Genomic DNA, 240,110 nt, shown 5'->3' with positions numbered 1-240,110 from the left:
TAGGCCACATGAAGTAGCGAGGTGGTAGATCCTACCTGCTGAGAGGGAGGAGTTACTGCAAGCACAGTGACCGGGGGCAGAGGGGACTGCCCAAATGAGATGCGGGTCCGCCGGTAGGGGCACAGTACCGCTGAAAATACACACAGGGGATTAATCCATGAAGGCAAACCCTGTGGAGCACCTTTTCCAGTACAGAGTAATTAGTACCCTTAGTGGGTCTGGTCGGCAGTTCCTCCACTGAATTCGCGGACCAGAGGGCTAGGGAGGAAAGACATCCAGGGAGCGCAGGTTTAGTGGACTCTCCTGGGAAAAACAGCTCATGTGATCGCCTCAGTGAAGGGGAAGGGTGCTAGCGCAAGTGGTACACCCGGACAGTCGTCCTGTGATACTGAGTTCTACATGCTTGGCATGACACCAGTTGGCCACGTTTGGCAGGTGCAGGCACAGGCACACCGCAACCGCTTTGTCCACTTGGGGAACCTCCGTGTACCCGTGGACCACCCCACCGTCGAGGGTAATGAGAACGGACAAGCGAGGAGGTCGGTTTCGGACAGTAAAAGGTGCCCTCCAAGACTTCGTCAGCTCGTCTGGGAAGAAGGGAACCAAGGCGGGGCATGGCTGTGAGCGGCACTCCGACCCGAGGAACCAGTCGTCTAACCGCTAGGGCTGAGGGGGGGACAGCCCAACGCTCTCGGCGGCCCGGGCAAGCATGCCGGACATCTCCGCGTCGGTCTCAGAGTGGGCAAGCTGACCCGAAGTTGGCAGCCCAGACGAGTCCTCAGCGTCAGACGCCGCGATGCTCTCCGATGTAGCGCCGATGTTCTCCTCCAGCTCAGGGGGTCTGAAGGAGACATCGAACTGGCCGTGGGGCGAGCTGGTCTCACATCGAGCACGGACGGAAGCAAACAAGCGTGCAGGGGAGCGGGTGGTCCACGGGGATTTACCTGGCGAAACCGCACCTGCCGTACTCCCCAAATCGCCTCCATCGCCGGCCGAGTCAGCCTCAATCCCGTGGGAAGAAGGCGCGCTGCGGGGGGGCATTCCCTTTAAGGAAGGAAAGCTGCAACCGCAACGTTGCCATGGTCACACTCTCGCAATGAGAACACGAACCATTCATAAACGCTGCCTCAGTGTGAATGCAGCCCATACACGTGAGGCAGCATATATGACCGCCAGAAGCGGACAGATATCTACCTCATCCAGGAACTACACAAAGGCGAAAAGGCATCTTGAAAAAGGCGCGTCTTTAAAAAGACATTCAACGCCAATGTGTAAACTATTTTAGAGAAAATATACTCTTTTAGGAAACGCTGTCGAAGTGCCCAGGGGCGTGGACTGCACTGGCGTTTAGAGAAGGGAGAAAGCCACTGGTAATGCACTGTAGGATCCAACAGCAGTGCTCTTAGAGGTGAGTGGAACAGTAGTGAGTGTCTCAGCTCGCTGATCACACAACTGCTTGGCTCCGAAGAAAGAATCTAACTGAACAGAGGCACATCCCGCCTTTTATACCTGTATGGCCGGGGGCAGGACATGCAAATTCTGTTCGGCAATTTGTAACTGCACTCAAAAAAATATTTTTGCCTATTTTTAAGATTTATCCATTTCAATTGAATAACAAATTTACATCTAATTTAATTGAATAGTCTTGAAGAAAATGTCATTAATAAAACTTGCATTTTGTAAGATTTATAAATTTTATTTAGTTATCCTTGAGGAATTCTTGAGTTTTATTTAGGCAATTCAATTAGTTGGAAATTTTTTATTCAATTGAAATGGATAAATCTTGAAAATAGGCTAAAATATTTTTTTGAGTTTGGCCTTTTTCATATTCAGAGGTATCCGAGGAGGGATACCTCTACATACCACAGAAGGGGAATGTAGTATAACATTTTCTTAATCAGAAACTCTAGCAACAAGCCGGGCTTAAACTGGGCACAAGGGAGGGGCAACACAGCCTAAATAGTGTTTTTTGCAGCCTTACTGAGATGAACATACAAAACACACAGACAGCAATTATAAAGCCAAGCTATTATAAAACCATTACTAGACCATCTCTAATCACTGTCACTTTGATTTGCCTCAAAAGTACTGGAACATTACTAACCCAATGAAGAAACATAAAATGTAGATTTTCAGAATTAAAGGGATAGTTCACCCAAAAAATGAACATTCTTTCATAATTTACTCACCCTCATGCCATCCCAGATGTGTATCAACAAAAACAAGGATTTTTAGAAGATTAGCTCAGCTTTGTAGGTCCATATGTAAGTGAATGGTGACCAGAATGCCAAAAGCTACAAAAAATAAAGTCAATAAAAAGATAAAGATAATCCACATGACTCCAGTGGTTTAATAAATGTCTTCTAAAGTGATTCAGTTGGTTTTGGGTGAAATATAAAATATAACTTTACATCTTGTCATTGCAGTCTCTAGGCATGTGATTTCATGATTTCAAGCTCGATTACTATTAATAGTGCTTGATGCATGTGCAGAGCACTCATGATCGCCAGGGAGACTCCTGTAAAGATGTACAGTGAAAGTTATATTTTGGTATGGTCTCAACAAAACTAAATGGATCGCTGTGTTGAATGCACTATGCACTATGGTTGAGCATGTGAGTGCTCTGATATCTTCTCAACAGTGAAATTGATTCCATTACTGTAAAATCATTCTCTGGAATGACAAATATTTCTGCTCTTACATATCTGGTGAGGTTTTGCAAATATGGTTTCAGAATTAGGCAATTTGTCTTTGTTTGATTTATCATTTGGAAAAAACACATGGTGAACAGGTGAACCTTTATTGCCCATTTATATTAACCGATTACTAAATGAAATGCAAAGAAAACAATGAAGAATTTTTGTATTTTTTAAAGCATTTTTTCTTAAAGGCTGATTGATTGAAAACATAGATGTGTCTAAAACAGGATTGGCAATGAAGCAAAGGAATATGAATTTCAGCTGTTTAAATTCAGCAGCAATTATTTAAATGAAATAAAAGGGGGTGTGGCAAAACCTGTGTGGTTTAACATTGTTATTTCACTCCAAAAACAAAAAGCAAAAACATTTAATCTATGAACACACACAATGATTAAACTATTGCACTGTCTCCGTTTGTACTTTATAAAAATACTAGACCATAGTGTACACCTAATCAGACCCATCCAAATTGTAATTGCAACATTTATAACCTCAGTGAGACAGTCACTCTTTCCAAAGATGCACATTTTAATTTTGATTTCTCTCAGTTATTCCACACAGTTCCCCCACCATTTACCACATGTTGGGAAAGACGAGAAATGAAAGTTGAAAATAGGCCCTGATGCAAATTTGTTGAGGTTTGAATTGTTTAGTAAACAACTAAACTGTAGCCAGGCAGACAATTTCCCTCTGCTTGAAGCCAAAAAGGAGAACGTGTACAGCTTGACTGAATTCACTATTAGTGGAATGACTGAGAAAGAACTAAAGAATGCCTCCCACTTCATCATTCAAAGAAACCTACTCACAAAAAAACAACAACAACAAAAAAAAAACAACTGTGAGGTCGAGGACATAATTTAGTGGGCACAATTTCCTAAATTAAGTGCCCAACTTGCCAGGGAAATGCACTCCTTGAATACATACATTCAAACATGCAATTTAACCAAGCACCGTATCTCTGTCTCCTATAATCTTGTGACCTATCTTTTACAACACTGTAGCTCTGACAAGCTATGAATCCTGAGTCACTGGCAGCTGCCACTGAATGGAGCTCCCACTCAGAGCATTTTCTGAAAATCAGCTCATTAATAATTAATTACAGGTCTAAATCAAATCATCACATAATAGACAGTCCAGCATTCTCCATTTAGTTGCATTTGGATCACTAATGAAAACATCTGCCATATAGCCATATGTTAAACATTAATTGGATTACAGACAGACACTGGGTAATTGATAAGGTTAGTCAGCACTTTTTAACTGTGATAACGGTGTGCTCTAGTCTAAATTCTGAGGATGACTGAGCATTTCACTTTTGTAAATTTCAAGTGAACTGTTCTGCTGCTACATTGCATTTTCTCTGCCTACCGGGATGAATAAAAATATTTGCAAACACAGAAAAATCATATATGATATAGGTTGACATTGGTAGTCTCAATTATTTAAAACAATGCTACAGTAAATACTTGGCAGTTTTAAATTAAGGTTCCGGATTCAATCAATTTAAGCTCAATCAACAGCATTTATGGCATAATGTTGATTACCACAAAAAAAAAAAACATTTAAACTCGTCCTTAGTTTATAAAAAAAAAAAAGCAGCTACAGTAAAGGACCTGCAATGGAAGTGAATAGATATTATGCTGCCTTCTTGTCCCATCTATATTATCGTAAATATGTGTTTCCCACTCAGAAGTTGCACATGAATGACCAATGAAGTTGTAATTATGACTGGGAAACTCTGAGAATTTGAATACCCGACTTTCTGAGATGGGAGGAGTCCTAAACATTCAACATGACGGAGGAGAGTAGTTTCTGTAGGCTACGACGGAAGGGAAAAAAAAACTGGAAAAAAAAGATTTTGGGGCACATTTTTTTTATCACTAAACTACTGTCATAAAAAGTTATAGTTTTGTATATACATAACTCCTGAATAAAAATTAAAATGTGTTTGGACTGATGAGTGCAAATGCAGGTGATAAGCATAAGCGGTTTCATTAAGCGAGTCATTGAGTCGTTCATTCAAACGATTCGTTCAAACGGCCGATTCATCAAGAATGAGACAGATGTTTGTGAATGGGTCATTGAATCTTTGACTCAACCGATTCGTTCACAACACTGAATCATTCAAAACACGATTGAGTATTGCTGTGAGATGTGCTATGCTAAATAAATAACAATACATTGTTGTAACAGTAATGTCTCCAAGGTTTGTTTTTCACTGTAAAAATGTCATGATTTGGCTTTTTTTTTTGTCAAAAGCGACAAATCCAGCGACTTTTACTGGTGTTTTTGGAGACTTTTGTGGTGTTTGGAGACTTGAAAGCACGAATCACTCTGCAGTTAGGCCTACTGTGCGCAACGAACAGCGGGTGCTGCCATGAGCCCCTCTCCCGTCCAAAAGCACTCACAGGCGGTCAGTCTCTCAGTAGCCTCGCGCAGCAGTCAGAGCAGAGAGGAGACACACACACCCCTCCGCGTCCAGGCTGCAAATGAATCGCGCATGCGCATGGCCGCCGCCGTTCCCACCCTGGCTTACAGAGCGGGGTATAAATATAAATGTTCACTCACTCTCACACAAAAATAAATCACTGCATTTAAATTGACTCACGACATAGCTTTCCATTCACTCTAGTCTAGCCATTTTCAATGTCCTTGATATTTTTATCCGTGAAAATGGTTTGGCTTGGGACCGATGCGTTGGCCTATGCATGGATGGTGTGCAGGAAATGACGGGGCGTGGGCGTGAGCGTGGCCTAGCTGCTCTCGTTCAGCAAGTAGCTCCACTTGTGAAATGGACACATTGCATGGTCCATCGCGAAGCACTAGCTGCTAAAAAAATGCCGGTTCTCTTTGACTCCGTGCTGAACCAATCCGTGAAAATAATAAATCTCATCAAATCACAGCCGCTAAACTCTCGCTTGTTTGGGGTCCTCTGCCAGGAGATGGGTCAGGGCACGAACAGCTGCTTCTGCACACTGAAGTTCGCTAGCTCTCCAGGGGGTGGGTGTTACAGCGGTTGTATGAGCTGCGAGAGGAGGTGAAGTGGTTGTTGACAGAAATCAAATCAGATCTGGCGAAGCATCTGGATGACACTATGTGGCTTGCATCTCTGTCCTAATTGGTCGATATATTTGACCGCTTGAATGGCCTCAACCTGTCTTTGCAAGGCCGCGAAACTCATATTTTGCTCCTTGCAGACAAAGTGCACGCCTTCGCACAAAAACTAGACCTCTGGCATGGCCGCATCAATCGAGGGAACTGCGACATGTTCCCCAGCCTTGCAGACTTTATCACTGATGCAAGCACGTCACACGATTTATCCTCCCTATTTCAATCAGCGTCTGAGCACCTGTCAAGGCAAGGCAAGGCAAGGCAAGGCAAGTTTATTTATATAGCACATTTCATACACAATGGTAATTCAAAGTGCTTTACATAGAAGAGATTAAAATAAGAATAAAAAAATAAGAATAATTGAAACAGTTTAGAATAAAATAAAATAAAATACAGTACAAACAGTCGGACACACAGTGGCACAGTGCTCATTCAGTAAATGCACAGCTAAACAGATGTGTTTTGAGTCTGGATTTGAATGTGACTACTGTAGGAGCACATCTGATCTCTTCTGGAAGCTGGTTCCAGCTGCGGCTGGCATAAAAGCTAAAAGCAGACTCTCCTTGCTTAGAGTGAACCCTTGGTATTTCTAGCTGATGTGATCCTAATGATCTGAGTGATCTGATGGGTTTATATCCAGTGAGCATATCTGCAATATATTGAAGTCCTAGCCCATTGAGTGATTTATATACCAGTAATAATACTTTAAAATCAATCCTAAATGTAACTGGGAGCCAGTGTAAAGACCTGAGGACTGGTGTGATATGTTCATATTTTCTGGTTCTGCTCAGAATCCTGGCAGCAGCGTTCTGTATGAGCTGCAACTGTCTTATGGTCTTTTTGGGAAGGCCAGTGAGGAGTCCATTACAATAATCCACCCTGCTGGTGATGAAAGCATGCACAAGTTTCTCTAGGTCTTGGCTGGAAACAAAGCATCTAATTCTTGCAATATTTTTCAGATGATAGTATGCTGATTTAGTTATTGCTTTGACATGACTACTGAAACTAAGGTCTGACTGTAGAGACACACCAAGATTCCTGACTTGATTTTTAGTTGTTTGACCCCTAGCGTCAAGATATGCATTCACCTTGAGAACGTCATCTTTGTTTCCAAACACAATGACTTCAGTTTTGTCTTTGTTTAACTGAAGAAAGTTTTGGCACATCCAACTGTTAACTTCATCAATGCACTGGCACAGGGAGTCAATGGGGCTGTAATCGTTAGGTGATAGGGCTAAGTAGATCTGTGTGTCGTTTGCATAGCTGTGGTAAGCAATTTGGTTCTTTCTCATTATTTGGCTCATTGGGAGCATATACAGGTTGAACAGGAGTGGCGCAAGAATTGAGCCTTGAGGGACTCCGCATGTCATGGACGTCCACTCAGACTTATGGTCTCCTATACTCACATAATAACCTCTCCCTTCTAAGTATGACCTGAACCATTTTAGGACCATCCCAGAAAGCCCCACCCAGTTTTCCAGCCTGTCAAGAAGTATGTTGTGATCAACAGTGTCGAATGCAGCACTGAGGTCGAGTAGTACCAGTACTGATAATTTGCTTGTATCAGTATTTAAGCGAATATCGCTTATTATCTTTATGAGCCTGTCTCTGTGCTGTGATGCGATCGGAAACCAGATTGAAAATTGTCAAAGTATCCATTTGAGTTCAAGAATTTGTTCAGCTGATTGAAGACAACTTTTTCAATGATCTTGCCTATGAAAGGAAGATTTGAGATCGGTCTATAGTTGCTTAATATGGTCTTATCCAGATTGCTCTTTTTCAAGAGGGGCTTGACAACTGCAGTTTTCAGGGAGTTTGGAAAACTCCCAGAGAGAAGTGAAGAGTTTATCACTTCTAGGAGATCTGCTTCTAAACAGTTGAACACACTTTTGAAAAAAGATGTGGGAAGTGCATCAAGGGCGCAGGTTGATGTTTTAAGGTGCTGTACGGTTTCTTCCAAAATTTTGCCATCAATTTCTTTGAAATCAGACATAGTAACTACTTTCTCAGCAATGAGAAAACAATTTGCAACGTACTTTAAAGAGGATTATCGCTCTTTTGCGGGGGTTCGAGATCCGTTTGTGTGCACAGCAAACGAGCTATCAATTGATATGCAGGAACAGCTTATTGAGCTGAAGAGTGACAGTAGACTGAAGGAACTCTTTAGTTCCTGCCCTCTTTCGTCATTCTGGGCAGCATTGATGCAGGAATACCCTGAACTCTGTGACATCGCCTTGAAGATTCTCCTTCCTTTCGCGTCGACATATTTGTGTGAGGCAGGATTCTCAAAAATGACAGCACTCAAAACGAAATACCGCAATCGTGCACAAATCGAGGATGATTTGAGGCTATGTTTATCAAACATTGAGCCAAGAATTGAGGATCTTTGCAAGGCAAAGCAGGCTCAGGTCTCACATTAACATCACCTACCAGCAAGCTTCTGTAAAAAATGCAGATGATGCCTACTATTAGGCCTAGTAATAATAACAATAATAAAGCATAAATTAATATCAGAGGTCTGGTGCCAATTCCCAATTATAGCAATAGCCTAGTAATGATAATAGGCCTACTGATGATGATGATAATAATAATAATAATAACAACAATAAAGCATGTAACCTCATATAATTAAATAGCAATAGCCTAGTGTGGCAGGGCGGAGGACGGGGCCGGGTCGTGATCCTACACACCCGGTCCCGTATTAGGCTAATTATGCCTCCGTGAGGTTTAAAGGTCGACTGCAGAGGGCTGTGCGGGAGAGAGAGATCGTTAGCGGACATGTCCGTCATGTGTGTTTGTGTTGTCTTTTAAGTTTTCCATTAAACTATGATTTATATCGTCAAGCCGGTTCTCGCCTCCTCCTTTCCCATCCTTTAACTGTTTTACACCTAGTAATGATGATAGGCCTACTACTACTCATAATAATAATAATAATGCCTGCAAGCTCACATTAGAAGTCTGGTGCTACTGCCAATTATAATAATAATAATAATAATAATAACAACAATAAAGCATGGGGCGGGGCGGGGGGCACTGGGGCCCCAACTGCAATGAACCAGCTTTGGAGGTGGCCAGCTTGCAAAAGGTTGAGAACCCCTGCTGTAGAGAATGTCAGGTTTTGTTCATTTTTGAAATACAACTAATTGTTAGTGTTTGCTGTTTTGGGCAAATTCATTTATGTATATCAGCAACCATTTTATGCATGCAGTACATGTTTACACTGGTATTTGACCAAAAATCTATTATAATCAGCAAGCTTACTGATTGATATGTAATGATGTCAAAATAAAAGTTCCTCAAGAAAAATGTATGAATGAACCTGCCCTCGTCCATGTTTCCTTTTCTTTCTGACAACAAACATGTGAACACGATATACTCATAATTACCACTTCAGAAGTGCGAAGTAGGATAATTCCGATAGCACATGAAGGCAGCATTAGTCACGGTAGTGCCATCTTTAATTTTTGATGGAAATTACAACTTTTAATGGAAATTACAATGAGGCTGTGAGGGTTAGACTTACATCTCTTCAATGCCACGCACAGCATAAAGCTGTAAAAAGCTCCAAGATCACATCTGATTTTCCACAACTAAGTTTTTTGTCTACTGAATGTTCTTGAAAAGATGATTTTTTTATTTTTTGTCCACGGAATGATCCAAAAACACATTAAACTGCAGTTCAACTCACTTAAGAGACCGTACGTCTATCCCTCACAGCCTTGTTTTCATTCCTGTCAAAAATCAAAGAATGCGCTGCTGTGAATAAGGTCTCTGGGGCCAGTCCATAAAAGCTAAAATACACACCGTTTAAAAGTAAAGCAACAGGATGTAAACAGAATCAGTGTTGGGTTAGTTACTTAAAAATAGTAATCCAATACAAATGACTAATTATTTATCTAAAATTGTAATCAAATTACTTTATTAATTACTTCATTGAAAAAGTAATCACATAAAAAATTACTTTTAAGTCACTGTCTAAAACACTTTTTTGCTCAAAAATTTCAAAATAATGTCCATATTTCTTTCTTCTTCATTGTTACACACGTCACAACACATCACATTCCTCCTTCACACTGTCTCGTTACGGGGCCATAATTAATGTATTCTACACAAATAATATATTAGACACAACCATAACCCTTTAATGTACTTAAATTTAAAATGTAATGCATTACAATACTTTTTGACTTAAAAGTAATTAGATTACATTAACTAATTACTTTGTAATTGGATTACACCCAACACTGAACATAAAACAAGTTAACATGATTTTACTGCTTATTAACCTTATTTGTGTAAAGTTATTTCCAATACCAGGACTACAGGGTTTCGTTGTCCTGGGAATTAATTTGTAATATTGGCCATATCTTTACAGAGATGAAATTAGAAAGCGATTTTATCAGACTAATACCATGTTAACGTATTAAGTTTACATCTTGTGGCAACACTTTTGAAACTGTGTATTTGTAGTGTTTGTGGACTGGCTCCATTGACTTACATTGTAATTACATTATGGTAACCACAAATTATTATTATTTTTTTAAATAAACAAAGGATGAGATTAAATTATTTTTTGTGGTAATCACCATTGTGCAGCAAAAGCCATTAATTGAACTTCATTTTATTGAACATGAGACATTCCTTTAATACAAAGAAACATCCACTTAAAACTGTTACATTACAGGTTGTTGATGTAGTGGTTCTTTTCAAAGTTTCACTATATCACTTCACTTAAAATTGATTTATAATAAATCATTTCATATCTCACACACGATGAAATCATGTAGTAGTTTTATGAGAAAGTCTTATGAGTAGTACTATTCATAAAAGCAAAATAATGACTAATAAAACAAAAACTAATATACAAAAATTATAAATAAATAAAATAAAATGGAAAAATAAAGTTTATTTCTTTAGAGAACAAAACATCAATGCTCTGTCAAAATACTGGTGGGCTGCTTGTTTTCCCCTCAAGCAAAGAGGAATTCCCTACAGCACATAAATCTACAATTCGACAATATGCTTGTCTGTGTTGCAGCCTCAGGGTGTTGAAGACAGTGTTACAGTGTGGTAAAACCTGATTAACATGTGTTAAAGATGACAGTGAGGGTTTTGTTGTTCTTTGAGAAAGCTGCTCCTTGCCTTTGTCTATTTTGATCATTGATCTAACAGAGCAGACTTGTTTTGATAAGACTCAGAGTGAACATCAGTCTTGGATGATAAGATACCCAACCCCATCTTATTGCCAACAGAATAGCCAATCAGGTCGCACCAATCTCAGTCACCATGGCTTTTGGTTGGCTGCTGATGACATCATTACTACAAAAAGTAAGACACATCACATATTAATGAGAGAGATTGCAGTCCAATAAGCCAATGAATCTGTTTAAAGGCAGCCCTCGACAACATGCCTTGAAGTCTGACTCTTTTTTTTTTTTCTTTCTCTCATTCTTAAGGCTACACAGACAACTCACTCACAGACATGCGACAAATGTATGTATGCATGCATGTATGTATGTGCTTACATAAAACTTACACTTGCATAGATGAAGCCTGCATGAGCTTGTATTGTACCAGACATCATATTCTAGAATTAACGTTTTGATCAGACATTATATAGGACTGAACAGATCAGACTACACATCTGATGATGCCATACATTGAAGAGCTTAACATTCTTAGAAAAATGTATTAAATGGTTTATGATCAGCTAGCATCATCAAAATAGCAGTAGGAGGATTGGTGCCCCCACACAGAGCCATGGCTTGTACTGATGTCAAATAGTAAATGCATGCTCAATATGACTTGTGAGATAAACAAAGGCAGGAAGATCATGGCTGGCACTGCTTACTGATAAATGTAATGAAACATCAGTGGACACAGTCTGATAGTGAGAGGATATTACAAGGCAGTAAGGTCAAGTAGAGAGGAAGAGAGACCGAAAAAAGATCTTTGTGGTGTGAAGCATGAGGGTCTATATGTCTGAGACAGCTATCTGTCCCTGTCAGCTTTACATACCTTTCATTATTGCTTGCAGAGAAAGCCTATCCCCTGACATGGATATGGCAAAAGTGAAAACAATGGGGCATATATCCATAGTTTAGGACACACACACACAAATAAACCTTTTAAAACAGATGTTTTGGTTACACCAGCAGGTAGGTGCAATTTGAAATTCAGACTAAACTTCTATAGTACATGGACCTCATCGCTCTGATATCAGTGCACAGTGCACATGGCAAGCCTGCTGGTCTCTCACTACCATCTATTGGTAACTCATGAGATTTGATGAGGTCGAGGAACACACCTAATAGATGCCAATGTTCATGGTCTAAACTTGAATGTATCAATGTAATTGTAGCATTTTAATAATTTGTTCAATTCCATTTGGTAACGCTAGTTGAAGTAGCACACTTCAGCTTTGATAATTATAATGTCAATATTTTTTACTTTTGAAAGTTCATACATTTAAAATGAAGATAATCAGTCATAACTCTTTTAAAACTGACACATAGGCCTAGTGCTATTTGGAAGCGAGCCTAATGCAGCTTACCTTTGCATGTAACTGTAATTTCAAAGTTTAATTCCCTTTTCCCCCATATGCTTTAATTTTTTTTCCCATCCCCATACAAATACAGTAAGTTGACTGTTTTAAAGAGTGTTACTCTCTAATTGTTATGAATCCTTTTCACACATCTGTGGTAAAAAACCCAGAATTAAACAATAGCAGGGTAAACTTCTATATATGTGGGAGACCAAAGCAAATACACTGTCTGACCAAAATACAGTCGCAATTTGGATTTAAATAACCAAATTCTTAAGAGCCTATGATTGGATCGCTATTGCAGTGATTAATATGTTTCAGCTGGAAACAATTCTTTTAACCCTAACTGATGCATTGTGTAGCTTCTCATTCCTTAATCAACCATGTCATTAGACGTATCTCGTAGTCGTGGAAAATATGCTAGCCTACTGTATTTCAGAAAGGGCAAATAATTGACCTGCATCAAGCAAAGAAAATATTTTAGGAGATTACTGAAATCACTGGAATTGGGTTAAGAACTGTCCAACTCCTTATTAAAACCTGGAAGGACAGTGGTGAACCATTAGCTTTGCAGAAGAAATGTGATCGTAGGCCTACTTCTTTTTTTATATATATATATATATCCTAGATATAATTTTTTTTTAACTAAAATGCTTGGTCACATCGTAAAAAGTCGACAGTACTCACTGCTATGTTTAACAGTGAAAGTAAGAGCATTTCCACACACATACAATGTGAAGAGTATTTACTAGATTGGGAATAAACAGCTGTGTGGCCACAATGGACTGTGGAGCAATGGAAAAAAGGTCATGTGGGCACGTAAGGGTACAGCACATGAAGCGATGCACTCATCATGTATAGTGCCCACTGTACAAGCCTCTGGAGGCAGTGTTATGATCTAGGGTTGCTTCAGTTAGTCAGGTCTAGGTTCAGCAACATTACGCAGCAATAAAATGAAGTCAGCTGACTACCTGAATGACCACGTTATCCCAACAATGGATTTTATTTTTTTCATCTAGGACGACAATGCCAAGATTCATCAGACTCATAATGTGAAAGGAGGGAGCATGATTTTGCATAAGGTTGTTGAAACAAAGCCACGATGAATGTGCGCTGTAAAGCTAAAGGCGGTCCAACAAAATATTAGGAGAATGCAATTTTCTTTTTGTCCAGACATATTTTTTGTATGATTTTTGCTTACCTAATTACTCCAACTGCAAAATAAAAGCACCCCTATTACATTTCAATGTCTACACTTTAAAACATAATGCTCCAAATAATGAATAGCTTTGAGTAGGGAAAAATGTAATCATACAAATGAATTCAAATAAATTAACCTTGAGGTGTTTTTACAACTTTTTTTTTTGTTGAGTTCATGAAACGTACACCTTTTAAGTAACCTGAATTGTTTAATTGTTTTGAGTTTAATAAACTTTTGAGTTGTAAAAAAAAATTACAGGATCTAACTGGGCAGGCGATTTTTATTTCCCAGCATGCCTTGCGTGGCATTCATCTCGGAGAGTAAATGTTCAAATTAAGTGTTATGTAATGTTTCTTTGTGCAAGATGAATGTAAATGGGGAGACTTGTTAGTGTTTAATGTTTTGTTGAGTTACTTGAGTTTCTATTATGTCAAAGTTTTGGGGGGTTAACACTACGGTGAATGGTGGAGCTTAAGCTTGGGTTGAGGACAGATACAGTTTCACATTGCTGTACAGTTAAATTACTTGTTGAGCAATTGCTATGATAAACATATTGTAATGTTTCCAATTCTCATGCATCCCTCTACTTTACGTACTTAAATTGAGCTTACATGGAAATTTTAAGTTCTCAATGTAATGTTAAGTGCCATTAAAATGTATGAATTAGTTTACTCAATATTTCATGTTAAGAGCAATTACCGTGCATGTGTAATACAAAATCTAAATCTGACAGTTCTATTAACTTAAACTTGGGAGTGTTGGATTACGGCAGTCAGAAGAAAGATGAAAAATTTACTGTCAATCCTTCAGCAGCTGTATTAGAAACCCCAACACAGCTGTAGTAACTCGTTTATATTAGGGGTAATAAAATACAACCCGGTTGCTGGTGGGAACAATTAGTTATAAATTTACACTAAATAATGTAAAAATTGGAAATATTAAAATGTTTGCTAGATTTACATAGCTAATAAGGCAGAAAGGCATAACTCTTAATTTTCTGTGAAAAGGGTCTATTGGTATAAATAGTCAATCCATAAGCAGAGACAACACAGAGAGCTTTCTCTGGGACATAACTGAATTCTTCTGATTTGGTCATACAACCAACAAATTCTGAAAATAATGAGGCAACTCAAAGTTCTGAACTGATCAACTCAACAGCTCAGGATAGTGCATTACACAGAGCTGAAGAAGGCATGCAGTGAAAATGCAGAACAGCACTGTTTAAAAAATAAAAAAAAAACTAATTCCTGGCATTTTCAAGCTTTTAAATACCATAAAATATACACTAATAATTAGGTACAAAACATTTATCTGAAATAGAAATGCAGTCAGTAGATTAGAATCTATAGCCAAACTCAATTGCATTATGCAAAAATGTTAATTACTTCTCAAATTTCATTTATCAAACATAAAATGTCCTAAGTATATGTTCCAATCAATAGCCCACACACACAAAATAAATTTAGAGAGAAATATACATATCAGAGGAAGGTTAAGTACTGCGAGGCAACTCATTTATAAATGATCGTACTTTGGCACAAGGAAACTATTCAAAGATGTCAACAAAGATCATTCAAAAATATTCTGAGAAAGCAATTCATGCTTATAAGACTATGTCCAGAAGAGATGGGTGAGAAATACTGGAAGTACCATTTTCTGCTGTTGAAGCAACAGATCTCCTAGAGGCCAAATAGCTTTAGTTCAGTTCAATATACAACACTTCAGCCGGTTCTCTTTCCCTTCTCTACAAGCTTGTTTTTGCATTACAATGTTGGGATGATAATGACATCATTGAACAAGTCATCTTAGCCTGTTTCTCTTGACCACAATTGTTCCAGCCACAATGTCATAAACAGTCCTATTGTGCTGAAAGAAAAGAAGTGTGATGAATGCCGGAAAGAAGAAAGCGATAGAGAAGTTCTTGTTTAAAGCTCTCACCGTTGACCTGCAAGAAAGGGAATGATCATCATTTATTTTAGTATTGTCTACAAAACCATGAAACAAGAAGTATTAAAGCATTTCATAACAAATGTATTGAAAATCTATTTTAAAAGGCATCACTAACGCAGAAAGGGTGACATTAGTCGCTGGTACCACAAGGACTCGGTTGGGTTGCACAAGGACAGAGCTGTCACATGTGACAACTCGTAAGCCAACAAGGAACTTCCCTGGTGTTGCCCCACCGGCTCCCCAAATACATATGATCTGTTAAAAACAAATTGTGATACAGGTCCGATCATAACTGAGCTTCAGAATTTCAGCAGATGAGTTAATATGTGTGTTTGAACTAACCTCATATAAACAAACTAATATCCTGTACACTAGAGCCACAAGCATCATCTTCTGTAATTCCTCCATGGATGTGTCTTCATCTATCTCCTCTACAATGAAATGCATGGCAAACTTTGAAATGTCCCTAAAAGGCATTTAAATAGACAAGGGGTCAAATTCTATCAGCTCATGATTTATTTTATTTATTAATATGTTACATGTTTGGAAATATAAACAATAAAATCCCAAACTTACTTAATTCCACTCAAGTGGACAATACTGAGGATAATTGTTGCTTTAATGAAGAAAAGAATAAAAAAATCCACCATTTCTGCCAAGAACCGTTGCAGAGGAGAGGGGATGGCATATTCCCGACCTAGAGAAAATACAATGTAGACATGAATTGCTTTCCCAAAGTATCAACAAAATGCATAATATGAGTAAAACTAAATAATAATAAGCATGTTGTTTAAGCTACATAATTTGCATACAATAAAAACAGTAATGCAACACTACAGACAAGCTAAACAATCTTAAAAAGGTACACTCAGTAATTTGTTGTTTAGAGTATGCCATGTTGGTCAATATGACTTCTTGAAATATAGGGGTCTGGATGCAGCATCAACAGTTTTCAGTGACTTATGCCATCGCAGAAATTAAACAAAATAAAAATAAAACTGCTTTTGTTAAGCTACTGATTTGGCTGGAGTCTTCATCTCATGTGAGTGATCATGATTTTATACATGTTTCAAAATTACTATTCATTGCTTGAGGAGTAAAAATAATTTACTCCCCCTCATGCCATCCCAGAAGAGTATGACTTGCTTTCTTCTGCAAAACACAAACAATGATTTTTAGAAGAATATTTCTGCTCTGTAAGTCAGTGCAGGAAAAGTGGCCAGAACTTTGAAGGTTTAAAAAGCACACAAAGGCAGCATAAATATAATCCATTTGACACAAGTGATTAAATCCATATCTTCAGAAGCAATATGATTGATGTGGGTGAGAAACAGATCAATAATTAAGTCCTCTTTAACTATAAATCTTCACTTTCACTTTTACTTTTACATTTTTTTTTTGTTTAAGGCAATTTGCATTTTTCGTGCATATTGCCACCTACTGGGCAGGGTGGAGAATAAAGAAGCACTTAAAATATTGATCATCATCAATGTTTCTCACCCACAGCTATCATATTGCTTCAGAAGACATGGATTTAATCACTTGTGTCATATGGATTACATTTATGCTGACTTTATGTGCTTTTTGAACCTTCAGATTTCTGGTAACCATTTACTTGCATTGTATATTCTTCTAAAAAAATGGGTTTGTGTTCAGCAGAAGAAAGTCATATGAGATGGCATGAGGGGGAGTAAATGATTAAAGGATTTTAATTTTTTGATGAACTATCCCTTCAAGTTTGAAAAAGGTTGTTCAAGCAGTAAATGTACAACTGTCAGTCTCACAACCAGGTAACAATCGATATAATATTGTTGCTGGCAGACTTAACTACAAAGAAAGGTTAGATATTAATACCTGGCTGTTGTGCATTCCCATTACGTTGTTGCTGTTGTTGTGGCAGCTGCGCAGGTGCTGTGGCTGGAGCTCGAGAACTGTTTGCGTCCCCAGCTTGACCCGCTGCGTTACTTGCAGCGGCAGAAAAGGATGGTACAGGAAAGGCAAACGGATTGCTAAACCAATTGCGAGGGTCTCCATTAGACATATCTGTACCCCATGTCGTCGCTCGAGGCGTTTCATTTGCTCCTTGTGTTGGGAAACATGGTGGGAAGGTAAACGCAGACATGGCTATCCAGCTCTGCCAGTTCATATAACTGTAGTAGTACTGCCACATCCACTCCTGTAATTTTTCGCAGTACTCCGTGGTAGTAACAGCGGTGGATGTATCTTGCTTGCCCTGAGAACAGGGCTTGTGATTCTGTGTTTTCATGTTTTCGCCGTTTTCAGTCCTACTGTCCTTTGCCAGCGATTTTTCCTTCTCACAAGCGTTATCGTCTAACTCCGCCATGACACTTCAGTGTTGTTGTGACGAAGTTGGCAATGGCTGTGTCTCGTTTTGAAGGATGCGTCCTTCGGAGGTCGCATATGTCGGCCGCATACGTCATCGATGCTGTCTCGTTTCATTTTTATTTTCTTTATGGGAATGCAAAAAAGGTTAACAATTGTATAAATGTAAGTGCATATACACAAAATTAATTGAAAATAATAAAAATAAAAAAAATGAGAAAAAGGAAGACAAAAAACGAGACAGCCTCGATGACGTACGCGGCCGACAAATGCGAGCTCCGGAGGACGCATCCTTTCAAACGAGACACAGCCAATGATTTCATCAACTTCCGGCAATATTTTGTAATGCATAATAAAAGCAAAAGTTGGGAGCACAATATGCAAAATCACATTGCGTAATTTAATTCTTCTTATCTGGTCTGAAATGTCAGCGATGAGACAGGACATGTAGTACCAAATTTAAGAGTGGGTGTCATAAACTTTGAATTTGCTGGAAAGTAATTGGCTTGTTCACACTGATGAAAGTTGTAAAATTAATATCAGTTGTTGGTAACTATTTGCATTTTTTTTTCTTCTTCCCTTTTCTCCCCAATTTGTAATGTCCAGTTCCCAAAGTGCTCTAAGTCCTCGTTGTGGCATAGTAACACCTCAATCCGGGTGGCAGAGGACGAATCTCAGTTCCCTACACGTCTGAGTGCATCAATCCGTGCATTTTATCACGTGGCTTGTTGAGCGTGTTACCACAGAGATGTAGCGCGTGTGGAGGCTCACGCTATTCTCCACAGCATCCACGCACATCTCACCACGTGCCCCACAGGGAGCGAGAACCACACATTATAAAGACTACAAGGAGGTTACCCCATGTGACTCTACCCTCCCTAGCAACTAGCCAATTTGGTTGCTTAGGAGACCAGGCTGGAGTCACTCAGCACACCCTGGATTCAAACTCATGACTCCAGGTGTGGTAGTCATTTTCTTTGCTCACTGAGTTACCCATGACCCCCACTATTTGCACTTCATTAAGAAAAATCAATTAATTTATAAATTAATTAACCTTTATTCATATATAAACAGACCTGAGTTCAGGGAAGGTCCAATGAGCAATTTTATTACTCTGCTTATCACAAACATGAAATTGTGTTTAAAGCAAATTAATATACTGTAAGATGCATGCATGTTTTGCATGTTCAAAATGATAGCCAATGCATGACAGTAGATACTCTTTAATAAATGTAGCTTAAAAATGTCAGTGTTATGACTGAATTTATAAAAGTTTAAGACAACATATTACGATCAAGATGGAGTCATGTTTACAAAAAAAGTAGAAAAAGGCATCTGATAACCATATCTCAAGCCATGTAGGCCTAAGTGAGAGTGATGTTTGAATCATTAAGTGCCCTCTTTAAATTCATAAACCACATCAATGACAAAGTCTAATTAGTTGAAGTAACATTAAGAAAATTGTGATAATATCAAGGTACAAGTTCAGAGCAGCAAAGATGTATTCTTCTGGGCTGATGCTGTATTTGTGTTTTCCACCCAGTATGAGCTGCGTGTCGAACACCAGGTACTAGAGAATGGAAGAGAGACAGTTGGTCAATGAAAACACAGATGACATAATGATGCCACTAACTTGTGATGCCTATTTTAGGTCCTCTTAGAAAATAATTTGTGGTTTCGGCAAAGCTTCACAGGACAAAGCATGACTAAGCAAGTAATGGTTAAGAAGCGCACTTACCATAGAGAAGACCAATGTTCCCAGCGATGCATAAACAATGTACACATACTTTGGAACATAAAAATGAACATGAATGAATATAAACAAGAGACCAATTTTGATAAATAGAGGAAATATGAGTTGGCAAAATGATTTACCTGTGATCTCAAAATTGCACAAAGCAACCCAAAAGAAAACAGTGTCCAGCATATTCCCCATATACACCCAGAAGCAGGTGTGAAGTCCCACTAAAACATGCAAAGACATATGTGTGTACTTGGAACCCAGCAAATTATTTAAAAAAAAAAAAACACTAAAAAAACAATCACATTTTGCAGACAGCAGTTCTGATCATTAATATATAAGGTCAGGTGTTGCTGATGTACACAGATGTACTTACTTTAGACTGCAATGAAAACAAACTCATCGCAAGGGAAACCAAAGCAGTTGCACCCACTGCCCACAGGACTGCCTCTGCTGAATAGTACCTGGATAGCAATGACAGTTCTTTTTTTACACTTTTACATTAGCAAAACTCTAATGCTTGCTGTAGTGAATAAAGTTGTAAAGGAAGTGCATTCAATTTATTTGTTGGAATTATGCTTTTCACTCACACTGTTATAGATCCAAGGAGAACTCCCTCTGCAATTGTCTATGTTGGAAATGAGCAGTTAGCAATTACAAAATTGTCACAACGGCTCACTGCATTTGAATACTACAGTGGCTCTCTACTTCACTTACAAACAGCAATAGGAAGATGAAGTTCAAGGGAACCTTCCGTCGGATGTCACCACAACAGGAGAGCACAAGGATTAGAGCCAGCGTAACACCCCTTGTGAATTTTAAGCAAACACAAAAAGATCATGAGGCTTTGTTTAACATTATGTATGGAATCTGTTGGACACAGACTACTCTCAACATATGCTGATAATAAGGACACACAAAAGAGAAGGATATTTGAATGCTCACATCATAGAGTAGGTAAACCAGTATGTGTCTATTACCCAGTTCCTAAGTGTCTCCCTATAAAAAAGACAGAAATGTCAATAATGGTAGTAAGAATTGTTTACTTATTTAAAATAGACATGTTGGGGGACATACAAATTTGTTTTTAGTCATAAATAAGAGGTACTAAAGGCAATGAAGTTGACGTAACACTTTAGTACACTATTATCTGTCTTTTTTTTTTTTAGAAATGTAGTAGGTGTGGTAAGATAAATAACAGTCTACTCACCAATACAGAAAAGTACAGATGATTCCAACTGTTATTAAGAGTTGAACCATAAGTGTCAAGTACACTTTTCTTATGAAACCTGAAAAAAGCACATTCACATTTTTATCACTGACCAGTCTATTCAGTCAAATACATTTGTATAGTAATATGCTATTTAATGTACATAATATTGCCCATTATTAACTGTGATTAATGGTGAAAATAACTGATAGCTATTTAACACGTTTGTGAAACACTTATTTTTATAGGCTGATGTAGTAGTAATTGAAACCATCACAATTAAAATTGACATATTTTCTACATGTACTATTCCATGCAAAAATGACAGATACAAGCAGCTTATTCACAAACAGTTCTAGTAATTTTACAGCTTTTCAGTTATTGCCTTGCTTATATATATATATATATATATATATATATATATATATATATATATATATATATATATATATATATATATATATATATATATATATATATATTACATAAACTAGCCTACACAAAATTACATGACTAGAGCACAGGTTTGAAATAAACACATTTTAACACAAATATTCTTCTATAATGTGATGATATTACCAAGTGATTGAGGTCAAATTTAAAAGTGCACAACTGACCTCGTCTTATTGCTGCATCTGAAAAGCAGTTGTCATTCTCAAAGCCCAGGGTGTACTCTGGGGGAGCACCTTCAGGAATCCCCATATTGACACGATCATCAACGCAAATGACTGCCTCCCCAACTTTTCCTTGCATTTCATTAGGATGTTGCGGAGGGTAATAGGGGTTATATGGAGGGGGAGACTGCTCATTGCTCATTTTGTCTCTTTTAACAAAGTATAATATGACAATATTACTTCAGAAGTGATTAAGATCTAAACACAGTTTGTGAATTTAGAAGATTGAGAGTATAAACCTCTGATTTTATAATCACTGATCTCATGAGAGACGTAACACACCGACAAATGCTATTGACAGTGTTTTTATTCTTGAGTGGTAATGCCATATAGGCCTAATCAGGATCTAAAATTAATTTAGGATGTAAAATTCTCTTTATGTTTTCACTTAACAAATAAGACATAATGATATCTTTCAATTGTATTCATATTCGAACAGCCACTTACCTTTTAGTCTGGCACCAGTTTGCTTCCTATTATGATTTGTGCAGGGCAAAGTCCTCTCTAAATCTGTTTGTATCCAGGGAGACAGGACTTTGCCTAGCCCACCAAGTCAATATTCATTAATAAAGGCCAAGTTTACCTGTGTGTGTTTTTTCCCACAATGAATGAAAATTGTTTCACTTTTAAATAACCCACACCCTAACACTAATTAACAATAACATTATGTGCATAATCTTATAATTAATGTTATAAATACTACATGTCTTGTCTCATCTCTGACATTTCAGACCGGGTATGAAGAATTAAATCTGATCTGATCTGGTAATCAGAAGGATGCTGGTTCAAGCCCCACAGCCACCACCATTGTGTCCTTGAGCAAGGCACTTAACTCCAGGTTGCTCCAGGGGGATTGTCCCTGTAATAAGGGCGCTGTAAGTCGCTTTGGATAAGCGTCTGCCAAATGCATAAATATGTAATATAATTAGTATATTGATTTTGTCATGATAAGTGTTACTGACTACAATCATCTTAAAAGTTAACACAAAAAATGTATGCATTTTTATTACAGGGTTCAGTGGGGCTAAAGGCACATTTATTTTCTCCCAAAACACTAAATAGTGACAAAAACTACCACAGCACTTTGCTTAACACCTGTTTGTCACTATACAGTGCAAAATATGTCTGATCCTTGAGGTCAACACATGCAATGTCTAAAGACTGATTTTGATGTCGTTTGATGTAATATTTAATCATTTTAAAAATCTTGCATACAAGGAATGAAAACTGAAACTTAAATGTTTTAGCAGAATGTAACCGAAAACTGGAACAAAGTCATTTTCAATTGTTCTGGAGTAAAAACTTTATTTTTAAATGCTGAAAACCGGTAATAACCAGGCCATTTTGTTCTGATAATTTTTTCATGAAACTTATGGCCAAAGGGTTTATCATAGTACATTTTTGGAACACACCACTTCATGTTACCCGAAAAATTTAACATTTGCTTTGAACCTGAAGGAAACTGTTGCATTACACTTTGCTCGTTGTGTATGTCGTATTCTGTGAATGAAGACCTTTTTCACAACTATGTTTAATTACTACATATACATGCATGGCTTATCCAGATACAAGGAAAAGTTTTCTCAGTTGTTTCGAAGTCTTCACTGAATTATTGTTACATTTGATGCATTAATACAGATTTGATGCTACCGGGTTTTGACTCAGAAGCAAATCTTTAATTAAAAATGTACATAACTCTTTATTAACTGTATCCTTGTTATGATTTCTATTGTGATAAATTGCAAATTTTTTGTTTATATTGAAGCAAGTTGCTTATTTTGAACTTGTTTTTCCAGACCAGATTGCTTATTTCTCTTGTGAGATCTGACAATGCTGCAATTAGTATTTCACCCACCCCTTAGTGCAGAGTACTGTCATTCTAAACCACTGTGGAACATTTGAACTTTTGCTCAGAACAAACCGAAATGAAAAGCATTTCATTTTTAGTCCCTGTTTGCAAATTTATGAGGCTAATGAGAATCCCTGAAATTATCACATTTATTTTGAGCCAAAAATGATGGTATTTGGGGTAAAAAGCCCCCCTGTTGCAGGGGATAAAGGCCCCCATTTAATACATTATTTTACTTAAATGGGGGGAATAGATTTGTTATGAAAAATGTTCAAAGTATGCTCACGTTGACTGATCCAATCACTGTGGAGATTAGTTTGTTTATAGAATACTTGAGATGTTATGAAATGCCAAATGTAATTGAAATTAACTGAAAATAGCTAACAATTTTCTGAAGTAGTTATTTTGAATAAGCATGATCTTCATTTGTTATTCAAAAAAGCATCTTGCTGTCTAAAACGTATTTGCCTAAGTTGACAAAGTTTGCCCTATAACTATTGTCCCAAAAGTAACATTATATAACATTAAACCCACTGGGCATGTGGGGTAAAAAAATTAAATAAAATAATATTTTTATCAAAACAACCTTCCATTATTATTTATTTTCAAACAAATTATGTTCCTTCATTAATTACTAAAAATACTTTTATTTGTATCCATCCTGATACCCTATGTGACCAGAAAAATGCAAATTATCCTTAAGGTGTGCCTTTAGCCCCTTTGTACCCTACAAGCAGACAACCATGTGTGGTGTCAATAATACACAAATGATGTTATTAGTATACAAACAAGTCATTAATTAATCATGAATTAATGATCCATGCACAAAACAAAAGCATCATACAAAACTATGATGTGACATAAATTTCGACAAATGCCATATTAGAGCGTCCTCCATGACAAATCTGACTAATTTTAACCTGCTGACAGTTTGTCATTCTTTTGGCAGGAAGGACCAAACAACAACAATAACAACAACAACAAAAATAATCGTTATCAAATTAAACATACAAATAATATCCTGTAGATGGCGTTAAATACACAGAGAAAAAACAAATGTGCATGTGTGCAACCATAGTACTGAATAAAACTTGTGCAGAAAAGTTCAAATGAACGACTAAAAACAAAGATCAAATTAATGGTCATTAATCATTTATTAGCTGCTTATTTGTATGTAAATATTTCCAACCACTGGCGCATCGCTGATACATGAATTATTCATGAGATTCTGCAGCAGTAGTCATCAGAGCCCAGTGCTGCATGCGCAGGTCTCAAAAGGGCAATCACTCATCTGACAAGAAATAATAGAAAATTGTGACAAGAAACAGTAACTATTACTCTTGTTTTGTTTTAGCACTTGACTTGTATCCCTATAGCTAACTGTCACATATCATGTTTGGTAAGAAAACGTCTACTAGGTTCTTAAAAATGTCAATAACCAAGTCATGTTTTTGCACGAGTTTCTACCCCTTTCTACTTACAGTTGGCACTTACACTTACGAGTTAGCCTGATTGTTTTCAAGCACAACCACAGTAAGGCTACAGGCAAAGGTGGGAGGGGGTGAATATGAAAGGGAGGGAGAGAGATGGGGACAGTGGCGATGATGGGAGGGGAGAAAGAGAGAAGAGAAAACGAGAGATCCGTTCAGCCGTTGGTTTACTACACAGAGTGCTTAATATTAAATGACCTCTGATCCAAACTAACGCAGGGGATGTCAAAACAACAGTGGTTTAATCGTCTCAAAAAAGCAAGCACGGGGGTGAAGTGAACTACTGCTCTTGCACTCGAAGCCATAGCTTGCCGTTGGCACTTATTTCAACTTTTTACATTTAGGATTTCAATTGTGAAGTCAGGATGGAACGGCGTCTTGTATCGTATGCAAATACGTCTGCTGACGTAGTAGATCATGTGGGTTTTGGCGTAGATCCCCCAGTGATCGCCAATTTTTTGCGGCTGTTGTCTATAGGATTCGGTTAGAATCTGCACTCGTGGAAAAGTACGCGATTTTGGAGTCTTGCTGTCAATAACCTCGCATCTCAGGCTTTTCCGTTGGTGGTAGGCAGGTAAGAATGGCTGAATTTAAAATGTTCTCGATTAGCAAACAAACCTCAAAGTTACAGACGCGTTTGAATACACACAAACACATGCTATAAACTGCTTCGAAGGTGAATATTTTCCCCCCTAGCTGTACCACCGAACTTTGTTTGTCCAAGCCATATTGTAGAAAGTGAGCACCTGAATATCCGCAATGACCTGACCCGATAACCATAGTTTTAAGTTTCCACTGCTGTGATTTATTTTGTCTCGCGGAAAGTTTCATAGAATCGTTAAAGTTAAGGGGTATTGGCGCGAGAACATGTCTACTTCTGATGTCGAAATAACCAGCAAAATATGGCTACCAATGTCGACATGGCGTTACGTCGGTGCAAGTGATTTTTTTTTATTGGACTCTGTTTTGTTTCATTTAAACCATATGTTCTAGTGTACGCATCGTTTGTTATTGTAATTCCAACTTGGAAAGATTAATTCATGTACTCGTATGAAGTGAGCATGGTACGCATCTACTTTGATTTCGGTTTGGTGTCGTATGATGTAGGCAGTGGTGACGCCTTCCACGAGCTTACTGCATGGCACACGCATCAACCGCCAGCCACATTGCAGCACGGTGGTCACATCTGTGATAGTTTCTAAAATTGTCGCATCCGCGCTATTAAAACTGATAGCATGCTTTTAGGACTAGACACCATATCGTGGAGTAGGACAAATGCATTTCTGTAAGTCATACGATGTATCGATTACAGTTGTTAAAATTCTTAATATAATATGCGGTTGTAATATCGTGAACCAACATCTCAATAAAACCTGGCGGACCGTTAATTTTCTTAAGACACCTCAGGTGTGTCAAACTAACAGTGCACTGTTCATATGTGTGTCAGTGTCTAGTCTGCTTTTTAAGGACATGTTCCAGGTTCAATACAAGTTAGTCTCAAGTGGCAACATTTGTGGCACAAAAAACAATTTCGACTCCTCCCTCAAAAATCGCGGTAACCGTAATGGACTTGCAATGGAAGTGAATGGGGCCTGTCCATGAACATTAAAATACACGTTGTTTCAAAAGCATAGCCACAAGATGTTAAACTCTGTGTTAACATGATTTAGTGTGATAAAATCAGGGGTTTACTGGTGTTACACCCTTTGCCAGATTATAGGGTTTAATAGGTTACGCTGTCGCCATGCCAACAAAATCGTAATATTGGATATGACTTTACACAAATGAGGTTAGTAAGTGTTTTTGTAATAATGTTAAAACGTACAATGTTTATATCTTGTGGCTATACTAAACGGTGTGTATTTTACTGTTTATGGACTGGCCCCATTTACTTCCATTGTAAGTGCATTACTGTAATCGACATGTTTGATTCTTTTTTTTTTTTTTAAACAAAGGACAAGTCTATTATTTTTGTGGTTATCAAAAATATGTCACAAATGCTGTTGATTGATTTTAACATGTATTAAACTCTGAACATTCCTTGAGGATGTAAATCTCCAACACCAAATGCTGTCACTTATGTGTAATAGTAGGCTATTCGTGGAGGCACGATTTTCATAACATCAGATATCCTAGGATTTTTATGTGACCAACATTGCTTTCCTTTTTTTCCCCAGGTAGTCAGATGTTATTGGCAAATCAGTTTCAGAATATTTCCCCAATGAGCATTGATGGGAAGGTTTTCTTGAGTTTGAATAAAGTTGACTACAAGTGTCAAGGGCATCTCTGTTTTAAGATAATGCTGCAATTTAAACGGGCCTCTTAAAACATCATGAGATTAAACTATATGATATTTTGCATTCTATAAAGGGATAGTTCACCCAAAAATGAAAGTTCTGTTATCATTTACTCGCCCTCGTATTGTTAAAAACCCATATGATGTTATTGCCTCCGTGGAATGTGAAAGTAGATGCTAAGTATTATCTTCGTCTCAGTCACCATTCACTTTCATTGCATTTTATTTCCATGAACGAAGTTAATGGTGACTGGGGCTGTAATTCTGTGTAACATCTCAAGAAAGTCGTACAGTTTGGAACAACATTAGGGTGAGTAAATGATGACAGAATTGTCATTTTTGAGTGAACTATCCCTTTAAATGGTTATTTTTAGCTAATTATGTTTCTACCTCCTTAGAATCTAATATTATTTAAAGTAAGATACAGTTATTTGGGTTCTTACCCACATCATATCATGTGCACACAATTAGGGCTGAACAATTAATAAAAAAAATAATTGTCACAATTACAGTCACAATTATATAATTGTGAAACGTGTCAATTACAGCATTCCATGTATGTGTACTCCCATTGTGGCAAAATGTTATAGTTGCAACATATTTTTGAGGCCATTGTGTACATGAATGCAGAGGCAAATCTGACTCATTTAAATTAGTCGAAAGCATATCAGTAATGCTCGCTATCTAAATTACACCTTTTTTCAAATTATACAATTTATTCAAAATGTGAGTGACACTTTTTGTTTTACATGCAATTCAAATATTAAAGCAATTCAGGAACATAGTTCTCAAGTTGTTTTAATGCTTCGCCTGCATAAAGAATATGGCATGCAACTGCCCCACACAAAATATTTTCATGTAAATTCTGTTGATTGAAATTAATAATTGCAATTATAATGTCAAAGGAAATAATCAGAAATTATGATAATGTTTATTTGTTAGATTATAGCATACGGCCAAAATTTTTAGATACAGTTACTGTGAAGTTTATTCTAGATTCATGCCATTGTTAAACAATTAAAAATTCTTGCTAAACCTGGCAAAAATGTACTTGGAAACCTGTAGCGTGCGCCTTTGAATTGTTGTTCATAGTAGAAAAACTTGCATTACAAAGGTTTATTCATAGATTCACGACTAGGGTAACTGTTACGAAGTAATGAGACAAATTAAAAGACTTAAAAAGCAAGACCTCATCTCGGTTTGACTAGCTTTGGCACAAAATGTGTTTTATGCCAGGTGACTGGCTGGATTCAAAATGGCTGCCTGCGTTCATGGAGCTGACGTCTTTGAGGAGGTGGTTGCTGCTGCCTCGGCCTCGTAGCTCATGCTGTCGGTGACTAAGCCGACAGTTGCTGAAGTCACAGCCGTGGGCTGGCTCCCATGCAGGCTTTCTCTGTCAGTGGTGGTCATGACTCTACTGAAAGCAGAGCCTCTTTGTGATGGAATCTGGCCTCACACTGGAGCCTGGGTATTTATTAGTCATCACTACAAAAGCTATTATTTTCTTTGTGTTCATGTCCTGGAAGAGGGAGTCAGAACTGATGTGTGCTACAACTCAGTTTCCGTTCAAGGTGGTATATTTTACTAGCCACTTTGTTTTCTAACTAGACAGTTGCATAGAGTGCAATAAGTCATGGTGCATAACTATGCAGGATCGTATTTATATCATACATCGTATGATCATACTCGTAAATGATCGTAATATATCTTGGGGCATGATAGTCTTGGCTGAGTTTCTGAATAAGTTTTAGAGGCAGTGAAAGCAGCTGGGATCTTGCATAGATGTGTCGCAGCATTGTAGATTTGTATCAAATAAATTGTTACCTGATTTCCTCTGACTTAAACCACCTTAAAGAAATCCAGAAAAGAAAACAATCTATTTGAGAGGTTGTTTTCTTCGAGTAGGAATGCATCCAACTTTTTGCAGGCAGTCTCTGTTTAGCAGTCTCTCTGTTGCCAATATTCTGCCCTACTTTTGCAGCCTTGACCCAGCTTTTTGGAGGTGTAAGAGACTGCATTATCGTGCAGGCCATAATATTGAGATGCATAATAAATCATAACAAAGGGTGAAGAAGTTTGGATTGTGAAAGTTTATATGCATGCTGAGGAATTATTGAATTCAAGCAGCCCATACTTCGTTTTGAAGACTAGATTCTCAGTTCTCAAGAAGAGGTCAGCTTCACTGTGTTCGGTGAAGTGTTAGTTTGTCTCTTTGAATTTACCAAAAATGGCCACGCACAGAACTTTTTGTCTTTCATGGATGCAATGATTGTGCTGTGATGTGATGTGATGAACAGCTTCTGAAACTTTTTAGCCCACCAGCCATGGTGGCTGATAGATAAAAAAAAAAAAAACATTTCTTACTGTCCAATTTAAATGATAAATTTTAAATAATTTTTATTGCATTTAACAAGTGCATTTTACAGACACGAGAGACAAATAGACATTTAAAAGTGAACTGCTTTTTTAAATAACTGTATTATTTATAAAATATTGAATTGCCAGGTAGTCCATTTAGAATTATTTTTCAGATTATTGACTAAATTTGTACTTTAAGCTACATGTTGTCATATAAACGACAAGGAACTCTCACGAGTCTCATGACACTTCAGTTGCTTCATAATACAGTAGCAGTTCTTGATTCACTTGGAGTGAGACAATTAATTCAGCTCCAACTGATTCATAAGTATTTTTGACACACTAAAAAGAGCCTGCACATAGAGTCATTTGTTTGGGAATCGGACAACATCAGCAGCACTGTAATTGTTGGTTCACTAAAATGTACTAGCACAAGAGTCATTTGGCTGGGAATTGGTCTACACTGGTAGTGCTATATGTCTCACACTGTAGATACAGAAGCAGTGAGTGTTGCTGCGGCGCTCTATAGTAGTACAGGAAACACTGAGTATTTTAGTCCGATTTTTGTCTGCATCACCAGAAAAATGCACTTTCAAGAACAGTTAATGAAACTGAACTTCATGAAAATAATTTGGTTTCTGTATTATAATTAAATCATTACAAGAGAATTTGTATGTGTGGCCGTGGGTTAGTTGCTAAGCACTTCAAAATCAACTAGAGTTTCTACAAAGAGCCCTCTAGTTCAATTCATTACCACCTACTGTATACTCCCCAAAGAGAGACCTTTGAAGTATTATACACAAACATTGGCATATTCTAAAATCAGATCCAGTTATAGCAAAACTTTCGAGGTCTCTCCGACTATGGCATTTCGTAGAGGAAAAAAAATTTATAATACTCTTGTCAGCCCCCCCACCATATGCATAAACATATTTTTAAAAATATGTTTATGCTCAAATTTCGCTTAGAGTGAGTGATGCACCTCTGTATGGCATTTTAATTTTTGGTTGCACTGGTTCAATTGGTTGAGTACCTTTTTTTTTTAAAACTATGGTCGTGGGTTATTAAAACGTACTTGCACATCCACTAGAAATCCAAGGTCTTCCCTCCATTTGAATGGCATGAATGCTCCTGAACCGTGCCTTCATCTTGCTTCTAGATTTACTGCTAACTGTCTCATAGATGAGCAGTGGGGTTAGCTAATAAGAGCCTTTCGATATAAACACCTGCAACCTTACTGACTGGAGTACGGATGCACCTATACCTCTTTTTCTCTTCCGATATCGAAAATCTCAAGCCGATACCAGTCTTGTTTTTTGCATAATCAGTTTAGAATATCTTTACATTATTGTGTGGAACTAATTGGGATACTCTTTAATATGTAAAGAGAAACAAACCTCTAACTAAACATTATTTCAATATAAATGTATAGCTTATTAACTTTATTATTAACTAGTATACTGGATAATGTAGCAGCAAAATTAACAGTAATTCCAGTCTTCAAGTCTTTAGTAGAAAAGAAACCAGTGTTTTATTTATTATTATTATAATTATTATTTTTTTTTTTCAAAATCTTTCAACTTGCATCTGGACTTCAGATCTCTTTTGTTTAATTTAGTTGTAAGACATCAGCTCACTTTTCATTCACACAGTTATTTTTGGAACCCATTTGACTTAAATATTGTTATAAACTGTAAACAAATACTAATGATGACAATAATAATAATAAAGTGTTATTATTAATATTATTATTATTATTATTATTGACTTTTATTTGTCATTTTAAATACAACAGTAATATATATTTAAATCATGCACTTTTTAAACCCTCACGCTTTTATTTTGACATTCTGAACTCTCCAGGAAGTTGTGTATGTGTTTGTTTGTAGCTAGTTCACAGTAGTTTAATTTGCTTCTTATTCAAATTCTGGTAAAATGCACCTCCAGTGCCCTTCTAAATGCATATTATAAGTGAACTGAACTATTGAGCATCAACATCTGAGATGCTGTTCTTGAGTAGCGCTCAAATATTGCGCACCGCTGTGAAGGCTAAAAATAGCCGTGTGTGTGTGTCTAAACAGAGCAGCACCATTCACTAATGCGCTGGCACTGCGCATACTGTAAATTTACTTATTAAACACAGCCTTTTGTGATTCACAGAGCTATCGTACGTCTTCGATTGGCTTTAAATAAAATGCATAGTCATATGAACTACTTTAATGGTGTTTTTATGATTCTTTTGTCAGTTTTGGAGCTTGACGGTAATGAACATGACTAACACACCGTATCGGATTTGGATTGGGCTCGTCGGACTGATGCTCGATCCGTCTAAAATCTTCAGTATCGGAGCCGATACCGATCCAGGTATTGGATCGGTGCATGTCTAAAGAGCCCCGTTGAGGACAAAACTGGAACATGTTCCATTGTTTTGCAAGCTGTCACAAACTGATAGAAAGGAAAAAGCACTCTGGTGGATAACACTGCAAAATTCAACAACCAAAAAGAAAATGTGGGTGTTAATTTCGGACACTGGTGTTAAATTTTAGTGTTTGGCTGCCGTGAGCCCACGGATGTGTTGCAAGAGATCTGAAGAATATTAGCTGCTCTTTGAAGGGGATTTGTTTTGACACAAGCAGGTGTGAGAGAAATGCGTTATACCATAATCATTTCGATCGGGTGCCTACAAAGAGGCAAATTATGTCATCACAAGTGGTTCATTTCTGCGATTTGGTACAATTGTGTTCATATCATACCTCTTCAAGCTGACTCGGGTGTGGTTACCATGTGCGCACCCAAGTTCGGAAAACAGTGTTCACATCATCCAAACAAACCAAACTTTGGTGTCATTCCAACCAAGGTGCACACCAAAAGTGCTAGTGTGAAAGCTCCCTTAAAATACATACAAACTGTATATTTTTGGAAAAGCCAAACTGGTTTAGCAGAAAGTAAAATATGAATAATTTTGTTGTTGCTCCATTAGGGACATGACATTTAGGCCTAAAGATGTCGAGTTGATCAGTCTTATCAGGCCATTGACCTGTAACGCAGAGTATGGGTCAGTTTGTTGCTGGCTTGTAAGGAGTTTCTCTCTCTGAACCTTTAAAAAAGAAAATAAGTGTCTTAAGTGTTGTCAACATTCTTTGTTATGAGGAATAGGAGTCAGTCTGCACTTAGTTTTGAGAGGAAGTTTAATTTTTTTTTGTTTTTTAAACTGGTGCCTCTGACCCTCATTAGAAATTATTTAAAGGCATTTAGATGAATTTCCTAGATTGTAACAATCCAACTGTACTTGTTTTCTTAGGTGAAGCAACAAGAGAACATTGACTGAGAATAAGGGTGGCAGAGGAGGAAAACTGGCCACACAGGACCTGGCCATCACCACAAACATTATTCTTAAGAGGAAGAAGACCATCTCTGACAGGTGGGCCTCGGATTTAGCCTCAAAAGATTTGTGAGAACAGTATAGTGGTATGAAACCCAAACTGAGCATAAGTGAGTTAAGATATGGTGTTTGTGCAACAGAGCCAAGCCAGCATTCTCAACAGGGTTCCCACAGTCATGGAAAATCAGTAAATATCAGGGAATTAAAAAATATGGATTTCCTTTTTCACGGCCTGATAAGTGATGGAAATAAATTAGCATAAATCTAAAGGGTCCAGTAATCTAAACAAGTGGAACAATCATGGAAACGTCATGAATATATCATGGAAATTAATTGATCAAGGTGTGGGAACCTTAGTCCTAGTTCCTGTGGGAACTATGCTTCTAGTGCCTTTAACTTGTGAACCTGGATCTCTAATAATTCTGTCAAATCTTAAATCATTTAATGTAATGAATTAACAGAATTGTTAATTCTGTAGTTCAGACTTTGTGGTGGAGTAATTGCCAGGGATGTGCTTGCACCTATGAAAAGAAAGAAAAAAATATTATCCAAGACAGTCCATTTTGATACAACATTATTAAATAAAAACTCTTCCATGCCTGGGATGAGTTTTAATTGACCCATTCCTTGTCTTTTTCAGACAGCTCACTTACTTATGTTGGTAGTTATTATGTAGTTGTATCTCAGTTTTCTTTTTATAATACAATTTTTAAAGCACTTGTCTAAAGGCCAGATAAAAAATATAGCCTACAGAGGACTTGTATGTAAGTAAATACAGAAAGAATATTGTTTTGGTTGAGCTCACAAATGAGCTCACATCAGTCATCATTGCATGACAAGATTTATTTTATTCAGCATATTGGAAAACATTAGGTCAAATGTGAAAGGTATTAAAAAAAAGAATAATAATAATTTAACATCATTGTTCTGCCTCCCAGGTTTCTTATCCCTAAAATGGTTGTTTTATTGTTGGTGTAGAGTCATGTGCTTTAGATCTTCGTGAGATCTGTATGATTCAGCCCACTTGTGTGCTGTGAAACAAACTCACAGGTGGATGACAGCAGTGATTACTGTCCAGTGGTATGAATCTCATTTCCATTGAACAAAGCTGTTCTTGAGCATGCTAGAGGCTGATTTTAGAAAATTGTCTAAAAAGTAAGATTTACTATTTTGTGTTTTAAAATTTGTATGCAGTATAACAGACAATGGGTGGACATTTAGGAAAAAGATTGTTGATATTAATGTCTTTGTCTGTAGTTAGTGTTACATAAATCATGTTATCAAGTTATCAGATTAACAGTGGCTCTATGGAATTAAAAAAAATGGCCTTTGTTCAATGATAACATTTGCAAGTGAATGTAGTGAAGAGATGAAATCATGTAAATGAACTGGTGTTATCGTCCATTTCATCCAAGGCTCATGGACCCGTTTACACCTGGTATTATGATGCGTCTTGGGTGATCCGATCACATGTAGTCAGGTGAGACAGATCACCGTTTACACCTGGTCACTTAAATGTGTCTCCTGTGACAACTTGCATTCCTGTGACAAAGAAAGCACAAAAAAGGTGTGCTGTTTCTCCCAGAAAGAAATTTAATTTAAGCACAATTTGCAACATGTCAAGCAGAATTATCTGATATTATAGTGGATTACCTGTATTAAAGGTGGTTCAGGTGTTTGTGCTTGTCATCTGTGTTGATATCAGACACGCAAAAGAAGCACTTGTGATTGTGTATGATAGAGGTCGAACGATATATCGGTTTTGCCTATAACATATTTCTGGAACTATAGTTTATTGGCAAAAATCCACACTGATTCCTTTTGCGTCTGGTGCTGAAGTGGCTGGGATGGGTCTGTTGTCATTATACAGTATGACAGGTGCCTTGTGGTGTTTATGACACGTAAGACTACGCTGCATGGAGCCAAACACTTCAGATGCTGATTTAAAACATCAACAACGAAAAGGTATTTGTACAGTACATGTTGTCATATCATTATAAAGTAATTCATTTGTTGACTAGATGCTGCACTAGAAGAGAACAGCGGTATGTTTGCCGACAAGGCTGAGAGGATGCTAACATTAAAGCTAACCTCAAGCTGTTAGAACAATGTGACAAAAATGCACGTAAGTCATACCCAAATGTTTAAATGTCACTGTGGCAGAGTGGAGGGTGGGGCCAGTGTGTGATTCCACACCTGTCCGCTAATAAGGCTGATTAAGCCAGAGAGGGATAAAGGCGACTGGAGACAGCAGTGTGAGGGAGAGAGTTACGGGCAGCTGCCCGACGTGTGTGTGTGTGTGTGTGTGTGTTGTTTATTATTAAACTATTATTTATATTGTTAAGCCAGTTCTCACTGCCTCCTTTCCATTTAATTGTGTTACAGTCACGATTGTTACATCTATTAGTACAACAATCTAGTCTATTACATGCATTAGTTTATATCCAGCTGGTCACATTTATGCATTCGTTAGCCAGCTAAGTTGCATATTTAAAGCTAGTGATGTGAGAAAGCAAATTAATATCTTCATATAGCCGAGAGAAACGTATAAACAAATCAGAAATGCATCTGATTTCAATGACATTTTTTTTTATCCTCACTGTAATACGATGACTTCAGATCGATCACATTCTTGTGCTAAAAAGGCTAGTCACAGCCCAACAAATACAGTTTAACTGAAAGCAGGTGTCTCAACATGCATTTTATCAGTATTGTTTTACGAGTTCTTTTTAATTAGACACATCGTCTAAAAAACCGCGCTCCTCCATGAGACACTGAATAAACAAAAACACAGGGAAACAAAGACATTCATCTAGCACGCGTTTACATAGAAAAACGAATGTGTGGTTGCAAAAGCGTTCAGTGTGAACAGCCCCTTACAGTAGGTGGAGGTCTATGGCCATTGTGTCTTGAGTTGTTCAAATGCTTTGTCAGGAAAGATGTTCAACTTGGAAATACAGTATGTCACGAGATCCTCGCGTTCAGTTCCAGTCTGTTGTGTTCTGTCTGTTTGAACAGCACCTGGCCTGGGCTCATAGTTTGAGCCGCTTTACCACTAAGTTCAACTGAATACCACTGCTGTCTGTGAATATTGCTACTCTACATACAACTGTACTGAATAAAAGACGATGTGGTATTTCGCTGTTATTATGAAGCTTGAGTCTGGAGTAGTAAGAATCAGTGCAAGTGTAACACCATGTGAACTGTCTATTGAAGCGTTTTCCCTCCTCATTTTACTTTTGATTTAACATTTGAGAATATGGACTGACAAAAATGTTTTATTTATTTTATGCACATTCTTTGTGAAAGTGAAATGTTACTTTTTTTGTCTTTTTGCTTTTTGTGGACCAAGGAAACAATGCCAATTTAAAAATCAGCTGACTTTAAAATGTTTATATTAGTCAATATATTAATATTTATTTCATTTAATAAAGTACAATACATTTTCATGGTTCAGTCAGTACTGTTTATTTTTGTAATAAAGTTCAGCACTATTTTACTTTGCGTGTTATTTTTTTCATTCTGTATCGTAAAATCCACTATCTGTCGACCTCTAGTGTATGTATCCGCTTTATACAAATTTCCGATCGTACGGTTATTTCCCTTTTAAAGCTATTGTAACCAGCAAAGTTTAAACTTTTGTTTTAGTGCAGCAGTTGATTGACAGATGAGGGGTGGTGCTTTGCTGCTGGGACTAGTGTTGTCACGGTACCAAAATTTCAGTAGTCGGAACCAATACATTGAAATTTCACGGTACTCTATACCATTTTTGGTACCAAAGCAAAAACAGGTTACTAAACAGCAGTTTTACTTAACAAAGTTAACAAAACATTAGCAGCAGAACTAAGAACAGAAATATGCCATTGAGCAACACTTTAATTTAAATATATTATTTTTAAATTATAACAAAACTGTACAATTTATGCTTAAAGTATTTTTGAACACTTATTTAAGATTTGTTTCAACTTTTGCAACTTTTACTTTAAGTTTTTACCAAGTACTAAAAAAATAAACAATAAACAAGCATACAATAGAATGAATAAAAAAACAATTTCCAAACTAATGCGCAAAGTGCTCTCACATTAATAAAGCTGCATATTGCCAATTTTCTTCACGATAAGAAATGCACAGTGACAAATATTATGATTAAATAAGTTCTAATATAGCTGCATTAAGTGTGCACGCTCGAGGGATGAGCGTCCTCGAGGCAGAGTCTCTCTCTCAGCCGGGTGCAGTTTCAAACTCTCCCCCTTAGATCGGGACATTCACGCAACCCAGTTTCTGAGTTTGAACTTTAATAAAGCTATAACACATTAAATATAACTGCATTTGTAACGCCGCGATGTTTCCTTTAAAGAGCTCCGGCTCCGCTTATTCCACAACGAGACTGCTTCTGAATTTTTATTTTTTATTTTTTTTATATATAATTCCCTAATACTTTGGGATCTGCATAAAATGAAGCTGTGAAAGTTTAGAGTGCATCTGGACTGTGATCTGTGTAATTCTTCCTCTCCTCCGTCAGGCGTGAACTGCAGTGCTGCTCTCGCGCGTCATCATTACAGTTTAATATGATTTCATTTTACGTTAAATGAGATGAAATGACTATTCGACAATTAAAATTTTTCTCGGCATTTTTTTTATTTCCGATGTTGTCGATAATGTCGACTAAACGTTTCAGCCCTAATGCAAATGATAATATGCTTTTAAACTAACCTGCTTTGGTTGCTTGAATTAATCCGGGTGTCTGTCTTTCAGGTGCTTTATTAAGTTTGATGTGTTTCCTCCTTTCGTCTGAATTTTGTGAAAGCACCATTTACAAATAGGTTTTTGATGATCTATGATGTTTCCCTTTTCATCAGCCTCAAATACAAAGAATTTCCAAACCTGGCTTTTTCCACTTTTCTTTTCGACAAGATTCAGTTGAGACTCTGCAGCAGCTTTGCTTGTCGCCATCTTTTGCTTGTTGTGAGCGTTCAAAAGTTCCCGACTCTGCATGGGTACCGGGTAGACTCTGGTACCTTCAGAAATTCTGGTATCGTAAACATTTTTTTGTTTCAGTACCGACTTCGTACCGGTATTTTTGACAACACTAGCTGGGTCGGCAGAATGGATTAGCATTTACACCTCAAATGCAATCTGGTCACATGCATTTTTGACCACAATAGGATGTGGTTTTTGGGATACGATCACAAAACGTTTATACCCTGTTTAAACCTGAATTTAGGGCTGACCACATGTGATCTGATCACCCGAAATGCATCTTAATACCGGGTGGAAACAGGGAAATAGAAACGGTGCTCAATGATAACCCTGATCTCTTGATCTTCAGTGTGATTCCATGGGTATTCCATAACTCTCTGGGAAAGCAGCCATAGAAGTTTGCGGCTAGCAGCAGGGATTTGGTTTCTTTCAAAACACTGTACGTGACCCTTACAGATGGCTTTAGCAGGTGCATCATGTTCTCTGTCTCTGGTTACTCGGTTAAAAGTTGTTACTTAGCATGGTTTTCCCTGCGTTAGAGTAGCTAGATTGTTTCCATGCAGATGCAAATAAAGATTCAAACTCATGTGAGTATAATCAATGCACCTGCTCTTACTGACTCGTGAAAAATATATCTGCATGAACCAATATACAGCAGAAAGCCGAAATAATTAATTGGAAGAATTAAGATTTGCATTCATCTCTCGATTTGGGTTTCACCCCGAAAGAATGGGCTTGGCCAAAAATAGGAATGCGGAACGTTCCTCATCTGGATCTCTGTGGAGAAAATCCCTCCCACCTGCTGCTAGGCTGTTTCTATGGCAACACATGAGTCCAGATTTTTGGAGGCCTGTCCCTGGGTACCCCATATCACTGAAAGCCTGGACACCTACCCAAAGGACTAGTTTGGTCTCTTGCTGTAAAACTACTTCATTGTCACATACACACAGATTTGGCCTCATTTAGACTTAAACTTTTTCTCTGTGAATCTAACTACAGCAGTCAGTTTTAGATTGTTGCTATGACCTTCTGTGATCCAAAATCCAGTGCCATACTATTTGAATAATATACTAATGAGTATCCGTTATCCTTACTGCTATGGATCACTTTATACTCTTACTCAAAAGTAACCACATTATGAAAGTCTTTTAAATTGGTTATAATTATTTCAGGGCAACAGATGTCTGTACCCAAACACTCAACACTTTTTTCTGCATTGTGATAAAAATGGCACTCAGTGTAGATCCAGTGCAGTGCTGCAGGCTTCTACGGCCCTCTTTGATGAGATGTAAATTAATTCTGCCTCGATCCGAACACCACCCCCCGTGCTGCACAGTATTAACAGAGCACTGTATCCGCCCATTCACAGCAGTTCCGCAGCAACATCCTTTCCTGGAAAAATGTGTGTCAATTCATGCACTAGCAGATGGGTGTACTGATATTTGTTTTGCTCCTGCCTAAGGCTGTCAAATTAAAATATGATCTGCATTCCCACCACTGGGTCAATAGCCCTGCAGTTTTGCCCTAAAATCCACCCGTAATATGATTTGTTAACGTCACACACCCTGCCCATTTCACAAGCAAGAGGGAAACAAAAGCTGAGATATCAGATTCTAGAGACTAGCTATCCCTCAAAACGAACACTGATTTGTAATGTGTCTGCAATTTCTTTAAACATTTTTACGAACCTGTACCGTTGTACGCTGGAGTCACAACATGTTGAGTTGAGTATGACAGTATACTTAATAATTTCTTTGTTTGGGAAATGCCACGTCGATCTGACATCCACATTACCAAATAATCAGAAGAGCCCTGATTTTGTGTTCTGACCAGTACTGAATATTCTCCGTTGATCTGTTGAGGTAAGCTGGTAGCTAGATTTGAAAAATTGTGGAATGAGTATCTTGGTGCTTAAACCTCTGGCCTGACGCTGCAAAACACCGTCTTTCCCTGTTGGCCTTCTTTGGACCAAGGGTAACCGTGGGAATGCAACCTGCCCTGCTCTTTAAGTTGACGGCCCCCAGAGGTGATCTTTGGCGTTCTATCTACATAAGCATTAGGTATGTACATAAAACTGTATTTAATAAAAAAACACTGTGGTACCGCCGGTATTATGGAGGTTTACTCCATGGTAGTACTATGGCACAGGTATAGGCAACTGTACAACAGTAATTTAACATAGAACCGTCTATTGAAGCCATTATTTTCTCGTTTTACTTTTTTACTTAACATTTAAGAAATAGTACTGGCTAAATCTTTAGACTATCGTTTTATGCACATAAGGGAACAGCTAGATGTTCTTTACAATAAACAATCATTACATTCGCCACAACACGTGCTGATAGGTTTATAGGTTTAGATTTGTTGCCCCCTCTTGTTGATGTAGGATACAACATCAATTTAAAAATTGGATGTCCTTTTAAATAATTATGTTATTTGAAATTCAAATATAACCTGAATATAATTAGAATTTTGGAAGTATTTAAGTGAAAAATTCGAATTTAGATTCTTAGCCCTGTTGACAGCCTTACTCCTGTCTCAGCATCACCTTTTACCATACATGTTTTTTCACATGCTTGTAGAACTGACACTGGCACATTGCAACAGTCATTTGGCCTTGTGTATTTACAGAAACTGGTTTATTCTGAATATATCTGATATTGGAATAGGGTTTTGTTTTTTCTTGTATTGATGTGACTGTATTGTCTTTGCAGTCTTGTCCCTTCTTGAAAACTTTAAGGTAAAAAAAAGTGTGGGCAAGTGTTTATTTATATTTGTTTTTGTTGGTTTTGTAATTTTCCTTATACGCTGTATTAGCATCAAGTACTATGGTACTTCAGTCTTCAGTTCAGGTGGGTTCAGTCTCTCTTTACTTATGTCAATAAAAGCTATTGAGACATAGGCCATGTATTGTTCTTTTTGAATGGTTTTAGATTCAATGATTGTGTTCACAACTTGGGTCTTATGTTTTCTCATTCTTTAATTTTCTCACCCATTTCCTTGGAAAGCACTCAAGTTTGAGAGTGTGCATGTGTGTGCATTTATTTTCTATTTCTCTTATTTTCTATTTAGCTTATTTTTCATGAGGTAATGAATGCACTGGCAATTGAGTGGTATCTTGATGAATCATGATGATTCAACAATCTTTATTCCAGTATAGTTGCCAACCCTTTTTTATTTCTACTTGTATAGAAGAAACATTTTAACTTGAAGGTAAAGTATGTAGGCCTTAAAATAATCTTTACTATCTCAGCTATCTAATATGCAGAAATAACTAAAAGTAGCCTAATCCTTTAGTAGGTTATTTCACAGAAAATTGTTTACAATGGCACTACTAAAACCTTCTATTGTTTGAGGATCTTTACTAGCCACAGCAATATTTAATCAAATAGTTTGGAGTGGGGCTAACTGTTTGGCTAACCAATGGCAGAGGGGTAGTGTTCTAGAAACCTTTTGGAACCTTTTTTGGACACAATTACATTGTTTGCTGTGTTTTTTTTTTCTTTCTTTTTTATACTTTTTCTCCCCAATTTGGAATACCTAATTCCCAATGCGCTGTAAGTCCTCATGGCGGCAGAGGACGAATCTCAGTTCCCTCCGGATCTGAAACAGTCAACCCACGCATTTTATCATGTGGCTTGTTGTGCGCGTTACCGCGGAGACATAGCATGTGTGGAGGCTTCATGCCATCCACCGCGGCATCTACACACAACTCACCATGCGCCCCACCGAGAACGAACCACATTATAGCGACCACGAGGAGGTTACCCCATGTGACTCTACCCTCCCTAGCAACCGAGCCAATTTGGTTGCTTAGGAGACCTGAATAGAGTCACTCAGCACGCCCTGGATTCAAACTTGCAAGCTCCAGGGGTGGTAGTCTGTGTCTTTACTCGCTGAGTACCCAGGTCCCACTGTATGTGTGTGTTTATAGGTCACCATTGCAAAGAAAACAGTGAAGAGCAATAAAATGTTTAATACAAACCAGTTGATTCATTGTTGTTTGGTTGCTTTTAAAATGCTTATTAATTGAGTACAATCAATTATGAATCACTCAATTCTCCACAACTTTTGTTTGTTCTTTTTTTTCCATTAGCACAGTTTTCTTAAAAGAAAAAAGAATGCCCAGTGCTGCATTAGACTGGTGCTCTCACAGTGAGTTCAGGCTGTGATATGAGATGTTTAGGGTCGCATCCATATTTAATCAGTCTCCAATGTACGGAGATCTGCTGATGGCACCACAGCCTTTAAGTCTAATGCTAGATTGGTTGTGTTTGGACTAGCACAGGTTGTTTCTGCCCCTCCCATCCAGGCAGTCCACCATATTGCTGATGCCTCTAATTAAAGCATGTAAAATGTATTTTAATACACAGCACATGGGCATCTAAATGGTTTCATGCATTAGACATAAATATAGTCCTGTAAGTATAGTCCTTGCTGTGTTTTTTTACTTTTACTCAAGCTGTGTTTTGCCTGAAGTTGCCCCAAAATTAATACAACTCAGTCATTGTGAAACTTTTTCACCATCAGGCCAAACGGTTCTTGTTGTGCAACTGTGCCGTTCTTTACTGATCTGGGAATATTTACGTAGTTCGGATTAGAATGGACTGACTCAGCAAGTGACTGATCAAGAGTCACCTGGTCAGTGAAGCCGCTCCACCAGAAGGTTCTCTGTCCTGAGTATGGTTGGCTAACTGTGTTGAGAATGCCGGACCAGGAACCAAACCATGCTTGAGGAAATGCAATTACTCACCCTGCTCGGAACTCTGAGCCCGATGGTGGAAAAGCGCTTCTAGAGGCACAAACTGCCTCTACTGTTTAGCTTTCTGTTATATTACTTTAATAATTCTAATGCATGGGTATCTAGCTTTATGTCAGTCACACTTTTTTTGTATCTTTTCTCTTTAGAGTAGACTGTGTGGTCTGGGATGAAGTCTCATGAAGTCTTCAATAGGAGCTGACATTAAGAGTCAGCGGAATCATCTTTTACTGATCCTCCACCAGACCAAGACCTGCCGATTGCCCATCATCAGATTCCCCCCGCATTGCACCATCTTACTCCCTGACCATGGCTAGTCGGAGAAAGTCAACAACACCCTGCATGATCCGACCAGATGAAATGGTAGCAACAGATGATGAAGATGAAATGGATTCCTGTGTAGACAGTACAGAGGAGAATGGATCCTCACATGTTTCATCTAATGAGGACTGGACAGACAGAAATAGTTATGTGAACTCAATGCACAAGGCAGCAGAGGAGGAGAAACCAGAGTTAAAAACTCAACCTCAGAGGAAAATCCAGGGAGGCTATGAGTGCAAATACTGTCCTTTTTCTACACAAAACCTCAACAAATTCAAAGAGCATGTTGATTCCAACCACCCAAATGTTATACTCAACCCACTATACTTGTGTGCGGTTTGCAATTTCAACACAAAAAAGTTTGATTCTTTGACAGAACACAATGAGAAATGTCATCCTGGGGAAAGCAACTTCAAGTTTAAGAGGATCAAACTCAACAGTCAGACCATTCTAGAACAGACAATCGAAGGTTCTAACTGCGCAGTCATCTATGATGCAGCCAGCCCTCAGTCACGAGACTTCACTGCTTTTCCTCTGAGCAAATCCTTGACAGTTAAGATGGGTAAGCCAAAAGCAGACAGTATATCAGACAGTATATGGTTTCCAGGAGATAGTAAGTTGGATAAACTCACTCCAGAGCTATCTAAAAAGAAAATTACTGCAGTGAATGTGAATGGGACTGTGATAATCCCAGATGCAACTCTTAAAGATGGCCTTTCTCATATAATGCCCTCCCTGCAACGCCCACCTAACTATAATTTGGTTCCAAAAATTGCCGTCCCCTTGAACACTTCAAAATACAACCCCTCACTGGATGGCAACCTGACCCTCATCACTTCCTTTAACAAGTTTCCCTATCCTACTCAAGCAGAGCTTTCTTGGCTCACTGCAGCCTCTAAACACCCAGAAGAACAAATTAAAGTGTGGTTCACTACCCAAAGGCTAAAACAAGGTATTAGCTGGTCTCCAGAAGAGGTTGAGGAAGCACGAAAGAAAATGTTCAACGGAACAATTCAGCCTGATCAAAAAACTTTCACTGTTTTACCTGCTCAGTTAACACAGTCCACTAAAGCTTCACAGTCCCTAATCCAGACCATCCCTTGCCATGTCCTTGGACAATCCAGCCTAGTGTTGACACCAGTTGCCAATGGCTCCTCTGTAACTAGTGCTCCTCTCACACTAACAGTTGCAAATCAAATAGCACAGGGTGTCAAGAGGCCCCACACAGCACCACTGGCTGCTGCTGAGGTAAAGAGGCCTTCAATAATCCAGTCCATTCAGAGTACTCCCAAGTCTGTCTCTCCAACACAAAGTCTTTCTTCAGATTGTGAAAAAACGTCTGATCAGATCAGAGAACTGACTGCCAGCTATGCTCGATGCCAGTTTCCTGATGATGAAGAAGTGTATCGTCTCATCGAGATGACTGGGCTCTCTTGGGGAGAGATCAAAAAATGGTTCAGTGATCAACGCCATGGTAACCTGAAGGCAGTGCAACAAATTCAAATAGACCTCTCTACGAAGGACAGCCAACCTTATAAACCTGTTGCCACCCAGTTTCCACTTCTTGAGAGAGTAAAAGGTAAATCCACTGAGCAAATGAAAAAGTTAGAGGAAAGTTTCCAAAGGACTTGCTTTCCAACCCTGGCTGAGATAGAGCACCTTGTGGCTGAAACCAGGCTTGCCAAAAATGAAATAGACTGCTGGTTTACAGAGCGTCGTGCACTACGAGACAACTTGGAACAAGCCTTGCTCAACTCGATGGGATCAAAACGACTGGAGCATCATCTACAAATTGGGGCACTGAATGGAGACCATGAGCAGGACAGTCAAGCCAGGGACTCTCCTCTTCCCATTCTCACGTCCTCCATGTGTCCAGAGGACATTGACAGCAAGTCTCTTGGCCTTCTTAAGGACATGTTTGCAAAAACTCAGTGGCCCGCACCAGAGGAGTACAACCAACTAGAAATCCAAACAGGGATTGTTCGTACAGAAATTGTTCGCTGGTTTAAGGACAACAGGTCTGCTCTGAAGAATGGAACCTTAGATTGGCTGGAGCAATTTCAGAATCTTAGCAACAAAAGACAGAATGGGCAGAACAACTCCTTGATTGGAGAGCACGCACAATGTGTTATGCAGAGGCACTTTAATGAGGCAATGGTGCAAAAAGGGGAAGGTTTTGAGAAGCTGGCAGAACAGTCAAAACTAACCAACCAGGACATAGTTGAATGGTTCACCAGTAAACTGGTGCCTGACATCAGCAAGAGCAAGGACCAACATGGACAGACAAGTGTAGACGGCAAGAGGTGGATATCCTTGGCAGCTGACGGAAAAAACTATGATGCACAGAAAGTGTCACTAGACCTTGAAGTGCTGTCAGCAGAGCACAGAGTGACAGGATGAACTGGGTAAGGTATTTTTCTGATTTATTACTTGAACGTAAACTAGCTGGTTGATATTGTAAATGGGGAAGGAGTGAGATTGGCTTTCCTGAAGTAATTGTTGCCTTGTGATAATGTAGCAGCTGTGGCTCTTAAGACACCCAGGATGTCACTAGTCTGTAATTTAGCATTTACAAAAACAACTTGGCAGTGAGAGAGCAGGCAGACCCCACATTTTGTGTGTGTTGGGAGGGGGTCAGTGTGTCAGTTTTAGCATAATGTATGGTGAGTCAAACGGCATTTTTTATGCTTATTCTGTTGCAGAGGAAATCAGGCTGATATGAATGAACTAGATAGGCCTGATGATTAAGGAATATCATCGTGTATGGAACCAATAATCTCATATCTGGACTCCGACGTTATCAGAGATATGGACTTGGAGAGTCTGAATCACTGTCCGGAGAGTGACCATGCAGTGCCAAAGTTTGACTGCTATGTTATTATTGTTTGTTTTTTAAAAGGGCCCTTGTAAATATTTTTTTCTGTACGTAACAGATTTGTAAAAACAATTTTGAAGATAAGACTTTTACATTTGAGTCCCAAGACATTTCCCTTAAACCTTATAATGGAATGTTAAATAATTTTTGTGAGAGGACACAAAACCAAGCCACCTGCTAGTGAAGCTGGCATAGTTGAATCCAAGAGAACATATTGTGGTCCATGATAGACACATACAAGTGGTGCTTTTACAAAAACCATATCATTCCCAAAAACTAGGTGATATTATGAACTTTTCTTTTCAACATAAACACATTGCCTGCAATCTCATACTGTACCTATTGCCGTGAAGGCAGAGCCACATGGTGGACATAATCAAGACAATACAGTGATGCACAGCATGTTTATTTGTACTTGTAGACACATTTTTGGCAATATTATGGTAACTGCAAAATCATGTTGGCTTCTCCAGGTATCCAAGGCATAGTTTCCCCATTTCCATTACTCTGCTGTGAACTGCTTTCGGCTCACTTCAGCTTATTTTTATTCTTGCAGCTGTTTTAGTGTCATTTTCAGACATGCATCACGAATCCTGCTTGCTCTTTATAAGAACCAGTCTGCTGTAATTCAATAAAACACAACTGATTGAAATGTTATTTTGAGCCCCACTGTTTACAAAAAACAGCAACATTGCCATTGTAAACAGAGCATGTTCTCTTAAGGAGCTCCATAAAGAGATACAACTAAATTTAGGGTACTGCAAGATTAAATGCGCCTGTATCCTGTACGTGTGTGTCCCTCAAGACACTGTAATCAATAAACTTTCAGAATTAGCAAGCAAAATTGCTCTTTACAACTATCAGTAGCATTGGTAATTGCTGTTAGTAATTGTAACTCAAAACATCAATAAAGAACTAGAAATAAAAACAGACCATTTAGTAAAGTTTTGTGATTTTGGAACATAGTAATTTGAAAAGGAGTTTGGCAAGATGAAGAAAACTTTGATGCAACTGTATACAATATCTTATAGCATGTGCACGTTATCTGTATTGTAATACATTTTCTATAAGCACTTTTATCACAATGTTCAGGGACATATGTGCCATATAACCTATAGCTACAACTACCAGTGTACAAACAAGCTAATGTTAATTAACTTTGATTGCAGAAAAAAATCCAGATTTTGTGTGCATGTGAGATTTTATATACAGTATATATCACAAGGTAATTGTTAACTTAAGTTTAATCAATAATGTGTGAATAGTGCATGGCAGTTTTTTCTGTAATTAAATGGATTGATACCCTTTACACAAGGCTTGTATCTAAACACATGTATAAAACAAACAGATTGAAATTTGCACAGCACTTTCATCTGCAAGTTCTAATTGGTAATTTACAAATTTTAACAAAGTTTACAACAAACTGAACCTAATGCATTTTAGAATCAAATGAGTTGATTTATAAAAACTCGTAATCAATATTTTAGACACATGACCTTTCTGAAACAGATAAGCTAATAAACATTCTACACTGGATAGTCCATGGAGAAATTAAACATCTAAGCTTTTGACTGAGCAAATAATATGTAGCCTGCATACACTGAATGTTGTCATATTCTGGGAAGTCCCCTGAATTTCTTACCATTAATCTATGCTACAGCAGGCATTTTAACAGAGCCTTTCAAGAAGTACACACTGTGAAACTCCGATTTAAAATGAAAAAAAGTAATGCTAGGACAGACCTTGGTCACATTTCTCTTTTCATTGTGGGTCTGAAGAAAAGCAACAAAGAAATTAACCCCAAAACATATCAAATCCATTTTCTGCAGCATTGATGTTAGAAGTGTCAGTATGTATCCATGGGTGCATTTGGGAAAGGCTTCAGTCGTCCCCAAGGCGAAAGCCTTCACCCCAGTTATGGCGTCCACGAGCACCTCCTGCCTGCTCCTGGGGCATAGGTCTCCTGCTTGGAGGAACTCCAAATCCAGATACCCCACCACGTCGACTAGGGAACATCTGGTACCTAATGGAGGAATGATATGAAAATAAAGCATATACACAGTCTAGACCACAAGAAAGATATCTAAATGGCACAGCCTTCTAACACATTTATGTTTTGAAGGATTTAAATACTTTTATAGTTGAGGAGCAGCATGGTTTGGGCATTTTTTTTTAATTTAAATTCCATAAAATATATTTGCTTTAAAAATACCTGTCCCAAAATGAATAAACCAAACACTTCATAAACATCAGCATTGGTCAACTGAAAAAAGGAAGCCGAGGCCAGACTATAAACTCACAGGAACTGTGGGGTGGAGAGGAAGGACCTGCCACCCAGGTCCATGGGGTATTTGAACATCAGAAAGTAGTAAAGGTGGCCAACTAAGTTCCCAATCAGCTCATTGACAACACTGGAAAAATAAAAAGGAATAAAAATGGTTATTGTTTCACAAATTGCTAAATAAATGTGATGATGACTCATTGTTATGCAACATCTACATATGAAATCTGACATTGACATTTGATTGAAACTGTTTGGAAGTGAAAACATTTTCTTACGAGCCACCGATGATATAATTGAATCCCAGAATGACCCAAGGGAGATAACACGCCTATGAAAAACGTACAGGTTTCAGTATGGAGAATTAAAAACACATGTCTCACTATATCATGTAAAAATATGATACATTAATAAAATGCATTGAGTACCTTGAATCTGGTGCCAAACCAGAAAGATACAATCGTTTCTCGATTTAGCTGAGCCCAGACGTACAGAACAGACATGATCAAAGGGATCATCAGCAGCTGCGAAATACAAACAAGTCATTACAGACAAACAAATGAATAATAAATTAAAAATAATAATATACCAGAATTTTGTTCATACAACAAACACAAAGGTCACGTAGTACCAGCCTGAAACAACTAATAGCCTAAATAAAAGGCTTAATTAACTCAACGTCTCATAAATCATAAAAGGTTGTCTTTCAATGAAGTATAAGGTTTCAGACAATGCAAGAGTGATAGAAAAAGTGCTGCAGGGAGAAAATTTTTCAATCTCTTCACTCAACCACTTTAGAATTTAGAGAGACATCCTCTTGTAAATTTTACAAATTCACATAAAAATCTTTAAAAATTATTAGATATCACTGATTCAAAGTTGCACATAATGGTTTGCTACTGAGGCAATTTAACGTTTTAAATATGATGCTGTGGAAACCGGGGGCAATTGTAAAAACATTTTCTTTTACATTTTCCTTCATAATTTGCAGATGACAAAATATACATGTCTTCTTTTGCTATAAGAAACAAACATATCTACACTAACCATATATACTCACCAAGAACTCCTACACCTCCATATTCATGCGATTATCTAATCAGCCAATCATGTGGTAGCAGTGCAATTCATAAATCATGCAAATTCAGGTCAGGTGCTTAAGTTAATTTTCACATCAACCATCAGAATGTGATTCACAGAACAGTGATTTTGACTATGGCATGATAGTTGGTGACAGAAAGGCTGGTTTGAGTATTTCTGTAACTGCTGATCTCCTGTGATTTTCATGCACAACAGTCTCTAGTGTCACAGTCCAGAATGGTGCCAAAAACAAAAAACATCCAGTGAGTGGCCGTTCTGTGAATGGAAATGCCTTGTTGATGAGAGAGGTCAACAAAGAATGACCGGACTGGTTCGAACTGACAGAAAAGCTATGGTAACTCAGAGAACTACGGAGAATATAATCTCAGTATGCACAACATGTCAAACCTTGAGGCGGATGTGCTACAACAGCAGAAGACCATGTTTATTATGACCATAGTGTTCTTAATAAAGTGCTCAGTGAGTGTATTATTGTTTGTGTGTTTATTTGTAACACCATGCCACCTTCTATGGCTATTTTCATGACATATAACACTGAGTTTGATACACGAGTGTTATAATTGCCTCTGTTACATAAGTAAATGGGGGCAATTCCAACACTCAAAACAATTAGATTTGTTATACGAGTTCACCTTTGGATAAAGGAAAGAAAAATAAAAACTAACCTGCATATCCATCATTAAGCCTGTTATCTGAATTATAGATGTCAATGAGGATACACATATAGTCACTGCAAGAAAGGTTTGAGCCAAAGGGAAATAAACATGACTAAAAGAAAAGCTCAGCTTTTTATTAGGGCTGTCGATTTAACGCGTTAATTCAGTGCAATTAATTTGATTAAAAAAATAACGCGTTAAAAAAATGTATGCAATTAATCGCAATGCCCCCGTATAAGGAAGATTCCTGAGAAATGCAAGCTTGTAGTATCATCTGTTTACTCAAGAGGGCAGTTTATACAGTGAGGAAAAAAAAATCTACAGCAGCAACAAAACAGACATGCGTTACGTTCTTACGTTCAAAACACTTGATGGAGCGCAAATCCGAACTAAGGGATCTCAAGATGTGTTCTAAGTATTAAACTATATTTAACTTGATACAGTTACCTAAAAGTTTTATGTTTATTACGCAACACACCCGAAACACTACACAAGCATGTCTGACACAGATGGACAGGTCCTTAAACAAGCCCTCATAATAAATCTCCAACTGATTGACAAATTCACTTGTGAAATGGATTGCTGTGAACTGTATGCCAATGATTGACTTATGATCAATAATATGGTGGTATTCTAAAGCCACTTTTTGTATTGTCTTAGCAATGATTAACTCTTCTGCTACAAGAATGCAATGCATTTTAATTATCAGAATATTTTTTATTACATATATATATATATACACTTTTTAAATATTTAAAAAGATATCTATGTATAATTATTTCATCATTATATATTGAATTATTGTTATATGAGAGGCTTTCTCAGAAAATATATGTATATGTGATTAGCGGTTTTCGCGATTAATTGAGACACCATGTAATTCCATTAAAAAAATGTAATCGATTGACAGCCCTACTTTTTTAATTATAGTAATATATGTTATGGCAGAAAGGATACAACAATGCAAATCCAGTTGAACAGAAGCATGAAAATATAGTCTGCTGGTCTTCCATCAAAGGCTCCTATGAAAGGGGCAATAGATGATAATTAGCATGTGATGATGTTTCTTAACAGCTGAGAACTTTTAATAGGTTTGTAATACAAACAACTGAGTAAATTTCACAGAGCTAAAATGAGTCTGAATGTTCTTTTCAATTTGAGGAACAGACTACAAGATATCAGCATATTTGTGCAGAGTGGGAACCAGATGTGAGACGTGTCAGATGTTATCCTTAATAAAGAAATTAAAATATTGAAGGCTACAAAAGATTTGGTATGTGACCAACCTGTTTCAAGCCTAGAGGAGTACTGGTAGAGGAAATACAAATTAACCAGGTAAAGAAAACCTGTCCCTGGGCCAACTGGGAAATACAACGTTGAAGATATCGGTCTCCATATCTGTAAAGAGAGAATAGAAAAATTATCAGTGACTTAATGCAGGGCACAGTTGTAGATCCTGATAAACAAGTGATTTCAGATCTGGGCTAGTGAGATACAATAGCAGAGAGTGTATCAGAACAGTTTTTGATGATCTTGTTTAAAACTAGCCAAGCACACACAACACAAAATGAAGTGGAGCAATAGAGAACCAAAAGGACCTTTTCACATTTCCGGAACGTGGAAGTAAACCATGATAGGGTAAACGTGTATAGTGGTGAATAGGAGACCACAGCAAATACTATTTTTGCATTTCCATTTGCTCCAATAGCAATTGCATTACCACGACTTCACAAAAAAAGACCCCACATAATGTTTTGGCTTTGCTATAGGCTCTGGTTTGAATTTCATTAAAACCGACTGATCTCAGTTAAGGAGATTCTAGGCGTCCATTAAAGGGTTAAACTTTCGATGCACCGAGTCATGTGACAAAATAATATGCCACTGAACTCAGCTGAGTTTGTCTTTGGGAGAAACAGCAACATAACATCTGGTAAGAAACCTTGTTAATTTTTACATTAAAACCTGTTTGAGCCAAAAGAGTAGTCTCTAGTTTAATCCATTTTATAAATGGTTACTAGATTCAAATCAAAAAGGTGAATGGCAAATTCACACAGCAGTCATGCTCATGTCTCAGGAGGATATAAAAATTAGGGCGGGCAAACTTGTCAATTTTTGCGCTTAATAGTTGACCATTTAACACGTTAAAAAAATTAACGCAATTCATTTAGTATCCTTGTTTCCCCACTTCCTGAAACTTCACGTTTTTTCCCAACTTCCAGTGGTTGATCCTGGCATAAATACAATGGAGACTTCACCCGTAAGCGGTGATCCAGGTGTGGGAGGGATACTCCTGTATCTCTTTGCATAGCCTGAAAACACTCACTGTCATCTGAACCAGTCAAAAGCGAAACCGAGCATGTGTGCGATAGAGACTGAATGGCAGCCAGAGCAAATAACTTGTTTTGATATTTTAAAATTCAGCATCCAATTTGTTGTGCCTCTGTATGTATAGTGTCTAATAATGCATTGGCAATGTACACTTAAGTTTATCTTGCCAATAAAGCTTCATATGAATTTAATCTGCCCATTTGATCCTTAAAAAACTTCCATGGCAGAAGATTTTTCCCAACTTTTAGTAACAGCATATCCACTGATTATATGTCAAGTATACATATACTTGTATCAAAGATTTATACCTTTATAAATGGTCTAGTAATTTTAACAGATTACATAAATTTACATATTTAAATAATGAAAGTAAATAACAAATTTCTTGCAAGTTCTTTGAGGCGAAGACTAAAGTAAATATATTCATGATTACATTTTTAATGTTGGTTTTAAATGTACACCAAGATTAATCGTGATTAATCACAGAAAACTGTGCGATTAATTACATTTTTAATCAATCCTGAACCCTAATAAAATTAGAATGAAAGATGTATCACGGCAGTCAGAAGAGAGAAAGATTTCAAATTTAATGCCACTCACTCAGCAGCTGTATATGAAACCCCACCAATCTCATGGTATTATAACAAAATGTTAATAATGTTATAAGTGTTACAAATAGTTTTACGTTGCTAAATCATCATCTATGAAGACAGTCCATAGACACTGACACCATCACTGCCTAAAAAAAAAAAAGATTTTCAAAGATGACACCGTGCTTGCACTGCAGATTTGATTCCCCTCACATCCTCGAGTGACCAACATTATTTAAAGTGCTTGAGCAAGACTGCTGCGATAAAGCAGCATTAGCCCAGACATCACACTCAGAGGAACAGACACTCATCTGATCTGTCATCCACATTTGTTGGGTAAAAACTGGGTCAGTAAACAACAAACACACCCCCGCGCAAATTTTACACTCTCTCTAGTGTTTAATTTGTTCTCAACATGCACATGCACACCTTCTGCCTCTCTATAGTCTGCTAGTGTGTTTCCGCCTCCTTGTCCTCCACCCTTTCTCTCTTCCCTCTGGCACACACAGAAACTCTAAGCTAGTAGGGTTTTTGGTCTGGGGGAACTGAATCCGCTGAGCAGTAATGCTTTGATGTTGGCGTCTGAACAGACTCTGCGGTATCCAGCCAGTCCAGAGGCCCCTTCGCGCACTGCAGCATGAATGAAGCCAGCTCACTTGTGTGGAGAGGTGACCTCTGTGGACTGCAGCACAGAGAAAAGTGGGTTAAAAACCACAGCAGGATTGGTATGCCGGTGAGAGACTGGGGGAGAGGCTTGGTTTATTTGGCCACTTCTCAACGGCTAAATGGTTTCTTCACAAGACAAATGTGCCGTGGTCCAAGTGCTAGTTCGCTGTGACAAAACACTTTGTTTTTCACTGGCATTAACTTTATCTGTATGAAGCAAAATGTACTCTCTTTGAGTGGACGATATTGCACATGTAGTTTATCTGCACTATCCAGTGTGTGGAGCAATGTTTTTTTTCACACTCAATAGCTGTAGTTATTGTTTATTGACTGTATCTACATCATAAACCTGTGCTAACAGTATAGAGGTCATGAGATCTGAGGGCTATGTTGTTACTAGTGTGCCAGCCGACTGCAGTAGAGAGACAGGTTTCCAGAGTCTGCCCATTATAAATAATAGACTAGTAATTACAATTAGATGTGTCCGCCACACAGTGTGTGAATAAAAATCACAGAAGCACCACATTAAAAGGAGCTGAACTTTGAAAGACAAATCACAACTATAATTGCACCTGCAAAGGTTAGTCAAATTAGGTTGATTATTAGCAGTGTGTGCCAGGTAGAAGACCATCAAGCAACAGACTTCCAAAGAAGTCAAATGCTCAGTGCAAGGAGTGATTGCTTAAATAATGTGTCGTGGGGAACAGATTAAACAAACAAAATGATGCCAAACATAAACAGCCAAGAAATGCAAACTTTCATACATAGGGATGGAAACATCACATGCTAAATGGCACAACAGTTAAAGGGAGAGTTCACCCAAAAATGAAAATTCTCATCATTTACTCACCCTCATGCATCACAGATGTTTATGAATTTCTTTCTTCTGCTGAACATAAATTAGATTTTAAGACTATTTCAACTCTATCAGTCCACATAACTATACATATTTTGCTATAAACTTTCAAAACGTGAAAGTGAAAGTGGAGATTTATAGTACAAATGGACTTTAATATTTATCTGTTTTTCACCCACACTTATCATATCGCTTCTAAAGATATGGAGTCTTATTGATTACATTTATGCTGCCTTTATTTGGTTTTTGGAGCTTCAAAGTTCTGGCCACCATTCACTTGCACTGAATGGACCTAATGAGCTTTGTTTCTGTTTGTCAGCAGAAGAAATAAATTCATGCACATTTGGAATGGCATGAGGATGAGTAAATAATGATTTTTTTTTTTTTTGAGTAAACGATCCCTTTAAGTCTCAAAAAATACTATAGTGTGTGATGTAAATTTCCAGCCCCTTTTGTATTGAAGATAACTTTTAGGGGGCTTTTCTTCTTCAGGAATTGTGTATCATCACACTACAAACCGGGTTAGGGTCCTTTTTAAAAAAAGGACTAACACTGTTTTGAAGGAAATTATTCCATATAAGGTCTTAGACATTAAAATATCCAGTATATATCTGTATGTTTACCATGCAATTAGCCACCTGTGGATATATATAATCTGGTTATAGATTATATTATGGTTCGGTAAAGATCGTGATGAAAATAACAGAGTAGCCTTTACGGTTTTGAAATTATTCATCACGTCTTTTGCACTTTGTAGCCCACAAACAAGTAGCTTTGCGCCACCTGGTGGAAATAGCTGAAACAGGAAACAGTAAAAAAAAAAAAAAAAAAAAACATTTATGCAGACAAATTTAATAAAGGACTATATTTAATAAGCTATTTTGACAAAACATTCAAATGCTTCTCATTTTGTTTAGGCAAAATACCAAAATTATGCACCAGAAACGCAGAACTCTTCAATTTTTTTTTTAAATAGAATACGATTTATATTTCGCAAAACTCAAACATTTTCTAATTAGGTATGGGAAACGACGTTTAAATAAATGCCATCACCGTTACAAGCAGTGCTTGTTGAACGAAATATGTATTTTGAGGAAGGCCCTCTGTACCGGAAGTAACCTCAGCAGCGTGCTCAACTGTCATTGGTTGAACGCAGACTAGGGTGGGACGCGTTCACGATTATGTTTTTCGTGGGTGTGCAATTTTTGATTAAACGGTAGCGGGTGGTTTCTCTAGCAATACTATGATATTTCTAAAGCATAATAGCCTTAGTAGCGAGTTGCGTAAATGTGTAAGATGTATTTAGGTACAACTTAGGATATTGTTAATTCAAATGTAACCGATATGATACGGCATTGCCCCTGTTTCCTATTCAAGCATCCTGTATAACCATCACATATTACATGAACCATTCGTTTCTACATGTCTAACGTTCTACTCCCCAATATATATATGTAACCGGTGCCTCGCGACACCAGTTATGAACGCGACACACTTGTCTGCGTTGTGGAGACAGACACGGGACAACAGGCGGCGGTTTCACTGTGTTTACTGATACACAAAACATACAAGAGCAGCGTCTCAGTAAATCGCCCTTATATTGCTCTCTTCAGTGCATTAACAATGCCAAGAGGAAGAAAATAGAGAAAACATACCTCTTCAGTGCATTAACAATGCCAAGAGGAAAAAAATAGAGAAAACATACCTGATACACAAAACATACAAGAGCAGCGTCTGAGTAAATTGTGTAGGCTCATGATGACATCACAGCAATTAAAGGGGAAAAACGCTAATTCTTTAGGCAAGTATACCAGATATATATGAAAATAAACATTTTGTGTGAATTATAATAAATAATACATATTTTTTAACAGTACACTTTCTGTCCCTGTTATATAATATATATATATATATATATATATATATATATATATATATATATATATTATTCATTATTATTAGTATTACAATAACACATCCACATAATTCGGGGAAATACCATTAGTGGTATGAATGTTGTGGTTAATATCGCAGCCAGGCAGTCGACTTTAACATATAAAGAGATCACCCACGTCATAAATATCATACAGTTTACTACACCACAGCTCTTCTGAACGCAGCCCATGTGTCGCATCTGAGTCACGTTACTCCACTATGAGGCCTACAAGGCCTTAGTCATCGCTGCTGTTTAATAAAGCCCCCACATGTTTCAAATTGCACTAAAACGTACCTGGAATTTATGAAAGAATGCCTCCGGCCATAAAACAAGATACATAGGACTGATCAATCCAAGCTTTCCTATTAACGGCACAGCAATGGAGCCAGCAAACCAGTAACGAGTGACGAAAGGGATGTTTTTAAACCAGTCCCCGATATCTGACATCTTGCCATATGATTTAAGACCTTGGAGATTCTCTGTTTGTTCTCCGCCGATGCGGGTTTGGAAAAGAGAGAGTGCAACAAACGAATCTGTGATCACAACGCAGAAATGCTGTTTCAGTCCTCTTCTATTTTGGTTTGGTTACTATGCTGCCTGATGTACGTAATACTTCCCCGTTCAGTTTACATGACGTGGCTGCGTACAGGCGCGTCCTGGTTGCGAGTTTCCGTTAAATTTGACTGTCAAATTAACAGTCATGCAAAGAAATATGGGGGATATTTGTCAAATATAAATTATTATTTATTTTCTAGTTGTATATAGATCAATATTTAAACATTATATTTACATCTACAAAACAGTGTGTAGAGTGCTGTTTTTAATACTACTTTCTGAACGCCTTAAATATCTTTTATTTTGATGTGCCATCCAAACTGTTTCGAAACCGGAAACGTCCATTCTGTGGCGCCTTTTTTGGCGAGTGCAAGGTGTGGTATAATCTGTTGAATTATATTTCTAAATATATAACAATTGTTAAGCAATGTATATGTTATGTTAATAGCACATTTGTTATATTATCTAATAAATAAACCGCTTTTAAACGAATTAAAGTGAACATGTATTATAAAAGTGTTTGTTGGACTTTTCGAGCAGTAATATAACTTCCAGGAGATGTCTCTAAGTTCAGTGCAGTCCACCTTGTCCACTTTGAAGTCATGCCAAACAGATGTTGGAGGGTGTATGGACATGGTTTCAGACGTTGCGCTGGGAATAGTGGAAGCACAAGGTACCACATCTACAGATGTTGTGTCTATGTTTGTTTAGGCCTCGATATGCCCCACTAAGCATATCCATGGTTTAAATAAATAAAATATATACCTAAAAGTTTGACCAGACTTAAAAAACCCTAATGAAATCAAAAAGTTGTATGGCTTTTATGTGGCTTTTCCCCCCATGTCAGTTATCTTTGAGACCTTCTGCATGCTAGTCTTTTTGAAAAAAAAGCAGATTTTTAGCAGATGTATGTATACAATTGAGAGTTTTTCTCTTCAGGGGAAACGGACCAAAATATTGGAGACTCGTTTTGTACTCTTGGGTGTGTCATGATAGAATTTTGTCAAATAAAATGCTGTTTAGAATGAGAATGTTCATCCCACTTACTGCCTACTTCTGACTAGCAATAGCAAGTAGCAAATTATGGTTCAAGTCTGTGACGTAGTAATGTCTATTGGCTATTCAATATGTCCTATCCAAACTTCCAGTGTAATATGATATATGTAAACACTAAAATCGTTTGTCATGCGATTTCATGAGGTCTAAATTTAAAGGAATATTCTGGGTTCAATACAAATTAAGCTCAATCGACAGCAGTTGTGGCATAATGTTGATTACCACACAAATTATTTCCACTCGTTCCTTGTTTTCTTTCAAAAAAGCAAAAATGGAGGTCACAGCAAGGCACTTACAATGGAAGTGAATGGGGCCAAACTTTAAACCACAGGTTTTCAACTTTTTTTTTTGATGAATGGGACATTCTTCAAATTCTACTTAATTCCCTTACCGGTTAGCCTTTCTGTAACCTCTATTTTTTTGCTTCTTTTTTTTTTAAATAAAAGGCGAGTTGAAAATAATTTTTGTGGTAATCAACATTTTGCCACAAATGCTGTTGATTGAGCTTAACTTGTATTGAACCTGGAAAAGAGGCATAGCAATCATTATAACTTAAGTTTATTTCTTTAGGTAAAATATACAAGATACATAGAATCATAAATCCTAGCTGTCCTATTAAAGAAGTCTTTATATGATATAAATGAAATGTTAATTACTCTCAAATATCTATATATTTGAGAGTATTCCGTTTGCTTTAATTTCAGGTACAGCTGACTGTCCGGCTCTGAATAAACTGGAGGAAATGATGCTGGAGTGTTCCAGACTGGACATAGAAATCAATTGTTTTGTGGAGTCTGTTGATGAGATGACTGCTCAGGTTTCTTTTACTGACTCATGCGGTTGCTTAATTTTGACAGTTAGTCTTTGCCATGTCACCCACTGACTGACCCTGTATAACTTTTTTGTGTTTTTTTCTCTTTTGATATGTAGGTCCGTCATGAACCTCCTGATGCCATGGTTAAACTGAAAGACTCTGTAAGGAATCGTTACAATGAGCTGATGGCTGGAGTTTCAGATGTTGACCTGCAAAGGCACAGTAAGGTGGTGGCCTTCAAAGACAGTGTCAGTAAATTTTACAATCAAGGTGGGACACATGCATTCTTTCTTAGTTTTTCTTTTTTCTCAATAGGATTCAGAATGTAAATGTGTCATGACTTGAAATGTGAATGACATGCATTTCCTAAATACCAATGGTAATATCATTCCTGTGTTCATATTTCTGAACAGCTAGTCAGACACCAACTGAAAATGCAGAGGATCTAGATGAGGACATTGCTGTAACACAGAGCCAGACAAATTTTATCTGCCCTCTCACCCAGGTGAACATCAGCATCACTTCACATGTTTGAACCCATCCATAAACACCATAGACCTTGAGTTAATTTGCTTCACATTTGTAAGGGTGTGTGAAAGTATAAAGACAGGCAAGGAGGTGGCGGGAACAGGCTGAACAGTAAACTTTAATGGTAAACTTAAAACCTACATAAACACATGCAGTGAAGCCACGTGCATCTCTCTCTCTCTCTAGCTCTCCTGCTGAACTCCATCATGCCATGCCCTCCTTCTTGTCATGGGTGTTTTATAATGGATCAACAGCTGATTAAGATGTAGGTATGTTAAATGACTAAAACCTTTAATATCCCTTTATTGACAGGTTGAGATGGTCAATCCAGTGCGAAACAAGAAATGCCAGCATTACTATGACCAAGAAGCTGTACTTGAAATGATACAGAGAAGGCACAGAAATAAGAAGAAATTTCGGTATGTTGACACTGCTCAGTTCTGTCTTTTTATTGTCATATACTAGAAAGATAATTTATTTCCCTATCATGCTACCAGAAAATACCAACAGATGTATTAGTTCACTCTTCTGCTTTAGTACTGCATACACTTATGCTTCTATAAAGTTAATTTGAAAATCATAGCCTTAGGTAAAGCACTCTTAAATTGCAGGGATTTGAAGTCTGTAAAGGAACATGTACATTATACTCCACCACCTCTCACTGAAACAGTTTAAAAATATTTTACCTGAAAGCATGTCTTAAAATAAATATGATTTAATAAAATAATTTACTATCTACCTCATACAGCCATCCCTATTATCTTAAAACACGGTGCTATTATGCTGCCTTATTAAACTGCCCATGTATCCACTGTATTACAGTACATGTTAAAAGGCAGTGAAATATACTGTGTAATATAATGTGTAACTGTTACCAATCATCTTTGTCATTCCACACAGCTGTCCAAAGGTTGGCTGTGGAAACACAGATGTTCAGCAGTCCGATCTGGAGTTAGATTTGGTTATGAGGAGAATGATTCAGAACCAAAAGAGACAGAGCGGAAAATCCTAAATTTGACTAAATCAGTCTTGAAGACTAGTTGTTCTAATTTAAAATGTGAAAATATTTAAGGAAATGTTAAATCTGAAAGATTTTTGTTATGCAAATAAAATATAATTACATTGTAAGTTGGTTCAGTGTGTTTAATACAATAAAAAGGTAGTATGCTTGTCAATGTGAATTTTTTAAATAAATATTTGTACCTCTCTAAATATGTTAATTGTCAACCCTCGACTGTGTATTTATCTTGCATTTCTTTCCTTTGTCTTCCTCTTAGTATTAGTTCACTTTAGAGTAAAACATTGTTTTTATCTCTGGCAACAATAGTGATAACAAAAACCTTGTAATATAAAAGGCAAACCTGATCTTTTTCTAAACTCAATTTAAAATCAAACGTTTATTCAACATCCACTGTAAAATAATCCATTATAATCAGGCCAAAAATCAGTTTTTTTAGTACCTCACCGTGTCACTAAGATATGAAATCAGGACATGTACAACTCCTCTAGGCAATAAAGCTAGCTTCAAATGTACAGGTTTATTACAGTATCTGTACCAATCGTTTGCCCCAAAACCCCTCATGTACAACAAATTAAAATCATACAATGTTTGGAAATTCTTCCACATGAAAAAAATTCAGTGACATTTGACTATGTTGAGACACATAAAAAAAAAAAAAGACAGTCTTGATTGATTCGTCCAGTCATTGTGAAACCAGCATCCAAATTTTTCCCTAAGACCATAGACAAATAAATGTACAAAGACCTCTTTATCAAAACTCTCAGACGGTTCTGCGTGAATAGTTAAAATGAGACAAAGGGGACACCTCCACTTAACTGACTGCTTAAACCCAGAGCTTCCATGCATTTGATTTTCATATTTTTTTTTTTACATCAATAGCATTTTGTGCGGTGCATTTTTGAAGGTTAAATTGTCAGATTTGTATGATAAACATCTAGTAAAAAATATTAACAATAATTCTGCCCCAACACATTTATATAGATGGAAACGAGTTTCACATACATCAAACTGGCAAAAGCAAAATACTGAACGAGTGTTTCACCTGTTCTTAGATATACATCCTCTGTAAATTGTATCAGAGGAGGAAAAAAAAAGCCATATTGGCTTTATTTGACAACTGTATTTGAATGCAACATATGCACTTTCACATGACGTGCATTTAAAAACAAACCTTATCTGTCCATTTAGTTATCTGGCTGATCTGTTTGGTAGCCAGATAACTATGAACATTTAGACTGATGGGAGCTTTTTTTGGACTTTGCTTGTGCGGTCCTGAATGCTCTTTGTCCTGGTCCATCCTAGTGAAGGTTAACTGCAGTTATATTGGGAGTCCATTTCAGTGTTGGTCCATGTCCCCATGTCTCTGCACCAGTCCAAGCGTGGTGGAGGGTTGTATCTGTTGGGATTCTTCATCGCCGCCTCGGATGCGCTACCCGATAGTGACACCAAAGCCACACTGAAACTTGTTCTTGCGGTGGTTAAGGAAGGCACCAATAGCTAATGATAGAGGAAGGGGTAGCAGCTTCTTTTCCAGCGTTGCTCCCACCACCCAGTTGCTATCTAAAGAACCTGATGAAAAGGATTAGCAAGTTGAGCAGTGCTGGAACAATGATTATGCAAGTATATCACTAATGCTGCCGTGTTAAATGCTAACAGTCCAATGAAAGCCTTCAAAATGGAAGAATACCTTTAAACAGTAAGTTTGCTTTGGGTAGATCCAACTGATAACCAAACAACACACTTGTGTCCTGCATCCGTGTGCTGGCCTCAAACTCGACTCCAACTTGCAGCTGAAGGAGACATTCAGATTCAGAAGAGTTTGTTCAAAAGACAATAGGGTCTTGTCTAAGCGAGTTTCTGTCAATATTATTGTATTAATCATTCCACAACCAAAGCATTGTATAATGTTTTAAGGTCTGATAATTATTAAAGTACCTGGTCATTGGCTTTGTGGTAGTAAGACGCATGTGCACCAGCTCCTCCAACAGTTAATGTTGCAACATAATTATTACCTGAAGTTCAAAAGGTAGCAAATCAATACACCAGATGTTATCGAAGGATGATTCTCGCCACAGACTTTGAATAACACATGCTAAAAATGTGTGATACAACAGTATGGTCTGTAAATACTCACCTGTGTATCTGCCCACTAATGATGTGACTGTGCCCTCCTCTCCTGGTCTCTTGTGATAGACCAGCTCACCTCCCAATACCAAAGCAGTAGACAAGGACTGGAGGAAGTGTGCCACAAGGATGCCTAAGAGAAAACATGATTATGGTCACAAAATCTCATGCCAATTAGGAATTAATAATAATAAATTACACCATAAAAGCAACTGAAATTTAAGAATAAATTACAGAATTTTCATACAAGTTAAAAAGAACATCTTCCTTTTCAAACACTTTTCAAATAGTAACTGGAAGTTGCATTACCAGATCCAACAAGAACATCTGGGTTGCCAACAGTAACAGCAGCAGTAAAGCCTTCTCCTCGGTACTCTGCATCGCACTGCCAGTTAACAAACTTCTGTTGCTGCGTCTATAACATTAAGTCAAATATTTCAAAAAAAGAAAGAAAAAGGATGCTTGGCCTGGGCAGCTCAGCGAGTATTGCCGCTGACTACCACACCTGGAGTGGTTCGAATCCAGGGTGTGCTGAGAGACTCCAGCCAGGTCTCCCAAGCAAACAAATTGGCCCAGTTGCTAGGGAGGGTAGAGTCACATGGGGTAACCTCCTCGTGGTCATGATTAGGGGTTCTCGCTTTCAATGGGCCAAGTGGAAAGTTGGGCGTGGATTGCGGAGAGTAGCATGAGCCTCCACATGCTGGGAGTCTCCGCGGTGTCATGCACAACGAGCCACGTGATGGGATGTGCGGATTAACTGGCTCAGAAGCGGAGGCAACTGAGACTTGTCCTCCGCCACTCGGATTGAGGGGGAGTAACTGCGCCACCGCGAGAACCTACTAAGTAGTGGGAATTGGGCATTCCGAATTGGGGAGAAAGTGGATAAAAAATAAAAAGTATGCAATAGTGTATCATTTATACAATATGTGGGGTGTCCTATTTTTTGGACTTGAATTTGAATAAAAGGAATGAAGTTTATATTGCTCAGAAGGCATACATTTCTTTCACCAAATTTCTAGAATAATTTCAGTCAAACCGATTCATCCTACATCTTAACCAAGCAGTTGATTTAAGATTATTGTACATTAGGTCCACCGTATACCACAATGAACATGCTGCCATGTGTATGATCTAATTATTGCTAATTTTCATATTTTTCTATTCCCTTGCATTTTTTTTTATAAAATCAGTGAAGCTGACTGGTACATACCTGCATGGCCACTTTAGAGCGTACACGGTTGGTAAGCTGATGGATGATCTGTGCATTGAGACTGCCTGTATTGTCCATGTCACCAACCATGACTGGAAAAGACTGATGGAGAGACAAAAAACAAGGACAGGCTTTAAATATCTCATTAGCTTTGAAATTAGCACTTTTCACAAGCAATACAGAAACATACAGTTTGGTGACCGTTTTTAGCTTAGCAACCTTTTACTTCTGAAGCAATATTGGTATAGGAAATTGACAAACCAAAATATGAATTGAAATTAAGCAGGGATGTGCTACAGTGGTTGACTAATCGTCCAATGACTGTCAATAAGTAGGGTCGACTACTCGCATTAATGTTTTTATTAGTGGTTTTTTATAATGGGAGACGCAATTCTCAAATGAATTGAGACAACTTCTGGAATGTTTTTGTGTTACGAAAGCTCGCTGTGCTTAAAAGTGGATAACTGTCAGCACAGCAAAACCATCAGCAATAACTTTCGTCTCTTTAATGCTTTAAGTTTAGTCCATTTATGAAATGCTGCTGTTAAAGCCATCAAAGCACTGCATCAACAACTCAATACAAGACGATGACTGTTGGATGTTAAATCTTCTGTAATGTTCCCATATTATTGAGGTGCTTTGGAGAGATTAAAGTCTTTTGTTGATTTCGTCTGAAAACGCTTAAATAAATAGTTGCAGCAAAAAAGGTTTAAACTGCTTGAGGTTGCTAACTAGATGTGTACAGGCAGTATTAACATACAGTTCTGTGCTTTTGAATGCGCATCAAGACTCCCAAGCTCTCAGTTTACATTGAACACGTCACTCTGCATTCAGGATGTGCATTAGCGGTTTTGTGCCGTTCTTTATTGAAGCCTTTCTTATTCTCTTTGATAGTTTTGTGCAATATAATGTTATAAATATTTAGACCATTTATTTGTTGAATATCCTTTAGTTAGCATGTAAAACTGCTGTGCTTAGCATCCATAGATTCCTCTGAAACACTGATTGGGGTCATGTGAACATAACGGAGCTAATTATACATTATTATCCATAACACAGACAAGTAATTATGAAAATTGGTAGTTTTGCACATCCCTAAAAGTAAGTTAGCCGGCCAGTTAATAAGTGATCTAAAGTGGGCCTTACCTCTGCAGGACCTGTTTGCTTGCTGCCCACATATGTGGTTCCAAATCTGTAACCAGAGTCTCCCAGGGTGCTTAGAGTAATTGTGTGACAAACCTAAGGAAACAAATGAAGAGATCACATAATTGTGTCCTTTTATCTTTAAATGGTCTGCACTTATATAGCGCCTTTTTAAGCCTTAACGGTATTCAAAGCGCTTTACACTGTGACGCATTCACCCATTCACACACACACATTCATACACCAATGGCAGCAGAGCTGCTATGTAAGGTGCTAGCCTGCCATTGGGAGCAACTTGGGGTTCAGAGTCGTGTGGGCCGGGATTCTAACCACCAACCCTGCGATTAGTGGCCGACCCGCTCCACCAACTGAGCCACAGCCGCCCCAAAGATTACACAAAAAAGTTGAAAGCTTCTATTTCATGAAGTATTAAAGTATGCGCTTTCAAATGGCTTTTAATTGAGGTAGAAATAAGGCACTTTTCCACCATCAGGCCAAACGGTTCTTGTTGTAGAATTGTGTTGCAGAACTTGTTCCACTATGGTGCTGCAAACACAGGATTAGAATGGACTGAGCAAATGACCAATAGTGAGCTGCCATGTCACTATAGACATTCTATATAGGACAGAAAACTGTGCTGAGAATTCTGGGCAAGGAACTATTTGTAATCGTATTGTACCAAACCGTGTTCAAGTAGAAATGCAACTGAATACATTAATAACCGTGTTCAGAACCGTTGGGCCTGACGGTGGAACAGCGGCTATTAATGCTAGACTAACCTGAAAGTGATTACTCAAGCCCTTGTTGACAACCAAACGTACACCCTCCATTTGTATAGGGAAGACCTCTGAAAAGCAAATGAAAAGACCTTTGCAGCCTTTGACCACAATATAGATATTGGCACACTAGACAAATATACACAAGAATGTCTGAAAAATCACCTTTTCGAAAAATTCATCTTACACTAACCTTTGCATTTGCGATGACACTCCTCAAATGTGCCAGGGTTAGGGAGAGAAGCCTCTGTTTCTGCCCCAGACTGTCCCTGTGTGACTGAGGAGGGTGGGACTGGAGACACTGGGGGCATGGTGAAACCTGGAGGTACCGTCACTAGACCTGCCCCCCCTGGGGCACTGCCACCCCCTGAGGCTGGTGGTGGGTTTGGGGAGCTGGCAGCCAACACACTGCCCATGCTGAAGGAAAAAACAACAGTACAATAAAAGAAAAAGAAAAAATAAATACAAATAAAAAGTATTATTTCTGTAAAAGGGCCAGAAAATTGGCAGGGCAAGAAACAATCTGTACTACTGTTCCAGCAGGGGAAAAAAAAAAAAACCTTATTGTTGAGCCCTGCAAACTACATATAAAATAGTATAAAAGCACTTACATTAATTCTTCTGTTAAAACTCTGTATTATTTGAGCTGTACAGTTGTTTAAATTGTTGTTTTTACAGTCATTTTAGAGTTTTGGTGTTTAGAGTGTTACGCTGTCATGTCAACAAAGTTGTCAAATTTTATGCATCCTTACACCTAAAAGGTTAGTAAGTGATGTTATCACACTAAAATCACGTTAACACGCATATTGTTTATGTCTTGTGGCTATACTTTTTAAACGGTGAGTATTTTAACCTTTACAGATTGGCAACATTCACTTCCATTGCAAGTGCCTCACTGTAAACCTGATTTTTGCTTTTTATAAATAAAAGGAGGGACAAGTCAAAATTAATATGTAATCAATATTATACCACAAATGCTGTTGATTGAGCTGAACTTGTATTGACCCTGGAATATTACTTAATTATTGTGAGTAGAAGTACCAGATCCAATATTTATTTAAGGCAAAAGGTCACGTTTCTACGGATGAATACTTAAAGTAAAAGATAAACTCCGCAACTTTCAATCTTCACACAGGCATGTGTAAAGGTTCAAAAAAGAAGAATCGGGTTCCCTGGCTTTAAAACCAATCCTGGCGAAATCAAATCAACTGCAAAAAATTAAAACAAGATTGCAGCATGAAAGAAGATGCCACACTGCCATTATGGTCGCGCTGTCACCAAAAATAACCAGGCGAGTAAACACTATATCGCTTTGCACTTGAAGTGAAACACAAAATTACTGCTTCCAACAGCCTGCCACCTGACAAAACAGATAAACCCCGTTGTCGAGCCAGGATCAAACAGCTGACTCTATACTAATCAAAAACAGCACTGTCTGTTCATAGCAACAACTATAGTAGGTACACTAAAGAGGGTAGTTCACTAGCATGTGGAGCTTCATTCATGCCTCACTAGCGAAGTAGCCTGGTAAGCTAAGGTTGATGCTAGCTAAATAGCTAATATGATGGTGACTGTGCCATGAGAGAGGTGCGAAAAAGAAGCTATATTCCATACTGGCCTGACAACAATATCTATCAATATATGCCGCAGTACTTTATAGAAATTGTACAAAATACAATTCATGTAACTATTTTCAGTCCTCGTGTTATACTCACGTTCAGCAAAGCAGTCCCGTTAACGGCTGAGAGGTACCGGTAAGATGCAAGGGACAATCTACATAACTGACGTATCGGCCCGCCCATTCTGGCTATATTAATACAGGATTGGATCAAACCAACCACAACGGTGTGATGATTGGCTACTGAGGATGGCGTCCTTTTGAGGTCACCGGTGCAGGAAATTGAAGGGTCCATGACGTAGGCTTCCTCACTCTTGAAGTTACGCTTCAAGGGTGGAACTCGAAATTCATGCATGAGGTTTTAAAACGAAAGCGTTCTTTGAACAAATAACAAATGTATTAATATGTGTAAAATTTCTAAATAAGGTCATGTTAATTTAGTTAAAATCATTGGTAATTTAACAATTACAAATAAATACATTTTTATTATGGTTTATACAATTTTATTTACTTAAAATAGACACAGTAGGTTATTATAAAAAATATATATATATTTTTTATAAATGTAATCTATATTCCACATCATAGATATCACCTATTCAGATCATAAGAATCTGACAGGAAATTAATCCAAGATCTGGATTTGTAATAAAAAGCTAAAAATCTCAGGATTTGATCCTGAGATTCTTCAAAATGGCCTAAACAGAAAATGTATGAAATTTTATCAATATATTTATTTTTTGTTCAAGTCTGTCTAGTCTGAGAGTTCATTTTGGTCCAAGTGTCCATACTTCGAACCTTGTGGCAAGTAGGCTGGTTTTAGAGGCTTGGGGCACTTTTTGGCTCGCCAGTCACATCTCCAAATTTTAACATTAAACATAAATCTTTTTATTCAAGAATATTTGTTTCTTCTATTATTAATTGCCGCCATAAAAACAGATTTCTGTCTGACTGAAACGGCTTAAAGTTTGACCTTGATCTTTCTAGTTTCTCCTGCCAAAAGTACCAGAGCCAAAACCATTGTTCAAGCTCAATGTTGCACTGATTTTTAGCTTTGTATTTGCACAAACAGCACTTTCAGGCCAAAGAGCAAAATTTTATTTTCATCAGACCCCAAAATTTTCTTCCCATGGCTCCAGGCATGACCTAACATCGACCTCTCTTAGAAGTGGCTTTCTTTCAGAGATTGAGGTCTTGAAAGTTACAACACTGCTGGCAATTTGTTAACTTCTCTCAAAATTGCCCTTCTTGTCCAGTTTCTCAATCTGGCAGCACAATCTTAGTTGTACTGTGTGGGCTGTATCTTTTTTCCAATTTGCTTCGTAACATATGTTTTTATTCATCTTAAAAGTTTTGGCCAACTCTTTATAGTCTTCTGTGCAATAAAGTAACCGAAAAAGCTGTATTTCTTTTTTTTTTTTTTTTCATTTTAAGTGATCTTTCTAATAACCAAGTATTCTAAGTTGCTAATGGGTGAATACTTGTGCAGAAAATTTATTTATTTTTTACAACTCAAATAATAAAAATCCTTTATTAAATATGCTTTAATACAGTTTAAGTCAGATGTTTACATACACCTTAGCCAAATACATTTAAACTCAGTTTTTCACAATTCCTGACATTTAATCATTTAAATTTATGCATTTGGCAGACGCTTTTATCCACAGCGACAGTGCACTTATTACAGGGACAATCCCACCAGAGCAACCTAGAGTTAAGTGCCTTGCTCAAGGACACGGTGGTGGTGGCTGTGGGGATCGAACCAGCAACCTTCTCCTTAACAGTTTAGCCCACTACGCCACCACCACTCCAATCATAGTAAACATTCCCTGTCTTAGCTCAGTTAGGATCACTATATTTAAAGAATGTGAAATGTCAGAGAAATAATTGGAGTATTATTTATTTCAGCTTTTATTTCTTTCATCACATTCCCAGTGGGTCAGTTTACATCCACTTTGTTAGGATTTGGTAGCATTGCCTTTAAATTGTTTAACTTGGGTCAAACGTTTTGGGTATTCTTCCACAAGATTCTCACAATATGTTGTTGGAATTTTGGCCCATTCCTCCAGACAGAAATGTGTCAGGTTTGTGGGCCTCCTTGCTCATACATGTTTTACGTTTGCACTTTTCACACCAAACTACATTCATCTCTAGGAGACAATGTGTCTCCTTCCTGAATGGTATAATGACTGCATGGTCCCATGGTGTTTATTCTTGCATACTATTGTTTGTAGAGATGAACATGGTACCTTCAAGTGTTTGGAAATTGCTCTCAAGGATGAACCAGACTTCTGAATATCCACAATTCTTTTCTGTGGTCTTGGCTGATTTATTTTGATGTCAAGTAAAGAGAAGCTGAGTTTGAAGGTAGGCCTTAAAATACATCAAACAAACACACCTCTAATTGACTCCAATTAGTCTATCAGAAGCTAACTGGCTTATTGCCTAAAGGCTTGACATCATTCTGGATTTTTCCAAGCTGCTTAAAAGGCACAATTAACTTGTATGTAAACTTCAGATCCAGACAATTTAAAGTGAAACAATCTGTCTGTAACAATTTTTGGAAAAATTACTCAGGTCATGCATGTAGATGTCCTAAACAACTTGCCAAAATAGTTTGCTAATATGAAATCTGTGGAGTGGTTATAAAATTTGTTTTAAATTACTTCAAAGTGTATTTAAACTTCTGACTTCAACTGTACGACTTTGCAGGTCCATAAATGTATAACTCCAATCATTTATGTAAGACATCAGAGATTCAAGCAAAGTATGGTATTTGATGACCTACACCACTAATATACAGTACATTAACATGCCTATTTATTCTGAACCAATTCCGATTAGTTCACTGGAGTGGCAATTAGAGTTGCCTTAAACACTGATATATTAAAAACAAAAACACAATTGGAGAATATGCTGGACTTTATTTTGTTTAAAAGAGAAAAAAAAAAAATGGTTGAGATAGGCTGGCATCAACATTGAGGAAAAACTTTGCCATTGTCCCATTAATCCTCACAGTAAAACTTACAGCTTCTAATTATTACAACACATGGCAAAGAGCACAACTCAACATACAACAGGGGACAGAAGTTTACATTTTGATAGCTACCAACTTGATTACAGCTGCAAATTCATCAAGATATGCCCAAAGACATTACTCTCTCTTTCTGCACATTAGACAAATGCCAGAACGCGTGCACAGCCATGTTTCAGGTTTTAAATATATTCCTGACCACGCATTCAGTTTCGCAAACAATTTAAAAGTGTCCCCAGCTTAAATTTATTTTCCAAAATCCAGGCAGAACTACAGAAGTTTTGCCTCACTTAAACTCCTGGGCTGGGGCAATTATATTGCTTAACCCAGCCAATGCTGAGGAAGGCAACATTCACCAACTGGTGAACAAATAGAGAACAAATTATTTATGAGTTTGAAGTATAAAGAGAAATCTAAATCTTGCAGGTTCCTTTGACAATCCTGACCAAGCTTTTTTTTTTTTGCAGCAACAACATGGAACATTCCCATCTTATCAGAGGAAGTAATAGATTAAGGCACTTAGAAAAACCCATAAATTGACAGCCAAAAGTGAGTGTGATGCACTGCAGAACAACTTAAGGATTTGACATTTGGGTGACAAGAGTTTTTAAAAGAGATTACAATATGGTGAGAGACATGTCAAAAGGTACCGTATGAAAACAGGCAAACTCTAAATGTCCATGTACAGGAGAGCAAAGCACCAACCTTCACCCTTTCTCAAGATGATACATAAAACAAGGGCATTAACAACAAACAGAAGATAATTATGAATTTGTCATACCTCCTAGCTGGTTAACTGCAAAGACCACATTAGGTGATGGATAGACTGCAGTAAAGTACTCAACCTTACGGGGCTGCAGTTCAAGTACTCAACCTTACGGGGCTGCAGTTCAAGTACTCAACCTTACGGGGCTGCAGTTCAAGTACTCAACCTTACGGGGCTGCAGTTCAAGTACTCAACCTTACGGGGCTGCAGTTCAAGTACTCAACCTTACGGGGCTGCAGTTCAAGTACTCAACCTTACGGGGCTGCAGTTCAAGTACTCAACCTTACGGGGCTGCAGTTCAAGTACTCAACCTTACGGGGCTGCAGTTCAAGTACTCAACCTTACGGGGCTGCAGTTAAAGTACTCAACCTTACGGGGCTGCAGTTAAAGTACTCAACCTTACGGGGCTGCAGTTAAAGTACTCAACCTTACGGGGCTTCCTCTCCTGTTCTACTTCTGTTGGTTGCATCTTGCTTAAATTAAGGGGGGGGGGGCAATTGAACAACAGTTACGTCCAATGAATGGTCTTGGTGCCAAGTCCAAATACCAGTGGCTTATTGTGCTCCAAACCGAAAAGTGTAAGCTGCCTGGGATGACCGCTGCATATTTATACAGAACAAACCTACTTTATACTGGCTTCTTAACTTGTGGCAGCTGATCACATTTTTACCATGACTGTTCAGGAAGCATTTGGTTAGAAAATAAAAAAATAAAACAAAAAGTCATCTTTGCATCTGTTGTTAGTAGAAAATGTGCAGAATGCCAGGCATCAGTCCATTTATTCTCCTGAAACAATGTAGAATTTAATTGTACAAGTTAAATAATGATTCAGATCTGGATTTTTAATTAAAAGCAGTCAATCACTTTAATGGTCATTCAGAATTTGGCCTTCTTACCAGTTAGGGTTAATTAAGCTCTGCTGCTTTGTTTGCAGCCTCTTCCTCATCAGGGTTCAGGGAGTGAAACTCTGCCACATACAGGCTCTTGTCAATGCTGCTGGGTATGGGCTTGATGTCAGTCAACAGCTGGTCCTCAATGCCCTTTAGGTTGAAACGATCTTCTGAAGTGATCAGGTTAATAGCCAGACCCAGGTGACCATACCTGCCTGAGTACGGAGAGAGAATTCACCAAGACAACCAAGAATTATAAAAACATGACTTTCTAAATAATATCTGAACAATGAAAGTGGGAACCCTACTACAATAATTAGTCAAATCCAGAGGATCCAATGCTGTTGATAATCACCTGATCTGCCAATGCGGTGCAAGTATGTTTCTGCATTTTTGGGGAAGTCAAAGTTTATGACCACATTGACAGCCTGGATGTCAATTCCTCTTGTAAAAAGATCTATGAGAGGGAAGATCACACCAAAGAGATTTCAGAAGCAATTTGGAAAATCCTTTGTAAACAGAGTGCTACAGAGAAGCCATCCATACCTGTGCAGACCAGGTTCCTACACAGTCCGTTTCTGAAGTCATGGAACACACGATTTCTATATTCCTGTAATATTGGAGGTAAATATAATAACTGAGTATTACACCTACACAAACTGACATAGATACAAAGCATCTTTCCCATTGACAAAAAAAAAAAAAAAAAAAAATGGATAAATGCAATCAATAAATCAGACTGAAGCTGACCTGCATCATCTTGGCATGGATGTAAAAGCAGGAATAACCAAGTTGAGTGATCTTTTTGGCAAGTAGTTCCACCCTTTGGGTGGAGTTACAGAAGATGATTGACTGGTTGATTTGGAGCTAGAAAAGAGAATAAATATGTATTTATTTGATATCTACAGTAAATGTTTTTGCTCTTTGAGGTGGGACAAAATGTAAATAAAGTTTGACAAAGAGAAAACTACTCAATTGAAGCATGCCAAAGCAGCTTTGGAACACAACACATGGAAAATCTGCAGAATATCCACAACATTTGGGGCAGATCTGGTGTGGAGGGAAGGGTTTCTTACTCTAGAGAAGAGTGTGTTGAGACAGTGCACTTTCTGTCTTTCTGTCACATAGGCATAGTACTGAGTGATGCCTTTCAGTGTCAGCTCATCCATTAGATTGATTTCATATGGCTTCTGAAGGTGTTTGCTCTACAAAAGGAAATAAATAAGTAGTTAAATAAGTACTTTGCAAAAGCTGTCATATATGACTGGATATAGAGAGAATATCCTGAATGGTGTATTTGGATCCACAACATTCTAACCCCCCCCCCCCCAAATAAAACCCTACTATACTAATATATTTTTCTTAGTATTTCTTTCTCTCCACTTCCTCCCTTCTAAATTTCTTGCCCTGTGCTCTTAACCGTACACAAACATTTAGTCTAATAGAAAACAAATCTTTGATATTTTATTTCCTTACCATGAACTTCTGCACACTGATGGGGAAAGTAGCAGAATAGAGAAGTATTTGACGCTTTTTGGGCAGGAAGCTGATGATGTCCTCAATGATCACCACAAAGTCTTGAGAAAGCAATTTATCAGCCTGTGGAGAAGCAGTCAAAGGCCATGAACAGCCATCAGGTGTGTATTCAATTAGAGAGAACGCTTAGTTGGAAATCAGCTCACTTTTACACTTAATTTCTCTCACCTCATCCATGACAATCATCTGAGCTTTGTCAACTTTGGCCAACCCTTTCTTCATCAAGTCCAGGATCCTGCCTGGGGTAGCTATTATAACATGTACTGGAGGAAATAAAACACAGAGAATACAAAATGTTAACAGACGGACTACATTCTTTTCCAAGTTGACTGACAGATTTAAATTCTTAAACATCAAACTGCCATGATGACTGGCTTGCACTGTAAGTTACATATTGGAACCAGGGTTTCCGTTGTCCGGTAATTACCGGACATTGGCCGGTAAAAAAATTAAATGTCCGACAAAATTAAATCTCTCCGGTCAAATTGTCCGATTAAAATTGCCTAATAATCCCGTCCCCCTAACACAATCTGAATTTGAGAATAAGCCTAAAATACACCGATCTCTTGCTATGTTATAAAGGAACAGGCTCTATCGTTTGAAAGTCATGAAACAATATCGCATGCTGCATTTCAAATAAAGCGCACGCCTAAAACGGCTGCAATATAGACCTAAACAACGAACGATTGAGTGAGACGTTTCAAATATGGCCAGGCCCAGGCAGACTAGCTTTAAAAGCTTTTTTCAGAGGCCAGACGATGGTGAATCAGGAACATCTCATTATAGATAGATCAGTGCTTCTAATCCGCGCATTCGTGCAGTTTTTTCTCTATCATCAAAACTGAATAGCCTATGTTCATCAGTGCATGGTTACAGTCTATATCAAGCAGGGACACGTTTGTGTGCATTTTATTTTGTGATTTCACCGGAATTAATAGAGTCTCCGCAACGGCGATAGATTGAAACGCGCGTCCTAGTGAAGATTGCGCAACTCGCGCAGCGCGTCGTCCATGCAACTGATAGCAGCGGACACGAGCGCTCAGCTTGATTTCAAAAACAACAGATTTTAGCGCTAGATCTCTTATTTAATAACGGACTAAATGAATGATCTGCTAGTTAACTGGAGATGTTTTATTTATTTGTATTAGGTACATCCGTGCCTCAATGTTTCAAAAAGTGAATGTGTGTGAAACCACAGCAAAAAACAATTGGCGTTGATTGACGCCAATCGGACGTTCATGTTTTTTTTTTCGTCTATTTGAAAGTTAAGCTAATAATAATAATAATAATATGTTGCATTCTATACGGCCTGATTATGTCATTTTTTAAGTTACATAGACTGCCTCCAGTTTTCCTCAACTTGACTAATTAAGAGGCGATATATTTGACCGGCATATCATCAAAATGTCCGTAAAACGAAACCTCTGCCGGTCACTTTGACCGGCACCATTTTTTTCTAGCGGAAACTCTGATTGGAACCTTTATAAGGAATTGCAGAAGATTATGAGACTCCTTTATATGCAATAGCATGGCTCTTTGATGGAAACCGAGACAATAGCTCTTAAAATAGGTTGCCAGCATAGGCAGATTCTGTAGACTACCTTGAAAGAACCGGAACAAGGAAGCACAAAGACTGTGTTACAGCAAGTATGCAACTAAAACCTACCACAATTACCAAGTTACATATTGCAAGGTCAAATTGTCAACTATGTACTTATGCAATTCAAAGATCAATCCTATTATATCAATGAATCATGGTTTTTTTTTTTTTGAGGTTATCAACAGCATGCAACATATGCTCTCTATAGAGCTCAAGCTGCAGTAAATAGTAATTCCTTTCCATTAATATTCCTTAACACCTAATTTGGTCAAATTTAAATCCCCTACATTTGATCTGATGTAGGGGATGAAAAATGAATCCCAAAACATTACATTAATTATTCATTAAGAGCCAAGTTAAAAATGCATCAGCTTAAACCCTCATGCTCAAAACACTACAAGCCTGGAAAATCCACTTACCAGTCTCATCAAGACGCATGATGTCATCCCTCAGGTTGGTGCCACCTGTTGTAGCCATAATTTTGACGCCACCAAGGTGCTTGCTCATGTTGATACTTATCTGGCTCACTTGCAAAGCTAACTCACGAGTTGGCACCACCACCATGGCTAAAGAAAGTGTGGTAGTAGTATGAATTTGAGTAAACTTGCTATTAGCAAAACTTAACTAGGGATGTCCAGATACAGGTATCGGGTCCAATACAGTGCTCATGTACTGGCAATCGCAAAAATGCTCCAATACCAAAAACCGATACAATCTGACGTACAAATGTCTTTACATAAACAGAGCATAAAATAAAATCACATCATGCCCTAGTGAGATTAACAGCAAAAGCTGCGATCAGCGTTTTAAATGTGAGTGCATGTGAATGTGTGGAGTCGGTGTTGTGCAGACATAAAAACACAAAGTACTCATACCTTCAAGAGATCCTAGACTCATACATGGAAAACACTATGAGCAACACATGCTCTATTTGTAGCAGATGACAGTAGGCAGAGAGCTAATTCACATTTTAGCATGAGTCATATACAGACTACATATTTAAATAGTATAATTTTTTGGTATAATAATCACTTTGAGTCACATAGCGACTGGCTTTCCGGATCGGGAAGCTGCCTTTATTACGTCGGATCTCCTTAGTCAAAACACCACAAACACTTAAAAAAAAAAGAAGCAATTTATACACTTGCTATTTTGGTGATCAAATTTAAGTAAATTGCCAAGGAGTTAAGGAAAAATAAATAAATAAAAATGGTATCGGACTGTATCGGCGAGAACTAAAAAAAAAAAAAACTGGATCAGGCCATCCCTAATTAAAACAAAAGCTTTTAAGTAAGCAAGTTTTTTGTTATTTGTGATCAAAACCTTGAATGTGGTCCTTCTTCAGATCAATCCTCTCCAAGAGGGGGATGAGGTAGGCTCCGCTTTTACCTGTACCATTTTTGGCTCGGGCAAGTATGTCCCTTCCTGACAAGGCAATGGGAATACTCTCCTCCTATGGAAGAAAAAAAAAAAAAAAAGGACAGATACAAAATCTCAGACTCGATGCAAAATCAACGAATAAATATAAACTCACAACAACTAACAGGATCATTTAGGAACAAAAGTGAAAATGTGTGCACAAGCTAGTCTACCTGGATAGGGGAAGGCTTCTCCCAGCCCATCTCAAAAATACCCATTAGCAGTTCTCGCTTAAGGCAGTAATCTTCAAATTCATTCCCCTTGGTCGCAGTCACATCCTGTCAGGAAAAGGTTGCATAGGATTTTTTGTCAAAAGGTGTGCAAAAACTGCTAAGAAGACCAACAAACTTAAAAAATTTTTATATATATATATAAAAAAACCTTACTGTGGTTTTCACTCTTGTGTCTTTCGGTGGAAGCTGCAGGCACTTCTTCCAATCGTCACCAAACCTAGAAACGAATGCCCATGAACTTAGACTTTATACAAAATTATTAACCTCATAAGTGATCGATATAAAGGATAATTTGACAAAAGAGACCAGAACCCTTCAAACTCATTCTCACATCTTGATCTTAAGCTTACCTGATACCACCACTGCTTTGGGGTATACTGCTTCCTTTGTGGGGCACAATAGATGCTTTTCCTGATTGTGTTGAGGAAGTAAGTAACCCTGACTGGAGGGTCATTGGCTTGGACTGTCCATTCTGTTTGCTCAGTGACATGACTGAAGCAGGGATCTCTGTTCTTGCTGTAGCCATTGTAAAATATTTTCCTCAACAGTGTCAATCAAAAGAAACTTTTCTGCTACTTTTAGCTATTTGTTAACTGGTTTACTCTTTCGCTTAAAGCACGTTTTTGTAAACAGTTTTGGTTTCTGGTACGAACAGACCTCTTGAAAAGAAGAGTGTCTGGCGTAAAACAATTCTGTTATATAATAAGAAAGCTCTCCCAAAATAGGAGAAATATATATTTATATAAATAAATATTTCAAAAGCCTAGAGCCAATGTACAAAATAATTAGCAAACAGGTACTTACAAATTCAAGCCTTGCACAACGATTTTAAAATGCAAGTGATCAAAAATGTATTAATGCTGTTCAAAAAAAAAAAAAAAATCACTTTTGCGCTATCCCTGAAAATGTTCAAAGTATTCACGTCACTTCTTGTTGTAAGAAAACCTTTTGTTATTAGTCGTTTTATCTTTCCTTTCCCCCTACAAATGTTCAATTGAAGAAATCCTTTATTACCCTCAATATTTCTTTTGGTTTCCAAAAATGGCAAAGTCTTTACATTCAAAAGGTTCAGGGCTAAAATCCTGCTATTCTCTTCAGAATGGGGAATTTCCAAAAACTTTGCTCAATGTTACTTTCTCCTATTTAACCAGCTGAAAGGTCAGCACTGATGGATTTCAGCTTGAAAGTCAATGCAGGATTATTTGTCCAAGATTATGTTAACAGCCCAAATATTGTTCCACTCTTGGCTTCACGATGTCTGTCGTTTTTCCTCACTTTACTGTGAAAATTCCTGAACACTTCCGTCGAGGAAATCCTGGACTCTGGAAGTATCACCTGCCAACATGAAAGTAAAAAAATGCATGTCTCACCATCAACAAATTACTTTTCGATTAGGACAGCCTACATCGAATTTCGATTAAATAAATACATGTTAAGACATCTGTTCAAATCAGGACGTAAAATAACAAAAAGATATTAAAGACTCATTATTCATTACGACATACTGTAAAAGTACAATACTTAGACAACAACACTTTACCTCCAGTATTTAGATTAGCTAACAATAAACCCACGTTCAGCTAACAGTAACTCTCTTAAATTTGTTAAATTGCTGGAAAAAAAAATTGCTGAAATAATCCGGATTAATATAATATATTATCTCTATTCAAATCCGATTAAGGAACAGTTTGTTTTCGCACGGAGCCTTTGATGCCCTTCACTAATTCGCTAATAGTTTAAGCAATAAGATCTGAAGCTAAAAGTGTGTGCGTGCTTTTACAGTTGCTCGCGGAACTAAATGAGTGCGCAGGCTAGCATCACAAAGGTGGTTTATCGACAAAGTTTTCATCTTTCAATTTCACCACAGTAGTACATGTATGTAGATCCCAATTTAAAATTAGCTAAAAATATTACAGCAGACTGTTCAGAGGACTGTGTAAACTTTGTTTCATGAGACTTGAAAGATCGGTGAATTATATTTAACACGTACTTAAACATCATGCGAACTCAACCTGCCATCGGCTACATTGTTGAGATAGGTTAGCATAGCTACACGCTAATAAGAGAGCAAGAGCACCACAGCTGCGCGGTTTTGAAAAGATAACTCTTCCAATTCAACTCTGTTCGTTTCCGAGCACGTTACCTTCTAATTATGAAGGATTTGAATCTTCGTGAATTTGACAAACTCGACTCTTCGAGCGTTTCTTGAGAAATTCTTTGTTGCTGTAGCTTTTGTCTCTTCCGTCTAGATATTTAACATGGCCGTGCGCTGAATCAATCTAGGAGGATGTAAACGCATGAATCTAAACAAACCAATCATATTTCAGAGTTTGAATTTGGAGGGCGGTGCCAACATCAAACCCGCCCCCATGCTTCCATATATGGTACACATCCTACTTTTACACATGAAACAAGTTTATGTATAAAATATATGTACGTTTATATAGTACACGTCCTACTTTTAAACATGAAACACGTTTATGTATAAAAATATGGGAATACGTAGGTTTATATGGTACACATCCTACATTTAGACATGAAACACACGTTTCTTTATAAAAAAATATGTACGTTTAATTAAAAGGAAATTAGGATATTATATACTGTTGCATTTATATTCACACATTAATATAGAAACTCAACATTTATACATTCTTTTATAAAACTATGTCAACTATGAGCAACAACATCACCATCAAGTACCATTTTGGTCATTCACATTAAAGCCTCAGTAGGTATAGTTTTAACCACTTAAATGTAAATTTCTTTCTTTCTAACTGTGTGTGCTAATTAATATACCATATTTTGTCACAGAACTTAATTACATAGGGCTTCCATCACTCAAAGGTGCTCAAATGTGTCCACTAAAATAAAAGTGGCAGTGACATATTCAAATATTATTAACAATCATATAAAAAAAACAGAAGTGTCAAAACCATGTAAAAAGTTTTTTTTTTTTTTTTGATGGACAATGTCACAGCAGTGTTAATTTATTCTTATTATTTATAATTTTTGCAGATAAGAATATTCTGTGGACTGGCGACCTGTCCAGGGTGTCCCCCGCCTTTCGCCCAATGTTAGCTGGGATAGGCTCCAGCCCCCCGCGACCCTGTACACAGGATAAGCGGTTGACGATGGATGGATGGATGGAAGAATATTCTGAATAATGTCTATAGCATTGCACTTTATGTATATTGGCTATGATGTGCCAATAACACACATTTGAGGACATCAATGTTTGAAATGCAGTGTGCTTGTCAAATTGAAATCAATTCAAGATCAAACAGATTACAATCACTTCCCAAACCAAAATAGTAATTAATATTATTATATGAAAAATGTTATAGCCCTTTGTAATTCAATTACATAGCAAATACACTTGGTATTACACAAATCCTTAAACAATTATGTCACCAATTTAACAAAACTTCAAAATTAACATAGATTTAAAAAATGCATAGATACACATAAATGCTATAAATCTGTCAATATGTTGTCCAGCCACATACAACACCGCTTAAGTTGGCCATGTCACAGCTGCTTACACACCTGGCCATAATCAACTTACTCCTCTATCTTCACTGTTTACACTCATAGTAGACATGTCTGATTGGTCACTGCTGCGACTGGATGGCCTTGATTGGTTTACCGTACCCTGTGAGGGAGAGCCATATATGTGCGGAACAGGGATCCCAGGGAAGAAGATGATCTGTGCATCGGAGTAATAGGGAGGTCTTTGAATACCAGGGCCATAGTAAACATGAGAACCTGGGAATAGCATCCTTCTCTGGATGTGAGAGGCAGAAGGCTTAATATGGTCATAAGCAGATGGTGGAAGATAGGGCAAAGTATGGAGTGTCATTCCGTAGCTTGCCCTATTGTCAGCAGTAATATTATGGCATGTCCTTGTAAGTATTTTTTCGCTGCTGCTCATCTGTGATTGGCTTTCTGAAATACTCTCTGCTGAATGAATTTGGGGCGAGTGTGAAACAGGAGTCACAGGAGAAAGCGAAGAGCTGTGCTGAAGAGTAGGTGTTACCCGTGGAGATTGATTTGAGCTACCAGGGGACAGTGATTCTAAACAGAAATGGAAATTGGGAAAATAAATCTGTGTAGTTCAAAATGAGGGATCAGTATTTTTGGTCAGTTTTTGGACTTGTAGCATTACAATAAATTATAAATGGCCACAAAATTTATATTTACTCACTGAGCACTTTATTAGGAACCCCTGTACACCTACATATTCATGCGATTATCCAATCAGCCAATTGTGTGGCAGCAGTGCATAAAAGCATGCAGATACGGGTCAGGAGCTTCAGTTAATGTCTACATCAGCCATCACAATGGGACTCAAAATGTGACTTAAACCATGTTATGATTGTTGGTGCCAGACAGGCTGGTTTGAGTATTCCTGTAACTGCTGTTCTCCTGGGATTTTCCCGCACAACAGTCTCTAGAATTTACACAGAAATGTGCGAAAAACAAAAGACATCCAGTGAGCAGCAGTTCTGCAGATGGAAATGCCTTGTTGATGAGAGAGGTCAACGGAGAATGACCAGACTGGTTCGAGAAGACAGAAAGGCTATGTAACTCAAATAACCACTCTGTACAATTGTAATGAGCAGAATATCATCTCAGATTGCACAGCATGTAGAACCTTGAGGCGGATGGGCTACAACAGCAGAAGAACACGTCAGGCACTTTATTATGACCATAGTGTTCCTAATAAAGTACTCAGTGAGTTTACGTGGACTAAAACCCACAGAACTCCAATTCTTTAATGGGATCTTTTAAAAAATTCACTCATTTTGTTTCAGAGAGCAATATATTGTGTTTTTGTGACTCTTACCATTACTGTTAGGCAGTGTTTTCACAGCGTAGCTGTGGGTGCCCTTCCCACGCAGCACATCAGACACCTTGAGATATAACCACACAATCACTTGTTAGGAGTTACAAAAGTTTTGGCAATAAATTCGACTGGTAATTAATATGCATTTTTAATCTGCAATAAAACTGAACAAATAATTTTGGGAATCACCACTTGTTGTCGCCACTATAGTATTTGCATTCTATTGACATTCTATTGACTCTATTGACCAATAAAATTACAATATTCTGATGTCTGTTTCATTTTACATCAGGAAAAAATGCTGATAAATGGAATAAAACACTTTACAGTGTAAATAAAGATCAAATATATCACCAAAACTCAACCTTCATTATTTTTCCTCACCTTTTTGTTTTTTGCCACCATGATGGCGGTGTCATTATGGTTGTTTTTTACACTACTATCAGCTCCATTCTTCAGCAGGATCCTGACAATCTCTATCTGACCCCTGCCACAGGCACTGTGCAAGGCTGTATTCCCACTGTAAGACTGTGCATTTACATCACATCCACTCTGACCAAGCACACACAGAGAGAGAGAGAGAGAGAGAGAGAGAGAGAGAGAGAGAGACTGTGAACATTATGAATAAATGCCTCTGATTCACTCACAGACAAATCGAAGGTTTTACATTGTGCAACAGCAGATGACTTCTTTGGGGTCAGGGTGGGGTTCGTGATGGGGAGGGGGAGGGGTAATAGTGGGGGTTAAATGTTAAATGTCAATTCAGTGTATATATGTTGTGTTTTTTCTTTCTTATATGTCTATGAATCAATAAAAAATGTCAACTGAAAAAAAAAAGAGGCAGGCGTATTCAGCCCATAGTCAAAATCGAAAGGAACAGATTGTGACAAAAGTGGTGATCAAGAACATGATGACTTTAACTGAAAACTTGCTCTGAAGATCAGCTGATTCATAAGCTGTGAAGTATGAGGGAAAAACGCAACAGAAAATAAATGCACACACACACACACACCTCGATCAGTAAGTTGACCATGTCATTAGAGTTGTTTTCTACAGCATGTATCAGTGGACTGCGGCCACTCTTGTTATCCTGTGGTAAAACAGGAAAAGAGACACAAAAACCTTAGAGATCACAACACAAGCGTGCACAGATAAAAGGGTAGGGCAAAAGAAGATAAATGCATGGGGGAAATATGAAGTCACATCTGACAACAGAACAGGAAGGTTGACAATGATGGGTGACAATTTCACTGACCCCAGCGTTGATCTCAGCTCCACTGTCCAATACGATTTTGGCCAACATTTTATCTCCATTCTGCACAGCCAGGTGGAGGGGAGTCAGACCTTAATAATTAGATAAAATACTTCAGACTGTAGATTGAATGAACCACTACAGCAAGCTTAGACAAGTTGCACTGAGTGAACACACACACACACAAAAAACTCTTAATACACCACCCTCTGTGTTTCTATGGACTTTTTGAATAGTGAATTTAAGAGAAGAGTTTCTCTTTTGATACGGAACATGAATCCATTTCCATTTCACAGCCATGAATGAAGTATATACCATTCACATTGCATGGACTGATTGGTACTATGTTGATCTTAAACAGGGAATTGTATCCACAATAAATCTGACACATTACTTGACTTTTTATCAATAAGAAAAACTAAACTAAAACTAAGAAATTACAAAACTAAAATGTCCTGCTCTTCTGGAGGTTGCATACTTAAAAGGGTCATGTCATATATTGATTTTATTATTAATTTTCCCCCCTGAGGCTCCTATAATACTCCTCTGTTAACACAGCCTGATCTCATTATTATACATAGCTATTCATACAAAACGTACAATGTGGACGTATTGACAGCATCAATTATGTATTTACAGCTTTAGAAATGTAAAATATTTATAAATCCACTTACAAAATAAGTAAATACAGAAGCACTATCGTTTTGGAATATGTGGAGCTGGATCTGCCGCTCCGCTGAAGCAAAACTTGTGCATCGTGCGTCTTTAAAGGAAACACCCCGATGTTACATCTTAAATGCAGTTATATTTTTTGCATTATAGTGGTTATTTACATAATCTGCTTACATATTATTTGAACTTTAATAAACTGGCATTTCTCTGTGTGGTCAGCGCCTCTTCTGTGAGTTCTAAGGGGGAGAGATTGAAACTGCACCCAGCTGATGCACACTTTGTTGTGGGGACGCTCATCCCTTGAGCGCACACGCTTAGTGCAGCTAGATTATAACGTGATGGCTTGCGACTTATTGCATCATAGTATATGTCACTGTGCATTTATTATCATGAAGAAAATTGGCAATCCGCAGCTCTATCAATAAGAGAGTTTGTAGTATTCACTCCATTAAACACTACAACAATATACGTTTTTGATTTGTTTTGGCACATTTTCCAATATAAATATCTAAAACTCCTTTAAAACAACATACATTTTCTTTAGCAGCTATACTGCAGAAGCAAATATTGTTATCTGAGAATGTTGAATATAATATTTAAAAATACAAATATTTTTAAATATCTAAAAAGCCTTTAAAAAAAAGATGCATTCACCTGAGAAGCAGCATATAAGATATTTAGACTTGCTTTAAGAGAATAGATCTTGAATATAAGTATATTTTGTCTTTTCTGCACTTGCAGAAGTATAACCAAGTGAAAAAATACACTTATATACAAAATAAACTTACTGTATAGTTAAGATACATTCTCTTAAAGCAAGTCTAAATATCTTAAATGATGCTTCTCGAGTAAATTTATCTTGTTAAGATATGTGCAAATTTTTACACACTTTTGAATGGAAAACAAGACAAAAACACTTGATAACAATAGTTTTTTTTGCAGTGAATTTCTTTACTGAATTTTTTTTCCCTTTAATTCAGTAAATGTCATTTAGAAGTATTTTTAAAAGAAGATTTTTCTTCCTCTTTATTGATAGTAAGCACGTTTAATACAAACTTTTAAGTCAGGCACAAGATGAATAATCGGTTAAGAGCTAATGATTAATCATTGAAATAGTCGCAGAATAGTCTAATAATTGTTCTAATAATCGTTAGATTAATCGATTATCAAAGCCCTAATCAGGAAAAAGCAGCAGAAGAAAACAAACTGTATATGCAGCTTAAATTAAAAAAAAAAATTCCAGAACTAAACCCCATTGAAAACCTCTGGAATGTTATCAAGAGAAAGATGGATGGTCACAAGCCATCAAACAAAGCCTAGCAGCTTGAATTTTTGCAACAGGAGTGGCATAAAGTTACCCAACAGCAGCGTGAAAGACTGGTAGAGAGAGTATGCCAAGATGCATGAAATCTGTGATTGAAAATCAGGGTTTTCCCACAAAATAATGAGTTCTGGACTCTTCCTAAGTTAAAACATTAGTATTGTGTTGTTTAAAAATGAATATGAACTTGTTTTCTTTGTATTATTCGAGGTCTGAAAACACTGCATCTTTTTTGTTATTTTGACCAGTTGTCATTTTCTGCAAATAAATGCTCTAAATGACAATAAATTATTTTTGGAATAAGGGAGGAATGTTTTCAGTACTTTATAGAATAAAACAAAAATGTAAATTTTACTCAAACACATACCTATCCAGTTTATCCAGAGAAACTGATAATTTTACAGCAGTCTCTTAATTATTTCCAGAGCTGTATATATATATATATATATATATATATATATATATATATATATATATATATATATATATATATATATATATATATGAATGACATTGTCTTGTGTAACAGAAATACAGAACAGGTTAACTGAGTACTGTACTGTTACAAGACGCTCTTTTGTTCAAATGTCAGATTACACATATAAAGCTAGATGGCGATCCTTGACCCCTTCCGGTTCAGCGAATACGTTCCCAAAAATAATCATACATTCATGCAGGAACATTATAGCTACCATTATCAGACTATATTTGGCTTGCTGCCCCCCAGTGGAACATCTCCAAAAATGTCATTTGTAATTTCCGATATGGTAATTTCCCTCATTTCATGGTTGCAACTCATCATGACTGATGGTGGTGTGCACAGACATACTGTATAATTGCATGGAAAATACATTTCTATTGTAATATATTTTGTTCTTACTGTGGTACCAAACAGGGCCATATGCTAAACCAGCACTAACCTTCATAATTCCTGACCTCCAGGTGGGGTGAGGGGTTGTGGGAGTAGTGTCTGAGGATTACAGAGAGGCAGTCGGCCTCTCCGTACTCACAGCACAGGTGCAATGCTGTCTGCCCATTACGGTCGAGAGCTCCAGGATCAGCTCCTGCATCCAAAAGTGCTTCCACCAGACCAGGCTGATGGGTGATTACAGCCAAGTGCAATGATGTCTGATGAGAGAGAGAGGAGGTGGGGGGCAGAAAGAGACTTTACAATAGAGTTATGGTTCATCTATTTTTAAACCACACAATCACAACTCCCACACCAATGCATAACAGTATTTACGCAGTTTATCACAAAAAAAATCTACTAATCAAAAATCAAGGTTTGATAAGACGTACAAGTTTATTTAAGCTAGTAGTTTAAGTCATATCCTTGTGTGGATTCCTGTAACAATACCTGCTAACATGGAACTTGACTAACATGTTAAAGGTCAGTTCCACAGATTTACTGATAATGAGATAAAACTGGGCTGACGCACATTTGTAAACATTACAAGGGCAACAAATACATACACAGCAAACTGATTTAAAAGTGTGATTAGTGACAAACATTTTCAACAGTTTCACATATTCATCATACACTCACATAAACATACCACATAATCGAAAATACAAGTCATGTAAAAAAAAATTACAAAACATTGTATGTTGAACACAATTACACAATAATAACAATAATAATAATAATATAAAAATACAGCATAAACAAAATGCAATTGCCAAAATAAAAATGAAAGAGAAGCCTCTTTGAAAGAGTTTAAAAATAACAACATGCTGGACTAGTTCTTCCAAGGAAATGTACCACTCATGTGAAAGAAAACAGAATTAAAGTGCTTAATTTGATATCTGTAAAAAGTTTCAAAAATCAACCAAAATCTAATCCTTGAATGTACATTTATAATAAAGTTAAAGTTGCATTAGCTGATATTCCAACTTAGTACTATACAGAAAATGAATACAATGAGTCATGGCAAATAATTGAATGTGTGTATGTTCTGTTGCCAGAGAGGAAGACTGAAAGACAGAGAGAGGTTTGTGGTTTTTAATAATACCCACTAAAGATTAGCATCAGTTAAATACTGGTAGTATAGTGTGGGCAGGGATATGGAGGAGAGTTGGGGGTTTGGCACTGGATGGAGGATATTCCAGTGAGGCACAGAGGAGAAAAAAGTTCAGAGGGACTGAAGCAACAGAAATTCCTCTGGTGTCACAATGCCCGTGGCCCTCCCTTCCTGTGAAAATAGCGCTCCTATTTCCCTGAATCCTGTCTGACTCACTGAACAGCACACCCTCACTCACCCACCCTATGCTAGAAGACATGTTACTACACACATAACATCTTATGGGTATTTATTTGTGCTCACATTAAACATATAGCTCTAAATCTAAACAGTGAGGAACAGTGGTGAAAAAAATAAATTATAATCTTATTTAGGCAAGCCCTCCATGCTGAAAAAAAAAAGAAACATTGAAACCAGCCTAATTTGGTTTGCAGGTCTTAGCTAGTCTTCTATCTGGTCTCTCAGCCTGGCCTGCTAAAGCCCCTGCAAAATCAGGAAGCAGTTAAAACCAGAAAACTATTTCAGGCTGGAATAAGATTGTTTTTTTTTTCAGCAGGGTTTAAACAGGAAAATGCACATGAGATGAAATTAAGAATTTCAAAGGATTATGATTTGAGTGGATTTGAAAATTCCATTAAACCTGAAATAATTTACCATTAAACAACCATAAAACTTTAAAGAGAAACTATGAGTTCTTGGAAAAGCACGAGGAGAGTAAATGAGGGAGATGAAAGGGATAGGAGCCGGAAATAATCAAGCGGAGGGGAGAGAGGAGTGATGAAGGGAAGAAATGGATCAGAGAGGGAAAATCCCTTTCCTCTCCCCTGCAGTGTGTCCTCACATGTACTTTTTCCCTGTGATAAACACAGGGAAAAAGTATAAAAAAGAAAGCAATGTTGTCTGAATAAGGAAAGAGACTGTGGGGAAGACTCATGACACAGATGCATGAGCCAAGAACACAGTCTAGTGAACTGAAACTAAGTCCTGAATGATTTAGCACTAATGATAGAGCTGCAACAAAAGTAATAAAAACAAGAAAAGATAGGACAAACAAACAGTGCATTAAACAGTGCTTAATGCATGCATTATGTGCATGCAAGTTATTATGCAATGTATACATATATGCCATGTCAAATATCATTAGCATTGGTAACACTTTACGATGTTTCTATTTGTTAATAGTTGTTGATGCATTAGTTATGAGCTAACAATTAACAGAAATCGGGTCTGATGTTAATTTACAATTATAGTATTGTCCTAGCTCATGTTAGTTCATAACACATTAGTTAACATTCAGTTAACCTTTAATGTCAAAAATGTGTTAGTATATGTTCAAATGAACATTTACCAAGATTAATAAATGCTCAATGATTAATAAAAAAAGTTTTGTTAATTTTTCCAGGTTGTAAATTTTTACCAGCATTTAAATGACTGATATTATTTAAATGAATGTCAATAGTAGAGTTAAGCTCATTATTGTGTTACTGTGAAGATTTCTTTTAGTCTCTAAATTGTAGTACAAATGCAGGCACATTTTTTTCTTATTCAGGATAAAAGAGATACATACGTATGTTACAACAGTGCAGGAGAAAGAGAGAGAGAGAGAGAGAGAGAGAGAGAGAGAGAGAGAGAGAGAGAGAGAGAGAGAGCGAGAGAACAAAAGGGAAAGTCCCTTTTAATACCCTGTAAACCTCAATGCAAGGTATGTTGAGAAACAAGCCAGAGTGTGAGGGGGGTCATGTGACTTCTCGGAACGAGGAAACTTAAGTTCATACACATGCAACTATAACTGTTTGCACACACATTCATACTAGTATAAAACATACAACTTCTGTAAATTGAATTCATCTGCAGGTCATGCAAACAGAAAATCAGTTGCGGCCTTGCTTGATCGATTAAACACACGCATCACCTATCATAAACCCACAGGTGCCCAACACACACACACACACACACACACACACACCTCATCTGCATATCAAATGTCAATGCCAGTGCTGGTCATGACAGATATGTGGGAGGAAAATATGTTTTATAAAAGCAGAGAGTGGAACTGCAGAAATTGTAATACAAGTCATTCTGGCACTAGTGATACTGACAGCAACGTAGGAATAATATTAGCAGTAGTAACACACTCTTCAGTACATTGCCAATCAGCTGAGAATCTACCTGCCCTTATAATATTTACTTTTTAAGCATCATTCACTTTGTTGTGCTCACTTATTTGAAGATTTGTGTTGAATTACATTGAAACTCGAACAAATGCTGCAAATTGAAAGTTCTTCAAAAACCTATCTATCCAAGCTTCAAAGCAATGCTAATATGCAGTTCACAATTCTGTGGAAATGACAATTGAAGACAAGATATAACACAAAAATTAACCTCAACAATCTGACAGAAAAAAAATTCAGCCCGCAGCTAAGACATTTACGCAGCTTCTGGTAACTGCCTGGTGCCTGTGAATGTACGTTTTCATGTAAGTGTCAGTGTGAAAGAGTGTGTCTGCACGTCAAGTGAAACCTAAACATGAATTTGAGGTGATTGTTGAGGTTTAGCTAGACATGCAATGGTGGTAATTGATAATGTTGAGAATGCTGGAAGTATGGGTTAATACAACCAGAAGGGGACAAGAACAGGATATGAAAGCCTGGGAACAGTCTGACAGTTCTGGCACTCACAGTGCACACTGACACATGGGAGGACAGAGGACAGAGGTTGCGTGTGTTGTGGCGGCCATGTGGTAAGTTCAAGTGGGCAAGCCTGCAGCTTTTAAAGGTGCTCAGGACACTATAAGCAGTGAAGTGCACCTTCTATGAGAACAACACTGTCCAAGGTGTAAGTGTCCTCTTTTGCTTGTGGCCTGAGTCTTTAGGAATCATGTGACACTTAAAAGGGATAGTTCACCCATAAATGAAAATTCCCTCATCATTTACTTACCCTCATGCCATCCTAGATGTGTATGACTTTCTTTCTTCTACAGAACACAAGTATAATACAAGTGAATGGTAAATTTTAGCTCCAAAAAACAAATTAAGGCTGCATAAATGTAACCCATATGACTGTGGTTCAATCCATGTTTTCTGAAGCAATCCAATTGATTTTGGGTGAGAACAAACCAAAATGTAACTCCTTTCCATTGCAGTCTCTAGGCACAATCATGATTTCCAGATCAATTACACTTCCTACTGCTTGATGCGAGTGGTGGTGGTGTAGTGGACTAAAGCACATAACTGTTAATCAGAAGGTCGCTGGTTCGATCCCCACAGCCACCACCATTGTGTCCTTGAGCAAGGCACTTAACTCCAGGTTGCTCCAGGGGGATTGTCCCTGTAATATGTGCACTATAAGTCACTTTGTATAAAAGCGTCTGCCAAATGCATAAATGTTAATGTAAAATGATGCATCCACAGAGTGCTAGATGGTGGTAGGAAGTGTAAAGACAGCTGATATCAAGATTTAGAGGTGAAAAAGTTGTTATATTTTGGTCTGTCCTTACCCCAAACCGATTGGATTACTTCAAAAGACATGGATTAAACCACTGGAGTCTTATGGATTACCTTTATGTGTTTTTTGGAGTTTCAAAAAAATTTATTTTCAAAATCAACAGAGCTGAAATATTCTTCTAAAACTCTCCCTTTGTGTTCTGTAGAAGAAAGTCATACACATCTACCATTATGGCGTGAGGGTGAGTAAATGATGAGAGCATTATAAATTTGGGGTGACCTATTACTTTAAGTGTCACATTTCTGGAAATTACAATTGCCCATATAGGGACAAGTACTCAGGTTTAAAGGGATTGTTCACCCAAAAAAATTAAATTCATTCTTCATTTAATTACCCTCATGTTGCTTAAAACCTGTATGACTTTCTTCAGTGGGACACAAAAGGAGATCTTAGACAGTATGTTAGGCTCAGTCACCATTCACTTTCATAGCTTCATTATTTCATACAATGAAAGTGAATGGTGACAAGGCTGTCAATTTGCCTAACATCTAATTTTTTCTCCCATGGAAGAAAGAAAGTCATAAGGGGTTTAGACCAATACAAGAGTGAGTAAATTATGACAGTATTTCATTTTTGGGCAGGGCGGTAGCAAGAAATTCAGGGCCCCCTGACTCTATTTTGCTCTGGCCCCTTACCTTTTAAAAAATACAGTTCAGAATTTGCCTGCTTCTTTGAGTGTGTGCTTGTTTTCACCTTACCTGTCTTAGGTTATTGAAAATGTCTAGGTCTTTGTGGGCCCGCCGATATATTTCAATAAGCCAGGCGACCAGTGCACCATTCTCCTTAACCACAGCGATGTGAAGAGGCCTGCAAATACACGCACACAGACAAAGATACATTAAAAAAAATAATTCACCTAAACATAGAATTACTGCAAAACAACATGCACACTCCTGTTAACCAATAATCAAATGATTTGTACAAACAGATAAATCCTTCAGGGAGCAACAGTCAGAACATGTTAGCCTCTGTCACCAGTCACTTTCAATCTGCCTTATTTTGTGTTCCACAGAATCCACAGAATTCAGAAAGTCACACAGTGTTTCGAACAACATGAGGGTGAGTAAACTCAACTGTAGCACTCTGGATTCTGGATATTTTTTCAGTACACATAAATCCACCTATATTACTTTAGTACACCAGTTCATTAACTAGTAACATTAAAATTCACAGTGATGCATTTCTTTTACGGACATCAAGGAGGAAGGGAAGCTTTGACCAAATAAATATAGTTTCATTGAATACAGAGTTGGTAAACACTCTTTGTTCCTTTTTAAAATGGCTTGCACAAAGTCCCAGGAGTTTAAAAATGTCACTGGTTGACCCCTATGTGACTACAGGTTTGTGAAACAATTATGTGTATGACTCACCTTGTACAAATTGGCTGTAAAAGCAACCACTAAGCAAAGCCGGTGAGTACAGGGAAATGCTTATCTCCCTATCTTTTCACAGAAAACCACAGTGTGAGGTGAGAGTGTTGAAGCTAATGTTTGGGAACAGGAAGAAAACAGTGTGCGAGAGAGAGAAAGAGAGAGAGGGACTCTTCATGAAATTTTTTAAGTGATGTTTTTTTTTTTTATACATCTGCTTCCAGTAACAGCTACTTTGGTTTGAAGTCACTTCCTGCCTTTAGGGACAATGGCACCATTCTTTCTGTTTTGAATACTAATTATCATTATATTTACTGTCGCATTAGGGGCTTTCTGTGCTTTTCAGACACTTCTACCAGAACTTCCCATGAAACCTTGAGAAAATTCTACAAAGAAACAAGCACTGGCTTGAAACACACTCACAATACCGTATGTTCACCAAAAAGAGGGCCATAGCCTTACTAGGCCCATACAAATTGTCCAACAGGCTCTGTTTCCATAAATAACGTGTTCAATATGTGCAAAAGGCAGACTCATTCACATCCATGAAAAACTGACTTTGGACCATAGAAGTAATGTTGTAAAGCATTTGTAAGCATGCAGAAGTCATCAAAATAAAAGATAATCGAGTTTATTAACATAGTTAAACACTACGACATTAAAAATAGACAGAACCAGCAATCTTAAAGGAACATTCTGGGTTCAATACAAGTTAAGCTCAATCGACAGCATTTTTGGCATAATATTGATTATCACAAAAACTTTTGGCTTGTCCCTAATTAAAAAAAAGCCTATCATTTTGAAATAATGAGCATTTTAATGTTTACAGTTTGGCCCCATTCACTTCCATTGTAAGTGCCTCACTGGAACCCATATTTTTGCTTTTTTAACAGAAAAGGAGGGGCAAGTCAATATAGATTTTTATGGTAATCAATATTATGCCACAAATGCTGTCAACTTAGCTTAACTTGTTTTGAAACTGGAATATTACTTTAAGGGTAAGGCCAAAATTGTTCTCCTGAATGAACTAAAGCGCACTAGGTGAATGTAGGCTGCATTTATACTATGCACAGCGTTGTTTTAAAATGTGTTTGTTGTGGGGCCTGGGCAGCTCAGCGATTATTGAGCTGACTACCACCCCTGGAGTCACAAGTTCGAATCCAGGGTGTGCTGAGTGACTCCAACCAGGTCTCCTAAGCAACCAAATTGGCCCGGTTGCTAGGGAGGGTAGAGTCAAATGGGCTACCCTCCTGATGGTCGCTATAATGTGTGTTTCTCACTCTCGGTGGGACGCGTGGTGAGATGTGTGTGGGTGCCGCAGAGAATAGTGTGGGCCTCCTCCTGTAACGCGCATCAAGCCACGAGATAAGATGCACGGATTGACGTCTCAGATGCAGAGGCAACTGAGATTGAGTCACCATGCCACCATGAGCACTTGGAGCACATTGGGAATTCCAAATTGGAGAGAAAAGGGGAGAAAAAAAAATGTGTTTGTTAAGGGTGATGTCATCGAAGGTTGTAAACCTACCAGTAGGTACGCTGTCTCTGTTATTACCTTGTTTTGCAATAGCCTTGAAGAAATGGTTATCCAAAGTTATACATTTTTGATGTTTAGAGCTGGCATGTGTGTGTGACAGGGCGGAGGGTGGGGTCGGGTCATGATTTTACACACCCGGTCCCTTATCAGGCTAATTAAGCCTCATAGAGGGATAAAGGCCGACTGCGGATGGTGGTGCGGGAGAGAGAGAGATTGTTTACGGGCAACTGACCGTCATGTGTCTATTGTTTAAGTTTTTCATAAAAAAAATATTTATATTGTCAAGCCGGTTCTCGCCTCCTCCTTTCCCTTATATCCCTTTACAGTGCGATTGTAATTAAGGAATGTAATATCGAAACCACACCCATGATTAGTTTAAAAAAAATCATGAACAGTCTTCAACTAGCCAAGTTCTCCTAGGTCAAGAATTTTAGGGATGTGTGAAAACAGGAGAAATATAACCAAGCAAACACCTTAGCAGAACAAATAAGCCAGTGCATTTTTTCATAATTTTTAACCAAACGAAAAGAAGCTTGTTAGCCTGTAAGTCAAAAATGTGCCTTTAGGGTAGCTATTAATGCAGACATCAATGTTGAATGTTCATATCTTGTATTATGACTTACAATACATTTTGAAAATGTGGTAAAAATGTAAATATTCCCTGATGGGAAGTCACAGGGAAAAGTCCTGTAACATCTGGAAAAATGAGGGAGGGATAGAGAATTAAAGGACAGGGAAGAACAGTGGCCCTCATTGTTTATACATTCATTGAGTCATTGCAGGGTGCAAAAAAACTATTTTGCACACAGACAGTTTGGTGCTGATTCATATTCGTCTGATAAAGTGGTCAATCCTGTCCTACAGTGTGCTGTTGCGATTGCTTCATGTGGGTTATTCCTTTTTAGCAATGTATTGGGAAGGCCAAAAATCATATGACACATACAGTATATAAGTATAATTTACTTGACACTTATAATTTGAATAATTACTTAAAATAAGGATAGTGACAAAAGCGACAATCTTCCTTTTTTGGCCATCATGCTTGTAGGTGGTTTCTACAACACTGAAATCAAGTCTTTGACAAGCTAAAGGTAACCTAACAACCCAATATTTATTTTAAGCACCTGAATTGTTAAACTTGGGCTTTTTTTTCCATTAAAAAAAATATTTTATTTTAAGATTCTCTGTACGTCTGTCGACGGTTTGGGCATGCAATACGTCAGTCTGTCATTTGCCTTCCTGAAATATGACTTTCTGTTTAGTTTCGACCTGCCTGAAGAAAATGAACTGCCAAGTCACAGTTTCTCTGTTCCTTGATTTTGAGTAAGAAAAGCAGAAGAGATCATTAGTATTTTAATTCTGTTTTATTTGCCACCTTTCCTGTAAGTGAGTTCAATGACTGTGTACTCCAGGAAATCTTGTACTTTTTCTGTACTGTAGTCATGACCATGGGTTCACTCATTCTGACAAGATCCTTTGTTGAAGGAGACTTTATCAAGTTTGAGGGTTGTATGTTTACACAAGGCAAGTGTGACTGTATCACTGTGCACATCGAAGGCATTTGGACATTCCTGTCACTTTATAATCTAACTGTGTGGACAGGTATTGAATTTAAAACTATTTGCATCTAACTAAATGTAGAGCTACACAAAATGGTCAAGTCTTTCACATCTGAGTCTCTGCCCATGCAGTCGTGGTACATTTGCAATATAGCACACAGCAAAGAAAACAACTGATTTGCCTAAAAAGGTCTGCAGCTTAAAGAGGTCTTTTGAGTATATCTCAACACTTTGTGGCTGACAAGCAAAGCCAGCATTTATACTTTGTGACCCATTAAATACAATCAAAACTCACTTTTCCTTATCACTTCTCATGTGCATTTCTTAATAATAATCTTTGGCTTTGCTGTCACTTACAGTATACTGCAGGTTAGAATACAGTCTTTCTCTCTCACTCTCTCTCTTTCTTTTCGACAGATGAAACTCTCTAAGTTCCTGGAAGTGACTGAGAGTTTGTTAGACCGCAGCCCCAGATAAGGCTGGGGCTGAGACTGACGTAGAAACGTGTACATCTTTAGAATGAGATGAAGGGCTTTTGGCAGGGCAGTGGCGCATGTGTGGCATCCTGTACAGCCCAGAAATACAAACCCCTAACATCCCTTGCGGCACAGACCTGCTGCTACTGCAGCAAACAAACTCAGAGATACATTAAATAAAAACAACTCCAGCTGAAATGGTTACAGTAATTGCAGAGGCTGAATCCCTGTAACCAAGGTGAGAGTGAAGGTATCTGTGTTTTGAGAGCTATAGACAGCCTTCACATTACACATACCAGTAAACATGGCACCAGTGTACAAATAATGTGTCTATGTACATCTTGCACAAGCTCAGCATACAACATGGGAAAACAAGCTAATGTTGTTTGCATCTTCCAAAATTATTTTGTCTATGTCTGTTTTTATATAAAAGCATAAATGACCTGTATTACTTCATTGTGATACTTCATAGAAGTATTCACACTTTAAAAGAGGAGTAAAATGGGTACAATTTGATGAGGGTAGAAATGGCACAGGAATATAGGCACATAAGCAACAGAGAATAAGCGGTAAAGGAGGACGTGAGGAGCGGATGTTTGGGTTTTTGAGCCCATTCATTTTAAGCACACATAAAGCAGTGAAGAAAGATGAAAGGGAGTGTGAGAGAGAGAAAGACACCTGAGAAAACCACAGTAACACAACAGACTCACACTAACACCAGGCTTTCCCGAAAGTGAGGGTCTGTGAAGCGCTGAGAAAAACAAGGTGAGAGCACGAGACGCCCATTGACGTACGAGCCAGGAGAGAGTACAGAGAAGGGGGGAGACTGTGTCTCTGTGTGCTTGTAGGTTATGTTTATATGTGTGTTGTTTGTGTGAATGCAGTTGAGAGTTATCGAAAAGTATGATTGACAGATATACAATACATGAAAAAAGTAGACAGAAGCTAGGAAATAGGGATGTACAAGAAAAATTAGAACTTGGCTACAATGAATCAGTTCAGGGAAACTTGGATAAAAAGTGTCACCAATTACAAAGCCAACAAACTATCAAGTAATTAAAAATGTCATAAGTATGTGGGTGATGCTATGCCTAGTCACTGACGTGCGGTCTGGGTAGGCAAACTAGGCACTGCCTATCCTGCCAAAATTCAAAAATAAAATGTTTATTAAATAATAAACTTGTATTTGTATTTTTACTTTTTATTCTTGTGATTTTTATATATGCAATATGTGTGTTATTCCAATTGTTTAGACGTTATGATGACAAATGTAGCAGTTACGCATAATCAACTAAAAACATATGGTAGAATAAGCAGTGCTTTTACGGTCCATTCATTGCAGACGACACGAGGAAAACCCATGTTGCGCATGCGCGCCGATCCTGTATTCTTTAACATGTACGGCAAAAAGCACAAATCTGCTGTGCCTTTTGACGTAAATATGTTATGCCCGTAATCATCTCCGTTACGTATCAGACATGGACCAATTAAAATCGAGATATTCCTGGACATTTGCGTAGCTAACGTCATTACACCACAGCTAGCGTACATGCCTAATCCTCGCCAAATTCAAAATCAAAATGACAGCACTGGCCGTAATCACGGAATTATGAAATTTTTCCAAGCTCGATTTTAATTCCAAATAGGAGTTAATTGCAAGAGGGAGGACTACGCCAGCCTTAGATGGACTAGTACAGCAAAAGGGTCCAATAAGTATCCGATCATTTCAAACTGATTTGTATGTAAGAAAAGATTGGCTATGTGGCTGTGCTAACAATCAGCGGCTGTACTGCTATCCCTGCCTGCTTTTTTCAACCAGTCAGACTGTTTGGACTTCAGCGGGATATTGTGATTTGAACAACCTGCCCGCAGCTTTAACCAAGCATGAAAAGTCGTCAGCTCACATCCAGTGTCAAATTACACTGAAAACCTTTGGAAAATCTCGGATCGACCTTGCACTTGACGAGCAAAGGAAGCTGTATATAACCTACCACAATGAAAAGGTAAAGGATTGTTGTATTGTATCTTCTGTTATAAAGATGAAGATTGCAACTTATGTTCTGTTATATGTTCTGTGTTTTGACTACTGAATTTTGTATAATAATATCTAATGAAGATATATTAACAAAATCGTATATATTATATATAAAACATATATAAAATACACATTTCTTGATATGCCGCGCTTGTGCGTAACGTTCACTGTTATTACGTATTATTAGCTTAAACAATAAATCAGGTAATCTGGCTTTCATAACTCAGTGCCTAGCCTCTTTAAGACATCACCGCACGTCACTGTGCCTAGTAGGATATGTAAAATAACTTACTAGTTAGTAAATATATCCAATGAACTTTCAGTGATCCACAAAAACTGAAGCTGGCTCATTTGCTGACTAAACTTGGATATTAACAGCAGGTGTCATTTTTGGAAATGTTTTGCTCATATGAGAAGTGATATTTTCATACTGAGTGAAAGGTTTAGGTATTACAGTAATATAGTTCATGTGTTTGTGCTATGCCTGAGGAAGCAAGCATGTGTTCATTGACCAGACATCCTCATCGAGGAATCCCAAAGAAACAGTGGCGTATGAAAGAGTACAAAGCAGTTTCTCTCACTTAGGCCTACTTTTACCCAAAATACATTCTCTCTCGCTCTCTCTCTCTCTCTCTCTCTCTCTCTCTCTCTCTCTCTCTCTCTCTCTCTCTCTCACACACACACACTCTCACAATCTTATAAAGAACAGCAGAGCATGCTGAATCTCTGTCTTTCCTTCATTCACACAATTGTGGCCAACTGTGTTGCTAAGAACAAGTGTAAATCATCAGACAAGACTATCTTAGTGATTAGAACGTGAAATGGCAGAGAGGAATATACTGGATAATGTGGGTAAAAACGATACCCAGCTAACATCTTAACATGTTTCAACCAGGACCATAGTAAACACGAGGCGTATCTACATATTTTTAAGCACACTGGGACTATGGCATGAGAAAATATTTAGATTTAATTTGTCAAACATGATTTCGCAAGTAATAAGTATGTTAGTTCATTCTTTTTTTCCAGGTGACTAATCAAGACTCACTCAGCGTCCAAAACCACGTACTGTCACTGTATGTACTGTATTTGATAAAGGACACGCTTCTTTGCTGGTAAAACAGTACGTTCTGTAGGTATGCATGCAAGTATACTAAATTCTTCATCTAGGGACGTAGGGATAGACCCGTGACCCAAATATATGACTGTGATGAAGAGAAGGGCGTGGAATCAGGTGATCAGTGGGAGAGCGAGATAAAGGGGAGCCGGATGCGCCAGTTCGAGGGAGAGAGAGAGACACACGTGGCCATGCTGTGTGTGTCTGTGTTTGTTTGTTTTATGTTGAGTTTCACATTAAACTTCATGTTTACTGTTCAGCTGGTTCCCATCTCATCCTTGCTCGTCCTTGAACTGTTACAATGACGTAAGAACTACAACTGCAAAAATAATCCGCTTAGGTTTTTTTAAACAAACACCATTTAAGCACAATGAACACCTTTATTGGTATATATACAGTATATAGCACTTTAAGTTGAAAATAGCCACCCCACTCGCAGTTCAATGCTGTTCATTTAAATCCAGAGTTTTGAACGTGATGTCTCCTCAGATCCTGAGGGATTATGAGATCGTTAAGTGTCCAGTCAATCCGCACTTCAAAATGCCACCAGAAATAGTAGGTCATTTGGGTATTTTTTTATTACTACTTCATGAATCCTGAGGATTTGGACACACCACACCATTGGAATACTATTTTTGGCATATTATATAGTAGGGAATTATGGATATTCGGACGCAACATCAGTGTGCAACATCTAGGACAATCTGGAATTTACTAAATGGTCTTTATTTGTTAAATATCATATGAGAAATGATAGCCCTATGACATGTTTAGAAAACATGTTGTTTCACCATAATCAATTCTTGAACTACAACGTGCCATAAAATTACTTTAAGACTTCCAAAAACATTACATGACTCACGTGTCACCATCTTCATCTTGACGTGTTGCCACAGCGATATCTGCCAGCAGCCAATCTGTACTCTCTGGTGGAACAGGAGGAGGCGAGAGATTGGGAATTGGCATGAGAATGGATTTTCGTGGACTGGTGTACTGTTGAGGCCACTGGAAATATTGATAGCCTATGACTTCAGAGGAAAAATAAAAATTAGCCTTCACAAACCAAAATGCCATAAGTCTACAGCCAATATATTAGCCTCAGTCATCACCATTTACTTTCATTGTATGTAAAAAAGATGCAATGAAAGTGAATGGTTACTGAGGCTAACATTCTGCTAAATATCTGATTTTATATTCCATTGAAGAAAGTCATATGGGTTTGGAACAACATGAGGGTGGGTAAATGATGACAGACTTTTTCCTTTAACTGAAAATATGAACCTGATTTAAAAATGTTCTTCTGACGTAGGCGGCTGTATGCACAAACAACAAGAGGTGGATTGCGCTCAAATTAAAATATCTAAATGGGATTTTGAAAGAATATACTTTGGCACTCTTTACTATCTGCATAGAAATCTTGCATGGCTTCTACAGGATGTCATACTAACAGAAAGGATAAATCTAAAAAGATATAGACTTAGTTCAATATGTTGCTGATATGCTAGTATATTATGCCAGTTGCAGTGTATACTGTTGGCACAAATAAACCTCAGTTCAGTATAACTGCCATATTATTATTATTATTGGTAGTAGTATTACTACCAAGAAAGCAGTGACAGTCTACCTTAAAAGAGGAAAGTATGAATGGCAATTGAAATGTCATACATTGTAGCTCTATTTCATAAACTAAATGAAAGGACCGATGTATTATTGAGGAAAGAGATAAACAATGCCATGTAACGTGGCAGTTTTCAACAGAATTATGGACATTATTATTCAGAAGTACACATCACTAATACGTTTTGTATACGCTGCTAAATCAAACATCCTGCTGATTAGCTCAATGGTTTCACAATGACTGTGGTTCCCTGGCTGGACTGACCATGACTGCGCAATAACAGACGCTATCCACGCGCGCGGACACATTCTTCAAAATGACATGCAGTTTGAGAATACCAATTATAAAAGCAAATTGCTCAATGGCCAAAGAGGTCACAAAACACACTGTAAAAAGTGGTAACCTACAATTGTTACCTTAAGGAGCTATTTCTATACAATCCTCCGGTTGATTCAGTCATGTTAAATATTTGTTGTTTTACTTGAATTAAACCAGTTCATTTGAGATGTTACCTACCATATGAAGCACATTTTTTCCCCCGTGTAGGTCGATTTACTGGATTTAGCTAAATACATTTCGCTCTTAAAACATACTGTGAAGGATAACTGAAAAACATAACTTACAATATGGTGTTAATGGTGGGGCGAACTGGGAGTTATTCAAGCTTTGACTGTCACGAGCTTCGTTCAATATATTTGCATCTGTGTCTAAATCTCCCGCCTCATAGTTCTTCATCACTTTCGGACTCGGGCTACGTCTTTCTTCTTTGAGTATGTTTTGCTGTTCTACATTAACATTTCTTGGACCAGTGTGCTCATGGTCAAGAGGGAAAGGACGTTTCCTTATCGGAAGCTTAGAAAACGAGAAATCTGTCCATTTCCTTCCAGTGTCCGTCAGATTGTTGGACTTCACGTTAGGAGAGGTAGGTCGTGTTTGTATGGGATCCTCAAGCATCCTGTTTCCACTGACATTCCCATCGCCTTTTTTAGTCGATAGCGAAATTGAAGGTCCACAACTGTCCCGTGGTTCAGGAGGCGAACGTCCTTGTCCATTGCTGTGGCCTGATACCACCTGTCGTGGTGTGGTATGTCTACAATGACCTTGGTCGCCCGTCGCCCCCTGTGCGCAGCTCCAACGCTCTCTTGTTTTGTTGGTAAGGTCCAGCGGCACAGGCGAAACAGTGTGATTACTGCCGCTCATGGTCATGATCCTCAGGTGTATAGGTCCTATTTCAGACGAATCCTTTTCACAACATTGTGTCAGTTTGATACATCTAAAAACACTCCTCTGGTTCCCAATTTGATAATCATCTCATGTCGCCTGCATGAAACAATATCAATACTTACACTCTGTTCAGGATGATTTAGCAAAGCTAACTGAAGAATTTAGGATCATTGTCTTCAGGCTGATATTTGTCTCATGAAGAATAGTTCATGCACAAAGCCCATTATAAAATACTGTAAGTAAGTTCTACAATTACAAAAAGCTAAACAAAACGTGTGAGCGAATGCTCAAGCATTACGCGTGCAGTTAATGTCGTTCTAATTATGATAATAACACGAATAGTAAAATTGTAGGGCAATGACAATATGTCATGTGCAAGATTCCTGAGTACGCATTCTTCCAAGACAATAAAGGACTATGCTGCTTGCTGTCTCTATATCAATCTGAACTAGTCACCCTCTCTCATTCACTCAAATTAGGAAGTAGGGTGAGGGATTTCCTCTTTGTAGCTACCTCCCATTTGCTAAACGATAAAATAGCATTGCTGACGGTTTATTTACTTGTGTGATAGGGCTACTTTCGTTTAAACGTTATCCAATTTTTCTTTTTGGCACTTATTTGTACTTTAGGGGGGTGTCACTTAGCCTATATCTGTGTTGTAAGATAAATGGTTTCGTTGGCTGTTGGACTGGAATATGGAATCGCCGAATAATTGGGGTTGTTTGGTTTCGGTTTTGCTGTTCGAGAAGGTCTTTTGCGCATTTTTACGTCTGGACAATAAACTCATCTTTCAACGCACTGTTTACCTCCATCTCGACTGAATGTGTCGGGCGGTTACGCGAATGTTGAATAACCCTGTCCTTGTGGCAGTTCTCTAATCTCTTTCTCTGTCTTTTAATTTATTCATTTTGTTCACACTAGTGCCTGGTAGGAAGCGGGCTGGATCTCCGGCGGGGATCTCCCTTCGCATGTCGGGAAACCTGTCAGGCTTAACTTCCTGTCTTCCTGTATTTGACCAAATTGACAGAGGGTCAGCGGATTATCAGCGACTAATGGAACTGAAAAGAGAGCGGTCATGAGTAGTTGCAGTGTGTGGCATATGTTAGATTTATGAGTCATACCAATGACAACAACAAATGATTGACTATCACATGCGATCTCAGCAACTTTTCTGGAAAGCACCTCTAAATCTAGTTTGATCTGATCCCTTAAATTTGATATCTGCAGCTATTATCTAGACTCAAGATGGGCATCGGCACTCTGATCCAGCACTGTAAAAAGTGGCAATTTGCAATTGTTTTTTTAAGGACCATTCTACTTAATTTTTTTTTAAGTTTTTTTTTTTGGTGTGACCTAATGTAATCAGTTTGATTCAGTAATGTTTACAAATATTTCTGACTTGTATCAAACTTGTTGAAGCACATTAAGAACATTTTTATGTTACAATTTTGTAAGTATATGAAAACTCTTTCTTATTGACGCGCACGTTCAAGAAACCTTGCAGAAAAAAAGCCAGTGTTGTGACATTTTGTTAGATAATATTAATAGATAATACCCCACCCATGCACCCCATGAGTCTTAGTTCCTTCTCACACCAGGGGCCTGAGTTACCTGGGCCAGTTTGGGACTTTCCTTCATCTTTTAGATGTATGGGTGTGTGGAACAGCGAATGGAAAAAAAAAAAATAGTGTTTAAAGTCCCTAAAACACCCTGTAGATGGTACGTCTGCACTTGTCGGTTGGCCACAGCCTATATTATTTCCCATGGGTCAATTGAAGATTTACTAGAAGAACTGCAAATTATCTGTTTAATATGAGCCCAATCAGACAATTTAATATCAGGGTTTCTGCTGTATATTCACAATACAATGACACTATCATAGATGATAAAACAAACAAAAAAAATTTTTTTTGACATTATGGCATACAAAGTGTTGTAGTGACCTCTATATAACTTTAGGGTTAAAGCGATATCACCAAAAATAAAAATTCTCTCATCATTTACTCACCCTCATGCTATCCCAGATGTGTATGACTTTCATTTCTTCTGTAGAACACAAACTAATCTAGATTTTCACAAGCCCTCCTATGCGTGTTCAAGAGAGGACAAGTTCTTCTTCTGTTTTTGGTGATAAGCATTCTTAGAGCATATCTCCACCAACTGGGAATGGAGGAGAAAGAAAAAAGGGATGGATAAAGTAAAGAATAAATAAACCATATTTGCACAACAGCCAGTGTAGGTGGTGATATGCATGAAGAATGCAAACATCTCCTGAACACGCATAGGAGGGATGGTGAAAGTGTAGATGTATTCTTTTTATTTTCTCCCCAATTTGGAATTCCAAATTTCCAATGCACTCACGGTCAAAGTCATCATGGTGGTGCAGTGACGCTATTGTGGCGGATGACGAATCTCCACGTCTGAGACTGTCAATCCGCACATTTTATCAAGTGGCTTGTTGAGCACGTTACCGCGTTTCTCTGTGGCATCCACGCACAACACACTATGCGCCCCACTGAGAGCGAGAACAACATTAAAGCCACCACGAGGAGGTAATCCCATGTGACTCTACCCTCCCAAGCAACCGGGCCAATTGGTTGCTCAGGAGACCTGGCTTTAGTCACTCAGCACACCCTGGATAAAGTGTAGATTTATAGTAAAAAGTGCTTAAATATTGATCTGTTTCTCACCCACACTTATCATATCACTTTAGAAGATATAGATTTACCCACTGGAGTTTTATGCTGCCTTTATATACTTTTTGGAGCTTCAAAGTTCTGGTCACTGTTCACTTACATTGTGATGATCAACAGAGCTGAGATATTTTTCTTGGATTGAGAGTTGCCTTCTTGTGTGTAAATTCGTCTATCCACCTTCTATAGCCGCTTGTCCTAGTCCAGGGTGTTTCCCTGCCTTTGGCCTGAGACAGCTGGGACAGGCTCCAGCACTACCTCTGACTCTATAGCCAAGTTGTGGGTAGTGTTGGAGCATATTCCAACTGTCTCGGGCTAAAGGCAGGGAAACACCCTGGACAGGTGGCCAGTTCATCAGAGGGCTAACACATACAGACATTCACATTCACACTCTCACCTATGGGCAATTTAGAGTCTCCAATTCACTTAACCTGCATGTTTTCTGGATTGCTGGTGAGCCAGGACTTGAACTGGGGACCTTCTTGCTGTGAGGTAACAGTGCTACCCACTTTACTTACACCTGTGTGTAAGTAAAGTAAATTAAAAAAAATCCCTGTTCAAGTTCAAGTTTATTTACACTTAAAAACAACAAAAGTTGTAACCAAAGTGCTGTACAATTTTTTACAAACATTAATAACAGAATTAAATAGAACTTCTAAAATGTTAAAAAGAGCAAACTAATAAAACATTGTAAAACCTACAAATAAAACTCTTATAATTCTCAAACAACATTATAGGCTAAAGAGAAAAAATGTGTCTTCAATCTAGATTTAAATATTGGCAATGAGGAAGAAGACCTAACAACAAATGGGAGTGCATTCCACAACCTGGGGCCGCAACTACAAATGCCGATCGCCTTTGGTTTTCAAACGGGAACGAGGAACAGAGAGGAGTAACTGATTTGATGATTGAAGACACCTAGGTGCAAAATGTAGTTGAAGTAAATCAGCAATGTACTCAGGGGCTAGACCATGCAAGGCCTTATAAACATACAGCAGAACCTTGAATTTAACTCTGTAGCTAACTGGAAGCCAATGTAGGGAAGCAAGAACAGGGGCAATATGCTCTCTTTTATTGGTACCCGTTAGAAGCCTAGCTGCTGCATTTTAGACTACTTGCAGACGTGAAAAAGAAGATTGAGACAGACCCACATATAAGGTGTTGCAGTAATCCAGCTGGGATGTAATAAGAGCATGAATCACAATTTCCAAGTCCTTCTGTGAAAGAAACTGTTTTTAAGTTTTTAATTGTTTTAAAAACTTCTTAGAAGGACAACTAAAAAAGTGTATTCAAAAGGGCACAAAGTTTATAAACGTGTTCAAGAAAGTCCCAACTTCAATGAATAAATATACAAAGCTGTTCTGAATGCTAAAAATATTGCTCTCCCAATACTCACATTGGTGTCAGTTTCTTATTTCTGCCAAACTTTCTGTATTTTTGCTTTGCTCACATTTATTTATTTTTTGTCAATTGTCTTTGATTTGATTTTACTTTTTTGTCCCATCACTGGAAATTCTTTCCAACCAAAACCTTTGTCAATGTGTGTAAAGCTGTCAATGCAATTTACAAGACAAATGTTTTGTCCCTTCCATAGAAGATTCAGCTGTTTAATTCAAAAACAGCCCAACTTTGCAGACTTAGTTACTGAAATCAAAATATAGTTTGCCACTGCCACTGGTCATTTGTTAAATTTTGTGGAGTAATACATATGAAGAAATTATGACATGAACTCAAATGGCAACACTTTAAGGAAAATAATAAAAATGCTCTCGGGTAAAACGTTATATGGATTTGGGCCCTTATCAAATTCACCACTTAAATTAATTTATGCAACTGTATGTTGTACAATTTTAACCTTACAATTTATGATTAAACAAATGTTCTTTCTATAAGGAGAGATGGGCATGTAAATAGAGATTGAGGAATGGCAAAAAAGAGACCCAGACTGAGATCCTCTTGCACAAGTTTCAAAAGCAGCTTTTATAGTTTAGGGCTGAGCGCCCTCTGCAGATGATGACACCTTTGGACTGTTCAATCTAAATGACGCCTGTGTACGGTCCGTAGTAGACTGATTTATATGCACCTGTGAACTTTAAAGTATTGCACCTGATCTTTGACAGGATAAAGAGGATTGTGGCATGCCAATCAGATACATATGACAGATAATATTTAGATTTAGCAACTTCGGAGCAATGATTCTTGAATCTAGTTTATTTAGAACTCAGGAAACATTCGCCATACAAGCAAATAAAACATCGTAATAATGGGTAACTCACTGACAGCATTCGTCATAAAAATATAAATAAATTAATAAATTAGAAAACAGGGCTAAAGGGGATTCAATATTTCAATTGGGCATTATTAGTGAAACATATGCTATTTCAATGTTGTCCGGACCAAAGAGGCAAGTTTATGAAATAAGTTTGCGTTAATCACGAACGTCGGTAGTCTGACAGCGGTCTGATATCGGGATTCGGGACTGATATCGGAGTCCCTTGCTTGGTTGTTTTGTTTTAATCTGTCTGAATGAGTTTAGTCTTTAAATTGGTGTCATGGTTATGTTTCGATTGTTGTGTTATTTATGTTTCATGGTTGTGTTTTATCTTGAATTAATTTTTATTCTATTAGCATTGATTAGGCCTATAATTGGAATGCATTGGAATACACATTTATTAAGACAAATTCTAGTAGATTTAAAATCAACTCATCAACAAGAATAATTCTCAATATGGTAAAACTAATCTGATGTATCCTAAAATTATAAGGCCACCTCTACAACAGTAACAGCACAGAAAATCTTGCTCACTCTCTTTTTAAAATCTTTTGTTACGTAGTCAGGAAGTTGTTCACTCATGGTCTGTCCAATACCCCAGAATTCAAACAGCGTCCCAACTGCACACAACCCGTGGTGCAAGGCTCTGCACAAACAAACCTGTTTGTCTGCCTGTTAGCTACCCGGAAACTAATCAGAGAACGAGAGAGGGAGAAAGAGAGGTGAATACCTACAGCTGAGTTCCTGTCCTAAACCAACGTAGTGTGCGTGTCCCTTCAAAATTTAGGACACAGACTTTCCTTACTGATACAATCAGACAGACTGAGAGAAGCCACATGGATGGGAGAGATAATGACTGAGGAAGAGCACTAAATGTCAAGAATGTAAGAATGGGTGGAGTGACGGGAGACTGGTAGTACAGAGATCAGATCTTATGTATTTCAAGTGTTTTCAAACGTTCTGTGTCATGTTTCTTTTTTTTTTTTACTTTCTTTTTTTTTCTTCTTCCTTTCATAATTTTAATGGAGAATTGTCAACAGATTTTTCATGACTAGAACTTTGGGCTTTTTTTTCTGTTGAGCAATAACAAGTTTAAGTACACCTGCAACCAACCCAGGTAATTGTTTTGTAAGGTGTTGTTGTTCCTTTGCTGCTTGGATAAGTGTGTTTTTCTTAAAGACATGTTTAATGTGGGGTCTTATCCTCCTTACATCATCATCAGCGATAACAGGACAAAGAGTTACTGGGGAAGTGGTTCTAGATAAATCACGCTTTCTAAAAATAGACCTCTTTTCTCAGAATAATGAGGACACAAAGTAACAAATAACCACTCGTTATTGTATTTGACTGTTTGATAGCCTTTGAGGCTTTCATGTTTTCATGCCATCTCTGATTACAACTAGGTGACCCGGTGATCATCATCATTGTGCACATACATACAAGAGGACATCTTCATCACCCACACTTCTTTAACTGTGAGAAGGACGTGAGTTATATCAACAAAATCTTAGATGACTATTGATTCTGACCTTTAAGACTATCACTCCACATGTTTATTGGGTGCTTGAGGCCAGTATATGCACTTACTAAGCGTTTCTATTTGAGCATCTATAATGGCAACGGCTAGAAGTTTGGAGATCAGTTCTCATTCTGTGTCCCAGTCCCCCACCAGCACTGACCGTAAACTTGTGGATAAAGTACTTAAGAGACTGGACAAACTGCATAAACTGTGCACTGACCCAAGGCTGGGTCTAAAAAATAGCCCACCATACCTTCCTGAGCTATTGTCAGAGACTGCAATTCACCTAACAGAAGTATGGGCACCCTACAGGGGAACCATGATGGCTGTGCCACGAGGGGACGAGGGAGAGTATCTTAGGGTCCATATCCGACATTTGCTAGACAAGACAGACAGAGCTACTCATCTATTCAAGGAGGGCAAGGAGAAGATGTTTGAAGAAACTTCAAGCTTCAGGTAAGATGAACCCATAGATTTGGATGGTCAGTTTAAATCTGGTAAAAGTTGTGTACAGTATATTGTTCTTATTTAGTGGATTCCACATTTAATTAGAGGCTCACATTAAATTAAAATAGGGTTAGGTACAGATGTTTATAATAAAATAATAACAAACACTAATACCTGTTACAATGTGCAATAACTATATGCAAATCAGACAATCCAAAGCGTTGTCTCTTAGTGTGAAGTTACGTCTGCAGAACTGTCGCTCACTGGATGTTTTTTGTTTTTGGCACATTTCTGAGTAAACTCTTCAGACTGTTGTTTGTGAAAATTCCAGGAGATCAGGAGTTATAGAAATGCTCAAACCAGCACGTATGGCACCAACAATCATGCCACGTTCGAAATAACTGAGATCATAATTGTATGTGCTGCACTGCTGCTGCAGGGCTGATTAGTTAATCGCATGAATATGCAGATGTACAGCTGTTCTTAATAAAGTGCTCAGTGAGTGTAGATCCTACTACAGTATGGGTGTTGTAAAAGTCTATTCTCATGTTAAACAGACTATGAGGCTGAGCTGCAAACAAAAATGTATTACAATTCATTTAGATTAATCAGGATTTTAAATTCAGTCATAAATTAAAATTACTATGCAAAATATCGTATGTCCACCAAATGTACCCATAAACAGAAACAGTTTTACGTAGGATGAAAGGTTGCTCCGTCAAGTTAATACAAACAACCTGACAGCAAACAAAGTGGCTTATTTTACATCTTAAGGAACCAAAAGATAGAAGTTGCTATTTAGTCCTCGTTGTGAGGCTTGACCAAGTTCCCTGGTCTGCTGTGACTACTAATGACCAGTGTGTGTATACTGTGCCATTATCATGGAAATGGGGGAAACGACCTCCAGTGGAAGCCAGCAGCTTAATTTTTATGTTTCCAGCATAGTAGTGGGCACAAAAAGTAGTTATTTTCAGTTCTTGTTTACACGATTTAACTTTAATATTTTGTTGTTGTTGTTTATTCATGCTTGAGAAAGAGGGAGAGAGAGTGATATCAAGTAAAATTCCTGAGACATTGAGAATTTTCAGTAAGCTATTCATTGATATTTGAGTAACAGCAAGTAAATTAATTAAATAATATGAATTCTTGTTGACAGGGCATCAGTGGGAGTCCTGGCTAACTTTGTGCCCAAGGTGAAATATAACACAACCAAAGAAGAAACACTTTTAAAACAACTACTTAACATTTACTCATCCTCATGACTTTTTTCTTCTGCAGAACACAAACAAATATTTTTAGAAGAAAATCAAACTCAGTTCTGTAGGGCCATACAATGCAAGTGAATGGTGATCAAAAATTTGAAGCTCCAAAAAGCACATACAGGCAGCATAAAAGTAATCCAGAATACTACATTGTTTTAATCCATGTCTTCTGAAGTGATCCACTTTTTCACAATAAAGCTTGACATCAGCAGTATCCTTGGTGATCATGAATTCAAGCTTGATTACACATCCAAGTGACATCTAGCCCTCTGTGCATGCGTCAAGCACTAGGAAGTGTAACTGAGCTTGAAATAATGATCGTGTATAAAGACTGCAATGGCAAGATGTACAGTGAAAAGGGAGTAAAATTTTGGTCCGTTCTCACCCAAAATCAATTAGATTGATTCAAAAACATTAAAAGATAAAACATTAAATATACTACAAATCAAGTGGGGAGCAATTGTTCTGTTGTGAAGAGACATATTGCCTCCAATTTTTGAGCCAAGTGGATTTTGAATGCAACTTCCAAAAAAATATTATTTGTATCTTTGATCATGAAGTTGCACGATTATATTCGAAGTTGCAACATTGTATGTTAAAAAAGTGTTGGTCTGAAATGTTATGGCAGAAATCACCCATTCACATGTCTAAATTTGACAGTCTAAACAAATCGCACCTTTTATAGGTCATTGGTTTATTAAAAATATATGTGTGTATTAGGTTGGGACACCACTCGACTAAGTATTATACATTTGGGAAGACCTACTAAGCAGCAATATGACTGCATTCATACTTTAAATACACACAGATCATTTCTTCTGATTTGTGACTGTAAGGCAGAGATGAAACCATATCAACATAGTTAGTGGACAGGACAGTGTACATGTGTGGTGGAACATTTATGAATGCAAGTAAAGGAAACGTTAGGCCTCAGAAGCAGTGTGCTTTCTGCTAAAAGCACAGATAAAAGGTAGAAAACAAAAGGAGGGGTTTGTGGCTTTGACACTAGTGGCCTTCATAGAGAAAGAGAGAGAGAGAAAGATAGAAAAGTAGATGAAAAGTGATTGTCAGTGTGGAAAAATTTGATTGCAAACATGCCACATGGTTGGTCAGTTTAGCACTCAGAGAAACAACACGTCTCAACACACTAACTCACAATACCCACAATCTAACAGAACAGGCACTTGTTAGTGTGAATTATGAGAAGGTTAATGGTTTTTAATTTTGTCCAAACTGTTTGAATCACAAAGCTGAAGCAGTGCATGTCTTCAAATATCACTTACTGCAGCATTCTGGCCAAACTGATACTCTGAAACATTGCATCTACTTTTTAGAGTTTGAACCGCTGTTTTTGCACTTCTATTCAGGAGTTGTATGTTTTGTTGTACATTTATTGAAACAGAGTGGCCCCAAAAATTATGTGGACACTTTAAAATGTCTGAATTTCATTGCATAGATAACACAATAACAAAACAAGTGGCATCTGCAAACAAATGATGCTATACTTTTTCTAATAAATATTTTCTTAGTTTTGTCATTTACATTTAACCAACTGGGTTTAGGGTCATTCTAGTGTATGCATTAATTTCACACAAGTGCCTTAGCAGAGTATCACACTATCTAACATGCTTCACTAACGTCTGACATCCATAAAGTTTTCAATAAGTTTTTGCCTTAATTTCAAACAATGTGTTTGTTTGTGTTTTTATCTTCTAATTTGAGACCTAACTAACTTTTTGTGAAATCTTTTGCTTAAAAGGTGTGCTTGTGCTAATTGGTTTTATATTTTATTATATGACGCAAAGACATTCATGCATTTTGTCACTATATACATAGAATTATTTCCTCTGCATTTGGAAGAGCATCTCTGTTTTAATGTGATTTGTTGGCACAAAGACAATAATAGATGAGACGTGCTGATCTGTGCCATGTTGTAGAGGATGCTGATTTTACTATGGCAACTTGGTCAATTACTAATGGAAAATTCTTTCAACCCAGCTGCAAAGACTCAAAGTGCATCAAAGTGCAACTTCCTGTTTCTAGTATTTCGATAGTATTGTGCATTGTGTGTATGCTAAGCTCTTGTTTCTTCATGCATGTATGTTTGTGCATGTAAGAATATGTTGTGTATGCCCACACATCTATAAAAAATGATGTACTATATGCGCAAATATGCACAGATTGGCAAATAAGCACCACAGTACTCCTGTGCACTTAGTACAGTTGCCCACTTTACATCCACACAGAAATGCAGACAATAGCTGTTCAATATTTGTGCTCATGATACCTTTTCGTTCATATTTACATCTCACCTTTTAGTTTGCTCTCTCTTTCAGGAGAAATCTTACAAAGCTGTCACTTCTGTTCAGCCACATGTTATATGAGCTGCAAACTATGTTTCCTGGGGGACGTTTTCAGGGTGATACCTATATGGTTACAAAGACAGAGGCTAAAGAGTTCTGGAGGACATCCTTTCAACACAAGTATGAGAAAAATATATAAATATTTATTTTTTACTCAATGCATATTGATGTATTAAACCTCTCTCTCTCTCTCTCTCTCTCTCTCTCTCTCTCTCTCTCTCTCTCTCTCTCTCTCTCTCTCTCTCTCTCTCGCTCTCTCTCAGGTGTATAGTGCAGTGGAAAATTTTTAAACAGCAGTTGAGGAGGGTTCATTACTTTGAAGAGGGAATGGAGGCTATGGCTTTGAAGTCCACAATTGATCTCACTTGTAACGATCACATATCCATCTTTGAGTTTGATATTTTCACCAGGCTTTTTCAGGTATCCATAGCTTAAAGGATAATAGCTGTGATATATCTACACGTATATACAATACGCTTTGGTTGCTCACATGAGAAATGCTAGTTTTGAGTTTGCAACTTTGTTTGTTTGTCATGTAGTTTAAAAAATAACAAAACTTAATTCTCCTCCTTTAAGCCCTGGTCAACTTTGTTACGGAATTGGAATCAACTAGCAGTAACTCACCCTGGATACATGGCATTTCTCACCTACGACCAGGTGAGGGTCCGACTGGAGCACTACATACATCGGCCTGGCAGGTAAGACACCCAGCAGAGGATAGTCGAGGTCACAGTGAGATGTGGGATCTGCTAAAATAAATAATTATTGAAAGTCCAGAGATTGGACTTAGATTGGGCAATCTATAAATTAATTCAGGTATGGGGTTGGGTTCATGGAATTTTACAATTAGTATACATCAACTATACAAAATTATTTTTAGTAAGCTCATGATTTAATTGGTTCTCTGTGTATCCACAGCTACATTTTCCGTCTCAGTTGCACACAAATGGGTCAGTGGGCAATTGGTCATGTGACCAATGATGGCAGCATTGTGCAAACCATTCCCCAGAATAGACCTCTCTACCAAGCACTCATTCAAGGTTTTAGGGAGGGCTGGTGAGTTCACAACTTCATATTGTCAACGAGCAGTAAAAAAAGTGGCCCCAAAAGGTGTATTAAGGCTCCTCTTAAAAATGCATGCATGCCTTTGCTTCATATAATAAAACATCAAACCAAGTGGCATGTTAAACAGCAATAAATCAAGCAATACATTTCACAAAAGATGATTATAGGTTTAATTTATTTTAAATGATGAAACACTATATGTACTGTTCAAAATGAAGGCAAAAAATATTTGGACACTTTCTTGTTGTCAAATGTTAGTGGAACATGTCCATATTCAATATGATGAGCTACACCTGTGGTTTCTCTGATACAACCTCTGTTACCTTGATCAACTTAAGTAATTTCTTAACTTCGAATAACCTTGAGGTCTGTTAACTAAATGTCATAACAAAAAATTCTAAGTCTAAGAAAAATGAAGTTACACTCGCTGAGCACTTTATTAGGAACACCTGTACGCCTTCTATAGCTCAGATCTTGCTAAAAAACATCCTGGTTACTATCATAACCTCCGTTCCCTGATGGAGGGAACGAGACATTGTGTCGGTCTTTGATAAAAAAAAGGCCAATGGGAATTGGCGAGTGGTATTTGCATACCACTCCCCCAAACATACAGGTACAAATAAGCTGGCGTGTGAACCGCTCATTCAGGTTTTGTGTTGAGGAGCCGAGAGAAGGTCCAGGCCATTTCAGCAGGTAGTCCAACATTGTGGCAGGAGGGACACAACATCTCGTTCCCTCCATCAGGGAACAGAGGTTACGAAAGTAACCAGGACGTTCCCTATCTGTCACTCACTCGACGTTATGTCGATGTTGTGACATTAGGGGTCCCTAAACGAAACGCCACAACTAGCTGAACTGTGTTTCATAAACTGACGCTGCGAGATGGGCAGATTACTGTGTGCCTCGTAGCCAGCGCACCAGGCCAATCCCGGGGGTATTTTGAGTGGAAATACGTCACATGGTCTTGCTGAGCCTTGTCGGAAGTATGTAATGTGGAGAAGTCCCATGGGAGGTCCTTCCCAATGGGGGGAGGAGTTTCTACAAACATGGTGGCTGGGGAAGATGCCCAAGGAAGATGCAGTTTACCAACAGGGAAATTATTTAGGGAAGATATACATTGCATGGGGTCACCTATGGGGAACCAACACATGAGGACCACCTACCACAGTACAGGGCTTAGTTAGCACATGTAATGAGATGGCAGCAAGTTTCTCCACAAACTCGTCTGCCACAGGGCTAGGAGGAAGTCATCCAGGGAACAAATTTTGTGAACACTACTGGGAGTCAACAGCACACGTCTTCAGCTCAGGGGAGGTGAAAGGTGTTATGCGCAAGCAATACACCCAGCCAAATGTTCCGGACTTACCTGTTCGTTTCTGCCAAGACACGGGACAAAATCGGCTCAACCTGGAGATTGTAGAACCTCGCAAAAGTGTTGGGTGTTACCCAGCCTGCTGCTCTGCAAATGTCTGTTAGAGAGGCGCCATTGGTCAAGGCACAGGAGACCGCCACACTCCTGGTAGGATGGGCTCATAGCCCCGTGGGAGGCGGCACGTGCCGGGCATGATATGCCATCGCTATGGCGTCAAATGCCCAGTGGATGATCCTCTGCTTGGAGACAGCGCTTCCTTTCTGCTGTCCACCAAAGCAGACAAAGAGCTTTGGAGACTCTAAAGATCTGCAAGCGATCCAAATAGATGCGTAAAACGCACATCAGACACAGCGATGTCAAGGCTGGGTCTGCCTCCTCCTAGGGCAGATCTTGCAAGTTCACCACCTGATCCCTAAATGGGGTTGTGGGAACCTTGGGCACATAGCCCTGTTGGGGTCTCAAAATCACGCGAGAGTTGCCCGGACCGAACTCCAGGCACATTTTGCTGACAGAGAACGCTTGCAGGTCACCTACCCTCTTGATGGAAGTGAGCGCATTCAGGAGGGCAGTCTTTAAAGAGAGTGCCTTAAGCTCAGCTGACTCCAAAGGCTCAATGGGTGCTCCCCGTAGACCTTGAAGGAATACCTAGAGGTCCCATGAGGGAACGAGGTGCGATTTGGAGGGATTCAACCTCCTGGCCCCTCTCAGGAACCTGATGATCAGGTCGTGCTTCCCTAAGGACTTACCTTCCACTGTGCCATGGTGTGCTGCTATAGTGGCTACATACACCTTCAAGGTGGAGGGGGAAAGCCACCCCTCCAACCTCTCCTGCAGGAAGGAAAGCACCGGTCCGACTGAGCATATCTGGTGGTCTTCGCGTCGGGAAAAACACCACCAGTGAACAGACGCCACTTCAAGGCATACAGGTACCTCGTAGAGGGAACCCTAGCCTGAGAGATCGTGTCTACCACGGTGGGTGGTAGGTCACTTAGGTCTTCCGTGTCCCATCCAGGGGCCAGACATGGAGGTTCCAGAGGTCTGGTCACGGGTGCCAAATGGTGCCCCGTCGTGAGGAGTGTGAGTTCCAAAACCAAGTCTGGCTGGGCCAGTAGGGTGCTACTAGTAGGACCTGCTCTTCGTCCTCCCTGACCTAGGCTCACTGTGGGAAAGCATATTTGCATAGTCCAGGGGGCCAGCTGTGTGCCAGCGCGTCTATACTGTGAGGTGCCTTGGTCAGGGCGTACCAAAGCTGGCAGTGGGAGGAATCTGGGGAAGCCTACCTGTGCCTGCCTGAATCAACTCCAAATCAGCTGGATCACCTGAGGGTGGAGTCTCCACTTTCCCCTGCAGGTAACATGTCGTGGCAGCGTGTCCGCTGCAGTGTTGAGGTCGACCACGATGTGAGTGTCTCGCTGCGACTTAATGTGCTGGTGAATCCAGAGGAGGAGACGGTGGGCGAGTTGTGACATACAATGGGAGCATAAACTGCCTTGACAGTTGATGTATGCCACCATTGCTGTAGCCAGGAGCCTCTGAAACCATTTCAGTGGAACCGCTGTTTTCTGCCTGAACGGCTTCAAACAGGCAAGCACCGACTGTGCATGCACATTCGTGAGGTGCGCCGTCATCGAAACTGAGTACCACCATGAACCAATCTTGATGTCAGCACCCAGACATGAAAGACAGCGATCGTGGCCATCAGAAGGCAAGCGATAACGACCGCAACCAGGAATAATACACAAACGGAAAGGCATCTTTAAAAAGACATTTCCGTGTGTGCCGCTCTTTTAGAATATACTCTTTTAAATACTCTTTTAGAATATACTCTTTTAGGGTTCTGCCGAAGCACCCAGGGGCGATCTCTACAGTGCACCAGTGCAGAGAGGGGAGAAGCCGCTGAAATGTGCCGTCAGATCCAGCAAAGGTGAATGGAAGCCATGGGAAATTCAGCACAGTGAACATCGACCGCTCGGCTCCGAAGAGAAAATCTGAATGAGCGGTTTGCACGCCAGCTCCTTTATGCCCATATGTTCGGGGGAGTGGCATGCACATACCACTCGCCAACTATGTTGATTTAATGTGTTAATTCTGTGCGATTAATTGTGTTAAAAATAACATGTTAAAAAAATTTACGCAATTAATCACAATGCCCCCGGATTGTAATAGGAAGATTCCTAAGAAATGCAAGCTTGTAGTACCACCTGTTTAGGAATCTTATGCCAGTCATTGGCATACAGTTCACAGCAATCCATTTTGCAATTGAATTTGTCAATCAGTTCGAGATTCATTATGAGGGCTTGTTTAAGGACTCGTCAATTTCAACAAGCGTCAGACATGCTTGTGTAGCGTCGCGGGTGCGTTGCGTCATAAACATAAACTTTTTAGGTCACTGTGTCAAGTTACATATAGTTTAATACTTAGAACACATCTTGAGATCCCTTAGTTCGAATTTGCGCTCCATCAAATGTTTTGAACGCAAGAACATAACGAATGTCTGTTTTGTGCTGTGTGGTTGTTTTCTTCACTGTATTGCCACACAGCTGAAATTTCAATTACTGCCCTCTAGAGTAAACAGGTGGTACTACAAGCTTGCATTTCTTAGGAATCTTCCTATTACAATCTGGGGGCATTGTGATTAATTGCGTACAAATTTTTTAACGTGTTATTTTTAACACAATTAATCGCACAGAATTAACACATTAAATCGACAGCCCTAACACTGATTAATACAGAAGAAGCATCTGCACTTGTCATGCATGTGCTATTATTTTGTTTGTGCCTGTTATAATGAATAGCGATTCGATTCTGGATCCCCTTGTTTTTAAAGTGAAAAGTTTTCCACTACTATACCAACAAGTAATATTTAATATACAATGGATTTATCGACTGCACAAAATTTTCCTGGGACCAACAAGTGTTGGAAAACAGCTATGTAAATTCTAATTTGTAATACTTATATTTAAAGCTATTTGTATCCTGATGGGCGTGAAGTTAACCCTGACCTCACCAGCCTGTGCCGTCCAGCTCACAAGGGTCGAGTCAAAGTTACAGAGGTAACGAACGATTCATAATCACCAACAAGAACATCTAACATTCCTAAATGTGTAGGCCTACTAATGTCTGGATTACATTTAAATTTTTTGTGTGACACTTGGACTTTTTTTATGTTTCTCTCTTCAGGAGCAGTATGAGATGTATTGTGAGATTGGCAGCACGTTTCAGCTATGCAAAATTTGCACAGAACGAGACAAAGACACTCGCATTCAGCCGTGTGGACATCTGCTGTGTCAGCCCTGCCTGACTGGCTGGCAGGTATATTGTTATTCTTACTGTGCTCAAAACATTGAATCTATCTCACATTCATATTCACACAAACAATCAACTGTGGTGAGGTTACACCCAAAAACTGACATTCAAATAAGCTGTGCTTCATTACATGTACAGATTATGTTTCTTGTTCTTAAAAATATATAATCATAATAAACATGATATATTTGAAACTTATAATCATTTGAATTATTTCCTATTTGAAAATAATCATTTGGAAATACTAAAATATTAAAATATTTAAATATCCTAACCCCATTCATTCAGACTGCAGTGACACAGTGTTGTGTGAAATGTAGTGTTTGCCACATCGCAATGCAAAATGACCTAACATTTTGTCTGAGGCTTCCTGGCTGTGTTTGATCAAGCTTGGTTTGTGTGTGACTGATTTTCCACTTCTCTCAAATTCAGTCACACTTGATTGCATACTGAGATAACATTTACCTTTGAGAATGAGAGGACATGATGCATTTCTGCAACTCTAATGTAAATTTAGAGCAATTTTGTTTTATAAAGCAACTTGTGGGGGGTGGGGGGGCTGTGTATCGCAGCGAGTATTGACACTAACTACCACCCCTGGAGTCGCAAGTTAAAATTTCTTGTAGTATGAGGTGTGGTGTAAGCATGCCCTCTTAAGGTGGAAATTAAGAACTAGAGTCAGTAGTTTTTAGCCCTAATAGCCCTGTGCATTAGATATTGCAATTATGTGAATTTATATGTGTGACACACCTACTCTGATACCCAGCAGTCAGATGGACACACATGCCCCTACTGCCGGTGTGACATAAGAGGCACCGAGCCCATCCTCATTGAGCCATATCAGCCAGTGAGGAGGGCAAGCCAGAGGGAGGAAGAGGAAGAAGACGAAGAGGAGGATCATGAGGATGTGGAGCTGCTGATGAAACAACTGGCTTGTATGAAAAAGGTTAGAGTGTTTTAGCCTTTTTAGCCATCTCAGTCCATAAGTATTTTTCCTATTATTTTTTTTCCATAGGTTTTTATAAAATACTTCATTAAAGATTTCTAAGCCATGAACCAAGCCAACCAGCTAGTACAAGGTGAATCAATGTGAATCACCAAGGGGAATCACAACATTACAAACCTTGAATTTGAAGCAAAAAAGTATTTGAAAATCAGACAAAATGTCAAAGGCACAAGACTGTGTTCTATCTATCTTTCACAAATAATTTTTCGTGAATGACGTTATTGAATATATAAATAATATATAGGAATATTGATTTTATTTTGTTGAGAAACAATATATTTTAAGTTTACAACACAATAATCCGATATGTAGTTTGAAGATGTGTAAGGAGACGATTGCATCATTCAAAGTGCATCATGGGAGTGGGCAGTCGCTGCTGGACTTGTTTGGTGCACTTTGTTGACTGTGGTTCTCTGATTGGTGGATCTGTCTCTGCTGGACCAAGGGTAATGTAGTTATTCACTAGGAATTAGGATAGTAAACACGATTTTTAAACAATGAAGTTGAAATAACACTGACTGATAGCTTCAACGGAAGCATATACCATCCATATACCATCAATGAACAGCCTCGGAGCTCAAGGAGCTTAAAAGGTTTATAAGTTATCATTGAAAATAAATTTGTCTATAAAGGAAAGAATGGGAACCAGCTCAATACAGTGGCCTTAAAATATATTTGGAGACTTAAGCCACACTTATGGTAAAAAATAATAATTTAATTGCATAGATAACAACATATCAAACCAATTGGCATCTAAAGTGCAAAAAAAAAATAAATAAAAGATGTTTAGTATATGAAGTACAGTAAGTATGCTTTATATGCATGAAGCCAGTTTCCTTATAGTTCACATGTGTCCTAGCAGAGTATCCACAGGTTTATTCACAACGGGCCTACACATCCTTTATTATTAGCAGTGCATATTCTAATATTTGTAAGGAATACAAATCCCTCACAACACAGTTTTCATTTGTGCCGTATTAAATATGGTGTCTACCCTGACTAAGGTCTATAGTGCTTTGTTAATCACACTTTCACCACACTCTCTCTTTCCGTCACTATTACAGATATCACAGGAGGAGTACCAAGTTCCCAGATCCAGCCTTTCACCTCCTCCCCCTCCTCCAAAACACAGTGCGCTCTCACCCTGTCCCTCTCCCAGAAGGCACTCCAAATCATCTAGCTCAGGCACACAGGCCATGGCTCAGTCTATTTTGGTGGGTCTTTCTGTTTGTCTATTTTTCTAGGCTATATATTTTTAACTATATTGTGATTGTGGTTGATAACCTAATTATGAAATGATTTCACTTTGAAATTAATAAAAGGGGACATGACATGCCTTTTTTTTTAAATTATTTTACAGTAATATGTTCCTTGAGGCTCAATTATAATATTAGTAAAGTTTTTTACACACACATTTTTTGAATAATATTTGTAAAACATGACCAATTCCCACCCTCATTCTGACCCTCTGTCAGAAACGCTCAGCTTTGGTGCTGCTTCTCTTTTAAGAACTGACAGTAAATGTTTTGATTGGCTCTTTTCTCTTGACTGACATGCTCTCTACTTGCCATCTCACTGCTCACCGCTACTAGGCGTGCTACGGAAGTGATAAGGTAAAGTAGGTGTTGATGTGTTATTTCAGTTTAGCTTGATGCAGGTGGTCAGATGCAAATGTCTACCACAGTGTGACATCACAATGTGGTGGAAGTAGAGAATGAATCATTTTGACAGCTTGGTTATATAGTACAATGACCTCTTATATGTCAAAAGATCAAGGAAAGATGTCTTCCTCATGTCATGACCCCTTTAAACGTTTAAAACATATGAAATTATTTTCACATTCCACTTTGGTATGTGCATGGTCCTCAGTGGTTGATTGCTAAATTGAAATACACTCCGATTATCAAAACAATTTGTTGATATTTCCATAGCATTCTTCTTTGCTTTGTCCAACTGTATTCAGAATAGGTCATTTTGTTCTCTCCCTAGAAAGCCACACCAAGTTCCTGGCCAGAAAACCTACTAAGTCAAACTAAAGCCTCCTCAGATAGGTATTATATGATCTGACTATGAATTACTGTATTTCACAAATATAGAGTGGCAAGACTCAGTTCCCATTTATATTAAATAAAAGGCCAAAGCTATTTGCTCTAAGCGATAGATGCTATTTGCACTAAGTGTAAATAGCATTAAAAAGCATCTTCTTTTCACTGAGTGCAAATGGTGTTAGATGCTATTTGCACTAGTTAAATACTATCATACAGTATAGGGGCAGTGTATATTGTGTTTATTTAGAGTCCCACAGACACCCTACACCAACCCCTTCCCCTAAACCTAATCCTAACCTTCCTATACAAAACTTAACCATGGTTTTACTACAGTAACCACAGTATCACCATGGTATTTTGTAGTAATTTCATAGTAAAACACCAAATTAAAAATCTTTACTATATTCACTCCATATTATGTAGTAACATCATGGTTAATTGATTTAAAACTTTGTTAAAAAAGCATGGCCTCTACAATATTACATGATTAATTTTACCCACAAAATATTACAGGAAATATTACAGTTTTTTCTCAATTGCTTTGGCTCATTTTTTGAAACAGTCTTAACATTCTCTAAACTGTAAGTGCAATAACTGTTTTATTGGATATCACAACTCTATTGCATGTCTGCAAAATGTAGAAACTCACCCATCTGAGTTTGATCTGAAAGGTCAATACTGTACAATACTGTAGTACACAGAAAAAGGAAATGCACATTTGTATGTATACAGTAAATTTATTTTTCTATTACATTACATTTGCATGTCCATTTTTACACATTTTTTACATGTAATGTCATATATAGTGAACAGAAAATTGCCACAAAACGAAAAAAAAATGAAATAAAAAACAAAACGGCAACAATGAAATAACCTGCGATATTTCTGTAAAAATAATAAATTGTACCTCCTCACAGTGCGTAACACTACAAGTTTCCATCTTCTTGGTGGACATCCTGTCGCTCTTGTTGGTCTGGCCAGAGATTTAGCTGACATCACGAACATTCCATGCTATAGATATTTATGGAATATACATGTTTGTCTGACAGATTTTGATAATTGAATGGATCATTTTGCATGTGATCACATGATGAAAGAATGTTTAGAAGTTGTGAAGAGTATGACAATTTCACTGAGAATCAGTTTTGATCAGCAAGCCATGTGCATTTAGTTATTTTGCTTTTGCACACGTGCCAAAATATATGCAATTTGCTTGAATGAGTACGAAATTAAAATCTGCTGTGAACAAGAAACTAATTGTTCAGGGATTTTAATTTATTGTTTTGAAAACATTATTCTCATTCGAGAATTGAGCCAAACTGAAATTGAGAAAACTGTAAGTGTGGAGACAGGAAACGGGATGGGAAAAAGTGGGACAAAGGGGGGAATCGAACATGGGACATCCGTTTGATAAACTCATCTACACCATCTTCATTTTTATTTCTGTTTCTCCACCAGACTATTGTAGTGAAAATAGCCCCACTCTGTGGCAGGAGCTATTCACGCTTAGTGCATATTGTCACACTGTAAATGTAAATAAAATGCTGTACAATGTTCACAAGTATGCAAATACAAATTGCTTACAAGTGCCTTTTGTGTAATTCCTTTTCTGCCCCATTTCAACCTTCTGACACAAGTGAGGAACTGACCGAACCCATCCATCCCTCCACTTCCCTGGCTGGCAGAAACAGTGAGTTTCATATCTAACCTTCTCATCCTCAACCAGGGATTGATACCACATATATTTATTATGACTGTAATATTTTAATTACATTACCTGGATCAATTTCCATTTGTTAGCCTGAGAAAAGTAACACATTCTCTTGAACACCAAGGACCTTTAGTTGTTTTTGTTCTTGTAAACTGATATCAAGTGTCAGTTAATAGAATAGAATCATCTGAGTAAAAGCCAATTCTGATGAAGCATAATTGCCATCTCTCTAAGGTGGGGTGCCCTGGGAAGTGCCTTCAGTTTCTGTAAAACAGAGGCGGAGAGAGAAAAGAAGGGAGAAGAAAGAAGAAGAAGAGGGTGACAGTAAGGTGGTGGATTCAGCACTTCTCTCAGGAAGACAATGTCATGGGGAGACAGAAAGAAACACTTCATCCTGACAAGAGAAATTTCACCTCAGACTTCAGACTAAGAGTGTGTATATATTGGCAAGACAAAAAATTGTTATATCAACATGTCCGGACAATCAAACTTATTAAAATTACTCATTAATCACAATATTCTGCACAAACATGTAAATATGATTGTTATCAAAGTTCAACTAACCCATGCATCAACAAAGCAGAAAACATCTTTTAAATTTAAATTTGTCATTTTAACACATTTGAAGTTCTACCTCATGCAACTAAATGTAAAAGCACTGTCTTTTGAAGGACTTCACCTGAATACACTTTTGTCAAGACAAAGGATTTTTTTCTTTTATACCTTTGAAGATGGACAAACAGACAAACAGGCAGACAGACAGACAGACAGATAGACATTAGTGCTTAACAAATGTAACAACTTACTATTTCATATAGTGTGACTAAGCCAATGATCTCTGAGGTGTCAGTGATTGTTAGATAAAAAAAAGAAAATCATAAATATCTCTGTGATGATAACCAAATCTATGGAATCACTTACATGACCACTAACCCATCACCAAATAAAGAAAGGGGATTTTTTTAAATGATTGAGAGGATGGTCTTGGCTTGTAAATTACTACAGATTAAGACTCCGCTTTTCTTAAAGGAGTAAAATAATATCCAATATGTTGCCAATATCAAACTGACTTTCAATAACATCAGTGTTTGGTTTGTTTCTTGATGCAGTCCTGCCAAGTAAATAACTTCTTTGGCATCTTGCAACATTTCAACCATTCCTTTATTTAGGAGATAATTCATTGCTCCAAGAGCAAGTCCCCCAGCTCCGCACATTCCCAAAATAGGAATTGTACTGAGCACATACTCAATCTTCATTACTGTTCCAGCCTTAGATGAGTTGAAAAACTTGATAACAACATCTGCATTGATTCCATAGGCAAAAAGGGATCTTCTGCCTGATTTTAGCTTATCTAATGGCTTGTACACTCTTTCTCTCTGCTAAACTTTGTATGGACTTATCATCGAGGCCAGAGTTCTTGTAAATTCGATTGAAGAAGCTCATCACTATGCCAACGTCACACCCAAAGCCATAGCCAGGTATCGGAGCCATTGCAAGAGCACCAGATCCCATGGCTGTTAGCCAGACCATTTTCTTAAAGTATTTCTTTTTCTTCTGGAGCACTTGCATTGAACAAACTGGCAGTGACTGACCAAGAGGAAATCTCATGTGAGAGGGTTGGTCTTCTTCCAGGACTTTCAATAATGTGTGAAAGTCATATTTGTCTAAGTCAAATGAAGAAGCAGAAAAACCTTTGGGTTTACAAGATTCTTCAGATTTTCCATACAGTCTGCTCTTATTTTGTTAAGAACACGATGTTCTGTGAAACCCCTTTTCTTCATCTGGCTATGGATATCGTTGTCAACTTTTGAGCAAACAAAGTAAGAAGACTTCTTGCTCTTCTTTATCATTGTGGCAAATCAGAATGAAGAAATCGAACATGTCAAATCTTACATCTTTCAGGTACTTCTTCACCTTGAACTTTGGGGTCCCAATGCCTGGCAGATACCAGATCTTCTTCATATTAGGCATTTCTGGATGTGGAAACATAGTTTGCTCCATGGTGACTTTCCCACTCCTGACATCCCTGTTAATGCCACATTGAGTAAGACATTTTACAAATTGCCCATCTGTTCATTAATCTTCACTGTAGTTTCTGGAGATGAAACTTCATAGGTTTTTATAAGATCCACAATATCTGGGTCCATGTAAGTATGCTCCTTTTGAATCTAGGGATGTTTCATAATAAGCCAGAACCATGGCCTCAGATCTTGAGGTGCTAATCCTCATCCCAGCCGCTTCACACTCAACTGGCGATCAATCCAGTGAGAGCTGAAGGTTACAGGCCGATGATGACATGAAGACCACATCATCTGCAAAAAGCAGCGATGAGATCCCCAGCCCACTGAAACGAACAGCACCCCTTCCCCAACTCGACTACACCTCGATATCCTTTCCATGAATATCACAAACAAGATTGGTGACAAAGCGCAGCCCTGGCGGAGACCAACCCCCACATGGAATGAACTCGACTTTGTTCCGAAGACCCGGACCCAGCTCTCGCTTTGGACGTTCAGGGATTGGATCGCCCTAAGAAGGGGACCCACCCCATACTCCCGCAGCACCTCCCACAGTATTACAGGACCCGGTCATATGTCTTCTATAGATCCACAAAACGCATGTAGACCAGATGGGCATACTCCCATGCCCCCTCAAATTTGGTTTTCCAGAAGCACTTTGATGCAGACCGAAAGTCCTTCTCCATGGCTTCTCTGAACTTTTCCCACACCCACTGCTTTGCCTCCGTCACGGCAGAGGCCACAGCCCTTCGGGCCTGTCAGTACCTTGCAACTGCCTCAGAAGACCTCCAGGACATCATATCCCGGAAGACCTCTTTCTTCTGTCGGACGGCTTTCCAGACCACCAGGTTCCACCACAGTGTTCAAGGGTTACCGCACCTTGAGGCCACAGCTCTCCACCGCGGCTTCGGCAATGGAAGCTTTGAGCATTGCCCACTCCAGTTCAATGTCCCAACCTCCGCAGGGATGCCTGAAAGCTCTGCTGGAGGTGTGAGTTGAAGATCTCGCAGACAGGGGCCTCCTCCAAAAGTTCCCAGTTCATCCCGCACTACTCGCTTGGGCTTCCCAGGTCTATCCAGTGTCTTTCCCCACCCCCTGACCCAACTAACCACCAGATGGTGATCGGTTGACAGCTCCGCCCCTCTCTTCACCCGAGTGTCCAAAACATATGGCCTCAGATCCGAGGACACGATTACAAAATCGATCATCGACCTTCGGCCTAGGGTGCTCTGGTACCACGTACACTTATGAGCATCCTTATGTTCGAACATGGTGTTTGTTATAGATAATCCATGAATAGCACAGAAGTCTAACAACAAAGATCCAATCGGGTTCAGATTGGAGAGGCCGTTCTTCCCAATCACACCTCTCCAGGTGTCTCTGTCATTTCCCGCGTGCATGTTGAAGTCACCCAGCATCACTATGGAGTCCCCTACTGCAGCCCTATTCAGGACTCCAAGAAGGCTGAATACTCTGAACTGCTGATCGGTGAATATGCACAGACAATAGTCAATTAGCAAATACTTGTGCAGAATGGGAACTGTTTCTTCTTAAACTCATCTTAACATTCATAAATGCTGAAAAACACAAGCTGACAAGCGCTTGTTCCGTCACAAGACTCGTTCAAACAAGAGGGATCAGTGCCTTATAGAGGAAATGATAGAAAATCAGACAGCTTCTGATGTGTAGGGCATATTCTGATGTGTACGTCGTATGCCCTCCTATCTGTTTTAGGATTTTCGTATACTCACATGAAATAACTGATGACACATGTGGCCACCAGAAAAACAAGCTTTTGATGCGGACTTTTTTAATCTAATAATGGGATGCCGCAGCACCGTTGAGTGAATTGTGTTTTTTTTTAAATGTAAAATAATGTACATACAGAGATTCTCTCTAAACGTGCTCGGAGATGCAGTGACTGGGGAGCACTGGCAAGACAGACAGTCAGACTGAGCTGATCCATCAGAACGATCATTTCAGACGCGACTGTATATTTTGCTAACCAATCATATTTTCCGTTTCAGTAAGGGGCGGGACATTTCCAGCATCTGACACACAAGCATCCCTGGAGAACCTATCATTTGCACTGCATATTTATTTCCCTGCTAAACGTAAATATATGTATATAGCCTACATTTAAATGTAACTTATGCAATTCAACTTTTTGAAAATACTGGATGCTATTGGACCCCTGATAGTTTTTTATCCGATCCCTAATTTCTACTTCCTTATTCCTTTTTTTTTTTTTGCACGTGCATATTTTAAACTATAGATACTTTTATTTCTAATGGGTTATTGGATGTACTTTCATAACTTTGGAAAAAAGTTCTAAGTGACTTTCCAAATCCATATTTCTATATATATTCTAAATATATCTAAGTGCTAATATAATTTCTTCACCATCCGTCTAGCTGGTAAATAACATAATAATAGTGTAAATATCTTACCAACTCAGAGGGAACACAGTACTTCAATTACAATGGTTTATTTAATAATTAAAGGTGCAGTATGTAACAATTTTCATGTAATATTCATGTTTTCTTTTCTTTTTTACCAATTTGTGAACAGCTTGTAACGCAACTTAAATAATGAGCCCTTCTCGGACTTCCTCGGTTGCCTATTAAAGCCTGTAGACTGATTTTCATGCGAAGGGAGCGGGTCGGATTAACCAGTAAAATCCAAAGGATTTGATATTTTTGCGTGCTCCTGAGAGCCTTCTACTGAATCGCATCTGGCTAAGTGGAAACATGATCATGGTCAAGTGAAAACTAGAGTGAACATCGGCAGGGCATTTGATTCTTGTAGGGACCTTCAATTGGACAGGTAAGCTTACATAACTGCAAACAAAAACAGTAAAACAATCATAACTGTGTAATTTGAATTATTCCTACTCATTTGTCAGCATGATACCGGTGAATCACGTTCAGTCTCTTTGTACATTACATCATTGTTTTGGCCAATGCTTGCTCATGTCCCTGTGGAGTGTGTGTGCACGAGCAACAGGTAGCTGACTGCAGTTCACTTAACAGCCACAGGTGTCATTAATAACAAGGGCTTCTGAATCTTACATACTGCACTTTTAAGGATAGTCCCTCATCTTGAATATAAAGGAGGACGTCTAAGGTGTGGCCATGTGTAAAAGAAATACTGAAGAGGATATACTTGACACCTCAAAAACAATCTAAATAATAGAAGGTATCGTGTGATATCAATGTTGATTACAGTATGTGGCATTTAAGTAACATTTGAGGTTTCAGTTAATTATTTAGTATTTATTACATAAACCATTAATTAAACCAGTTATTAGATAATCTAATTAAAGGAAAGGCATGCCAATATTTAGCCTACAGTATGGATTAGGCTACTGTATGCTTCTCTAGCAACAAATCATTTTAATATTTTGGAAGGAGGAAATAAGTCACGTAAATAACAAACATTCTGGAAAAATACATCTCCAAGTTACTGAACTAATAATTCCTCTTTTTAGGAAACGTTGTGGGAAAATGCATGGGTGCTATATGCAATAATATATGTCTATAAAAAAATAGTAGTTAATCAAAACATTTAGTTGTTAAACGTCTATAAATCTAGGTAGGCCTATGATTATCTAACTGCCTTCATGACGTCAAATTCCCTCCTCCCCTTTCGTTTCTGTGATCTGAATTCTCAGTCTGTTCTTGAAAACTTTGCGTAAAGTGACATCTATAGGTTGACAAATTTATAAAAGCAAATTGTCAATAAATGTGAGGGATATTTCAGAGTTTGTTTTTTGTTAAGTTTTACACCCCTCGCGAAGGCTACTTTCGCTTTCACTTAAATTACTTTGAGATCTGGCAGAAAAGGCAGCCCAATGGACAGGTATGTGGACTGTTTTGTAATAACATTACTTGACAAATCCATTCGAAATTACTGCCGAAAACCTCAAATTAGAAGTTAGAATGTGAATCGTTATCTAAACGTCAATGTTGTTGTGATTAAAACCGGATATTGACTGAATTTCCTGGTGTGGTAGACAATTCTCATAGACTCGAAAACACGTCATATCAAAAAACGCATTTCTTTATTTAATGTTATTGTTTCTACTTTGTAGGTGGGTGGATTAGGGTAATTAGGGACACTTTTTGCCATTCTGATTTGTGTACCATATTTCCATATACAACCAAAACAATAGGCTATATCAACACCTTGTATCATTATGTAATCCCCAAGACGTTCCCTTATTAAATCAGAAGTCAATGTCCAGATGTTGTACTCAAAGGGGAAATGGCACATATATTAGTGTTTTTAGGCCAAATCGTTTAAGAATTTGTGGATTTTTTAATCTGGTAAAGCTCGCTCTGAATTCTGGGACGCCATTGTAATCTGTAATAGTCTATTTAGAATTTAGGAATCGATTTATATATGGATAAGAGTTTTTTTTTTTTTTCTATGCACGGAATTAAAAAAAATGTGCCATGTTATATTTGATGTCTGTGTGATTAAAGCTATTACTTTGATTTAGCTATCTATAGCTAAACCGTAAACTAGCTAACTAGCAAATCATGACAAGGTTTTGAATCCTGATAAAACAACCGGTCCAAATTCAGAATTGTTTAGTTGAAGTACATAAGCTTAAAGGGATAGTTTACCAAAAATTTAAATTCAGTCATTGTTTACTCACCCCTGTGCTGTTATAAGCCAAATTACTTTTTCTCATCAAAAAGGCAGAAATTGTGAAAAATTAATTGTGCTCAGTGATATCTTTTAATGGCTATTCATGGCGAAAGCCTCTTCAAGCTTCAAAAGGACACAAAAGTCTAAATCAGAAGTCGAATAAATTATTGTTTGCGTATATACAATTGTAAGGTGTGTAAGTATGTGAAATATTTTGTAATATTGTGGTTCAGTAGGCTAATTCTGTGGCACATATTGCCAAATGTAAGCTAACAGAACAAGAAATGTACAATACAATCTATAGATGTGGTAATATTCTATTATGTGTAACATATGATCTCGAATTAATTAAATGTCTTTTATACAAAGTTATATTGACAAAAAGGATTTTGTAGAATTTTTAGTCAGACAGTGAATATTGTACTCATTAAAATTTCTGTGAGCCAATCGAATCGCTAGGAATTGCAATGACGTCAGATGCGGACCCATTTCCACAGGCGGACTCATTTGATAACAACAAATCAGTATGTGCTGCGTATGAAACTGGGCACTGTCACAGTACTGTATTTGATGAAGGACACTCTTATCTGTTGGCAAATCAGTATGTTCTTTTAGGTATGCATGTGAGTAGTATCAATAGAATTCGGAAATACTTCATCAGGGGACGTTGACCCAAATATTTGACGTAAGAACAACAACCGCGAAAACTATCTGTTTTGTTTTTGTTAAACAAGCTCCATTCAAGCACAAGGAACAGTTATTTTGATACATATAGCACTTACCGTTGAGAAGAGGTGCCCGCCTCATGATTCACTGCTGTTCCTTTAAATCCAGTGATTTTTACGTGATGTCGTCTCAACTCCTGAGGGATTATGGGATCATTAAGTGTCCAATCGATTCACACTTAAAAATCTGGAAATAGTAGGTCATCTGGGTGTTTATTGATTACAGCTTCATGAATGCTGTGGATTCGGACATACTACTCCATTGGCATGCTGTTTTTGGCATGCTATATAGAAGAGAAGTATGTATATTCGGATGCAGCGCGGTTCACAACATCGAACTTAATCGAACTTTATTTCCAGGTTGATGACGCAAGATGCACATCTGAAGTAAATGTACTGGCTACGCAGCACGTCGAACTGTCTGACTCAGAAGGAACCGAATTAGACAGTCCCACTGATTGTCGACATATGCAGAGGATTACCGAGTACTTGCTATTAGGGCTGAAACAATTAGTCATTGTGAATAAAGCAGAGCCGGATCTGGCATTATATCTTTAATGCATCCTTTATCAAAGTTCAAATAATAAGGAAATTGGTCATAAACAAACTCCGAAAATGGCATTTCTCTGTGCGGTCAGCACCGCTTCTATGAGCCGCTTGAAGGGGGAGAGATTGATACTGAACCCGGTTGATGCACACTCTTACGTGGTGAGCGTTTGCTGCAGCAAGATTATAACGTGATGCTTGCAATGTATTGAATCATAATATACCTTATGTGTCATGTGTGAATCTTATTGTGAAGAAAATCGGTGATACGCAGCTCTATTAAGAAGAGAGAGTTTGTTCTTGTGAGTTAAAGATGGATCGAAGTAAATGTATAGGTGAGAGAGTGTAGTCTTAGCACTTTATACTACGGCTGAAACAATTAGTCGACGTTATCGATAACGTCGACAATAAAAACATTGTCGACAAAAATTGTCATTGTCGAATACTTGTTTGATCTCATTTAAGGTAACATGAGATTACATTAAACTGTAATGATGACTCGTGAGAGCAGCACTGCAGCTCGCGCCTGACTGAGGAGAGGAAGAGTCACACAGATCGCAGTCCAAATGCACTCTAAACCTTCCAAACAGCTTCATCTTATGTAGATCGCAAAGTACAAGGGAATTATACAAAAATAACAAATAAGTAAATACAGAAGCACTCTCATTGTGGAATAAGCGGAGCCGGAGCTCTTTAAAGGAAACACCCCGGTGTTACATCTTTAATGCAGATATATATTTAATGCGTTATAGCTTTATTCAAGTTCAAATAATATGGAAACAGGTCATGTAATTAACTACAAACTCCTAAACTGGCATTTCTCTGTGCGGTCAGCACCTCTTCTATGAGTTGCCCGAATATCCCGATCTAAGGGGGAGAGATTGAAACTGCACCCTTCTGATGTGCACTCTGTTGCGGCGACTCTCATCCCTCGAGCGCACACACTTAATGCAGCTAGATTATAAATGATAAATTATGACTTATTGAATCATAATATATGTCACTGTGCATTTCTTATCATTAAAAAAATTGCCAATATGTAGCTTTTTTAAATAATAGTGAGTTTATTTTTTGTGGGTTAAAGATGGATTGAAGTGAACAGAAAGGTGAGAGGGTAGTCTTCGGACCCATTATACACTGCAACAAAATACATTTATGATTTGTTTTGGCTTGTTTTTCAATACAAATATCTAAAACTAATTTAAAACAATGTACATTTACTACACTGATAAAAATTGTTATCTGAGAATGTTGAATATAATATTAAAAATACAAATATTTTAAAATATCTAAAAATCCTTTTAAAAAGATGTATTCACCTGAGAAGCGGCATATAAGATATTTAGACTTGTTTTAGAGAATAGATCTTGTATGTGTTTTATGTATACGAGTATATTTTTTCTTTACTGCACTTGCAGATGTATGAATAAGTGAAAAAATACACATATATACAAAATACACTTTTATTCACGATACATTCTTCGAAAGCAAGTCTAAATATATTATATTTTTAATGGATGATTTTGTGCTATTTAATGCAACCTTTTAAGTCGAGGTACAAGCTGAATAGTCGGCTAAGAGCTAATGATTCGTTGCAATAATCAACAGAATAGTCTAATAATCATTGTAATAATGGTTAGATTAGTCGATTGTCAAAATAATCATTAGTTGCAGCCCTACTTGCTACGTGTTGAGATGTTAAAGGTGCTATGCGTGGTTTTAGCCATTCTAACTTCCACGAGATTGAGGTGTTGATTTCGCTACACCCCCTCTTACTAAAACACTGCACCGATACTGTTGAAACTGACACAAAGCATGTTCCCGTGGCTGTTTGTTTCTGTGTTATTTTATAATTATTTACAAATATTTGCAAATGAAGGTCTTGAGACTTAAGTAGGCATTTTACTCCATTATGTTACAATTACAAATTATTAATAACATATTAGTTTTCTAGTTGTATTTGAATTTTTTAATAAGACTTAATGAATTGTGTAGCTAGGCTAACTGTTATGGACATTTTCAAGAAAATGAATTTCGTTAAAGGAATATTCTTGGTTCAATGCAAGTTACGCTCAATCAAAAGCATTAATTAATTAATTAATCTTGAATCGTTCCTCCTTTTCTTAAAAAAAAAGCAAAAATCGAGGTTCCAGTGAGGCAGTAACAATGGAAGTGAATATCTACAGCAGCAAGAAAACATTACTCGGCACATTATTTTAATTCTATCTTTATTGCTATTTGTTACCATTTTATTATTATTATTTGTCTTGTCATTATCTGTTTTGTGTATTAATGCTTTGGCAATATTTTATGTAAACACAATCATGCCAATAAAGTACTTTTAAATTGAAAATTGAATAGGGGACAATTTGTTTAATGTTAAAATTAGGGCTGTCGATTTAACGCGTTAATTCAGTGCGATTAATTTGATAAAAAAATAACGCGTTAAAAAAATTTACACAATTAATCGCAATGCCCCCGTATAAGGAAGATTCCTGAGAAATGCAAGCTTGTAGTACCACCTGTTTACTCCAGAGGGCAGTAGGTGAAACTTCAGCTGTATGGGCAACATGCAGTTTATACAGTGAGGAAAAAAAATCTACAGCAGCAAGAACACAAACTTGCGTCACGTTCTTGCATTCAAAACACTTGATGGCGTGCAAATCCGAACTAAGGGATCTCAAGATGTGTTCTAAGTATTAAACTATATTTAACTTGATACAGTGACCTAAAATGTTATGTTTATAACGCAACGCACCAGAGACGCTACACAAGCATGTCTGACACAGATGGACAGGTCCTTAAACAAGCCCTCATAATAAATCTCCAACTGGTTGACAAATTGACTTGTGTCAATTGCTGTGAACTGTATGCCAATGATTGTCTTATGTTCAATAATATGGTATTAATCAATACATTGTATTCTAAATCCACTTTTGTATTGTCTTATCAATGATGAACTCTTCTGCTACAAGAATTTTATTATTTATGAATAAATTATATAGAAATAATTTATGAAATAATTATACATAGTTATCTTTAAATATATATATATATATATATATATATATATATATATATATATATATATATATATATTATATATATATATCTTATATTTAAAGATAACTATGTATAATTATTTCATAAATTATTTTTATATGAGGGTCTTTCTCAGAAAATATTTGTATATGCGATTAAATGCAATTAATAGACAGCCATAGTTAAAATACTAACTTTTTCAAAAGTATAACCATAAGACATAAAGGATATGTGCGTAAACATGATTTTAGTGTGATAAAAATCGCTTTCAAAACTTTCCTGTGTAAAGTTGTAGCCAATTTTACAGCTTCATTACCATGATGATGTAATGTCAACAAACCCTAAAATAACTGTAAAAATTATAATTTAAACAACTCAAATAATATAAGCTTCACATTTCTGTGTTTAAACCCTCCAAAAATTGACCATGTTCACTGTCCCCATTCACTTCCATTGTAAGGGCCTCATTGAAACCCAGATTTTGGCTTTTTTTTAAAGGAGGAACGAGTCAAAACCTATTTTTGTAGTAATCAACATTATTCTACAAATGCTGTCAATTTAACTTAACTTGATTTGAACCCGCAACAACTTTAACTAAATGCAGATGACTAGTAGCCTGACACAGAGTTCAAAATGAACAAGTTCGACTCATACAGGCAGGCGGCTCTTAATAGTTTTAAGACCGGTTATTGAACCAAAGAACCCATTCAAGATGAAAGAATCAAACCTACAGGCAGATTCGATAGCCAGCGCTTCGGTCGTGTCTGACTCAGAAAGAACCGAAAGAGCCGGTCCCACGAACGTTTGAAGTTTGCAAAAGATTACCGACTCACAAGGAGTCTGATGAGTGAGCTGCTGATCCTATTAGCATGCATACTGAGGACTGGGGCGAACTGTACGTTTCTTTAATGACAAACAAATCTTACAGGAAATATTCTTATTACTAGTTTTATTAAATAATATTTAAATTGAAGCATGCAAAAACTTTTCAGTCGAGAGATGTAAATGAATTGCACTACTGTTTATTGTGCTTGCAGATTATATTTTAAAGCTGAATCATGGTTTCTAGTGAGTTGATTAAGACTAGTATATTCTATTTATATACTTTAGACATGTAGTACATATTTAAGTTTGTGCATTATTGTCAGAATTGGGTGCTTTATGTGCAAAACTTTAATGTAGGAAACTTATCCAAGATATAGTCATTATTTGTCAGACATATTCGACATGCAGGATCACAGAATGAAACACTGATGACAATAAAAGTTATTATTATAATAACTTAATTGAATAAAAGGTAATAATCAGCAATATGCATTCACATATGGCTTTAAATGGTTGAGTGTGAAAACCATGACTCGGGATGTTAGAATTACATGCTAGATAACCGCGGAAACCGCTGAATTTTTTTCACCGTTTCATGGAAACAATCTATCCAAAAGAACCGGTTCGTGGAAATGGATCGGACTTCCCATCTCTAATGCTGTGTCTGAATATCCATTCTTCTCTACTATATAGTATGCCAATGGAGTAATATTTCCAGAAACACAGTATTCATGAAGCAGTAAGCAAGAAATGTCCAGATGACCTTCTATTTCTGGCAAGATTTTGAAGTGCCGATCGACTGGACACATAACGATCCCATAATCGCGACCGTTGGCGGTCAGATGTGGGCGTGTCCAGCGACGCGACAAAGTTGAGACAAGTTTAACTTTATTCAAATGAAGAGCGACTTACGGGAGCGACAGCCAATACGAGAGAAGACGGTAGAGCTCACGTGATCCTTCTCTCTCTCTGAGCTCCTGCAGTAATGGAAAGATCAGGGGACCCACCCTCTGCAACAGCTCATCAAACTGGGTCCTGTCAAGCCTGAAGTACTGCTGGATCCGGACTTCATCCAGCCGCAGCTCCTGCACCAGCCGGTGGTACTCACCGTGCTGACTCCGAGATTGAATGGTTTTGTGCTTAAATGGTGCTTGTTTAACAAAACCAGAACAGATGGTTTTCGCTGTTGTTGTTCTTTCATCATATATTCGGGTCACGAGACAATGCCCAGGTCCCCACAAGATGTCCGAAATCTATACATACTACTCGCATGCAAACCTAAAAAAAGTACTATTTTGCAGGCCTTCATCAAATGCAGTACATACTGTAACAGTACACAGTTTCGGACGCAGCGTAAGCTTTAGAGCTTCTTGCACAAGAGCAGTACATGCAGCCCCCGCTCACGAGACGGGCCGTTCACACAACACAACACAGCTGCACACAAACGAGAGATCAGAACTTACAAAAAATGTCTGATGGTTTTTAGGTCGAAGAATGGAGGCAGTTCCATGCCCAGACTTATTTATTTTAACCAGAGTACTCAGAAATCAAACAGACATAGAAGAGCCTAAAGGCAGCCACAGTCACACCATGTCCTAACCAGATGCCAAAGACAAGTGTAAATGTATCTTTTCAGTGTTTCCTATGTTAATCAGTTTTTGTCCTAAGCAGCCACGACGAGCGATGGAACATTCTGTCAATTGTTTGGTTTCCATTCGCAGAATTGCCCCGTGCAGCTCTGCCTGCTATGAACATGTTCATGAAGTTTTAGAAATTCGGATCTCTGGTTTGTGTGCAGATGTGTGGTGTTTTCTGTTGTTAATATTAGTTCTGGTCAGTTTGAAGCTAAACAAAGCAGTTTCTCGCTTGAATAGTCCATCTTGCTAGCAAGTGAACTATTGCTCTCATGTGCAGACTCATGAATGTGTACAGGAGATCAACGGTCGGTCAAGAGTTTTTTACTAAATAAAACATTCGATTTCTCAATTATTTTGTTCCTCACCAAACCTTATCATATGCCTTCAGAACAATTATAGTTTTGTGTCATTTTGAAGTTTGAAGATGTGTCACCATAAACTGCCATTGTATGATATCACTGAGCACAATTTTCCTTTTTGTTAATAAAAAGAAAGAAAGACATATGGGGTTATAACAACACAGGGGTGAGTAAACAATGAATTAATTGGGTGAACTATCCCTTTAAGAGGCCGTTCAGACCAAATGCAATCTTGCGTTAATTTTTTTTTTAAACAAAGCAATGAATATAACAGAACGCAGGTGTCTCGAGATGCGTTTTTAAAAGTTGAAGTTTTTAACTTGACTCTGCGTCTAAAAAAATTTTGCGCTCAGCACGTTTACACAGAAACAAAATTAAAAACTGCACAGATGTCATGGACCTAAAAACGCATTCTGTCTGAACGGCCCTTTGTTCATCTGTTCATCCAAGCTCTCCAAATGTGGAAATGAGATATTTTCAAATGTATGAGATATATTTTTAAAATATTAACATGCAGAATATAATGTTTTCTTTAGACTGTATATGCCAGAAAAAATTCAAGAAGACCATGTCAACAAAATCAAGGATTTGTTTGCATCTAAAAGCCCTGAAGAAATTCCCCATCAGCTTACGACTCTTTTGGAGGTGTTTGGCCATTTTAAAATAGATATTGCTGTGACTGGAGAGTCTGGTGCAGGAAAGTCTACCCTTATCAATGCATTCCTAGGACTGTGTCCTGATGATGCAGGGGCAGCTCCAACAGGAGTTGTAGAAACCACAATGCAAGCAACTATGTATCAGCATCCAAATCAACCACAGGTCAGGCTGTGGGATCTTCCAGGGATGGGCACCCCTACCTTTGCATCCAAGAATTATGTAAAGACAATGAACTTTGACACATATGACATGTTTATGGTTGTGATGTCAGAGAGAGTCAGAGAAAACAACATGCTTTTGATTGATGAAATTCTACGACAAAAGAAGCCATTTTATTTTATCAGAACAAAAATTGACAATGATATGCGCTCCCAGAAAAAGAAAGCGCACTTCTCTGAAATAAGTGCATTGAATCATATAAGACAAGACTGTGAGAAATATCTGAAGGAAAAGCACTTGGACACCCATGTGTTCTTAGTTTCAGCCCTTGACACAACAAATTATGAGATGCAGAAGCTCATATACACTCTTAAGAACGAGGTTCCTCAACTCAGGGTAGAGGTATTTTCAAGTCTTCTGGACAAGTTGTTGCATGGAAGTTGGCTGACAGCAAGGTAAATATGTAACTAATTGCATGTTCAAAACAGCACTTTAACTTGGAAATAGTATTTGTCTGGAAGAGACTCATTTAATTATGGGTAATTTCTTTTTTGTATTAGGCATGTTACGCATCACATCCAACAGACTGGAAAAATGCAAACTCATGACATCACGACGTTACAAAATATGCATAAATGCAAAGGCTTTGGAGCTGTGCAAGTCAAAGTTATATTAGAGGCTCTGAATCACTTTCAGCTCGATGTTGCAGTTTTGGGAGAGACAGGGTCTGGAGTATCCACTTTGATAAATGCCTTAAATGGGCTACAAAATGAGGCATGTGGTGCAGCAGCAACATCCTTCAGCAACCCAACAATGAGTCTTGGATACCCAGATGTCCGGTTCTGGGACATATCAGGCATAGAGGCAGTGATGGATTACTCAATGTATGAAATGAAACAAGTTTTTGATAATAACGACTTCCACATCATCATTGTATCAGACTGGCAAAATGCACGGCATATAAAACTAGCCAAAGCTGTGAATGAATTAAGGAAGCATTTCCTCTTGGTCCAGACAAAAGTAGACCATCAGCTAGAGGCTCAAAAAGATTTGTGCTGTGCCGAGACTGAGATGCTTGATGGACTACGGGCACAATATACCCAAGAGCTTCAGATGGTAAACCTGGATGAACAGCAAATTTTTCTCATTAACAGCCTTGACAGAAGTAGATTTGACTTTGTTGGTTTGGAGAGTGCACTGTCCAGTGACCTCAACATTATCAGGACAAGTGCCTTTGCATACTATATTGCAAAAATAGTCAGGGACAAACAATAACATGTCAGATATGATGCACTGATGAAAGATTTTCAAATGATTATTTTTCTATTGCACATACCATCAGACATTTCAAATAGTTTTACTTACAACTATTTTTGTTTAAAGCTGCTGTTTAAAACTGGTGTGAAATAAAGTGTGAAAAAATATGGGTATCAGCAAATAATCTGTAATTGTGCAATATCTCTGTGTACTGTGTATTGGATATCTTATAACTGTGTAGAATGCAAATCTGTCTATGAGCCACGATTAACAAACTGCACTCAGAACTCTTGGTGATGAATAAAATAGCAGTTCATGTAATACAAACGTGGACAAATGCTTTAGAATATTTAAGTATAAAGTGAGGTTAATGGTATGTGGTTGGTGTGTGGTTTGATTTCTGGCCTCTGTCCTTCAAATCCTCCCCTCAAGATTGCAAGACTAGTGGAGTGGTGGTGGCGTAGTGGCTAATGACTGTATTGTCCCTGTAATAATTGCACTGTAAGTCGCTTTGGATAAAAGTGTCTGCCAAATGCATAAATGTAAATGTGCTTTGTCATAGCTAAACATTGACATAGTTTCTCTACAATTAAGCCATCAAAATGTAAAAACCAAACATACTGTAGATATGGGTAGATGACTGTATTTATGACAGAGACTATGTTTGTCAAAACCTGTTTTGTGCACTAATTAGCTAAATTATCTCTGTGAGTCATATGGTTTTCAAGTATAGTTATATTGCACTGTTGTGAGTTGTTAACATTACACATTACTATGTAAAGTAGGACATTCTATTATGAGTCCACGCATATTATATTGTTAGCATCACTGTATACTAGTGCTGGGCAAATAAAGATATATATTGTGGTGACGATAATCCACATGCTTGTGTAAATATCCACGTGCGAAGCATGTGCATAACTATCAGTGGGCAGGGCTTCACGTAAGACTGAGAACTGAATAAACATGGACATGGTTTGTCCTGCAATGAAAATGTGACAAATTCTATGGCATTCATATTGCATTAAGCTCTTCATAAGCGCTAAGTATGCTTCTCATCTTCTCACATGCATCTGAGTTTTAATCTTTGGAGCGCGCAAGTGCACACGAGTTCAGCAGGCTTCCTGATATCTGATCTCCAGAGAGAGCGCAAAGCAGGATTGCGCTACTCAATCTGGTTTCTCTCGATATCGCAGCGCAGACCACACACTTACGTGACCCATTTGAATCAATGAGTTTTGTTTTTACCTTAAAGTGCCTACCTGAATTCTGAAGGGGGTTTATACTACACATAATCACTCTTACTAAAATTCTGCTCAACACTGTTTGAAATTATGGGAAAACAAAACATGTAAAAAATTTTGCCTTTCAAACAAGTCTTTTTTTTTTCTCTATAAAGATTACTTAAATGATGAAGAGCCTAATAAAATATTGGTTGATTATTTTTTTTAAAACTTGTATTGTGTATTATTTTCTTGTTGCATTGCTTTGAGATGTGCGGACCATTTACCAAATCAAAATAATTGCAAAACAAAAAAAAAAATAACGTTAAGTTGAAGTTCTACATTTCTGGTTTAAACATACAGGGTTTTGATTACTGTCACAGGAGGTCCAAAATGGTCTCTAATAAGTACATAAAACATTTGCCTTACTCCAGATTTTCAATGAAACAGCAAAATGTCTAAAATAATTAAATGTTAATAATAATAATAATAATAATGAATTTGTAATATTCATACAGCAGGTAAGACATGTTGTTTTGTTTGTTTAATTAAATGTTGGTCAGGGGCTGTATGAGTGTTACACTTTAACATAGTATTTAGACAAAAAACATTTAGATTAAAAAAAATCAGGCAGTATGTGCTGTTTTTGGGTTATGCACTATCACATGGAAACATGTTGTCATGGGTAACAGCACACAAATAAATACTTTGACAACATACCAAGTGTCCGTTATAAGAATTGGGCTATATTACTGTGACACCTCAATATCTTAGACACACCTTACATTTCAATCAGTTGCTTCATACATTATACAGTAAATGTGATCATAAAACTGACAAAATGTCAGCTCATGAACAAAAGGTTTGGGCTTTCAAGTCTGTATGATTCATTTTGAGTCACTCCTGTGCTTAATCTTGACTGTTGCTTTTGGTAAAACAAAGCAGGGATGTGCTTTTTATTTTTGTTTTTAAAATGTAATATTTCTTTCTAACAAAGGTTTCTCATGCTCACACCCATGTTTACCAAGTCACCAAGTTTAATATAATTAACCATATTATAAAACAAAAACATTTAAATACATTTATATCATAAATTAAAATGCATTTGTTAATACATAGAAAGAATATACAGTAGTATCCTGTCCCTTAGCCTGCAGTCATTGTATTTATTTTAAAACAACTTAAACATTCGGTGATATTATTACTCCAAGGATTGTACAATAAAATAATCAGACAGAAAATACAAACTACCACTAAGGCTAATTATCCAGAGGACAGTAAAGTTGTCATATTACCAAGTCTCTTGTTTTTAATATTCTATATATTATTTATTCAATTTAATTTACCATGCACTATACAGATATATAAAGAACACTACTGGACATTATTTAATATAGCTTTCTCTTTCCAACCATTTTTCTTCATTAAGTAGATTTGTTGTCTCACCAATGCAAATTCCTCATATGTGCAAATATATGCCATATAAACTCAGACAATAAACTCAGTTTTGATGAGCTAATTCTTGGTTTTGGTAATCATCTCTTTGCTGTACCAACTTGCTTTTATTAATCCAAACCTGCCACATGGAGAACTTCTTTCATATCATCTATCATTTCATTTAGACCTCCGCTTAAAGCTTTGTATGCACTTGTGAAGCCAACTGCAGCACCATGAAGCCCTTCCACAAGACGTTTACTGTCAAGCAGCTCATCTAAGCTTTTTAATGGTTTTGCTTTAGATGTACAAGATGGAACACTCAGTTTGCTTGCAACAGCTAACGCAAAAGGAGACTTTATCGCTGATTTCAGCTGTGAGACAGGCTTGTTTACTCTCTCTGACAGTTTGATGAGTGAATTCTCACTCAATCCCAAAGTGTAATGGCAGCTTATAAGGAAGGCCACCAGTACTGCCTTGTCAATAGCCACTGACACAAAAGGGACTGGGATATAGGTAGCAACACCTGAGGCCAATGCTGCAAGCCAAATAAACTTCTCCATAGACTCCTTTTTCTTCTCTAGCATGGCCAGAGAGCACACAGGCAAAGACTGAACCAGAGCAAATCTCTTATGCTCTGAAAGGTCTAACTCTAAGGTATCTACCAGGTTTTGGAAGTCATACATTCCCAAGTCATAAGAGGATATCAGAAACACCTTGGGATTTCCAACGTCCTTCAAGTTTCTCTGGCAGTCCTCTCTAATTGCGCAAAGCACCTGCTGCTCATTGAAATTTCTGTTCTTTGCTGATGAGTGAATGTCATTATCAATCTTGGTCCGAACAAAATAAAAATGCTTCTGCTTTTTTTTTATCTCTTTGGCCAGAAGAACATCATTTTCCTTGAAACGCACTGATGAAATTATAATAAATAAATCGTAAGTCTCAAATTTGACATCTTTGAGGTATTTGTTTGCATTGAGATTTGGCATACCGATCCCTGGCAGGTCCCATAGTCTCACATTTGACTTTGTGGGATGGGTGTACATGGTAACCGCCATTGTTGTTTCAGTTATTCCAGTTGGTGCAGATTTTTCATCATCATCATTCAGACCTCGAAAAGCATTAACAAAGGCAGACTTTCCTGCTCCTGTTTCCCCAGTAACCGCAATATTTACGGTCACATTGTCAAGAGTTTCAAGTTGTTCTTTAGCCTTTGCAACAGCTTCAATTGGGTCAAGTTCTCCCAGTCTCTGCAAAGCTCCAGAGAAATCCATCTCAGCAAAAGAATCTTCTGTCATTATGCCTGATTAAATTTTTCACTGCAAAAGACATATATAAAACCTTTGAGAAGGTATAAATCATCACACTCCTTAAGTAAAAGGATCAAGTACAGTTCATGATGACTTCTTTAATTGGTCTTGAATTTTAGTTAGGTGTGTTCAGGAAAAATCTTGGAAGTATAGTTGTATAATATAGTATATACAAATATTTATCACAAAAAGCAACAAAAATATAAAACAACATTTTTTATTTTAAAAGGCATCTGACATTATGGTTATTTGCAATAGTTAACATTATTATGTGAGATTGAGATAAAATTCTGGATTTCTTAATAATGAAAATGAATACAAATGCTAGAATCAAAACAACAAAATAAAACATTTTAAGTCATCAAATGTGTTTGTATACAGTCAGATACTTAACATGACATAACTCCAATGTACACAATCTAAAAAAGCTAGGAGTTACTGAACATTGGGTCCAGTCAAGCTTCTTTCCTGATTTCTCAAGCAGTAGTGTTGTCACGATACTAGAATTTCTAACTTCGATACGATACCTTGAAAAATATCGATATTCGATACCATTTTCGATACCACAGAGAAAAAAACTGCCACAATATTAAGAGGGTAGAACTGTCTAGAACATGACAATGAGGTATATTTTACATGAACAAAATGTCCTGAGGTATTGCACTTGTTCAAAAGCCCTCTCAGATTGCCATACATTCAAAAACCAATAAAGTGCAAGTAAATAAAAAGTGCAATCTTTTGTATTTCCAAGTCAAATCAAATCCAATCTCAATGTCAACAAAAGGGGGTTGGGGCTGACTAGCTTTCATAAGGTCTCTTGCTCTCTCCTCTCTGCCGTGCACGCGCTATGTATGTTGTGTGCGCGCTATCTATGTTATGCGTGCAGTATGTTCTGTCTCGCATGTGCGCTATAGATTCCGGGAGATTTTAACTAAATTGCGGGCATCAGCGAGAAGCTATCAATATGCGGGAGACTCCCGGAACTTCCGGGACACTTCGGATGTCTGGCTTCATATCAAAAATATTTCCAGATAGCACTCCTGCTGTGTTCTTTATCAAACAAAACTGGTCGCGGGGGCGCCGCATGCACTCGCCATCTTTACATTCACTTCACTTTTGTTATTTAACCAGAGCGAATGAGAGGAGTGCGAGTGTGTGTGGTGTTTGTCAACGCGCCTTTGGAGAGAAGTGAAAGTGACAGCTCGGCTAGTATCGATACTTAGGGAAATTAGTATTGGTACCGTTCAGATATTTCAGTATCGATATTTATCGAAATATCGATATTTTTGACAACACTATCAAGCAGTATTTGCTAGTAAATGTAATCCTTCTCTGAAGAGGTAAAGAGTAGTGGCAAAGGACAATCCAGCAGCATCAAAACTGCCCACACCTGGAAAGAGACTTGCAAGATATTCAAGGGTGGCAAGTGCTGTGAGTGATGCAGAGACTGTTACTCTGGCAATTGTTTTGTCTTGGATGGCAGCGGAAATCTTTGATTTGCACAGATATTTCTGCAATGGATTGTTTACTTTTCCTGAAAGCCTTGTCAGTGATCCATTATCCAAGCCGAATGCATATTAGCACCTTGTGAAGAAAAGAAAACAATCCCTGCATCACATGTTGCTGATAGGCCTGGCACAGGGACCAATGCTATACCAACAGAGGCAAGAGCTGCAGCCCAGATCAATCCTTTAAAGAATTTGACCTTCTTCTCGAGAGATTCAGCAGAGCACACTGGCCAAGTTTGTAGAAGAGCAGATCTTCTCTTTCCAGAAGCTCTTCTTCCACTGTTTTGAAACTTTTCAAAAACATATTTCACAAAAAGTAAAATGCTGATATCAAGAAAACGTCTCGGCTACTGTTGTAATCTCCGTTCCCTGATGGAGGGAATCAGATGTTGTGTCGATGTAGTGACACTAGGGGTCGCTCTTGAGAACCTCTTGAAGGGTGAGGGTCAAAAATCCCTTGTCTCTTCAGATATATCAATACATATATATATCCTTTTATATCAATATCTATCTATATTCTGTTGCTTAACTTCTTTACTAAAATGATGAATTAACTATATGCATGATCACATAATCAATTCTATTTTCTTATGCATAACTGAAATATACTTTGAATCTTATGTGTGTTGGAATGTTAACTAGTGTCTTTTAAGGAACATTCCAGAGTCTTTCTCTCTGTCCTGCCCGTAGTCTGAAGGTCCTTTGGGGATAAGCTTAGCTGTAATGAGAGGGGGCAGGGAGAATGTTAAACATATGTTCTGTGTTTGATCGTTACTTTTCTATGATTAAGTATATGGTTTAAAGTCCTATGTAATAACACCTGAATAGTAGAAGTGTGATTTTCTATTATTATTTCTTTAGGGAAGAAACGCATGTTATTTCAACCCTCTCCTCTGCCCGAGGAGTGAATATTTTATCTCTCTGTTTTGGTTTAAATGGCCTGATAATGTGTGCTCTAGCTGTCTTGTGCCCAGAGAAGGACTGTCGTTCGTCAGTGTTTTGTGTGTGCGTTTGACCTTCTACCTAGGTTTTGAACCAGGGATGCACACCAGGCCGACTCGAAGACGCCCCGCGACCATCTGCGAGGTCACTTCAGACGTAAATCTCGGGCGCGGACGACAAGTGCGCTGATTAATGTTGATAGGCCATTTAACTATCTATATGTTGTGACTTTATGTTCTTTTAGCCAATCAGGAGTAAAATAATGGAATGTACGTCCTTGCAAATGGTATAATTGATGTAAGATTTTGTGTAAGGTACGAGTTAGCTTTCGATCTCCTCGTGAGACTTTGCCGCTGGCTCTACCAATTTCACTGCAAACTATTCTTCAGTAAATTTTGGATTCTTTAAATTGCACTCCTCGACTCCTGGTCTTCTTTCTCCATATCTGGTCCGGGCAATAACTGTTATACCCCTAACAGTTTGGTGGAGGATGCGGGCAATCACTCCGTGGTGACATCTCTGGCAAATCAGCAAACAAGGTAGGAAGCTTTTATTAATTGTTAGGGCTGTCTGACTGGAAGAGATTTTGAAGGGGAGCGGGAGAGCTTCACTCCGACGAGGCGAGTGAAGAGTTATTTAATTATACTATTGAAAGTATAAGAAGTCGCTGAGAGAGCTGTTAAGGGTTAAAACAGCAAACAGCGCAAGTGAAGCGTGCTCTGTGGGGGGCCCAGGTGGGCATTGGTGTAGCACCACCCCGGCAGAGTGCGTCCCTGGACGGGAGGTCCAGTGGCACCGTAAACCTGCTCAATCTTTTCCACCTCAGATAGGGGTACCCCAAGCTTAGTGAATCAGGCAGTTAGGGATTCAGATATTAGGTATAAAATAAAATAAAATACAATAGGGATTGTTTTGCCAGGGATGCATCAGGAGCGGTCCCAAGTAAATAAATAAATTATGACCCGAATTGGTATGGATCAGTGTATGTGACCAGGATGTTTGTGAAGAATACTTTGTGGTGTATTGTGTAGAAATCCAGTATTGTTGCTGCTCTAGTTAATTTATCCGCGTAAAATATTTGCTGCTAAAATCTTTTCGGTAGTGATTTTCAACTGTGACCAAGAAAAATGTCTGATAAAGGGAATTTTCTGAGTAGTTCTGACCAAAACGAGGAGGGCACACGCTGTAAACAGCTCTGCTCTGACGAGCTCAAATCAAAGAAATGTGCACAGCACATTAAGAAAATGGTCAGTCAGGGGTTTGATTCTGATTGGAACGTCATGCAGCAGATTGACTGGCTGCAGAACAAAAAAGACGCTGATAGGGCCAAATATCTATCCGTGTTTGCCTATTCATGGACTTGTAAACTGGGTGGTATACCTTTAAGCCATGAAGAGGCAATTCCAAATATGATGGACGGATGGTCTAGTTTGATTGCCCAGCGTGATAGAGTGGCAAAAATTATTGGGCAGGAAGTCGGCTGTGATCTGTGTAGTTTGAGTAAGGGTTTTGAGGCTGTTTGTGAGAAGGCAGAAAATGCTGTGAAAAATGAGGCATGTTGTTGAACAGTGCCATTGACATCAGATATTGGGAGGATTTGCTTCGTTGGTGCTCTGTAAGCTGGAGCCGTTTGCAAACACGTGATGATGATGTTAATGTGGGTAAAGTATCTGCTGCGTCAGTTGAAGTGGAAATGAGTCCCCGCAATAACATAACCTGCTATAATTGTGACGAGAGAGGTCATACCTCTAGAGATTGTACCAAACCTGTTGCCAGATGCAGAAATTGTAACAGAGAGGGCTACATTGCTAGACATTGTCGTAGTGGTAAACAAAAAAAAAACAAAAAAATCACAGAAATGAGAAAAAGGAAGGTCCTAAAAATGATGTTTCTGTCAACAGTGATGCCCCGAAGCTTAACTCTCTGACTACAGCTGAGCTCAAAAAGCTGAGGCAGCTGATAGGGGACGAATAGGGGTCAGCGGCCTCCGGTTCATGTAATTATGCAGACACCCGCCCATTTATACATGCGTTGTTAGGAGGCCGGCAATGCCTTATTTTGATTGACACGGGCGCGACTGTATCAATTACAGATCTCGATCTTGAGATCACTTCTGAAACTTTGTATATAGAAGGTCTAAATGGCACAAATGTATATTATAAATCTGTTCCTATCCCTCTAACCATTTCTAACTCTGAAAAAGTCTATTGGACTGAATTTTGGGTAGGGGGAAAATACTGTAGGGACTCTAATCGGTGTTGACATTCTGAAAGAACTCGAAGCTGATGTTTTGCTTTCTCAAGATAAGCTAGTGCTTGGCTGCAATGAAACAATTCGCTTATCTCAGAGTGGCCCCCACCATGAGCAGAGATGTGCAGTGGCTGAACCTGCTAGTCTAACTGAAACTCGCCCTGAGTGGAAGTTTATAATTTCCAAATTTCCTGATGTATGGGCAAAAGATAAATATGATAATGGTTTAGCACAGATTCAGCCACTGAGCATCCCAGGTCCTTTGCATGAAGCCAGAAGACAATATCCTTTGAAAAATTAGGCTTGAGATGGAGCTGACACTGTTGTAGATGAACTATGCAAACGGGGGATTGTGATTCCCTGCTCCTCTCCCACTAACTCTCCCATGTGGCCTGTCAAAAAGCCGGATGGGAGCTGGCGTTTGACCATTGATTACACTTCTCTGAATTCAGTGTCTGAGAAAATGCACCCTCTGGTGGCCAACCCCGCAACTATCCTACACGAGATAGGATCTGAACATTGTCTTTTTACTGCTTTAGACATTTCTAACGGTTTTTGGACTTGTCCCCTAGCCAAGGAGGATCAAGGCAGATTTGCTTTCACCAGCAGGGGTCGCCAATGGACATGGAGTCGTTTGCCACAAGGTTTCTGCAACTCACCCACACTGTTTCATCAGGTACTAGCATCCTTCATCGATCCGGTAAGAAAACAAATTGAATATGACGGATCTGTTGTCCTACAATATGTGGATGACATTTTAATTGCTAGTCCAACCAAGTTCAAACATTTGATTGCTATACAGACTGTTTTGAATGCCCTCCAAAACGGGGGAGTCAAAGTGAACTTGAAGAAAGCACAGCTAGCACTGCCTGAAGTGACTTATTTGGGGCAAATTGTGGGTGTGCACGGCAGACGCATCACTCCTGAACGAGTTAAAGCTATCATTGAACTTCCAAAACCAAACACGGTTACTGGTCTAAGGCAAGTAATGGGTCTTTTGAATTATTGCCGCCAGTATGTTTCTGAATACACTGAACTTTCTAAACCACTCACAGAAGCGCTGAAAGGAGGAAAACCTGGATCGGAGCTGATCGACTGGACTGAGGAGATGGAGGAGGCGTTTGTGAGTATCAAAGAAACTCTTGCTTCCTCCCCAGCATTACATCATGCCGATGCCAGCAGGCCGTTCCATCTATGGACATGGGTGGGAACTCGATCCTATTCAGCGGCCCTGGGTCAAAGGGTTCCAGGAAGAAACTCCTATGGGATGGTAGGATATTATTCTGCCCCTATTCCTGTTTCAATGGCAGGACAGCATCCGTGCCTGTTGATATGCGACTGTGCAGAGTGGGCTGTAAAGGTTACAGAGGACATTGTGACTCATCAGAAGAAGAAGGAACTGCACACAACTGTGCCCGACTGATTGAGACGGACAGCCAGAGCCCTCTTCAATCTGAACCACTTTCTGATGCCATGAAGCTGTTCGTGGATGGTTCCAGCTTTCATGAACAGGGAAAACGCTTCACTGGCTGGGCTGTTGTAAATGAACATGGTGAAACTGTTGACTGTGGTTCTCTTTCAGGAGGAGGGGCTCAAGTGGCCGAGCTGGTCGCATTGACACGAGCATTGCAGTATGGCCAGGGGAAACGAGTCAATGTTTACACTGACAGCCGTTATGCATATGGTGCTGTTCATGACTTCGGCCCTGTGTGGAGACGCAGAGGATTTCTAACCACTGCCGGTCTGCCGATTTCTCATCAACAGCAGGTAAAAGAACTTATGAATGCCTGTGATCTTCCTGCAACAGGAGCAGTTATCAAAGTCACTGGACATGCAACGGACAAATCTCCTGAGGCCGCAGGAAACCGAGCTGCTGACACAGCTGCCAGAGAGGCTGCAACACAGACTGAGTCTTGCGTCCTGAAAAACTACATGCAATGATTTCCAAAACCTGGTGGTGGCCACGACTGAGGGCTTCTTGCAATGATTTTTATGGGTTGAGGCATTTCCACTGAGAAACTGCACCGCAGATGCAACCGCCAAGATTATGTTGAATGAAGTTTTCCCAAGATGGGGTTTGCCCTTACAAATTGATTCAGATCAGGGTACACATTTTACTGGGAAGGTGATGAAAAATGTCATGAAATTGATGGGGGTGAGGCAACACTTTCACATTCCATTTAGGCCCCAATCTAGCGGATCTATTGAATGCACTAATCGTACGCTTAAAACTTCATTGAGAAAGAGATTGTTGGAGTGGGGGAAAGGGTGGCATGCGGCTGTCCCAGCGATTTTGTTAAGCATGAGAGCCAGCCCTAACAAGACTACACAGCTCAGCCCTTTTGAGGTAATGACAGGTCGCTACATGCGGCTGCCCTGGGATGCCCCCTTGCAACATGAGGGACCATCCGGGCCTTTGAAAGACGCTTTACAAAATTATCTGAAAGCTTTGGATGACAGTCTGCGAGACACACGGGTTAGTGTTAGCACACGACAAGCAGATCGAGATAATGTTGAGCAAAAAGACATGCCTGCTTTGCCTGAAATAGGTGACAATGTGATGTTACAGCATGAGATAGTTTCCCCCTTAGGTCCGAAATTTGATAGGTGGTATTGACCACTAACACCTCTGTTCTACTGGACAGGGGGGTTTTGGGTACCGTATGGAGACATTGGTCACAGGTGAAACCACTTGAAAAGTGTAACAACTTACTACCTCGGGATCATTAAATGTCTGTCGTGTATGTTAAAATTCTAGAATTCTAGAACAAATGTTTTATCATTACAGATGGCTGAATCCGACGACATACTGAAGCTGCTAATTCTTCAAGAAGAAGTGCGTAGTGAGACGACTGAAAGTGAAACGAGCTTTCATCCGATTGGTACTTCCGCTCTCGTTGGTATTTTTAATTCTGATCGCTTTATCATTTTTGATGCGGATTCAAATTTCAATTTGGACAGGGAGATTCCATGCGTTTTCAACTCATTGGGATTGTGAGGAGATCGATAACCGTCCATCATGGGTACAATACCCATGTCTAAATTCAACTGAGGGTCTAAATTTAATTCCGACCATGTACCAAAAGGTAAATGATCGTTGTTATCGTCTGGACGGAAATGAGACAGTGACCTATTGGCTTGGTCACTCCCCAAATTATCCCGATACTACCCTCATTATGCAAAAAGGTCGGTGGATGAGGAGTGGAGGCGTTGACCTGTTTGAAGGAGATTTCAGTTCAATGAGCTGGATCCCTGACCACATAGCTCGTGAAAACATGAGTGCATGCTCTATACTGAATGGATATGGTTAATCGATATTTGTTAAAATCTAGAAAAGTTGAGAGTAGAGCAGAACGAAGGAGGCGTCAGGTAGCAGATGTGAATGACTCCCACATGATTTTAGGTGGAAAAGCAGTGAAACTTCCGTTATACCCAAGTGCTCCTGATCCTCGCCACATCATGTCATACTATTTTCCCAAAGCTACGAATGAACTTGGTTACAACAAAGTCGTTAAAGATGTAGCCCAAAGCTATATATACAGCAATATTGTGATTAGAGAAGAACCGGGGTCTGATGAGTATCAAACAGCAATAAATGATAAGGATTTGATGAGATGCGGAGTGTTAGTCACAACTAAATGCCACATGATCCGATGGGACACTAATAGGGCTTACGGTGCAGTCTGTGATAGGTTAGGACGGATAGATAAAACTGACAAGGACAAGTTCGATCTGAATGGCAGTAAAAATGGTTTGCCTGCTATTAATGCTTTGTCCCTCTCTTGGCCCAGGTACACTAGATTCGATGACCCTTGGAAGGAGACTGCACATGTTGAGCGTTGTTTAGGTAAAGAAATTCAACAGTGGTTTGTTAAGATGTTTCCTCCTGGAGATGTTGATAAATGTAGAGAACTTTCTGAGAAGCTCACCGGTGTGAAGATGATGGAGATACCCTGGGAGGTGTGTAATGCTTCTTTTGTTAAGTCAGGTTACACTTGGGCTAGTTTTTCTGATGTGTTGCACCAGTATGAGTTTGCTAGGAACCTTGCTAACAGAACTGTTTTCAACATGGATCACTTGCATGATTACCTTGAAGATAAATGTTATAATCCTACATCGATGGCTTATAATGTGACAGCATGGATGCACTTGCAAGTGTTTAAACTGAATATTGAAATGATGTACACTCGAGCAAAGACTAGTCTGGTACCTTTAAAGTATGAGGAGCTGTTGTGGGACAATTATAAATCATTTCAGGTGAGGATGTGGCCTCAGTTGTCCGCTGTAGCTATTGGAGATGAGTGGTTTGACAGGGCAAAACAATTTAGACAATTTCTGAGTCCAATTCCTTCAGTACAGGAAATCAGAGATCTAGAGTCTAAGACTCCATCAGAGGACTGTGCTAAACACAGGTTGACACACCCCATGGGTCCTGCATGGTGTCCAGTTGATAAGAGTAAGAAAGCTAACGAAGCAGAGCTGTCTCTTTGTGTTGCAGAGTTGAAGCAGGAGACTGAATACTTTCCTCGGTTGAAGGGGCAAACAGCTCGGCAGAAATTTATCACTGCATTTCTGGAACAGATAAAAACTAATGATCCATTTGCAGGTTATGAGTATTTGAATTCTGTATGGCTTAAATCTAAGGGCACTCCATGGTATACTGATTCGGAACCTCCGTCTGCTATAGCAGTAGCATTGGTTTTGGCTTTTTCGGTAGGAGCAATATTCACTGACATGACGGAAACAGTGGAGGAATATGTGGAGGAAGCTTGGGAGGAGTTTGTGGCTGCGTCAGAGGATTTGGTCATGGGAGCTGTTAAATATGTGTTATATGCTTTTGGAGCTCTTTTGGGAATGGGTGTCCTCTGTCTGTGTGTGTGGATGTGTGTTCGTTTCTGTTTTTCTTATGTATGCAGGTCTGCTTGCAGTAACTTGAACCCTTCCGAGGAGGAGAACCGACTGAGAAAACTGACGACACGCTTGGAAGAGAAACTTAAGAAGGATAACATTCAGGCCCTGTTGTGAGTGGAAGGTGGGAGAGCCTTTGCGTGGGGACTGGGAATTTTTAGTATCCAGCATGTCCGCAATGAGGCGAAGAGACAAATGTGACCCGTCAGGGAAGCATGCGTTACCACTCCACCTTCCGTAGTGACCTCACTTGGTAGACCAGACGTGGCGGTATTGGACCCCACATTGGTCTAAAACGGGGGACTGAAGGGTGAGGGTCGAAAATCCCTTGTCTCTTCAGATATATCAATACATATATATATCCTTTTATATCAATATCTATCTATATTCTGTTGCTTAACTTCTTTAATAAAATGATGAATTAACTATATGCATGATCACATAATCAATTCTATTTTCTTATGCATAACTGAAATATACTTTGAATCTTATGTGTGTTGGAATGTTAACTAGTGTCTTTTAAGGAACATTCCAGAGTCTTTCTCTCTGTCCTGCCCGTAGTCTGAAGGTCCTTTGGGGATAAGCTTAGCTGTGATGAGAGGGGGCAGGGAGAATGTTAAACATATGTTCTGTGTTTGATCGTTACTTTTCTATGATTAAGTATATGGTTTAAAGTCCTATGTAATAACACCTGAATAGTAGAAGTGTGATTTTCTATTATTATTTCTTTAGGGAATAAACGTATGTTATTTCAACCCTCTCCTCTGCCCGAGGAGTGAATATTTTATCTCTCTGTTTTGGTTTAAATGGCCTGATAATGTGTGCTCTAGCTGTCTTGTGCCCAGAGAAGGACTGTCGTTCATCAGTGTTTTGTGTGTGCGTTTGACCTTCTACCTAGGTTTTGAACCAGGGATGCACACCAGGCCGACTCGAAGACGCCCCGCGACCATCTGCGAGGTCACTTCAGACGTAAATCTCGGGCGCGGACGACAAGTGCGCTGATTAATGTTGATAGGCCATTTAACTATCTATATGTTGTGACTTTATGTTCTTTTAGCCAATCAGGAGTAAAATAATGGAATGTACGTCCTTGCAAATGGTATAATTGATGTAAGATTTTGTGTAAGGTACGAGTTAGCTTTCGATCTCCTCGTGAGACTTTGCCGCTGGCTCTACCAATTTCACTGCAAACTATTCTTCAGTAAATTTTGGATTCTTTAAATTGCACTCCTCGACGCCTGGTCTTCTTTCTCCATATCTGGTCCGGGTCATAACTGTTATACCCCTAACATTCTCAATCTTTGTGATAAGGCCAATGGGAATTGGAGAGTGGAATTTACATGCCACTCCCCTAAACATACGGGTATAAAAGGAGAAGGAATGCCCACTCTCATTCAGGTTTCGTGCTGAGGAGCCGAGACAAGGTCCCGGCCATTTCAGCAGCTAGTACAGCGTGGTGGTCTCATTCCCTGGCCATTATGCCAATGTAGTGACACTAGGGGTCCCTATAGAAAAACGGCACAACAGCTGAACTGTGCTACATGAACTGCCGATGCAGGGGCAAGCAAGCTGCTGTGTGCGTTATTGTAGGTGCATCAGACTGCATGTAACCTCCAACAACGCCCCAAAAAGACGTCATGTAGTTCCCCACATCCCAGAGGGGGGTGTGTGATGTAACTAGCATGGGAGCAGGCAGCACCAGCTGTGGCCTTTTCTCTTTATGTTTTCTCTATCACAGAGTATTCGATTCGGCTGGGGCCATCTAAGGCAATACTACGCATTGGGGAAGGTGTTCTTTTCCTATCCTATTCTTTCAGGGGGAGAAGACCCAGTGGACACCACATCCTGCCACAAAGGGGAGGTCAATATGTTGCAATACGACACATGGGCTTGCAGCGCTTGCAGGCTCAACACTTGATCCCTAAAAGAGGACATGGGAACCTTGGGCACATAGCCCGGTCAGGGTCTCAGGATTATATGAGTGTCTTCTGGACCAAACTCCAGACACTTTTCACTGACCGAGAACACTTGCAGGTTCCCGACCCTCTTGATGGAAGTGAGCGCGGTCAGGAGGGCGGCCTTTAATGAGACAGCCTTTAACTCGACTGACTCTAGGGGCTTGAACGGGGCTCTACCCATGGAGCAGGACCATGGAGAGGTCACATGAGGGAAAGAGGCGTGGCCTAGGAGGGTTCAGACTACTGGCGCCTCTCAGGAACCTGATCATCAGGTCATGCTTACCAAGGGACTTGCCTTCAACTGCATCATGGTGCGCTGCTATAGCAGCTACATACACCTTCAGGGTGGAGGCTTCTCCTGCAGGAAGGAAAGCACTGACCCAACAGAAAGAAGGTCCTTCCTCAGCAGAATTTGCCAGGTAGGTGCAGTCACGAGGAGCATGAGGTCCAAGAACAGAGTCTGTGTGGGCCAATACGGCGCCATAAGAGTGACTTGTTCCTCCCTGACCTTGGACAGGGTCTGTGCAAGTAGGCTTACTGTGAGGAACACGTATTTGTGCAGTCCCTGGGGCCAGCTGTGTGCCAGCGCTTCTGTGCCGAGAGGGGCTCCCATTATTGCATACCAGAGCGGGCAGTGGGAGGATTCCCAGGAAAGGAACAGGTCTACATGTGCTTTGCTAAATTGACTCGAAATCAGCTGGACTACCTGTGGGTGGAGTCTCCACTCTCCAGGTGTCGCCTGGTTTGACAGTACGTCCGCTGTGGCATTGAGGCTGCCCGAGATGCGAGTGGCCAGCAGCGACCTGACACCAGAGGAGGAGATGGCGGGCGATTTGCAACATGCAAGGAGAACGTATGCCACCTTGCCGATTTATATATTCTACTGTTGCTGTGTTGTCAGACCGGACCAACATGTGCTTGCCCCGGATCAATGGCAATAGCCATTTGATGTGCCAACACAGTCGTTGTCCTGTCCAGGAACCAGCAGCTGCGTGACTGTTGTGCCCCAGCCTGACTTGGAGGTGTCTGTGGTGACCACGACACTTCTGGACACTTGCTGTAGGGGAACGTCTGCCCGCAGAAATGACAGGTCTGTCCAAGGGATGAATAAGTGGTGGCAGAGGGGCGTAATAGCCACGTGACGTGTGCCCTCGTGTAAGGGCCTTTCCTCATCTCGGCTGGAGGGACAGCCTCTATCGCGCCCTTGTGAAGAAGGGTCATGATCTCCGCACGCAGGGTGGCGGCATTCTCGCCCTGCACCGAAGTCAAGCAGACGCCGCTGATCCAGGGGCGGGCACCTGGCGAACTGAATTGTGTAGCTGAGTCGGATGGTCCTGGCCAGCCACCGCGACGAGCAGGAAAGTGTTAGCCATGTGGGGTCGAGAACTAGGCTCGGGCTGTGGCGGAGCCACCTGTGCTTTCGCCGACGCAGGGGGACGCCCTTGTCGAGCAGACGGGGTACGGGATCTTGGGCAGCATTGGGGCAAGATGTGCTGTATAGCCTCCGTCTGCTTCTTCACCACCGAGAACTCAACAGTGTCGCCGAAAAGGCTGATCTGGGAGATGGGCGTATTGAGAAAGCAAACTTTGTCGCCGTCCCTCATCTCACCCAGATTCAGCCGCAGGTGGCACCAAGGTGGACATTGCCTGCCTGAGTGCTCCTGCCGTGACCTTTGTCACCAAGAGGGCGAGGTCGGTCACCGAGTGCATCTCCTGAAGCACATCGGGATCAGGACTACCCATGTGCAGCTCTTTCAGAGCCTTGGCCTGGTGCACTTGCAGGAGGGCCATGGCATGCAGGGTGGAAGCGGCCTGTCCAGCAGCACTGTAGACTTTGGTCACCAGAGATGACGTAGTCCTACAGGCCCTGGAGAAGAGTGCCGGACGATCCCGCCAGGTGGCTGCGTTTTGCGAGCACAGGCACACCGTGACCGCCTTATCCACCTGAGAGACCTCTGTGTACCCGTGGGCCGACCCCGCTGTGGAAGGTAGTGAGAGCGGACAAACCTGGAAGTCGGTTTCGGGCAGCAAAAGGTGCCCTCCACGACTTCGTCAGCTCATCGTGCTCTTCCGGGAAGAAAGGGACCGGTGGGGGGGATGTCGCCGTGAGCAGCACCCTGAACCCAGGAACCAATTATCTAGCCACGAGGGCGCAGGGGAGGATGGGGACTTCCAGTCCAACCCGATATTCGCAACGGCCCAGGCAAGCATAGCGGTCAGCTCTGCGTCAGCCTCAGACTGGGCGGGCAGACCTGAAGGCAGCAGCCCAGCCCAGTCCAGTCCTCAGCGTCTGACATCCCCAGTGCGCTCTCCGATGCAGCGATCGAGAACTCATCCTGCTCGCGAGCCCTGATAGAGACGTTCAGCTGGCCATGAGGTAAGCTGGTCTCATCTTGGATCTCAACGGGGGCAAATGAGCGTGCTGGGAAACGGGAGGTCTGCGGGGATTTACCTGGCGAGACCGTGCCCATTGAACTCCCCAAATCGTCTCCAGCGCCAGCCAGGCCGCCTTGTACCCATAGGTAGAAAGCCTAGAAAGGGGAGGTGGCTGGAGTGGCTTTCCCCCAGAAGAAGGAACGCCGCAACTGCAATGTTGCCATGGTCATATTCTCGCAATGAGAACATGAACCATCCACAAACGCTGCCTCAGTGTGATTGCTGCCCAGACACGTGAGGCAGCACTCGTGGCCATCGGAGGCGGAGCGATTACGACCACATCCAGGAATCCCACAAAGACGGAAAGGCATCTTTACAAAGACGTGTCTTTAAAAAGAAGTTCACTTCAATGTGTTTGCTCTTAAAGGAGGAAATATACTCTTTTAGCAGAAATATACTCTCTTAGTAGCACTGCTGAAGTGCCCAGGGTTGTAATGCGGTGTTTCCCAACCAAAGATTGAAAAGAGAGTGAAAGATTGTCAGGTGTGCTGTGAAAATTAGCAAATTCCACAAAATAAATAAAATGCATGAAAAATACACCTCCCGATTTTTACGTGTAAAAACTCGTAAAATCGCCCGTTACACTTTCTGCAACTCTTGTCATGTGGAAGGCAATGCGGTGCTTGATGCTGAGCTCAGCCTCAAGGCATGATGAGTTTGTTTCCCTGAAAAAAAATTATTTCTTGTATTTGTTTATTTTGTGGATTTTTGATAATTTTCCACATCACACATGACATTCTTTCAAGGCACACTAGTGTGCCACGGCACAGTGGTTGGAAACACTGATATAACAACTGGTCACATTCTGCTTTGGCTTCAGCCTTTTCTAGTGTGAACAGTGTGGTATATTTGGACAGTTTGTTTCTAATTTAAATATAACCATGCAGTCCTCAAAACACCAATTTCTCAGCACTGTACCTTTTTACAGCATTACTAAAAATGGTGGTATCAGTGAGCACCTAAAAATTTACTTTTAATAGTGAAAAATTGTATCCATAGTTCCAACTACTGACTCAGAGAGAATCAGAATGAGCTTTATTGCCAAGTATGCTTAAACATACAAGGAATTTGTCTAGGTGACAGAAGCTTCCAGTGCACAGCAATACAAAACAGCAACAAGACAGATAATATGATATAATAAAAAAAAATAAAATAAAAAAAATAATAATAAAATTGAATTTAACTTCTATAATCACCTCTCATCTGAGGGCTTTTCCAATCCAGGTATTTGATATTGATTTGATAATGAATTATTGTTATATCAGTTCAATTCATCAGTTATTTTCATTGTACATTGCAATGATAATAATTGTATTATAGTGGATTATTAAAGACATGACACTGAAGTAGCCACATGACTAAATTAAGATGTATAATTCAAATGATCAAACAGCCATAGTATAAGATGATTGTTACATGAAATTTGCTATTAAGCAAGATCTGCAAGAGCATGGTGGGTCTTTCATACTAACCTTGTGTGTGGAGAACTTTTTAACTTTTTCTTTTCTTGTATGTTCCTCTGCCCTGTCCAGGAAAAATAAAACCACAAATCAAAGAGACAGCAAGGTTAACTGGGGTCTATTTGACAAATTAAACTAAAATGGAAGTTGAGGGAGACAAGTAAACTAATGTTTTAGTGCTCCCACAATACATAAAATGAAATAGAAAAATAAATAAATAATATAGGCCTATTAATTAATAAACGCATGTGTATGTAGTTTAATTTAAAAATAATCCTACATACTTTTTCATTAGGAAACAGAAAGTTGGACATTGGTCCTGCCAGCATAAATCTATAAAACATATTATGACAAGAGCAATTTCATTAATTAAACCCTTAAATTGGCAGGAAATATTTATTTCAAAATGTTCCTTTTATTTTCAATTCTACAGTTTGTATCTCCAAAGAAAATATCATGTAAACAAATATGAAAATTTCATAACAATTTAGAGTGACAGAAAAACACCTCACTAGCATTTTCACATAGTAAAGTGGTGCTGTAGACTCACACCATCAACTCTTGTGAAAAATACTTTCTGTGCTCCCACACATAATCCATTTAGATCGACTCTTCTCGATAGCTTCAATACAACCCGACAGTTCAGAGACAAAACACGGAAGCGGCTAGCGCTGAAAAGGCTCGTCTGAATGTCTGACTAAGCTACATGAATAAATATCTAAAGTGACAAATCTTAAGATTATACATGTATACATGTATGTATTGATTAAGCAAAGCAGTGTAATTTTAAAAGAGGTTGGTAACTGCTCTTAATCATTGACATTATATTTAGGCTATTCAAATATTATTCAATAATGTAATTTTAAAAAAGGGTCAAAATTACCTTAATTTCTTGTTTCCGTCATTTACCGGATATCTACAGATCTTGATGAGTTTTTTTTTAGTTTCAAGTGAGGCTTGAGAAGATTGACTATACGACAATAACTTTGGTCAACATCCGTTGCAAGAATCTGAAAAACAGAAAAAAAATAATAGTAATTTAACACTTAAATAGTTGCTTGTTAAATTTTTATCTTTGCCAACAATCATAACTCAAACAGAACAGTCAGGAGTGCTCATATTTTCGCCTCGTAGCGACGTTTGAAATTGTTTTTCGATGACTTAATATATTTTGGTCTATTTTATCTAGTGATATTGTAGTGTTAAAACTTTAGCATACCTTGAACTATTTCGACCGTGCACTCGATTTCCGTAACTTGTGCAGTTCATATAGAGCATTTGATGTGAACTTGCTTTCCGTGAAGTCCACGACAGAGGAGGCCCTTTATGTCATAGACATCATCATATAGATAGACGCCCTATCGACCGCTTCTGCCTACTGGCGCGGACGAGCCGCGGCGCCGCCATCTTAGACCGGTCACCAGCTACACTCAGTGGAAGTACAGCTCGCTGCATCCTGCTGTGGACATTTTTTTATTTTTATTTTTATTCAACAATTGCAGTTTACAGGAACGTTCATCTCCATTATATAAATAATACATTGTGCAGTTTCCAACATTGCGGGTGTTTTAACATAAACAAAAACATAAACTTTGAGATTTAGTTGAAATGTAAAGTGCATTATAAATAACATTTATTATTATTATTATTATTATTATTATTATTATTATTATAAACAAAAGACTCACATCATCACATTTTGCCAGGGGAAGTACGGATTTACAAAAAGATATCAAATTGTTTACACACATTCACAGTTTTTGTTGCCTTTTGATTAAGAGAATACTTAAAGGGTAACTAAACACTAAACCAACTTTTTTTAGTTAATGATCTGTAAGCATGGGGCTTTATTAGTACTGGTCATTGATTCAAGGAATTTTTTTGACATGTGTATAAAGTGTTTTAATTCTACAATATATGGTGTAAAAACGTCTGAATGCTGCCCTCTTCAGGTTGAACGGTGGCTACTGCAGTTGAATTTTCCTATTGGCTGTTGCGGTACTTCGTGACGTAAGCGGTGACAGCTGACGTAAGCAGGTTCCAGCTCACCACGCCAGATTCATGTACATGTCGTCTTGCGACCATGTGAGGAATAATAATAACATAGAGTCTGACAGCAGCTGTCAATTAATCCGTCACTACGAGTCTCAGGTGCCCCCCCCGATGGGCGTGGCTTCTGACGTTACACTTGGATGTGGCCGGGTTGGATGTCCACCGAACTACTGAAAAACTCCCAGTTAAGCTGTCAGCTTTTCACAGGCAAGCACTTTTGGCTTGGAAGTTAATTTACAAGCATAATTTATTACATATGGAATAATTGTAATATTTTGTACAAACATAAGAGCATATTTTTGAAAACTTGGTTTGACAGGGGTATCCTTTTGGTGGGACAGTTGTTGAATTGTCAAGGGTATTTGATGACTTATGATGAATTCCTTTCATACTTCAATTTCCCTGTTTCACCTAAAGAATTTGCCTCTGTAATTGGTGCTATTTCTCCAGGTGTTGTCTCTTTATGTAGAGGCATTACATACTCTAAAAGTGTGCCTGTACTGCATCTAGCTGATACGTTTTGTGGTAAAGTTTGTTTTTCGACAAGCAAAAACAATAAGGTTATACGTTCACTTTTCCAGAAAGAACTAGTTAGTAAACCACATGCCATTTCCTATTGGTCAAGGTTTATTGGAACTAGGAATTGGAGTAAGATATGGCTGTTGCCTAATAAATAAATCATTACAAATAAGGTCAAGGAAATTTCATTTAAGATATTGCACAAATTTTACCCCGCTAAACATTTTCTATCCAAATTTAACAAAGATATAGATGTAAATTGCTCATTTTGTTTTTTGCAACCAGAAACTGTACCTCATATTTTTTGGCATTGTCAGTATACAAAGAGGTTATGGTGGGAAGTTTCTAAATTTATTAATGACAAATTGGATTGCAACTTCCTTTTGTTATATGAACATGTAATAATTGGTTTTGTCAAATATGAAAAAAGTATGGAAAATGTTAGCGTATATTATTAATTTGGTGATTATATTTGTTAAGTTCCATATTCATCTGTGTAAATTTAGCAATCAGAAACCTCTTTTTTTCTGTGGTATTGAAAGAATTAGAACATTATATGGTTTCTATTAAGGACAGTACAAACAAAAAAGCTGTTAAAACCATTCATTTATTGAATACATTTATGATTTTGTGAATTGTCAAAGCCTTTTAACGTCTGTTTGGTTTATTATACCGTTTTTTGTATCTTATATATTTTTGTATACTTGACCCTGGCCTTTTTATTTTTATTATTATTATTATTTATTTATTTATTTAATTTTATTTGTTCAAGTTTTGTAACTGTTGTTCAAGCAATAAATAAAAAAATAAAAAAATGTCCACCGAACTGATGGTCACGCGGAGTTTTTTTTTGCTGCAAAGGTCATTCATGTAGCTAAGGACACATGGTTCGGCGTATTTTAATATTCATAGTAGGCTTAACAGTAATATAATATTCTGATATAAGATATAAAGTGACCAGACGTCCAAAATCTAAATATGTGATGTAGGATATAAGGTATTTTATAAATCACACACTAAAAATATGATAAAAAATCAGAAACAGATAGTTGCAGTAAAGTAAGATATTTTAATAAGTTGAAGAAACTATTTATAATGATTTGTGACACACACACTCTCTCTCTCTCACACACACACTCTCACAAACAAACAAACAAGCGCACACACACAAACACGAACAGTCACAAACAGACACACTGTCTCTCTCTCACACACACACACTCTCTCACACACTCTCTCTCTCTCTCACACACAAACACACACACACAAACACTCTCTCTCTCTCACACACACACTCTCACTCTCACACACACACACACACACCTAGCTAACGTTAGCTGGCTACGATTTCAGTACAGTAATATCAAAGATCCTTGATCCTTCTCAATTATCTGGTAATATTATATTCACAAAATACAACCAATAGTACGGTAATGTTAAAACTTACTTGTGAAAAGTAATCCCACGGGCCCTATTTGCGATGGTCCGCCGATTAGAACAGGAAAATGCTCCACAGTGCTCTGGCATCTTAACTGCTGCCGCGCAACGAAACTAGGAGTACGACCGGTTTAAGATGGCGGCCGTATTTCTCAGTGCGCAGCGGCCAATAGGGCATCTAGTCTCTATATAATATCTATGCTTTTTGTCTCCTTTTAATTTTAGGTTTGTTTTTTTGTTTTGTTTCAGAAGGGTTGTCACGAGTTCCCCCTGGTGGTCGCTATACGTCCTCGAGTCTCGACTCGCATCCTAAAAGAAAGAGAAGGGTATTGCATAGATTAGCTTTAGGCGCTGCATGACAACTTGTCCCAGCGTGATACATCGCTGGTAAAATGCAGGAGCTTTTCATGGTGCTAAAGCAGCTATACAGCGGTGGGATACGTGCACACGTCGCTTCAGCCAGCACTGAAGAGGTCTCATGTGTAAGAGACCTAATGAAATGACAGATGCCACCACCATAAATCCCACTGCTTTCTGAAACAGTTTCAGGGGAAGTGTTCTCCCCAGTTTGAACTGAGACAGACACTGCAGAATGGATGAAGCAGTAAGTCTGTGCTGGCATAACAAAGCCTCTGATTGCGGCAGTAACAGCCAATCGTTGAGGTCGTTCAAGATGCGTATGCCGCTCAGTCTCAGAGGGGCGAGAACCGCATGAATGCACTTTGTGAATGTGCGAGCAGCCAGATACAGTCCAACGGGCAGTACTTTTTATTCATCCTGTGATGTCATACAATTTGTGTTTGAAAGTACCCATACTTCAGGTCTATCTACGCAAACCAATCGTGTGGGCACGATTGGGCACGATCCGTTTCTGAGTAATCATTCTTTATAAGTGCACAATTTAAATGTCTCAGATCCAGGATCGGCCTAAGTCCGCCGTCTTTCTTTACAACAAGAACATAACGGCTGTAAAACCCTTTTTGTGCTTGATAATTTGGCACAATCTATATTGCATTTTTCATGATGAGACTGTGTATTTTAGCTTGTAACACGGGTGTGTCTTCGGACGAAAATGTGGAAAACAGAACTCCGTTAAACGGGGTGGCCGGCATGCAAATTGGATTGTATTATCATGTTTGATCGTTTTTGCACCCATCCTGATATACCTGTTAGGGCTCGCCACGCATCCGCATAATGGGACAGAGTACATCACTGTAAGGTATGATGCAATGCTCAATATAGGGAAGCACACATATTATATGTGTGCTATGAAGAGAAAAAATGGGCTCTTTATTGAGAATGTGTGAGCATCTCGTGAATTTGCAACGAATGCAGTATTCTTTTTTGCACTTTATTTGAGTACAAGACACAGAAACAACATTTTGAACAATATTTTGAACAACGATATTCCTTTCCCGACAAACAATAGTGTTGAGATGGGAACAGTGTTTTGTGTCTCCAATCAAGCCTTTTTTGGAGCAGACCTGGAAGGAGCCATGGGCTCTGCTTTCTGTTTCAAAGGGTTGTGCCCATCAGAAGCGCTTTTGCTGTGTGTGCTGATATGCAGGTGCCGGTGAGGCAGCAGGTATGGAGCTTTTAGTCGGGTGCTGCCTCGACACAGAGCAAGGGTGAACAGGCTATGATTTACTCCGTTTGGGCATAAAGTGTCTCATAGCCTGTGACTGCTGCTAAATTGCGACATAACGCTAAGCAAACTTTTTCACAGAGCCGCCAAAGAGGCCGGCTGGAGACACTGGAGCATCCAAAAGAGTGGCTTTTTCCTTATCACTAATTTCTGTGAGGGTCAGCCATATATGTGGGGAGCTCTTTGGATCAAAGCTGTGCTCATCCATTTGCCTGAGGCTTGAAATTCCTGGAGCACCACCATTGTGTGGAGTGCTGATCCAGCTTGTTCTGCTGCTGAGTAAACTTTTCCCACCACCTTTGTCGACATGGTTTGGAAGAATGTTACTGTTACTCTCTGGGCAGAGGTGTGCCGCTACCTCCTCCTCCACAGGGGGTAATTGGACTGTTTTCTTCACCGTGAGCCACATTAAAGATGATGGCATCACTGCGCAAGCTTGCCATATAAGGTCGCATGCCAGGACTTGGATAGTTTGTTATGAACTTCGGGAAGAATTGGGCAGATTTGCGGGACGCTGCCGTTTGACATTGTCCGGACTGCTGAAACCATTCATCGAGGCGAATCTGTTCAGGTTCCGTGGAAGACCAATCAGAGTGAAGCTTTTCGACCGCCCTTGTAAGGATGCGGAGCATCTCCCTGTCAGTGGTTTGTGCACGTTCCTTGCCCTCTCTGGGGTGAGGGGTGGCAGCATCATCCACTGACCACACGCCTGATGCAGCTATCCCCAGCTTCATAACCGCTGCACAAGACGAGGCCGCCCACTCTTTCAGAACGCCGGAGCTCGTCTTGCACATAGCGTATCGGAAAACATGTGCTTTGAAGGGATTGAGGGGCTCGCGGGGCGTGTAAGGACCATCTCAAAGTCATCCTGCTCGACCTCGCAGCCCCACCGTGCCTCCTCGTGTGGATCCTCGGGTATCACAGAAGAGGCAGGTGGGAGGGTGCATGAGGCTGAATCATCCCTCAGAACGAGGGTGATTCATGAGCAAAGCGTCTTGAGACTCATGCTGTCGCAGTGAGGGCAGTCTGTCTCCATGAGAGCTGACACTGCGTGGCCCAGACTGTAAACGCAGCTCTCATGCTGCTCTGGCAGCGGGATGTGCCTCTCGCACAAGGAACATTTATGGAACGACATCTTTAAAAAGATGCTACCACATAAGTGACTCTTTTAGATATATAAATATGTAAATTAATATGTATTTATTTTTACATCACACAGTATACAATACATCAGTGTTGAATTCTCAGGGCCAGCAAAGCCTTCTCTGCTGGCCTAACATGACAAATAAATAAATATTTTTCATCCTTTCATTCTCAATCACCTTTTTGCCTATGTATTTTTAATCGCTTTCCACTCTTAATTAATCAACAAACAAATAGAGAAAAACTGAAAGTGTATCCAGTCAAAATGTATTCCTTGATGCTTACAAGCAAAGTGTGACAACTGTTTCACAAATGGCATGCCCGAAGCAGCACGTGAGTCTGAGCTCCACCCTGTCAGGCCTTCAGAAATTCTCTAGAATCCCTCAACAGTGCAAATGAATGAGCAACTAAAGTCAGAGTGTCTTATTTGTTCTTGATTTATTTGTTCTTGGTGGGTGTGATCTTTAGGATATGTCCCGGTCTAGGCCTTCTAGCTGGCCTTGAGTGATGCAATCACGCTTTAAGTAATGTTCGTAATTCATGAGCGAAAAGTGTTAAGATCAAGCTGTCTGACGAGTCGGCTGTCATCACTGCTAGTATCGCTGTTGAGAAAGAGATCCTTATGGATTTAAAAACATGAGATTTTCTGCATGACTGTGTGATTACTTCATTTAATAAACAGGAAAGGAGGGCTGATTTTCACTTCCAGCAAAATGGTAAGTGTTTTTTGCATTTTTATAGCAACATCAGGAGTGACTCATGCTCCTGACTTCAACATCAGAAGTCAGTCATGACTTGACTTGAGAGTCAAACCCCTGCTAAGCTAATGGGAGCATTGCAATTTTGTTTCCTTAAGTGTAAATTAGGCTGCTTGAGTATTCAGTGTCAAGTGTTGAAAAGTAGTGCTGCGTTCCATTTCAGAAAGTCGGATTTTACAACTTCCTACTAGGAAAAGTGCAGTGGAATGTATCTTGAAGTCAGAATTACAACTTGTATGCTTGTGCAGAAATTCTCAACTCCGATTTCACCGAGATGCAGGGGCATGATGTCACACAAACATGTTGAGACTCAAGGAGATATACAATAAGTTAGTGATAAACATTCACTTTATTAAGAAATATCGATAAATTAATTTTCCACATTACATGATATTAAAGCTTGTTTAACAAATGACTGCAGAAACAGGTGTATAAAACATTACAAAGCTGCTTTGAAATGATGTGTGTTGTGAAAAGCGCTATACAAATAAAAATGACTTGACTTGAGAGTCAAACCCCTGCTAAGCTAATGGGAGCATTGCAATTTTGCTTCCTTAAACGTCATCTTCCGAATATCGGGGAATGGAATGCATTTATGGTCAGAGATATTAAGTAGGAAAATCCCACATCCAACTTGAATGGAACTCAGCATAACCGTGTACCCTGATGAAATGAAATTTATTGCAATCAACATTTAAATCACAAATATTATTAGATAGATTTTTCCAGGTATTACAGACCCCCTTGGTAGATTCATATGAAAAATTATGATTTTTGAATGTCTGCTTGGGAGATGTTCATTTCACAAAACAGTCAATGCTGCAGTTAAAATTAGGCTTGTTTGAGCATTAAGTGTCGTTTCAAGTTTTGGCTTTTATGCGTGGACATGTTTTTAAAATGTAATTTGGTATTATTAGTTAGCTGTGACATAATATATGATGCCCAAAGGCATATGATGTCTTATTAATTGTGAAACTGTGTTTTCTTAATGGCATGAATCACACTGAAGGCCTAAACTCTAAATGCACGGCCCACCACTACAATACACAATATACAATTGCTTTGTAAGGATACACAAACCCTGCCGAAGTGCTGCGGGGAATCAAGATTTTGAGGCCCGTTCACCAGTGAATCATAAATCGAGGCGGTGTGATGTTCACCGGAACACTTCAGGGGAGTAGAAAGTTTTCCTGCAAAGATTCTGCCCGCTGACTCGTGAATATCGACAGCGAAGGTAGAGGGCTTCTAGACAAGAGATGAACGCTGTCTTGAAGGAAGAAATTCGGAGGAAATGGTGTTTGTGCACCTGTTTTTATAGTAAACAGTTTCGCGCCAAAAAATGCGGGGCTCAAAAACCATAGCCAATATTAGAATATTGCCGTTATTGTAGAGGTTTCAACTTGGTTGTGTATGAAGGTACTCCCTGTATGCATAACTATGCAATGCCAAGTTTACTGAGTCATAAGGGAATGAGCAGACTGACAATGGCAAGCGAAGAGCCTTACACTATCAGCTAATGTATACGATTGCAATGTTTTTATTGTTTTCAAATACCAGCTCATGTGGATTTTTTATAACTCTGTTAATGTTAGCTAGATGTATTAATGGCTTCCATGGCTGCAGTGCGCTGTGTTTTCCTGCTAACTTGTTTCAAATCTGGCAACCCGGGGTGTCGAAATACTATTGGGAAATGGGCGGTGGGCGGGATCAAACAGACGCCAAAACACAAACAGAAATTCTGGCCCAGTATGGACATTTCAAAGTAGAATATATTGGCTGTAGCATAGTTTTCGGAGAAGCCAGTATTTCATCTTAGCATGTTTCCTAAATCTCTGATAACATATTATGATAATTTTATGCTTTAGTACAGTAAATGTATTACATATTGCACCTTTAAATGTGCAGAGTTTAAATTCAGTTTTGAAACAGACACATTTATGTCATTCATTATTTACATGTAAATCATCACTTTCCATGTTCTTTTTAAATAAACTTATTATATAGTTTAGAGTTTCTAAGTTTAAATAAATATTTAACCCAGCTAGCAACATTTTTTTTCAATAAAACTGAATTACATTTGTAAACATCCACCACTAGATTTTTTTTTTAACCTGTACACCATATGTAGTTTCACCATGAGAGTCTTTCTAGAATGGCTTAATTATCTTTTTGTGTGTTATATCTATTTAAAACAAACAAACAAATGGTTAACTTTAGTTTTTGGCATTCATATAAAGATTAACTCACCTTCTCTTTGAACATATGGTTAGGAAACAGGTATCTTTGCAAGACAAAATTAAATGGAAGCATTTTGTGTTTATAAAAGGGGGTGTGGGTTAAGGGTGTGGTTAAGAACTATTACCTCAGATTATTTAAGGAGGCTAAAAATCTTGGTCAGTTAAAAGACCTGCTTTACAAGGAAACTCTACAAGAACATTCCCTGTATATCTAAGATCTATTGCATCTGTCACATGTTAGATTCCCACAGAAAATAATTTTGAGTCATACATTTCGTAAAAACAAATACAAAAGAAAACACAAATGTAGTCAATGGGCAATCGTTGTACGTTTAAAAATGTGAATGTTACATTAATATATATAAATATGTTCCAAACTAATATGCCTGTTTAAGCAGTAAAAATATTTCAATCTTCTTTCTTCTTTACCTTCTTTCTTTTTTCTTCAGAGAGTGAGTGCCTTTACCCCCTTTTTCCCCCCTTTTTCTCCCAATTTGGAATGCCTAATGCCTTAGTTGGGATATGTGAAAACAACTGCATTTCATTGGCTCTGTACCTGTACTCTGCAAAATGACAATAAAGTTGAATCTTAATCTTATACAACATGGAAACCCAACATAGATAATTTTTTTACTGTGTACTGCCAGAATATAGATAATGAGTGTGTGTGTGTGTGAGTGTGTGTGTGTGTGTGTGTGTGTGTGTGTGCGTGCGTGCGTGCGTGCGTGTGTGTGTGCGTGCGTGTGTGCGTGCGTGTGTGTGTGTGTGTGTGTGAAAAGATCATTATCTATTTTCTGGCAGTACACACAAAACAAAAAATGTTGCTATTTCAAACAAGCAATCTTTTATTTGAATGCTGTCTGGCAGGAAGATGCATCAGCAGTGTATTACTGGAAGATGTTTTACAATTGATGATACGTTTAGACATGTGCATTTCATTTTTTCATAGACTAGTATGGCATACATTTTCAAAAAAGCTAATAATTTGCATAAATAAACACATTGTTGCAAAAAGGTTTGTTTCTAACAGAAAGCCACCACAATTCATTCACATTAATCAGGTTTACAGCTGAAACGTGTATCCCATATGCTTCAGTACATTTTACAAACAGAATAAATGTACTTTAACTATTGGGTTTTCATGTCTTCGAGGTCTTTTGGCATCTGTTGTGATGTCATTGTCAACCTTTAATTAAACAAAGAGATTTTTAATGAAGTGATCTTGATGATAACAAATTTCAACAAATCTTTAACCCATAATTCAAGTGAGTAAATACACTCTGAATATGAAATACATAGATAGACAATAAATTAATTGCCAACTAAATCCTTCTTCAGCCAAATAACAAAAGACAATGCATCTGTGTGCATTCAGGATGGATTTCAAAGACTTACAGTCTTACTTTTATACAAAATCATTTGTTTAAACATTGGCACCTTAACACTTACTTAGTTTAATCATTTAAACCATGACATGTACCACACATTCCAATATCTTATGGAGTTTTGTGTTTCTTGCCACAGTCGCCTTTAGTTTGCTCACTGGGGGTCTAAATACAAATGTAATACTTGTTTATTTTTAAAGCACTATTTACAATCATATTTTTAACAATTTGCACAATAATGACTAATACATTACGGATACTGTATTACAGCTTCATTAAAGCTTCATTCTGTTAAAGCATAATTTTCTGTAAAGCTGCTTTTTAAAGATGTGTGTTGTGAAAAGAACTATACAACTAAAAATTATGACTTAAATTATGGACTCCCAGTGCCTAGTGGGGCAATAATGTGTAATTGTTTGTGACTACCACTTAGCAAGCAATGCAGTGTATTCTAAATTCCCTGGACAAGTTGCCATATTACTTTTGTCTTGTATCCTCCAGTTTTAGTAGAGATCATTTATTTTAAAACATTACTTTGTTTGAAAAACTTTCCAAACCTATGTTGGTACTAAAAGTTAAATGATAATGTATAGAATAGTAAAACATTATAATATAGTCAAAACCTTAAGTCATGTAATAAATGAATGATGACACCAAATAATTACAGTAATACACATTATTTAAATACTTTATTTCCAACAGTTAAATAAAAAAATATATATTTATTTTCTTTTTGGTGAGATGTATATAATTGAATGTTTTTGTACAATAATGTATGTTTTTTCTCCCATTTTCTCCCCAATTTGGAATGCCCAATTCCCAATGTGCTCTAAGTCCTCATGGTAGCGTAGTGACTCGCCTCAATCCAGGTGGCGGAGGATTAATCTCAGTTGCCTTACCACGGAGACATAGCGTGTATGGAGACTTCACGCTACTCTCCATTGTGCATCCACACACAACTCACTACGTGCCCCACCAAGAGCGAGAACCACATTATAGCGACCACGAGGAGTTTAACCCAATGTGACTCTACCCACCCTAGCAACCAGGCCAACTGGTTGCTTAGGAAGCCTGACTGGAGTCACTCAGCATGCCCTGGATTCGAACATGCAACTCCAGGTGTGGTAGTCAGCGTATTTACTTGTTGAGCTACCCAGGACCCCCACTTAGAGTAATAAAGACATAGTTTGTATATAGGTGTTATTAATAACATGAATACTGTCCTCCAATGTTATTAAACATGCATATTTAACAGACTTACTTAACAAGTAACCAGAGTAAATTATTTTCACAGTTGTTGTTACTATGTGAAAATAGGTTTAGTTCTATTTTAGTACTACTATTGTACAATGCCCATGTACCATGTGAAGCATGTATATACTGCATACCAAAAGAACATCTTTAAAAAAAAAAAAAGATTTGAAAATTCATACACTAGATGATAGATTATGTAAATGCAAAATGTATAGTACCTCATTTGGGTCACAGCTAATATTTCATTTTCAAATTACTCTCAATCATGTTTTCAGGTTTTCAATCAACTGCTAATTTGATTATTTTGTAATAATCAGTTGCACAGGAGTTAACTGAAAGATGAAGTGATGAACTAAAGTATAATAAATTGAAATATAATTTCTAAGCCCGCTTAAAGCACTTCTTTCTGCACATTAGCCAAGTTCTGACACATTCAGAATATTTGTTTTGTCTTCTGCCATCTCATTCAGTCCCGCATTTAGCAGGTAGTGCACAGAGGCGATAGCCGTGCCTCCTGCTGGTAGTCCTCCGCCTGGAAAAAGAGACATTATCGTCCCCAGTACCTTAGCTACAACAATGACTGGTTTAGACATCAAATCAATCAGAATGTCTTCATTGACTCCATATTTGAACTGTGATGTTTTAGCAGCTTTCAGATCCTCCACTGGTTTGTTGACCCTTTCTGATAGCAACTTTAGGGACTCATCCGATAAGCCAAAGCGTTTGTAGACTTGTTCAAAGAAATTCTTCATGATGCCATAATCACAGGCCACTGACAACCCTGGAATGGGAGCCACTGCTCCGAGCCCAGCCGCAAAGGCATTCAGCCAAATTATTTTCTTGAAGTACATTTTCTTCTTTGTTAGGGTCTCAAGAGAATAAACTGGCAGAGACTGAATGAGAGCAAATCTTTTGTTATGAGGAAGTTCCTCCTCCAGAGTGTTGATCAGCCTCTGAAAGTCATATTTTTCTAAATTAAATGAAGATATTAGGAAGACTTTGGGTTCTCCGACCTTCTTCAGGTTCATCTCACAATCCCTCCGAATGCTATTGAGCAACATCTGCTCATCAAAGTCTTTTTTGTGTGCTTCAGCACGAATATCATTGTCAATTTTAGTGCGAATGAAATAAAACAGCTTCTTATTTTTTTGAATCGCCTTGGCTAGCTCTATGTCATTTTCCCTGAATCTTTCAGAGGTAACTATGAGAAAGAAATCATATGTATGTAATTTTACGTCTTTCAGGTACTTCTTTGCTCTAAATTTTGGACTACCAATCCCAGGCAGGTCCCAGATCTTCACATTTGGCATAGTGGGATGTGGGTACATGTTTGACTTCATGGTAGTCTCTGTTGTCCCTGTGGGAGCTGCTCTCTCATCATCATTAGGAAGGCCTCTCAGGGAATTGACAAAGGAAGACTTCCCTGCCCCTGTCATCCCAGTTATAGCAATGTTAAGTGTGACATTCTCCAACTCTTTCAGTTTACTTTTCAATTTGTTTGTGTTTATATGTTTAAGTGGAATGTCTTGACAAGTCTCAATTATGTCACTTAAATCTTCATAGATAATATCTGTATCATCTGTGCTCTCGGAGGTATCCTCCTTGTGGAGCTCAGTCGATACCTCTACAACCTCTTTAGAAACCACATACATATTTTTGGCCTTGTCCTTTTCCTCAGGCTTTTTGATGTCACTTTTTATAGTTTCATTTGAACATTCAGTTTCTACATTTTTCTTCAGCATTCTTCTAGGATTGATTGCTGGAAACCTTAAATGTGGTGAATGAACTGTTTTGACTTTATTCTCTCCTTCACTGTTTTCACTGGTTTGTGATGTATTTTCAGATGATTCTGATGAATGATTAGAGAGAGCATCTTCACTATAGGGATTCACAAATTCTGACATGGTAGCTCTATAAAAAAATTAGATTTAATTGAATTAATAATGAAATTACAATGTTATGCACAGAAATTCACCTATTCATATAAGGATACTTCACAGTTTCATTTAATTTGTTTTGTTTCATTGTAACTGAAGTCAATATAAAGTATATGTATGTATATTTTAGTTATTCCTTTGTAGTTTTGCTCTTGAAGATGAAAAAAGTATCTGTAATTAATTGAGCTGATATGGATTGTGAAAAACAATTTAACCCACCGCTGTAAATCCAGGATTCTCTGCTCAGCTTCTGGAAGCTTCAGCGGCGTCCAATGCAACATATAGTTAGATTGCTGTTTAGAAGAAAACACAAACATATATCTGCATATATCTCACAGATAAACTGTATGCAACTCATGATCTGAAAGGCATTCACAGCATGTTATGATACCATGATTTTCAAAAAACAAATTCAATATCAAATTACTGTCCCATTCATGGCTCCTTAATTTAAAAAAAAAAATCATAAATTTTATTTAATTTTTAGAAAATTATAATTCTTTAAGGTTACAGCCTACAAATTTTTGTTTAGTAATAATGACCAACAATAACTTGTATTCTACAAGATTCTACAAAGAAAGTAGAGAAGAATTTTGTATGTCTTAAGAAAATAATAACATAAACAAAACAGTTTTATCGTTTGATTATTTAAAACTTATTTTAAATACATTTATCTACATAATTACATTCACATGAGTGTAAAGTAATTAAAATTGCAATACAAACGAACCTTGCCTTTAGTAAATATGAGCTGAATAAAAAGGGTCTTTACTAGACCAATAAATATCCAATATGAGCTGCCTTTAAAGAGCACTCAAGGTGTTTTAAAGGCTATGGGGCGTGTCCTATATCAAAAACTTCCCTACAGACTGAAAATCCATGAGTGACAGACATGTTTAATATTTTCTGTTTCTTTTTTCTGTTTTTCTTTAGTAAACTTCTGTATATTTCTGTAGCAAAATATTTTCTCATCACAATTATTTATAACTACACTAGTAAGGCTGGTTGATTTGCTTTCCACAATTTTCATGTGATGCCACCATAGAACAATGCAAGAACAGTGTCGCATCAAGAAAATTAAAACGATACAATAGCTTTGAGATACAATAACTTCCTCTGCCAGCATGTTTTCATACAGTAATTCACCTTGATGTGTGCAAACAAGGAGGATTGTGAGGATAATCATGTGGGATTTGTGCAAGCAATTTACATGCCATATCATTAACATGCCATTTATAAATTATACTGCAGCTGTACTGTATATAACCGTAAAGTCATCAAACTAAACAAAGATTATGTATAGCCTACAGCTTATATAAAAGATAGCATTGAAACAATAGAAGACCTAAAAGCAACCAGGAAATAGTTTGACACACATTCAAAGTACAGACCCAGAATTACTGGAAACAATTTCCATAATCTTACTTCCAGTAAAAGAAACATATAAGGTCACCTTGTTACACAGACTGATCTCACTGCAAGCGCAAATAAATCTTCAAGTGAATGTTGCTGTTTAGGTTCTGACTTAAATTGTTGCAACAGGAGTTTAAACATATTTCTCACATGAAAGTGGTAAATATCAAATAAATATAGCCCAAAACACAGTTCAATGGTTGATGAATAGCTGACATTCCCTATCTGTTACTCACTCGACGTTGTGACGATATATTGACACTAGGGGTCACTCTTAGGAGCCCGAGACACCTTCTGATCTTTTATAAAAGGCCAATGAGAATTGGTGAGTGGTATTTACATGCCACTCTCCCGGATATATGGGAAAAAGGAGTGGGCGTGCATACCGCTCATTCAGAATTTCTCTTCAGAGCCGAGCTGTCACTTTTTCATTGAGAAATAAGCAAGCTGAATTCCTACGGTTTCCATTCACCTCAACAAGTCCTTACAGCGCATTACAGCGGCTTCTCCCCTCTCTGCACGGGTGCACTGCAGATATCACCCCTGGGAGCTTCAGCAGATCACTTAGAGTGTATTCTAAGAGTATTTTCCCTCCTAAAAGAGTATATTTTAAAAGAGTGGCACACATCGGAACGTCTTTTTAAAGATGCCCTCTTTTTAAAAACTAGCCCTGTGGCAGGCGAGTTTGCGGAGAAACTCGCTGCCAGCCCAGTACTTGTGCACATGCTGGTTCCCCGTAGGTAACCCCTTGCAACGTATAGTCCGCTGAAAAATGTTTCCATGTTGGCAAACTGAATCTTCCTTGGGCAGAGACCCTTCTGCCCCAGTCACCATGCTCATAGAGCCTTTGCTAGTTTTTAATACTTTTTGTGTCTTAAACCGATCGATACACTCTGTTTCATAACAGTTCTATGAAGAAAAAATGTCAAAGAATTCAAAATCCTTGGGATCTGGAGACATTAAAAGACACTTACGTGCTCAAGCTAAAGCCCTTGACAAGGCAATAGACCAGGGACTTGGTTTGGACGGTGCAGCAGGAGAAATTCAACGCCAACTGGCGACTATGTCTGTGATGCTGACGAAAGTTGTTGTCGACTTAGAGGATCTTGCTGTAATACATCGATTGATTACTGCGATGGAAACAAAATTCTCTGAGTTGGTTACAAGAATCGGGGATGTCGAGAAAGGGATTGATTATATGGAGTCATCGTAGAGGGAATTAGCTGCTAATCCACTAGCGACCAAGATAGACTTGGAATGCATTTGGGAAATACTGAAGGATTTGGAGAATTGTAATCAGCAAAACAACATCTGAATTGTTGGAATTCCTGAGCATGAAGAAGGCAGAGATATGGTGAAATTCTTAGACAAGCTCTTCCTGAGTCTGTTTGACATAACAGGCCACGAGCTGGTAATCGAGCGTGTTGCATGTGGCGAGGAGCAAAGGAAAGCTTTCTTGGAAGAATTGCAAAATCTTGTGAATTCGACAAGAGAGAAATGTGATCGATACCGGGAATGCAAGAAACTCTTACATCAATGGAAGATCGCTTTTGCACTGATGTTACCGGCCAAACTGAGAATAGATACTGAGGATGGCTGAAAAATATTTACATGCCCACAGCAAGCATTGTCTTTCATAGAGACAATGGGGTGAGTAAACCATTTGGTGATTTTCATATGGCCCCCAAGTGAGTTCATCACGCTGTACATACATTTGACTGTCTAAGGAAGCTGGGCGGCATTTTTTGTTTCTTTTTGTGCTGGTTCCACCTAGCGGCTGGAGTTTTTTTTTTGTGGAATAACTCTCCTTTGTGACAGTTGTGGATGAATCTGCTCGTTCTTTATGCTCATGCCTCCTATTCGATGGAGTTTGTTTCATGGAGTTTTTTGCAGGACATTGGAAGGATTAGGTAATCTGCTGCACTTATGAAACAGCCGGCTCACTGGACTGGACACCAGACTTGAGCAATCCGATGGCAAATTTGTTGCGGGGGCTCTCGTAGGCGTACATGAACTGTTTGAGTGTGGAGGGATTAATACGCTTGTTTTTTGTTATTTTTTTGGTTCCGGGGGAAGTTTGTGGTTTGACTGTGGCACTAATGTAGGAATGTGATTGTAAAGGGATCAATGGAAAGGAGGAGGCGAGAACCGGCTTGACGATACAAATAATAGTTTAATTTTAAACTCAAACAAAAGACAAACACACACATGACATCCGTAAACAATCTCTCTCTCCCGCACGATCCTCTGCAGTCAACCTTTATCCCTCTTGGAGGCTTGATTAGCCTAATACGGGACCGGGTGTGTAGGATTACTATTTTTTTCTAAGGTGTCAAAATGTCAAATGTTAATATGAGTGGACTGTCTCTCTCCACATGGAATGTGAATGGGTTGGAGCACCCCATAAAAAGAAGGAAGCTTATTTCTTTTCTTAAATGTAAGAAATATGATATAGTGTTTCTTCAAAAAACACATCTTTCCCCGCAGGAAGCTGAAAAATGTGTGAAGATATGGGGTGGACATGTTTCCTTTAGTGCTGCCTCAAGTAAGAGCAGTGGAGTCATTACATTGATAAGTCAACTTCTACAATTCAAATGTCTCAAACAAATTAAAGATAAATTAGGAAGAGTCATTATTGTTTTAGTAGAAATTCAGGGGCAAAGGTTGATTTTGGCTAACATTTGGGCTTTTTACAGATCTTGAAGGGATGTTGCAAGCTGCTTGCACCCCTCATGATATAATATCGGGAGGAGACTTTAATCTTTTGATGGACTCAGTCCTTGATCATAGGGAAGCAAAAGTGTGTAAGCCCCCTAGAGCAACATTGATGCGTCACAGGATGTGTAAATATCTTGGTCTTGTAGATATTTGGAGACTTTTTTATATCTAACATTTCATCTGTTGTTTATTGCTCAATTGGAAACATTTTTATCTCAGATCACGCCCTGGTGAGTTTAGAGGTGTTGCCACATACGGAGAAAAAGAAATCATATAGTTGGCACTTTAATGTATCCCTTTTGCAAAATCTTGAATTCCAACAAATGTTAAAGGCTGAAATGAATGTTTATATGGAGACCAACTGGTCTTCAGTATCCTCTGAGGTTGTGACTTTGGATGCACTTAAGGCAGTTCATAGGGGTCGGATCATACAGTATGCCTCATTCATCAAAAAGTCCAAAGCACAAGTACTTGTGGAGTTGGAAGGGAATATCAAAAGTGACGAGGCAGAGCTGAAATGCCGAATGGCCTCAAAGAATTGACCTGATTGAAATACAGGTATAATACTATTGGTGGAGTTTTTGCTATTCAGGGCAAGACAGTCATAATTTGAGTTGGGGAACAAAGCAGGGAAGCTTTTGGCTAAATATATAAAAAAAAGAGAGTATTTTTCTACCATCCCCTCATTGAAATCTGATGGTGGTGACATTTTGATCTCAGCCATTGATATTAATGGATGTGTTCACACTTGGCAGGTTTGGTTTTATTAAAATGAACTCTGGTGTGATTGTTCTGTTAGTGAGGTTCATTTGAACAAGTGTGAACGCTGCCATCTGAACCTTGGTGGCACCAAACAAGTGGACCGAGACCGCCTGAATAGTGGGTCTCGGTCCACATCCAAATTAACTCTGGTGTGGTTCGATTGATATATGAATGCAACATGGACCAAAGACATCTAAAAGGACCAAAAACAGTAAGTAATTTGCCTAATACTGACCTCAAGCATACCCTAATACTGACTCAAGCATACTCTCATCATAGGAGCTGTGTTGCCCATTATAGTTTGGTGCAGGCGTCAAAACAGCCGTCAGCCGTCCTTGCATCATATTTTAATTTGTATGGGAATTCCTGGCGCTGTTTTGACTCCTTTACACATTTTATTAGCTCTTCGTTTGTTCTTGTCACGTTCCCCTGTTGTCTGCACTGTGTTCTGTGTCTCATCAGTCTATTGTTTAGAACTACATTTCCCACAATCCACCTGCCGTCATCACTGCCATTTTGTGTCATTGTTCACACCTGTTCATCATTTGTAATCATCCTGTCCTTGTGTATTTATACCCTGGTTCTTTGTTCTGTCTTGGTCAATCGTTGAATGTTGTTAGCCTGGTGTGTGTTCCCTGCCTGTGTTTTCTAGTTTTATGTTTATTTCCCCATTGAGGGTTTTCCTTTGAGTTTTTTGTGTTCTAATAAAGTTTAAAGCTACACTTAGATCCGCTCTCCTCGTCTGCCTTCGCTGTCTGCATTCGTAACAGAACGAAAGACCACCACATGGATCTAGCAGCTTGCTCGGCGAAATACCGGCTCCTTTGCCTCAGGCAGGAGGACCGCCCTTTAGAGGACCACGTCCTAGATTTTCTGGAGCTGGCACGCATCTCTGACTTCCCCGACTACGCTCTGGTGGCATTCTTCCGGGGTAACTTACATGAGTCTTTGAGGGAACTGTTGCCGCCGGCGAATGGTTGCTGGACACTCCTCAGCTTCGTGGAGGAGACCTTGCGAGTCAGCGGATCGCCACTCACTGTGGACATACGGGAGGATGATGCTGCCACTCCTCCCACAGTGTTGGTACTCCATTCGCCCGTGGTTCGTCCCTTCACGCCTGCCCCGGTCAGCGAGCCAGAGCCAGAGCCCTCGTCAGCTACGGTCAGCGAGCCAGCGCCCACGCATGTCACGGTGAGCGAGCCTGTCGCCTCAGAAGTCAGTGAGCCAGTGCCTGTCGCTTCAGAGGTCAGTGAGCCAGCGCCTGTAGCCTCGACCATCCCTGAGCCAGCGCCTGTAGCCTCGACCGTCCCTGAGCCAGCACCTGTAGCCTCGACCGTCCCTGAGCCAGCGCCTGTAGCCTCGACCGTCCCCGAACCAGCGCCTGTAGCCATGACCGTCCAAGAGCCAGCGCCAGTGGTCATGCCCGTCCAAGAGTCAGTGCCTCTCGAGCCTCCCAGGGCTCCTCCTCCCGAGCTTTCCAGAGCTCCGCCTTCCGAGCTTTCCAGAGCTCTGCCTTCCGAGCTTCCCGAGCTTTCCAGAGCTCTGCCTTCCGAGCTTTCCAGAGCTCCGCCTTCCGAGCTTCCTAGAGCTCTGCCTTCCGAGGTTCCTAGAGCTCCTCCTTCTGAGCCTCCCGAGCTTTCCAGAGCTCTGCCTTTCAAGCTTTCCAGAGCTTCACCTCTCGAGCCTTCCAGGGCTCTGCCTCTCAAGCCTCTCAGGGCTCTGCCTCTCAAGCCTCTCAGGGCTCTGCCTCTCAAGCCTCTCGAGCCTTCCAGGGCTCCGCCTCTCGAGCTTCTCAAGCCTCCCAGGACTCGGCCCCTCAAGTCACTCGAGTCTTCTAGGGCTCCGCCTCTCGAGCCTTCCAGGGCTCCACCTCCCAAGCCTCTCGAGCCTTCCAGGGCTCCACCTCCAGAGCCTCTCGAGTATTCCACGGCCCTTCTCCCCGAGCCTCCTACGGCTCCACCTCCAGAGCCTCCTATGGCTCCGCCTCCCGAGCCTCCTACGGCTCTGCTCCCAGAGACTCCAGAGCTTCTTACGGCTCCGCCTCCCGAGCCTCCTACGGCTCCACCTCCCGGGCTCTCTAGGACTCCGCTCAAGTCTCTCGAGCCACCCAGGGCTCCGCCTCCAGAGCCTCCTACGGCTCCGCCTCCAGAGCCTCCTACGGCTCTACTCCCAAAGACTCCAGAGCCTTCTAGAGCTCTGCCCCTCGAGCCTCCTACGGCTCCGCCTCCCGAGCCTCCTACGGCTCTGCTCCCAGAGACTCCAGAGCTTCCTACGGCTCTGCCTCCCGAGCTCTCTAGGACTCCGATCCTCAAGTCTCTCGAGCCACCCAGTCATTGCTAAACCCCCCGCCCCGTCACATTCCTCCATCGTTCTCTCAGGCAGGGGTGCCCCTGGCATGATGTAGGGCACGCACATCATGCGTGCCCTAAGCCCCATCTGCCGGCAGGTCATCCCCGTCGTGTTCCTTGTGTTCCTCAGCCACTCCTCCACCCTCTAACGGACGACAGCCGCGCCTCTCCTGGCAGATCGGAGGCAGTCCTCCAGCCCCTGGCTGACGGAACGCCCCGTCGATTTCTCGGGGAACAGAAGGGGTCTCCGCCCTTCTCCCTGTCGCAAGCGGTTTCTGGTTTCACACAGGCTTAACATCCACCCATGCCTTCTTCACCTGCGCAATTTTACTTTGCAAAGGTAAATGTGTACATCCCTTAACAAATGCAACTTCCACACGCATCTAACTTGTAAAAACATGGACGATAATTTCAGTTTTGTTATTAATTTTGTGATTATTATTTCAGCTGACAACTTCATATATTTGGTTCAACACCATTCAAGTAGGTTAAATTTATCATCAACTGAACTGTGCATTTTTGGAGACTTAAGGGGCAGTTGCACAACACTTTGCACTCCATTTAATTCCATTCAAATGCATCCGAACCTGGGAGACCGAAACCGCAAACTTTACGTTATGTTCTGCGCTCTGTCCCTACACTGAATGAATGCTTGTACTTGAATGCACATTTTGTAATGCATTTAATTTTTGTGTGGACATAATTACAACTTAAAATTAAACCGTGATATACTTTCTGCAGCACTTGTGTCACCTAACAGTATAGCAAAAATAAATATTGTTTTCATACAAGTTTCCCGAACACTTCCCCCATCTTCTATTGGTCAGCAAACAGATGCTGTTTGTCGAGTATATTGTTATGTTGGCCTGGTCGGGATATTTATAACAAACAGAGCAATGTTTTGGTAACACCATAGAGCCACAGAGTTCACATTAATTTTTAAACAACCAAACTCTGTCCTAGCCCTATTAACCCTAATTCTCAACCCTACATATGACTTCCTTTTTTCCATGGAACACAGGAGATGTTTCAGTCTCAGTCACTGTTCATTTGCACTGTATAGAGAAAAGATAAGAAAGGAAAGTGAATTGTGACTGAGGCTAAGATTCTGTCTAACATCTACTTTTGTGTTCCACAGAAGAATGAAAGGCATATGGGTTTGAAACAACATAATTTGTTGAAAATGATAAATGATTACAGAATTTAAATAAATGTACATTTTTATGTAAACTACTTTTATTTCTATCTGAAACAATTTTACATTTAAATGTTTTCACATTTCTTTATTTGATTTACTTTGTTTCATCTTACTTGCAGTGAGAGGAATGTGAAAGGTCCCTTTGTGTCTGCAAGTTTAAGTGTTTTTTTAGATGTTTGAATGTTGCTGTGCACGTTCTGACTTTGATTTCCGTGACAGAAGTTTTAACATAGTTTTAACACGGAAATGGTAGATATAATACATCCCTCAAAACATCCCCACCACACTGAAGTTCAAAGATTGATTAACTTTGGTGTGGCCTTGGTGTGATCTTTCTCACGTGTTGAATTTGAAAGAAACTAAAGACAAATCTTTTCAAGATTCACTTCCTTATTAATACTTACCTTAACTGAACCTCTGAAAAAAACCTAATCCTTGTCCACCATACTCCATTTAGTCAGAGTAGATACCATAATTAATTTACTGTAACGTGAACGAAAAAGGGGACGACAGTTCATGTCGTACTGCCTTTAAGTGTTAGGACATGACATGTTGTCACAACCAATGTTTCCTGTAGTTTTTTGTGACTGAATGGTTGACACCTGACCGTACACAACAGTACAACAAATTGAACAGACAGTCCCTCAGCCTCATTTTCAGTTGTGTTTAATCAAGTATAACATCAACACTTTTCTTTCTTCAACTATTACTGTAGCTCTTCAGTACTTTTTACAAGTTTTTTTCTCTAAGTGGTTTGATCTTAATTATTAAACTCTTACTCTCTACTTGATGTCTTTTGCTAACTTTTTGAAATCTCTCAAGACTTCTCTTTGTGAAAAGTCCCTTTCAAAACCTGTTTCCATATGTGGTGATTTCCTGCAGTTTATCTAAATAGGTAACACAATTGGAATTTCCCTTTTGTTATTTCCGTAATTAGATTTGAGAAAGAAGAGTATTCTAATGCCTTTCTCAAAACCACAGTAAAAGTATAATGTTTGAGTGTCACAAATATCTGAACCAACCAGTCTCCGATATGAACACCTTTTTTTGAGAAGGATGAAGAGCTTAAATAAAGTAGTTAGTGAGCTCAATTGCAGTTTTATTTACAGAGATTATTTAGAAATTCATTCAAAATAACTCTTCTTTTAGGTAACCATGACAACAAAGACATCCATAGTTTCTAAAATTAACCACGATTACAATATTTTAACCTCCAACTACAACGGAGTGACTATTTGCACTAGGTGTAAATAGCAACTGCCACACAGCACGGCTATTTGCAATCCAATAGTCTGGTGGAAACAGGAATTAAAGACAAACTAGTGTCGCTGCAGTGGTGTGGGGTATAACGACTGTATGGAAGTTATTATTTTTATGAGGATGACCCACATTTGATTCCGCCTTTTTTGTCACACTTATTCCCATTCTGTTTCCTGATTTTGGTTTTAATATTTACTTTAATACTTTTTATAATAAATTAGAATTTTGGGCAGCTGAGTGAAAGGTTTGATCCAGGTAAAATTAACAATGTTTTTACTATAGTAATACTGTAGTAACCATGTTTTTTGGTGGAAGAGATAGCTTTAATCCAATTAACAATGATGTTGCTACAATATTTTTGGTGTTAATATACATTAGTAACCAAATGTATTGTACAAATAACCATGGCAATACAATAGCTACTGTAGAAAAATATGGTTTATTTTTGACAGAGAAGATTAGGGTTAGGTTTAGGGGAAGGGGTTGGTTTAGACCAGGGTGCCTGTGGGACTAAAAACAAAACAAGAAACATGCTGCAGTGATACATTTTAACCTCAGTAACCCTATTGCTGTTTGTACTTGTTGCAACTAGCCTCTGCCATATTGTAAACATAACACCACACAAAAGGACAACAATTGGGCAAACCATGATGGGGCACAACATCACCTGATATCAAAGGCAAACTACAGAGCACATTGCACACCAACATGGAATTGAATTCTTAAATAATTTCTCTCATCATCCAGTTTTTCAGAATACAGAGCAAAATCAACAATGTACAATGCTGTGTACAAAAGTTCAAGTTTGGTGAACTCTGACCTTTAAATCTGGATGACGAGAAGACATGTGACCAATAGAAGATCGAAACGTCACACACTGACCTCTTTGCTTAAATCAAAGAATACATATCATTTACTTACCCTTATGCGGTCTCAGACACATATGATTAAGGCAGCATAAATGTAATCCACAGCTTTATTAATTTAATCCATGTCTTCTGAAGTGATACCAGTAGCGGTTCTAGATTGTATGCCACCCTGTGCAAAACTCCCTTCAGTACCCCCCAAAACAAACTGCTCACATATATGTGCCAAGGAGACTGTAGATGTTAAGGTTTATGGTGAAGGAGACTGCTTCTCACCAAGAAACGATAGACTCACCTCAAAAGACATGGATTAAACCACTTGAGTTTTATGGACTACTTTTATGCTGCCTTTATGTCCTTTTGGAGCTTGAAAGTTTTGGACCCCCAATGACTTTGTATTGTCTGGACAAAAATGCACTATACAATATATCTTTCAAAAACGCTTTGTTTATGTTCTGCAGAAGAAAAAAAAATATTCTTTTAATACCATATTTAACATCAACCAGTAAATATAGCTATGAAAATAATTACTTGCACCTTTTCTATTTTGCTCTGACTGTCATTTGGTAAACAAGTATACATGCTTGCTGTGCAAAGTATTTGATGTTGCACAATGAGAGAAGGAAGCTTGTTTTTGTATGTTATAAACAATTTAACAATTTATTTCTAAATTTAGATATTCATTTATTGGTCCTAAAAAATAAAATAATTCATGTTGAAAAAAAATTCTGATCCTCTAAATGACCCTAACCATAACTGTCACGTTCCCCTGTTGTCTGCCCTGTGTTCTGTGTCTCACCAGTCTATTGTTTAGAACTACATTTCCCACAATCCACCTGCCGTCATCACTGCCATTTTGTGTCATTGTTCACACCTGTTTATCATTTGTAATCATCCTGTCCTTGTGTATTTATACCCTGGTTCTTTGTTCTGTCTTTGTCAATCGTTGAAATGTTGTTAGCCTGGTGTGGTTTCCCTGCCCGTGCTTTTCTAGTTTTATGTTTGTTTCCCTATTGAGGGTTTTTCCCTTTGTGTTTGTTTTGCTTATCAATAAAGTAAGCCTGCATTTGGATCCACTCTCCTTGTCTGCCTTCGCTGCCTTCATTTTGTAACAATAACCTTCCCATGGAACACAAAAAGTAGTGGTAAGCAGCATTCAGGGACACCTTCCGTGAATAAGGCTGACACTTACACAGGCAGCCAAAAGTTTGGAATAATGGACAGATTTTGCTCTTATGGAAAGAAATTGGTACTTTTATTCACCAAGGTCGCATTCAACTGACAATGTATAGTCAGGACATTAATACTGTTTAAAATTACTATTCCAATTTGAATAAAAGAATTCTGAACTTCTTAAATTACTTCAATGAGTTCCCATCAAAAAAATCCTTCACATGCAGCAATGACAACTTTGTAGATCCTTAGCATTCTAGCTGTCAGTTTGTCCAGATGCTCAGGTGACATTTCACCCCACGCTTCCTGTAACACTTGCCATAGATGTGGCTGTCTTGTCAGGCACTTCTCACGCACCTTACAGTCTAGCTGATCCCACAAAACTCAATGGGGTTGAGATCCATAACACACTTTTCCAATTATCTGTTGTCCAATTATGTGTTTCTTTGCCCACTATAACCTTTTCTTTTTGATTTTCTGTTTCTAAAGGGTCTTTTTCTTTGCAATTCTTGGCCTGCACCCCTGAGTCTTCTCTTAACTGTTGACCATAAAAGAATTCAATGAAGATGTCAGCTGAGGACATGTGAGGCATCAATTTCTCAAACTAGAGACTCTGATGTACGTATCCTCTTGTTTAGTAGTACATCTTGTCTTCAACATCTCATTCTGTCCTTGTTAGAGCCAGTTTTCCTTTGTCTTTGAGATTATATTGTACACCTTTTGTATTCTATTGCATACTGTGGCAACTCAAAAACAAACAGAAAGACAATGTTAAGCTTTATTTAATTAATTAAATAAAGTCTTTCATTAGTGTTTGATATAATGGCAAGTGACTTTCTATTACCAAATTAGCACTTTAGCTTGATTACTCAAGGATAAGGTGATAGCTGCTGGAAATGGGGCCTGTCTAGATTTGATCAAAAATAACTTTTTTTTAAATAGTGATGGTGCTGTTTTTTACATCAGTAATGTCCTGACTATACTTTGATCAGTTGAATGCCACTTTGGTGAATTGGAGTACCAATTTCCTTCCCAAACAGCAAAATCTGTACATTATTCCACACTTTTGGCCACTAGTGTATATCCTTCAACAATCGTGTTTTCATCCTGAGCAACTGCAAACATAATGAAAATAGTATATGGTTATTTCTTACGACACACTACATATGTCATTTACATTTATTATGTGTTAATCAGAAGAGACTTTAAAATAGGCTATATTACAGGCAAGACTGTGAAGTTGTTGTGGTATGAAATGGTTATGTTTATTTTGATATTCATGCATGCAGCTGAAGAACAGAGACCTGAAAGCATGCTTGATGATCCTGTTCAATGTTGTTCTAATGCCTCACGTCCTGTAGGCCTATTTATACAGATTAGCAGAGGTTCATATTAACAGTTGCCATTGAACATTTCTGATGCAGGAAAAATTTATGTACTTTTCCATTTCATTTGCTTTACATCGAGGCCTGTGGGGATGACATTAGTCATTTTGGATTTAAAGTGAGAATGACCTGCAAATAGCTAATAATAAAATTTGCTACGTTTTTTTTAAATTTTATTTTACTTTATAATAGTAGTATTAAAACATTCTAAACACATTACCATGTACACGTAATAAGAAGGCTAGTATAAAATCTACCAGCAAGTGGCGCCATTGTAAAACCAATGAGTCATCAAGAACGTGGCGCTTTTTCGAACAAATACATTTTCAGGAGTTTTATATTATGTATACCTATCGTTTTATCCTTGTGAAATACAGTTCTCATTTGTGACAGGGCTGTTCATTGATTTGAGTAGCATTACGCAATGTAGCTACACAAAGTATCCATTTAGCACATAAGCAGCTAAATAATTCACTTGCCTACTGCAGTATCCCAAACCCTCTTTCCTCTAATTTGTGTTTGTGAACAGTTATTTAACCTTTGGTATACTCTTTAATTTTTCTCAAACGGACTAGTTTTTGAGAGACAAATGTTTTCTCTTTCTAAAAATGCTTAATTTGAGCACTTATTTGAGCACTTTTTAATAGGCCTAGATGTATGCGCAACCTCATGCCGCCAGAGGTTTAATGGAGGTCTCACAGAGAGTTACATTTTAAGATGAATGTCAAATATAAATAGAAAAGCTAGTCTGATATAGTTTCCCTGGGATCTAGAGAATGTCAAGTATGGACTGAGGACAATACAGAGAAAAAAGTGCAAAAGTATATAACCTCATTTAGTAAAGATAATAGATGCTATACACACTTGTTTAAAAATAAAAATAAAATCTATTTCTCGCTTGAAAATAATTCTCACCTTTCACACAGGCTGAATCTCTGTCCTTGGTTTTGTCCTCTGGCTCAAAGGCAACATCTGGGTGTTTCCCAGTGTAGAGAGACAAACTTGGATTTAAATGTGTGCGGTTCTAAAGCCTTGAGAATAAATATTTTATACTTTTATTCTACTTATGTGGATCATGTTCAGTGGTCCACTAAAGCAATCCTTTAAAACACAGTGTTAAAAATGTAATCACCTATGGCTGGGTTTCCTTAATTTAATCAATCTTTTCGTTCAAAAACAAACAAAACAAAACAAAACAAATGATTTAATACATTTGGTTTATTACAAAGCAAAGGAATACATGTATTTCTGTAAGATAATTGTGTAGCGTTTAATGTGTTTTTTCCAACATAGTTTGCCTGTGTAGCTGTCTAGGAAAAATAATATAATAAAGAATTACATAAACAATACCATATTACCAGTTATCAGTGTGGAGCCAAGAAAATAAAACCGAATAGGATAATTCAATATGTCATTAGCCAAAATGTGTAATATTTTGTTGTCATTCCAGGTAACTTTATGTGTGCTAGAATCTACCAAGCTTATATAAGGGCAATTTCATTATGCTTCCAGGTTTCTTAGGCATGCAGCTTCATTAATTTTTAAAGAAATATTAAGTGGCTTATCCAGATTTATATATATTTTAACTTGTAATGATTAATAACCATTTAGCCTTGATCATTAATATCCAGTCCAGTTGCCTTTTTTTAAACCTAACATACACTAAAACTGTTGAGCAGTGCAAGGTAAATTACCTAAAATTACATGGGGATCAAAAGTGTTTTGCTAAACTTTTAGATACCTTGTTTTTGTATACGTCATGAAAATGCATCTACATGTACAAGAAAGAAAAATCGCATTCAGCATGATTATATCTCTCTTGCTGGATACAGTATATTTGTTAAGCTCTATTAAGCAGGTAACAAAGAAATACAATTATATGTGTGTGCTTAAAATCTTAAGTCTGAGTCATTTTCTGGTCTTTTTAATTGTTCATCGAGAGTTATTATGTTTATAGGCAGTCATGTTTGGTAAATGATTTGCAAAGAAAATGTACTTATCAGACCTAATATTCTTATAACCCAAAACAAGATTATCATGAAACAGGCACAGAAAAAGATGCATAGTAATCAATAACCAATGTCCTACAATTTACAAAAAGAACAGTAAAGAACAGTTTAAAGAAAAGATTAATAAAGCATATAAACTACAGATTATGATTTGCAAACATAAATTATTTTGTTTATTAACTAGCAAAAACATAATAATATTAAATAAACATAAACTCATAAATAACTAGTAACATAAAAAAAAATAAAAAATTCTAGATTCAAAATGTAACTTCAAACATTTGCCACAAATGTATTCTCATGTCTGTTAGGCTGTTGGCAATTACAACAGCAAACTAATTGGTAGTTTTCTTTAAAATAATTTCCCATAAACATATGTCGTGTTTTCCAATGTACATTGGAAAACAGCCATGGACAGGATCAAATTGAAATCTGGGTGAGAAGATGGACAGCTGCTGAAAGTCTATTTCAGGGAGAAAACCTGCTTTCAAGGCTATGAAGGTCTAAATATGTATATTCAACAGCATATACCAAAAATGATGTGAGATTTCAAATACACACTATAAGCAAAAAAAATCAATAGAGTGTTTTAGCCTACTTTAATAACAAAATAATATTTTAGCTCTAAATGGTTCCTCAGAATCTTAATACTTCTATTTCAGGTGGCTTTTACTGTTAGATTATGTTTTTGGTCACAGAAAATATTACTAGAATAGCATAAATAAATAGTATATCTACTAGTTTACAAATGTAAAAGTTCTAACGCATAAATAAAAAGCCATTTACTGAAGTAAAAATTGTCAAAATAGTATAATTCTACTCTTTGCAACCCCAATGTATTCTAACATGCAAATAATCACGATCAAAATGTAATATTGTACGTCATCTACAAGGGAACACAGTGATAGGTTATTACTTATCAGATTTTAGATAAGTATTTGGGAACTGATTGGTCATAATCAGTCCATAGGGGTGTGGATCTATTTACCTGATAGCCATATTAGTCTTATAAATACTGCAAGTGAAATGTGAGTCCATCATCGAACAGGTTCAATCAGCAGTCATGAGGTCATTGGTGTTCCTGGTGCTCCTTGGAGCTGCCTGTGAGTAGAGACTGCATTTTTTGTATATTAATTGTATATTTTACATCTTAGTCACTATACTGACAATACCCTCTCTTTTCTGTAGTTGCTCTGGATGATGACAAGATTGTTGGGGGATATGAGTGTCAGCCCTATTCTCAGCCCTGGCAGGTGTCGCTGAACTCTGGCTACCACTTCTGTGGTGGATCTCTGGTCAACCAGAACTGGATTGTGTCTGCTGCTCATTGCTACATGTCGTAAGTGACCTTAACTGATCCTTGTAAAATAGTTCAATTTCAGTTTTATAAGTCTAAATATCAACCATTTTTGAATTTCTCTTTAAGACGTATTGAGGTCCGTTTGGGTGAGCACAACATTGCTATCACTGAAGGTTCTGAGCAGTTCATCTCCTCTGACCAGGTCATCCGCCACCCCAACTATGACTCCTGGAACATCGACAATGACATCATGCTGATCAAGCTTAGCAAGCCTGTGACCCTCAATCAGTATGTGCAGCCTGTGGCCCTGCCCAGTGGCTGTGCTGCCGATGGCACCATGTGCAGAGTCACTGGCTGGGGAAACACCATGAGCTCCAGTGAGTACAGAGTTGATGATATTATTATCTCTGAGCTGTTTTCGATGTCAAACTCAAAATAAAATTACATTTACTCTCATGTCATATGGGTCTTCTATTTACTCCCTCTCTTCTGCTGTATTATTCATTTCTTTGCAGCTGCTGATTCTGACAAGCTTCAGTGTCTGGAGATCCCCATCTTGTCCGACAGCGACTGCAACAACTCCTACCCTGGCATGATCACCAACTCCATGTTCTGTGCCGGATACCTGGAGGGAGGAAAGGACTCTTGCCAGGTAGAGGATGACAGATGCAGTACTTCCTATTTTGATGGATTTGAACATCGACAAGGAATTGTATCGTCCAAAAACCTTTACTTGAGACTATCTTAGCAATAACCACCTGCTATTTCTGTCTCTCTCAGGGTGACTCTGGTGGCCCTGTGGTGTGCAATGGTGAGCTGCACGGTATTGTGTCCTGGGGTTACGGCTGTGCCGAGAAGAACCATCCTGGTGTCTACACCAAGGTAATATAGTTTATAGTAGTATAATATTTAAGGAACCTTTTTGTTAAGGCTACTGTGAATTGCATGTTGATGCAAAACAATGTTTGTTCATTTAACAAAGCACTGAAATTAACCTGAAAAATTCTCTTCTTTCCAAGGTCTGCATATTCAACCAATGGCTTGCTGACACCATGAACAGATACTAAATGAGATAAAAAACAAATCATATTCTCTGCTAAGTCACATGTAACCTCCAATTCTGCAATCCATTAATTCCGTTTTTTTTGTACTGAGGTAAAACCAAGGTGTGAAAAAAATAAAGCATTTAAAAACATTCAGATTACTCCAAGAGTCATTTTGTTCAAATTTGTTGGTAAACCAGATTTTTGCCATTACCAAGTAATTTATGTAGGGGGAGATGGTACAACACCCACTTAAGACCAATGTGAATTTACTGATACATTTTAATATATTTATATTTAGAGTTTAGCCAGTCCTTAAAATAAAATACAATATATACTAATTCAGTTCAAATTCAGCACAAAATTAAAAATCATTAAAATGGGGTCATATTGCCCCACTATTAGTAAACTTGTCCCAGGTATCAGCTGATCATCACAGAATGTATAAAATACATCAAATAAATAAATGATTTGAAAACAATTATTTGCCATTTAATAAAATAAAAAAAAATACATTCTTTATTAAAAAACATATTTACATTTTGACTGAAAAGTTGGCCTATATGAGACATCCAAAGTAATTACCCGTGCCAGTTTAATGATTTACTTAAATGAGACGGATGCAATTTAACAGTAAGTACATATTAATAACACCCATGCCCTATAATTGTAAATGTGGTAAGTGATAAAAGCAGTGGTGGACAGTAACAAAGTATTTTTACTTCACTACTGTACTTAAGTAAATTTTCAAGTATCTCTAATTTATAAGACTATGTTAATTTAAGGAAACATTTCCTTTTACTTCACCATACACAGTCAAAAGCATAATAACTGTTTACTCCACTACATAATCTACATAAAGCCTCACATACCTCTGAACTTGAGAAAAGGCCAATGTCAAATTGGCAGACAGAATTTGCATGTCCCGCCCCCAGACATACGGGTATAAAGGGAATCGGGCGAGCGACTGTCAGACAGGTTTTCACTGAGGAGCCGAGAGTAAGGTTAAGGCGTATTACAGTGGTAGGGATAGTGACGTAGCAAGGGGAACACTATGTCTCGTTCCTTCCATCGGGGAAACGGAGGTTACAATAGTAAACATGACGTTCCCCTTCTGTCACTCACTCAACGTTGTCGACTGATCGTGGGGCTGTAAAAAAGCCGCTGGAATGCACTCTCAGATCCAACAGAAAGCTCTCTTGCAGAGGTGGGTGAAGCAGTCATGACACGGAGCTCGCTATTCACACAACCGGTCGGCTCCGAAGAAAAAATCTGTCTGACAGTCGCTCACCTGCTCCCCTTTATACCCGTATGTCCGGGGCTGGACATGCAAATTCTGTCTGCCAATTTGACATTGGCCTTTTTTCAAGTTCAGACGTATGCGAGGCTCTCAGAAGAGACCCCTTGTGTCACTACAATCGACACAACGTTGAGTGAGTGACAGAAGGGGTACAATGGTTGCTATTCAGATATAGCGTTGCCCAATGAAAATGAGCGCCAAAGATGGCAGGAAAATTAGTTGATCACCTTCTTAAAATATATTTTTTATTATGCAAGCTGATTTAGCTTTTAATGCTCTCTGCTTCACTTGTTATTGTATTTTTATAAGTAATATTTCAATTAAAGAGCTCTCTATTTGCATTTTTACTAGTAGAAAAAACAATTAAAGAGATCTACAAAATATTTTTTTACTAGTAAGAATTAAATTAACAGAGCTCTCTAATTCAATTTTTACTAAAAAGAATCCGATTACAGAGCTCTACAATCAAATTAAAGCATTCTCTCATAAAATGTTTACCTGTAAGAATTCTAATTACAGAGCTCTACAATCAAATTAAAGTGCTCTCTCATAAAATTTTTACAAGTAAGAAATCCAATTACAGAACTCCACAATCATATTAAAGAGCACTCTCATTTAAATTTTACGAGTAAGAAATCCAATTACAGAGCTCTACAATCAAATTAAAGAGCTCTCTCATTTAATTTTTACCTGTAAGAATTCCAATTACAGAGATCTATAATCAAATTAAAGAGCTCTCATTTAATTTTTACCTGTAAGAATTCAAATTACAGAGCTCTACAATCAAAATAAAGAGCTCTATCAATTACATTTTTACAAGAAATCCAATTACAGAACTCTACAATCAAATTAAAGAGCACTCTCATTTCATTTTTACAAGTAAGAATTCCAATTACAGAGCTCTACAATCAAATTAAAGAGCTCTCTCATTTCATTTTTACAAGTAAGAATTCCAATTACAGAGCTCTACAATCAAATTAAAGTGCACTCTCATTACATTTTTACAAGAAATCCAATTACAGAACTCTACAATCAAATTAAAGTGCTCTCCATTTAATTTTTTTCAAGAAAGAATTCCAATTACAGAGCTCTACAATCAAATTAAAGTGCACTCTCATTTCATTTTTACAAGTAAGAATTCCAATTACAGAGCTCTACAATCAAATTAAAGAGCTCTCTCATTTCATTTTTACAAGTAAGAATTCCAATTACAGAGCTCTACAATCAAAATAAAGAGCTCTCTCAATTACATTTTTACAAGAAATCCAATTACAGAACTCTACAATCAAAGAGCTCTCTCATTTACATTTTTACAAGAAATCCAATTACAGAACTCTACAATCAAAGAGCTCTCTCATTTCATTTTTACAAGTAAGAATTCCAATTACAGAACTCTAGAATCAAATTAAAGTGCACTCTCATTACATTTTTACAAGAAATCCAATTACAGAACTCTACAATCAAATTAAAGTGCTCTCCATTTAAATTTTTTCAAGAAAGAATTCCAATTACAGAGCTCTACAATCAAATTAAAGTGCACTCTCATTACATTTTTTACAAGAAATCCAATTACAGAGCTCTACAATCAAATTAAAGTGCACACTCATTACATTTTTTTTAGAAGAAATCCAATTACAGAGCTCTACAATCAAATTAAAGTGTTCTCTCATTTAATTTTTACTAAAAAGAATGCAATTACAGAGCTCTACAATCAAATTAAAGCATTCTCTCATTACATTTTTACCTGTAAGAATTCCAAATACAGAGCTCTACAATCAAATTAAAGAGTTCTCTCATAAAATCTTTACAAGTAAAATCCAATTACAGAGCTCTACAATCAAATTAAAGTGCTCTCTCATACATTTTTTACCTGTAAGAATTCCAATTACAGAGCTCTACAATCAAATTAAAGAGCTCTCTCATTTAATGTTTTGACGTACTGGGCGGGGCTTCGCAGGGGTTGGGGGGGAGTGGATAGGTAATAGCGCGTCGGGAGGCAGAGGAGCGTCCCGAGGCTTGGATGCTGAGAAAAGACTCAAAGCACTTACCTTGCTCCGCGCGCCCGGCAGGGGGCGGGTTAGAGACTGAGGAAGAGGTCCTGGAAAGGCGTCATCAGAACTCGACAGCGCTGGCCGGCCGGGGCTGAGCTGTTGCGGGTCCGGAGGTGTGGGAGCTGTGTCCGGGGAGCTGGGACTGTAGAGTTTTGGGGCTGGGACTGTAGAGAACGGCACGCACCGGCTGGATGACCCAGGGAGTGAGGAAATCGCTCTTCAATTGAGAATGTAGGTGCCAGCTCCGGAGCGAACGTCTGACTGCTGGGGTCGCCTCAGGAGCGCTTAGGAGCTTATCTGGTCCTGGAAGGGGTCCTGGAGACGGGGGACATACGCTGTCTGCGAGATGCTCGATGATGGGGCTGAGAGCTGGGCCCGGTTGAGGCAGAGCTACTTGTTGTTTAGTCGCAGGGGGATGCCCTCGGCGAGCAGGCAGGGCACAGGATATCGCCTCTGTCTGCTTCTTGAGCTGCTGGACGAATTCGTTGACTGTGTCGCCAAAGAGGCCAAGCTGGGAGACAGGGAAGTTGAGAAAGCGTGCCTTGTCAATGTCACGCATCTCGACCATGTTCAGCCGGAGGTGACGTTCCTGGACCACGAGGCTGTGACCTTCGTGGCTCTGAGAGCGAGGTCGGTAGCAGAGCGTAGTTCCTGCAGCACGTCTGGGTCGAGACTACCCAGGTGCAGATCTTTGAGTGCCTTGGCTTGGTGTACTTGCAGGACAGCCTTGGCATGCTAGGTGAAGGCGGCCTGTCCAGTGGCGCTGTAGGCTTTTGTATTCAGTGATGATGTCTTCCTACAGGCTCTGGAAGGGAGTACCTGGCGTTCCTGCCAGGTGGCGGGATTCTCGGGACACAGGTGTATCGCAACCGCTTTGTCCACCTGGGGGAACCCGTGGGCCGCCCCGCCATCCAGGGTAGTGAGAACGGACAAGCAGATGGGTCAGTTCCGGACAGTAAAAGGTTAGCTTGTTGTACTTCTGGGAAGAAAGGTTCGGGGGTTGCGTTAAAAGACGCATTCTGAAAAGGACGTTCAACGCCTTCTGTGTATTGCTCTTGAGTGAAAACTCAAACTCTTTTAGAGAAACAAACTCTTTTAGGAGGAGAAAACACTCTTTTAGGCAGTGAAAGCAAGGCAGCGAGCGAGAACACCAGCTGGAAACACGGTGTAAGATCCAACAGCAGTGCTTCTTGCCAATAGAGATGAGTGGAACAGTGGTGAACTCAGCTTGCTTGCAAAACCGCTCAGCTCCGATGAAAAAAATCTGACTAAACAGACACATTATATACATTCCCTTTATACCCGTATGTCCGGGGGCGGAACATACAAATTTTGTCAGCCAATTTCACATTGGCCTTTTCTCAAGTTCAGAGGTAAGCAGGCTACCAAGGAAGACCCCACAAGTCACTTCAATCGACACAACGTCGAGTGTGTGACAGAAGGTGAACCCCATTATACAAACCCATAGGAAAATCCAGAGGGAACCCATGGGGAATTCTCTTCTGGGTTTCTGAACTACAAACTGAACATCTCTATTGCTCTATTCTTATTAGTAAAAACCTGAATTCATTAGATGCAAAACAGAAACAATTACACCAATTTCCTTTTCCAAATCCTTCCTCAGCTAGGCTACATTTCAAAATAAAGGCCATGTTTGGCATGATTAGATATTAGCATGGAAGATTTTTACACGCTTATTTAGCATACATATTAATTGCAATCACATAGTGTCAGAATTACAGTAATATTGAGATGACAACTCAGATATCTTTTGTTAATGAAGGATAATATTTAATCACTATATTAATTCACATTTCTATACTCTTAAAAAATATTTAAAAGCAAAAAAACACCTAGTAACACCGGCTATAATAAAATTGTATAAATAAAATATGATATTAAAATGTATTATTATAATGTGCTATAATAAAAGTTATTTTTATATAACATCACAGCTGTTAAGTGACAGAATCCAAAGCTTTCTGAAAATTCCATAATGACAATAACCATAATCAGATGGCACTGAATAGAGAGCTCCAAAATGCAATTCTTGCTATTAAGTAAAAGTTTTTACTAGTAAACATTCAATTACAGAGCTCTACAATTGCATTCTTACAGGTAAAAATGTAATTACATAGCTCTGTAATTTGAATTATTATTAGAAAGAATTAAATTGTAGAGCGCTCTAATTAGAATTATAACTCGTAAAAATTCAATTACAGAGCTCTGTAATAAAAAAAATGGAAATGTAAAAATATGACTAGTAAATATTCATTTATAGAGCACTGTAATTGGAATTTTACTAGTAAAAAATGCAGATATGATGAGAAATGCTGGGAACTTTAAAAGATCATTTGGCCTTCCATTTGTTAGTGTCATTTTTTATTGTTTTCTGTGCCTGCCATCACATGATATCTGGTTTCATGTACTCACCGTCAAACTTGAAAAAACACATCAAAGCAAGCCCGGATCTAGAACGGTTACATTAGGGGGGCAATAACGTAGAGATAGAGAGAGCTATACATTTTTAAAGATCCCAGAATGGTTGATTAGGCCTAATTCATTTGATATCTAAAAGAACATATTTATCACTATGTCAGGAATTATCAAATCATAATATGAAGTCTGATTTAGATAGCTTTCTTGCAATCTTGTGTCTTCGGCCATTATAATGGTTAAGTTAACTGAACACATGTCAACCTCGTGGGGTATGTTCTCACACTATTTAAGGTAAGTTGTCAGCGGGAAGCAGCAATTATACAGCCCACTATGGGGTAATTAGACCCTTCTATAGTATTGAAAAATGGCTCCTCCTCCTTGGTATTTACGGTTATTTTTGACCGGTCAGATGTGTAACCTTTTTTTTATTTTTATTTTTTTATAATTTTTTTATATAATGATGAAGATGATGATGATGATGATGATGATACAATTTCTTCTACCCTAAAGTAAGAACAATACAATTATGAATTTCATTTGGGATTTTATGCTATTTTGATCTTATTTACATGTACATTTCTTATTTACATGTAAATCAGTTCTATATACAAATAAACACGTTTTTGAACGTGTTTATTTGAACCTACACTTCTACAACTTGAAACATGAAGAAAATCTGAGAATGTGACATAAATTGGTGGCAGATTGCTGCCATCTGGTAAACAAAATATAAATAAAATGACTTGAAAACCATGTCATGCTGTACCCACCCACTGTGTAATCTGATGGCTTGTTGTAACCTATACATTTAAGATAAATTTTTTGCATTTTAAAATTGATTTGAAGTGTCAATTTTTGCAGTTAATGTCATTATGCTTGCAACCAAACCTGACTATGGTGTTAAGCATTTTTAGAATAAGCATTTTTCTACCAATAATTTATTTCAAACATAAATCTTTTATAACTCAAAGTAAATGCATTATAATATCAAGAAAATTAACATTGGGTTCACATGACGCCATGTGAGAAGCAGACGTGTTAATCATGAGCTCTGCACACTGTGCTGTTTTTTTTTATTATTTTCATGTTATAATCTGGTGAGATTCGATGCACCCGTTATATATTTTTTCATTGAGGTAAACATGGTAAAGATGTCAAAATCCTCTGGCTCTGGAGACATTAAAAGACACTTTCATGCTCAAGATGAAACCTAATACCGTCACTCCCTATAAGCAGACTTCGCATTCTGCGTAGGGCACCAACTCCCTAGGGGGGCACCATCTTACCCTAGGAGGGCACCAGAAAGTCCACCGGCTGCCCATACTCGCATGTAATATGTTATTCAAGGACCCGAAAATGTATTGATTATCTGAAGTCATCGAAAAGGGAATCATCCGTTAATCCGCCCGTGAACAAAATAGTCGTGAAATTTTGTTTTGAAAAACTGGAAGATTTGGAAAATAGGAATAACATACGGATTGTTGGAATTCCTGAGCATGAAGAAGGCAGAGATAAAGTGAAATTCCTAGACGAGCTCTCCCCGAGTCTGCTCAACATAACAGGCCATGAGATGGAAATTGAGCGAGCTCACAGAGTCCCGACTCACAGATCTGCACAGTCCCCGATCAATTCTGGCCAAATTTCTGAGATCATCCGATAGAGATCTCGTGTTGCGCAAGGCGAGGAGCAAAGGAAAGCTTTCTTGGAAGAATCACAATATTTTCTTTGTGAATTCAACAAGAGAGAAACACGATCGATTCAAGGAATGTAAGAAACACTTACATCAACGGAAGATCACTTTTGCACTGATGTTTCTGGCCAGACTGAGAATAGAAAAGAAGGATGGTCGTGGGGTATTTACGTGTCCCAAGCAAGCACTGTCTTTTATAAAACAATGGGTGAGTAAACCATTTGGGGTTTCTCATGTAGCTCCAGAGTGTATTAACTTGCTGTACTTACTGTGGCTGTCCGAGGAAGCTGGGAGCCATTTTTGTTTCTTTTTGCATTATTTGCGCCTAGCAGTTGGAGTTTGTTTTGTGGCATAGCTCCTTCAAGAAAATTTTTGGATGGATGATCGCTTTTACACTGAAGTTCCCAGCCAGATTGAGAATGGATACTAAGAATAACTGCAAAATAAATTCATACCTACACAAAGGATGTCTTTTATAAAGTTGATGGACTGAGTAAGTCATGATGTATTTTAGTAAGCAGCCTCCGAGTGAATAATGGTGTCTGAAGAATAAAATAGGATTTATAGACAATTGGAAGAGTTTTTGGGGCTAAAGACCTGCTAAAGAGAGACGGACTCCGAGTGTCTGAGTGGTATCTGAAGAATAAAATGGGATTTATAGACAATTGGAAAAGTTTTTGGGGTAGACCTGAACTGCTAAAGAGAGATGGACTCTGAGTGTCTGAAGAATAAAATAGGATTTATAGACAATTGGAAGAGTTTTTGGGGTAAATCTGACCTGCTAAAGAGAGACGGACTCCATCCATCCAGGGAAGGTGCTGCTCTCTTCTAGTAATTTGGCTCAAAGTCTTAATAATGATAGTATTTGACTAACTGGGGCCCACAGGGATCAGTTTTAGTTTCAGGGCTTCCCCTGGGAGATCTAATCAGGAATCGTGGAATAAGTTTCCACTGCTATGCCTATGATACACATCTTTATATTTCTTGAAAACATGATGAGATTTCGCAATTCTCCAAATTAGCAGAGTGTATCAATGAAATAAAAGATTGGATGGCCAGAAATTTCCTTCTACTCAATTCTGACAAAACAGAGGTACTAGTTATTGGACCAAAAAACTCTAAAAATACAATATTTTGCCACTACAATATAATTTGACTCTCGATGGATGTACTGTTACATCATCTTCAACAGTGAAGAGCTTAGGTGTTATATTTGATACCAATCTGTCCTTTGAAAATCAAATTACCAATGTTTGTAGAACAGCATTCTTCCACCTGAGAAATATTGCTAAATTACGGCACATGCTCTCTGTTGCTGATGCAGAAAATCTAATTCCTGTGTTCAAAACCTCAAGACTAGATTATTGTAATGCATTACTGGGAGGATGTCCAGCAAGATAAATAAATAAACTTCAATTGGTTCAAAATGCAGCAGCCAGAGTGTTAACGAGAACCAAGAAATATGATCATATTAGCCCCATTTTATCATCGTTACATTGGCTACATGTTAAATTCTGTATTAATTTTTAAATTCTGTTAACTACATACAAAGCTTTGAATGGTCTAGCTCTGCAGTACTTAAGTGACCTTCTACCATGCTATATTCCATCACGTTCATTATGATCGCAAAATTCTGGCCTGATAATAGCTCCTAGAATATCAAAATCCACAAATGGAGGTAGAGCCTTTTCATATTTGTCTCCTAAACTATGGAATAGTCTCCCTAACACTGTTCGGGACTCAGACACAGTCACTCAGTTTAAGTCTAGACTAAAGACTCATCTATTTAGCCAGGCATACACCTAATTTATCCTCCAACCCACAATTAGGCTGCTTTAGTTTAGTCTGCCGGAATCAGAAACCAGAAACATTGATCATGATTTATAAATCTGTAATAAATGTAATGGCATCTATGCTTATATTATTTTATTTGTTTTCCTGTCTCTGGGTTAGCTTTCTCCACATGGAATATGAATGGGTTGGGGCACCCTATAAAAAGAAGGAAGGTTATTTCTTTTCTTAAGCATAAGAAATATGATATAGTGTTTTTTCAAAAAACGCATCTTTCCCCGCAGGAAGCAGAAAAAATTGGGAAGATATGGGGTGGACATGTTTTCTTTAGTGCTGGCTCAAGTAAGAGCAGGGGAGTCATTTAATTAATAAGTAAACATCTACAATAAATTTTTCTCAAACATTTTAAAGATAAATTAGGAAGAGTCATTATTGTTTTAGCAGAAATTCAAATGTTTTGGCTAATGTTTATGCACCTAATTTTGATGATATGGGCTTTTCTGTTGATCTGGAAGGGATGCTGCAGGCCTCTGGCACCCTTCATGATATGATATTGGGAGGAGACTTTAATCTTTTGATGGGCTCAGTCCTTGATTATAGTGAAGGAAAGGTGTGTATGCCCCTTTGGAGCAACATTGATGCTATATGTATATGTATTTTTATTATTTTTTAATTTTTTATTTGTATCTAAGTACCTCATTTCAGATATTGTTGATTGCTCAATTGGAAACATCTTAGTCTCAGATCACGCCTTAGTGTGTTTAGAGATGTTGCCATTTACGGAGAAAAAGAAATCATACTTGTTGGCGCTTTAATGTATTCTTTTGCAAAATCCTGATTTCCAACAAATGTTGAAGACTGAAATCGATGTTTATATGGAGACCAACTGGTCCTCAGTATCCTCGGTCTGGTGGCTAGGGAGCTACTTAAGGCGGTTCTTAGGGATCGGATCATACAGTATGTCTCATTCATCAAAGAATCCAAAGCATGAGAACTTGTGGAGTTGGAAAGGATTATTAAAAGTGCAGAGGCAGAGCTGATGTGCAGAATGCGATGGCGTCAATAGAGAATTTACTCTAATGAAATATGAGTATTGCTGGGTGAAAATGCTATTTTGACCCAGAAAGCGGAGTTATGTTTATTCAGGGCAAGACAGTCATACTTTGAGTTGGGGGACAAAGCAGGGAAGCTTTTGGCTAGATATATAAAACAGAGAGAGTCTTTTTCTACCATTCCCTCAGTGAAATCTGCTGGTGAAATTTTTACCTAGGCCGATAATAATAATGCCTTTAAAGATTTCTATTTTGATCTCTATAGTTCCACTTCCTCGATATTAGAAAATTTGTGGAACCATTAGAACTCCCTAAACTGATGCAAAAAAATTCTCTTGATTTGGAGATAACCTTGGAGGAGCTTGACAAGTTAATTAAGGCCTTACCTGCAGGCAAGGCTCCGGGGCCAGATGGTTTTGCTGCTGATTTTTTTAGATCTCATGCTACAGAATTGGCTCCACTTTTGTTAGAAGTTTATACGGAATCATTAAATAACAGAAAGCTTCCTCCAACCATGACACAGGCCGTATCCGTCTAATTCTTAAAAAGGACAATGATCCAAGCGAGTGTAAAAGTTACCGTCCAATTTCCCTGATGCAGCTAGATGTGAAAATTTTGGCTAACCGATTAAGTAAAGTTAGGACATCTCTTATACATATAGATCAGGTGGGGTTTATTTCGGGGCCACAGCTCTTCTGATAACATTAGGTGTTTCATTAATATCATGTGGTCAGTAGCGAAGCATCAGTCTCCATCAGTCGCTGCCATCTCACTTGATGCCAAAAAGGCATTTGATATGGTAGGATGGTATTATCTTTTTAAGATTTTGGAAATGTATGTGTTCAGGAGCACATTCATTGGTTGGATTAAGTTACTTTACAGACACCCTGTAGCAGCGGTACAAGCAAATGGATTAATTTCAGATTATTTTTCTCTGGATAGGGGCACCCATCAGGGTTGTCCTCTTTCACAATTAATGTTCTGTTTTGCCCTGGAACCATTAGCAGCTGCAATAAGAAAGGATGATTTTCCAGGGGTGGCGGCGGGAGGTGTGTTTTTGCTTTTGCTTTACGCAGATGATATTTTATTATTTGCCTCTGACCCTACTAGATATATGTCTTGCCTCCACAGAATTAATAATAATTTTTGCAATAGTGCAATAGTCACTCCCTATAGATGCCCCCTCTTATTTCAAGCAATTTGATAGAATCATGAAGTCCTTCATTTGTAATAGTAAACGTCCCAGACTACATTTCAACAAATTGCATATAGGCCGTTTGACAAAGGTGGGCTTGGCTTACCCAAGATTTTGTTTTATTATTATGCTTTCGGTCTCAAACATTTCGCTCATTGGTCACTTCCACCTGAAAGAGCCCCTCCCTGGTTTTCCATTGAACAGGAAATCCTTTCCCCTATTTCACCATTGCAAAGTCTTTCTATCAAAAAAGACTTTGGACAAGAGTGGCCAGAGTATTTAATTTGGACATTTATTTAGATGTTGCCTCAAGCATATGGCTGAACCCAAAATTATGTATCAATAATTCCCCCTTTCTGTTGGCCAGAGTGGATTGTGAGGGGGGTTGTTACACTTGGTGACCTGTATGACAGTGGACTGTTGAGGTCTTTTGAGAATTTGGGTCATCAATAGGTATTTACAACTACGCCACATGCTCTGTGCTGTTTTTGGGAGTAGCTCATAGAGCAACATACACAAGCAAGCGTTGAACATCCTTTTCAGGACGCGTCTTTTTAAAGATGCCCTTCTGCCGCTGTGTAGTTCCTGGATGTGGCTGGTATCTCTCCAGATCCGACTGTCATAGACTCTGCCTCGTGTGCCTGGGTAGCAATCACACTGAGGCAGCGTTTGTGGATGGTTCATGTTCTTACTGCGAGGACATGACCATGGCAACGTTGCAGTCGCGGCTTTTGTTTCTCAAAACGAACGCCACTCCAGCCACCCCGTGTCGCTCCATCTTCCCACAGGATTAAGGACAACCCAGCTGGCGATGGAGACGATTTGGGGATGGCAGCATGCTCTGTTTCGCCGGGCACAGCCCCATGAACCACCTGCCCCCAGGCAGACTCATTTGCTTCTGTTTGCTCTTGGGACGACGGCGGCTCGCTTCATGGCCAGTTTGACTGGAGCCTGGTCTGGAAGACGACATCGCTACTGCATCGGAAAGCATTCAGGCGTCCGATGCTGAAGACCGGACTCCCATCCTCGGGCCAGCCTGCCCAGTCAGAGTCTGACGCGCAGATTGCCGACATGCTTTCCCGGGATGCTATGAGCGTTAATTTGGACTGGAACCCTCCGTCCTCTCCCAAACCCTCGCGGCTTGATGATTGGTACCTCGGCTCCGGGCGCTGCTCCTAGCTACAGGAACTGTGCTCTGCCACCGACCTTGCTCTCTGGGTTACGAAGGTCACAGCGCAAGCACTCGAGCGGGCGATGGCCACCCTCGTGGTCCAGGAACGGCATCTGTGGCTGTTCTTGGTCGAAATGCGCGAAGTTGACAATGCCCCATCTCCCAGTTCGGTCTCTTCAGCAACACCGTCGCTGACTTCGCCTAGCAGTTTTCAGTGGTGAGGAAGCAGACGGAGGCCATCTGTCACATCATCTGTTGCAGCGCAGGCTTGTCTGCTCGCCGTGGGCGTCCCCATGTGAAGAAACCACTGGAAGCTCCGCCTCATCCTGGGCCCAGCTCTCAGCCCCAGCTCCGAGCGCCCCTCAGGCGGCATATGCCCCCGTCTCCAGGACTTCTTCTAGGGCCCGTAAGACCCCTAAACGCTCCTGAAACAGTGCACCCAGGAAGCCAGACATTTGCTCCGGAGCTGGTAGCAAGACTACTCCGTCCTCCCTATTTCTTTCGCCGTACACCCTTTGGGCTGCGGTACCCAAATTATCAATAAAAGAGCAATTCCCTCATTTCTTGGGTCATCAGACCGGTGCGCACCATTCTCACGGCACTCCGGCACCAAAACCTTGCAGTCCCGGCTCCCTGGAAGCGGCCATCTCACCTCCGGACCCCCCCCTTGCAGGTTCGAGCACACTCTACGAGAAGTGTGGCATCCTCGTGGGCACTGGCCCACGGCACCTCCTTAGCAGACATCTGCAGAGCAGCGGGCTGGGCAACACCCAACACCTTTACTAGGTTCTACAACCTCAGGGTTGAGTTGGTCTCGTCCCGTGTTTTGTCTTGCCCTTCACCAAGCTGATCCAGTGCGCCTTCTCTCCTAGGTTAGCCAGCTCTTGCTTCCTGGATGCTCTTCCTCCCTAGCCCTCTGGCCACGGATTCAGCAGAGGAATTTGCCACCAGACCCACCATGAGTCGAGTGCTCCGTGTTGGGCTTGGGCTCCACAGGCATAGTTCCCGCTTCAGGCAACTCCCTGTGATGTATTTTCCACAGTACGGTCCCCCTGCTGGCAAGACCCGTGTCTCCCTTGGGCAGTCCCCGCTGCTCCCTGGTCACCGTGACTGTAGCAACTCCTCCCTTGTCAGGCAGGATCTACCACCACACCATGTCCACGGGTGGCTTGACAACCCTTGTGTGTACTGCCCACAAGTTACCTCCCCCCAGTCTGGGCAGGTCGTGGTCTCCGCAGGGCCTTTTCCCCCATGAAAGAATAGGAATGGGAAAGGACGCCTTCCCTGACGCATCTATAGTGTTAAGATGCATAAGCGGCCCAGCCGCTTTTTAACTCTATGACGAGAAACAGAGAGAGAGAATGGGTCGAGGCTGGCCGGCTGGCTCCCATACAAGTCGTATCGCCTGTTCCCGTACGGGTACTGGGAACCTAAGAGCGGTAATGACACCTTTAAGTGGGGGCATTGAGGAGGGTTACGTGCAGCCGACCTAGCTGCTTTTAGCATGCAGCAGCCTGCTTGCACCTGGCTCGGCAGTCACGTAACATGTGTAGTGCATGGCGTTTTAAAGTGGGACCCCTTGTGTCACTACAATCGACACAGCATTGAGTGAGTGACAGAAGGGGAACGTCATGTTTACTGTTGTAACCTCCGTTCCCTGATGGAAGGAATGAGATGTCGTGTTCCCCTTGCCACATCACTATCCCTACCACCGTAATGCGCCGTAACCGTATTCTCGGCTCCTCAGTGAAAACCTGTCTGACATTCGCTCCCCCATTCCCATTTATACCCGTATGTCCATGGGCGGGTCATGCAAATTCTGTCTGCCAACTTGACATTGGCCTTTTCTCAAGTTCAGAGGTATGCGAGGCACTCAGAAGAGATCCCTTGTGTCACTACAATCGACACGTCTCATTCCTTCCATCGGGAATGGAGGTTAGTTTGTAAACGCGCACACACGTTTGTGTGTGTGTGTGTGTGTGTGTGTGTGTGAGTGTCAGATTGCTGTCATCAGCTGGATCAACAGATGACTGCCAACAATGACCAAAATATGTCTGTAGAGCTACACTTATTGATGCCCTGGTTGTGTGTGTGTGTGTGTGTGTGTGTGTGTGTGTGTGTGTTTGCATTATGAGTGTTTTATCATCTTACCACTTCATTTCTGAGTTCACGTTTTTAGCATTGTGACAGATTTTCTTTTGTTTGTTTGTTTTTTGACAAATGTTAATAAAATGCTCTGTGTTATAGTCTAACCAATTAATTTTTGTGTGTGTAAGTGTTTTTCTGTGTGAGCGTGTGTGTGAATGTTTTGCACTAATGATGTTTAATAGTCACACCCTGTAATATCTGTTAGTATAATTTTTTTTTTTTTTTGCATTGTGGCTGATTTATTTATTGTTTCTGACAGATACAAAAAATTGCTCAGTTTTTTTGGTCTTTCCCATTCATTTTCAGTGGCCGGTCAGATTTGACCATGAATATCAAAGGTGTTTTTTTTTTTAACAGCAACTACCAAAAGAAAATTGCTTTAACAAATGCAATGTGGAAACATACAATCTTCTTCTACTGCATTCACATTATTGTTAAACTGCATTAGTTTAACCATACTTACTACTGCTGTAGTGTTTAGTACAGTGCTGTCATATAAAAATGTTTCTGTGGAAAATGCATTTTATGTTTGCAAAAATGTTTTAATTCATTAGAAGCAATTAAAGATAATTCCATTTCAGATCAGGACTACATCAGAGACCATCTGGGAGAAGAGATAATGTCCCAGTAAACTGGTGATGAAGAAGACTTCTTTGCAAGTACTGCATGAAACAGACATACAGTCAGAAAAGCCAGGCAGTTGGATACATTTCTAAAGTAGTAACTGAAAATGTATATATTTTAAATTGCTAATACTAATATACATACTAATGTTGGTCAATTCACACACAACATGTACTCAGATAAGGAAGATCAGGCTTTACTCACAACATCACAGTACATGTAAACAAAATGTAAGCAACAGAAACAAGCTGACATGAAAAACAAATTATAATAGACTTTAAACCTCAGAGAGACACATTTTTCAAATGCATAACATTATCAGTGGGGTACAACATTTTCTTAAAATCTACATCTCATATCTATAGTCACAGTTATGGCAACTGTATGCTGTGCCCTCTATGTATTCTTCATGCACTGGACCCTACAAAAGCAGCTGTTACATTCATGCAGACAAGATCATTACAGATATTTTTTGCAACATTGTGACCAAGTCAGACAAGAAAACATCTAATATATCTGTGATTTTTTAAGGAGAGATAACTGTTTAAAATTATGTTTGTTTTGATTTGTTGTAAATAAAATGATGACCTTAAAACCAAAAATAATGTACTTGCTCAAAACAGGTAGAGGATTGAATTGTGCATGCAAATAAGCCCCTGGCTTAAGTCCATGTAAGTATGTACATTAATGTGTCTCTGTACACAGCTATATAGCTACATTACAGGCCAAGAAGAGAAAGTCAGGTGGAAAATCTGGGTGAGAAGATAGACAGCTGCTGAAAGTCTGTTTCAGTGAGAAAACCTCCAATCAAGGTTATGTGCATATTCAACTGCACAGCTGCTAGATCTCCCTGTCTGTTCCAAAAATTGCTGTGCTGTTTCATATATACATACAGGGGTGGACTGGGCTGAAGGGGGCTGAACACAGAACACCCCCCAAATGTCTCCAATAAGTCCCTCCCTATCAAGTTTTGCTGATATTTTATAACAGTGAAAAAACTAGAACCATTTAAATTCAGAATTAACATTTTTAATAATTTTAAAATATATTGTAAGATTTTTAGACTTTTCCTGGCATAGAAATCACAATTTTAAAATTCTCTGATATTTCAAAGTTTACCATGACCTTGAAAACCTGATTACTTATCAGACTTTTGATAGGTCTTTTCGAACTGATTGGTCATAATCAGTCCATAGGGGTGTGGATCTATTTACCTTTAGTCTTATAAATACTGCAAGTGAAATGTGAGTCCATCATCGAACAGGTTCAATCAGCAGTCATGAGGTCATTGGTGTTCCTGGTGCTCCTTGGAGCTGCCTGTGAGTAGAGACTGCATTTTTTTGTATATTAATTGTATATTTTACATCTTAGTCACTATACTGACAATACCCTCTCTTTTCTGTAGTTGCTCTGGATGATGACAAGATTGTTGGGGGATATGAGTGTCAGCCCTATTCTCAGCCCTGGCAGGTGTCGCTGAACTCTGGCTACCACTTCTGTGGTGGATCTCTGGTCAACCAGAACTGGATTGTGTCTGCTGCTCATTGCTACATGTCGTAAGTGACCTTAACTGATCCTTATAAAATAATTCAATTTCAGGTTCATAAGTCTAAATATCAACCATTTTTGAATTTCTCTTTAAGACGTATTGAGGTCCGTTTGGGTGAGCACAACATTGCTATCACTGAAGGTTCTGAGCAGTTCATCTCCTCTGACCAGGTCATCCGCCACCCCAACTATGACTCCTGGAACATCGACAACGACATCATGCTGATCAAGCTTAGCAAGCCTGTGACCCTCAATCAGTATGTGCAGCCTGTGGCCCTGCCCAGTGGCTGTGCTGCCGATGGCACCATGTGCAGAGTCACTGGCTGGGGAAGCACCATGAGCTCCAGTGAGTACAGAGTTGATGATATTATTATCTCTGAGCTGTTTTCGATGTCAAACTCAAAATGAAATTACATTTACTCTCATGTCATATGGGTCTTCTATTTACTCCCTCTCTTCTGCTGTATTATTCATTTCTTTGCAGCTGCTGATTCTGACAAGCTTCAGTGTCTGGAGATCCCCATCTTGTCTGACAGTGACTGCAACAACTCCTACCCTGGCATGATCACCAACTCCATGTTCTGTGCTGGATACCTGGAGGGAGGAAAGGACTCTTGCCAGGTAGAGGATGACAGATGCAGTACTTCCTATTTTGATGGATTTGAACATCGACAAGGAATTGTATCGTCCAAAAACCTTTACTTGAGACTATCTTAGCAATAACCACCTGCTATTTCTGTCTCTCTCAGGGTGACTCTGGTGGCCCTGTGGTGTGCAATGGTGAGCTGCACGGTATTGTGTCCTGGGGTTACGGCTGTGCCGAGAAGAACCATCCTGGTGTCTACACCAAGGTAATATAGTATATAGTAGTATAATATTTAAGGAACTTTTTTTGTTAAGGCTACTGTGAATTGCAAGTTGATGCAAAACAATGTTTGTTCATTTAGCAAAGCACTGAAATTAACCTGAAAAATTATCTTCTTTCCAAGGTCTGCATATTCAACCAATGGCTTGCTGACACCATGAACAGATACTAAATATTTGTATTGGAGATCAAACCTGTTTGAAAATAAAAGCATTTAAAAACATTCTGTCTACTCCAGGTACTTCTGTCATTTCATTCACATTTGCAAATAAAAATCCAATATATTGGTAATTCTAAGTAAGTTATAAAAGCAGGTATTAAATGTAAATGTACAATGATGCTCTGAGCAGATAATTACTTACTAAAACAACTTAAAACAAAGTGCTTATGTTGTTCTAGCAAGGTGGCCAAGGACATATTTGAGTACTAACCTTAGAGGTAGACTATATTTCTGATAATATATATATATATATATATATATATATATAGCTATATTCCATGCCAAAACTCAGGGGAAATTGCCAGAGGCACAGTCTTTTCTACAAGGAAATGTTTGCTGTCCTACCCATGCCTTATGCTTAATGCTTAAATTGTCATAATGTATGCACAAAACCACACTTAACAATTATGAAGAAAACAAGAAATGCTTTTGGGTGATTGTCAAATGTTTTCTGGAATTGCTGACAAGTTAATATTTAAGATAAGCTTATCATCAAAATATGTGGTGACAAACATATCCCTTGAATTTTCAGTCAAGAAAAATATTTCAAATATTCAAGAAATCCCATTTAAAAGGCATCATTATATAACCTAACCTTTTATTAAAATATATGAAATGTTTTGACTGTATATTGTTTTTTAAAAAAAAATTGAAAATATTTGAATCTTTCAAGTGCTTGAGAAAACCTTTCCCCTTCATCACACCACTTCAATTACTTTCACAGTTACAGTATTTATGTCTTTATTTTATTTGTATTATTTTTTGTTTTCTCAGGTCAAGCATTAGTGAAAGGCCTGGTGTGTAAAAAAGCTAAACAAATTTACAATTACAAAAAGTTGTGGAAAATAACTTCCAAAGTGAATGTTCAGAGGAAGAAGAGGATCAAAAACTGTTTTTCACATGGTTTCACAGTGTGATTTTTTTTTTTTCACATAGTTATTTTAAAAATGCCATTTGTGTTACATTATTTAATGTTCATGTGAAAGATTTTTACAGAAAAAAAGGAATGGTATGATTTATTGATATTAGTCTGATCAGTGGTTATATTGACACCATCTTAGAAAAATTATATTTCTGTCACTGGTGTTACAACCCTTGCTTTGGGGGGAAAAAAAGAATCAACAGTTAAGTAGCTGTTAAACATTTTAACCCTCACCTTTTATGGGCAAAAACTGAACTGAACCAAATTGAAAATTGTAATATTACATTTATTTTTGACAATGACCCTATGACACAGCTATCAACAATTGTTTTACATGTTAAAATTAGAGCAAAAGGTCAAGATTTATCTTCGTATACCAGCTTTAATGTGCTGAACCTGTATAACACTTTTTGTCTGTGTACTTCCTGAGACATGTTATATCAACTTGATATTGAACAATCTGTACTGATCGATTAATCTATTCTAAGCCATTATTGAAAGTGTCATCACTTCAGTCATCTAATTTGGCTCTGCCAATGAACAATCAAAGAAACGTCTGGGTTAGTAGTGTAACGTCATGGTTACTGTTGTAACCTCCGTTCCCTGATGGAACGGTCGATTGTAGCGACACAAGGGGTCTTTCCTTAGAGCCTCGCGTACCTCTTGATTTCAGAAAAGGCCAATAAAAAATTGGCAGACAGAATTTGCATGTCCCGCCCCCAAACATACGGGTATAAAGGGAAGCAGATGTGCATCTGTCAGTCAGGTTTTTGCACTGAGGAGAGTAAGGTTTGGCCATTTACAGTGGTATGTCTAGTGTTGTGGCAAGGGGGACACAACATCTCGTTCCCTTCATCAGGGAACGGAGGTTACAACAGTAACCATGACGTTCCCCTTCTGTCACTCACTCGACGTCATGTCGATTATAGTGACACAAGGTGTCCCATTTAAAAACGCCATGCACTAAACTGTGTTACAGCAGCGCCCTGACCCGAGGAACCAATCGTCTAGCTGTGAGGGTTGAGGGGAGGTTGGAGGGTTCCAGTCCAGCCCCACGCTCACGGCGGCCCGGGAAAGCATACCGGACATCTGGCCGTCAGCCTCAGCCCAGTACAGTCCTCCACGTCAGACGCCGCAACGCTCTCCGATGCAGCGGCGACGTCATCATCCTGCCCCATGGCCCAAAAGGAGACATCGGACTGTCCGTGAGGCTGCCTCATTGTGATCACAACCCAGACACACAATGCAGCGCCTATGGCCATCAGAAGCGGAGAGATATCTACCGCATCCAGTGTAAATGACCATTAATTGGTTTTAATGGAATGTACATATTGTTTATATTTTACTTTTTACAGTCTATATTTTCGGTATTTGAGTAATTGGAATGATTTCATTTATGTCTATTGAGATTGGAGTTTGACTACTTTTATTTTGAAAGGCACGATACATCATGTGTCAGTCTTTACCGCGCATGTTAAGTTAGTGCATGATAGGCTATGGGATTGAAGGAGAAAGATGCTAAAAATGCACTCTGTGAATGTTTAGAAAGGTTTAACTTATTAAACACGGATATTTCTTAAGTTTATTTAGTTTTTAGTTCTGGTTTGCAGTGGAGAACAAGGTGTGTGTTATATTGAGTGAATTTACCTTTTTGTAAATTATAAAAGTGTGTACATGCATTGTGCTGACTCATTGCATTGTTTACATGGTAAGGTCTCTGTCGCCGCCTTATGGTTATGTGTAGAAATACTTCGTTATAAAATGGTGAAACTGTGTTTAATGTAAATTTGGTTTATTAATTGGTATACATTGTATGTTTTATTTCATTCTTTATTGTATGTTTCTGTTTTCATACTGCTCTTATGGTGATTCGCAATGATTCATAACTACTCACTGTGATTCATGGTTACTGAAAATGATTGAAGATTGCTTAAGTAATCTGTGAAAATAAAAAAGGAATATGTGAACCATCAGTAAAAGAGTCTACCATAATTAAACCAGACAGCTTTATCCAGGAACAACGCAAAGTCGGAAAGGCATCTTGAAAAAGACGTGTCTTTAAAAAGATGTTCGACGTCAAGCGTTAACTCTTTTATTTTTTTAAATAACACTCTTTTAGAGGAGTTTTGCTCTTTTACAGGACAACTGTCGAAGTGCCCAGGGGCGTGGACTGCATTGGCCTGCAGAGGAGGGAGAAAGACGTTGGCAATGAGCCATAGATCCAACAGCTCATCTCCGAAGAAAGAATCTGACTGAACAGAGGCACATCCCGCCTTTTATACCCATATGTCCGGGGGTGGGACATGCAAATTCTGTTCGCCAAATTGGCATTGGCCTTTTTTATATTCAGAGGTATCCGAGGTTCCCGAAAGAAGCCCCTTAGTCACTACCAGAGACATATAGAGAGAGAGTTGCGACAATGGAAGTTCTAAATGCTTGATCGTCACGTGATTCACGTAGACTTCAGATAGTTCCAGGAAGTGCTTTGGCGGGCATTTCAAATTGTTAGTGTAGAGTGACAGAACTGTGATTTCTGGTAATTAGTAGTCAATAAATGCATTTATTTTATATATTTATGTAACACACCGACATATGTATGTAGCATGAGTATGTTGTTACAGCGATGTTGTTTTTTAAAGATCAAATCAGCTAATATTTGAGGATTAGTTTTCGCTTACCGTTATTTGCCTCAACTTATTTCAGGCTAGGGTTTCTGTTGCCTTTTTATGTTACCTCATGTTCATTGTTTTCACTAATCTTATGGTAACTAATGTCATATTTATGACTTTTCAGATAGTACAGAGACAGGCTGGTGACAGGTGATTTCCAGCTTGCACCGCACAATGGGTCAATGAACTATTAACTATTAGCAGCAGTTACGTAAATGTAAAATTTTGTGAAATGAAGCTTATTGTTTACAATTCTTACAATTCTATATATAGTAATATAATTATTTATGTATTATATGTATTATAAATATTATATATCTAATGTATACTTCTTACAATACTTATTAATATACACAATATATTCAGCTTTAAAACAACTTAAGCATACTCGTGTATATAAACTGCCGTTCAAAAGTAATGAGGCTGAAAATTCAGCTTGGCATCACAGGAGTAAATTACATTTTAAAATACATTAAAATAGAAAACAGTTATTTTAAATTGTAATAATATATTACGATATAACTTTTTTTTTAAAACGATGGATGAAACTGAATCAAGAGAACAGATTTTACAATTAATATGGTGTTCGTTACTAACTTTATCCAGCTCCAATCCTTGCCTAATCTGTTAGTTATCCGATAACATCCCTTATCTCCTAATTTAATGAGTAATCCTCAACTATAAGTTTTTAATTTACAAGTTATTTTTATTTAGATGTACTGATAATATACAGAATAAGATAATATTATTCTTTAAATGTCTCACCTTTTAAAAGTGTGTCGCAAACGGTTTGTTCTGCTGCATCTCTACGGTGCGGCATGTGTTTGCTGCTACTTCCGGGAACTATTGAGAGGCTCCACGAGCCGCCATTGCGGTAAAAAAAAAAAAAACGTTCCATTGGAGTCAATGGAGTTGTCGCAACTCTCTCTCTATATGGCTCTGGTCACTACAATCGACACAACGTCGAGTGAGTGACAGAAGGGGAACAGATACCACACATAATCAGGTGCACTGAAAGGTAATTGACAGCTATCGTCCATCCCTTGCTGAAACAGCAAACCTATGTATAATGTGTACATATCTCACTGTATGTATTGTAACTGTGTCTATTGTTGCATGTTATTGCACACGTACTTGGCGATTAAAAGAGATTCTGATTCTGATAAGACAACTAAATAGAGAATACTATTCTGTGAAATACTGCCGTATTGTTTTACTTAAAACAATTCAAAATGAAACACTGAAACGTTTGAGTTGCTTCTGTCAATAAAACAGAAATAGGAAAGAACGGAACCTTACTTTAAGTCTTGTTTTTCAGTCCGGACTTATCAGACTGGTGTACCATCACGCATGCTGCGCTACGCTGATCTCATCTGAAATTTTTATATTTTAGGTGTAAAAACGCCTCTATTTGTTCCCTATTTAATCATCACAGTGTTCGTCGGAGTTTTGTTCAATATATATATTACGTAGTTTAACAAAGGAGTTTTATTTTCTGAATTTAGTGTCCTTCACATTCCCCTCTCGAGATGCGACTGACCCTGCAGACGTTTATCTCCCATGGCCGTGTTTACCGTCGGATGGGACTCGGACCCGAGTCTAGAATCAACATGCTTCGGAACATACTCACCGGTCTGGTTCGACACGAGAGAATAGAAACTACTAGAGCCCGAGCCGATGAGGTTCGCTTTTACGCTGAAAAGGCAAGTGCTCTGTGTGACGTTATTACTAAACCTGCTTTCCATTTGTCCACCTTTCTATAACCCAGCTTGTATTTTCTTCCTTTTTAGTTGATTGATTATGCCAAAAAGGGAGATACTAATGAAAAGTCGATGAAAATGGCTGACTTCTGGCTCACGGTGAGTTTATATAAATGTATACTGGAACTTATGGAGCCATAGAGGGAATTTATTTTCTGAAATAGTTTTGCGTTCCCTCTCATTATTTTTATCCGTCCTTTACGAAAATTAACAATGGGTGTACTACAGTAACCGTAATGCTATTTGGATCAAAACCATATTAACTCTAAACTGACCTTGCATTGACTACAGTACTTAAATGTCGTCTTTTGTAGTAAAACCAACCACAATAGTCCCATAGTTAATAAGACAGGAAAACCCAAACTATGGTTATAATCATTCTGCCAAAAACATGGTATATTACTATGGGTTTACCACAAATACCATGGTCACATATGGTTAATGTTGTGGTTTTACCACAAAACACCATAGTTGATATATGGATACTGAAACTTTAGTAAAACTATGTTTAATTTTGGTAAGGGATGTATAACGCTATTGCGAAAATTTGTTGTGAGAGAATGCAAAACTTGCAAGGGAACTATTGCAAAACTATTTCCGAAAATACATTCCCTCCCTGTCCACTAAAGGGCTGTGAACTTGACACTTTAAAAAATAAACGAGTTTGTATTTTTTCATATTTCGCTCTTTCAGGAAAAAGATTTGATTCCAAAACTTTTCAAAGTTCTAGCGCCAAGGTTTGAGAATCAGACAAGTGGATTCACGCGGATGGCCCGCATTCCCAACAGAGACAATCTGGACCGCTCGCCCATGGCTGTTCTTGAGTATAAAGCCAACCCTTTCCCACCCCTGTTCCCTGTTAAACGCGTCAGTGAAATGAACTTGTTAAACCAACTTCTGAAAGGATACAGAGAAGAAAAAGCTTTAATGGTTGCTAAAATAAAGGATTTGTAATCTTTTAGCACCATGTTTTTATGTTGTATTTAAAGTAATAAATCAATATCTATTTCAGCTAAATCAGTTTTCTTTCATTTGTGTGTGTGTGTGTGTGTGTGTTGGGGAGACCAAGTTAGTTGTCACACTTTCTAGTCCAGTGAATATTTATCAAGGTACCTTAAGTCAATTTGTGTATACAGAAAGATCTTGGCTTCAAACAGCTATTGAATATTTACACCCATATTGCCTTGAAAAAAAGATACTGTTCAACGGTCACACATGGCTCTTTTGTGACAACATGCATATTTATAGGGGCTCTACTATTATAGGGTTTTCAGCCAAATTTTAACTGGAAAACAATTATAAAACCTAAAGCAATTCACAAAACAGCAAAAATGTAACTGTTAAATGTACAAAAATAGCAAACCATTGTTCTGGCCAACAAATATTTTAATTATTGTATAAATGTCTTGCATTAAAATCACATGTGACAGCCTCGATACAAATGAAAACGAGACCTGACATTTAACAATAATAAACTTGTCCTGAAAACAAATTAAAACTTTCAGTAAAACTGTACATTTATTACAGAGTTGACCCTTGTCAATGTCTGCCGGTGTGGTTTAATGTTCACTCTTTATCCAACAGGTACTTTAATTGACAAAAATTACTAATAATTTTTATGGGGTTTCAAACTAGGTGCTTGAAACCAGCATTCAATACCACTACAAGAGAAAACAGATTTGTGTACAGTATGTGGACTTTTGACAAATTACTGAGATATAGCCCTTGTGACAACTTTTACAACAAAAATTTGGTAAATTTCAGGTAAATTGGGTCAACTTTCAAAAAGTGGCTCAATTTACTGGGATTCATCCTATATAATATAGGTGAATATAAATGTTTTACATATAAATGTGGTTGGATTTTATCAGCAGTTGATGTACATTAGAGTTATAGGGTAAGGATTTGCTCATAGTTATATTACAAAAGAAAAGACATTGAAAAAATTATACATTCAAGCCAGTCTAGTAAACCAGACCATTTTAATTTGGCAAAAAGAGTATGTACTGCCAAGTCATTTGACACTTTTAAAATGCATTCAGAATGAACGTGCAACAAAAATGTGCTTAACTGGATCTTTCTGTGCTCCTCAATGTGCTTTGCTAATATCTTTCATACATCCAAAAAGTGTGCTCTCTCTTCTTTGCTTTGTGTGCACACTGACTAAAAAGATTAAAAAAAATGTCAATGCCATTTAAAATCGCATGCTTTTCTGGTGGCTGCCAGTCAGATCAAGTTCTGTGTTAAAAAATGCAAGGACTTTAGGCCCAAAGCACATCTATTAATAATTTAAACTTAAACCACTGGAACCTAGCTTTAATGATTCTTCAAGTATGGTTCTTCTCTTAAAAATCATAATTTTGTATATAAATATGCCATTGTGTACATAACATATAGGATTATATATGTAACCTCTGTAGGTTATGCTGATGTTGATATATAACAGAAATGTGACACAATCAATTGTTGTGGTCATTTTTACAGATAAATCATTTACCTGTACATTATAAAATTGTGTAACACACCGTATTGCACTATGGTTGCATTTGCAAGGGTCGCCATGGGTAATTTAACAAGTGTGTAGAAATAGTAAAATGCTCCATGCAGTTAATACAAAGTGTATTTGTAAGTGTAGAGTTATAATTTCATTTGACACTCAAGTAAACAAACAACCCCAGTGGACTGATAGAATAAAAGTCACTGCTCCATATCCACAGAAGATCCGCTGTGGGTGAGTGTAAAACACTCTTTTCAATGTGCAACAAAATTTGCAGGAATTGAATCTGAACTCCAAACACTCATGCAGTGAACAGCTCTGTCACGTTCAGGTAAACGTGTATTAAGCTGTTAGTATGGAGTGGACAATACTGAGAGCTAGGATGAAGATAGCATGTCCTCATCCATTATCTGCTTGAGTTAATTATTCTCTACATACATGTACTGTATACAAAATGAAGACTGCTAGTACTGAAAACTAGGCACACCCAAAATTACATTGAATATATCAGAAAGTAGACAAAGCACAAACATGCATGGTGTAAAAATACTGCCTAGCTGTCCACGTTAACTTGCCATTGCAGTTTAACATCAGTTTGCAAAGTCTCTAGTTTATATTTATTTGTATTTCTATTTGTATTCAATGTGAATAAAAATATAAACCCCAAATGAGCTCAACATTACAAACAAATTATGTAAATAAATGTAAAAAAAAAAAAAATTGCCACTGCATCTATAAAGGAGATGAATACTTGGTTCTGTGTCATTAAAATGGCATGGAAATTCTAATATTAACAGCACCACATGAAATGAACGAAGCACAAAAAAAAGTGTAAATGAGCTCACTGTACTGTTACTGTACACATCGCTATCCTATTGTCACATTAATTTTTAAATATCTCTATTCTAGATTCTCAACTGTCTCTTGACACTCTTTTGCACTGTCTATATATTACCTCTCCAATGACTCTGTCGTCTCACTGAAATATTTATTGCTTCTTATTTTTTTAGGAGTAAAGTGAGTGGGTTACGTCCCGATCTCTTTCTTCATCCTGCACTTTGCATTTCTCATTACAAATTCAAGATTAAGAAGTTTTGGTAACTTTTTTAAAAATGGCTTCCTTTATATGCTTGCCTTAACCTAATCTACTGAAATATTTAAATCGATTCCACCTCTTAGATATCCAAAGTAGATATTTTTGCTTTGTCCCTCCTCCACATGCATGTTTCTCTACAGTCTGCTCTAGGCACTGGAACCCATCCCTGTGGCCCCTTGCATACTAAAATACTCTGTGAAGTGGGACGTTAATCTGGGAGGAGGGGGGGAGTGGGCAGAGATACGTGATGGTATTGGAGGAGGAAGAGGAGAAAAGTTAGATGACAGGTCTGCCGTTGTGGTGATGATCTTATGCTCACTGTTTCTTGGCACTTCCTGTCCCTTCTGAGCCACCACCTCATCTATCGTCTTAACGGGGTCCTCAAAAAGGAAAAATTAAATAGATAATTTGAAATAGCATGATTCTAGAATTTTCTGTTGAACAGCTGCCCTGCTTGAAAATCTCTATTGAATTTGACAATTCACCCAAAAAGGAAAATTCTGTCATCAGTTACTCACCCTCATGTTGTTTCAAACCCTTATGACTTTCTTTCTCACACAAAACTGTTAGCCTCATTCACCATTCACATTCATTGCACATTTTTTCCAAACAATAAAAGTGAATGGTTACCGAGGTTGCCAGTCACTCACATTATACTAACATCTCCTTTTGTTCAAATGGTTTGGAACAACATGAAATAATGACTGAATAATGGCACCTTTTTTTTGTGGATGAACTTCAATGTACTCATAAGTAGGTCCTTTCAAGTAATATTTTAATCAATTTAGGTGTCATGAATGCATTTGATCTAAATGGTTCTTAAATCTTTTTTCCTTACCACCTAAAATATAGTAATACTCACTGGAGAATGTATAGAGAAGAGCTCTGTGAAGTTTGGCTGCGAATCTCCCAGGAAGGAGCTGTTCCCATAAGCATGGTGAGGGAAACTCTCTGCCCCCATGCCTTTGGGACTGGAGAGAAGAATGCCTATTTGAGACGTCCTCACATGGTAGGGAAAGTTCTTATTGGCTGCTGATGGGCGTGTGATGGCCTAGAAAAGACATGTTAAGTCATACTCTGGGTCGTATTTCCATGTTTATTGAACCATATTATTAGCTTAAAGCTGATGTGTGTAGTTTTTTATGTTCAAATGATTTCATGTATCCCACTTTAAAATGCAGAGTCAACTGCAAGTAAGCTATTAGTAGGTTGATTTTACTTAAAAGTGTAAAACTCACTGTGGTGCTATTAAAGTTGGCATGAAATGAAAATGACGACTGTTTTTACTTCCATATTATATTTCCAAGTAAAGAAGCCTATTAAAGAAGAAAAATTGGCAGGACTTGATTTTATCCATCAATTGTTGATTGAATTGTGAAAAGTGGGCATTGTATATCAGAATGCAGGCAGATCTAAACGTGAGTTTGCAATCAACAGATACACACACACACACACACACACACACACACCCTTTCCACTTTGCTGTTCCTGCCAGATTCAGGGAAAATATGAAGCGATCTCAGTACTGGCCCTCTTTTCCACTGACTTGAGAACAGACAACACAGAACACAGCACACCATGGTCTATGCTTACTATGAGACTGAAATCATTGTGCAAGTCCAGTGCAAATAAATGTGAAACAAGTGAATAGAAGATTTAATAATTTTAATGTTTTAAATCACAATGCACTAAATTTTAAGAAAAAGAACACTTACTCCTGCTGTACATCCCTGGATACCTCCAAAAGAGGTTGCATTACAAAATATGAATAAACTCCAGACACTTTTTCAGCATCAGACTCACAGTCCACTCAGAAATGATAATTTCTGGAAGCATTTAGGCATGAAATGTCTAAAACACAACCGTATATTCGCTGTTATTATTCCTCCATCAAAATGTAAAATTCAAGCCAGCGTGCCCATAAACAAGGTATTTTGGGGTAAGGAACAGTGTTTTTGGGAGGGAAACAGCTGAAAATATTAGCTAATTTGAGGCCAAGTTTGTTTACATGACCTTTGAAGGGGAGGGGTTAAAACTTGGCTTAACTGCAGCACGGCCTTACAAACATCAGCAGAAAAGAGTCAGATATATCACAGAAGGAGCACTTTATGACATTTTGATTAAAGATTACATTCAAAGAAATTATAGCAAATATGCATGGATGAATATAGTTCACAATAACACCAATAACATGAATTAATCAAATAAATAGGGTCAATTTAGATTTTATACCAACATTAAAACATCCTTCTTTTTGTCTGAATGCCCTGTCAGCCCAAAAGAGCAACATTGGCTCGACCAATCGTGCGAGTTTGGGGCGGAACTATCTGTTTGTGCCACCACTGGATTTATTTTTGCTATTTTGTTTGTTTGTTGCAGAAATTACACACTTCAGCTTTAAATAGATAACGTAATTGATAAACAAAAATATCCTAAATAATTAAGTAACTTATTACAGTAAGAAACTATTTAAAGGAATTTTCCAGGATCAATACAAGGTAAGCTCAATCGACAGCATTTGTGTCATAATATTGATTACCACAAAAATGTATTTCGATTAGCAAAAATCGAGGTTACAGTGAGGCACTTATAATGGATGTTAAATGGGCCAATCCGTAAACATTAAAATACAAACTGTTTCAAAAGTATAGCCACAAAATATAAACAATATGCATGTTAACATGTTTCTAGTGTAATAAAATCGCTTACTAACCTTTTCTATCATGTGTCAACAAACCCTAAAACAACTGAACAAAATGATGATTTAACCAACTTTACAGCTCAAATAACACGAGTTTTAACAAAAGCTTCACATTTCTGCCTTTAAACCCTCCAAAAATTGGCCCCATTTACTTCTATTGTAAGTGCCTCACTGTCTCAATTTTTGCTTCTTTTTTAAATAAAAGGACAGACGAGTCGAAATTATTTTTTATGATAATAAGTTTTATGTTACAATTGCTGTCCATTGAGCTTAACTTGTATCAAACCTGGAATATTTCTTTAAGTAACAAAATACATACCAGGAATACAATATGGGCATAAAGATGGATGCCAAGTTGGATGCCATTCACAATCTTTTCCCTGGCCCATCGAGAGATACCAAAGTTGGCAATTAGGGCCATGACTGGCACAGCAAAAAACCTAAGGGACAAAAAAAAATAAATAAAATAAAAATTTGGATATATACAGACAACTAAAGCAATGAAAGATGGAAAGCAGCTTTATGGTCTATTAATCTGAACTCAAGCTGTTGGCATAGAGTAAAGAGCAACAACCCACAAAGGTGTAGAAACAAACATTTATGCTTCCACATGCCTTTTCATCATGACATGGCAAAATGGCATAGAATAAATTAAACATACTGTAGCTATGGCAGCAATGTAAATAAATATAATAAAATGAGCTTCTGATTTAGTAGGAAGATAGTTTAACTCACCACAGAGTGTACGCAGTGAAGAAGGGAATGTAGAAAGGTTGTTTTTCAGGGTAGTGTTTGAGCGACACCAGCACAGCATAGCAGAACCATACGTATGCAAGCAGCTGCAAACCCATTAGACCATACCCTGCAGGGCTGTCATAAGCATACAGCACCTCGCCTGGATCAAAGAACTTCACACACACACACACACACAAACACAGAGATAAGGTGTATAAAAGTGGAGAACAGTAAAATCACATGCTCTTGGCATCCTGTCTGTATGATTGATGGTTTTAAATCTGATCGTGGCACAAATCTGTTAGGCGGCACAAGTGGAATGTAGCAGAACATTTCTTAAATCCAAACATCTAAAGCTGCATTAGAGCAATGGGTGACATTGATGCAAGATGCAATAGGACCTCTTCCGGGATACTTCAAGTGCCTATCTCTCTACAACTGGGTTATTCTCTCTGCCTGTCTCTCCCTCTCTCTCTTTCATTATCTATCTATCTGCCTCGTTCTATTACACCACGCTACAGCAACATGCTCGTACTGAGTAACTCCATCTCATAGCCTTACATTATGTATAGAGTAGCACGTCAATGATAATGAGCCCTCAGACTTGTAATAAAGATATAAGACTTTTGTGACTGCATTTCTGGTAATTATCTATAGTTAGGAGAGCAAAATGGGTTTATCAACTTTTAAGAAAATAGGGTAAAAAACACTTCCCATATCTTTTGTTGTTGACGTTGAACACCATGCATCCAATCGAACTCACAAAGACGCAAATTCATCTATTACTTGGGAGAATCTAGCCAAATTATGCCAATACCAACACAGACATGTTGTGTAACACTCTCATTTTCAAAAACCATACAACATAAAAGAAAATATTATCCAGATTGCTTTAAATATAGGTTTACTTGTAGCATGGATGGACTGTTTGTGCCAAGTAATGCAGAAAATTACTGGCTGCCAAGAGCATGAAACCATCAATAATGAAGAGACAATTAGAAACCATGCAGTTTAAATATTCAATATTCAGATACTCAGTCAACATTATTTGTAGCATAATGTTGATTACCACAAAAAAAATATTTTATATCTTCCCTTGTTGACAAAAATAAATGCAAACATCTTGGTTATGGCAAGGTTACAATAAAAACAAATCAGGCCAGTCCATAAACATTAAAATACACACAGCTTTAAAAGTATATTCATTGGATGTAAACATTATTTTAGTATGATAAATAACTTACAACTGTGTCACAGTAAATGCAATATTACAACTTCGTTGCAATGTTGAAGTATCCCTGGTAAAACTTGAAATCGATATCATAATAAAATCATGTAGAACAGAGATTTTATCAAACTATAATCATGTTAACATGTATAATATGTATGTCTTGTTGCTATACTTCCATTTTTTTTTTTCATGGACTGGACCTATTCACTTCCATTGGAAGTGCCTTAAAGTAACCTAATTTTATTTTGATTTTATTTGTTTTGTTTTTTTTTACAACCGTGGGATGAGTTAATTTTCTGTGATAATGAACGTTATGCTATAGATGCTGTTGACTGAGTGTAACTTGTATTGAACCCAAAACATTCCATTAATACATTTCAATGTTTGGTTTTAAGGGCATTTTTGTTCACTTTTATTTGATAAACAATACTTTTATTTGATATTACTGTATTGATTGCCACTAGATGTCTAATGTAAAATTAGTGGAATCAGTTTAGAACCACTGATCTTAGTACACTATAAAAAAATCATCAATCTGTGAAACCATGTCCTAAGGAAATCAAATCTTACTTCTGCTTCGTATATGAAGAGGATGATGTAGGTGATGGTGTACACTGTCATATAAATGGAAAGTTTGACAGAGCCACTGTGGCTTATTCTGGCCCTGGTTGACAAACAAAAAGAAACATTATCATGCATATCATTTTTTAAGACTAGCTCAATTATATTCTCATGTGTGATGTACAGAAGTGAGTTTGAATAATTATCTCCAGTGTGTCACGACATTTGACCAATACATTGTCTTTTCAACTGGGTCACATTTGCATGATTAGCCTTGTAAGTCATTACCCACATTAAGGAACAAGTAAGGCTTCCTACCTGGTAACTGTGAATCCTTTCCCCAAGAGAATCAGCATAAGCAGGAAAACCAGGAAGCTCACAGAAAAGAGTAATTTCCCTGGTGAGAGGGGGAGGCCCACAGAGGACAAGGCAAGTGACCACAAGTAGGTTACACTATGAATTTGTAAGGCCTCTTTAAGAAATGAAATTAGGTCAGCATGAATGCATGCAGTCACACACATGTGCAACATGTTGAACCTGAGCATGTTCATTATTGTTGATCATATTTATTTCATGCATCACAGAAACACTTGATTCTGATTGGTCATTCGCAACACTGTGTGGTCAAAAATCTTTGTGTAATGACAGCTAAACTGTGGATTTCATACAAACGGTTGCCACTGTTGCTGCTTCTTCGTGTCTCTTGTATCACTCTCGCGGCTCTGTTTTCATATCAACGGAAGTTTGAAAAGTAAATTGGCAGCATCTTGCGACTCAAGGTGACTACCAACTATAGTAAAATCTCTTTTATATGGCTAGAAGCTCAGCAGTGCCCAGTTAAAACAAGAAAATGAAACATTTACAATAAAATACTTTTTAGACTGTTATAGAATTTAGAACAGTGCTTCTCCAAGGCCTCTCATTTGGTAAGATATTTACTGTGTTTATTCTGCTGTAATTATGGCAAAACTGCTTGTTTCCCAACCTTATTTATTAATGGAAATTAGGCGTGTCAATAGATTAAAATCACAATCAATTTTGTGATTTTGTTTCAATAACTCTACTGTACGTTCTTCTATAAAAACAACAATTGTTGAAGGGGGTTGTTGAATTAAAATAAGAAATACAATATCAGTATACAGGTTGTACTACTTAATCTAGATTAGAAATCATATATAATTATAATTTATCATAGATTATTCTATTTTATTTGAAATAAATTTAAATCATATTGCATCCCCCTTGGTAGTTTTCTGTGGTCCCGGCCCTTTTGGGAACCACTGATATAGAATACTTATACATATTATTTTTCAACTAAGTGGACTATTTTTGAGCAAACGCTTAAACTAATCTACAAAGTAAAATAATAAGATAACAAAATAATTTTAACAAATAACTCAAATTAATATTTGTGGTAACACTTTACAATGAGGTTCCATTTTTGTTAACATTAGTTAACAAACTAACAATGAACAATATATATTTACAGCATTTATTAATCTTGGTTAATGTTAATTTCAATATATATGAATAAATTTTTTAAATCAGAAGTTGTATTAGTTGCTGTAACATTAGTTAATACACTATGAACAAAAAATTAACAATTGTATTTGTATTAACTAACATTAATAAAGATTAATAAATGCTGTAAAAAACATTTTGCTCATTGTTAGTTCATGACACATAATGCATTAACAAATGTTAATGAATGGAACCTTATTGTAATGTGTTACCATATTTGTTAATGTATTTATTAATTTAGTAGGTAGCCATGTAATATGTGGGATAATGAAAAGTCAACCGGTCATTATCACAAAATAAACCCCTTCAGGATGATACCACACCCCTCTGCTATGCATAGGGGTTTATTTGGTGATAATGACCAGCTGACTGGGCATTATCCCTTACTAAAGTGCTTTCCTCACCTAATATCTTCAGACTGCCATTCCCGACACCATCTCTGGCATAAAGGCCCCAGTAAATGCAAAAGAATAGCAGGCTTAAGACTGGGAGGAAGGAACCAGAAAGTGAAAGAAAGTATGCAGAGAAAAGAGAGGGATCACAGTGGGAGTAGCAACAAGAGGGCAGAGAAAGGAGCAGAATGTGTGGAGGAGATCAAGAAGAGGAGATTACACAAGAAATATTGTTATACATCCAGGTTTGCAAACCTCAGTCACACAAAAGCCATGAACTGTGCTTGTGTTTATGTACAGTACGTGAGTGGGTGTGTGCCGGTGGTCTTTCTCACCCTCAACTCCAGCTGCAGTCATAAACATCTTATAGGTTGTATGGAGCAGCTGTCTTCCCTTTAAATTATCTTAAAGAATTACAGAGACATTGATAGGGATTCAGGGGAGATAAATGACTAAATCCAGAGAGACTAAGAACAGAGAGGCACCATAAGATCTGTATGATTGTTTGTCTTGAGGAGATGGCTAAAAATATCCTTTAATTTAACTCTGAATAATAAGGCTTGCAAATTATTCACTGAGACCAATGAATTTGGGGTCTTTTATACCTCCAGGACATGAAAACTCACAAGCAAAATAACAAGACAGAGTAAACACAGTGGCGAATATGACCAAGAATGTGATGTCGGTCTCCAGGATGCCTGAAACAGATTAATAGAACAAAAACAAGAAATTTAATGTAGTCACAGTATGAAGTCTAAATATGAGCTGAGACTAATATGTCTCATTCAATAACCATGCATCCATACACATATATTTGTGCTTAAGAACTGTGCATGAATGTTTTCACCAGGAATCATGATTCATCTCTGAGTTTGCACTTAAATTCATTCCAAATTTAGGATAAAATTGATTATATATTTAGGATAAAATTTCGAAATCAAATAAAACCAAACATGCATAAAAAAACACATACTCAAAAAGGCCCTAAAAGGCGGTACAGCGGGTCCTAAATGGAGTTCTTTTTCACTTTTGGGTCTAAACTGAGTTACTGTAATCGAATTACTTTTTAAGTAAAAAAAGTAGTGTAAAACATTATATTTTACATTACTGTAATCGGATTACAGTTACTGACTTAATTACTTTAAGTTAAGTAAAAAAGTTAATTACTTTAGTACACAACTTGGGTTACACATATTTCTAAAATAATATTATGACCTATTTATGAAGAAAACATGAATTATGTTAATATGTACATCTGTTTGTGTTTCTGTAAAAGATGAATGGCGTGCACCCCCTAACAAAAACAGTGTGTGGTGCATCACTTGCGTGTGACAGCGAACAGAGGAAATATAGACATTATTTTGAATTCACTGAAAGAAAAAAGAAAACATTTTTAAAAACTCAAAGTAATTAGTAATGCGATTCTTTTTCCAATGTAAGGATCATTAAAAAAGTCTGATTAAAATTTTTAGATTATTAATTTGTAGTGGATTACTTTTTTGAGTAACTTACCCAACATTTTTATTTAGGGTGTGTTTTATACAAATTACTAACTGGGGCATGCACTCTCATTTAAAATAATCTGGATTCATCACAACTTCAAAACGAGTGTAAGAACAAATATATGTGGGAACGCAACTGTTGAAAATCCAGAAATCTTTTGCCTTGGAACCTTTTATATGCACAGATGTATGCAACTTTTCTTAGTGAATGAGACCCATTATCTTTTAAAGATACAATCATGCACATTTCTATAATAACTTAACTTTCATTATTCTTAATGAGTGCTGTGAAAGTTGATGAATATGAATACATTTTGCTAAGCATTCACATAATATCCTTCTCTCTTTAAGTCGTGTCTTACCAAATTCATCTGCGGAGAAGTGCTGGGTCCAGAAAGACTGCCCATTGGTTAAAGTCATTTCATATTCCAACTGCAGCCCATCTCCCTGTGTTGCATGGCAAAAGAGAAAAAGAGGGAGATCAGAGGAAAGACAAGAAGGAGGCGAGCAGGGAGCTTGAGAGGGACATAGAAACACTGAGTGTACAAATAGATCTTTGGGCCATAAAAGACTTCAAAGAAACAGCGTTTCTAGCTGTTGAGAGTATTTGGGCCCAGCTTAATAAAAGAGAAACACTTTAATTTCACTTGGCAGGAAAATCCCATTCTCTCTCCCTCTCTCCATCAAAAGGGTGAGGAGCATGAAGCATGCCCAATCACAAAATCAATGTGACCAGAGATAGCGAGGCGAGAGAGAGACAGCAATATAGAGTGAGAGAGGGTTATATAGAAAGAGAATGAGCCGTAAAGCTAGAAGTGAGTAATCAAAGACTGTAACAGAAGTTAGGAAGCACAGAGGTATAAGACTGGGCAATGTGAAAGTGAGTATGAGAGAAAGAGAGAAGAGATATTGGCATCAGACACAGAAAAGTTGCCTTAGGAGCAGTGCACAGAGAATATGCTTAACTGCAGTCCAACAGGTTTAGTATAATGTCTATCAGCCTGCCTCCATCCATGAAACAGCCCTTTAAATTTAGGCCCATTTACAGTAGGTGGCTAAAATCCCTTTACAATTACACCACTGCATGCACAGTTCTTTCTGCAGCTCTTCCACAACAGAATAGCTTATTGTCTTCTGAAAAGGGTCTAATTTAGCACTTAGCCTATTCAACCAAAAAGTCTCTTTAATCAAGTTGCTTAAAATCAGTTCAAATTTAAAACTTCCCATGTATCTTCTATGCCATATCAAAGTAGGCAAATATATATAAAAATAGGCCTAATGTATTGTTCTTTTCATTAATAGCTTGACAAATATACTTATCATTAAATAATCCTAACTTTTGCTAATTACATGAGACTGATCATATACTAAATGTAACTTTATAACACATTTCAACCATCCTCCATGAAAAGTGTTACATTACTTTACACATTTGTTTTATGTATAAAATGTGAATAAATAAATACAATGAATTTTCACATTCTAAATGTTATTACTGATGTACATACTGTAGCAGAGAAAGATAGGGCAATTTTCATGAAAACTGTCAACAAAATGTCCTTTTCATACTGTATTTAGCCTCAAATAGAACCAGGACAACTTGATATTCAACTGAAACAACATTACTATAATGAATGCCAATCACTTTTCTGAAAAGAGCATGCTTACTTTGTGATAAAACAAAGGGATAATGCTTCCAGTCTTAGGGTTTTGAATACGTCAGAGGAACTTTACAAAATGTTTAAAGAAATACTATTAGATTTTCAATATTAGTGTGTATTTTTGTTTCACCATTATCATTGCAGAGTATGTAGAAAATTGACTGTTACCACTCACCCCACACTTGCTGAGAGCGATGTACCACCATCTTTCTCTGACGGAGCGAAAACTTCGACCTCCTACACAACTCAGCATCTCCTCATTACCCTCTCCTTCAACCTTACAAAGATAGGCACAAAGAGAAAAGGGTTATAAGAACAATCATGCATGAGCCAAACAAAACCACACACAAACACTAAGATTGACTCCTCCATGTCTTACCACACAGCCAGACCAGGTATAGTGGGTGGTCAGGTTGATGACCTGGTTGTTTTCGGGCCTCAGTACTGACTCTTTCTGGTAACAATCCTATAGAGCACATAAACACTCCATCAATAAATATGTGCTGTCCATTGCATTTCAAACACTCTATAACAAGACCTGAAGTCTGCAGCAGCAGGTCTGATTAAATGCAGGGGTTTCCTACAAGTCCTTTGTCAAACATGCCTGCCATGTCGATCCTTCCATGGGGTGGAAGAAAATTTACTGTATTTAAAGACACTTGCACTGACACTTGTGCTTTTTTGAAAACTGGATTTGGGCTCCTAATCCTTAGAGCACTGCTGAGAGTTATTCTTTAATTCTCATATTTCCTACTTCAGTGTGTGTACACATTTGTACACATACACAGTTTGTCAGTACACTCAGTAAATTCACAAACAGACACAGAGATTGTCAGTGAATGTCTCACCTTCTCCGGCCTCTTGTACACAGCTGGCCACTGAGAGCTTTCATCAAAGTAGAGCAATATGTTCTGACAGCAACGGGACTTTAAGAGGAAGACATACATAGAGAAAGAGGAAGATAGAGAGAGACATAGAGAATTAATACCTACATTTTATTTGCCACTGAAACACTTGAGTATATAGGGAGGATTACAGAATGAGCAATAGTCCTATGACAATGAATGAATGACACAAAAAGAAAAAATGAAGCACAGACTGATAACAAACCCAGAAGGAGATGAGTATGAGAGACAGGGACTGCATCAAGGAGGAGGAGGAATTATAAAAAGGAAACAAAAACATTAAAAATGGATAACATTCAAAAATTTGATTGATTTGACTGTAATGTGTAAACTATGTAAAAAGATTTATTGGTTGGACTGTTTTGTTTTTAAAGCATTCCAAACAAGTTATAATAGCATTACAAGCAAATAAAATAAAACCTTGTGTGTTTGTAATGAAAAAGAGAGAGAGAGAGAGAAAAAAATTCAAAAATATAATATAAGTAAATAAACCTACATTTTGTGGAAAATACTATACCGAGGTGAAGTTGACAAAAGTAATCATTCTGTAATCTTACCCTGGGGTATCGGAATTTAAAGTCCAATCTGCCAAAATCAGTCAGGAAGCAAAACCTCGTGAGGAACACCCAGTCCTGTGGAGAAGGAGGGAGGGGAAACAAAATAAGTCATTTATTAACTTTTAATGCACTTTTAACAGTTTAAATACATTCATAATATACTCCAGGGTTCTTTAAAGTTAAATTGTGTGATTTCTGAAACTCCAGTGTCACTAAATGGAATTGCAAAAATAGATTTGAAAAATATTGTTTTCAAATAGACTCTTTAAGTCTTTCATTGGTTGTACAAACAGATAATCCTACCCCAAACTCACACCATTGGTCGAGTCAATGTTGCTCTGTCGGGCTTGACAACCCACTCAAACAAACAGTGGAAGGTTTTGATAGCTGCACAGAGTTACACATTTAGGTGAAATCAACCTATAAATATCTTACTTACAGTTGTCTCTGCATATTAAACTGGTATACAAGGAATAATTTAAAAATATATATATATTTATTTATTTATTTTTTATAGGCCAATAACCCCTTGGTGGATTGTGTGACTGAGCAGAGACCCTGTTTCTACCTTACAATTACTCATCAGTGGGTGCTGAAGGAAGTTTGTGTGTGTGTGTGTGTGTGTGTGTGTGTGTGTGTGTGTGTGTGTGTGTGTGTGAGCGTGTATTTATCACTTTGTGGGGACCAAATGTCCCCATAAGGATAGTAAAACCCGAAATTATTGACCTTGTGGGGACATTTTGTCGGTCCCCATGAGGAAAACAGCTTATAAATCATACTAAATGATGTTTTTTGGAAATGTAAAAATGCAGAAAGTTTTCTGTGAGGGTTAGGTTTAGGGGTAGGGTTAGGTTTAGGGGATAGAATATAAAGTTTGTACAGTATAAAAGTCATTATGTCTATGGAAAGTCCCCATAAAACATGGAAACACAACATGTGTGTGTGTGTGTGTGTGTGTGTGTGTGTGTTGATGATGTTGTTGTTGTTGTTGTTGTTTCTGTGCTTAGTTTGAGTTTACAACAGCTTTGTGCTCCTTCCAAACATGGTGATATGCTCTCATCTCCTCCATGGTCTACAAAACCCAGGTGGCATGTGGTAGCTTTAGATCTGTTTAGAAACTTGTAATAGCCAAACATATTTGGAATTACACAACATGGTCAATGCATGATAGCAATGCGCACAAACAGAATAGAATTCAGAGCACAGCTTTTCTGTTTATAACACATACTCAGAGCACAGGATGGAATTAGTGTTTATCAAACACAGAACCGCTCGCTATAAGACTGCGAAAACACAGCATTTTGAGCCTCATTTGTAATACATTACAGATCAGAGTGGCACATATATGAGATACATGACACTTGTAAACTTCGGCGGCTCCGTATTTCAGATCGTGCTCGAAAGTGAAACAGTAATTGGCCAGTGGTGAATTTCTGAAGAGAGCGTGACAGCTCAGTTGAGGTGAAAATGTATTTGCTTATGAAAAACAAAATGGGATAGTTGTGCTCTATTGGCGGAATTCCTGTAGTGTCATCAGGGACCCTAAGCATACTGCAATAGTTCAGGGGTCAATTAAGTTCTTGCAGATTTCAGAACTTTGCTAGGGTCTTGTACACTTGTCTCTGAAACTTACACTGACAGACTTACACATAAAGTCAGTGAGGTATAAAAAGGCACTAAGTGGGTTCCAGCCTTTAGCCCCCTGTCCATATTAACTTGCTCTGTACTGTCTGCTGTTGGTGGTTTCCATAACAACTGGTATCCTAGACAATAAGGGACACCAACCCCAAGAATCTCTGACCCAGAAGTCCAAAAATCCATTAAGGTAAAGCCAGGAATCATGTGACTATGCTTCTGAAAGACCACCTTGTCTCAAACAAAAAACTACTTAACAAAAACCCACTTAGCAAAAACCCACTGAAACTCAGTTTCTGACTATTGTCATGGCAACGGACACATGCTGCACTTTGCAGCTGCTATAGAAACCAGGAGAGGCCCAACTTGGTCTAAACCCTGTTCCACTCCCCATATAACATGGATTAAACTGTCCTGCCTTTTCTTTTTAGGCTTTCGGTCCTTGTTCACATTCCCATCTGTTACATTTCCTCATGTGGGTGCCTGCCCAGATCCATTCTGAGTTTATGTGTCTGATAAATTTGTTCTTTTTCTCCATTGCTCTCGCTCGGAGACCTTTTACCAGATGGCCAACTCTCATTGGCTTTGGCTCTGCAGGGGTGTTTAAAGGGATAGACCCCCCCAAAAAAATTAAATTATGTCATCATTTATTCACACTTATGTTGTTCAAAACCCATATGTCTCTCTCTTCAGTGGAACACAAAAGGAGATGTCAGGCAGCTGTAAGTCTCATTGCATCTTTTTCATGCAATGAATAAGAATGTTACGGAGACAGAAATTCTGCCTAACCTTACCTAAGAAAGTCATACAGGTTTGAAACAACATGATGAGTAAATTATGACAGAATTTTACATTTTGTGTGCACTACCCCTTTAACATTAAAGCATGATTTTCATTGAAGTTTTTAAATGACACTGCTTAATGTGGACTGTAAGGGATTTAAGACATTACAGCATGACTTTCTTTAAAGCTGCTTTGAAACAAAGTGTATTGATATAAATGCTATACAAATAAAAATTACTTGGCGACTTTAAGAAAAGACTATTTTTGTTTATGAGTGTCAACTCGTATAGTTGCTCAGTGGCTGAATGCTGATTGGTTGCAGAATAAAACGTGTGTTGTGATGCAGAATGGGCCATAAAGACTGTCCCTGCCATCCATCTATTCCCCCACACAGATACTGCATTGTAATACAAAGTCATTGAACCAACCACAAGGAAAGAGACAGAGCCCACAGACACTACATTAATCAAGCACTATAGCAGATGTAGTATCCGGTCACTTCACAGAATCACTGGTGGCCTTACCTCTCTCTCTCTCTCTTTGTCTTCCAGGATCTCTGTCCACTCGCTAAGCCTCATTAACAATTAATTACTAATCAACTAGTCATGTCACCCCAGGTCCATTGGGCTTTTAAATGATTCATTACTTAAGTTACACAACTGGGCAAGACAGTAATATACATGCATTCATATACACACACACACACACACACACACACACACACACACACACACACAGCTATGTCAACTTGAGTCCCCTGGAAAGAGTCTTATATGCCTGTGGCAGTGTTAGTTACCCACAGGCAGTTACCTGCACAAGCCTCTGGTCATGACATCAGCGGATGTGGCTGCATTTTACTTCTCAGACTCTATTTATTAAAAGAAGGAGCATTGCTGGAAGGTGTCTATTCAAATACACAAGTAAATTATTACAAAAATATTAGAGAATAGCACAATTCACTACACTAGTAGGCTATAAGATTTTGAATGTAATTTAAAGCTTTCTGTTGATGTGCATCAGCTCTATATTTGAAATACTGTAGGTTTTGTGATCATAACATGCATCACTAATAATCTTTGATTTTATGGGGTCTCACATAAACACCTTCACTTGATAAAACTTCCCTGTACCGCATTAAAAGTGTGTATATGCGACTGTGTGCATGGCAGTGTGAAAGATCGACCTTGTAAGAAATAAACAGACATGAGATTAATGGACTGTTTAACCATCTCATACAGAGTCCTCAAACAGAACAGGATCAACATTTGGAAGCTGCTGTCATAGGCATAAACTGGTTCTCACTACATTGCCCATGGCAAATGGAGGACAAGACTGCAACTGTTAAATTTCATTTCAAGACACAGAAATGTACAAATAATTTAATCAGTGAAACCGGCCATGTAACACATGTTGCATCGAACTTTCAAAATGATTGAATAGATATACAGCAACTGTATTTGTTCAAATGAACAAACAATGAAACAAAGGCCTACTTTTAAGGCACTTCTTGGTTAATGTCAACATATGCTAAAACATTTTTACATTTAAAGTTGTATATATTGGCATTAGTTAATGCATTATGAAGGAATGTGAACTAATGATGAGAGATGAACATATCCAAGACCAATAAAAGCTGTAAAAAAAAATATTGTTCATTGTTATTTCTTGATAGCTAATGCATTAACTATGTTAATAAATAGAACCTTATTACAAAGTATTAACAGTCATTCAATATATATATATATATATTCCTAAAAGCTATATGGATAAGCTGCATCTATATGACAAGAAAAAGGCATACTCCCCTTTAAACGTGTTATTCCTTCTTAAATTGTTATTTTCTTGCATAATTTTGTTAATTAAATCAATGTGATATATATGTACAACTTTCTGCAATGCCTCAGTTTCACTGCTTGCTTCAGGCCAGTATTTACTTTTTGCACCATGTCGCTATTAAATAAAAACCCAGTGTTTTTATAATAAAACTCTTCCACTAGTTTTAATGCTAAACATTGCAATACAATTTTACTCTCCACAGTGTCAATTTTCAATCATCAATTAAGAAAAAGACTCATATTGGGACACACGTCAACGTTAAAAGCATTTGTGAATTTAATCGTGAACATAATTGGCTGCTAGATTTCTAGCTTCTTTGATGTGAATTTGAGGAGCAGGGAGATATCTGAATCTTGTCCAACAAATATTCATGCACATCACGCGCGCCCTCACACCTTTACAAACACAAAACACAAGCGCACAACTAATCAACCATAAATCTGATAGGACACCAGCATCTGTCTGATAACTGCAAACCAATATGAATAAAGAACACTGGAGGACCTCAAACCAGTAATGACTCTATAATAATACTCTTGATCGAAGCACACCTGTAACGACATAACGGACGGGAGGATGTTCTGACGGTGTAAGTTGGTACCGTCCCTAAATACGCGAATATCGAACGTCCAACGTCAAACCAACTTCATGCCAGTTAAGTACGTAGACTATTGGTGATACACGGTTTAAAATATGGTTTATTTTGTCTGAATAGAATTATGCATTTGAGGATGAACTAAGATCAGCTCAAGAGATGGAGAGAAGGTAATGATCTTGGCAAAATCATATTAAAGCATCAGGCTTCCAGATGCCCGCGAATGCAGAGGCGCGTGAAAACACATGCACATACACTTAATAGAGCCTATTTATAACATAAGATGCTAGGCAAATACAGACTGAATAATACAGGATAACTCCAAAGAATAAACAGCATATAATGTTAAAATGTCAAGTCATTTTTATTTGTATATCGCTATTCACAATACACATTTCAAAGCAGCTTTACAGAAAATGATGTTTCAACAGAAAAAGCTGCAATGTAGTCATGTCTTCGAGTCATAATAATGTAATGTAAACATCAGACTCACCTCTTTTGTATTGATGATACCTCTGACGTATTTTCCCACAACCGATCCAACACACAAAATACTGGATACCACAGCGAGTCCTAATACTTTCTCCATTTTTACCGGTTTACCGGCTCTCTCCGTACCGTCTCTGTACTCTTCTTCCAATATTATGTGAGCAGGAAGGCTAGCGGACTATACGGAGATCTGCCAAGTGTGGCTGCCAGATGCGCGTCCTCGTTCTTCTCTCAAATGCATGTATCCCCAGAATTTTCGCCGTGAGCGCGCCTGGCATCATTGCTCTTAGCCAGGAAAGCGTGAAATGCGCGCTGCCGACATTTTATTGCGACATAGCATTACACAAATAGCTGTCACTTTCATGGACAATGTTTTTATTGATTTTTTATCTACGCATAATTTAACTTGGTGTATGTTTGGTGTTTTTTCCATTCCATTAGCCTACACTTAAAAAGACCAAGTTAAACACAGAGATAAGAGAAAGTGTTTATTCAAAAATAAATCAACACATACTGCAGAAAAATACTCTAATTTGTCCATCGTAATATTCCTGCATACAGTCTTCATATGTCAAAATATGCTGAGAAAAAGAACTTAAAGTATGGTCTCCGTACAATAAATGTCATCTATGCATATTCAGTACATTCCAAATACACAGATTCCCTTATGACTCAGTACACTTGACCATGCGTGCTAACGCATATGGGGAGTTGTTCTTCCACACGACCTAGTTGAAACCTCTCTACAATAACGCCAATATTAACATTTTTGCTATGGTCTTTGAGCCCCGCCCTTTTAGGCACAAAACTGTCTGCTATAAAAGCAGGTGCACAAACACTATTCCTCCGTATTTTCTTCCTTCGAGACAGGGATTCATCTCTCGTCTAGAAGCCCTCTACTGCTTCACCGTCGACTACATGTAGATACTACACGTTGCATTAACATATATTCCATCTGTCTTGCATCAACTTAAAGAACATTTATCTGGTCTATTGCACTTTATACTCCAACTGTGAACTTTTCTGTGAACTGTTAACAACTGTGAACAGTGAACATTTGCACATTCTGTGGTTCAAATACTGATATAAAAGGAGTCGCTTACGCATTTGCATCTTTTTAAAGATGTTGTTCCGTAAGTGTTCCTTGTGCGAGAGGCACATCCTGCTATCAGACCAGCATGAGAGCTGCATTCTCTGTCTGGGCCACGCCCGTTTGCCGTTTCTGACGCTGAGGATGATCTCTATGTCATGACTCTCTCTGCATCAAGCGAGTAATCAGTGGATGATGCTACCACTGACAAGGAGATGATTTGCGTTCTTTTAAGGGTGGCCAAAGAGCTCGATATTGAGTAGTCTCCTTCAGAGGAACCTACACAATCTTGCCTTTGATGAATGATTCCTGCAGTCCGGATGCCGTTAAGGGACCGTGTCTCGTAGATCTGCCAGTTCTTCCCTGAAGTTCATCCAATCCAATCCAATCCAATCCAAAAACGCAGTCAAAATCCTGGTGCGCACCCTATTCGTGTGACCGAGTTTGGCCCCAGTCTTTCAAAAGCCACTGTCAAACCCAGAAAAGGCTATGTGCCTTAAGTTATAACCACGCCCTTCAGAGCACAGCTGGTTCACCTTCAAGCTTTCTTCCCTCCTCCATTTAATTCAGATGAGGAACAATCCTTGCATTTGTTTTGCCCTGTGCGGGTGCTACACACGTACGTTGAGCACACCTACCAGTTCAGGCTGTATGATCAGCTCTTTATGTGCTATGGAGATGGAGGCATTACAAAAGTAATGTCCATCTCCAAGCAAAGACTTTCTCACTGGATCATTGATGCGACTGCCCTGTCTTATGAGTCTCAGGGTAAGATCTGCCCAATTGGTGTAAAAGCACACTCAACGAGAGGTATGGCCTCCTCATGGGCATGGACAAATGGTGTGTCTTTATAAGACATTCGTTTTGCAGCAGGATGGTCTTCTCAAAACACATTCGCAAGGTTTTACAACCTTGACGTACAGTCTCTCTCTTCACAAGAACTCTCTGTTTAGAATGCTTGCTGTTTCATTTGTCAATTATTTACTTATGCACATCCCCTTAAGTACGGGCTCCAAATCATTTTACACAACCGCCTGCATCAGGCCATTGTAATTTACCAGAAAGTCACAACCACTTTCATTATAAATAAACTCCCTTCCCGACTAGGTTCGTGAAGGGATTAATTCATACTGTATGACTATAGTTCATATATTCATTCTGAGTACTCCCCCGGCCCAACATGAGGGTCACTCACTTGCGGCATACTCATGTTGGCCACTGTCTCGCAGAACCGCGCCGACATGTTTCCTCTCTGGAAGGTTATGTCGTGTAGTGCGGCATGATGGGATTCTGTTCCTCTTATGCGTTAGAGTGCCAAGAGAACTGATTCGTAAGGGAACATCTTGGTGCGTAACCTCAGATCCCTGAGACGTAGGGAACGAGACCTCTGGCAACACTACAAGACTCAGAGCTCTTCTGAAGTTCGAGCAATGTGCTCCTTGTCCCTCAGTCAGAAAATTCTGAGGAATGGAGTTTGTGCACCTGCTTTTATAGCAGACAGCTTTGTGCCTAAAAGGGCAGGGCTCAAACACCATAGCCAATATTTGAATATTGCCATTATTGTAGAGAGGTTTCAACTAGTTAGTGTGGAAGGACAACTCCCCATATGTGTTAGCACGCATAGTCTCGTTCCCTTCGTCTAAGGGAACCAAGGTTACATATGTAACAGAGATGTTTGCACTTATGGTTTCTTCACATAAGGAAGGAGAAAATCATAGTAAAAAAACAAATAAACTCAGCCCCCGAATGGTTATGAGGGCACATGAAAACTCCCACACTCACTGAACTATAAAGTGCTTATTTTCTGAGAACATCAAAAATTTCTTTCTGACTGAACATGAGAGAGTTAGAATGGGAGATACAGTACAATCTTATGGATTGGAAGCAAAACAGTGCAGAATCTGTCAAGATTTATATCACTCAAGGCAGTGAATATTGCAGTGAAAACTTGGACAGAAGAATAGACATCAACACCTTGTGAATGAAATGGTAATTAAAGGCCACAATTAAATCGCGCCACATCACTTTCAGTGGATTTCAAGAGGACAGAAGTTAAAAAAACACTTAAATTAAGAGTTGCAGAAAACCCAATTTGAGACAGTGAAATAACAACTGATTATAAATCCAAGGCAGTGAAAGATTGACTATTTGTCTTAAGAACAGATGTAATATGCAATGTCATGACTCCTCTGAGGGAGATGATGGGTGTTTACGCCACAGTGCAGTTATAAAAGGCAGGTCTGGTTATGCAGTTTTAAACAGAGGGCTAAATTTACATAGTTTTTCACAATACTCTTGAGATGAATCTTTGAGTAATTTTTCTGTTAAGGAGGTTTGAGAGTCATGGAAAATGAAAGACTGGAAAAAGCAAACCGGAAAACAAGGTGATCTTACAGGGTTCAATGACAGCAATATTTGCTCAATCCATCCAGCTATCCATCGCCGTGCCATGGTACCTGCGAGATGGAAATGTTCAACAGTGCTTTAAGTTGACATCCTCCAGCCAAAAAAAAATTATAATAAAAAGTGGCTTGGAGAGATCAATCCAATGGAAATGATAGTCCTGGCTGTCATAGTGTGTCTCATCTTTCCTCTCACAGTTCTGGCTGTTTTGGTTTTGTGAATGGACTATACACAATGGCTGTAATGGCCTTAACAGGTAGACGCACAAAGCCACTGAAAAGCATTTCCATTAAATGCAGACACAAATATAACACAAAGAGATACAAGAAATGGTTTCTGAACTACACACAACAAATGTAGTGTTCAGAACTATGGAAGAAAATGGGAAAACATGTTGAAAAGCAATGCACATTTGCCATTTCTTTTCTCATACTGCAGGTATACACATTTATTGTGACTAAATAAAATGAAATGCAAACTTGGTTGTTTTTCTTTGTACACACTGAAATGCAATCCTGGCCACATTGATGTTTCCTTGCAGGAAATTAGATTTTTGTGCCATTTTCAATTTAAAAAGTCCATTTAACCCTCTGAATTAATTATGGCATGATTAACGCATATACCTATGAGAATTTTTAATATGTTTGCTTTCCCATTTGCTGAAAAGCTACCATACTGAACAGACACACTAAAGGCCAAAGTATACTTATGTTGCCCGCGTCGCCGATTGCTCCGCGCACAGTATGAGTAACGCAAATTGTCATCACCAGTCCGTGTGAACCATCCGCGCGGCCCAGATTTTCTCAACACGTGGACAGTCCTCATCTGTGCGCATCATCGGCGCATGTGCCAGCTGTACTAAAAGAATATCACAAAGCATTCATAGTACGCATGCCTTAAACATGTTAATTTTCACTTATGTTCAAAAGAGTCTACTTTGAAAGTCAACGTGGTCAACCGGGTGCGATCCGATACGCAGAAAAAACAAAGTATACACAGGCCTTAAAATTCAACGGATAAACCGATTCGACTGAAACAGGTACAATCAGACCAAAAAAACAAAAACTAGAAACACAATTCACAAGACATTTTAAGTATGCACAACTCACATCTGACAAAAACTAACCAAGACCTGCTATTTCAAATCTGTCACTAGCAGATAAAAAAGAAGGAGCTTTGAGACACTGAAAAGAGCAAGTAAGCAAATATTATTTTCCTTCTCTACATTCATAAAAACGGCTCTCAAATGCTGAAATCAGCAGTACATAGAGCATTGTTTTCTCATGGCAGATAATGCCTTCAGCTGAGGCTTAATCCAATCACAGACAGAAAGCTAAAGACCAGGCCATTTCCATGGATAACTTGGAGAGACACACAGTCCCAAAAGACAAGTCAGCCACCGAACTAGATCATTGACAGCAATTCTTGTATCAATAATAAGGCAAATATTTAAATAGAATATGTGAGTTACATAATCACAGTGCAGTAGGTCATGCCACTATTCTATTGTTCCAAAGCGTAACCAGACACCCACTTCTTCCATCTACCATTGTAAGCAGGGCTTTGCAAAAAAAGGTTGAGTAATCCAATACAGCTGTAATAAATTTTAGTAACAGATTCTCTGCCCCTTTGGAAAATCAGTACACTCAATTAGTGCCAAAGAAAAAGTTGACCTGATTCAAATAAAGAACCTCATCAGAGCCAGCATGCTGGTGGGTGGTATCACACATGTGCAGACTGAGAGATTTCATTGGCTCAAGGTTGCTGGGTGTTGAAGGAGCCTAAAATACTTCTAGGACAGGTTGGGTGAGAACTGAACAGTGTGCTCAAAAATGGGTCAGAATGCACAGGGACAGATGACATGAATGTGAACTGAGGGAAACAAACTGAAAGTGGGAATGAGGGAGCTGGAGAAAACCAGAGAGGAGGCTTATGTTGAAATGTCAGGGACAGACAAAGTGGTTAAGCAGCGACTGGTTGGAATAGCCACATTTTTCCCTCTAAGCTGCATCTTATGGAGTGAAAGATCTTGTCCAGTTTTCAAAGTACCATCAATTCCAGTCTTAACACAACACCTTCTCTAACAGACCATAATTATAATAAATGATTATATGTGATTAAAATAAACAAATCTTAGACACTGAAACAAGTGATTCATGTACACAGTAACAAACAATGCACATATATTTCTGAATGATGATTTCATCCATAATGAAATGTTAAATATGTGACAATTACATAACACACACAGTATCTTGACTAAAACATTCAGGACACCATAGAACAAAAGTAGCACTACATCAAAAATTCAGTGTGGATTTGTGTAAATTTAGCTTTCCTTACACACCTGTGGAAATGTGATCAGTATAGATGTATTGGTAGCATTTAATAACCGCTGAACTCTGAGGACAAGGCAGCATCACAAATCTCATTTAAACACTACTCTTACAAGACGTCCTCTAAAAGCCACGAGGCAGGTAGATTAATAAGGGGTGATTATTAATTAACATACTCAATAACAGCATTAGGGCTGTGACTAATGATTATGTTGATAGTCCACTAATCTAACGATTATTAGAACGATTATTCGTTGATTATGTCAACGATTAATCATTAGCTCTTAACCGACTATTCATCTTGTGCCTTAACTTAAAAGGTTGTATAAAACATGAATACAACAGTAAAGAGCACAAAATCATCTTTTAAAAATACCTCTAAATGACATTCACTGAATTTCATGGGGAAAAATGTCCTATTGTTATCAAGTGTTTTTGTCTTGTGTTCCATTTAAAATGATCTAAAAATCATATAAGATATTATATAAACATACAAGATATTTCAGAGAATGTATCTTGAGTAGTAGTGTATTTTGTATACAAGTGTATTTTTTCAATTGTTCATATTTCTGACAGTGCAGTAAAGACAAAATATACTTGTATTCAATATACATTATTTGAAAGCCAGCCTAAATATCTTATATGTTGCTTCTCATGTATATGTATCATGTTTTAAGAATATTTTGATATTTTAAAATATGAAATATACATTAAATATTATATTCAACATTCTCTGACATTTTTTTCTTCTGCAGTATAGCTCCTACAGTAAATACGTAAGGAGATTTAGATATTTATATTGACAAATCAATAACCATTGTATAGTGGGCTAAGACTACCCTTTTTTT

The 240,110-nt window shown here is 38.4% G+C and overlaps 17 protein-coding genes across 37 annotated transcripts; 8 read left to right on the top strand and 9 right to left on the bottom strand.

The window, feature by feature from the left end:
* Positions 1-10,481: 10,481 nt before the first annotated feature.
* fam8a1b (family with sequence similarity 8 member A1b) lies at positions 10,482-17,880 on the bottom strand. The gene is made up of 5 exons (XM_052144831.1): positions 17,360-17,880; positions 16,082-16,202; positions 15,848-15,971; positions 15,621-15,760; positions 10,482-15,500 (listed from the first exon to the last, which is right to left on the bottom strand). Exons 1-5 carry the CDS (start codon positions 17,847-17,849, stop codon positions 15,356-15,358), a joined length of 1,020 nt encoding a protein of 339 aa, XP_052000791.1. The 5' UTR covers positions 17,850-17,880; the 3' UTR covers positions 10,482-15,355.
* A 1,029-nt stretch (positions 17,881-18,909) lies between these two features.
* On the bottom strand, positions 18,910-21,993 carry zgc:110410 (uncharacterized protein LOC553618 homolog). The gene is made up of 10 exons (XM_052144727.1): positions 21,921-21,993; positions 21,417-21,622; positions 20,800-20,878; positions 20,535-20,588; positions 20,307-20,397; positions 20,180-20,217; positions 19,966-20,053; positions 19,724-19,813; positions 19,587-19,634; positions 18,910-19,418 (listed from the first exon to the last, which is right to left on the bottom strand). The coding sequence occupies exons 2-10, from the start codon at positions 21,613-21,615 to the stop codon at positions 19,269-19,271; spliced, it is 837 nt and encodes a 278-aa protein (XP_052000687.1). The 5' UTR covers positions 21,616-21,622; positions 21,921-21,993; the 3' UTR covers positions 18,910-19,268.
* A 3,077-nt stretch (positions 21,994-25,070) lies between these two features.
* zhx2a (zinc fingers and homeoboxes 2a) lies at positions 25,071-46,019 on the top strand. 2 transcript variants are annotated; one of them, XM_052143933.1, is made up of 4 exons: positions 25,071-25,386; positions 32,768-32,887; positions 42,742-45,313; positions 45,611-46,019. In XM_052143933.1, exon 3 carries the CDS (start codon positions 42,897-42,899, stop codon positions 45,306-45,308), a length of 2,412 nt encoding a protein of 803 aa, XP_051999893.1. In that variant the 5' UTR covers positions 25,071-25,386; positions 32,768-32,887; positions 42,742-42,896; the 3' UTR covers positions 45,309-45,313; positions 45,611-46,019. The 2 variants fall into 2 exon arrangements, with proteins under 2 accessions (XP_051999893.1, XP_051999892.1); XM_052143932.1 differs by having other exon boundaries at positions 42,737-45,313.
* Positions 46,020-46,173: 154 nt separating this feature from the next.
* On the bottom strand, positions 46,174-56,844 carry derl1 (derlin 1). Its single transcript, XM_052143934.1, has 8 exons — positions 56,492-56,844; positions 51,108-51,219; positions 50,779-50,843; positions 49,831-49,857; positions 48,493-48,588; positions 48,343-48,395; positions 48,084-48,194; positions 46,174-47,806 (listed from the first exon to the last, which is right to left on the bottom strand). The coding sequence occupies exons 1-8, from the start codon at positions 56,642-56,644 to the stop codon at positions 47,665-47,667; spliced, it is 759 nt and encodes a 252-aa protein (XP_051999894.1). The 5' UTR covers positions 56,645-56,844; the 3' UTR covers positions 46,174-47,664.
* Positions 56,845-57,096: 252 nt separating this feature from the next.
* On the top strand, positions 57,097-60,325 carry nsmce2 (NSE2 (MMS21) homolog, SMC5-SMC6 complex SUMO ligase). 2 transcript variants are annotated; one of them, XM_052143804.1, is made up of 7 exons: positions 57,097-57,126; positions 57,293-57,425; positions 58,513-58,625; positions 58,739-58,892; positions 59,036-59,127; positions 59,463-59,569; positions 60,051-60,325. In XM_052143804.1, exons 2-7 carry the CDS (start codon positions 57,311-57,313, stop codon positions 60,160-60,162), a joined length of 693 nt encoding a protein of 230 aa, XP_051999764.1. In that variant the 5' UTR covers positions 57,097-57,126; positions 57,293-57,310; the 3' UTR covers positions 60,163-60,325. The 2 variants fall into 2 exon arrangements, with proteins under 2 accessions (XP_051999764.1, XP_051999763.1); XM_052143803.1 differs by lacking the exon at positions 57,097-57,126 and having other exon boundaries at positions 57,133-57,425.
* Positions 60,326-60,495: 170 nt separating this feature from the next.
* tomm40 (translocase of outer mitochondrial membrane 40 homolog (yeast)) lies at positions 60,496-67,195 on the bottom strand. Its single transcript, XM_052143802.1, has 10 exons — positions 67,140-67,195; positions 65,618-65,841; positions 65,428-65,495; positions 64,652-64,744; positions 63,506-63,607; positions 62,605-62,710; positions 62,306-62,428; positions 62,107-62,183; positions 61,859-61,961; positions 60,496-61,740 (listed from the first exon to the last, which is right to left on the bottom strand). The coding sequence occupies exons 2-10, from the start codon at positions 65,838-65,840 to the stop codon at positions 61,601-61,603; spliced, it is 1,035 nt and encodes a 344-aa protein (XP_051999762.1). The 5' UTR covers position 65,841; positions 67,140-67,195; the 3' UTR covers positions 60,496-61,600.
* A 2,757-nt stretch (positions 67,196-69,952) lies between these two features.
* Positions 69,953-78,800, bottom strand: ddx61 (DEAD (Asp-Glu-Ala-Asp) box helicase 61). Of its 11 annotated transcripts, none has more exons than XR_007972092.1 (15): positions 78,664-78,800; positions 76,871-77,855; positions 76,674-76,737; positions 76,461-76,565; positions 76,192-76,321; positions 75,288-75,434; positions 73,437-73,531; positions 73,209-73,331; positions 72,809-72,937; positions 72,483-72,599; positions 72,279-72,342; positions 72,088-72,189; positions 71,739-71,947; positions 71,212-71,628; positions 69,953-71,153 (listed from the first exon to the last, which is right to left on the bottom strand). XR_007972092.1 is itself a non-coding variant. In XM_052143801.1 (14 exons), exons 2-13 carry the CDS (start codon positions 77,044-77,046, stop codon positions 71,748-71,750), a joined length of 1,452 nt encoding a protein of 483 aa, XP_051999761.1. In that variant the 5' UTR covers positions 77,047-77,855; positions 78,664-78,800; the 3' UTR covers positions 69,953-71,628; positions 71,739-71,747. The 11 variants fall into 11 exon arrangements, 1 of the variants encoding a protein (XP_051999761.1); XR_007972094.1 differs by having other exon boundaries at positions 69,953-71,124; XR_007972096.1 differs by having other exon boundaries at positions 69,953-71,095.
* A 294-nt stretch (positions 78,801-79,094) lies between these two features.
* On the bottom strand, positions 79,095-102,624 carry bcl3 (BCL3 transcription coactivator). Its single transcript, XM_052144248.1, has 9 exons — positions 100,475-102,624; positions 99,096-99,261; positions 90,838-90,946; positions 85,535-85,742; positions 82,625-82,713; positions 82,382-82,459; positions 81,754-81,921; positions 81,370-81,436; positions 79,095-80,597 (listed from the first exon to the last, which is right to left on the bottom strand). Exons 1-9 carry the CDS (start codon positions 101,055-101,057, stop codon positions 80,080-80,082), a joined length of 1,986 nt encoding a protein of 661 aa, XP_052000208.1. The 5' UTR covers positions 101,058-102,624; the 3' UTR covers positions 79,095-80,079.
* A 4,121-nt stretch (positions 102,625-106,745) lies between these two features.
* cblc (Cbl proto-oncogene C, E3 ubiquitin protein ligase) lies at positions 106,746-123,110 on the top strand. Of its 4 annotated transcripts, none has more exons than XM_052143321.1 (13): positions 106,746-106,924; positions 107,444-108,015; positions 111,605-111,751; positions 111,895-112,051; positions 112,208-112,329; positions 112,550-112,687; positions 117,034-117,121; positions 117,249-117,380; positions 118,144-118,320; positions 119,445-119,594; positions 120,370-120,431; positions 122,066-122,118; positions 122,374-123,110. In XM_052143321.1, the coding sequence occupies exons 2-13, from the start codon at positions 107,654-107,656 to the stop codon at positions 122,535-122,537; spliced, it is 1,752 nt and encodes a 583-aa protein (XP_051999281.1). In that variant the 5' UTR covers positions 106,746-106,924; positions 107,444-107,653; the 3' UTR covers positions 122,538-123,110. The 4 variants fall into 4 exon arrangements, 3 of the variants coding, with proteins under 3 accessions (XP_051999281.1, XP_051999279.1, XP_051999280.1); XM_052143319.1 differs by having other exon boundaries at positions 118,141-118,320; XM_052143320.1 differs by lacking the exon at positions 106,746-106,924 and adding an exon at positions 106,957-107,157 and having other exon boundaries at positions 118,141-118,320.
* A 4,714-nt stretch (positions 123,111-127,824) lies between these two features.
* Positions 127,825-139,443, top strand: irgq1 (immunity-related GTPase family, q1). The gene is made up of 3 exons (XM_052144625.1): positions 127,825-128,018; positions 136,484-137,218; positions 137,324-139,443. Exons 1-3 carry the CDS (start codon positions 128,011-128,013, stop codon positions 138,036-138,038), a joined length of 1,458 nt encoding a protein of 485 aa, XP_052000585.1. The 5' UTR covers positions 127,825-128,010; the 3' UTR covers positions 138,039-139,443.
* A 778-nt stretch (positions 139,444-140,221) lies between these two features.
* Positions 140,222-167,287, bottom strand: LOC127656344 (interferon-inducible GTPase 5-like). 4 transcript variants are annotated; one of them, XM_052144629.1, is made up of 5 exons: positions 167,251-167,287; positions 158,333-158,459; positions 157,734-157,782; positions 157,462-157,513; positions 140,222-141,996 (listed from the first exon to the last, which is right to left on the bottom strand). In XM_052144629.1, the coding sequence occupies exon 5, from the start codon at positions 141,973-141,975 to the stop codon at positions 140,809-140,811; it is 1,167 nt and encodes a 388-aa protein (XP_052000589.1). In that variant the 5' UTR covers positions 141,976-141,996; positions 157,462-157,513; positions 157,734-157,782; positions 158,333-158,459; positions 167,251-167,287; the 3' UTR covers positions 140,222-140,808. The 4 variants fall into 4 exon arrangements, with proteins under 4 accessions (XP_052000589.1, XP_052000587.1, XP_052000588.1 ...); XM_052144627.1 differs by lacking the exon at positions 167,251-167,287 and adding an exon at positions 158,669-158,950; XM_052144628.1 differs by lacking the exon at positions 157,734-157,782 and having other exon boundaries at positions 140,223-141,996.
* Positions 150,342-152,800, top strand: LOC127656345 (uncharacterized). The gene is made up of 2 exons (XM_052144631.1): positions 150,342-151,905; positions 152,494-152,800. Exon 1 carries the CDS (start codon positions 150,564-150,566, stop codon positions 151,710-151,712), a length of 1,149 nt encoding a protein of 382 aa, XP_052000591.1. The 5' UTR covers positions 150,342-150,563; the 3' UTR covers positions 151,713-151,905; positions 152,494-152,800.
* A 2,040-nt stretch (positions 167,288-169,327) lies between the features above and the next one.
* Positions 169,328-172,598, bottom strand: LOC127656398 (interferon-inducible GTPase 5-like). 2 transcript variants are annotated; one of them, XM_052144717.1, is made up of 3 exons: positions 172,547-172,598; positions 172,036-172,109; positions 169,328-171,728 (listed from the first exon to the last, which is right to left on the bottom strand). In XM_052144717.1, exon 3 carries the CDS (start codon positions 171,619-171,621, stop codon positions 170,293-170,295), a length of 1,329 nt encoding a protein of 442 aa, XP_052000677.1. In that variant the 5' UTR covers positions 171,622-171,728; positions 172,036-172,109; positions 172,547-172,598; the 3' UTR covers positions 169,328-170,292. The 2 variants fall into 2 exon arrangements, with proteins under 2 accessions (XP_052000677.1, XP_052000676.1); XM_052144716.1 differs by having other exon boundaries at positions 169,328-171,790; positions 172,547-172,593.
* A 15,305-nt stretch (positions 172,599-187,903) lies between these two features.
* LOC127655619 (trypsin-2-like) lies at positions 187,904-189,443 on the top strand. The gene is made up of 6 exons (XM_052143503.1): positions 187,904-188,051; positions 188,137-188,287; positions 188,375-188,625; positions 188,764-188,900; positions 189,029-189,130; positions 189,268-189,443. Exons 1-6 carry the CDS (start codon positions 188,012-188,014, stop codon positions 189,313-189,315), a joined length of 729 nt encoding a protein of 242 aa, XP_051999463.1. The 5' UTR covers positions 187,904-188,011; the 3' UTR covers positions 189,316-189,443.
* A 16,486-nt stretch (positions 189,444-205,929) lies between these two features.
* LOC127655617 (trypsin-2-like) lies at positions 205,930-207,388 on the top strand. The gene is made up of 6 exons (XM_052143502.1): positions 205,930-206,071; positions 206,158-206,308; positions 206,396-206,646; positions 206,785-206,921; positions 207,050-207,151; positions 207,290-207,388. The coding sequence occupies exons 1-6, from the start codon at positions 206,032-206,034 to the stop codon at positions 207,335-207,337; spliced, it is 729 nt and encodes a 242-aa protein (XP_051999462.1). The 5' UTR covers positions 205,930-206,031; the 3' UTR covers positions 207,338-207,388.
* A 4,486-nt stretch (positions 207,389-211,874) lies between these two features.
* On the top strand, positions 211,875-213,747 carry mrpl17 (mitochondrial ribosomal protein L17). Of its 2 annotated transcripts, none has more exons than XM_052144612.1 (4): positions 211,875-211,994; positions 212,482-212,679; positions 212,767-212,835; positions 213,430-213,747. In XM_052144612.1, the coding sequence occupies exons 2-4, from the start codon at positions 212,506-212,508 to the stop codon at positions 213,688-213,690; spliced, it is 504 nt and encodes a 167-aa protein (XP_052000572.1). In that variant the 5' UTR covers positions 211,875-211,994; positions 212,482-212,505; the 3' UTR covers positions 213,691-213,747. The 2 variants fall into 2 exon arrangements, with proteins under 2 accessions (XP_052000572.1, XP_052000574.1); XM_052144614.1 differs by lacking the exon at positions 211,875-211,994 and adding an exon at positions 212,310-212,369.
* Positions 213,748-214,111: 364 nt separating this feature from the next.
* On the bottom strand, positions 214,112-233,647 carry LOC127655525 (transmembrane protein 145-like). Its single transcript, XM_052143404.1, has 15 exons — positions 233,438-233,647; positions 228,096-228,170; positions 227,482-227,559; positions 227,013-227,099; positions 226,809-226,910; positions 225,335-225,419; positions 224,097-224,168; positions 223,806-223,874; positions 223,483-223,563; positions 221,876-221,954; positions 221,567-221,660; positions 219,766-219,938; positions 219,350-219,470; positions 217,192-217,380; positions 214,112-216,709 (listed from the first exon to the last, which is right to left on the bottom strand). The coding sequence occupies exons 1-15, from the start codon at positions 233,531-233,533 to the stop codon at positions 216,476-216,478; spliced, it is 1,635 nt and encodes a 544-aa protein (XP_051999364.1). The 5' UTR covers positions 233,534-233,647; the 3' UTR covers positions 214,112-216,475.
* Positions 233,648-240,110: the final 6,463 nt, after the last annotated feature.

The sequence above is a fragment of the Xyrauchen texanus genome, chromosome 15 (assembly GCF_025860055.1).
Source record: "Xyrauchen texanus isolate HMW12.3.18 chromosome 15, RBS_HiC_50CHRs, whole genome shotgun sequence".
Lineage (NCBI taxonomy): Eukaryota > Metazoa > Chordata > Actinopteri > Cypriniformes > Catostomidae > Xyrauchen > Xyrauchen texanus.
Note: the sequence above shows the minus strand (reverse complement) of the source record. Positions and strands in the feature narration are given on the sequence as shown.

Coding starts and splice junctions, on each gene's coding strand:
- fam8a1b (XM_052144831.1), bottom strand. CDS start 17,849: ATGGCGGAGTTAGACGATAACGCTTGTGAGAAGGAAAAATCGCTGGCA. Junction 16,203..17,359: donor TGGGAATGCACAACAGCCAG/GTATTAATATCT, acceptor TATTTTCTCTAG/GTCGGGAATATGCCATCCCC. Junction 15,501..15,620: donor ACTAATGTCACCCTTTCTGC/GTTAGTGATGCC, acceptor CCTTTCTTGCAG/GTCAACGGTGAGAGCTTTAA.
- zgc:110410 (XM_052144727.1), bottom strand. CDS start 21,615: ATGAGCAATGAGCAGTCTCCCCCTCCATATAACCCCTATTACCCTCCG. Junction 20,879..21,416: donor AGATGCAGCAATAAGACGAG/GTCAGTTGTGCA, acceptor TGCTTTTTTCAG/GTTTCATAAGAAAAGTGTAC. Junction 20,218..20,306: donor TCATCTTCCTATTGCTGTTT/GTAAGTGAAGTA, acceptor TTTCCAACATAG/ACAATTGCAGAGGGAGTTCT.
- zhx2a (XM_052143933.1), top strand. CDS start 42,897: ATGGCTAGTCGGAGAAAGTCAACAACACCCTGCATGATCCGACCAGAT.
- derl1 (XM_052143934.1), bottom strand. CDS start 56,644: ATGTCAGATATCGGGGACTGGTTTAAAAACATCCCTTTCGTCACTCGT. Junction 49,858..50,778: donor TCAACTGGATTTGCATTGTT/GTATCCTTTCTG, acceptor TCTATAATTCAG/ATAACAGGCTTAATGATGGA. Junction 48,195..48,342: donor AATTATATCATCGGTGGCTC/GTAAGAAAATGT, acceptor TTATTTTTCCAG/TGTTGTCAATGAGCTGATTG.
- nsmce2 (XM_052143804.1), top strand. CDS start 57,311: ATGTCTCTAAGTTCAGTGCAGTCCACCTTGTCCACTTTGAAGTCATGC. Junction 57,426..58,512: donor GGGAATAGTGGAAGCACAAG/GTACCACATCTA, acceptor CTTTAATTTCAG/GTACAGCTGACTGTCCGGCT. Junction 59,128..59,462: donor TTATCTGCCCTCTCACCCAG/GTGAACATCAGC, acceptor CTTTATTGACAG/GTTGAGATGGTCAATCCAGT.
- tomm40 (XM_052143802.1), bottom strand. CDS start 65,840: ATGGGCAGTGTGTTGGCTGCCAGCTCCCCAAACCCACCACCAGCCTCA. Junction 62,184..62,305: donor ATTAGTGGGCAGATACACAG/GTGAGTATTTAC, acceptor TTTGAACTTCAG/GTAATAATTATGTTGCAACA. Junction 61,741..61,858: donor AGCAAACTTACTGTTTAAAG/GTATTCTTCCAT, acceptor CCTTTTCATCAG/GTTCTTTAGATAGCAACTGG.
- ddx61 (XM_052143801.1), bottom strand. CDS start 77,046: ATGGCTACAGCAAGAACAGAGATCCCTGCTTCAGTCATGTCACTGAGC. Junction 72,600..72,808: donor TCAACACACTCTTCTCTAGA/GTAAGAAACCCT, acceptor TCTCTTTTCTAG/CTCCAAATCAACCAGTCAAT. Junction 72,190..72,278: donor TAGGAACCTGGTCTGCACAG/GTATGGATGGCT, acceptor TCCCTCTCATAG/ATCTTTTTACAAGAGGAATT.
- bcl3 (XM_052144248.1), bottom strand. CDS start 101,057: ATGACCATGAGCGGCAGTAATCACACTGTTTCGCCTGTGCCGCTGGAC. Junction 99,262..100,474: donor CCCACCATTAACACCATATT/GTAAGTTATGTT, acceptor TTTCCTCTGAAG/TCATAGGCTATCAATATTTC. Junction 85,743..90,837: donor TTTTCAATAACCTAAGACAG/GTAAGGTGAAAA, acceptor CTCTCTCATCAG/ACATCATTGCACTTGGCTGT.
- cblc (XM_052143319.1), top strand. CDS start 107,654: ATGGCAACGGCTAGAAGTTTGGAGATCAGTTCTCATTCTGTGTCCCAG. Junction 112,688..117,033: donor CAAGGTTTTAGGGAGGGCTG/GTGAGTTCACAA, acceptor TTATATTTAAAG/CTATTTGTATCCTGATGGGC. Junction 119,595..120,369: donor CCATGGCTCAGTCTATTTTG/GTGGGTCTTTCT, acceptor TTCTCTCCCTAG/AAAGCCACACCAAGTTCCTG.
- irgq1 (XM_052144625.1), top strand. Junction 137,219..137,323: donor GGAAGTTGGCTGACAGCAAG/GTAAATATGTAA, acceptor TTTTTGTATTAG/GCATGTTACGCATCACATCC.
- LOC127656344 (XM_052144629.1), bottom strand. CDS start 141,975: ATGACAGAAGATTCTTTTGCTGAGATGGATTTCTCTGGAGCTTTGCAG.
- LOC127656345 (XM_052144631.1), top strand. CDS start 150,564: ATGTTTCCTCCTGGAGATGTTGATAAATGTAGAGAACTTTCTGAGAAG.
- LOC127656398 (XM_052144716.1), bottom strand. CDS start 172,097: ATGTTGCATTGGACGCCGCTGAAGCTTCCAGAAGCTGAGCAGAGAATC. Junction 171,791..172,035: donor AGAATCCTGGATTTACAGCG/GTGGGTTAAATT, acceptor ATTTTTTTATAG/AGCTACCATGTCAGAATTTG.
- LOC127655619 (XM_052143503.1), top strand. CDS start 188,012: ATGAGGTCATTGGTGTTCCTGGTGCTCCTTGGAGCTGCCT. Junction 188,052..188,136: donor GGTGCTCCTTGGAGCTGCCT/GTGAGTAGAGAC, acceptor TCTTTTCTGTAG/TTGCTCTGGATGATGACAAG. Junction 188,288..188,374: donor GCTGCTCATTGCTACATGTC/GTAAGTGACCTT, acceptor TTTCTCTTTAAG/ACGTATTGAGGTCCGTTTGG.
- LOC127655617 (XM_052143502.1), top strand. CDS start 206,032: ATGAGGTCATTGGTGTTCCTGGTGCTCCTTGGAGCTGCCT. Junction 206,072..206,157: donor GGTGCTCCTTGGAGCTGCCT/GTGAGTAGAGAC, acceptor TCTTTTCTGTAG/TTGCTCTGGATGATGACAAG. Junction 206,309..206,395: donor GCTGCTCATTGCTACATGTC/GTAAGTGACCTT, acceptor TTTCTCTTTAAG/ACGTATTGAGGTCCGTTTGG.
- mrpl17 (XM_052144612.1), top strand. CDS start 212,506: ATGCGACTGACCCTGCAGACGTTTATCTCCCATGGCCGTGTTTACCGT. Junction 212,680..212,766: donor TTCGCTTTTACGCTGAAAAG/GCAAGTGCTCTG, acceptor CTTCCTTTTTAG/TTGATTGATTATGCCAAAAA. Junction 212,836..213,429: donor TGGCTGACTTCTGGCTCACG/GTGAGTTTATAT, acceptor TCGCTCTTTCAG/GAAAAAGATTTGATTCCAAA.
- LOC127655525 (XM_052143404.1), bottom strand. CDS start 233,533: ATGGAGAAAGTATTAGGACTCGCTGTGGTATCCAGTATTTTGTGTGTT. Junction 228,171..233,437: donor GTATCATCAATACAAAAGAG/GTGAGTCTGATG, acceptor CCTTCTCCACAG/GACTGGGTGTTCCTCACGAG. Junction 226,911..227,012: donor ATACCTGGTCTGGCTGTGTG/GTAAGACATGGA, acceptor TATCTTTGTAAG/GTTGAAGGAGAGGGTAATGA.